The 288,358-nt window shown below is 29.9% G+C and overlaps 4 protein-coding genes across 4 annotated transcripts in view; all 4 read left to right on the top strand.

Annotated features, from left to right (window-relative positions):
• The window catches only part of LOC147068396 (uncharacterized), a 13,137-nt gene extending 9,121 nt beyond the window's left edge, over positions 1 to 4,016 (top strand). Inside the window, exons 4-5 of the mRNA XM_085952980.1 lie at positions 3,225 to 3,389; positions 3,881 to 4,016. Of these exons, the coding sequence (XP_085809106.1) occupies positions 3,225 to 3,389; positions 3,881 to 4,016 (301 nt within the window). The remainder of the gene's footprint in view (positions 1 to 3,224; positions 3,390 to 3,880) is intronic.
• A 2,683-nt stretch (positions 4,017 to 6,699) lies between these two features.
• On the top strand, positions 6,700 to 72,426 carry LOC147068395 (uncharacterized). The gene is made up of 26 exons (XM_085952978.1): positions 6,700 to 6,774; positions 25,773 to 26,097; positions 28,647 to 28,836; positions 35,080 to 35,192; positions 37,042 to 37,208; positions 39,516 to 40,238; positions 41,697 to 41,894; positions 44,295 to 44,456; positions 45,334 to 45,525; positions 47,870 to 47,953; positions 48,993 to 49,143; positions 49,786 to 50,153; positions 53,462 to 53,658; positions 54,341 to 54,648; positions 55,111 to 55,326; positions 56,336 to 56,432; positions 57,761 to 58,318; positions 58,420 to 58,555; positions 59,314 to 59,429; positions 59,597 to 59,692; positions 60,620 to 60,852; positions 61,641 to 61,832; positions 65,893 to 66,013; positions 66,864 to 66,980; positions 71,361 to 71,516; positions 72,353 to 72,426. Exons 2-26 carry the CDS (start codon positions 25,990 to 25,992, stop codon positions 72,424 to 72,426), a joined length of 5,073 nt encoding a protein of 1,690 aa, XP_085809104.1. The 5' UTR covers positions 6,700 to 6,774; positions 25,773 to 25,989.
• Positions 72,427 to 77,232: 4,806 nt separating this feature from the next.
• Positions 77,233 to 98,844, top strand: LOC147068394 (uncharacterized). Its single transcript, XM_085952606.1, has 9 exons — positions 77,233 to 77,368; positions 78,410 to 78,535; positions 85,788 to 85,940; positions 88,284 to 88,360; positions 90,653 to 90,832; positions 92,385 to 92,579; positions 93,546 to 93,732; positions 96,861 to 96,996; positions 97,705 to 98,844. Exons 1-9 carry the CDS (start codon positions 77,359 to 77,361, stop codon positions 97,754 to 97,756), a joined length of 1,116 nt encoding a protein of 371 aa, XP_085808732.1. The 5' UTR covers positions 77,233 to 77,358; the 3' UTR covers positions 97,757 to 98,844.
• Positions 98,845 to 115,736: 16,892 nt separating this feature from the next.
• On the top strand, positions 115,737 to 226,190 carry LOC147068393 (uncharacterized). The gene is made up of 3 exons (XM_085953428.1): positions 115,737 to 116,826; positions 141,762 to 142,593; positions 224,141 to 226,190. The coding sequence occupies exons 2-3, from the start codon at positions 141,785 to 141,787 to the stop codon at positions 225,522 to 225,524; spliced, it is 2,193 nt and encodes a 730-aa protein (XP_085809554.1). The 5' UTR covers positions 115,737 to 116,826; positions 141,762 to 141,784; the 3' UTR covers positions 225,525 to 226,190.
• The last annotated feature ends 62,168 nt before the right edge of the window (positions 226,191 to 288,358 follow it).

Below are 288,358 nucleotides of genomic sequence, written 5' to 3'. Positions count from 1 at the left end.
TCAGATTTTTTGAAATTTCCTCGTTTTTTTTTTGAAAAAACATACAACTTATTTTTCCTATTTAACTATAAAATCCAAATGTGAAATACCGTTTTAGTAGTGTCACGATCAGCGATGCAATTCTAACATACCACTTAATACCTAACAAGTGATACGTCATGTGAAATATATCACATTTATTACTTTATGTATTCAGACAGTTAATTAACACAAGAAATTAACTGTCAAAAGTGCTATATTTAAAAAAAAAAAAAAAAAACCCCTCTCTTCGCTGTGTTAACTTTTAGAGTGAGATAGAGTACGTCAATTATATATTAAAAATTGAGGTGCTACACGGGTCACGGCGCCGCCTCAATTTATTGTTTCCCGCGAGCTGTCAAATATCATATAGCGAATAGTAACATATTGTTTTAATACATACTGCAATGACATGACTAATAATTTAATATACGTTCAATTCTTGTTTGACGTTCCAATACAAAATTTTGGGGTTCGGGTGGAGAAACCATAGATACGCCTACACGAGCATACCCGGATTGTGCAATTGAGCTTTGCACATAAGAGACGTATTTTACACGACAAAAGAACCAACTTAAATGTTCGCTATGTTATGAATTATTAATTATGGTAGATAACCACTTTGTGTATGAAATTGTTTCCATGTTAATATAGACCAATACAAAATCTGAATATCAATATTCCTATTAATTAATTTACATTTTAACATTTAACTCTCTTAAAATAAATAATGAAAATATGTTCATAACATCGTATATATACTTTTTATATCCCGGACGATTCAGTGCAGCCCCTTTCTAATTACTTTGATCAAGTATCCTCCAATCCCCAGTAGGGCAGTGCAGCTATCTCAGTTTCAGACGTCCAGTTTTCATTTGCCTTTCTGATATGCAAACATAATTCGCCTCGCTAGTAGCTTCTCCGGTATTCTATTAAATTTTGTATGGTCGTCCAGCAGTCTACAAATTTAATAAGCTAATCTTCAGTAAGCTTGATAATGAAACGTCTCCATAACATCCTTTCAATACAAAGATGAAAAATAATCTATGTACCTGAAATAAGATTACTAAAATGAATGCGTGTTATTATACTAGGTAGCTGCAAATTACTTTGGGTTTTCGATTAACTTACATTTATAAAAAAAAACATCACACTCATACGCTGAGTTTTATTTTGAGAGTTTTTCAGTACCACGCTGAGAAATATTGACGTCGTTTTATAGTGTTATAAGCGTAAAATATTTTATTTTTAGATTGAATTTGGAATATGAAAATTATAATTTTTTTACATTTTGAACATACAATTATTTCAGGTACTTGTATTATCAGAATTCTTTGTTACAATAACCACCCATTTTTTTAAATTATATTATTTATTCAACTTTGTAGTTTTGTCATTTTATTTCTCATAACATTCAAGCGAGCGAATTCTATAAAAAACACATGATAATATGAATTCAATATACCTATTATATTGAAAAACAAAACTATTTTTAATTCGAATTTAAATAAAAAAATATGTTAAAAATTAATTCTATCCGATGTTATTTTTTATAAAACTATCCAGAAACATACTATAATAATGTGGCGTTTGAACATTGACTATGTCAATCATTTTGAACTTTTGGTTATCTTATCGTTGGATAAGCAGTTTTTTTCTTCTGGCCCATCATGATTTTATCTCATTTTTTTACCCTTCATATAAATTTGTTCGTGAGCAATATTTTTATGATCGTTATTGAAAATAACATCTGTTTACGGTGGTCAAAATCCACACCAAATTATTATAGACGTAATAAAAAACGATGAAGGATTATTCTGGATAATTTTGATTCCATTTTTGACATTCAGTTTTATAATAAGATTGACGCCCACGGTGACCGCGCGACTTAAGCGTTGGACTATCACGCCGTAGGTCCCAGGTTTGAATACTGGGTCTGACAAGTACACATATTGTTTTTCAATTTGTGTGTGAGTCAGGGTATGGACCTAATAGGTTGAGCAAGTGGCTGACATCCATTTCTCGTAAAAAACAAAATCTGTTATTACAAACCTCTACTCTGTGGAGGCCCATATGATCATATTAGGATCGGACATGGTCGAGGAAAAAAAACTAGTTCCTCGATACTACTCCCTATGGGAGCAAGTGTGGCGTGGTGTGAGTTTTACTATTTGTTGGTGACAATAAAATTAGTGTTATTTAATTTTGCAAAAATAGTATTATTACATATCACTCTTAATAACAATTTGTAAATAACTACTCTTATTTATCTTGTCCACTCTAAGTGCAAGCCTGTTAGAAGCATAGATAATTTATAAGGCATAAAACTGAACGAAAACTGTTTTAAAAAATGAACGTACTGAATTTTTTCTGCTGAATTTTGATACTTCCATTTATACATACCTGCAAATACGTCATAGTAGTTGGATGTACATGAATATGCTGCTGTAGCGTTGATGAATTTAATGTATGCAGCTTTTCTTGATATTTGCCTAGTTGCTGCAATCGTGGACCAAGATTTTGAAGTAGGGTACTTAATAATGGCCAGACTATAAAACTTCTCAAATAAATCCGCGGCACAATTATGGATATTTTATATAGACTTAAATATTGAAAATAACATATTATTTATCACGAGTATTTCTCTACACTTGAGAATCTTTCTTTCTTACAACTAAAGCCAGAAGGAAACTTACTTTCCATTATTTTTGTGTTTCCAAAATGCTGCTTCTTTTTATCAATGGCGACTAGTAGCGGCCAATTATTTTGGCTTGTTCTTGTAAATCCATATAGGGGAATTGAACTACGGGTTATTTTATTTTAATAAAAAAAACAGTACATGCATGAAAAAGCAACTTGCATTTTTTCTAATATTTAAATGTAAGTGATTTTGTTTAATCAAGAGTAAAATGAAAATATAAAGATTGTAGTCATAATATTTTGACGGAAAACGTTAATTTGTTTTATAAATATTACTTTTTGACTTTATCACATAATCGTATTTCTTATGAATATTATTCTGTCACCAAGAATTGTCATAGTGTGGCGTAGTAAAAATAAATACATAAATAAACACCACATCTGAAAATGCTATTGTGATTATAGATATATATTATATATTTGTATATTATTACACTATATGCTGTATTTGTATATAATAATAAATTGTGTATTTACGAATAATTACGTTTCTTTGACTTTTTAAGATACCCTCCACCTGCGCCAACACCCGATGAACTTTATCAGTATGATGAAGACTTAGAATGCTCTTACTTTCGAAGAAGGCCAAAATCTGTATGTAGCCAACCAGATCCAAAGAGGTATACTTGGATGCCAGAGGATGAAGAATCAACTAGAATGGAGAGACCGAGGTAATTAGAAATAACTAAAATGAATATCAAGATATAAAATTTAACCAGTATATAATATGTATGTATGATGCCAAAGGATTAAAACCATTGTAGCAAAAAAACTGCATATTATATAATATTTACTCTGTAGAGGGGCATATCCTACATATAGAAGTAAACAGAAATGTCAATTAACATTTTTACATTACACGTTATTCATATAAGTAATAATTTTAGTTAATTATTGGTAGAACTTTATTATAAGTATTATAGTATTTGAAAGTATATGAACAAAATGATTAATTAGAATATTAGGTACCACTTTCGGTGTTTCATTTAAAATACTTTTCTATAAAACGTTTTTAGTTGTACACATTCTGAATTTACCTACTCAGTACCCATTATTATTAATGTAATTTAAAAAATTAAAACACGCCAGAAAGCTTGAACATGGCTAGTATTCTAGCACTGGTCAAATTTGCAACCAAAAAAATATTTCTTTTACGTTTTAGATCGATAAGAGCTGAAGATGATTTTGATGGACGAAGGCCTTCATCGAGACAGTCTAATATGAGCGGAGGATCCGGAATGCAATATATGAGCTATAGTACTGAATTTCTTAGTACACCCACACCTCAACATAGGTAAACATTTTGGATGATTATGTAGAATAATATTTATCATTATTATACGGTTAATTATAATATAATAAAAAAATATTTTAAATATTAAAAATAAATAATTACTTTCATATTCCTATCGAAATAATTGAGGGTGACAGTTACTTTCATAATTGTGTCGCTATATTTCAAAATCAGCCAAGTCTAATTTTAGGTATTTTTTACTTTTTGTGAATTGATGAAGAACTACTGCTTTCTAACATTTCTGTATTATCAAAATGTGGAATTTATTAATTTTAAATATTCTATACTCGAAATAATATAAATTTTCACCCTTGTGACTGTGTATTTGAGAAAAAAAAAGCTGTTTTTCTTCTATCCATCTATTATGGACTTGGCTGATTTTGAAATCTAGCGACACAATTGATATATTCACCAAAACGACTGATATTTTCTTTGACAAACATAGAATGACTTAAATAATAATTATACATATAAATTACCAAATTATTATTAGAAAGTTATTGTTTCTATTAATAAAATAATTTGTTACCGACTTTGCAATTAACCCCAAGGCCCTTTGCATTAATTCCAAGGGGTTAAAATTTGAGAGAATTTCACATCGTAAATACTGAAAATTCATAACAATTAATGTGAAAAAAATGGTAGGAGGTGACTATGTAACATGCAAAATATAATACTCTCAATTTAAAAAAAGGCTGTAATACTTATGATTATATTGTAAAGTAACTCAAACGAAAAATTTTGATTATATATATAAATAATGAAAAGCTGTGTAAAATTACTACAGGGGTAGATTTTTTTTTGCCATTAAAATATTTATGTATTTTTTCATTGAATAGCTTTGGCGACATGTGCAATATAAAAAGGGGTCGAGATAAAACAGGATCCCATTGACCCCAGTGTTGGTTTTCTAATTAAAAAGTCGTATAAATTATTTTATTTGTCGGAAAATTACGTTTTTCGCGTTTTTTATGAAGGTCGGACGTTTTCATAGCCGAAAATGACCCTTTGAAAAAGGTTAAAAGGCCACCAACCATTCATCATGGTACTTATAATTCGAATTGTTTTACAGCTTTTGCATAATTCTCGTCGCTGCCTATCAGAATTTATAAAAAAAACTCGACGCTTATAAATCCGTTTTAAGCCATTTACATGATTTATATTCGATATCAGGAAGCTTTTCTAAGCCAGTTTTAAAAGTTAAATTATGTATTTATTAGCTAAAATTTTATATGAAAAAAAAATTGAAATATTTAATAACTTTTTGCAGTTTTTATTTTAATTACCTAACAGATTTTATCATTTTATAAATTGAAATATGGCTATGTAATAATATCAGAAATACGTCTTCAGTTACCATTATAAAATAAGAATATATTATTTTCATTTCAATTATTTTCTACAATGTATTTAAAAATTAAATTTGTACATGCATTTGATATAATATGTTCATAATATTACAATGTTGCTTAGTAATAACGCACCGTATGGGCAAAATTTTATCTCTGTTTCGAAATATTTTGAACACGTACGTTTTTCATGTTACACTGTGATTAAATTTAAAGCATGTAGGTAAATTTAAAAGTAAACAAACAGTGTAAATTTGTACCAATTTGCATTGCAAATATTTTAACAAAAATTTGAAAATGAAAAATATTGAACCCAGATCAACGTTGAAATAATATGTTTGATATTTCGAAAAAGAATGATAAACAAATATTTCAAAAGTTTATCTTTTTTATCTAATTTTAATTTATATTAAAAAGAGTAGTCGGTTAAATATTATGCAGTGTTATTATATGTCAGTTGTATATTTACTATCGGTGACTATTTATAGTGAATGAAGATTGAAATTAGAGATCGCAATACCGAATGAAAATCTCTTTAAAATATTAATATTTTATAGCACGTGTCATTTCTGGTCACCAAGAACGATAGGAAAGGCCACGAAAGTAAACCAAACATCGCGTAATATGACAAAAAATACAGTCCTGTTTACATTAATTAATTAGTTCATTTTGTATCAGATATGTCGGTTTTGTCTGATTTTTAAAACCGGTATTTCGGTATCGAAAAATACTTGGATACCGGTTATGAAATACCGGTATTCCAATCCCTAGACAAATATGATATGCGATTCTAAAAAAAATACAAAATTTAAAGCAAGTAAGTAGTAGGTAGTGTAGTAAATAAATAATACACAAGGTATAAAAATGTAACATTTTATATACAATATTTAATTTTAACATTTTATAAAACCTATTTTAAAAAGTGTGATTTTTTCCAAAGAATAAGTATGGTATAATAGTGCAGGTAACTAAATTCATAAAATACACTGATAGGAATCATATGAATGTGGAGTGTGTCCCGCACGAATATTTTTTTAACATATTTATTCCAATGGGTATGTTTTGAGGTGTTCAAAATATGTTCAATTAATATATATTTTGAACTAAAATGATACTTGTTTTTATCAATTAAAATAATATTATGAATGGTTTGTAATATGATATTTTAGTCAACAAAGTTTTTATATTAAGCTATAATATTAATATTTATTATTGTATCAAATATAATATTTCATTGCTTCACATTATCAATACGATTCGAAGTTTTCCAAATATTATTTTTCTTATAAAAATATATCGTGTTTATTATTTACGCTTGGAGAGTGCTTTCAGACTGTACCAGTGTCCTGCGCACCCAGAACTACCCCCGCCTCCTCCGCCCCCCGCCTTATCTCAAGATGGAGCGCCCCATAGGTAATAAACTTTTTATTTATTCAGTTTATTATCTTATCACACTTGCCCCTATAATTAATTGACAGAATAATTCCTTCTTTGTGTAATTTGTAATTTATTGGAAGGGTTTATTTGATTTAGATGTTATGTACCAAGACAAGGATCGCCAAATAAAGAAATTTCATTCTAGAATTTTCAAGAAGAAATGGAATTGAGTTCCACAATATACTAAGCGGGCTCGCACATATAAACTTCTCTCGATTAGAACACGTCGAATATGTCGATGTTATTTTATTTACATTCACAAAACACAATATGCAACAAAATCTACCGCTGCATACCGCATGATCGCAACGTTTTGGTTTGAAAAAATTAGCTGGCTGGTGTCGCATGCAACTTTTTTCACCTGATATGTAGCACAGCTATAATCCTGAAATGTCGCACTTCGTCATTTATTTTTGCTTTCCGTGCAAAATCACGGCCTTACACGGAAGAAAGATGCATTTTGCGCTCAGTTTTGGTAAATTTATGACTAAAATCCCAGTCGAGACGATTTTCAATATTGCGACTGTGCTAAGAAATAACAGTAGGCACATAATATTGTTACCATCGTAATTAATAATACACCGATAATACGTATGAACCGATGTATTGATAATTGGCCAAATCAAAGTCAGTTTGATTTTTTTAAATTCGCCTCTTTCAGAGCGCCCCGTACATCAACGAAAATAATGATACAAAAATGGTTCAGTCGGCGTTCTACATAACCCTTAACAAAATAATAATGAAAAATATTTTTTTAGAACACACCATAATATTATCGTATGATTAAGATTTTTTTAAGTAGGTATGCGATTTTTGCGCACTTGATAAAATATGTTAGATTTTAAAGATTTCATTATTATCAATGAACAACAATTCATAATACCTACTGATATCTAATAAGAATGAATAATATTTTTATTGATTGTTTTAACGTTAAAAAATATGAACATTTCCCTAAAGATATTCTACATAACTATTTATAATTCTTCATCAATAGCATGACTAAATTAGTTATCACTGAATAAGGATTGCCGATGTATCATTATTTTTTCTACGTCGACATTTTTTGTCAATCAATTATTTCGTCAATCAATTGACTTATCCCGAGCACACCCTTCGGCAATGTTTTTAAACATGACCACCACCAACATAATACTAATACACAAATACTATGATAAACATAATTATTATAGTTATATATTGTATTATATGTACCTATGTACATTTTTATTAGTAAACCCAACGAGTTTTTATGATTAAGAAAGATATGATATGGTTGACATAAATCTTTTCCATAATGGCTCAAATTATTTCCGCTGGAAAATATCACAGCTTTCTCGCAAACTTTATTGCCGCAAGTAAAATTTCCTTGAGAATTCATTTCTTGCATTATTATCATATTTTATAAGCCATAAAATATGGCAATGCCTTTAAATTCATTGCACAGTATACCCAAGTTTATTGAATAAGGTGATAAGAAGTCAATTTTACAAAAGCTATTTTTCTAAAAAGTTTTTTTTTAATAATTGTGCTGATAAATTATATATATTTTTTTATAATAATACATAATATTAAAAATGAAATATTAAGAAAAAAAAATGATTTATTCAATCAGATTGTTTATTTAATTAAAAAAAATACACAAAAATACTATAATTGAAAGATTTTACAATTATTTTAATTCGTTCTAAAAATGGTAAAATTAAATTCATTCGAGAGCCTCTGCTTACCATTTAATAATAAATTAATTATAAATGTCCAAAAAGAAAGAACAATAAAGATCAGCAAAATCATAATACTGCTACAGTCAAAAAAAATATGTATGAAATGAGTTAATATAAATAATAAATACATATTAAAAAAGAAAGGTTTCGTGAAAGGCCAAGAGTATTTTTTTATTTTGAAATTATCAGACGGCTGAGTAAAAGGTCTAAGGAAGTGGTCACTTAGCGGCGGTCCATTGAGCTCGAACACCAACGAAGGCTCTCTCAACAAGCCTCCAACGTCTTTGAATCTGCAAAGGTAGCGGTAATGGGTAAACACTTTAGTTTATGCGGCTTGTAACTTTTCCAACAACTGATATACTTTTTTCATTTAATTGTATTAAACCAATCGGTCATTTAAATGTTTAACTTGCTAAATAATAATATGTATAGTGAACTTTTATTAACTACCAATTGAAATAAATACTTAATAATTGTTTTTAAATTTGATCAGCAATGATGGTTTTGGCATTAATTATCTATGCTATATAAAAAGTTAAAATGGGTATTATTTGAAATTCATTTTATTTTCTAGAAAAAATGATATTCCTTTTTAATATTATAATATAACAGTGATGTATTGAATAAACTTGCGAATACATACTAGAAAACTTAATCAAGTACGTCAACCATAAAATATTATTTAATACGAAAATGAAAGTGTTCAACGAATAAAATATATCGACGGCCTCTATAAAAACTGCTACAAGTTTGAAAATAGTCTTTTTACTTTTATTAACTTTTTTAATTAATTGAATTTTTGTGCATATCCTATAAAAAAACCAGACCTGTAGCAATAAATTTGACGAAGTCAGATTTTCGACAATGGTAAATTATGTCAACATAGTGTCTTTACATAATTTGTGTTCACAGAAATAACCGAGAAGATAGTCATATCTCGATAAAAAAGCACATTGCGTTCTATTGTATATGAATAAGAACATCATAATACTTGCTTTAACATTATTTTATAGAGATTTAATGGGACGACATGGTTTATATTAACGTATTACAATTCCTTCAAAAAACATATTGGTTTATCATCGGAAAAGATCTCTGTTTGCAGTAGATATATGCATTATTAGTAAAAAGATAGTTAATAGTATTTTTCAGTGTTATATTATTTAATATTACATAAATACCTAGTAGAAAACGATTTCTTTTGCACCTACATAGGTACTTACAAACTATTGAGTAATATTATGTTAATTAAGTTTGATTCATCAGCCAATTTCAATCCACTGAAAGATAAAGGTTTAATGCTACAATAGTTTTTTATTGTAAGTTTTCTTTTAATTCAATAAAATCGTTATTTTTTTATATTTAAATGTAAATCATTAGTAAAGGGTAGTAAATTTCATATATCATATTTCCCCACTATGATCATAGTAGCATGAAATTCTCTCTTAAGGATTTTTTTCCATAAATTAATTTATGTTTATATGACCTTCAAAAAACGCAAAATTGCAAATATTTCTCTTGGTTAAAATTACAGAAAAATATGAAAGGTAATATTACCAAAGTGAAAATAATATGTGTTCACAAATAAAACCCACGACTTACAGTAGGTATTTGGTGAAATGATTTTAAATTCAAAATAATTTATTACTTTTTATACACATATTATTTTTCAAGGCCAATGTTTTAGCATTGATTATTTTTATCAAACGATTTCTTATAATCGTCATGCATGAAGACAATCTGCATTTACAAATAATTGAAGACAAATCTTACGTTGCCTTTAATATAAATATTTCACGTTATAAAATGTAAAATTTCTAGTTCATAGAACGTTACATTGCTTGTCACACGAAAATATCATTTCATAGAAAATAATAAATAACAGTAAAAATAAAATCATTATAATGTCTTGTGTATCGGTGTGGACGTAATAATGAATACACATGAATACTTTTATGAATTTTACAATTTTAGTAGAATTTATATTAAAACCATATAAATATTATAACTAATTAATTCATTACACTACTGTAACTACTATATCAGTATATAGGTGATAAGTAGATACCTTTATTTAATATAATCCGGATAAACTTTTTATTCTTTACTTCTAAAATAACATTCACTTTTGAAAAACAGTAACTCGTATGTGATAATTATAGGAAATGGACTTATAAACTATAATGAATGTTAATAAATAAAATTTATATCAGAAAAATGGTGACTCTTCATAATATAATAAATAGCAATATTCTTAAAACTCTTTCCTGACACAATTCAATTGTTTTCATTTTCTTAAATACTTAATATATCTAGAGAACGTTAGTGAATTTTTAAATATCTCCTAGCTAGACCTATATCAAGATTAATAAAAACTTATTTAAAATATTGACGAAAAAAATACTAAAAATTGTAATTCATTTCTAATAATATATCGAAGTTTTTTGGGAAAAAATGCGTAAGGGATAATTATTATCATTTGAACGGTACATCAAAATTATATAATATTTTTATTGTTTTTCTGAAAAAAAAAATCACTGACGCCCTACCAAACAGTTGTAACTTTGTTACATTATAACTCATGCTGACGGGAATTTTGGGATGCTGAATCTTAAATTTAACAAAATTTTAATCCCTCTCATTTTCTCTTAAACTGTTCGTTACGTACTTTTGGATAAACAAACTTGACATTATAAAAGCATGGTATAAACGCATTCAGTGTTTTTATTTATTTTTAATATTCACAATTAGTTTTTTTCACATATAATTCAGAAATATCTCAGAAACCTATATACTAGCAAAAACCTTAAAGGATATATGTCGCTACATTTCAAAATCAGCCAAGTCCACATTTAGGTATTTTTTACTTTTTGCTGAATTTTGGTGAATTGCTGAAGAACTACTGCTTTCTAACATTTCTGCATTATCAAAATGTGGAATTTATTAATTTTAAATATTATATACTCAAAATAATATGAACTTTCACCCTTGTGACTGTGTATTTGAGAAAACAAAAAGCTGTTTTTCTCCTATTACATTATTATGGACTTGGCTGATTTTGAAATCTAGCGACACATATAAAGATGTCCATTTAAGATGTCACGTTTTATAATTACTGATATGTGTAATTAATACGATTTACTGTAGAATTACTTTTGATAAACCTGAATTCGGAAAAATAATATTATGAATGGCCTTATAAAACAAAGATTATAAAAACTATACTTTTTATAAAAGTAGCGTAGGTAGATGAGGTATGATTAATTATGCCAGATAATTTTAATTGGAAAAGCTATATAAATTAGAAACTCCATTAATTTTATTAACAAAACCATCGTAAGATAGACTAAAAATATCATCGTCACGATAAGGAAGTTTGACAAAATATATAAAATCTATTATAAATTTGGATTTCAATATTTTAGATGGAGAAGATTATAAAATCGTTACAGTATCTTATGGAGGAGTGTAGTGATAGCTAACACAAATAAATAGCGACAAAATATGCAAATTTATTATTATGTGCTGATAAATAACATTTTAACGCGATTTATTTAATCGATTTAATATATTATGTATAATATAAAGAAAAATAAATTTCATTTAAATTCAAACTTAGACTTTCATTTAAAAAACATTTTTTTAGAAAATAATTAAATCATGCTTCACTGTGGTTATAATGAAACAGTTTTTTGTTTATGTTAAAACTTTAAATATACCTATCTTTTCTTTCTTTAAATATTTTTATGGGATTTATTAAAAAAATTTGAAATGAAAATTATAAGTAAATTGTATTAAAATTCATGGTAAGTATTCTAGTATTAATAAATTTAATATCGCAATAATATTTAAGATACTATTAGGTATAGATAAAGATAATTTTTAGTTGATAAAAATTATCTTAAAAAATAACATTGTATTTTGAATTGAAATTTTATATTTGAATTTTAGAAATATTATATTTAGATGTAATTTTTAATTGATTTAAGTTTTTTGTTTGATTGTCAGTGTTCATTTATCTTTGGTGAGTGCACAATACGCATAGTGTCTGAAGATACCGCAATGCGAAACCCGGATCGCAAAAACAAGCTAAAATTGAATAATATAAATTTAAATTCAAATTGTATCTACTCTCAGTCGATAGTATTCATATTGTTTTAGATAAGTAATCATATACTTATACAGTTATGTATACATAATATTATTAAATTCAACTTATTTTTTGATGTTAGCTTTTTCTCTTTCAGTTGTAACACCATTATCAAAAACTATATACTAAGAGTACCAGCCTAATCATTAATTTATTTTTATTAGTAGTATATTTTCAGAAAATTGTTTCATATTTTGTAATTCCGTTACAACAATGCATTACTATAACTAGTAGACATTAAACTTCACCTTAAACTATACTTGAGTATCATAGAATTCTGTTAATATACAAAACATAACATCGTATAAAGGAAGCGGAAAACTTTTGTATTTCTTCAGTATAATGAACCTCTCATCGCTATAATGAAGTTTCTCATAACATAAAACTCTCTTTTTCTTTATATATTTATTTAAGCCTCTTACAATAGGGTGGCAATAGAAACTAGATACCTCCATATAAGGCCACAAAGTTTACAAGAGGGGCTTATTAGCACGGCGTAAATTATGACCCGCAAACTACGTTAACTTAGGTCAGAATTGATTTCTGCAATTTGTGGTTCACGTGCTAAATCTGGCATATAATTTTTTTTCTAAAAAATTCAATGTATTAATTAACCTTTTATTTGGTAATCGAAACTTAGTTGTTGACTGAAAAAAAATGCAACTATATAAAATATAAGCTGAGTTACAGAGCGTTGATACAGGGGATGAATTAAAAGCAAGTATCAAGTGGAACGCAATTACCATCGTCTTCGGAAACATCGCCGTACCACACTTCACCGTGAAATGTTGTATCATAAATATATGGCCGTATATTAAAGACCGTCCAACCTCTTTTGGTCGTATAATACTGACAAAAATTCATGTCTAAATAAAACATGATCCTTGTCGGTTTACACTTTACAGGAAGCCAATAGCTAACAAATTTTGGAAATAGCTGATATACTGGACTATTTATTAGGTTAGGTTTTCATTCTTGAATTCATGAATTTAGCCAAAATAAGCTACGAAAATTGAATTAATTTTCATATTAAATCTAATAAAATTGGAGACCTCGTGGTATACGGTCATCTCTTTCCAATAAGAAAGCTCATGGCGAACTCTGCCACGGTGAAATGTTTTACGTACAATTTACATTTAACCAATTACCATCAGTTTTATATTATACAAGCTGATATACTCGACTTCACTCGAGTTCACTTTGTTAATGTATTTATATTTTCCTCAGTAATCGTAAAAGAAGTAAGAAAAGATTTTTAATTTAAAAGTTAGCTCTGCACTTTAAGAATATAATATATTAATATAATATATATGTATATATGCAATAATGCTTTTTTTAATACATGTTTAAAAGATGTTGTAGATTTTATAGCGCGCAAGTATGATGTATCCGACAATATCATGATAATATAATGTCGAGCATTTTTAAGTATTTGTCATTTCTATATTTGACATATTACTTGGTTGACGGTTTTCATATCATTAATATTTAAAAAAAAAAAAAAAAAAAAAACAATTAAAACCAAACAATCAATGCATTAGAAACATTTTTTATCCAACAAAAAATTCACAAGATTTGAGAATGTACCGTTCCTTAGTAAATATTATTATAATAATTAAGGCACTTTAGTTTAAAAACACAAAACCCGACAGCCAAAATTATCGCAATTTGTGAAGCTCTTCAGATATGTTAAAACGACTATGATTTGAGTAACCCCATCTCCACCAGCCATGTATATGCAGCCGCGGTTTCTGCCCGGTCGCCTTTCATGGCGCTATAAACGTGTCAGAATGAAAAGATTTTAGTGCCGCACTTCCTTGTCCCGACACAAAGCTGCATGGGACTGATGTAGCAACCGTGCTTAAAGAAAGAAAATAAAAAAAAATCTTGACTTGCTCTGCCAAAATTTTTCGTTGATGACATAAAGCGGCCTCTCTACCCATGTGCCTACTGAAACTCTGCCAAAACAGAGGACTCAGGAGTTGAAAGTGATGTATCAAAAGACGGATCAGGTGTATGCCGTCCTCCATATGATGCATCAAATGTTTCAAATGCCTCAAGGTTGATATCAAGTCGGTGTGCCCAATCGGGCCCGGGCATAAACAGACCCTGACAAACAGCTCCGCTCGGTCGGATTCCATCAGCGGGCAGTCCCAGAGGACGTGTTCAGCGTCTTGATGGTCCGCATGTACATTCCGGCCCATGTTCTATCAAAGGAAACCCGTGCAGCTTGGCTGCGAAGTCACCATGGCCAGTTAATTTCATCGTATTTAAATATGACTCATGTAATTCAATTGGTAAAGCACATTGGCGCGAATCCAGTGGATTTGAGTGGGTTCGAGCCCCGTTGGGCAGCGTATTTTTCAAAAAGATTTTTCTTTTTCTTGTAGATATACATATTATTTCTAAGCTATTGCCGTATTATTACTTGTAGCTATTAACTATGTACCTATGTTAAATAATAAATTAATTAATTAAATTCTAGAATGTCAAATAATAATAAATATAGTCAGAAAAAACTTTCTCATTAGCTCTTTTTTCCATTAGTTCACTTTCCACAATGAATAATGTCTACTACTGTAATTACTTTAGTCTTTAAAAATATTTCAAGGACGTCAAAACTAAAATTTTAAAGCATCTATGAATAAAATTATACTTTGTCATGTCATTGTAATAATTGACCTTCAAAGATGATTACCACAGAACAGATTCTGAGTTCCTTGATCATTACCATTATTGACGGAATTTGTTATGGCATTCTTACGACATATCTGCACGTATCAATTGATTCAGTAGTGTAATTGGTAAAATACTCGCCCAGCCTACGATTGATATGGGTTTTTATCATTTTAGTCCAAGAGTTTTCAATGTTTTTTTCTCATATGTATATTTTTGAGGCCGTTCATAGTTTTTTTTTAAGTTTCAAGTATATCGGGATATAATGGGAGCGTCTACACACATTCTTTAGAAGAAATAGCTATTAAAATTTCCCTCGTTGTTACTATTTAAGGTGATAAATGAATAATATATATATTTAAAAATATACTACTTATATGTGATATAATTTTATCAGTGTTGGAGGACTCCTAATTTAATTCATTATTTTTATTATTTATTTACCCATATATGGCAAACAGTTTTTGTTGTTTGGTATTTTCTTCATTTACCCATAATTCAACACTAAGTTCAATCAATGCAATCCCGAAATCTTTCACGATTTTTTTTTATTCCAAAAAATTCGGATTAAATTTTTTATTAATAATTACATGGTTTGTCAAATAAAAACTTTACTTTATTGAATATTTGTCGTATGTAATTGTGTCATGTCGTTACCAGACGTCAAAAAAATGCGTGATATTGTTTACTGGTTTTGTCTAATATAGGGATTACAATCCTTAATTACTACTTACGAATATTGTAAGATATATTGTATAACGTATACCTATTGTATCAGAAAGATCATTCTTATTTATTTTTTTCACCAGAATAATCCACGTATAAAATTTAATAAGCTTGTTCTAAAAATAATACACTATCACCCAATTTGCCTAGAATAATAGGAAAACTACCTTATATTACTACCTTATGTTAAATGAATTTGAAGGTAAATAATTAGATTGTTTACTAGTAATACATTTTTATTTTCAAATTTTAATCAAAAATCCATCAATAAAATGTTAGTATATAAACTCATTACATACATGAGCCAAATGCTAAACAAGATAAACCGGGTTTACCGCCCCATACGTACGAGGTGTAGGGGGTTCTGGCTACCGCCCACCGCCTGCGGGTGAACTGGTTCGAAAAGCTATCAACGTAATTGGAAAGCCCGCCTTGGTTACTCGCTCTGTCTATACTTCGTAGTGCCTACTAAACAACGTTTCACCTAAGGATTCCGATTATCGACTAATTCAAAACAATCTACTATATATAAAAATCAATTAACTTTAAAATATATATATTTTATAGTCGTCAAAAACATTAACATATATATTTTTTTTATTTAAAATAATAAAAAATACAGTATTTTCCTTAAAAAAAGTAAAATTAAACGTTATTAACAATTATTACTAAGTGAAGTGTAGTATACCACTTTATTAGTTTATATGTATATTTTCAGGCAGTCAGATAGTCAGCAGTTTGTACAAACAAACTGCTGTTTTTGTTGCTACCAATTTGATTATTTTTCAGATCGTCTCTTCCAGGAAAATATCCGCTGGTCTATTACCAAACAGTAGGTACAGCTTTGTGGTGGCAAAGGCTAATTATCTGACGTTTACATTGACTCGGAAAAATAAAACAATTACCAATGGCTGTTTACGTAGAAGAAGGATTGATATTACAGAAAGGCCCTCGTAATCCAGTGCCTTAGGCGCATACTTTTCATCCGGGGTCTCCAAGTTGAGCTGAGGTCACAATATAAATAAATGTATGTGATTTTCGGTAACCGGACAAAACAGAACATGACAAAAAAGAAAATGACAATACAGAATATGACAAAACAGAACATGACAAAACAGAACATGACAAAACAGAACAGTGGCAAAACAGAACAGCCAGGAGAAAAATGAAAGATAAATTTTTGTGGAATCTATTTAGGTGAGGTTGGGTCATTATTTCGTTGTACCTAGTCACCCAATCATTTTTAACATAATATATTGATTAAGATGAGATATCTTAAGCTTGCCGGCAACACCGAGTTAAGTCCCGTTGATTTGGGGCTTTCTAACGATTAGGAATGCAGAAATTAGGTATATAATTTGATTTATTATGGCGTATTGAAAATCTGTGCTATTAAAAATCTATCAACATAATAGAGATAGGACAATTTCAATATTAAATTTATATTTTTTCTGAAAGGTCATAGTTATATTTATCGTTGTTCTGTTTTTGTCACTGTTCTCTTTTGTCATGGAACCGTGATTTTCTCATAGCTTTGGTATTTGTTTAAACTACTGTTTCATTACACTACTGCTATTGGACATCATAGTCTGCTGTCGTGTTAAAATAATATATATATATATATATGTAAACTAGTCACATTAATATTATAGTAGACATAGTAGGCGTTTAATAGCACCAATTTACTAAAAAATATAAAACCCATTGGCGCCGTATTCCGGCCAATGTTTCAGAAAAGTGTCTGTGTATAAACTGTCTTCTGTTTTTGGGGGTGTGCTTAGGTGATTTTTATTAACATTGCTAAGACTATTTCGATTATTATGCGGCAGATGTTTATAACACCTTTGAGATAATAATGGTATGGCTAAAACCTAATCTTGTGGTAAAGGTGTAACATGATTTGAGTTATCCCATCTCCACCCGCCATGTATATGCTGCCCCGATTTGTGCACGGTCACCTTCCATGACGTTGTGTATCATAATGAAAAGATTTAAGTGCCACACTTCCTTGTCCTGAAACGAAGGACATGGGTCGGGTTGCTCATGTGGACACGAGCAGCAGGACGCAGAGCACGTCCTGTGGGACTGTCCACTTATGGGCCCCGAACGACTGGAGTTGTTTGCCCGGGTCCGACCCCATTCGGGCCCAATAGGACACGCGGACATGGTGGCAACCGAGGCCAATTTTGCGGCCTTTACTAAATTCGCCAGAGCGTACGAGGGGCGGGACACTCTCGACTCCCCTTGCGACTCTTCAAATTAAAGTCACTCTGATAGTTGCCATATAAATTAAAATCATGCATTCGCACTTCGGTGCAAGGTTGCATCACCAGTCCCGTGCGGCTCTGCTCGGGACAAAATGAGGGCTTAAATTCTTTGATCTTGCACACGTAAGGGTTATGTTAGCCGGCCGCGTATGACGTGGCTGCATATACATAACGGGAGCGGAGGTGGGAATTTTACACACCATGTCTCGAAACGAAGCTGCACCGGACTTTTGTTGCAAGCATGCACCGTGGTGCTTAAAGAAAGAGTTTTAAACGATAAAAAAAGAATCTTGACTTGCTCTGTCGTCATTTATATTTAATGACATGTTTAATGATCTGTATCCGTGTGCTGAAACTCTGCCAAAATAAATAGATCTATTATATATCTACGTATAAGAAATGATCGGAATTATTTCGTCCTCCATATGACGCAGCAAGTTTTACAAATACCGCAAAGTTGGTCTTGGTTGATATCAAGTCGGCGTTGCCAATTAATAGGACCTTGTAACTGTCAATATAAAATGTTGGATGAAAATAATGCTACATCGAGATCTAGAAGAAGGTTTCTCAAGACAACTGAAGATATTTCAGATCCATCTACAGTGGAAAATACAATGATCACATAACTATTTAACAGTGCTAGATAATAAAATTGAGTTTATCCAAGTCTAAGAATATAAGTAATTAGAATCGTGGGCAAAATGGTGAAATAGGATACTCCAATTTTCCGACAAACTGGGAATATGGCGTTCAGGAAACCGTGGAACATGTAGTCTGTCCGTTTGCTGCGTCTATCTGTACCATCGACTGATAGCCGTTGACGTGATCATAACAGTATGTAACTAAAGTGTGGATCGAAAAATTTTGAGCGCATATCCCATACGAACACGACAAAAGAAGTCAACAAATTTTATAGTTTCTATTTTTGCTTTGTTATATTGAATTATGAACTTAAAACACAGTAGGTGCTTTCATCGATTTTTATATGTTTGCTAAGAGAGCTTTTAAGTCAAATAACTTTATTCTAAGCGGCTGCTATTAATTGTGGCGTTTCCTTTTTGACTACTTTCTTAATGGTTCGTGAATACTTTTTAGCTTAATTGGACTGGTTTTAAATTTCAATGTAAAATAATACAACGCTCAAAAAAGCTAACTTCGTTTAAATAAAACTGCTTTAATTTTTATATACAGTTAAAATTATACATTTAAATACAGCAATGTAACTTAGTTATATGTTTTTTATCTAAAGAGTATAAACCGTTCAATATGGAATAATTATATTATGTATTTCTAAGCGGATAATACATTTTTTTTATTTAGGTACTTATACTTTAAGCTTTATGTGTCTTCAAAGTTATAACGGTAGCTTAAGGTTTCAATAGAAAATAATATTTTTATAATCTCAGCTTTAAATTGATGAAAACTGGTTTATTTTATTTCTACTTAAATAATTCTATGAAAAAGATCTCTTTTAGTATTATTACGTTAAATTGTATAACTAATATTATAATAAACAGGCTTGCTCTTTCTTCTCACGTATAACTCATTTTAGGTACATTCTGAATTTAAAATAAGGTTAGATTAACTTTCTTGTTACTTTATTGGCGTAAATCTTACAAATCCAAAATATTTTCCCAGGAGATAATAACACCGACTAATTTTGGTTTTAAATAATAAATTATAAATTCAAAACATGAAGCTAAATCACAAACTCTCTATTGAAAATGACAATGATTTTTTGATGTAACATGTACCTAACCGATTTTTTTTTCAAAACGAAACACACGAGTTACTATGATCTTACTCACAATTTATGACTACGGCCGTATGTTGTAGCTTAGCCACTGGGAAATGCCAATAGAAATGGCGTATTTCAAAAAAATACTACGAGTACCTTATTCTTAGGTCAATAATTATTACAAAGCAAACATTATTCGTAGAATGTTTATCACATTTGAATGGTCAAAGACATAGCTTATAATCAGTATCTTTGAAAGTATCTTTAAATGTGTAAATCTTGCCTATTTGTTTTAATAAAATGCCTAATTCTTGTCAAATTTGGGATAATAGAGATTATCAATATAATTTTTTATCGTGAATATTTTACAAAAATTATCTCGTAATAAATTATACTAATGGTTTTATAAATGCGTTTAAAAATTAATAAATGTAAAAAATCTTAACACTACTGCACAGTTATGTACCAAAATATGACTATTTTTTGGGATCATACATATTATCAATATATTTTTTTATTGTAAATATTTCACTATAATAATGTCAACATAAATTTAACTAATGGTTTTATAAATGCTTTTAAAAAATAATTAATATAAAAAAATTTAACACCACTTCACATGGACGTACTGAAATATGACTATATTCTAAAACATTAGAGCGAGAGGTTTGAAAGAATACTATTTTATGTAATAAAAATACTTTATGCAGTCATCAAATGTTTAAAATAAATATAAAGGATAATAAGGCTTCAAAATTATGTAAATATATTATCTACAACGTTTAAGGAATGTCCAGGATCATGCTTTGAAAATAGCATAAAAGCTCCATTTTGACATACGCTGAGCATGTCCACCCTTAAGGTCGTTTTTCGCTTATAGGTCTTCCGTAATACTACCGTATTCAATAAAAATCATTTTTTTATCATTATGGGATTTATCAATTTTAAAAGATATACTGAAGTTACATAGGTATATTATTGACATAACAAATAAAATAAATTCAAATGAATCGCAATTTAATAAAATAAATAAAACTACTTTTCCCGTGTTAGAGAATTAAATTCAGGAAATCCAACGTCAATAAAGTCAGTAAATAATTAATTATTATTTTGGAAATGATCAACAGATTTTGCTCAAAAAAAACAAGAATAACAATATTTTACAAAACATTGAAATTGTTGGGACCTAGAATATAAACAATTTATTAAAATTATTTATCTATCAGTAATGTAAATTTAACTCCGGTGAGTATTATTTTTTTTAACTGAAAATAAAATTATGGCTAGTAGGTGACTGACGGCTCTTGTAGTCTAATGCGTAACATACTGACTTCTCATTCGGGGGTTCCGGGATTGATTTCCGGTGAGGTAACAATACATATATATATAATTTTCTGAAATCCTGGAAGTTTTTTGTTAATGTTTTCTTCTACTACTGTCCATTAACTGAAGAGTGTGTCTTTGACAGTTGATTGAAGGTCTGTATTTTATATTTAGCTCTGAGGGGGTGAATTAAATTTAACCAATAAGCCTTTTAAAATGATCATTAAAACTATATACCTACATCAACATTTTTATTGGTTTAATATTTTAATATTTGATAAAATATATTACGATTGAACTTTTCCAACTAGTTGGAATGATTTAGCTCACATTCTTACTATTTTTGTATACATAATGTTTTAAAATTCGATAATTTAATACGTGGTTTTTATTTGTTCATCATTTTCTGGTAGCTATTCCATACTGTTAATCAATATTTTAAAATCAACGATTAATGTCTACATAAGTACTTATTTTTTTATTTATTTAGGTCAATCAATATAATCAATCATAGCATAGAGAATAAGTATAATTATTAAAATATAGAATAAAATAATATGTGATGGTCCCAATAACAGGCGAACACAAAAAACATTATAAATCAAATTAAATTAAATCAAATATTAGTTACAGTTGTAATAAATATAAGTTAGTGAAAATCCTTCAAAAATAAAAACACTAGTAGTAATCATAAAGAAAATAGAGGGATAGTATATATATATATATATAGATAAGAAGAAAATTGCATGTTTTTAATACAATAAAAAAGCAGTCATTTAGAAACAATAATTATTAATTGTCGATTTCGGAACAACTTAACTTGATACAGGCAAGAGAACAAAACAAACCCACTCGATCACTATGAAGATTCAAGAATCTGCAAAGTCGAGCCACCGAACAATAATTATAACATTTGGTAATTGTAAATTGTGGTTATGCCATATCATGTTGGAATGTCCTGTTTATCGTCTGCTAGACTAAAAAAACTGGTAATCTACAGAGACGCAGACTTCATGTCATCAATTTATACTAGATAAAATAATGTATAACCTTATAACAACGTCTTAAAGTAAAAGGTAAGAAAAGTTACTGGGATGTAAGGAGATCATGTTAATCATACACTTTAAGTTGACGTAATCTGAGCGTTACATTTTTGTAGCTTAATAATACGTGAGGCTATTACACTGTTCTTGTCAGTTTTCCTCTGTATGACATTTTTCTTGTCCTTGACTTTTTTAAGCTCAACTCAACGTAATTCTTCCACTTTCATACGAAATTAGCTATCACTTATGAAATATACTCCCACAGAATCCATGTCCATAAATATTGAAGATAAATATAGGGTTCATGAATATTTATTATGACATGAAAATAATGTCATATTATTTGAATGTTAAAATTGAACATACGATTGTCAGTAGAAGAAAACGACTTTATCAGTTATGGGTATATTACAATCGTAGATTAGAGACACACATTTACGGCATATGGTGGACGCCAAGGTCTTATCATTTTCACGTACTATTGGGTATATTTTGATAACATCTGAATTTATTTATTTTCACGTATTGTTCTGTTTTACCAAATTATTCCAAGGTTATTTATGAGTTGGATTTATAAAATATTTTTCAAAATTTACTTGATTAACACATGGATAAAAAAATATGTATTTTGTTTGTGTCTAGTATCTTTAACTATTATTCATATAAGATTTATAGACCATGGATTCCAAACATATAGGCCGTTAAGCATATTGAGTAAGTGCTGAATATTTTCATCTATAAGAATGTTTTTTTCTGAGGTTAAATAGCACGCATTACATCACAAAATATTGCAGTAAATTGTTTTAAAAGTTTTTGGAAGTTTATGGAAAGATCGATGCACATTTTTTTTGAATTATTAACCATGTCCTTGCTTTTAAACTTTTAATACAGGGTCAGCATTGCCAACCGTACTATAAATATTATAGTATTTGTACTATAGTTTTCGTCTACCTACGTACTATGTACGATATAAAACAGGTATAGTACGCCCAAAATACTATAAATTTCAAAATTCAGAAAAAAGTTGGCAATAATAGAGAGAGAGAAGTAATAGCTCTAAAGCTGTTCCGGAGAACTAAAATACCTACATTTTGAAATGCTGACTGAAAAAACGAGACGTTAATTACTTTACACTTGAATTTTTGTCTAAAAAAGTGACGTTAATTACTTAACGCAAATTTTTTTTTAAATGCAGAAAAGTATTGCTCATTCAACGCGTACTATTTTGTTTGCCGAAACACTATAATTTTGGAGGCTCGGTACTATAATTCCACTTTGGGAATATTATGGCAACTATAACAACAGGGTGGTTGTTAATAATTTTGAACAATCACAAACACCCAGGCTTTGAGAAAATCACACCTAAATATTGTGTCCTCACCGGGAATCGAACCCAAAACTCTAGAGTGGAAGGCCAACGCCTTACACATTGCACCACGAGACCCGCTTCTATATACAATTAAAATAAAGATAAAAACAAAACATCGACGATAGAGACTGAGATAGCTAGACTGAACCACTAAATTTCAAGATATTAGTCTACTAAAACTAAAAGGATTGCTGGATCATTCGAAATAATGAAAGTATCTGTATCAGAGCAAGACTTACTAAGGGTTATATAATTATAATGGAGTTCTACTACGTAAACGCTAGTTCAATTTATTAATTAATAATCATTATGATGACTATGACGTTCAATCAAATGTGTTTTTTTTCTCAATAATTTCCACAAAGTTCTTTCATATTCGTACCATTGCAAAAACACCGACCGTCTGCGAATAGTCGATCCGTTGTTATTAATAATATATACATGTTACATTATATAGGATGAATAACATATTGTTGTGTATCAGAAACCATATGAAAAAGTACTTATGTAGAAAAGGGATCTTCGTTTCAGTATACGTTTAAAAATTCTCGACACACGGCAATTTAATATTGTATGTTTGCCAACCTTCCGAGGTGAATAATATAAGATAAGCCATGAAATCATGGAAAAACTATACTTTATTCCACATACGCACGTACCAAAGCTCATACATATTTATATGTTGTTTTTTATTTGTTGAAAGCTCGTATAAACCTTTGAGAACTCACTCTATGGAACACTTTGAATAACACTGTTTTTAGTCGACTCACGTGAGATTGCCTTTTATGTAACAATCCGCGAAGACAAGAAATAAAATAAAACAACCAAAAATTATCGTTTTTTGTCACACCCACGAAGCTATACAATACATACACATACATAATATTTTGAATAATATAATAGGTAGGTACATAATGTTAAACATGATTATTCTTTATTTTTGGTCCCGAAACTTACCTACAGTGGAACTAAAAACAGAACTATATCATTATTAGCTATTAATTGAAATGCCCACCTGTATCGTGTATCGTAATAGATTACGTACTTACTTAATCTAATGCCAAATCAATGAAAAGTATAATTTCTGAACTTAGTTAAATATGTAGTTTTAACGTGATAAATTTTACCTCTCAGTATGAAGTTTACTAATGAATGATACACATTATTAAGAATTATTTACGATAATTACACATTTCAGTTAATGATACTGATTGAAAAGGAAGCGCCATTTTAAATATTAATTTGTAAATATTACAGTGGCTAGTTCGATAGAAGAAAATCATAAAAAATATAATAATTAATTCATATTGTTTTATTTTGTTTTATCCAAACATTTCAGTAAAAACTGATCGTATACGAGTAGTCTTCGTGCATTTTAATTAGAAAATTTTAACGAATATTTTCATACTTTATATAAACGTTGCTAAATTTTCGTTTTGTAAGTTCAATAGATACTTACAGATGGACGTATAAAATGTCAATTAGCTCAATCTGTGGTACCTAATGAAAAAAATATTATATATTATTAAACAAATTCTCGTAGTAACTAAAACCTAGGGGCGGAACGTTATACGAAAGTATGGTGAAGCAGGCATGTTATATAAAAAAAAGTATGGCGAGGCAGGCTGGTAATCAGTTTGCGGCAAAATTAAGGTTAACATTATTAATTATATGAGTACGTTATAATGACAAAAGTAAATCCTCCGTGATGCCCTACATTTTTTATCGCTTCACTATTTTTCGTAAATTGTCGGCTATTGTTGGCCTGATTCATTCAGTTGTATGAGAAAGCCGATTCCTTGCCCCTCTTCTTATTTAATACCTCTATTAATTTCAATCAATACGTTAAATAGTTAAGTTTGCTCCGTTTGCTGAATTTATACTATTAATAGATAGGGGAACATGTATATTCTTTACTTTATTTTACAAGGCGAATCTGAGTAGCTGTATTATTCCAGAACGAAACACGTAAGCTTCGCTCGATCCCACACGCTGACATCATTCGACGATGCCGGCGCCCGCAGAGCGCGCCCCCGCGGTCCAAGAGACGGAACTGAAAGACTTCTCGATGGAAGAACTCGCCCTGAACAGCAGCAACTGCAGCAACTTCAGCAGCAGCAACTACAGCAGCAACAATTACAGCAGATTCCGCCCCACCAACCGCCCCCCGTCTCCATGCCTCTACCCCACCCGCAATACCAGCAACAGCAGCCTTATCAGCAACCCGTACAGCAAATTGGACAGCCTTTCCCCACGCAGATTCCTATCGGACACTTTCCTCAAGTAAGTTTTATTTGGTACTAAACCATATTCATCTGTATTTTTTAATCAATATTATTTGTTTTAATATTATATTATCTGAACGTACTTTTTTTATTTGTAGTTTTTAAACGTCTGACACTAGTATCACACATTATCACGCGATACATACAAAATCGCGCAACCATTGTTTGATTACGGAGGCGAATTCCTTCGTTTCATACGCAGCGAACATCACCGCAAGATAATAAGTTCGCTGACGTGTACATATTATATATTATTATAATATGTGAATTGCTTGCAACTTTATTTTCTACGTGTGAAATGGTGATTAAACTTACAATTTGTAATATTCGCTCATTTAAATATAACAGTAACATTTAAATTACTTTATTATTTATATCAAACTATGATTGTTGAGGACACAATTAAACGCGCTCGTTTGTATTAAAGTTTTAACTAAATTTATCTAAATAGTTTACAATATGTTATTTCATATTTTATTACTAAGTTTAAAAATATATATTATATAGGTACCTAATGAAATAATTGATTTCTTAACATTACAACGTCTGCAGATATTTCTGTATTATTTGTCAAAATACATAATTTAATTTCAATTACGAGACACTTCATTTTCTAGTACCTTTTGGTTGTAAAATTACATCACTTCAATTCAAACACAATGATATTAGTATTCTTATCAATTAACTATAATATTATGCACAACAAACAGTATAAGGCTAACATATTTTTTAAGACTGTTTTCCATATTATATCAAAATAAAATAAATATTTGCCCGGTTAAACCCAAACCTTTTTATTGTGAAATTACATGTCGCATGCTTATTATTAGGCATTTTTTCTTTTGATTTACTTCGTATGTCCATGTTAAAAGAACACAAGTATATATTACCTAAATATATGTATTTTGGTAGGGTCTATTTTTGTTTGTTTTTTCCTGAATACATTTCCACTCTTTTGAGTTATAATAAGTATTATATAACACACGCTTATACGCGCGTCCTTTTCCGCATTCCATAATGTACGATCAAAGGAATTTGATATTAAAAACATTCGTTGAAAATTGTGCATGGATGTAAGAAAAATAGAATCCCCATTAACATAAAACCATCTTACAATAACACAGCAATAATAAATAAGATATTAAATTTATATATAATGAACTTAACAGTATTCATAAAATTAAATATATACGTATATTACTAACCTCATTAATTCTTAATATAAAATAACTCAAACAACAGACAATGATGACCAATTATTATGTTTGTTATAATATGCACATAATAATAAAAACTATTTACGTGAATACAATTTACACTCTATTGTATTAGTTGAACATAATTTTATTGAGGTATTCAAAGGATTTGTGAGTTTATAATTAATTAGTATGACATAGTTTTTCTTCAAATAGTTATGTTTAATCAATACAATAATTGATCACATGTGACTACCCACTAAGTTGGTTGACTAGATTAATATCCATTACTCGTTTTCCAAAATACGATTAAATATCAAATTATTTCAGTTCTTCATCAACATACTGGTATAAATAGCTGTCTATAATGTTACACCAAAGAATTTCTACTTCTAATCTGTCATTTATATATTATGTATAAAATAGTATATAGTAATAAAAACAATATTATGTCAGGTACTTAATAAGACTATTTTAGCAGTATACAGTAAATTTATTAATGCAATATAGGAAAGAGTTTATTAAATTATTAACAAGTGCAACTACGTTATAACTAAAATTTAAAGAGATCTTTACACCGGTTGAGGTTATTAATTAAGGATTGAAGATGAAAAATTTTCTTCTACTTTTTTTTCTTCAGAAATACTTTAACCTTCATTACTATAATACAATATATCAGCATAGAAAAAGAAAGCACGGGGTCCCAGCAAAACTGCCTGAACCAAAACCGCCCGGACATTGCCGCCCAGAGATTGCTGTCAAAATAATTTATTTTTATATAATATTATATTTTAGACACAGAGATTAAAAAAAACATACGAATAAAGATAGGTATTTTAAAATAAAATTTCAATATTGTGTGCTAACCTTCTTAAATATTCTAAATTAGAAATACTACTATAGAAAGGCATTAACTCTTGCAGTCTTTCATTTAATTGGATTTAGTAGTAATTGTTAAAAGCTGGTGATTTTAAGTTATTACTCTACTAACAGCTACAACGGATTAAATCTCAAATTACACTGATTATCGTAAATATCTAAATTTCTATCAATACGCAATTCGAAAAACCAAAAAAACACTTGTTTTATATTTATTTATTTTTGCGGGCGGTTATGTCTAGGCAGATTTGTCCGAGAGGTATTGACGAGCAGTGGTACGAGCGCATTTGGTTTTGCGGCAATGTCTGGGTGGCAAAGTCTAGGCGGCAATGTCCGGGTTGTTTTTTCGGGGTGCCAGAAAGCACTTATTGATCATATTAATAACCATGGAATACTTTAACGTTGTATATATTGAAAAATTTTAATAAAAACTTTTTAATGTTATTAAATTCATATTTATTTATCTTTGCAGTCAATACAAGCTCAGGTGTTCTCAATAAATGGTCCGGTCCCAGTTCACGGCCAGCTCCATCCGGCAATAGTCGCCGCCCACTTTCCCGCCGGCCATCTTGTCTCCATGCAGAGTCAGCACCACATGCCTGTACCACATTCAGTGCCTGTTCCGATGCCCCAAGAGGATTCGACCAAAGTCGTGGTCTTAGGTAAGTCAATAGTAGTATCTGGCACTACTGTTCTAAGCTTTTAAGATGTAAGGTAGACAGAAAATTCATCTATATAAACCACGTTGATTATTTCTTCCTTTTAGAAATACTGGAAGGTCTGGAAGCGTCGGATTTTAAATGTTTATTATAATGTATAAAAATAAGACTAGAGATTTTATAAATATAGCTTTCTTCGTAAAATAGTGATGTATCCATCTGGTAATATTATCAATTAGCTACCAACCATCAAGTGATGTTTTCAAGATCATCTTTTATTTTCCACAATGAGAAATATGGTATACTCTAACTCGTAATTTAGGGAAACGTAGAGAGAAACAAAAAGAGATTAGGTTACATATAAACACATATATATAATTTTAAAACACTTCTGAAAAATATATAACGAAGTACTATAAAAAATCTTTTTGAAAAAAACTATGACACCCAGCAAGATTCGAACCTGTGACCCCCCGAAATTCGCGTCCATGTGATCTAATCACTAAACTATTTATACGTGTCTTATCGAATTGTTAACCTATTAACTAATGGTATTTACAATATTCTCTGAAGCGCTTTCTAAATTGTGTTACTTATTGGCAATCGGATTTTGTATTTTTAAATGAAATTATTAAGTTACCTTAATTACTAACCAGTATCAGTTCAATGAAAGAATGTTACATTCTACATTCTTCAATCTTATGAAATATTCGATGAATAAAAAATTAGTTCATAAAAATATATTTTATATTTTGTATGATTCTACTTAATTTTGTAATGGCCAGGACCGGTTTCGACCAATCATGCAAAACTTGTCAGTATGTTTGGTTAAACTATTTTTGAATATATAAATAAATAAAATGATTTAACAATATAACATTCGTTATTAATTGAAAACATGTATATTTTAACACCTCACAAACATACATTTTGCATTATAAAAATACTTATAGCGACCGACACTTTGTTTTATTGAACGTATTAAAACATATCATCGTCATCATCAGACAGGGTTGATCCACTGTTGAATACAGGCATCCCCTAGTTTATTCAACTCTTCCAGTCCATAGTTCTTCGCTGCCACGTAGATTCGAACTTTTTTTTGTGATTTTACCGAGGCTTTGACTGCGACTCGCTGTCATATCACCTCTTCTCTTCTAGAAAGGGATCCGTCGATCCCTCACTCCTATTCTGTTAAATAACTTTACAATTTTACCTAGCTCTTCCGTCTTACCCATCGTCAGGACACCTTCAATTCGTCGACATTCTCATAGATATCCGCAATTCGCAGCTGTACTCTGTGAAGTTCATATTTAGGGCATTGTAGTGCTATATATACAATGTCCTCTAAAACATGACATTCATCGTAGAGTTGCGATTTTCTTCTTCCCATGAGGATATCAAATCTGTTGCCCATTGTGTGCCCTGTTCTTAGCCTCAGTATTAACTAAACCTCAAGATTCGAACTTTATGCATTATCTTTTCATTCAGAATCGATGACTGACACCTTTAAACAACAAAACCATAATTGGTTAATATCTCAGAAACCTACTGGAAAAAATCTTGACAAAAATATTGCGCCACACAGGACTCGAACCTATATTCATCGAGTCCTGGTCAATTTTTTTTACACATTTAGCTACCTGTTTCCCACCTAATTACAACCGAAATTAACTTATAGTCGTGCAACTGAAGCGCTTTTCAAATTTTGCTAATATTTTCGACAGGCTTCCATGACCTAGATTACAAACACTCATCAATAATAACCCTTGTGGTATTTATTTATGCATTTTTTGGAGAAAAAAAATACAAAATTTTCTGGTCCTCAAGATATGGTAATTGACACTGTTTGCATATTTTTGTTCATTGAACAAAACTCCAATTATGTACCCAAATCCAGTCTGCACTGCTCACCCATCTCTTATTCCACCACTGTTTATACATATTGATAATTAATGACAGACTTTGATTGCTCAAGCATGGATTTTGTTTTTATTTGATTTACCTGAAGTCCCATTTCCTTGTATGTAAAGATACTTATTTGATCATTTTTATTATGTAATATGCATTTATATCCTCAACTTATTATATGAGATAAGATCATAAAATAATGTACTGATAATAAATTAATATATATAAATATTTTACATTAAGAGTGATACTACCATCCATTGTAGTAAAGACTAAATTTAATATTCTTTAAAATGGCTCGAATCCTTAATACTTTGGACGCTGAAGACGCACATGCGCGTAATGACCAGGCGGCCGATCGATGTAATTAACGTGCATTTTAAAGGTGCTAATTAAAACCTCATTATATAGTCAGCAGCGAATGAGTTAAATACCAAGAACAAATAATAATTTGCGTACCAAATACCTTCCTCAAATTCTAAGGATTTATTTTGCTCTTAATACAATTGCTACCCGTAATATTGTTATAAATAAAATAAAATTATATTCTATTTTTTTTCATTTATTTCAATAGAAAATACATTGTTATCTGTTATCAAAAGACAAATTGTATAATCTAGTACAGATGTAACAGTCTATTTTGGACAAAAGCATTTTCATAATAAAGCTATAAATAGATTTCAGGGAAGTCAAATAATGATATTCATGCGATGAAAAATTCAACCCCGTTAAAATTATGTAAATTTAATCAGTGCTTATAATATGAAAATCTTCAATTAATCATATTAAAGTCAAAACCACCAGTACTTAAAAAATAGAATATAAGTAGACAATCTAAATTTCAGGGCTATTTTTTTAAAGTGTTTTTTTTTTCTTGCAGTATTTTAATATAAAGTTTTAGCAAAAGTTTTAAGATGTATGAAAATTGAGAGGAGAGGTGGATTCTTATGAAAGTTATTTAATCCCTCGCGGACTTCATTACCATAATTTATAAGAGTTTCTTTCATAATATTTAATCTTTTATAAATTCGAAAGAAACTTTGAAGTGCGCAAGGCAGTTGAAATTTTTAGTGGCCTGAATATACATAACAAAGGACGTGATTTTCTTATTTATTTCGGTATTTATATTGTTAGGAAACTTTTGCATGAAGTAAATCGTCTAATTAAAATGAACACTGATATTAAACTTTAATTTACATTGTAAAATATATATAAGTGTTTCGTTTGATCATACGGTAAGATGATCAAGATCATGTTTATATATGTAATTATATGTTCAAATTATGTACTACAATAATACAAATAAAACAAACCTCAGTGAATTCTTGACTATACACGGTGGATTTGCTGCAAATTTCGTTAAGTTTGGAGTAGTCATCCGACCAACATTTCCATGTGGTGGAGAACTACATGATTCAAACCATATCCTCTGGCAATGTCCGATAATGTGCTCCGAAAGGAAAGATGTGCTCAAGTCGGTCCAACCAGCTGTTGTACCTACCGAGCCATCCGACATGTTTGCTATAAAGGCCAACTATAATGCTTTTTTTTTTAAATTTCGGCGTCTTATTGCGGACGTGAAGATCTCTTCAGATAGTTTACCATACGTCCGTATTATTTTAGATTTTTTTTTACATATATGAAAATTAATTAGAATCACTGATATTGATTGTTAATTCTCCGTGTTCATCTCTCACATGGGCACTTTTATTAGAAAGTCTCTGTAAACTCATTTAAAGCAAACTTGAGTACGTGGCGACGTTAGTCTTGGGCATCTGCTCCTGAGACTTTCCCAGGCGTAAACAACTGGTGATGCTTCACATCCAAACGTAGAGCCTCGTGATAGGCTCGATTAAGACCGATTGTGGTGCGGGGTGGTTGGTTTGGAGTGACCGATTTCAAAAAAAAAAAATTTTTAATGGTCTCTTAGAATTAATAGATATAGTCATAAATTAAGAGTTGCCCAACGTGGCATGGATAAGTATATATCGGCTATCACGCGTCATAACAGTAAAAAATATATATTTGATAAGGATATTAACAAAAGCATGCGACGTAATTAAGTTTGCAAAAACCCTTAGAATGAGATGGGTTGGACACGTAGCCTGCAGACAGGGTGGCGGATAGGCGAATGCGATACTAATGCTATATAAGATTACAAAAAAACTGCGCCAAGGTACGCTGGATTAATGAAATATTAAAATTTAGCAGAAAAATGTGGCATCAAACGACAATTCAAATTTCAAAGACAAATTATAAATTCAAAGCGTTCACGACATGACATAAAGTAAGTGTTAACAATTTTCAAATAAAAATAGAAGGTAATATAAGTAAATAATACCTACTTCCAATAATAAATTATTAAAAACAAAAGTGCCTGGAAGCACACAGAGTGAACTAGGTTGATAGACCTTACCTTAAAAACTTACAAAACAACGTCCAGAAAAATTCACCCTCACGTAAGTGAAATAAATCAATATCCGAAGCGATTTGAATAAACATAGTTATTGCCTCGTAATTGGTATTACTAATTACAGGTTAGTTTTGCACCTTGGGAGAATAAACAACGGATGCCCCCGATTTCTAAGATAAATTATCAGAGACACACAGGTCAATACTTGCTATTCCCTCCACCACCCGCCACGTTTCCACACCTATTATGCAGGCGTACCGTAGCTTAACGAACGTTAGGCGCTATTCAAATTTGTGCCGAAAGTATCCCTAGAGCAACTTCCCAAGACCTTGGTTGGCGTCAATACTACCAATAATAGCAGAGTTTCCATTTACGCCGCGTATAAGTCGGAAAAAAATATGTAGCTAAATAAAGATCCCTTCTAGCCTTTATGCTACAGTATGTAAACATACTTAAGAGAAAGTCAGTCGGATAGAGCTACGGATAATATCCATACAGCCGAAAGTAAAGGATTCTCAAAATTACTTCTGGACTCTCTCCACCATAAGGCCGTACTTCAACTGATACGGGGCCCAGACAATAGACCCACTCTCAAGTCTGCTTCTAACTAAGGAGTTATAGAGAATTTTTAGTACCGTAATATCCGAATAGAATGGAAGTATGCAAGACAAAGACCGTACGATACGTATAATAATTGTTTACGATTCCTAAAATAATTCCCGAATAACCTGAGATATCGATCAGACGATTTGATTAATTGGAGTTTTTCCATCAGAATATGCTGATCGACTGAATCGAAACTATGAATCGAGAAGAGTGGAAAGAGGGCTTTATTCAGTGGTAGATTGAAACTGATGATGGTGATGATTACATATTAAATATATCAGTGGCGAAGGCACCATAGTACGCGATTATTTGAAGCCTACGTTATAATAAAAATAGATAGAAAGTATTTAAATTAAAATAAATAAAACAATATGCGGGAACCAATTTCTCTATAAATATATTATATCGAAAAATAAAAATAAAAACCATTTATCTTCAGAATTTAGAATAAATAAAAAATAAGTGTCAAGCAGCGCCACGCGTTCTCTAGCGAGTATTGAAATATAGATTAATTCGAGATGATTTTGGCGTGCTTTTTATATGAACTGCGTGTTACGTGACATCGGAGTAGTCTGGCTTATTTTATATGATTCTATAAGCTTAAAAGACGAAGCCTCCGCATATATTTAGTGTCGATGACTGCCGCTTTAATCAAATAATAATTAATAATGCCATAATTTCTATGGGTTCAATCGCGTCATATAAAGATAGAATATTTTTAAAAATAAGTAAAAAATTTATCTCGTGACTCTTATTTATCAGTTAATTCAGTCATAGACTAACATAATTAAATTATTTTTTTATTTAGTTGTTTTCTTTATTTTTGGCTGATGATACCGCTATATTTAACAATGATATATTTTTGGGCGTATGTTACGTGTAGGTATTGGAAAATATATAATTTATATTCATCGCTCAATTGTATATCGTCAGTGAGCTATTAAAATTTCATCGATTTATTGTGACGTTGACATTAGTGTGTACATATTAATCAGTAGTAATATCGTATTATGATATTATTTCCCGTAAGTATACCTGACAAGTGTGCTCTTTTTTCTGATCTCCAAAGCCTTCCTCTTTCCAAAAGTTACCCTTCGCCACTGATATAAATATATATAATATAGAATCCATGTAAAGTTTTTGTAAGAACGGATAAGGCCATCCTTTTTATTTGTGATATCTGATATCTAAAACAATATTACATGTTATTTATTATCTTCCAAGATAAATATCAAGGGTGGTCTTGCGTAACAGAATGATACCTACGTGAAATTTAATTATGTTAATATTAATAAAACCCTTGCCTTTATTTTCAGAGAAAATAAAACGTGGACCAATGAAAACCCAAGCAACACAAACCGAAGTCTGCCTAGGAAGAAAGCCTCTGCCTCCGAATTATTTATCTTTGAGCCCCAGAACCGTCAAACGAGTACGTATAATTGTCTATCCATATCAAATAAGTCCATTTCCCAGTAACTACATTATACTTTCAGGCATAGATACTTTTGTTACTTTTGTTTTGTACCCGAATCACTCGAAACGATATACATAAAAGATCTATTATTCATAATAACGAAAATATTATATTACTATTTTCCTACATGCTTTACTCCATTTATATTTCCTAGTATTTGGTTATTTACTCATAAACGATTCCGCCAGACTAAACAGTTTTCAAAATTGTTTATATTCTCCTGAATGACCGAACTAATCAGACGATTGTTTTACTCTTCAAAATATTACTTACCCAGTAAACATTACAGTAATATAATATATTTCACGTTATACCAAATATATATATTTTCACGTTACTTTAGGTCAATTAATAATCCTTATACTTATCATCATCATCACGCATCTGAGAACCCAGTCTGGATCCGTGTCCGGAAACTTATACGTATGCAGTTCACCGTATCACACTTCACCGTAAAAATGTTGTATCGGAAATATATGGCCGTATATTAAAGACCGTCCAACTTCTTTGAGTCGTATAGTAGCTACTGACATAAAATTCATGTCTAAATAAAACACGGTTCTTGTCGGCTTACACTTTACAGGAAGCTTAGCTTAGCAGCAAACAAATTTTTAAAATAGCTGATATACTGGATAATTTGTTAGGTTAGTTTAGGTTAGGTTAGGTGAGATTTTCATTCTTGAATTCATGAATTTTGCGAAAATAAGCTATGAAAATTGAATTAATTTTCGTATTGAATCTAATAAAATTGGAAACCCTATAGTACACGGTCATCTCTTTCCGATAAGAAAACTCATGGCGGACTATGCTACGGTGAATTGTTTTACGTACAATTTACATGTAACCGTCTGGATACTAACTTCGACTTATGTTGATCAGACATTCAATATTTCGGTAATTCAATCAATAAATCAATAATATTCAAAATTAAAATTTAGATACTTACATATACTTACATTTGTTTAAAAAATATATAATATGAAAATTAATATATCCTATTGTCAAATATTAAACGACTTGGAGGGCAATAAAAATGTAATAAATAAAATACAACAAGACAACAGGAACTATTTTGAATGATCTCATTTAACAGTTTTAAAATAATTTATGTATGCGTTGTTCAAGATTTTTGAATAAAAATATATTTTAGAACAAAATTCATTTGGATTTTCTTCCATTATCCCACTGCGTCAATTTTCTTTTAGTAGTCAGTTATTAACAGCTTCATCTAGCCAGAGATTGTTTTTATTGTACAAAATAGCACAATTATTAAATATACTTATTAAAACAACTTTCTTTGATATTTTAATAAATTACATTTTTCTATCACACAGCCTAACAAAATTTTTGGCTGATCGACGTGTATACGTAAAGAATAAATCTACATCGAAAATCACAAACCAATTTACTTACTGAATATCATTTTTTCAATATTAATTTACGATATCTCATTAATGCTTTTATCCGGTAATTCATTTATTAAATATTTAGATTAAATCAGGAGCAGACCTCTGCAAATAGTACAATAATACATCAACTATGTTTCAACTATTTCTATATTACAGCTAAAAATCATACAATATATTATAATTGTATCAGCCGAAATAACTATTTTTAAATTTTAACTAATTCTTTTCTAAAAACACAATGTTAAATCTGGTGAGCGAAAATTCCAAAAAATGTTAAATCATGTTTTACAGAAAGCTTCTCGGGAGTATAAAAATAAACACACAAGAATAATGCAATTTTTAAATGTGTCACAACAGATGTTGTTAAAAAAGAGGGTGGTTTTATTTTATTTTAGGTAAAAATGGTGGCTCAGGGCGTCCAAACAAATGGCGGCTTAAATGGTAACAATGGAAAAAAGCTTCTTAAAAGCAACTCAGAAGCTGGTGACGCAAGATTTGTTGTTTCAATAGGAACCGGACCGTCATCAAATAGGCAACACCAGCAATTTAGTTTTAGCGAAAGGTATGTGCATTTTTATTTATATGGATTTATAATCGTTATGTTTATAATAAAAAGCTGACAGAATAAGCCATATCATTATAATTATATGTCTCCATATGCAATGTTGATAATATTTAAAATACTTAATGTGATTTAAACAGAATACAAATTACATTTACGAAGTCTATTTAGATTAGTTTAATTTTATAAATATATATAGATATACCTTCAATCTATATGGAAAATTTGATTGAAAATTAAGTAGTGTACAAACCATATATCCATGGTGAAGGATGGAGGAAGGCTGTTCAGATTCAACATAAATAGTGGACACTAAACTTTGTCAGTCATACCTTTTTGCAGATGGTGTTGGTTAGTTTTTAAAATTTAATTAAATATGGCTAAACCAAACCATAATAGTTTAGGTATGCCATGGCGATTTCATAAAAAAGTGCATACTTTTTCTTATTTTACAAATTAAGGGTAAATGTTACAGATGGTGTTGGTCAGTGTTTTCAAATTCATTCAGCTCTGTCTACCCAAACCACAATCGATTTATCTATAAAGGATCTAAAACTATGTATGGTTTAATGAAAATTTTTTAGATATTTTATAGATAAATGATTTGTTTTACTATTATCTACTGTAGCTTGGATTCGGCAAGGCTTAATTGAATTTTAAAAACTAACAAACACTATGTACTCATTGTAATATTAGTACAATAAAAACAAAAATGTTTGACTGGCAGAGTTTAGTGTGCATTATTTATGTCAGATCTTAAAAGCCTATCTCTACCCTTTGCCACTGCGTATACTATAAATTCCAAGTATCTCAAGAAATATTCAATGAATATCAATAATAACATTATACATTTATTGCTCAATTTTATTAACTATATTTTTCTAAAAGATTCTTTATAATGTATTGATTGTGACTTTCTTGGTTGATTATTATTCTTGACTTTAATATTATGGGAATGTGTTTTTAATATCGCAGATCTATCTCTGCAATAAATCAAACCATATTTTTTATCGACTGCTCGTCAATATCTATTTAACAACAATACCTTCCGTGGGTAATATTATGTAAAACGTAGTTGGTAAAAATACATTTTTCAAATAGCATCCCTACGATCAAAAGTCTTTGCATGCCAGTGACATAATATTATACCTACTTCTGTATAAACTGCTATTCCAGATAACGGTTTTGTAAATCGGTATGTGTATGTTAGTTTTTTTTAATTAAAATCACACTATACTTTGACAAAAATGAAAGACTGTATGTATAACAATTTCCTACAAATTGAATTTATAATAAAGTACATTAAACTGGCCATCAATCATACTATATGAATATAAATATTATTGCTGGCGTTGAATAAAAATAAATTATCTGAGTAGTAATTGGCCTAATGTTAAGATATTTTAATCTGAGGTCTAAATATAAATTCCGCTCCAAATAAACGCACAAAACCACTGAATACTTCAAGACTTTGTCTTCATGCTGCTATTTCATTTAGTATTTTTTCATACTTCATTGAATACAAAAATATAAGAGTTGATTCATTATTTAATTATAAATTTTCATTGAACGTTGTTAAATCAAAAAATCATAGTTTCTTCAAAAAACAAAGTTTTCAAATAGATATAAATTTTTTTGAAAAAAAAATCAAACTATAACGTTTTAGAATAGGGGTTTTTGAGTTGTTTCCGTAGGCATATAATTAGGGTATCGATAATGTGTGTTTAATGTAGACCATGAAATCAATCAGCTAAACAAATAGCTAACATTTTAGTCTCATAAAAGTATTGTAATAAATTCATTCTGTTCATTCTGTTATGGTCCATATGAGTACCTTGGTATCAAAGTGGGACAAACGCCACCTCCCACTAAATTCATGTTTTAATTGATTATGGTAGTACAAGTGATGGTCTTTTCAAAAAATCCACCAAAAGTGTCAAAAACGGTAGTTTTCATAGAGATTTTTGAGTTTAAAGTTGATATGTTATATGAAAAACGGACACTTTTCTCACATGTTTGTGAGTCTCCTGTAAAATTTTGTAAATGGCTTATGTCCCACTTTGATACCAAGGTACTCATATGCTTACGTTATTCACTTATCTTTACTTTATTCCTTTGATATTACTACATCCGCCAGTCAAAACCATCAATAAACGCTATGTTTGTTTTGTGAAAATCATATTCTATAATTCTGCGGAAATTTTCTAGTCATTCAAATGAAAAAACAGGAAATTATTATCTTATTGGGAAGGCGAGGTCTACCGAGTTTATTTGTATGAAAAAATATTTATTTTGTTCAATTACCAGTGGCGGCAGCGAAACGGAACACGACCGCCTTCATAGGACGCAGTCGGAAGAGCCTCCCCGCTCCCCCAGGGCGCCACCCACCCCTCCGGAAACAACACCAAAGAAGCAAGTCACCCTCGCAGAACCACTTGTTTTAGACCAATATTTCCCCACGCAGGCGCCGGGGTCGAGACACTCAACACCTTGCAACACGCTACCACGTCGACAATCAACTCCAAATATAGAACAAGCTAAATTAGAAAGAGATGCAAGTCAGGAATACTTCCATCAGAACTTTCAATTCATTCATTCAACTGACGAAAGAGACGATACAATAGATGAACACTCTTTAGTTCAAGACATGCAAATGATACAACACAGTATGGAGTTAAACCAAAAGAACTTAGATTATTTACAGCAGAAAATAGCGGCTCAACAGTTACAGAAAGTAGATCACCCTGTCAAAAGCGATGCAGTTGTCAGTCCGGCTGCGCAAAGTGCAGCGCTAAAGACCCAATGCCCAACTGGTCGTCTATCGAAGACGTCCACTTTGCAATCGGAAGCATCAGTTTCAACAGAGACATCCGTAACTACAACAACGACTACCGATTCGGAGAAAATGGAAAAGGAAATTTTTATTGATTTCGAGCCTCAAGTCAACGTTGAATCCCCACTGGTGCTTAGAAGGGCTAAAAAACGAATGTTACAAAAAACCTTATCGGAAGGCGAAATTCTTTTAGATAGGTAAGTAAAACTAATCATCTTATTTTTTATTACTGGATCAACCTGTGCTTAACCTATTGTAGTCAGCAAAAAATGTATTATGTTTCCCCGCCTAATCCAGATTATATCGTTATATAAGTAAATACGTACTTTTGTGCTGCTATATACATGTACATAATATACTAATTTCGTATACGACTTACAAAATATAAACTTGGTTGCATTAGTATTATACAAAATGGACATTTAAATTGGCTATGAAAATACTTTATATCGTACATTTGTAGTTATTCTGGCTGTACGGTTCAATCATTAATATTTATGTAAGATTTTTTCTTACTTTAGGTAGTAGGTTTATGTATACATTATTGTTTAAAATGCAAGAGTAGGTACTTATATACTAACGAATGTAGTAATTTACAATGATGTTTATTTAACGTGCATATTTATTATTTAAAATGTAGATATTATGACTAAAAATAAATTCAGATGGGAAAATTAAGTTGTTCATACGCAAACTAGAAAAAATTAACAAGTTGGCGTAACAGCATAAATATTTTGTTTAAAATCACATTTAGACTTTATCCTTGAAAACCTCTCTGAACATAATATTTCGAGTAAATTGGCGCTCATCACAAAATAGGCGCCCTTGCTGGGAATTTGGTGTTATATGCACCTTGACATTAGGTATTAAAATTGCGTGACCGTGATAGTACGACATACAGTTGGCTAAAGGAAAAAGCTACTGTCTTTAAATCAATACCAACATAATCAAGCATCTGCCTTTGTGATTTGTTGACTTCGATTGCATAAGTATGAATAACTGGGACATTGCCATTCAAGTGCCATTGCATAAACATTTTTTAGGTAATTTATACTTTTCCGTCAATCTGTAACAAATTAAATGTAATGTTGTTTAATACTTAGTGTATTCTCGATAATATGGTAGTACTGCACTGTAAATATTTGTGAAACCGTCACGATTTGATTAAAATACGTTATTCCTTTATTATTTTTCAAATTTAGAATTAGGGTTTGCGTTTATTAAGTTTTAACCGACCTTAATCATTTTAATACGTTTTCTCTCTTTCTTACTCTCGTCTACATATTTCCATTTATGTTTTCTCTCGTACATTACAGCAGACAGATAGATAAACCAACAAACAATATACCTAATTATAAATGCATTAAATTGTCTAAATGTTATTTAATTTCAGTTCTAATATGACACAAAATATTTCTTTGCAAATATGTAATATAATAAATGAAGTCAATTTGTATAATACTTAAAATATAAGGGTGTTTTTATCTTTTTGCGCACATGTTATGCATAGTAATTCAAGTCCTAGGCATTTTTTCCTAGATAACAATTATGAGTTATGAGGGGCATTAATACATGAAATTTTGAATACCTAATTAAAGCTGACGCAAACATTGTATGTATTAAATATTACTTTAATTATTATTATGTAATTTTAGACGAAGAAATGAATTAATGCGAAGTTCCGTTGATCATGACATAGTGAAAGATGCTCCCTTAGTTATGTCAACAAGCCACGAAAATGTTAAAACTTCAAGTGATATCGACTTTGGCAACGAATACGATTATTATCAACACACACCTATCAAAGACGAAGGAATCTTCAAGCAACCGATCACTGCCAATGGAATATTCAGGTAAACCATACTCTATTATTGTAAAGTCATACATTTTCTATGAAACGGTTATTATTGTATATTAAATTTGCAGTATAAATATGAGAGTATACAATATATTATGCAGCATATTTTGATAACCTACTTTTATAATGAGGGTATCACTTGCAAAACTGTTATCCTCACTATTTTTTTTTACATTTTTGCTACATAATATTATTTATTATATAAAATTTAAGTTCACGCAGATACCTCTTACAAGTAATTACTCTGCTTGTAAATATCTTGGTCTACTGATACAGACTTCATTCCATTTGAATTTATATAAACCTTGAACTCTACCTACATTGCAATAAGGATGCATTTTTTTAAATTTGCTTTTAATCTGTTTAAATTAACGTATCCGTTTAAATATTGTTACATACCGTAAACAATGAATGTGTATAATATTTTCTATAAACTATTTTCTGCTTAAAATAAGTGTAAAAAACACAAACTAAGTATAACACGTGCATGGATTTACTGTTGACAGTATTATATGAAAATGTATATGTAAACATGTATTATCCTGTAGTTGCAAGCTTGCATGCATGAATTAAAAAAGTTTGGATGCTTCTGAATGTTCATGCGACAGTAGGATTTTTTTCGATCTGCGCCTGTGCAGTAGAATGATAGTGGGGAACCTGCCGGCAAAAAAACGAACTACGAACGAATTTTTAGGTTGACCGATTTTCACTACCTGTCAAATAGTACGAAATAGTACCATAAAGTGACAACATCCCATCTTGCTCACTCTTAAAGAATGAGATTGGAGAGACAGTCAACACTTTCACGTGTAAACAGTTATTGATACGATAGTTTAAAATACGCACTATTGCTGCCAATAAATCCATGCACGTGCACAGGTGCTATTATGCCTAAAAAATCATTTGATCTATTATTATAAGAGTCTTATAGTATCAAAAGCAGAAGTGTTGCAAATATATCGAAATTTAACTAAGTATGCCAAATTATTCTTCTGACAATAATGTACGACTAGCAATATAATATTAGAATCAAAATCATATCTGTGTGGTATAAAATGGAAAATAGGACTTGGTATCAGAATTAGAATTGTTCAATACTTTGGAAACAAAAGTAGAATTGTTGAATTTGAATTGAATTTCTAATTTCTAAATGTAGAAACATATTTCATGCTATTATAACACTAAAAAACCCAACAAAACGTTTTTCGTCATTTTCTCGAAATGATGAATAACGCACAGATCTACATTTGATACTATACGACTCATAAAATAATGTATGTTCGTATATTGTACAATCATAATACACTAGGTTTATTTGTGACAATACTCATTGTGCGTCTCTAAATTATTGTAATAATGTTATTATTATAATATACGATTTTGAATTGATACAAGTTAGGGAAATCAAGTTTTTTGTGTACGCTGTCATGCGATAAAGTTCAATGCCTACATATCAGGCGGAAGGAAAGGTCTCGGAACTAAAAAAGGGAAATTTCACATCAAAGAGATCGAAACCATTGCTCCCATAATGTATTCATATTGAATATAAATATATAGGTATACGAGGTTAATATACATAATATAATATACAATGAAATTGTATGTAAATTACTGCAGAACCTTTGATCAAGTTTGAAAAATTCACAACAGCTATTTAATCGATTTTTTCATTGCAGAATCTGTTTGAATGGGAAATGCTAAGCCTACGTGTCCTATTTTGTTATTCATGGGCCAAATCCATTACAAAGAAAAAGTATTATGTCCTTCGAAAATTTTTAATAATTCAATGAATTTCGGAATATCATTAAAAATAGATTTTTAAATAGATATCAATTTTACTTGCATTTTTTTCTCATTTATAATTATATTATATGTATAGTATATGTCACCAGTGAACACAGTAAATAATATAATATTAATAATATAGTATCTTAATATTTTTTTCTAAATTATTTCAGGTACGTATTTTATTCTAATGCAATGTTTTGTACTTGCGAATTTAATTCAAATGTAATACTACACATTCATTTATTGTATAATTGAATAGATAAGAAGATGTTCTTTAATATTATGTAAACACTTGTCTATACTTGCTAATTTATTTATATTATATTGTAATATACGTCGTGTAAAATAATCTTAAACATTTATTTTATATTATTTTATATCTTAAAATTTCTTATATCTTTTAAAAAATTGTAGTTTATTATTTTAACTCTCAGTTAAATGCTTTAAAAATAAGTAGATAGTAATTGCGAACAAAATGTGATAACCTATTATTGATAACATTTTGTTAATTTATAATAGCCATACAGGATTGTTATCCTTAGCATCCGAGAACTAATTAGTTGTGTCCTCAAAATGGACACTAATTAGTAAACTTGGAACTTTACAGTTCTACCGGAGCGCTGCCAACCCAAGAGTCCATCGACGAAGAGTTCCACGAGAATTATGTTTGTTCTAAGAAAGGGATGTTCAGGAAACGGAGTATCAGCCTCGAAGAAGGTAGTTCGACAGCGTGCAGTGATGGTCAAGAGACTTCAAACGGTGACGGACGGTAGGCGACGATCATCGTGTAAACGCTGCATGATTGTAATATCAACTCGAGATATCTGGTACAATGCAAGCGTGGCTATGAAGTATGAAAAAGACATAACAATTGCATTTGATATTGTAAATGCATCGGGAATTTCTTATTAATTTTAATTTGTATATCATCACGTTGTTACAATTATTATAACTATGACTTATAAATTTCATAAATCACAGTAATACAACTAGTGTTCTACTGCTCTTTTTTACTTAATAATCAATTCTAACTTTGATCACATTACCTAATTTAATACTATAGTATTTATCATTGAAACCTTGAAATTGATTCCATTAATATATAATATGTGAAAGTACATTACACGTAAATAACGCATGTCTAATCAATTTTCTTATCAAAGTGTCTTTGCACCTTTTCATATTCAATATATTATATTTTTGATACCTGAATATTTCATCTTCACATACTATCTATTCGTTTCACTATAAAATCGATCCATCAGACTTTAGATAATATTCATATCATTTTTGATGTATTCACGCAATTCATATTTTCCTACACTGTAGCATAGAAATAACATTTTTACGGCTGTTTTTATTTCACATTTTTATGGTGAGATTGTATACCTACTCGGAAAATATATTTTCATTACTTTAAAAGAATCCTTCTTTTTACAATATATATTATGTATTTGCACTTAAATCTTTCGACATCTTTTATCACAAAAATCTACTTAATATTTTTCTTTGTTTTAGATTTTTTCATTTTAAATATTTCACGTAATTCATATTTCATAGCAACCACTACATTTACAGATAATCTCGTATTGAATGTTTACATTGACTTTATGAAAATTAATAACGAATGTGAAATTAAATTGTAGGCCAATCGCTAAATCAACGCCGACTTCACCTCAATCAGATACGGATAAAGGACCCCAACAATTGAAGAGGAGCAAAAAGGAGTTAAGTAGCCCTGATGATGGAGACAGCGTTGTTCCGGCTTCCTGTTTGGTACCAGATCAAAAAACTTCACCTTTTGCGTCAAGTGACTCTCTTACTACTGATTTAACAAGGTACAAATTTTAAATTATAATCTATTGTTTGTTTAAAAAAATCTAGATTTATTATAACTGAAGGATATCAGAGTAAAAAATCATTCAATTTCTATTTTCAGGAGATAAATAGATTGGAATTTTACCTAAATTCTTATTTGCAATTCAATTGATTTTTTTTAAATAATGACATAACAATATAGTCATCGCTTAATAGTACATGTATACACATAACATTCAATGTATTTTTTAGCATGAAACAAAATAACTAATGAGCTCGTTGTACCTATATCTTACAAATACTGGACAAACAAGTTATCACTATACACAAAAAACTAACCGATATTTTTTTTAATTTTTAAAAAGTCATTTCAATGTTTAAAATTTCAACCTCACAAATTTAACAAGCATATTTAATTAAATTATGGTATTACTTCTTACTAACTTAACAAATTCAAAATAAAGCATTTCCAGATTGTCATACGAAAAGTAGGTGACTAAAAAAAAATATTTTTATTATTAATTATAGTAGTTTATAAGTTCAACCATCACATTGCATAGTAGACAATTTGCACATTGGGCAATAATTTATGTTTAATCACTCATGTTTGTTAACACCCCACAATCACAAACTCACAGTTATTAATTACAACGTATGTTTTCATTTTATCCCTTCTCCATTTTCTTACATTTTGTCATCTATTCACGAAAACGTGATAAAACATGATTTAATTTATCGTATAAAATGTGTTTAAATTAATTATCATGAATGTTTTTTTATGCTGATAAAAATAATTTCTATAAATTCTATGTTTAAAAGTGCTCGAGTCATATTGTGCTTACAAAATTGAGATTTTAATAGGTACCAGTGTCTCTTAAAAAAATATGTTCTTTTTTATTTACCACAGAGTTTTCCACATGTTGAGTAAATCATTTTTGACTAAAATAACTTATTGAAAATTTTAATATTTCACAAAATCAAGAATTTAATAAGACAAATAGGTACTATTATAAAATAAATAAAAAAGAAACATTAATTTACTTCTAAGTATTTTTAGAAATGCCGTTTATTTTAAATGCGTTTATCTCATCAGCAACCAAACTGACTTATGCACTTTTACTCCTAACCATAGAATTATTATCGTATACTTTTAACGACTAATAACAAATATATGGTTTCTTATAGTAGGTAACTAAGCTACTTATATTTTATCAGAAAAACATCATAACAAATAATATATAAGTACCTAATACTTTTTTTATTCTATGTGTGATTATTATTTAAATGTTTTGAATGCCTTACATAAGTGTATTGATATACTGCAACACTTTATTAACAACATAAAAGATATTAACTATAAAATTTAATGTAAATCATAGAGTCACTCTGATTTCAGTTTTTTTTTTCAAATTAATGGTTATTAGTCATTCACTCAATCTATCGAGTACTTTTTCTAGCATTACACATACGTTAAAATGCAATACGCGAAATTAAAACCATTGACACATGGATAGGTACATAAGTCTAGCCAACTTATTCGTATCGTTTTGAGTTCCACACGACTACTATTTGCAAGTGTGTTTGAGCGCTTTAAAGCTGAACATTTTTATAGAACTCCATTTCAATCGCTAATCGTTCATATATTTTTTAGTTAATCTGAAAAAAATTACACTTAAAAAATTCTTGACAATTTAAAAATTTCATCATGGCAAATATGCAATGGTGTACAATATTTTTTTCTATATTATATTCGAAAAGAAAATAAATTAGCTGAGTATATATTATAATAACTTTGTAAAAAAAATGGTTTTGTACTTACCATCTATTGTCCATACTAAGTAACACGCATATCCATTAGATTGCTAGTAAATTATTAGTTTATTACACACAATATGTAGACCTTAGATATATTTACATAATATACATAAATGAAATTTAACATTATATTATGTGAATTACAACATCAGTACAATATAGGTAACTAGACAGTTAAATCAGATGATTCGTAACTATTATAGTATATTTTATTTTAGCTATGTTAAAGACATTTATAAAATTTAGATATCTACTATTAATATATAAATAAATATTTATTTTATCGCTAATCATGCTTTACAATAGACAATTTATATCACAAAAACACATCATTTAAGTAATAATTGAATCCTAAAATTAATTATTCATTAATATTTTGATAAAGTTTCATATTATATTTATTTTTTGAGTCGTTGTTAGAAAAAGCTTTAAGTTCCCACTGCTTCCTATTGCATGGCTTTTGTCCACTCAATGTTAAATGTCCAAATCGATTAATTGGCCGGTGTTTAGTCCCCGTTGTTCAAACGAGGGTCATTATTATTGTTCTAGAGATCACTCTGACGGAATATGGAACGAATCACAGGCAACTGTTCTACAGGTCGACTCGGGCACTGATAATGGCACAGTCATAAGGTTAGCAAAGTGATCAAATATCATTATAATATTATAGTTACATATTTCATTCGATAAGTGAATAAAATCTATTGTATAAAAAATAGTAAACTTTAATTCTTCATCTTGGGAACCGTTTTTTACACTTTTACACCCAATTTCTTTAAATTATAATATACTACCTAAAGTAGATACTCGCGTAACATTTTATCTCATTTAACAAATCAATTTTAATATTGTTTTTCAATTTAATAATTATTAATAACTATCTAATCTAGGAATGCAATATGTCATAAATAAAAAGATTTCTGACAGCAGTTAAAGTCAAACAAAAGAACATCAATTTAAAATTGAATTGATAATATGCATATTATCATATGTAAATCAGTAGTAAAAATTCAAAAATGGAAGAAACAAACGAACATAAAATCATCACCTTTGTACAGACCTACAAACTTATCTGAAGAATGGGATGGGTGACTGTCGAAAACTACCCAACCAAGACTCGTTACTGGACAAAATCTAACATTAGAATGACATCTTTAAACTGGCGTCCTATGTTAGTTTGTAGTTCCATTTTTGGCTATTCTTTAGTTAAGTTTGTAGGTCTGTATTATATATAATTATTATTATGAGTGGTGATCATAGATAATTTGTGACAAATATTATTATTAGACAATATTTTATTACACAATAATTATAATTAGGTGGTCAGTTTGAAAATAATTAATGTTAATAAATACCCAGCATTAGGACAATATTACTGTTTTTCTTATTTCTATTTTTCGTCCACAGAATGGTATATTCATGTTATTCATTATTCTGTAGTTATTTAATTCCTTAAGTTAGTGCTAAGGACAATTCAGGTCAGTACCTGACTACACAACCGTCTTCCTGGAATCTCTATCTCTCTCCAATTGGTCATGTTCAGCTTCACTGCATTCTTCTTGACGTTATCCGCCCATCACTTCCGAGGGCATCCCAGGGGCCGAGTATCTACAGGGGTCCTAGATTTTAATAATATATCATAATAAACAGTATGGTTATCTTTCCTTTTCAGTACTTCAGATATGAGTTCTTTAGCAGCGAGTCCTGGAAGTCTATCCCTTCTCACGCCTAATTCGAGACGTAAGCACCTTCTCCTTTTGCAGCATCAGCAAAGAAGTTCTATGGATACAGATGCCTTGGATGAAGAATTGGACTACGCTCAGGTTAGAAAAAATCTATGGATTTGCATATTTGGATGATTTTAACTTATAATAGATATGAATACAAAAAACTGATTAAAATAAAACAAAATATTTATAGTAAGTACCGCGTATTACTATTTTTTTACTATACAGAAATAACTCTAAATTTAAGGGTTTGAGCCAATAATGCCATTTCAGGTAGAAATGTATTCTCTTTATAATTCAGCAAAAAAAACAATTCGAAACTTTCTGCATTGTCAAAAAACTATTTCTAGGATAATCATTAATTCAATTCGATAAGGTAAATATCTGAGTTGATTTCATATTGTATTATAAATTCGTTTTGAGTATTGCTAAATTCAATTAAAATCAAAAAAGAAAGGAAAACATTTCACATAATGATTTTAAAATTGAAATGAAAATTTTTGTCAAGAATTCAAACGCCATTATCTTAGAATAATATTTTTTGTTCAGAATTATACTAGGGGTATCGAAATGTCGATTATGATTTTTTCACATAAAACTAATGCTTATAATAAAATAATTAATTATTCTAATTCCTTTTTTTGAAAAACTGTATCACTTTATGGTTTAGTTAGGTGTGAATAATATACATAAATTAAGGTTTTCGGTGTGACCCTATTATTTCACATTTAATTTCAGGCACAGTCTCCATCCTCACCTAGAAATAGATTGGAGCCTACTTCACAACCCTTGAAGCAGATATCAATCTCCCCGAGCACCTCTAAAGTTTCAACCCTCCCCATTACAAAACAGCCGACATCAACGAACCCTTTGATTAAATTAGGGACTTCCCCAAACCGAACGGTCATTGCTCCGACGATAGCAATCACTAGGTACGACCAGAGCATCGACTTACCTGATGGAGCACCAAAGAGAATTGTCTGCGGGAACATTGCCAAAAGAAGAGAGAGGGCTTTGAGTCCTTCACGCAGAAGAGATCTTCAGAAAAAGAATCAAGGAGTCAGCGGGAGGACTCCAGATCTTACACCCAGTCATACGCCACACAGGTATCAGCATTAAATCAACCATTCTTTATTATACATCTAACGACTTGCTACCTAACTAACAATATAAAAGTTATTATATTCAATTTCTATAATCTAAATATACCCATTGTCTGTTATCAAATATTCATTCACTTTTTATACGAGAATATTCATTTATCGTTAGGTTACACTGATGTTTATTTCATTTTATTTAAGGCCGTGCTTAAAAGATATTGTTACTGAATCACTTATTCCTCATAATATCACGGTATCACTGTCAAATTTAGAGTTTTTTTTAATTCAAAACGTGTGTTTAAATGTTCTACATAATATGTCGTACATTTAAACACACATTTTGAATTTAAAAAAAAACTGTAAATTTGACAGTTATACCGTGATACTATGAGAAATGGGTGGTTCAGTAACTATATGTATTAGACATGCATCGCACCGTGACTATAAAACCATAAGTACTACATATTTTTCGATTTCGAGATTTAAATATGAATATGAACCTACATGCATAAAATATGGAAATAAATAAATATTTATTAACATAATATAAACCAAATATTTTCGTTTTACTTTAGAAATTCTATTTTTCTTGACAAAATGATCTGCTTTACTTAATATTATGTCATTTTGCACTTACTTACAATGGTTTTATACCACCAATGCAGCCATGATTTATTCTGGATCGGAACCGTTTCCTCGTGTCAAGCCTATCAGGCAGCATTAGCAATTTGTGCAAGACTAGTCAATGTGCTCCCCAAAGATGTTGATAATTTCGGTGACGTGCTATGTATTTTGTATTCGAAATTTTATTTTTCTGTATACATAGGTGGCCGTTTATATTTCAGGAATTAGCAACACTGGTGTTGCTAGGTGCAATTTGACTTCTTTATTTTGAAGTTTGACATTTTAACGCAAAAGTACTCAGAAAGTTTTAACAAACGGACGCTTTTTATTTTTTTTAATTCATTTGAAAAATTTATCTCGACCAAAAAATGGAATTAACTTGTGAAAATTTTCGTATGATTATTTTTCACAACTTTCGACATGGATTATTGCGGCAACAGTGCATTGCTGAACTTAATGCTTTATATGGCGATGAAACACTATCAAAAACTACGGTATATTGCTGGTTTGACAAATTTTATCGTGGTCGTCATTTGCTCACAGACGAGCCGCGTGAAGGTCGTCCAAAATCGGTTGTTTCTCCAGAAAACATCGGTGCTGTGCTTGAACTGATAATACATCCTTGGGCATTAGTAACACTAGCGTGTATATGATCTTGCGTGAACATTTAGACGTGAAGAAGCTATGTTCAAATTGGATCCGGCATAATTTGACAATCGCACAAAAAAGGCGCGTGTCGATTGGTGCAAGGAAATGCTCAAAAAATACGATCGAGGTGCTTCAAAAAACGTTTATAAGATTGTTACATGTGACAAATTTTAGATTTATACGTATGAGCTCGAAAATAAACAGCAGTTGACCGTATGGGTTTTCTAAAATGAGCTTAAACCAACAAAAGATGCTCGCGCTCGAAGCACTTCGAAGCAAATGGTCGCCTGTTTTTTTCGGAAAACGGGCCATACCGCAACTGTGCCTTTAGAGAATTGTAGAACAGTCAATTCTAAATGGTACAAAACCATTTGTTTGCCAGAAGTTTACGTTGAAATAAGGAAAAGCAACCGTCGGAGTCAAATCATCCTTCATCAAGACAATGCGAGCTCTCACAGATCGGCTCAAACAAGCGCCAATTTGAGCACTCAAAACATTAAATTGATGAGTCATCCGCCGTACAGCCACGATTTGGCACCGAATGATTTTTTTTTTATTCCCGACAGTCAAAGATACATTGCGTGGACAACGATTTTCTACACTAGAAGAGGCGATTGATGCATTCAAAAAACATGTTTTGGAGTTACCTTCTGCAAAGTGGGAAAAATGCTCTCCAGATTGGTTCAAACGCATGGAAAAGTGTATAAATTGTCGTAAAGAATATTTTTAAAAACAAAAAAATTGTTTTCATTTATAAAAAAAAATATTTTTGTTTGTTATTCCCGAAATATAAACGGCTACCCTCGTAAAATTGTATGTTTTTGATTTTCAAAATTTAATTTTTCTGTATTATTGTTATTATTATTTTATACATTCTCTTTTTCTCTCTTGTAAATCTCATGTTGTGTACGTCTTGAATTTAGATTTGTTATATCCACAATGTTTTCTTTTCTTAAATAAATAAATAAATACTTACGGTGCTACATAGTTAATAGGTTTATGAAATGGATCAAAAATGCGAACATATCTTTATGCTATTTGAAGATTTTCATAATATAATATTTTCACTTTTAACACAATTTTGTTTATTACAAAATGTCTGCTGATCTTATATATCGGTAGGTCTATACTCGTATTTTGTCAATCGTCCACCAAGTAGTCTTTGCTACCGGGAACTCTTCATCATAGGTATATACCAACAACATGATTCAATATACAAACTCGATTAACTCAAATTCAATAGAAACTAACTAATCGCACTTACAAGTTAAAATTAGTGTGACGATAATATGTTTCGCCTTAAGCTGAGATGATTATTTACCTAACATTGGATTATATTACTCCTGTAATTTACTCTGTGGAGGCCAATATGATCTTATTAGGATCTGACATGGTCAGATAGATAGATTATTATTAATAACTGTTATATAATTATAATAATATATCTCTCATATAAAATTAGTTATTTTTTTTGTGAGGAAAATAACCTACCTGTATTTTGTACTCAGAAACATAGATAACAGAAAAAGTATCTGTAGAGTCTATGTTTTAAAACTTAGCACTTTTTACTACACTGATACGCCTCTTTGTCTAATTACATCTCATAAAATTAGATCAAATGGTATTCACTTATGGTAATATAAAATGTAGTAGTAAATAAATAAATTCATTATATAATATGTAAAAACAATATTTTTATAATATCATTTTTATCCTAGAGCCGGAGTGCAAATCAGCTTTTATCGTACTCCTATCAATATGATTTACCAATTAAGCAACCGATGAAATACTAATCACGAAGATTTTTTAACTTACTCATTTGCATATTTATTACGATGTCAAAAGTTCTATAAGAAAAAAATAGTTTAATTATAAACAAATGAATGACTTTTTTCGAATGTATTATTATATAAATTTATTCAAATTTTACAACAATTTGACATCGTATTTGTACAAAAATCCGAAGCCACTATTGGTTTTTCTAACGTTGAATCTGTTTTGAAAAAAATATGAATTATGGAGTGTTTACTTTTTCATTCTAGATCATTGGAGTCACCGGAAAACGGATACAAGGGCCCAAACGCGGTAGTTCCGGATTTATTACTGGCGCGGTCCGATTCCGGAAAAACAAATACCACTGACGTCTCAGAAAGCACCACCACAACCACAACAGATGACTATGTTACTGCCAATTCGGATAGTTCGAAGAAAAGCGGCAGCTTTAAAAATATTAACCAAGGTATATGTAAACATATTAATATTATTACATAACACTCCTTCAATATTTGTGTTTTACTAATTTTCTTCTTCAATTTAAGTACATAAATACTCATTGTGTTAATCGCAAAGGAATTTCTTTTTCGTCGGTCATCACCGTCATCGTAATTTGGCAACAACGGATTTATTAATCCTACTAAATAATTATCAGTCATTCAGTCGCTGTGCGTATTTTGAGTATGAGGGAAAAAAATAATTTCCGTTGTCTACATACTTATCATACACGAACGCTTGATTGAAAATAGGAAGACAAAGCATTTCGAAATTTATGATTTTATATAAGATTTCTACTGCAAATATATATCAATATGTGATCGACAACGTCATTAAAAAAAACCTAATTTTTAGAGAGACTATGTTTTGAGTAGGTACCAGACTACTTATAAATTTCAATAAAATATATTGTAACCGTATTAGCAATAAATTGGATATCGAATGTCAAATTTCTGTATAATCCATATGTAAAGTAGCTGTAAAATTGAGTATGATAAAGGAATTACAGAAAAATATTGAGGATTTCAGCCCATCTTCTGATATAATAAGTAAAAGTATATTAATATGATAGGTATATAAATATTATATAATGCCTAGCAACACAATTTTTGACACTTGAGATAGTGAAAAAAATGCTCATTATTTTCCAGCACCCGAATCCAAAAATCACGACGGATCGTCTTTCGAGAGTGCATCGAGTATTTACTCCCTGGCACGCGTCGAAGCACTTTGCGAGGACATGGTGGTACCCTCGTCCTCTCCACCTCCGCCCCCGCACCATTGTCATGCTCCACACCCCATGCCGCCTTCTCATTCCGCCCCATCGCCCCGCGCCGCCGTCCCGACGCCCACACCAGTCAAGGAGGTCGCCCCCGCCGCCTCCGGTGAAGATGTTGAACCTAAAAAGAAAACTGACAAAAATAAAAGAGCAGCCAGCTCGAGCCCGAGTCATTCCAAGGTTAGGAACAAATTTATTTCTATGTTCGGTTCCCAGGTACCAAAATCATTTGGTACTTACATATTATTATCGTATTTTTTAATAACTATTTTAATATACCGGCCAATACTCATTATTTAGGGGCTTATACATCAAACTCACTTAAGATATTTAAATATGTCATATCCACACAAATTAAACAAAAACTATAAAATATTTAATATGGCAATATGCATAGTTAAATAATATTTCAGTTTTTTTCTAAAATCTTCATCTTATTCTTCGTTCATTTTGTTACAAGCTTAACAGAGTCTATTAATTATAATTGAATTTAAATTTAAATATTTTTCCTATAAATTATTTTGTTCTTTTACGTAATTTTACTGAATAGTAATAATTTACTATTCCATACTTTTTTTATTTAATACTTTTCCTACTGCAAAAGTCTTGAACCTTAAATGCGTATTTTTGTCGCCTATTCAGGCTTCAGGAAAAGACCCTCCCTCTCCATCTGGGAGTAGCAGTTCCTCAGGAAGCTACAGCCTAACTGGTAGCGCACCAGATGTTGGCCACAAGAAGAAAAGCTCGAGTTCCAATGGCAAAAGTAAACGAAGCTCTGAGGCATCCATATCGGCCGAGCCAAATCAACGTCCACCAATTGCCAGTCCAACTTTGGAACAGACCGTTCCTGTTATCAAGGTTTCAAGAACTAGAAATTATGTAACAAAATGCCTTCCTTCCTTTTTACTTCATTTTATTATATCTTAATTATTTTTAAGTTTTATAGAAATATTTTTAAAACCCTTTTCTTGAAACTAGAGCTAGAACAATATACCCCTAATCAAACACATACATATTAAATGCATATTTCACATTTGTTATTCTACAAAATATTTTTTTTTGAGTTATGTCTATTCCTTAAGAAACGGTTTTAACAATCCGGGTTGCATTTTTTGGGTAAATTTTAAATGTATTGTAAATAAATACAAATCACAAAGATAAACTTTAATTTAACGTTTAAAAAAACTATTCCTAAGTAAATAAAGAAATTGCCCAAGAAATTCCAATGCCCACCCAACTCGATTACTTGTGAATAATGTAATTTTTAGATTTTAATATTTTAGTAAGTATATCAAAAATAATAAAATTTTAATCTTTATCAATTATGTATTTACCTTAGCATTTATACACAGCCTGAAGATACTGAAAGGTGAAACCGATTTCTTTAGAATAGTGCATCACTATCATCACAATACCTTTAGTCGATAGTACTATTTTCCACATGAAAAGTCAGACCGTAATTTTGCTCATTCAAGTCACCTAGTAAAATTATTGATTTAGATCAATACCTATTACTTGTAATGCAGGTGAAAATATTTGTAAATCTAGTTCTCGTACCTAATCATAATATGATAATATTTTGTTATGAGGCAATATTAAATAAAAATATCACTATGCTGGTTATAACTTATTAATTACGATATTTAAAGATTTATTTATCTCCGAGTAAGTATATTAGTATATTTTTGTATTTCGAAATGATTATGCTATATTATGATAAATAAAATTCAAGAAATTCAATGAAATACGAGAATAATTAGTTTATGATGTGTTTTTTTGTATACAATATTTAATTTTCACTTAATTGATTATTATAGTTGGAATGGTGACATAAATTGTTGAAAGTTTTTTTCAATATTGTTTTCAGGGTGAATCTATATCAGATGACGAAAGAAGTGGACATTATTCTTCTTCAGGATATTATGAAAGTCCTGTTGAAGATGATGATGATGACGGAGGCTTAAGTAAGATATTTTAATTGAAAACTAATCGCATATTGATTGAATTAGATTTATTTTTTATAGAAATACTTAGATTTAAAACATATCATAATTTATTGACGTTATATATAAATTTAATTGAAGTTAGTTTAGATAAATAAAGTGATTAATAATTTAAATTTTCATATTAAAATAAAAGAAGATTTTCATTTTTTTTCCAAATAGACAAACAATCGAACGGTAAGTTTTGTAAAATAGTAAAACAATATTATGAAAAAAATACTTATCTATATAATAGCGTAGATCCATATTTTCATATTGAGTTGACTGGTGTTTATCTAGTAGAACTGCATTATAACAGTTAAGAAATAAAGTTTCAGTTAATTTGTCAATTTACGACTTAATGGTGGTGAGAGTCATTTCAGATTAATAACCCATCTCCATAACAATCCATGGTTAATAACCGAAATACCTATCATCATTGTTAAATTTAAAAAAAAAGCAAATCAATTAACTCTTTATTTCAAAACTTGTATTCAGAGTCCGGTAGAGAAATAAGATAGTATTAAAATACTTAACTATTTACCATTCTACTCTCCTACCATATTCTGTATTATGTTTTTCTTCGGTCAAGAAACGTATTTTTTCAGATACATTATATACATAGTAGATTAAAAAAAATCATTACCCATCATTACTAGTAGGTATAATATTATTCATCTACTTGACTGCACCGTTCTATTAGTTTAAATAATATCCAGCATATTCATAATCATTATAAAGCGTTTCTTATTTCTCTTTTCTTATTATATCAGTACATAATATCTACTTATATAATTTATATCTATTTACATATTTTGATGTAATAATCTGTAATCGTTATAAATTATTTTAAATAACTCAAATTTTCTTTAGTTGTTATTTAAAAATTAGAACATTTTCGTATAATTTTCATAAGTAAGCACGTATGTATTAAAATTATGAATTATGATACCTTGGTATCAAAGTGGGACAAACGCCACCTCCCACTAAATTCATGTTTTAATTGATTATGGTTGTGTAAGTGATGCTTTTTTCAAAAAATCCACCGAAAGTATCAAAAACGGTACTTTTCATAGAGATTTTTGAGTTTAAAGTTGGTATGTTATATGAAAAACGGACACTTTTCATACATGTTTGTGAGTCTCCTGTAAAATTTTGTAAATGGTTTATGTCCCACTTTGATACCAAGATACTCATTTGTACGCATACAATATATTTTGTCATAAAATTAATTTCCGCAATTTAATAATATATTCTGCCGTAGTATGTAGATAATGCTTATTTGAGTGTTTTCATGTTAATTGTTTCAGCTTATAAATACTCTCAAAAGTATAAAAGCTCCAACAGGCCATGGACAGCCGATGAAAGAAGACGCAAAAGAAAAACATTCACACTGGATTTTGCAAACAAACCGCAAGATGAACCATCAACATCGCCACAACAAGAAGCATGGGGAAGAAGATCATCGATGATAGCCGAAAACATAGGACAATCAAGAACTCCCATTTCTCATGACAGAAGCCTTGAAGAAAAACCCCAAACTAGCATATTTATTAAAAAGAGTCCCAGCTTTCCAGAAAAATCTAAAATGGCCTCATCCCCAAAAAGTCAAGCAGAAGCAGAAAAAACATTCAGAGAAAGAGATTTCGAAGCCAAAAGATTAGCGGATAGAGAAAGATTTTTGAAAAGAAAGTCTAAAAGTCGCAGTCCTGTCCAGGGAAAAGGAAAAGAAATTGCACCTAGTCATTCAAGAAGTCAAGGTTTACTTATGGAAACATTGAGAAGACAAGAAGTTTTAGGGAAAAATGGTAAAGTGCAATTGAATGTTTTGACATCTGATGACTCAAGTGAGCAATATAGAGCAGAAGGTTTGTACCAACTTACTATTACTTGCTTATTATTTATTTACAATCTGATATACAAGTGTGATGAAAAAGTGTTATAAAACAATATTTTATTTTGTTCGCAGCAAGTGGAACTAATGGAAACATATCACCGAGAAGACATAGGCGACCTAGAGAGAGTCCCAGAAGAAAAACTGGTGCTAACTTACTCAACGCGAAATCACCGACTTCTGCTTTCAATGCAAGCCAAGCTTCTCATAGGTATGACAAACTAGACTACTACTATAATCACACTATATAAAAAGCAAGGACATGGTTATTAATATTTCTAAAAAAAAACATGTGTATGGTAATACATTCCTTCGTTTTTATATAAATTGTAAAAAACCTAGTTCTTTTATTTATGATTATTTTCATCCCAGAATCGTAATTCTCTCACAAACATCAGTACAGTGTTCTTAAATCGTGGAAAATCAGAAAAATAAAATTTCATTCTCAACTAATCAAATTATGGGAAAAATAAAACAGATTATTTTGTTTTTCCAAACTCTTAAATTGTGATAAAAAGTAATATTGTTTAACAATTCTTTCACGAATTAGTTATATATGAGTATACTGTATTGGTAAGAAGGTCACTTCTTCGTCGTACTTGCGCGACTATAAATATTTTTAAGTTTTCTATTATTATTTCGTATTGTATTATAGTTAATTTCGCAATGTATTGTTTTCTTTTATGCTATGTATATAATATGTATCCATTCTACATGGTTATTCCTTATCAGTAAATAGGAACGCATAATATATTATATTCTACTGTCGTTAATATAAAATGTATAATTTATGGTAGTAATAATTAATAATAAAAAAAAATTTATTATATCCGTTAGTTTCAAGTTTATTCAGATTTATTGGCGAAACTGCGAAAAAGTTTGAAAAGCTCTGAACTAGACTACATTATAACTACCCATAATATTAAAGAATTATTTTTGTATCTTACAGAATGCTTTTTGTATTTTTAGAATAAGGAAAAAAAGCGGATCGAATGAAAGTGTATCATTACCAGGAAGTTTGCCAAGAAGAAGATCATCCATTCAACCAACAAAAATTATAAGTTCCTTAGAAGCGGAAGATATAGGTTACTAATAATTATTTAATTACATAAAATAATTAGTTGGTAAATTTTATTAAAGGGAAATGTAGTGGTATTACATCTAGTGACAAGATACGAAATTTATTACAATTTATTGATAATTATTTGATTTTTGTGATCACTTAATTAACAAGTTTTTATTTGTATTATAGAAACGTCCCTTACGTCAGCGGGATACAGACTGAGCCCATTAAAATATGTCACCGCTTCGGGAGATAGTTCTGGGAAGCCCCGAATTCATAAAAAAGGTAAATATTAATAAACCATTTCTTTTATTCAATGAATAATTCACTAGATTTTGAGAATGTAACATTCCATATATTGAATATACATAACTTGAAAACACCTAATATATTATATACCCACTAGAAAAAATCATATTTAAAAAAAAATACGAAACTCGATGGGATTTGATCCCCTATATCCATTGGTGTCGCGCCAATCTGTGTACTGGTGGGTATAATATCTGAGGTGTTTCCAAGTTATGTATGTTCAATATAATATGGAATGTTACATTCTCAAAATCTTGTGAATTATTTGTTGAATTATAGAAATGGTTTATTAAAAATTATTAGCATGTTCAAGTAGACGTTATAACCAAAATATTTGGCGTGAGACAGGCGTCGGTTAGTACTTAAAGTAATTAATATTGCTTGATTTAGCACATAAAAACCAATAGTCAATAATAACGCAATCTGATAAGCATTTACAGTACGATATACTAGTTTAAATTGTCGTAATTAGATAGGAGGCTCGTAGCATAATTGGTTAATGCACAGATTGGCGCGACACGGGTTCAAATCCCGTCATATGTTTTTTTCTCTAATAGGTATATATTTGAAGTGTTTTCAATTTATGTATATTCAAATATTAATAAACCTGATTTGATTATTATTTATTATGGTAGTTTTATGTGCGTAAAGGCCCGAAGCGCTCATAGGTTTGAAAGTCCTCTTGCTAACATTTTTCCAATTCGATTAGCGACCATTCGATATTAATAGCATAATAATATTTATTTTTATTATTTGATCAATTTTTTACACTCAAATCAAAGAAAAGACAGGCGGATAATCATAGCTGCATTTACTATATTAATCAGTATCATGAAAATGTCAGATTTAGATTTTCGAGTTAGCAATGTTAATTAATATAACAAATTTAACTATTTCATACAGGTGGAAGTCCTGATACGAAACCCAAAGCCATGTCAGCTGAGTCACTCCGGTCAGTGAGTCCAGGAAGTGACAGTGTTTTCTACAGTGAAGCAGCGGACCTGGCGACAGGAAGTGGGGGAACAAGCAGTGGTGCCGCCGCAATAGGAGTCGCTGCCACCAGCGTTCACTGCCATCACTGTGGGAAACAGGTGGATATCATCACAGCTGAAGATGCTTCAAGCCCACATTTTAAGGTAGGTACAAATCACTTAATAATTTTTGTCAAAAATGTGCTACATTAAAAAGTCTGTAAGAAATAATTTAGGAAATGCTCATATCGTAACAAAAAGTTCATTGTGTAGACGAAGAATTTCTTTCAAGGTTACAATACGGATGGTTAGCAAAATAGGCACCGACAATTGCATTCTATTCCGACCGATCTAAATGTTTATAATATTGACTTTTGTAAACCATTAATTATTTAAATTCACAAAAGTGATTTAAAAATACCTATACCACTTCTCCATGTTCGATTCTTAGAGGATAATAATATGCGCCACCATAGAGTGGAGGTTGTATAAACAGATTTTCTTTTTACGAGAAATAGATGTTAGCCACTTGCTTAACCTATTAGTTCCATACTCTGACTCTAAACGCAAATTAAAAAAACAATATATGTATTTTCTAGACCCAGGATTCTAACCTGGCACTCACGACATTATAGGTCGATGTTTAAGCCGATCGGGCATCGTGCGATCGAAAAAATATTTCCTCGGCTAATTTTGCTAGAACAACCTCACTAAAAAATATAAATTGGTACTTAACCATAAACCATCCAGCTCAATTTACTTGTGAACTAAAGAAACCGTTTCCATGTGTCTGGTTTACAGGCCAAACGTCATGACGACTGATCTTCTGAGTATTCAAATTCTTATGGATTTAAGTTTTGTACTAGGTATTCCATTTGAGTTTAAATTCAAATTTCATCAAGTACCCTCAGTCAGTAAAACTGGTTAATTATAAAATGCTGTTTCTAACTTAGGGAACGTATCAAGAAGAGCAGCCGGACATAGTTCAGCCACCAGCGGGATTTGCTGATTCCCCAAACGGGGTGCGCCCTCTTGCCAAACACGGAAGACTCTACAAGAAACTCGAAAAGAGATTCCGTTCCGAGGAGAGACAACACGCGGAGAAAAGACATCACCATCGCTACAGGCAAGACGTCAGGGCGAAGGTATACATACTTTTATCATCACGAGTACACTGCAATAAAACATTATTTCGTCAATTTTAGGTATTGCGTAAATGCACGGAGGCTAGAAATATTATATGTCCGCACCCATGTCTTGAATTATAATGCATCCAGTCACCGCCATCTTTAGATTAATAAAGCCTGAGCATAACTTTCTTGCACAAGCAACGAGTGGTCTACTGCCATACTATGTATTGATAACGTACTTTCAAGCAGAGTTTGGTATTCTATAATGACAGAAGAGTATAAATATGTTATTAGTTATTGTCGTTTAGAAGCGACTGTCACATTGACAAATGTCGTAGTGTATTATGATATTATTATACATAGGAGAAGTTTACTTACTTTGATTGTCACTTCCAATTATTAATAACACATAACAAGCAAATTCCAACGTTTCCAAGATACGTTAAAATAATCTGAAACTAACAATACTCCGACAAGTGAACACGACAGACGCGTCAGTATGAGCAATCTATAGACAATGACAGGTAATGACAGATCATCGATAGACAACGGGAGGGGCGAAAAGTAGTACCAGTCGTGTAATGTATCGGCTTTCTTCTTCAATGGGCAATGATCCAGTCCATGAAAAAAAGTGGTATATGGATACGTATGCGCCGACTGACGATTGAGTTAATATATATATATATATATATTAAAAAATTCTCTACCCCACTGGATTGCGTGAATCCTTATGCCATCCTCACTTACGTCACAAATACACACATTTGACAACGCGCGCATAACGTAGTCTTATCTTGTATTGCCACTAAAATACCTAGAATGGAGGGGTCTTAATCTATAAATAAATGAATAGTGGTCATTAATTAAATATATCTCTATTCATATTATATCGACATCGAAAGAATTCATAAAAACGTATTTAAAATATAATTTTAATACCAATATCAAAAAATATTACTCAGTTTCTAATAATACGTATAATGTATATCAGTGGTTCTCAACGGTACCGAAGAACCCTTGAGTTCCGCTGACGCATACACAAAAAGTTGCAAAAATTGACACACTTTTTCTAATTAATATCATGATTTTCACGTGACCTATTATATTTTTACCTTCCTAGGCCAAATCCTAAGTGGAAATTAGTATTTTTATAATAAAAATACTTATAATACGAAATAATAAATTTAAAAATATACACAGTGTTAATTTGTAGTCAGTAGGTCAGACAAACGTATAGGATAATGTTAATAAAATGTACTCATACGCATATATACGTAAAAATAATGGAAACATTTTATTTAAATATTTTTCAGATCATAAATTTAATATCGGTCTGTTATTTTGAACAGTTTTATATTTTGTGTTCCCATAATAATAATATGAATGAAGTCATGGGCGATACAAATATTTTGTTGGGTCACCACTAACTTTTTAGTGCGTAAACACTGTTTACGCAAACATTAAAAAAACATCTCGGTTGTATGACAATGTGGCATTTACAAATTGCTACGATTTATTATAAGAAATTATATTATCAAAGAAGCTTTGTACAAAATTTTAGAATTAACTGTCAGAAACTATTTAATAAAACACATTATTAAACCAAGCTTTAACATGCAGCCATATATTTTTAAAAAAACTTTGTAATTTTTGTTTCGATGCCATGTTTTCTTCTTTTATTATATTGAACTCTTGGCATTTATAATTTGTTAATTTAAACCCAAATTTACAAACACATTTAAAACTTCCCGGTAGATTTATACATGACTCACTGTCTTTGTCACAATTATCAATATTTTGTTGACATTCATCTATATCGATACATAAGCTGTCTTTAGAACTCCATTTAAACCCTTGTTCCATACAGTTACATGTAATATTCCATTTATTATATATGATACCTTGTAAATCTATATTATCAGATTTTTTAAATAAGCAAGTACGGTCACCGTCAATATTTTGTCTTGTACAAATATTTTCTTCATTATTTTTACACTCTTCTGCGTTATAAATATGTTTATTGGAGCAGCAAGTATCTGGACAGAAGCTATAAAGCGCGCAATTAAACGGGACATTATCATCAGCTCTCGGGTCATAGTTTCTCACGCCATAATCTCCATCGAAGCATGAAGCGAAATTGTCACACGGCTCATAAAAATGTGTCAAGTGTTTTTCTTCCCGCAACGTATACCAGCACATGTAATAAGAGGCAGCGGTCTTCCATTGATATCTTTCAATATTACTTTCAAATGGAGATCCGCCAATAATTTCCTTTGCCAAGCTTTTCATACAGTTTCCGTTCAAAACCTGAACGTAGTGCTTACTCAAATCTGCTTTGACGTCACTTCTCAAAAGAAAGTTTATGTCGTTTTCCCTTTGCAGAGGAGCGGTTATAACCACACTATGTAGATACAAAACACATTCTGTAAAATTTCTTTTACAATTTTGATGTAGCTTCCAGTTTATATCGTTGAGTGACGGTACTGGAAAATGTTTAAAATTAGTATACCCGTGTTCAATACTGCTGTATCTACGATCCCATTCTGTAAATTTATGGGAGCGTAAAAAGAAAGCGATATCTTTTAATGCTTCATTAACCCACTTATCATCAACGGTGTTTATATTTTTAAAATCATCATTTTTCACGGTATTCGCCAAACAAAATGTAAACACATAAAAGAATATTATCGTAAATATTTTACTGTTTTTTGACATGCTTACGGTATAATAACTCACAACTGTTTTGTTTTAAAATTTAAATTGCATTCTAATTTCAATTTTTTTTTTTTTGCATATAAAATGAGATTTCTGAATCACTATATTTTATTTTTTATTACAACGTTTTTATTAGCTCTTATTCTTGTTTGTCCGGTTGTTGTTTGTCCAGTACACATCTTGCAATCAATTGTTAACTAACTTTCCGACTAGCTAGACATTTGAAACTTTTAGAATATATCAGAACACGATGCCAATGCATTCTTTCAATACGTTTAGCCATCTTTAAGAAGAATTGAATTAATTTTCAGTTAATTCTCTTTTGTATGGAAATTTATTTCAGAAAAATCCGTAAAAAGTAAAAGACTATTATTGGTTGCTAAAGGGGTGGTCCTAGCAACTAAATTATTAATATATACATGCGTTACTATGGAAATCAAAATGACATTTTAGTATTCTATATTTGTTTGTTTTTTATTTACTTCATATCAAGTACAAGTTTGAGCATATTGAACATAATAATTCAACAGAAAATTTAAAAACGTTGTATTTAAAAAGTTCTTTTTATCTTGTAATTATTTTAAATTATTTTTATTTGTGTTTGTTATTAGACACGTATAAATAAAGAATTCTACAACAATTAATTTTATGGTAGTAAAATTGACATCTCGTCGCTGTAGGATTGGTTTCCCGAATAGACCAAATGTTCAGAAGACGAAAAACAAATTTCATAATCCTATATTTAAATACATGGAGATATTTAAATTGTTATTTTTACAGCATATGAATGATGTATTCATTGCCATTACAAAGTAATTTAAAAAAAGGGATGGTTCTCGTCCAATTAGATAAAAAAAAACATTCTGCATTAAGAGGTCGATTTCGACAAAAACGGATATTCGGGAAACCAATCCTATAGCGACGATCTGTTGAGTATGTGTATATAGCTTTATGACACAAGAAATTAAACGAAGTGGTAATCTTCGATATGAAACAATTTGTTTACTAAACACTTATCAGTAAAAAAAAAAATAGTGATGAAACTGAACAATATACTTATCACGATACATTGACAATGATTAAAACCGATTTTATTTACATAAATTAGAGGGATATCTGTCATGATCGTTGTTAAACTAAGTATGCACATTTTGTATAATATATTATTGTCACTCCATCATGAAGTTCAGTAACGGCAATGATGGGGTGAAAATTATAAATTTGTAGTCATTATTCGACCAGTGTTGCTTTTAATAATATATAACATATCGTACCCATGCATTTAATGAGTAAAATTCCGTTTACTTTATAGTATTTATAGAATGTGTTTAATCCATTATTTCTCTTTTTTCCATGGCAGTCAGAGGAAAGAAGTAAAGAGGAACATGACAAACACGAAATTAGACCAATGGCCCGGTCCACTGGAACGAGCCTCGATCGATTGAGGGCCGCGGAATCGAGCCCCAACATGGAAGCTGATGGTAATTTTATTAGGTTCATATTTTCATTGATCTCATTAATTTACCTTTACACTATTATAATTATACAACAAGAAGTATGTATTTTAAATTTGAGTATATTTATATTTATAACCTTCATACAAGAAGTAAACTATGGCTTGTTCAAATTTGGTGAATATCTGTTATTAGGTATAGATCCACCAGTATAAGTTTTCTGCTGAGTGAGGGCGCCATATGGTAGCATTTGACATATCATTAAACATTTTTTTATACTGTGATGAGCATAGTTCTAAATTCGAACACCTGACTATTTATGATGGTATATCTATATCAGTCGGGTTATTTTATTATACTTTGTAATAGTTGTTAGTAATTTACATAACTGTGTCATTCTACTGAATAAACGCTACTGCCGTGAAAACGACAATACGATCCACCACTATAAAAACGGTCGTTATCAAATGAGCTACTATGGGATGGGTATGACTAGTTATTACCTTCATCTTCTTTTTCCTACTACTACAACCCTACGTGTACCTTAGCTTCCTTGAACATCTTTCTCCAAAGCCATCTACTCCAGTTTAGGATACCCAAGGTCTTTCAAACCAATTCGATATTAACTCTCCGAGGTTGATAAGGTCTTCGTTTGCCTCCCGACATCCTAAACCACTATGCTTTTATCATGGGTGACTCGTTCATGATGTCTCAGCGATCCTATGATATCCAATTTGATGAACTGTACACATCTTATTTATCTTATTTTTTAATTATATTATTAATTTTGTCTCAATAGGAGATGAAATCGTATTTTTTTGTACTACAGATTTTTATATGCATACATTCAATGTACTATTTTTATTTTATTTGACAGACTGTGATGACCTGGAGAGTGATTGTGGAATTTATGCAGAGTCATATAAAAGCAGCTTCTGGATCTACATAGGAGACAATGAAGAAATGAACGCTTGGCAGCGACCTGATAAAGAAGGTACTCAATAGTATTTTTTCAAAATCTTGTATTTAAATAAACAATGCTTTGGTGAAATAAAATAAATCTGACACCTAGTTAATATCATAAAATTAACACATTTGCGTTTTCTTATCGAACATTCGAGATCATACTAAAATGAGAGTTAATCATAAATTTAAGATAATAATATATGCCACTTTTACTTTAATAATCAATACTGATTTTTTCACTCGGTATTTAGCACATTTTTTTTAAGTTTACGGTATGAAAAATACGTCATATCGGATTAAATATTATTTATATGTTGTGAATACCAAGTTATAATAGTAAACAGAATTGTTTTGTTTAATAAATTTATATATTTATAGACTTGTTTAATTAAATTTGTTTTTTTATATATAAATAATATTTCAAAAATACTATTGTAATAAAAGTACAATACAATTTGTACTCGATCCTCCATTTAAGGCAGATATTTTTTTTGGCATAATTTGTATAATGATATTCGACTTTAAAGCTCAATATATATTTAAAAAAAAATAAGCTTATTACTTTTAAATTAAAGAATAAAATTACCCTCTCTCTGGATCATGAATTTATATCACAAGAATAGCACAGATAATAAATACGAAAAATAATTTCTTTTATTTTGTTAACTGTCAATTCATGGTGGAACTGCATTGTATTGTTGTTTTAATTTAATACAACGCATTTTTTTTTGTAGTACTTATTCCACTTTTAATCAATAAATTAGGACCGGTTTCGTCCGCCTCAGAGGGACATTTTCAACTGAGCAACATTTTGAACTCAAACTATCAAATTGAACTAAGTTGAAAATGTCCCTCTGAGGCGGACGAAACCGGTCCTAATTTATTGATTAAAAGTGGAATAAGTACTACAAAAAAAATGCGTTTTTTTAAATTAAAACAACAATACGAAAAATAATCGTAGGTAGAGCCATTTTCCAAATATTTCCATTTCAGCTTTTAAAATATTCTGTATTTTTTTATAAAACAACACTGATAACATTTCTTTTGATTCCAAGGTTACTTGTGTGGTGTTTTTGTGGTTCACCCGATTTCTATACTATTTTGATATGATATTATAAGTACATAAGGGTAGAAAATCGTTATTCGTATAGCGCCATTTCTTCCACGTGAGCTATTTAAAAGAGCTTATATATCTATTTTGTATTTCTAACAATACATATACTTTCATTTCCATTTCCACTAAACTCTTAACATTTACCCCTTTTAGGTAATAAATTTACCAATGTTCCCAGGTTTTAAGGCGTAAAACGTATAGAATATATTTCTAATGTTTCATGCATGTGTGTATATTTGAATTTAGAAAGCATTAATGCTTACATTGCCTCGTTATATGTCATACGCTCGTTTCAATTATGTGCAGGAGATTCTGGTTCAATTATTAATCAATATTTGAATTCGATCAAAAATGGTTTTAAAGTTACCTAAGTATATATTATTATATTAATTATAACTTTATTTAAAAACAAAATATAACTTGCGTCGGTGACACACAGTTTTACTTTAACATTGTTACCTGACCTATAGCAACATGCTGAAAATATACTGTGCATTTTAAAAATACGTACATACTTATATAATGGCATAATGTTAGCTAGCAATTTAGAATAGGCGATACTAAACATTTTTAAAAGCTTTACTATTTTATTTGCGGCTCCAAAGAGAGTTTTCACAGTAAGTCACCGGTGTAAATATAATCCAATCACTTTGTTCGACAATGATTATGTCAGCGCCCTGGCGTGGGTATTTCATGTTTCTTCAGAGCCGCTGCAACAGCTGTTTTCAGCGTACATATTTCGCTGTGCAAATGTTTGACAACCATCTCGCTGTCAGAAATAAATCATTGCATATTTTTTTCGCTCGGTAATGAGACGTATTTACAAAAAAATGTGTACGTAGAATTTTTTTCTCTCGCAAACTTTTTCAGAAAAATAATGTACTAAGATATAATCAGTATTATTCGGTACCTACAGACAGTTTTTTTCACGCTAATTACATTTAAGATTTTTTCGATTATTACTCGTACCTATGTTTTCTGCTACTAAAGCTTGGCGGTCATTAGAAATTTGTGAACAAATATGATTACCTATTAATTATACTAGATCTTTTTCAGGCGGTGGTTTTCTGCTACCTTCCGTACCTTTTATAGTTTCAATTCTGCCCATGAATATCTGGTACTTAGTCCCACGAGTATGGCCGCTCGATGACAAAAGGCTTCCAAATTCAAAAAATAATAAATATATTAAATGATACCTTATTCGAGAGATTCATTTCAAAACTGGAACTGCGATATATTTTGGAAATAATTTTACCTAGTCTGTAATATTATATTAGGCTAGATATGGATTTGGAGAAGAGAAAGAAATTAATTATTATTATAACATGAGTTATACCAAGGTACCTACTTATATTTTATTAATAACAATTGTTAATGGGCCTCACCATTTTTAGAGGTTTAATATATAAATAGTTATATATTTTATCTATTGGGGCTCTAATTAGTTCTGCAAGTTGGGCACTCGTGTAGTTAAATCTGCCTATGTTATATACTTATTTCGTTTGAATAAAATAATATATTTTCACTTTTAGTTTAATCAACTGATACCTACTCTTGCTTAGTTAGTAGGTACAGCGGCATTTATATAATATCTGAGAGGCCGTGGGTCACCGGTTCAAGTTAAAGGGTCGTGAGTATCTGTTCAAGTGTAAGTTAACCGATAGGTAAGAGCTGCTAAAATCAGTCCAACTAGCTTTCGCGCATATTAGGCCATTCTACTCGCTAGCTTCAAATGCCAATTTTAATATTTTTTTCATAGCAATTGATCATGCTTTAAATTTTAAAATTATAAAGTTCGAATTTTCTATTTGTTATCGATTTCAGTGGGTCTATTCTATGCTTATCGACCGCTAAAGTGATAAAGTGATAAATATTATCAAACTTAGGGTAGGTTTGTATCAAAATATTAACACTTATTGTAACAATTACACGAAGCTGGTTTTTATTGTTGCAATAAGTGCTATATTTTAACAGCACCTATCTTGCTGCTGTTAAAATATCGCACTTATTGCAACAATAAAAACCAGCTTCGTGTAATTGTTACAATAAGTGCTAATATTTTTATACAAACCTACCCTAAGTTTGATACTATTTATCAATTTAGTGTTCGATAAGTATAGAATAGACCCACTGGAATCAAAAATGTTTTTTTTATCGTAATACAAAAATATAGTATGCAAAATAAAATAAATTAACCGTCAAATAATAATCAATGTCGAAATATGAAAATATGTCTCGGCTAACTTAATGTTACAAATCACGGTGTTAAAACTTTTGGCGCCCAATTATTTGAACATAATATATTTCTCTTTTTTATATATCATGGTTGTCAACTGAAAAATTATTAAGCGACACCAATTTTTTTATTAATACGATATTGCATAAGAAAAGAATGTATGGAATGCATACGCGATCAAAATAAATTAAAGCACATTTTTTTCAGATCCATGGCCAGTCGAACGAAATTTATCAAACCATCTTCTTATTACTTCTATTACTCGGATTTCATTCTATTTTTTTACATAATCAACTTTATCCACCATTTTTTTTGTATGAGTACCTATATTATAATCTGGTCTACGTTCCGGTTCAAATACAAATTTTAAAACAATTTATGTGTATTTTCCAGACCCAGGATTCAAACCTGAGATCCACGACATGATATTATGTCGATGCATTAGTTAATAATATTAGATGATTTTTAATAACTGAATTTAATAATCATATGTTTTAATTTTTAGAAAGTCATACATTTCTATTCGTTAAATAATATTATTTTAGTATTAACTGATATATCGTATTAACGAAATCTGCAACTTTATTCTAATTTATTGTTGTTTTTATTTAATAAAACGCAATTTTTTGTAGTACTTATTCCACTTTTAATCGATAGATTAGGACCGGTTTAGTCCGCCTCAGGGGGACATTTAACAAGTTGAAAATGTCCCTCTGAGGCGGACGAAACCGGTCCTAATCTTTTGATTAAAAGTGGAATAAGTACTACAAAAAAATTGCGTTTTATTAAATAAAAACAACAATACAATGCAGTTCCACCATGAATTGACAGTTACCAAAATAAAGGTAATTCTAATTTAAACAAAAAGTTCTAAATATTTTAAAAATAAAGTTCAATTTTATATTCAATATAAATAATTGTTATAATATGTATGGTTATAATAGATTATTCAATAAAATTTGGCATATAGATTCTTTTAATATTATCAAAATAAAAGAAGAAGGTTAGTTTACTAATTTTGCAAAAAATCCTCAAAATTATTGTATATTGATTAACAGATGATAGGAGCCAAGAAGGCGAGGACGACGACTCCCGAAGAGATTCGACTGAATCCGAGCACGAGTTCCGAAAAAAATACCAAGCAATCACGCACAGGATGGTCCACAGAAAATCCTGCATAGAGATGTACAAAAGACAATCTTCAAATACTTTTGGTGAGTCACTTTATACTATGCATGTAAAATTTGTCAAGGTAAATAAAAGCTTTGAAAGCTCTGAAGCTTCCTCAAATATCTCCGAAGGCGGTGTAAGTATAATATGCACGTGGTGGGCATGCAATTGAAATTCCATCAAGAACACGGTAAGAATGCATGCAACGAAGCATTACTGGGTGAGTTGAAATATAACGAGCAACACATGTTAGCGCACACCTACAAAAATACATTACATCGATATATTTCTTGAAGATAAAATCAATAAGTACATAATTCGGAATATTTCAGAAACATACCCATTAGAAAAAATACGTATTCGAGCCATTGTGGTTTAAAATTTAGCAACTTGTACCATACCTTATCATTACGAAATTAACTAATAACTATGCGCCCGAGGTATATCAACTTTTGTTAATATCACCAACCATCTTTCCTCCATTTCTGCTTAATCCCTTACTTATTTATGTAAATTACAATCTACTGTACTTATAAAAATATTATGCCATATATCGTATAATAATAAGTTATGAATATATTATTATGCACAATATATTAGTAGTATCAAATATGACTTTAGTGTTAACATCAACTATTCAAAACTTTATCTAGAGAGCAAATCGTTTCATCTAAATGAAAATAAATTAATAATATACGCGTGCAAATACTACAGACCAGATGTGTGCATTTGCATAGTAAAACTATAGATTTAATTTATTAATTGTTATTAGGAAAAAAGAATAATTATTATTATATTAATTTTGAATGCTACAATATGCCATGCGGCCAATGGTGTATTGAAACAGTATTGAAGTAGTATAAGTGAAACAATCACATAGACACACATACTTTTAGGAAATCACATAAATTTATTATGACCTCACCGAAGATCGAACTCGGAGCCCCCGGGTGAGCCTTACGCACGGGACTACGAGACTAACACCATCAACAACATAGCTCTACATCTACATCCCAACGTGGACTGTCATTTTTCAGTTTTTACACTATTTTTTTTTTTATTCATACCACTAGATGTATTTATTTACAATGATAATATTGCCTCTTTAAGTCGAAAGCATAATAACATTCAAACTCAAAATATTTTATGTAAGTAATGCATTTGTATGAAGGAGTACAGTTATAAATATGAACATGTGTATTATAAATATACGATAAAAACATTAAACATTTTATAGTCAAATGAAACATTAAGCTTCACGAAATACAAAAACACTACATGGTCGATAACCTTAATGAAAATCTCATTATGTAACAAGCTACTTTACATTGTGTGTATTTTCAATAATATAGGAATGTCACATTTTCAAATTTTTTGAATTATTTCTTGAATAAAAAAATAATTTATTTTATTTACCTGTGCGATTTACATTTGTATTCCAGTTATGCTAATTTACGTCGATTCTCCCACCTCTGCACTACATTATCGCAATAATGAGATAATTCAAATTAAAAAATTGGACAATGATGCCTTAGCTAAATAAATTCTAGTCAGAGTTTACAGTAGGTATTGGTTTCTTACATGGCTACCTTTACTTAGTAATTTTCTATAGATGGACACTTATATTATAAATTACGGTATACGTATAACAGATATTATGGATTTACTAAATCTGATGGGTTTACTAAACATGATTTAAATTATATTCTAAAAATACACTTGCATGTAGATACTTATTTTAATCAGTAAATATGTACGTCAACAATAATTCATGAGTTATTCCACAATATAAATACAATTTAATGCTCAACAACACTTCACAAATATCGATTTATTTCGCAAGGTCATCAAAATGTAATCGGTCATACAAATATAAAAGCGGCGCGCCGTCGGCATCTTTTTGCTTTCGCTGGTGACGTCGCGACGTCCATTCCCGTTCCCCGCAGAGCTTTCAAGTTGTTCCCCTCGCCAATCAGTACAAGCGGCGCTCAAACAAACGGAATTCTACTGACGTTGTCGCCTATATTTAGTACATCAAGTTTAGTTTAGACCAGTTAAGTGTGTCTGTACTGTTTACACTTCAACTAATCGTCATATATATGCCAAAGGTATTAAGTATATCTTTAACAATAATTAAGGTAACAGAAACCCTACGATAAAATTTGGCAATCAGCCAATCCCTAGCATTTTAATAGGCGAAGAATGTCAATAATTTTTATTTTTATTCGTAGACGATGGTGTAAAAATAATTTTAAATGTTTAACGACAAACAGTGTATTTGAAAAAAAACACATTTACATATTTGACACCGGAAAACATAAATAATTACTTTAAATATTTAGTACTCCAACCCATTATTATTTTCAGAATTATAAAAATACTTGAAATATTATTACTATTTATTTCAACAGTATCTACCTGAAATATTTGCTGCTACAAAACTCGATACTTTTAATCATGGGCTAATAATCTTTTCTCAAATTCAAATTCAAATTTATTTATTTTACATATAATGAACATAACAAATTATAAATTCAAAGCATTCACGACATGACATAAAATAAGTGTTAATAATTTTAAAAATAAAATACCGAGAAGTGTTAGTTAATAATACAATAGGTAATAAAATAAGAAAAGAAATAAAATAAAATAACAAAAATAACAAAGTAAAAGTAGATGGAAGCACACAGAGTGAATTTTGATAGACCCTATCTTAAAAACTTATAAAACAACGTCCACCTAAATTCACCCTCACGTAAGTGGAATATATCAATATCCGAAGCGATTTCATTAAACATGGTTATTGTCCTCCTAATTGGCATTACTAATGGCAGGTTAGTTCTGCACCGTGGGAGAACAAACAACGGATGCCCTCGATTCCTAAGGTAATTATCAGAGACACACAAGCCAACACCACCAAGAATGGCAGAGTTCTCATTTACGCCGCGTATAAGTCTGAGAAAATATGTAGCTAAATAAAGATCCTTTCTAATTTTTCAGCTACAGTATGTAAGCATCCCTAAGAGAAAATCAGTCGGATAGAGCCACGGATAATATCCATACAGCCGAAAGTAAAGGAGTCTCAAAAGTTTCTTTTGTGTGCCACATCCCTAGAAATTGTTTGACTAATGTTCGTATTCCATAAAAAGGTATTATATTGAAAATAAATACCTACATATGTTTAACTTATTAATCGTAAACCATACATAGTGTATAAATTTAACTAACAATAAACTTTGAATTCAGACTGTTTATAAAATCCAAATATATAACTAGTTAAAATTAATTCTACTGAAATCAATCCCAAAAATGAACATAAAAGTTAATGAATTCTTTATTTTTCATTCATTATTAATTTTATCAAAACGTGAATCTTACTTATTGCGATATTAATATATGAATTAAGGCGACTTAATTGATAAAAAAGAACTGAATCCAGATTCATACAAATGTGTATGTGGATGCAAATATGAGGACAAAACGTATTTTTCTGCAACGTCTTGAGAATATAATATTATCCAGTGCTTAATACCAAAACTCATATAAATATTTCAAATTGGATCTCAATACATTCCAATTATGCATACAGCGTGTAGCATACCTACATGTTTTTTTCTCTCAATGTCTCATGAAATTCCATATTGCACCCTTAACGGGCTCAAGCACCGCATGTTGGGAACCTCGGGATTAAGTGTATGTGTCATAATAATGCCTACAATAAATTATAACGTAATCTTCGAATGACATAATATTATCACAAAATTATGAGTGCAAATAGCGCTTACGCCTCTTTTAACTCTTTTTAAGGAAAACTACCTTTTTTAATAAGCATAGACTCTTACAAATGTGTGTAGTTGTCATCTCTTTTCAGTAGGCATTTCCATATGTAATAAGTCTTTGTTATCGGAAATCTTCTTTTACATACCAATCCTCGTAGTCCAATACGTAAGGCATTGACTGATCTAGGCCCTACGGGTTGATTCCTTCTAATGACACAATACATATTATGTTTGTAATTTTCTAGCTGTTCTGTGATGGTATCATTATTTCCATAGGGCATATTGGCCAGCTATATTATTAGAAAGAAAAAAAAATCGTATAATATATTTAGATTCAAATTTCAAAGAACGATTAACTCAAAAAAAATAATTACACTTACGACTAGTTAGACTGGGGTTAAGTAAGAACAAACTATAACGATCTAAAAGACTAGAAACCATATTCCACCCTAAGGGTTTCAAATAGATTAATTAATTTCTTTTATTTTACAAACAAACGTTTTACCACATACTTTTTATGTGAATAATGAAATAAATAAACAATAAACATATTATAAAACCGTTTTGTTATTAGATGTATCAATATCAGTCAATTAGGTGATGGCTGTAATCAAATTAGCAACTCACTTTCAATACTAACCAACTAGTGCACTAAGAGGTATATGGCAGAGAAGTACTTAGGAATTACTTTCGTAACATAACATATAAAAAAATGAAAGTTACTGAGTAACAGTAAACAGTATAAAAACAATATTAAATCTTAGTTGTAGTATATTTGCAAAAATCGATATGAATTTACATATATTATATAATTCAAACATATTATGGTTTTAATATATGGATATGGATAAAGTTCTCAAATGATTTTATATATAGATAGATGTAGACAATTATTGTTGTTTTTTTATTTTATTTCTTTCGTATAAAACTATTTTTGCTTTGTTTTTTTTCTCTACCTTGTTTTTTCTCTAACTGATTACTTGTAATTTTTATTCTAGTCTTGTTCTTCTTGGTCATGTTGTGAAAGTCCTGAATTAATAATTTGTTGTGTACTCAATGTGTCTTTTTTAAATAAATAATTAAATAAAATACCGTTTCTTACACTTCATATGCAATTTTCTGAAAAAATAGATTATTTTCATCCAGAGAATATGTTGTAAAACATTTGCTACTGTCTAGGTAAAAAACATATTATATTGATACTGTTGTGAGAATTGGTGATACGTTAAAGAATTTTTGTAACAGACGATCTACTTATAAGACACCTAAATATTTTTTTCAATAAATAAATAAATATTGTAAAATAGTTTTATTTTTGCGAAAAATATATAAAATATTATTCTGAATATTGAATAACTAATAATTGTTGGCTAATACAGTTTCTAACATTTTTTTTTTTAACTTTTTCCCCAAATAAAATCTTCTAATGCTATTAATTGTCAATTCTTGGCGGAAATACAATGTATTAAATAAAATAAAACACAGCAATATAATATCACTTATTTCACATAGTTTAACATTTAATAGGCAATACTAGTTTCGTCTACAGTAATACTACCATTCATAATTATTTTTTAACAAAAACCTTCGAGGCAGTTTCATTACTAGAAACTCTATGGTAATTATTTTCTGAGAAAAACAGGATAATCAATTAAAACGTGGAATGAAAATTCCGATCGAAGATCAATTGCCTAAGAAGTAAATAAACACTTTGAAGATAATTATTTTTCAGTAGCTTTAAAAAACTAATCTTGACAAGAATAATTGAGTAATACGGCGTTCCAACCTCAATAGAGTTACGCATTCTTACGAATGTGTTTATTTTTACCGCATATCGTATCGGCGGGAGGTGAGCACCCAAGACGCCGGATTATTTATTCTTTCATACGCAAAATGCTAACTTTTTTCGCCACACCGAAGTGAACGGAACGAACACTCAAAGATTCCCAGTCGAGTAAAAGCTTTAAGCTCCTCATACTTCAGTCTTTCTCCGAACCGACGGCGAAAGAGGCGCGCACCGGCGCCCGAACGCCGACGTCGTTTTTCCGAATCTATATCCGATATATTTTTTATTACAATACATTTCAATGAGTGTTTAATCGCCAACATGGTGACAGGTAAATTTAAAACCATCCTTTATTGGAATCTAAGTTTTTCCATTGTTATTATTATATATAATTGACAGATACTGTCTGTGTTAAGTGTCTCAATATTATTTTTTGCAAGTGACCTAGTTTTCCGGTATAATTGTCAGTGAACCTGTGATAACAATAGTTTTAATCTATTCCCTTGATCAGTGCTGCCAATAAACTTTTCACACAGTTTAACTCTTAACGTAATACAATAGTTAATACTATAATAATAAAACAGTGATCTTATATTTTAAAAGCTTGGATTACATCACAATAGCATGGGTAATATGGTTTAAAAAACCAGCACAATATTTAAGATTCAGTTTAAACGATTCATCACGAAACATTTTAGTGAATGAATCTACTTTAGTCTCGCCTATCGAAACCTAAAGCCATGTGTTTCAGTCTATTATTAAATATATGGATAGGTCGTTTCACAAGTTTGAAAGAATAATACTGGAATTTCCGCTACAAGTGTATAAACAGTTTCGTATTATTTACATCCGCTATTTGGTTCTGAAGTAATACTATGCTAGCATTTTGTTTCTATCAACAGATAATAATTAACATAGTTCAATAAAAATTGAAATTGGTATTCTAATGTTAATTATTTAGTACTGTATTGTATTCAATGCAATTCAGAATCAGTCAGTTATTTAATATAGAAAAATCATATTCAATTAGAATCCGTTTTAAAAAAAAATAAACCGCAACGTGTTATTGTTTAATTCTCTTTTTAATTTATTAGCGAATTACTTTGTGTTTATTTAGATATCTTAACAAAATTATATGTATATTTACATATTTTTAATTTATTCAATTTAAGTTAAAAGGTAACAAGTGATCGTTAGATTAAATAAATAATATTGTGTTATTATTACGATGATTTTAGTATAGATATAAAAAAATAATAATATCATAATACGAGAGTTTAAGATTGTAGTGTTATAAAATAACTACCTAGTCAGTTTGTATAGACAATATTATTTGGGCAATGACATAATTCCATGATACAATTTTCAATAGCACAAGAGTATAATCCGTGCCCGCATGCCTCGCTGAAGCGGAGCTTGGAGGAAATTTTGAAACTGATGCTGATGGTGTGGTGCAGGGAAAACCAGGCCATCAAGATTGTGTCGACTGAACCGACCGGTAAACTGACGTCATCACAAAGCTTTTGTTTTCACTAACACAGCTTAAACAACGCCTATTACAAACAATCACATTACTATCATTAATTTAATGTTTAATGGATGTAAATACATGGTATTATAAATAACAGTACACTTCAGTTATCTTTTTTTACCTAGGTACTTTTTGTTTTCGTAACTTTTATATTAAAAACAAGCCTGGATTCCTCTAAGTGGATATTTTAAATTAAAGATTTATGTTACGGTGAAACAGGTCATCTTTGTAATATAACTAATGTAAAAATAAATAGACACATAAATAAAATATAACAACATATTATTAAACTGTATAAAATACTAAAAATACCAAATCCTTCAGCACAAAGCACATTTTATATATTACGAAACGGATCATTTATATCTTTTACTAACCTTATATACGATCTCTATAATTATTATAAATGCATCCATATATATTATTGATTATTTATTAATCGTCAGTTAGTTCTTTTGAAAATTTGTTTTTATTTATATTTATATAATGAGCACAGATACCTCCTACGTATGGTATGCTATAATAATGTCTTTTTTACGATAGATTTCTCATAAATAATATAATATATATATATAATATAGACATGCATTATATTTTGATGGTTTTGTAGGTAAATCTATATATACAGTGACACTATAGGACATAGGTGATTCGAGGGTGTAATAGAACTGTTTGCCGCATTACCCGTTTCAACGCTAGCAAACAATAGCACTAAACTGCAAGCCGCATTTGCCGCACCCATGATCCCATTATTTAATGATTTACTTATATATATATTATATATTTCTAAATGTTTGATATTGATTTAAACATGCCAAAATATAAAAAAATATACTTTTTATTTTATTCTAAATATTCACAATTACAAAACTATATACTAATCAAAAAACGATAATTGTCAGAAATGAATACATATTTTTACCCCAGATCTAACTTATTCTAAGTGTGATTTATTAATTTTGAGCAAATCTAGTTTGAATATTCAAAATCTTTATAGATATATGCGACCTACGGTAGAGTAGTAAAATACGTAAGCCAATTTTTACTAAATAGAAACCAAAACTACATAATTTTTGTGATCACTAATGGCAATTCAATAATCGATTTTCCTTTCATAAGAAAATAGAAATGGATTGACGTTGTATGCATTTTAACACCACGAGAAATGGATGTTAGCCAGTTGCTCAACATATAAGGGTCCAAATACACATTGATAAAACGACGTGTCAATAATTTTACAGACACGGAATTAGAACCCAAGACCCACTAAAAATATGTCGCCCCGATAACCGCTCGGCTAGTGTGGGGAAATACTAAAATATATAGATAAATTTGAATAAAGTCAAACATTATTGAATATAATTCAAAATTTCAATACATTGCAAACAACTTGCATTCAGTCATGTTATACTACATAATATTATGTGTTTATTTATTTAAAAAAGACACATCGAGCACATAACATTTTTTAATTAAAGACGTTCACCACATGACATTTAGAATAAAAAGTACAAATAAATCAACTAGAGAGAAAACAAGGGAGGTACTACTAAAATAATTTTATGGAAAAGAAATAAAATAAAAAAACAACAATAATTTTAAAAAATAGACAATAAAATATAATCTTAAGAACAGAATATAATATAATGCATCGCTAAAAATCAAAATCTCATTGCAATCGTAATACTATAATTATTATAATGAGTCAATCTATTCAAAAATAAAAATATGCGTGTTTTATAGAAGTAATAGACACGATGAGTTAATGAGATTATTCTTGTACATAAGTTGGTTCAGGAAATATATTCGAATATCTTTTTAAATCATTTTGTGGACCGCAGCCAAACCTGGTATTAAATCATTGTTTTATGAATGTTATATTATGTAAGTGAAAGTTTGAAAAACTGAAAAGTGACAAAATGTATTTTAATATTAGTGTTAGACCCAAATATCCTATCAGTTGAAATACGACCATTTATGGGGTAGAAGGGTCTAAAGATTTACTTTGCCTCCCATACCTGAGGCTATATGAATACTATCGGTGGCTTTATCTGACAGAATTTCTCTTAGGTATGCTTACACAAAAATAAGAAAGATCTGTATTTGGCAATGTACTTTTCCAAGTTGTACACGCTGTAAATGAGGACTCTGTCATTCAGTCATTTTGACTGTCCCGGAAAACTATTTCAAAAATCGGGAGCATTAGTTAATTATTTTGTTTTTCCAATAGGTAAAACTAACATGCCATTGGTAATGCCAATTGGGAGAATAATAACTACTTCATCCATACGCTTCGGATGATAATATATTCCATTTTCGTGAAGATGAATTTATGTGGAAGCTTTCTACTTAGCTCATTCGGTATACATATTTCCATGTACGATTTTTTTTTATAATCTTTCTATTTACTCTTCTTATTACGCGTGTTTTCGTATATATATTAGGTATTTATGCTATTATCAACTTTTTATATTTTTTTCGTGTCCCGTTGTGAACTTTTTAAATTATAATTTTTAATATTAACTATAAGTACATAAAATAGCTAAATCTTAATAGTATGTTCGTCCTGTGCACACATACTGAGTCTTGCCACATGCCTGACCTACTTTAATATCCGAAAACAATTTATTGATACTAATTTATATTAAGAACCCGGCATATGTCCTTATAATAATTGTATTCTTACTACCTACTTATTATTTATAGCTAAACCTACTTAAAGTATGACCTTTTTAGTCGTTAGGTTCTTTTATGAATAACATACAAAATAATAACTATTACATACATTCGTTTAATAATATTGTTTTCTATTGAATCTAAATAAATCAAAATAGTATCAAAATATTGATTTTTTTATCAATGGAGTCAATGATTAATATTGCCCTCACCGTTTCCTAAAAGCCAGCGATTACCGCATTGGCATTCTGATAGTTGGGTCACTGATTAGGACTTTGCTGGCTTGGTAATCTTTTTACATTGGTTTTTTTTTTCGATTAATTTACCCATATATATAAACTAACATGGTTACCATAATATGTTAAGTAATCGGCTAACAGCAATTTATCCTTAGGCTCAGGCTACACGTTCATGTTTTACCGCGCAAACCGGTTTGTATCGGGAAGCCCGTGTGTATGGACGGGAAAACTGTACCTTGCGCAAACCAAAAGGCGAAACAGCCTACTTCAGTAATTTATTATTTATATGGACAATTGTATGCACCATTTTTTATCAATAATCCTACTAATATATGATGCATCTATTTATCCATAAAGATAATAAATAATTTCAGTAAGTTTTTTTAAAATACTCTCTCATTAAAAATTTCAAATGTAAGTTAGAATAGTTCTGCATTCAGCTGATGCAGTGTTTTCACGACGACGACTTCTGTCGTAACGTAATGAGGTTTGCGCAGTTTTACTTGTGCCGTGTGGCCATGCGAGAGTGTTCCGTTTTTTTGCACAGGCAAAACCGCGCAGGCAAGTCGCTGCCGTGTGGCCGGCGCATTAAAATGTTCCGTATTTTTTGCACAAACTATGCTACACAGCCAAGTCGCTGCCGTCTGCATTAAAGATCTAGCGCTAAATAGATTCAGAATAGATAAATATGAGATAGTGCCTTTACCTCCACATAAGGTATAGACTTTTTAAAGATATCTAATATTTATTTTTTGAAACATTTTTTGATTTTCTTTATTGGCTCTACAATCCGATGTTGATATTAGCTGCCTCTTTCTATTCTTTACTAGAGGTTTTTAAAACAATTATCTTGATACGTATGATTTTTAGTCACTTGCTTCATCTATTAAGTCCATTTTTTGGATTTAAACACGGATAGAAAAAAAATATTATGTGGACTCGCTAGATGCGTTATTTGAATTCACGATATCAAAAGCAGAAACTCTGCCATTTGTACACATAGAATCACTTGTTTTTTTATATAAGAAAATCCTTATTCATAAAAAATCGTTAATGTTGAAAAAATGTTTTTTTTGTTATTATCAGTATTAAACATACCATTGCTTTTTCGTATATTGTGGTTTATTAATAATTTTAACAAACACCCAGGCTTTGAGAAAATCACATAAATATATAGTGTCCTCACCGGGAATTGAACCCATGCCTTACGGACCGCACCGTGAGAGCCACTTATAGGTTTTTATTATACTTTAAGATTCCTTGCATTTTTTGTATAAATACAACTGTCAACAATATACTTCTTACAAATCCATATTTTTTAAATGATAACTAATATCATATTATGCAAACCATTCTTCTGTGGGTCCCTTATATAAATAATCCTCTTGCATAGTTCCATTTTGCACTCAAATATCAAGTACTCCCAACAGGTATGTAGGCTAAAACACGAACATCGCAGATTAATCGTCCCAGGAGTTACGAGTTACGACTACCGCAACTTTGTTCAAGTTATGTAATCCCCATGTGTACGGTACGAGTTCGGGGCTTTGAGCCTTTGCCTTCAATAATCCCCTAAATCTATCAGGGGCGCACAACTGCTGACATATACATATCTTCCATGAATTTTTAACTTAAACCAAATTAAAATTTACTAGTAGCTTACATACCCGATCATAATAATATGAACTATACCTACTTGATATATTTTTCAAAACAAATGTATTTACAAACGACTAAGTATATCAGCGAATCATATTGTTTTAAGTTAAGAAAATTAAGGGTTTCCTTGTATTTTATAATGTCAGATAAAAGCGTTGTCAACATTTTGAAAAATCAATTGTAATATATAATTAAGTCTATAATACCATCTGGAAGTCCACCTTTAAACTATCTTATTGTCTAAAGATATTTTTAAGTCCGTAAAAGTAAATATTTCTCGTAAACATGATAAATATTAAAAAAAACTATGAATATACTTTCTATGCTATAAGTTATAACAAAACTATGAAACTACGTCACTGTTGTGTGAAGGGAAAAGGATATGTTTAATAAAAAGTGCCCTATATTTCTCCACTTGAGTTGGCGTTCACGTTGAGTTTTTTTTAAATGTGTAAGGTATTTTGGGATCGTTCTTAAAATGGGTTAATGTCCCGAAATAGCTGACAACATAAATAATATCTCAAATATCAACATTTTTTTTTTATTAAAACCTTCAAAATTATAAACACGTTGCTAACTTAATACAAGAGACTATTTTGTCATTACGATGTTTTTTTAATATTTAATAATGAAAACAAACTAAATACCCTGGAGGTATTTCATACAGAAAAAAATCTTGCAAAACATTTAACCAAAACATTTGACATGCAAGCTTGCAACTGCAAGAAAATACACCATACCGATACATCTTCGTGTTATGGCTGCGATAATACTTACTGTCAACAGTAAATCTATGCATGTGTAAACGGGATATAATGCTAAGAACTTTTTATCTACATGGCAGCAGTTTGCCAAACATACAAGAAACAAAAACACTGTGTTAAAAAAAATACTCTTGCAGAGATAACTTACTATTCAGAGAATATCGTGGACATGAAGTGTCGTCGGTATTGACGGCGAGTTGTGGATTAAATAATTGAAATCGTAATTTTGTCCCAAAGATCAAAACATTACTAATACTAAGAAGAAAATTTGTATCCATTCACAAACTTTGAACAACAATATGTAACGTTAAATAATCAATATTGTACAGTCTGTTACTGTTGCGCATCACTACACTACTTGGGAAGTTGCCAACGTTAACGACATGCCACGAAATACGGCTCGATGGCTGTTACGTCAATACATCCACCTACTGACTGACTGACAGCGCGTTTCTCTTCTGTCAATGACTTTGAACTTATCAATACAAATCTTGAAAAACAACGTAACAATTAGTCATTTTCACTACTACACGTATGACATAAAATTTTCTTGTTGAAAAACTCGCTTACGCAAATATATATGTTTTACTTTGTCTACCATGTTTTTTAAGTAAGTATTCATTTCATTTGGCATGATATAGGTATAAATTAACGTATCTGCTAACAATATTTGTAATTATGCCTATCAGTTTATAAATATTATATTAAAACCCTAAGGAATCATTAAACATTATAATATAATATTAAAATTAGGTTAAGTAAACAAAATAATAATAACCTTATTTTTATATGTATTAGTGTATGGTTTACTACGTTTAATTATTTATTGAGTTACCGAATCTATGAAATAATAAATTTCAACCATAGACAACCATCAAATTTAAGTTTTTAACAGATTTTAAATATGCAAATTCTGCAAATCGTTAAATTATGGTTTGTGTGTCGTTTTTCATAATATTTTTATATTAACTATTAAAACAACACGTATTTTTAGACATTTTTACTGTAACAATATTTTGTAATTTTTTTAACCCATATTTTTTAGTCAATCATGAAAACATTGAACATACTTATTTTCTGTAGGCTATAATAACAACTTAGTCAATATATTATTATTTATGTGTTAATGGAAAAATATATTTTGAATAGTATGTATATTTTATACATATTATAGTATAAATCGTGGATTGAAAAAATAAAGTAGTATATATTATTACTTGATTTACTACTATTACGTATTGTATTAAAAACTTTCACAATAATGAAAGCATAACGTAATACAATAAGTATCAATTATCTTAAACTTAATATTATTATTAGAAATTATTAAAATTAAGTGGTTTTAAATATACTGACGTATTTTATAATTAATTCAGGTACCAAATCATCACTAAACTCTATTATATACTTAAAATACATAATTTGAAGACATATCATGCATATAATACCCACTAGAAAAAATCACAAAAATGGCGCTAATCCAGAGATTACATGTTCCATTAGTTGTCGTATTTTTTCTAAAAAATATTTTTTTCTAGTGGCCAGACCCAGGATTCGAATCTGAGACCCACGGCGTTATAGTCCAAGTGGCTGACATCCATTTCTCGTAAAAAACAAAATCTGTCAATACAAACCTCTACTCTGTGGAGGCCCATATGATCCTATTAGGATCGGACATGGTCGAAAAAAAAAAGAAAAAAAAATATGCATGAGATATTTTAAAATTATGAATGTTCAATATATAGAATGTTACATTTTCAAATCTTGTGTCTTATTCGTTGAATAAAAAAATAATTTACTATATTATATATTTATAAAAATATATAATATTTCAACTCTGTCAGCATGTTTGGTATACTAAATTGACGTATATGTTTACAGAAAGTGACAAAACTGTGATAGTAAGAAGAGAAAGTGGAGAGTTTGGATTCCGGATACACGGCAGTAAACCAGTAGTCGTGTCAGCCATCGAGCCTGATACTCCAGCAGAAACTTCAGGACTTGAAGTCGGAGACATCGTTATAGCTGTAAATGGTGAGCTATGTTTTCATCATACTATTTTTTTGAAACTAGTAAAAGAGTAAGCAGGGAAATCAGAAATAATGGGAACTGAATTACCTAACGGGTGTGGAGAAGCAGGCAACCGATCTCGATTGCGGAAGAATACAGGATAAACTTAAACACGTGTCAAGAATACGTCATACGTCGAATACTGACAACTGCTCTCGTTTCATGTGATGACGCTAATTTAATGTTGTTGTATTGAAGATTACAACACACACTATTGCACGTCTATAATGCGTGGTTTATTTTCGTAGGACACTCACACATTCAAAACCCTGCGTCAAAATGTACTGTATTGGGGTATAGCCTGTCGGAATTTTATGTATTAATCTGTTCTGTAAGAATAAGCTTTAAATTAGAAGGTACACTTTAACATCCTTTTCTTCTTAGCAAAATCATTAAATTTTTAACGCTTTAGTCTATATGCGGTTAAAAATCAGATACCTAAATAGGACATGCTACATATATGCATGATACACTATATCATTGTATTTTCATATCCTCAATGCATGTAGCATCCACAAATTAATCAAACACGTAGTTTAACTAAGAATTTACGATAATGTCTCCTAATAGGTAACTTGTTTTTTTTCCTAATTAATCATTATCAGAACACATTTTGAGAACACTAAAAATCAAAAATATTAACTTGTCATGGATTTAAGTTTTGCATTTATCCATTTTTTTTAATATTAACGATTAAAATTAAAATGCCACCGGTGCATCATGCTGATACATGTTGATATTAGATAGCACGTGGTACATATTGCGCTAAATTTGATTGGTCACTGTGCAAGAGAAATGTCGAAATCGGCAATGTGACATTCGAGTCATGTAAATGTTATCCTACTTCGGATCCAGTATAACAATATAAAATTCGGTAGGTATACCTATATAATTTAACCGAACTGCCATAGCAAATATGCAATACAATGTCCTTAATGATTTTAAAATTATCTAGACAACATTTTGTAATCTGCTGTATTATTAAATAAGAAAAGACAGTCAATATCATCGCCATTTTGAAATAAATCGTACCTACCGAAAAAAAGTGTATTTAGATGTGATTTTTTCGTAAAATATTTGAGTTAAATTAGTTTTATTGCAGTATATAATATTGGATAAATAAAAAAATTTTAATACTGAATTAAATTACGTTTGAAAATCAATACTGATTATACACAATATAAGAATATATTTAAACAAAATATTTTAAAAGCTCGAAAGCATGCATACCTTCAACAACAAAAAACTAGACAAAATGGAACAAGTAGAATTTGAGGTTACATGTATGTAAGTTGAACGTATGCAATTCATTGTGGGACACTTATTCGTGCGCCGCAGTACGTGAAACATGAGTTCGTATAACATTTTGTCAAATGACGAGTTCTTCGTTGAACATTTCACCGTGGAATACATTTTTGTACGTATCTCACAAAATGCGGCGATAGTTTTCAAATAGTAATGTTCCAATTAGATTAACCTTAACCTAACCTAACCAAACCTAGTAAAGACATCTCATAAAATTCGCCAGATGTTGTAGCATACGTACAAATATACTCCACGGTGAAATGTTCAACGAACAACTCGTCATTTGATTAAATGTTACACGAACTCATGTTTCACGTACTGCGGCGCACGAATAAGTGTCCTGCGGTGAACTGTTTACGTACAAATTTCCGGATACGAGAATTTTAACTCGTATATTCACTGCCCGAGTAATGCTCTTATTCAATAAGAGATGTGTTTGCATCTCAGTGAGTTCATTATTAAATAGTTAGATGAATTACATTATAAGAAGTCAATAGTAGGTATATATTTGAGAAATTTTAATTTTATTGCTCATACATTAGTAGGACCATTAAAAAAATTCTTCAGTCAACAAACATCTGGCCATTCCTATTCGTTTATTTATAAACGTCGCAGTATTCGTTTAGTTTATTTCGATATTATTATGATCTCAGTTATTATTACTAACTAATGACAGATGTTGATACTATATTTATTATTTTCAACACAAATAATAGGGCCCAATAATGATTGAGTCACAACGTGTGAAACTTTCTTTAATTTATAATGAAATTTCCTAATAATTTGACTGCATTTTGTCATGACTGAATATCTCTCGGCTCAAAACGCTCATCTAGCCGTCAAAATGTCTCGTATAATATAATTTATACTTTCTCAAGATTCGAAATTCCTTCCGGCAAAATTTCGAAATTAGAACATACTAATGACTCACAAAGTAAAATAAAAAAAAAGAATTAACTGTTTCAAAATGTTAACACTCTTGTATTTATTTATTTTTTTCAGGCATCAACGTCCTTGACAAGTCTCATTCAGAGGTCGTGAAGATCGCACACGCCGGCTCCGATATCTTGGAGCTAGAAGTGAGTTTCCGCAAACATTTTTTTTCATTCGATTTATTATATCCTATCATTCGGTTTATTTACGCAACATGATAAAGTGCTCGTGCGGCGTCACCGGAATAATTCAAACAAACGCGCATTTTTTTTTTAAATATTTCCCCTCCATAATAATGATATCATATTTTCTTGTCAGTTAGAATATTTGTAATTTGAATACTGTTTTCAACATTGTGTAAATTATATAATATCTTATTTTTAATGACCCATTTCTACTTTATCAATAAAATTGTTAATATTTTGTTAAGGTCTGGAGAAAAAGTCATACCAAAACATTCAAACTAGATTTATGTTCCAAAATAAAATCACCATTTATTGCATATCATTCTATACACAATGCTGCTATCAGCCGCTATCGGTGGCTATCGAGGGTAGTTTATCATATTTGTGTATAATTGTTACAATAAGTTAGTCGTAATGGTTACAATAAGTACTATGTTGTAATGTAACAGCACCTCTTTTGGCCGTGTTAACTTTTAGAGCGAGATAGACAATTTTGACAATTTAGACGGCTAACTTATTGTAAAAATTATAATAACTCAATACATAAATATGATAACCTACCCTCGATAGCCGCCAATAGCGGCTGATAGTAGCATTGTGTACAGAATGATATGCAATAAATGGTGTTTTTATTTTGGAACATAAATATAGTTTGAATGTTTTGGTATGACTTTTTCTCCAGACCTTAACAAAATATTAACAATTTTATTGATAAAGTAGAAATGGGTCATTTAAAAATAAGATATTATATAATTTACACAATGTTGAAAACAGTTAAGTAGGTACCTACCTACCTAAGTATATTATATGTAATTTGCAATCGAATATTAATTTACTTAGTCGTCGATTGTATAAAATAGATGCACTGAGTAGATAGATATATTGTATAGAACTTACTATAATATACAATCATATATTATGAATAAAATGTTAGTAACTAACTCTGTATAAAAAAAAAAAATTACATATATATACTTACATAATATTGTATAATATAATAGTTGTTTTACATGCAGTGCTCAAAATAGCAATTTTTACAAACTAAATCGTTCGATATCTTCCAAAAGAAATTGAAGTGAAAATTAATTTTGACAGTCCGGAAAGTTTTGTCCGGGGTGTAATTGTCCTAGAACCCGATATATTTTATATTCAACTTCATATTAAAACAGACGCCTAATACACCATAATATTGACCTAATCATATTATTTATAGACTTATTATTTCATGATGTTTACCATAATTTATCAATAATCTGCCTTTGGTTAAGAAATGTGTCACACATAATTCAACCAAATTTAGCATTTCGATTATTCGCAAGTAAATGTAACGTTAATTTTGAATTAATTTCAATCGAAATACAGCACTATACTTCCTTAGACTCCGTATACACCTGACCATCATGACAACCGTCACTTACGTTTCTTAATTTCGCCATTATTCAGTGCTATCGCCACATACTAAGGCCCGTTTCAGACGGGACACCGGTGTCGGGCTCGATATAATATAGGAGGCCTTTGTATTCGAATAAAGGGGCCTTTGTATTATGTTTATTAACGCGTGTCCGCTACACTTTTCCGTCGGCCGCTACATTCTCAAGCCGCCGATACACTTGTTTTTATTACCGCAGCCAGTTTTATTTTCTAATTTATAGCGCAAAATTATGCGTTGACTCATTAGCTCTGGGGCGTTCATAAACATAATACAAAGACCCTTTTATTCGAATACAAAGACCTGCTATATTATATCGAGCGCGACACCGGTGTTCCGTCTGAAACGGGCCTAAATGACTGATTTCGGCCACCTAATATTAATTATGACAAAGCAATTTGCCCGAACTCACGGTTTTGAATTCAGAAACTGGATTAAATACTATGCACATCATAAGATTTTTATGAGAATATAGCGTAGGTGAATAACCGCTTTCTTCTAGTTACATGCTTATTCATTATATAATGTAAACCGTTCACATTATGTATACTAGCTAAAACTAACGAACATTCTCAGTCTAATGGTGTATGTTTCAAAAGTGATTTTACCTAAGTATATGTCTTTCGCGTGCCAGCATAATTTCCACGTATGTCACAACTGAACTGGGATATCTTCACACCAATAAATAACATTAAACCAAACTAATACAATTTCTTCGAAAACAAATAGGTACGTTCTTTAGGTTTTTTTTGTAGACAAAAATATATTATAATTATGTAGAACTATTGTATTGTATGTCTAACTCAGTTTTATGGTTTTTCTAGGTAGCACGTACATGCGATGTTGTTGCATCGTTAGCAGGTGATGTAGGTGCCCCAGCGCTTTACTCCGGCTACCTGTGGAAGCAGGCTGGCCATGCCAGTGGAAATAGTTCTTCGAGGTGGTCCAGAAGATGGTTCTGCCTCAAGAGAGATAACTGCCTTTATTATTATAAAAATGATACCGTAAGTAATTTATGTTTATTAATAATATTATATACATTTGGCACCACATAACGAAGTCCGATCTAGATTTTCCATAATGAAAATGAATAGTAAATACAGTAGAGCCAAAAAATCATGACTGTGCCCACTGTTAGTTGTAGTCTGACAAATACCCAAATCCTTATGATCTACCAAGTGGAAAGCGAAAAATGTGATGCCCATAGATAGATTGGGTAAAGCACTATGAAGTGATAGCCACTGACAAACAGGAATACAGTTACAGATAGGAATCCCGAGCTATTTTCGATACCTATGAATCCCGGGATTGATAAACATAATCTCGAAACTTTCGGGTTTAATTTTTTATTAATTTTTATGGAAAATAAAATAAAAACAAAAACATAACAGAAAAAATACTTTTAATAACATATTACTACATTAGAAATAAACTGAGTTTGATTTATACACATATGTAAGTTGCCGATTTATTTTATTTTTCACATAAATTAATAAAAATGAGAAAGATTGGAAAAAACAATGGCTTCGCAATATTAAGCAAGTAATTCCACCATGATATCATACGTTTTACGGCAGTTACATATTTGTCTGACTAATTAGATTTATGAAGCGGAAAGGCCATAAGTACATCATGATTTGCTTTACTATTTTAAATCTCGCTAACCCATTCATTAAGTCTTTACTATCAGAAACAGCAATCTCATATTAAATTCACATTATTATTTATATTACAATATTATTTACTCCATTAAACGTATGTGTTTCCGAGATTGAACGTATATAATATTAACATTAAATGTCTTAAATGATATAAATTATACTTGATTTATTTTTGACTGATTTTATCAATGTTATTTGTAAATACATACAAAAAATTTATATTAACAATGGAAAAAATGCCAATCCCGGGATCAGAATTTTGGCTCGGGATTGGATTCCCTAGTCACAGAGAGAGATTGTTTATGATTTTTTTTTAAGAATATCTCCATTATTTTAACTCACTGTAAACGAGTGTATTTGTACCTAAAATCGAAAAAATATATATCGATTCATTCATTGAAAAAACATAAATATGAAGCTGATCTTACTTATCAGACAAAGCCTTAATTATTATAAAAGATAATCTAAGTGTTTAAATTATTATCTGGAATATTTTTGCAACATTTTGTATAATAATTTATTCGTACCAACATGTATGACCTAAAATTAATTTTACGGGATCCCCACATGCCCATACAGATCACCTTTTATTGTGTAGGTAATATTTTTTTATAAAATAAACCGTCTATATTTTAGATTTTAGATGATCAATAATTAGATACACAAAATTGCAAATAACAGTATGTAAGTTACTGAAGCAATTAAAACGTTGTACCTACCATTTTTTATTACAAACAATACTGCCAAATGCAACGAGTATCAATCTCTGTAACCAAAAGCTTTAGTAGTAAAATAATAATTCTTATCTTTTCTTTTATATCACATACAAATTAAAAGCATTTTTAATATCTTCAATTTATATACTATTTTAATAACTATGTTTCATTTTTCTCAGGACCCTCAGCCAGTCGGTGCCCTAATGCTAATAAACTATCAAGTGAGTAGAACGAATGTTAGCGAAAGTAGTAAGCAACACAGTTTTAAGCTTCAAAGAGAAAGAGTTCCAGGACTTCATCTCGCAGCGGACACTGATGAAGCGGCGACCAGGTGGATGGCGGTTATAGGACACGCCGTCGAAAAATGCTCACAGGTATGTTGTCAGTATTCTATCATGACACCAAAAGACTACCAGTTTCAAAATATTATAAGTTTACTTTCACTTTTAATACAAATACAATGTAATTTTTAAAAAAAATTTGCAAGTAGATAATAATATATCTTGGAATTCTTTTATTTTTAATATTTTTAAACACCTTCTAAAAATTAAAAGTATATCAGTAAAAATGTAATGAATTTTATCTTCTCATATTATGCGGAGCATTGCGCATGTCGCTTCGTAAAAGCAACAGTGAGATAAGTCAAAAATATTAGTTTCAAAATAATTTAACTATAATGTTTGTATCATACAAATGAAATGGTTAACTATATGTTTATTTTGTTTTTTTTTCTGCGCTTTATAGATGTTAATGGTAAGATTTTTTTTTGTATAATAATATTATCATTATTACAGTAGGATATCTCAGTTATCTTACTGTTGCTTTAACTTACAGGATAATTTTAATACATTGAACAGTGAATTTTCTTTTAAATCCGGAATTACAAATTAAAAGTAATATATCTCAGTGATTCATTGTGTTGGCATAGCTTTTAGCAATCGATTGACATACTTATGTCAAAATTTACTTCTTTCATTTTATCTCACTGTTGCTTTCAGCTTTATTATAAGCAAAGATACGTGCAACGACAATATATATATATATATATTATATATCATAATATATTTTATTTAATACTAAATATACACAAGATTTTAGATACAAATATATATTAAACGATTTTCTTATGATCAATTTTTATTAAAGGTGGCAGCATACATTGTCACATACAATAATTATTAGTCTAACAAGAAAAAAGATATTTGTAATACATAATTGATTTATTACAATAATTTATTAATTCATTTCATCGAGAACTAAATTTATGAGATATTATATTATTTATTATTTCTTCATACCCCCGAATAATATTAATATGTTTAATTTATTATTTTTTACAGCGCGACGGATGGTTAGACGCCACGATTAGAAATATGAAAGTCACCCCCAGTCAAGTTCAACGACCCGACTGTTTTGGGTATCTTATGAAACTAGGAAATAAATGGAAATCGTGGACGAAACGATACTGTGTCCTCAAAGATGCCTGCCTTTATTTTTACCAGGATGCAAATAGTAAAAGTGCATTTGGTAAGTACTTTTCAGGTATAATAGTAACTAAGGTCCCTATGCATAGTCATATTATTTATGTAAATAATTGGGTTTCTGCGTTTCTTGATATCAGGGCCACACTATAGGTTCTTATTGCGCACGCTCCCTCAAAATATAAATACATATTTTTAATTGTATAGTATACTTATTATATAATATACTCATTCTGAATTTCTAAGTTTTATAATGAAACGCGAAAAGATTAATTCAAATCAGCTATTGATATATCATCAGAATTCACTCTATATCTACTTTCTACACAATTACTTAAATTTTTCGAAAATGTTAAGTCGAAGGAAAGGTTTAGTTTTATAGCCTTATCGTCGCTATAGGATTTGTTTCCCGAATATCCATTTTTGTCGAAATCGACATTTTAATGCAGTTCAATTTCTTTTATCGATCTCTACCGAAATCGTTTATAAAAACAATATATTTTTATCTAGGAACAGAGATATTTTTTTGAAAAACCCGAATACGCCATGTTAAGTTACAATTACTCCGTGTTGTTCTCCCGAATGTCCAACTATTCGTACCTGAATATCCAAGTTAATTTCGGTCGAAATAAATCTCTGGCTGAGTTTTTATTTCCCGAATATGACTTTTAGCCAATCAAACCGCGCTGACGCCGTGCATCTCGCTCCCACATTCACGCTGTCCAGCTCTAAAACAATCACGCCCACTTTCATATTTTTCGGCCGTCCGGAATGCTCTTTCAAATTTCGTCTTATTGATATTGTTTTTAAAGTTACTATTGTTTTAATAGTGAATTCATCAAATTTGAAGAGATCATTTATAGCTGATACATCACCAGTTCGCCCTGAACTTATAGTAAAGTTATGGAAGTGAGTATTTTAACCTAAATAACTGCATTTTGTTTTGATAAATGCCACAAAATCCCAACGGTTATATGAATTCTACAGTGTAACCCGGCAACTACTATGACGTAAAAAATAATTATTATTTCAAATTATTATTAATTAAACATTGTTTGTCTTTATTTTACTTTTAATCTAGGTATTTCTATGAAAATAAAGGCAATGCTATTATTTATTTTTGAATGCGCTGATAGTTAATTTTATTTAATATGTATGTTAGTAACTATTTATTTGGTAAATATTATATACTTAGGATATTGGTACCTACCTAATATTAGCAGCCAATGGTAATTAATTTATAGATGTTAATATTTTGTATTGTCATTCCAATAGTTAAAATATAATATTTATTTGGTGGTTTGTAATAAGTTTAATTGTTAATTATAGAAATATATAGATATAATAATATACAGATATATATACATAGATTTTTTTTTTTTTTGGAAAAAGTATTAATATAAAATTGTTAGCAAGTACGAGTAAGTACCATCATAAAATATTGGAGAAATCCGTGACGTCGGTTAGTAATTGAAGTAGTAGATACCTACTTTTATTTAATAAACCAAAACCGATCGCCGATAGTCGCTTGATTTTGAAGAATACTGATGAGCAGGTATTAAAAGGCCAATAGCTAAAGTTTGTCGTCATAAGTATGTCACCTCGTAGCATAGTGGGTAATTTGTGGACTGGGTCGTAAACTCAGGAGATGCAGGGACGATTCCTGCCGGGTGTCTTACTTTTTTCAAAAAGATTTTTTCTATTGGTTATAATATATTTTCTCAGAAGTGATTTTAAAAATTATGTATGTTCAATTATTAGAATGGTACATTCTTAAATCTTGTAAATTATTCGTTGAATAAAAAAAAAAGATTATTAAAAACTATTTTATTACTTATTACGAAAAAAACCGAAAAAAGCGAATGCCGCATGTTATTATTATCTACGAACTTGGGTTATTACAATCATTAGGTATTTAAATAGTAAAAGTAATCATTAACAATTATCGTGTAAATAAATATAACATTTGAGGTGCGTACTTTTTGACCACTCAGTAATCCGTGGGCCGTGCAGCAATACGCTACGGTCTTAAGTCCCGAATGTCCTTGTTCTGTCCCGAATATCCATTATTCTGAGAGAGCGCTAAAAATTTCCCGAATATCCACAACGAGTACTTGTAAATAAAACGCATTTTCTGTGCATTTACTGATTTATACCAGTATATTATTCTTGGAATTTATTCTTAGATAATGTTGCAATCATACAGTGTAGAAAAAATGATTGATACATCTACTGATATTTCTATATTGACGACAATCAAATTTGTTTTTCGTCTCCTGAAAAATTGACATTTGGTCTATTCGGGAAACAAATCCTATAGCGACGTTATGTCGCAGGCCATCTTTTGGTGCATTTTCTTACATAAATTACATTATCTTATAAACACTGTATACCTATTATTTTATTACACCGCATTATTGTTTGAGATTTTATAAGAATGTTTGCCATTCTGAATTCATGAATCGGAGGTTAAACGTTCAAATATGCATATTTTTAATTATATTTTTCATTAATTTAAGTATTTCGAGATACTTCATATTATATTTATAATATACCAACATAAGATTTTTTCATTTATTTTGTCGCCATCTTTTTCCTACGGCAACACTGGAGGGAATGGAAGATGACAATAAGGATATTATATCATTTATCTCACAAAGTTCCCAATCAATGTAACACACATATTATTTACATTAGTATGACTACTCAGTATGCATAAAGCCCCAGTTTTTTTTTAATATGGAAAATAACCACCTTTCTAGTGAAAATTGTATTTTTCTTGTTAAATTACTTTTTTCGGTGTGCTGACATCTATGTAAAATACTATTGACTATTTCTGAAAAATGGTACCTAATAGAAAAATGCTTAATAATGGCTTGATAAAAATAATTTAGGAAAAAATGAATTCCTCAAATAATAATAAAAATACAATTGTTTATTCATAGTGATAGCACTGATAGCCATGATACATCTTTTATGGTATTGCATTTTGCAACATTCTTCATACATAAAAGTTACTTATTTTATACACAGATGTCCAAGTCAGCAATAACTCCTTTTATAAATCTTTTTACGTGTGTTCATAGATGGCAATACCATAATTACTAAAAAATATTTTTATTTTTCTAAAATATAAGTAGGTATTTGTTTTAATGATTTTAATGATTTTTCTAGGGATGGCCTGTTTACATGGATATCGAGTACAGCAATCAAATACGGGAGGGAAAAAATATGCATTCGAAATAATGCCACCAGAACCAAAACAAAGACATTTCTATTTCCACGCAGAATCAGAAATGGACAAGAAAAGGTAACTAATAATTTAGAACATAAGTCTCATAACAATTTCCCTTGTTACTTTATACATAAAATATTAAGTACAATAGTTAAAGTCTTCATGACAATTATCGGCGACCTTTTTCAAATACTCGTTATTGGTCCATCCAGCTCTCGAAATGGAAAATATACGAACCGGAGCGCTCGATAGTTTTACGAAAATATTTACATAGATAAATATATAAACACATAATTAATAAATTTTATATGTAGGTATCTTATAAAAAATAAGTTTGTTAGATTACGGAGCGATAATTTTGATAATGTGCTTTCTAGTCCATTTCGACCCCTGTAGTCCTTCCTTTTTGATATATTATTACATTTTGGCATACTGTTTTTTATTAATAAGAAACGTAATGCTTTTAATATCATGCAAGTTTCGAAGCATGCAATTTAGTATCATTTTCTTATACTTAAATTATTGGTCAGTTCTTTTATCATACTGAAGCAAATAATATATTCGATATAAATTTAAATGGTTAGAATATAGAGTCATACTTTATATTCTGCCGCTGGATACTGAATCCAAACATACATTAAAATAACAACAATGTCCATCTGCTAGACATTGGATACGAACCAGCGACCTATATCAGTTTTGGAAGACAATATTCGTCAACTCGTCCATCTGTGCAAGAATTATTCCAGTCAGTAATACTATGCAAATTAATTTTATTTTAAGATGGGTAGCAGCTTTAGAGTATTCAATCGACCGCTGGATGAAGGCTGGATGACGAACAGCCCCCCCGGCCCCTCCATCATCGTCTTCCCCCGCCGTGACATCAACTGTCGCCCCAATCACAGTCCTCCAATCACAAGAATCCGACTACCTAAATCAGCACCAAAGATGGATATAAGTCTAACATTTCTTCAAAGTTGTCTCAATACATATTATTTTATCTTAAATTTTCACGCAATGTACGTACACTTACATAATATAGGTAATCGTCAATTTTATTATTTATTATCATTAATATTATTCTTCTTCTTCTTTATATGACAACTTTAATACAATGGTTGGCTATCTTTATTTTATGATTATGTGCTTTTTTCTACATACTGATGCAGTTAATTTAACCAAAAATGCGTCTTCCTCTTGGTATCATATAGTACTCTAACTATATATATTAAAAAAAAAATACATACGTATTAATTGCATTTCGCATGATATGGGCAAATAATTTGAGTTTCAAATTATTTATATAACTAAGTATATTTATTTTGCATTTTTTTCTAAATGGCTACATAGTTTTACCGAAACCTCTAGCAGTTATTTACTACTTTTTTTTTAATAAAATGTTGATTAAGAACCATTAATTAATTATTTATCTTCATAGCCAATACTTACCATTATTCAATAAATACCTATTAGGTTGCATATAATTTGATGTTTCGTAAAGCATAAAAAGCACTTTTGTGTGACTAATAAAATATACGCATTCGACACATTGCTTGAAGACTAAAGATAGAAATGTAAAAATTATCACAATAACAGACTAAAAAAACTGGTATCTCTTATAACCTATAACTGACTTCAGAAACCCCAATATGCTATACAAATATACACAAACAAAACTTAAATAAAAGTTTAACATATATATATTATTTTTGAAATTGTTCCAAATGTAAAAGTACTTATATGAACAAATTTATTACTTATTATTTTGTCGATGTTTAAATTTATGATTTTTATAAATTTATACATTATTATTTCCATATGTTTTCATTACGAACCGAATCATTTAATTAATAATTGTAGAAACAATTATATTTTGTGTAAAAATATTTTTTTTATAATAAAATAAATGATGTTGTGCATGTCCTTATATTTATTTCATTGTTAGACGAATATTTTCGGATACGAAAGAATTAATTTTCACATTAGTTTTTATTTCATTATTTCCAATATAATCGGAAATATTATGTTAATAAAACATATAACACTTTGATGAACACTTTAATAAGATAATATTTTATTATGGTTTATTTTTATTATTAATTAATTAAATGAGCTAATAATTTTTGCTTTGAAAAAATATTTCAAATGCATTTTTTTGTTTAATCCCCTCATAATAATTGATAAAAAGAATTAATACCTTCTCACTTATCCAAAATAATTTTTTTTTTGGAAATGAAAATGACAAAAAGAAACTGAGGAAAAACGCCAAAATTGCTAGTAATACACAGAGCCACTACTCTTGATAAATCACTACATCGTTACATAAAACAATGCTTATAACGACAATTCACAATATGAAAAGAATATATAAGTACCTACGTATTATATATGGCTTAAAATGTGGTTTAAAATAGAAAAAAAATATATAAAATTTATGTAGAAAAGATTATCAAATTTGATATTTTTTCTCTAATAAAGAAATCATGAAAAAACACAACAAATTCTCCCATTAATTTAATTTCCCTGAAAATGAAACTATGGGTTGAATATTTAATAACAAAAAATACGCAATTACAAATATCAAATCGGTGATGTTTGCTGTTGATATTGTTGATTGTGTTTATAACAAAAAATATATTTAAAATATTACAAACAACATAAGCATTATTATGTAATGCGATTAAAAAAAAGATTTAAAAAGACCCACAATACACACATATCCATCAACAATCAAAAGTCATTAAATCATACATATTATATGAATTATATTATAATATCCAACAAGCAACTTTTGAAAATTTGCTAAAATATTACAAAAAACAAAAGCAAACAATAAATTTTAAAAAAATCAATGCCTATATTATGAAGAAACATGATAAAACCAAAAATACGACTGTAAAATAATTATTAAAATAATAATATAACAGAAGTGTCTACATTTCAATATCACTTTTTACTAAATCTTGATAATATCGTCATATTGTAAAAAAAAAAAAAAAAGAACTTATCATTCGTCCCTACAACGGATATAGAATAAAATATAATCAAATATGTCACCCATCCATAAAATAAATATTTAAATCATTCTCAACCTAATATTACATGCAGTATATAGAAAAGAGTAATATTCTAAGTAATAATATTAATCGAACGAAAACTCGTCACTTATGAAAAACCACATGGTTTAAAATTAACATTATTAAGTATTTAAAATACATTATGTAATCCTCAATGTTAACTACAAAATATATAATATATTATTATTGTATTTAGTAAGCAACGATATCGGAGCTACGATTGTAATTGTAATAGGTAGTAATCATTATTATTCTTACATAATATTATGTAAAGTTTATGTTTAAATAAAAATAATATTTATTGTTATTGAAAACATGGAACCAAATCACAGCTCTAACAATAATGTTAAATTCACTTTGTAGACTATCGGATCGGTAAAGTGTTTATTAATAAACGATAAATAAAATTGTAAAATCAAGCTTTTTTAGATAGGTAGGGTATATAAACTTTAAATACTGGTATCACCAGACGATGTTGTGTTTTAAAATTATTGAATGTTGTCATAGTAAAAGGTTTACTTACTAACTTATGAACATGATTATATAAGACGGGATCGATACAGAATATTACCTACTTACTATTACCAAAGTAATGTCGGCAATTCGACAAAACATTATAATATTTTAGTTCATATTCGACGGACAGATGTTGCAATGTTGCATGATATCAATTCGATATCTTAGACCTGCCCCATTTTTTGCAGTTGATAGATCACACCGATGACGATTATCGATACGGCCGCAAAATCGGTCTGTGTGGAGCAAGCTTTAGAAACGAATAGAATCTAATATAACTGATGATTTCACGTTATTATAAATGCCATACATTCTTACTCAACAACAAAAAGTCACATTCATCCATAAACACTGAAAATAAATATAGCCAAATTCTACAGAAAAGTGTATTTAAAATTAGTTTTTGTAATACTAATTATAAATCATATAATTTACTTATGATTTAAAACTCTAGTCGGTTTTTTAAACGAAGATTTTCTTGAAATCCTCAAGAACTTCAGTCAAGTTAAATATTTATAATTCATAAATTATAAAAAAAAAATGATTTCTTATCTTATAAATCAACATAATATTCTTATTTTATTAGCAGATCAACTATAATTCTGTCTGAAAACAAAATTAAATACTGTCGCTACCTATATCTAACATATTATTATTATTATTTAGAATTTTATTAAAAAATACTTTATTGTTGTTAATATTTATCGTTAAATATCAAAAATTTTAAATATAAAGGGTTTTTAATTTAAAATATAAATATCTAATCAATTAACTTCTGCAAGTGTCATGTTATTACTCAATTTGCTAGTTAACAATATGAATGTTTTAAAAATAGCATTATGTTATCTTCTGTAGCATCTGCAAATACATAATATATCATTAAATATGAATGTTAATTACAAATCTTTTGTTGGATTGGTTAAATATTTATACCTAAAATAACACCATTAAATTAGAAATAAAATAAAAGGGCCATTGTAGGTGACTTAAAATCTGCATCTAATGCAGTTATATTTAGATGAAGAATTAAAAAGCTCAAAATAATAAATGAAGACTTTAAAGATACATAAAGTTATAAATATTACGAATATAATATTAAAAAAGACGCACTTAAATTTTGATGCAAAATGTTTTTGCAATATCCTAGTAAAAAGTCTGTGTTTTTATAATAAAAAGGTGATAAACATATAGTGGAGTATGCTGTTCATTTTATTTTAACTAATGTAATGAATTATATGAATGTGTTTGTGTATATTGGCAAAGAAAAATATATAAGTGGAATGATTCAATGAAGAAGTTGCTCATTGCACTGCCAATAAATATTTGAAAATAAATAAAAATAGCAAAAATATTCAAAAGAGTTTTATTGAATCATTATCTTTTTAGGGTCGGTAAGAATAACTCAAAATCCTTTTTATTTCCATCAAATCCAGCTTTAATTGTGTGACTATGTAGTTTTAATATTGTGATTACATTCTTTAGAGTGGCATTATCTACCTACCTAGAAATTGTGATCGAATTCGCGTCTCGTGAATTCTCGAAAAAAATCAGAAAAGGTGAATCTTGACAATTGTTTCAAGAAATAAATTTCAAAATTTTGAGAAATCATTAATTCATCTGAATGATCGACTAAAACGCGAGTTAAAAAAAATATGATAATAAGTACCTACCTACTCACATACAAAATTTCTATATCAGTTGTAAAATACGAACTATCCATTATATGGCTTGATAAACCTAATCATAGTGATTATGAAAATTCATAAAGTATAATATGAAAAGCTTTTCGATTGATCACCGTTCATGAAAATCACACTTTACCATTTTCCGCTTGTTAAGTGTGAAAAGCAATTAAGCTCCGGGATTAATACTGCCAGACGGCAATTAGTTGAAGGATTAATCGTTTGACAGAAGTGTTTACTGAAGTCCTTACCATAAATGGACATTATACATTACATAAACAGGCGGTTTTTATTGCCAACTCTATTTGTGAATACGATCCATCAAAAAAAATCACATGGATTTTACTCAGTGGGTAATTAAATACTTCATGTTATCGGATAAATATGTATGGTATTTTTTTATAGTTACCCTTTTACCAATCGAACATATAAGTTTTACATTCAAATTTACCAAACAACCAACGTACATTAGCTTCTAAATTGAGCATATTATTATTGTCTTATTAGATGTAAATTTGAAGTGAAATCTTATGTGCAATATAAAATATAACACAACTAATTTTACCTTTGATACGACCATGTATACATATATATATATATATACAGTGGCAAAGACTCTATACTAGGCGATTATTTAAAGCCTACCTTCTTAATATCACTTATGTAAACACTTTATTATTTCATATTCTATAAAAAAAAATGCCAACGACATAATATGTCGTATATATAGGAATATATTATACATATAATACAGTCTGCGATGGATTTAAAAAAATATATACCACAGCGCGCCATCTGTCTTGATGTAAATAAAGATCGGTGTGAGAAGAAATTGTGATATTTTTGCGTATGTATATTACGTCACGTAACCTCAGCCAGTCTCTCGAATTGTATGAAATATGGTGGGCTCCTATCGAAGAGCCTAAAGCATTCGCGCATAATATTGTTGTCATGATTGCACTTTGCCCAAAATAAATAATAATTAGATAATTTAAAAAAACATATTTCTATGGCGTTTAATCGCATATTAATATATTTAGATTGTTAGAGTATCTTCATTAGTGTGTACCTATTCATTAGTAGTAATATCGTATTATCTTCTTATTTCTTGTAAGCATATTTGACAAGTGTCTTTTTTCTCAGATCTCCATAGCCTACCTCTTTCCAAAAGTCACCCTTCGCCGCTGATACGTAGGTTCATATACTTCAACAAGTAGAAATACTTATGAGGAATAATAACTATAAGCCATACGATAGACACGGAATTCATACGCACGATCCATGACTTCAGAGACGGACGACACTCTGCCACTCTCCGCCATCGGTGCATATTCTTGAGTTTCACATAATAAAACTATTACTATTATCATCATTTAAGTTGTAACTACCTATTGTAAATAGATCACAGTAATTACTCGCAAGTAAACCTAACCTAACCACAATTAGGTCAACTCTTTTATTGGCCTGCGTGATACATATTTTTTGTATATTATATTTTGAGTATGTAGGTACGCATTGGTACCACTCTGCAATTTTGAGAATATCGTGAATATAATATTATGCCTAAATAATAAAAATAAAAATGGCATCTTTATAATATGTTGTACTACATAATTATTTAAGTTATAAAAAATCTCGTTTACCCAAAATATAGTTAGGTAATAGGTACCAATTATGTTATTTTTTGAAACATTGAAGTTTAGATACTTAGTTAATATCATTCACATAATTATTTTGTATAAATACTAATATAACATATTCGTCTCTGTTCTGGCAGAACACACTAACTGGAGAATACTAGTTTTGAGTAATTTGACTTTGAAGTTGTTAAAATGTTTGAAATGGTCTATCGTGTGAGTTTATTAAGCAATCGTAAAAAGGATGACTTTAAAATAAAGACTGTTTATTTATTAAGAAGGTTTCCAGACGGTAAAGTTTAAAATAAGGAACATTTTGGTATAACTAACTCAATATGTAATTTTTTCGAATTAGTGGCTTCTGCCAGAACAATTACGAATGTAACATTAATACTGTGTTAAAATTTCAAATACATACTATTATGTATTAGCAATTAATTATTGTTAATCTTATCTGTTTTCCGAAGTTTTATATGGTTGTCTTGCTACCTATTCAATTTTTATAGCGCTATTGCGTTGGTGTAGATCTATTATTGTCTGTCGTATACAATATATAAACCAAACTATTCAAGAATCCAAATATCATACGTGCACTCTACGTTTCCTTGGTACGTAGTATTCTTGAATATAGGTATATTATCTAGTTCTAGAGAACTTATAAAGTTTCCTACAAGCTTATTTTAGAGCGCGTCCAGAAGAAATTTCTTCGATGTCTTTTTTTTAAGACATTATTTTTCTTTTAATAATTCGTCAAACAATTACTTTCCGACCGCCTTTCTACAAAGTATGCTCACATTTTACTACTGTTCTCACGAGGGATGGTTTTCAATCCTAACGTTTAATTTTTTTTAAATTTATATGCGTCTGTTAATTATTTACGTGGTCGCAGCCATGACCTATTTGTCAGAACTGTTTGCTCGAGTCAAGCCTATCAGGCACCATTAATGAGGGGTGGAAAACTAGTCAATGAGCTCCCAAAAGACATAGACATTCTCATGATGTGCTGTGCTGTGCATTTAGTTTTTGAAACTTTAATCTTAAATTATATAATCTTGATGCTTAAATCAAGTACACAACTAGTTTAAAAAAACTGCCATAATCAGATTCGTAAGTTTCACTATTACTCTGTATATTCTACACACAATATTTTGTAATTAAATAAATAAAAATGTTTATTCTTTATCAAATAGTATATTATATCTATTGAATCCTGCTTCTATACATACTCTCACTAAATACTATAAAATCTAATTTAAATGCCATATTGAAAACACTTTATTTAATTGTAATGTGTATTCTTTTATATGCATAAATAGCAGTGGTGAAGAGTGGGTGTAGGCTGTTGATCCTACATAAAAGTGCACACTAACCTTTGTCACTCATTCGTATTTGTTTTCATTGTACTAAGACTACAATGTGTACTTATATATATTTATTATACAGATAGTATTTGTAAGTTTTTAAAATTCAACTAAACCATGCCTGATTCAAGCCGTACCTAATATTATATAAAGGTTATTTGGTTTATCTATAAAATATCTAAAATACTACCATTAAACCATACATAATTTTAGATTTTTACGTGTAGAAGAATGTACCTATGAATGAATTTTGTATTGATTATGGTTTGGTTAGGCAGGGCTTAATGAATTAAAAAAAAAACATCGAAAACACATAAGTATGACCAGAAATGTATTCACTATTTTTATCGTATCAACCATAGCATACCTAAACTATGGTGGTTTGGTTTAGGCAGGGTTTAATAATTGATTTTTAAAAATTAACGAGCGCTATCTGCAAATTGTATTCGTAGTTCAATGAAAACAAATAAGTATACTGACAAAGTTTAGTGTGCGTTACCTACCGCTACTGATAAATCGTTATAATCGGGTTGTTTAGTGCCACTTTGGGAATCACTGAACTGATAGGTATAACTGATTTCAACTACTGGCGTATACCTAGTAGCATTTATTATGTTTACTTTTTATTTATATTGTATCTAAATGCTGATAATAAATCTCATTATAGGTTTTGTTTTATTTCAAATCTCATCGATAACAACATAACACCTGACAATATTAATATTATTGCTGATTGGCACGAATACTCTTGTCAATCAGCCTCTGCATTCGTTTCACTAATTCAGTGCCATATGTCACGTACTCGTGTAGACAGAGGCGTAAATGTATTTATTTATTTACACTTGCATTCTAGTAGGTAAAACCAACAGTGATAAAACAATACTCATGATTACACCATAATTCTAATTTACCCTAACCGTAACTTATCAAGATAAGCCATTTGCAAACGGTAGAAAGGTAAATCAAACGCATGGGTCGCATAAAACATTAATATTTCTATACCTTAATAGTTCTATACCTAAGAGCCAATTTTTTTTATCTTCAAATGGACACTTTCGGGTAAACACAAATTAACATTTAATATTAATGATAAAAAGACTTTTGTCATTTAGTATCATACAGTATAATAATATGTAATTACTATTTCAGGGTACTTTTTTACTACGAAGAGCGAAGAGCGGGAGTAGGCTGTTAAGATTCGTCACACAAACTTTGACAGTCAAACGTATGAGTTTTCATTGAACTAGAACTACAATGCGTAAATAGTATTTTTTAAATTTTAAAATGCAAATAAACCTTGCCCAATCCAAGCTACAGTAGATAATAGTCAAAAATATTCATTTATCTATAAAATATATAAAATAATGCAATTAAACCATTAATAATTTTGGATATTTTATATATAATAGAATATTTTTTATAGATTTTTATTTGTATAGAAAGAACGTAATGAATTTCAAAAAAACTATCCAACACCATCTGTAATATGTACCTACCTATTCTAAATTCAACCTAAACCAACATGGTTTGGTTTAGGCGTGGTTTGATTGAATTTTAAAGATTAACCAGCACTATCTGCAAATTGTATTCTTAGTACAATGAAAACAAATATAGTCCCAGTACATCCCGCTTATGTAGGTATAGAATAGTATAGATCATAGAGGTGTTAAGATTACATCCACCAGTATAAGTTATCCACTCAGTGAGGGCGCTACATGCTAACATTTGACATAGCATTTGATACTTTTTATACTGTGATGAGCTTAGTTCTAAATTCGAACACCTGACGATTTATGATGATATATTCTATTATATAATAAATATTACCGCAATAATACTTGTATGAAAATAATTGAGCCACTCTCTGGAAAAGTAGGTAGGTAGTGGTATCCTAAAATTTTCATTTTGAGATGATACCGGTTAAATATGAGGCGTAAGATCAAGATATTTGCGATAGGTACATCTTGCACAACACCGTAATTATATTATGTTTTTTTTCAGCGCTCGAATACGAACCGGAATGATTAATAATTTTCGGAAAAATGATATCTATAAATATACCTTACATACAATATAATCTTGGACGTAAAATATAATAACAGTATTTAAACATCTGACATGCGTTTTAATCTATTGGAGATTTGAGCTGGCAACTTCTGTCAGCGTCACATACGAAAAAAAATTAGGTACCTAATCTACTGCTAAAAGTTGTATTATTCTCCTTTCTTTTTGTATCTTCCGCCTCCCATACGAATGTCATTCCCAGCATACCCTCTCGAGACGTCACTATGTTGTACTTATAAAAATAATATATTATTAGCGATTGTTAATTCAGTTATCTCTATATATATAAAAATCTCGTGTCACGACGTTTGTGGTCGAACTCCTCCGAAATGGCTTAACCGATTTTTATATATTTTTTTATGTATATTTGTTAGGTATGAGAATAGGTCAACAAGTATATTTCATACCGCTAGGTGATTAGGGTATCTCTATCCAGAAAAATTTTCTTTTATTTTTTTGACAATTTTTTTTTTGTATTTTTTTTATTATTTTGCATCAAAAATACCTATAACGCCAAATTTTAACCCTCCTACCCCCACCCTCCCATTTTTTAATCGCGATTTTATTATTTTTGTATGAACAAATTTAACCGTCGTTCGTATTTCAAACAGAACGAAATTATTTATGTTGTTGAATGACAGATAGCGCTACGTCCAAGAAGAATTCAAGAGAAGCGTCGCGTCATTTTGACATTTCATTCGGCATATCACAACGCAGTGCGTGCAAAATTTTGTACGATTTATTTTAATTTATCTTTTTTTATGTGCGTGTATTACAGTGCACAATGTCAGCAAGACGCAAGGGGGGCCATTTAGGCCGTCGAACGTATAAAGCAACAAAAATGCGAAATAGTAGAGCAGAAAGAACAGACGAACAAATCCAACAAGAGAACAAAAACTTGCGTGTAAGCATGTCGCAATTGCGTGCATATCAATCATAAGAGGCACGAGCTGAACGAAATCAACAACGACAATTGGAACGGAGCCAAGCGCGCCGGTTCGTAGTTAACACACGCAGAGCAAATGACCGACAACGCCAACAAGTACATCGAACATTTACATCCGCTTCGTTCCTTCGTCTCGCATTCGAGAACGAGCCAGATATTGAATATTCCGCTCATCTGAAAGTGCTGATTGGTGCTATGGACAAAGATTGTCCCCATTGTCATGCGCTCAAATTCAAACATGAGTCAGCCGGGATGTGTTTCGCATCAGGAAAAGTGCAACTACCAGAAATTGAGATACCACCAAAACCATTGAACGGCTTGCTCATCGGCACGGTTCCAGATTCAAACCTGTTCCTGAAGTCCATTCGCACATTCAATTCATGCTTCCAAATGACTTCGTTCGGAGCAACAGAAATAGTTCACAATACTGCGGCAAATGGTCAACATTTCCATTCTACGTTCAAAATCAAAGGCCAAGTATACCACAAAGTAGGCTCATTGCTGCCAATGCCAAACGAACCACATATTTTTTTACAAATCTACTTCATGGGCGGTGAGGACATCAATCATGTGGATGCACGTTGCGGCTACAATGGCCTCAATTCGCTTATTTCCAGGCGCATCGTCGGCGAACTAGACGCCCTGTTGAATGAGCACAATGAATTATTGAAATTCTTCAAAGCACACATGCACGAATTCTAAAGTGACAATCACGCTATTGTCATCAATCCTGTTAAACACCAGCTGGAGAGCACGTGCGTCGATTCAATGCATGCATTGACATTGCTGGAATCATGGTTGGCGACCGCACATCGATGCGAAAAATCGTGATTCGAAGAAGAAACAATAATCTGGAGTTCATCGCTGACACACACCGTTCATACGACGCTCTACAATATCCGCTAATTTTCTGGAAGGGACAAGACGGATATTGCATAAACATTAAACAGCGAGATCCTGTCACAGGTAATTCATTCATTATGAACATCATTAGTCATTTTGAATTGAGAAAATGAATGTTTGATGTTTTTATCGGCAGTCATCGTCTACAGCGGTCTATTCCTCTTTCTGTCATAGATCCCATCCCCAGACACTTACGATATATTTGTTATTTTTTATTTAACAACCAAAATATTCACTAGAAATAATTTATATGGCAGAACAACGTTTGCCGAGTCAGCTAGTAATAATATATAATCCAGACCCTGAAGGTGATATAACTCGGGACGCTAGTCCGATAGAATGGTACAAAACTTGCATCAATATTAATAATATTATGTTTATTTACTTATATTATTATTTGTATAAAAAACTTATAATAAGATGCATTCAATTATATTTATATCAATCATATTATATAGGTACCTATATTCATTAGTTCAACAATCTGGTATGGATTTGTAACAGATTTTTTTCTAGGATAAATTGAAAAACAACATGTATTTTTTACTAGACACGAGATTTGAACCCGACTCTATTGACTCTACGAATTAATACGTTACCACTAAATTATCATGCAATCATTTGTTATTTTGACAATACTTTCGTTAGCATATCTTAACTTAACAGAATCAGTTTTTATGAGGAATATCCCATAACAATCAAATTCTGTTCGCTGATAGTCGAAATTGAATAGAAGTTGATGTCACCTAAAAATAAATTGGTAGCCAAATAACACAGGATCATTTTCCTACTTGTAGAAATACGTATTTACAAAATATCATAAATATTTTTTTTTGTTTACCATGCATCCGACAAGTTAAAATAAATTAAGAAATAAATGAAACGCAATTTTTATTATTTACTCCACTCCACTGCATTTCGAAAATTAGTTTAAATGGCCCATCATTTAAACTAATTTTCTGATAATTAATGTTCTGGTGATATTAATATTTTCCTCCAAAACAGCTCAATTAGTTTTCATTGTGGAATATATTGTCATATAATATGTAGCTTTTTTTCACATTCATGTGGGTCTATTCTATGCTTATCGACCGCTAAAGTGATAAAGTGATAAATATTATCAAACTTAGGGTAGGTTTGTATCAAAATATTAGCACTTATTGTAACAATTACACGAAGTTGGTTTTTATTGTTGCAATAAGTGCTATATTTTAACAGCACCTATCTTGCTGCTGTTAAAATATCGCACTTATTGCAACAATAAAAACCAGCTTCGTGTAATTGTTACAATAAGTGCTAATATTTTGATACAAACCTACCCTAAGTTTGATACTATTTATCAATTTAGTGTTCGATAAGTATAGAATAGACCCAATGATATTACTATTATTATCACTGATTTTATTTACTGTAGTTTTTTTATTTAAGTCTCAAACACATATCTACTGTTAATGTCCTATCTATAACAAGTAGGGTACATTAATCCCGGATTGCCAATTTGGTACATTTAAAAAAACATTTTTTTCATTCTGTAGATTGTAGATTACTATTTTGTTTTAGTATTAGATATTTAATATTCCATTTCCTACAATGATTACTTTATTGCTAAATTGTAGTCATAAATTGAAACCGACTGCGGTCACCAGCAATATTTACAAAAGCTCTCTCTATAGATTTTTTTGAGTTTACGAATTGAGATAACCGCTAATTGGCTTAAATGTTTTTCCTTGTTCCCACTGATAACGGTTATGATTGATTATTACGGATTCCTATTATTATATACTTGCTATACATATGTACTTGTTAACATGTAAGCCATCGATTGTTAATGCTCGTTAAGAATATTTGATTTAGTTTTTATCATAAAATGTGTTTAGATAAGCACATAATTCATCATTAGCTGAGCAATTAGAACTACAATTTCACCTACCACTTCAAACACTATGATAATATTAATTGCGTTTTATTTATTAAGCTTATGCAATATTGGAAATTTACTAATTTAAACACTTTAGAGAAACCAACGACTTTTAGGGGTTGTTTTCAAAAACATGTACCAATGACTCAAAAACCACAAACTCCAGGTTGGAGACAGGCTCTCCTCGATTTGGCTTCTCCGAACTCTTCATTTTTTGGTAATGTAGCTCGCAGTATGTTGGGTCGGATCGAAGATCAAAAACCAGTTTCCAAATGCACAGATCAGATTAAGAGTGCCATAGGTATTAGATTGACAAAGCCCCTGGATAGCGCTGAATTCCGAGCAGGATAGAGAAAAATTATGGAGATAACTATCAAACACGATCAAATCATCTAGGTCACTATTCTCAGTCGTAAGATCCTGACGAAGAAGAGAAGGGAGAGGTTTTGCAAAAGACTACAAGTACCTACCACGTAACTATATGTATCACAAACAATGTAAATCCTGAATAGAATCAGAATTTTTTGAGAATTCGATCAATATTTCCATGAATACTGAAGTCCAAAAAACAGAATAATAATTAAAAATATAGATTTTAATAAAACACCATTATTTTCATCTAATAAGTAAAACTCAAAAGTGGAGGTGTCTTCCTTCATCTAAGATATTTCAAATCAACGTAATTTAGAAAAAAAATATTCATAAATTCCTATCATTATCCTGTCATTTAAATTGAAAAAAAATGTTAATTTTAAATATAATGTACCGTCCTTTAATTGAATCTTTCTAAAGATGAATAGTAATTTTGTAAATTTTTTTTTGCAGATTTATCGATAAACGTGATATTTAAATTCCGGGTCGCTGTTTTATAGTTAGTTTAATACAAACCGGTATATCTTCTTTCTGTAAAACATTATCTTTAAATAACAAGGATTTTTACGACCAAGTACGGAGAGATATTATTAATATTATTCAATCAATCAAAAACAGGCTGCATTATTTTAATTTAGAAACTTAATATTAGATTGTTGGTTTTAAGAAATTTTAGTGGGAAATTAAATCATGTTTATATGTAAATATAATGAATATTCTATATATTATCAGCTAATACTTACTGTTAAACCCAAAGAGAAAATTTACTTTCCTTTAGACTTTTTATGAATGTTCGGCATTAATAAATAGGTATATACCATCATAAATCGTCCTGTGTTTGAATTTCGAACTAAACTCATGATATTATAAAAAGTATTGAATGATAAGACTTTAGCATGTGGTGCCCTCTCTCAGCGGACAACTTATATTGGTGGATCTATACCTACTTCATAACTTCTACACATAAAATGTCAACAAATTGTTTTTAAATTACCTCTTATTTTTTGTCACGTCTAGTTAGCATGCATTATTTTAAAAAGTCTCCATCATCAACATTTTCATTATCATTTATTTATTATGTTGTTGCAGGTTGCAGGGTAAAAGTTGTTAAGTCGCATTTTTACGAAATTATGATTTTAATGGCAATGTGTGCAAAGAATTGTGCTCCTTTTTGTGTATCATAGATTTTGTCACACCTAAGCAAAATAAATATATATTTTAATTCGTAGAAATAGCTTAAATTGAGAAAATCATTTTTTCATTTTTCAAAACATTGAATATAACGCAATATCAAAAACTGTATTATACATAAATAATGTAAAATAAATTTAAAAAAAGTTACACAAATTAATTTTTAAGCAAAAGTATTTTGAATATTTCGGTTGCATCCAAACAGTGGCGGCTCGTCCACTTTCTAAGTGGTGGGGTTTAGTCATTAATTATCAAATATATGTACAAGTATATACCTACCTACATTATCATATTATTATAGGTAGTTACATTATAAACGAAGCTAGTTATAATAATATGATTTTATTAATGAGGAAATGAGTAATTTTTCAGAGTCGTTACTTAATCACATCTAAAAATCATACTTAAAAATATAAACTTAATTAATAATAATAATTATTATTGATTTACCATCATCGGTTTTGAACAACAACATACAACGAGCATTTTTACTCATCTATGGGGTCCTTCTATCCGGTCCCTAGTATGCGTATAATAAAGCTAATGCATTCATATACTTTGTAGAAGGAGATTTGTATCGCAACAACGGGATGGGACTGAGTGACCCCGATCAGCGAAACATAGACGCCATAGCTTTCTTAACTTGTACATAGGTGTCACCGTGAATAGAGCGTATTTAATTTAATAGATTATTTTAATACCGCGTAATCATTATTATGTTATCACATAATATACAATTATTGCTTTATTTATTTATATAATAATAATAAAAATCTCTCTAAAATTGCGAGGGGTGTAGATAGATGAAATAAATTAAATAATTCATTTAATCATTTAATTAAGTAGGTATATTATGACAATGATAAAAATTTCGGACGTTTTTTACGCACTCTCCCCATGATAACGATTTGGGGATGGTCCCTATGAACCCTTAAGGTAGAGCCGCCCCTGCATACAAAGCACTTTTTTTCCACAAAACCATAGGAATCTTTCAAGTGACATCTACACACATAGATATATTATGTAATGTATATATTCAAATGGTTTTTATTGTATTTAATTGTGTAAATATATTGTAATATCTAATACTGTTGCCAGATACCAAACATAATAATACAAGCATCGCAAGGTAGCTTGAAACAGACTGCAGCTAAATGCGGTAGATAGGTACTTACCGCAAGTTACTACAGTTTGTCGCAATATTTTGCAAGCAGCCGCATTTACCTATGTAGCAAATTGCGGTACGTATGGGTACAGCCATTAAGATTTATTGTAATACTAGGTAGTTATTAACATTAGCAGTTAGTAGAAACCAAGGGGTGAAATACATAAACTATTTCTAAATGTCAAAAAGATTAAAAGTAATATCTGTAGATGTCATTAGTGAATAAATAATAAATTGTATTAGTTTTAATATTGACTTGACTGCTAGTGTTAAAAAAATCAAAAACTACGAGTAGCGTAGTGTGGCATGGAAAGGTGCATGTTTGGCATAACGCGGAAAGACCACATAATAACATAAAGTCGTCAAGTTAATGAAATATAAATGGGCCGGACTGTCACTCGATAACCGGGTAAATGCAAACCTACAGTAGTACCCAAGTGCAGTGACGTAGCAAAGATTTGACGAGTTTGTCAGTCGTCCCGGTAAAAGCCCCAGTTGGCGCCCAGAAGTTGAGTTTCGCTGAACATGGAAAAAAATTCAATTCTGTCATCACCAAATTATAGGAAGAACTACACTTCTTATGATATTATCATTATAAAAATCTCTTCAGTGTTTATTTTCTTTTAAAATAGGCTTACTTACAAAATAATATTAACTTTTAAATATTTTTTTATCGATTTTTAGCACTTTTGTGTGGTTAATAATATTTTTGTGCAAAATTTCATTATTTTGTCCATGTTCTGTAATTTTTACGATATCAAAAAGTACCTATATGAAGAGTTCTCGAGTACCTAATCATGAAACGTCCATTTTTGTTGGTTTTAGGGGACCGTACATTTTTTTAAATACTTTGATTATATAGGTATTTAAACAATAGTACTTAAATACCTACGTTAAAGGTTCAGAGTTGAACATAGTATTTTTATCATTTATGTCTTAACAGAGTTGAATTTATTTTTATAGAATATAATATACTGAAATAATTCTAAAGTAGCACCATGTGTATGGCAAAAACGATTCGCAGTTGTATTGGTATTATTTGCAATAGCATTGAAATAAATGTATTGTAGCAAGTAATACCAATACACCTGAGAATCACCCATGGCACCACTATATAATGATTCTAGCTTAGTATAGATGCATGTATGCACAAGTACAAGGTTTGTATTGCATAACAAATATATTTTTTGTTATTGCCCCGAGCGTTAAAACACATTGATACACCCCTGCCAAAGAGGCACTAAACTACCATATGGATGCTCTAAAACCCGCTATATTGATGAATGTATTAATCTTGGCGGATGTACATACGTAACATCGAATAATTAGTATGTATTTAGAAAGTATACGGAGCTAGGGGACACCTTTATCTAGCAATGGGTTGACCACAGCTGTTGATGCTGTTGAATCTTGATTTATCATATTTAACTGTCAATTATTCTTGGTTTAATTAAAAACATTACATTAAGTAATTAAGATGAAGACTATTTATTATTATAAAGCCCATAATCCACATAATTGAATAAAATATGAGGACCGGTTTTGACCATTTCGATTAACATCTTCTCTAGCATTTATAAGTATATTTCAATATGCAATAAAATACGTTAAATTTTGCAAAATATACTTTTTTAATGTTATCTACAAGTTTGGGCTAAGAGCTACAGTAAAAAAATATTTAATTGTAGCATATTTTTCTATAGGATCGATAGTTTATTTACAATATCTTTAATCGAGGTGTACTATTTCTATTTCTTTCGCAAAGTTTAATAATTTCCTTCTGCACCCCCCTTTTCTTTATTTCTTGTTACGCCACTCGAAGGCACTATTTGCTTTATGTCGTTGAATATCTAACAGTGCAGTGAGAGAGTGTCGGATACCCAGATTCAAATTAAGAAATAATTACGTACTCCAAATACAAAATTCCTAGACGAATCTAAAAAAATAAAATGAAAATTTAAAAAACCAGTTTGCCGGCACAGTGCGTGAGCCGATGTCCGAGACGGGAGCGCACCGCTGCCGTACGGCGGCACTTGCCCGAACTACCAATGAACAGAGTACGCCTTCTGGTTCCAACTCAGTCTGAAGCGAGCCCGGTCCCAGACGGTGCCTTGTACGCCTGCGCGAACGACACCCACGCCACTGCGTCGGAAAATAACAAGAAAAAACTCCCCCTAAAACAAAGTGATAAACATAACAACTTTAAAAAAACATTCAACAACGCTTTATACAACGAAATCAATGTGAAATTATATCGTTTGCGTACTTTTATACGTAATTTCTTGCATGTTATTTTATATTCAACTGTGCTGCCGCTTGCTACTTGGATTAAATTTGTTTGCGTGACTTTCGAGATAGTGTATGTGTGTATGTAAGTGAACAGTGAAACTTTTAAAAAGAAAACTCGAAGTTTATTTAATATAAAAACTATATAATCAAACAACCTTATTTAAAAATATATATATTGACGTAATTTTTAACTGGTTTGTTAAATACTGTTGTAGTGAAAAACTGTACTGTGACGTATTTTTAAATTAAATTAAAAAAAGTAAATAAGTCTAATAATTTTTTTAATAAACTATGTAATTAAAACTTTAAATATTTTAAGTGAAGAGTGTTACTAAGTGATGCTATAGTTTTTATTAATCTGTAAACGTTTTAAAACTGTTTTCCGATTTTACACAAATGTAAATTTTCCAAAGTGTTTTCATAAAACCGAAACAATAAACTGTGTTACGGCGCGTGTTATGTAAAAATTGGTAGCGACTTCGCGGTACAATTGTGTATGCCTTAATTGTCAATAGCATTCACCTGAACATAAATATTTTACGACCCTTTTGCCTACCTGTGTGCCCATAGCGCGTTCGCACTCCCAGGTCGCGAAGTTTTTTTGTTGTTGCTTTTTTCCGCTGGGAGCACAGCTTCCCGCCATTGTCGAGTGGCTTGCTGACGCGAATGCACAATGCCGGGATTTGTATCTTGGCTCACGTGTCAATCAACCGCAAAATCTCCCGCTTAGAGAGCTTCAACACGACAATTGGATTTACTTCTGCAAAATTGGATATCTAAAAGGGTAAGAAAAACATCGATTGTTGTTCATGTTTACAGTTACGATTGAAACCAACAAAACAATTCAAATAATATTTCTGGAAAATTTATAATGTTCTCTTTGTACTCCTTTAAATTGAATTTCAAAGAGTTTACACGGTATTAATCTGTGTAAATTCAATTGTCAAATCTCTGTTAATATAAATATATAGTACCTATATACCAGAGCGAAGGGTGGAGGTAGGCTGTAGAGATCCGACATAAATAGTGCACACAAGACCTTGTCAGTCAAACCAATAATAATAAATTATAGGTTAAACCCTGCATAATCAAACCATCATAATGGAGATCATAGTCGTAGATAAAAATAGTGTACACTCTGTCAGTCATACTAATTATTTGTTTTCATTAAGAGTTTGAATTAAGAGTACAAATTGAAGATGGTGTTGGTTAGTTTTTTTAAATTTATGTTGCCTTAATAAACCGTAATAGATATATCTATAAAATATCTAAAATTATATTTGATTTAATGGTATAAAGATTGATGAATATTTTTTGACTATTATTATTATGGGCAGCTTGGTTTAGGCAGGGCTTAATTTGATTTTAAAAATGTATGTCTTAGTTCAATGAAAACAAATACGAATGACTGACAAAGTGTGGTGTGCACTTTTTATGTCGGATCTCAACAGCCTACCTCGACATTAACAGCAATATCTTTTTTGCCTTCCGATGGAACTACAACCAAACTCGATCCTCAACATCCTCAATTCTTCTTCAATATCCCTGATCCCAAGCATTCCTCCACAAGTCGTGTACGCCAAGTGGCTCCAAACCACTACCATTCACTTCATCGATTCAGCAAAACCAACGTCTTCCAACGTGGTGAGGATTATTTTTAGAGCCCGTCTGTTTGGTATAAGATGGACATGCCCTATTCACGTAAGCAGTTTAATATAAAGGAGAGACAGGGTGGATTGGACATGTTTTACAGTTTTACTTTCTGCTTGAATCCAAAAACCTCCCCTAGAACTTTCCTTAGTTAAGAAAACAAAATTCAACAATATACTGTTTCCACTATTATTTTATCGTAATTTCTTACTTATTCAAACATACATACTAAACTACAAGTATTTACTCCCAAATTTTGATATAGTAGTAGAACTTAGAAGTAGGTACAATATTAATAGGTTACTATTGTTTACTTACAGTTTCATATGTAGTTACCCTTGATTGCATATAAATAGACATAGTCCTCAATACTGCATATTATTTACATGCATGTAGGAACCAATTATCAGCTTCACCTCACTTCACTCAAAATTCTGAATCGCACACATATAATTACTTCCTATAGCTACATTTAAACGTAAAGACATGTGTTTTTTTATATACAAGTCAATCGCACTTTTAATAATATTATTGTATAGACAGATAATATAATATGTGCAATATGCAATTTATTATAACAATGCTGTACGCCATCATTTAAAACATAATAACTGACTCCCATACCCTTTAATTATTAATTGATGTATTCATATGTAGTAAGTACTAACACCCTGAAAAACTTCCAGTCTAATTTAATAAATCACATTCTTATTATCGCTCAAATCTCTTATCTGAAATGCCTTTTCAAAGATGGCATTTTTAAACTATTTATTTTCATTCAAAAAAATATAAAACTAATTTTATTGTAAGTAAAATTTTCGGTAAATACCTACCTGTAATACACACAACCACAAGTACGAGAATATGTTAACCTAGCAAGCGGTAGACAGTACCTAGGTACCTACTGTTTCTTGGCAGAAAATAATTAATTAAGCAAAACAAAGAGAGGAAGCAATAAATTGTTTTTACTGTAATAATTCTCCAAAGTCTATTTGTCGACTCCCTACAAATAAGACAAAAACGAGTATTTTTTATATTTCAATGACATACTTAGTATTGACTTTTGCTAAAATATTAATTGATATAATTAATATTATTCAATTGTCTTTGCTGTCAGTGACTCTCATCCTTGTATACATATATTATATACTTTGAAGTACTTAATGAAAATAGCCATCTAAGATGTAAGAGGAAATAGTGAAAAATCAATAAATTCTCCATTTTTTTTATATATTAGCTATATTTAAATAAACACGTCTTATGAATTTTCTTGGTGTCGTCTTATATCGAAAATTGTCGACCAAATTATAATAAATGCCCACCTACATCTTGCAGCGCTAAACATTCAGGGCTAAGTACTAGAACTTTTGTATGTCTACACCTCTACTTGCTTCTAGCTACCCTTATGGTTTTGACCTACGGAAGATGTAGCCCATATAATATTCAGCTGTGCTACGTTCGATTGTAGCTATAAATACTCTCAGCTTATTGGCTTGTTTTAATAATGTCCTCATTGGTAACATGAAAATCCTTATTATATGCTTATATAGCCACAACTTGAATGCATCTAAACTTCTGGTGGATGTCATTCAACCTTTGCCCAGCTTTCGGCTTCATATACCAATGCGAATAAAATGTAGTACGCAATAGCCCTACATCGGGTATTTATGCCTATCTCGATTGCAGAAGAGATGTTTTATCCAGGGCTTCGAACCGTTATTTTTTAGGTAAAAAAATATATATCGGTTCGATTCCGGTTTTCTTTCCGAAAAAAGTAACGGTTTTCCGGTTTTCGGTTCAGCTCTGAGTGATTAATTATTTTCAAATATTTTTATTTATTTAACTTATTTAATTTATTTAACATTAAAAAAAATATTGTCCACCATAAATTTAGAGTGACCATATTTTAGTGACCCAAGAGACCAATGGACAAGACCCAAGACGTAAGACGTGTTGAGCCTACGACAACATAATGACAGCTGAAGTAGGGAGTAAGAACATGTTGACGCGCGTGTTTGAACATGTACCAATCCACAAAACCCCAAATTTTTTCCTGTTCGATTCCGGTTTTCGTTAGGTCAAAAATAACGATCTTTCCGGTTTTAGGTTCAGTTCCGGTTTGAAGCCTTGATTTTATCACAAAGTAATTCTAGACAACTCAATTTTCTAGTCTTCAGTCCTCCTGTAAACACTAAAAATATTTATTTTACGTGATCTTCCTACATTCTTTATTTTTTATTAATATTATAATTTTTTTTTACAAATTTAAATAAAGTTTATTTGTCGTAGCTACTATAATTTAAAATATTGCACATTTTCCACACAAAACAACTAGTCAAATAATATTGTCTTGTAATTGAACCCAATCATTAGAAGGAGATAACAGTAAAATGCATTCAGTATTTCTGACCTCTGGCGTAGAGGTTGAAGTCGACCCCATGCGCGGAGCTTTATGATTCGAAATGCAGTACTTACTCAAAATTCACTTTCATTGGCTACAGTCCCGCTGCAATAAAAACAACATTATAGAAATGGGCCATAAAGTATCGTATCCAAATTTAATAGCATTTATTTTACGATACTAAGAACACCCATTGCGGTAAGGTCATTGTAACAACTGAATCGGGTCGTATTGAGATCATTACATACAACATTACCGCCTACCGGAAGGCCAAAAACAATCGCCGCCCTCGCAACGCAAGCCGTTTTCCGCCCACTTGCAATATGCCATGCGACAATCGTTCCCAAACTTTTCAAGCTATTTTATATTCAGCCAATGTATGCAAATTATTATTAAAAATATTCAAAGTTGAATAGCATCACCTACATGCAATAATATGAAAGTCGATTGTCTGTAAAATATTAATCTTTTTTTAATCTGAATCCTCAAAAATTATATTTTTCATTTTCATCACAACTTATTCTACCATTATTATATATACGAGGTTGTTAGATAAACTACATTTAATTTTACCCACAGACATATTTTTTTAAATATTATGAGTATTGATACCGTATAATAATTCAATTTTACAATACGTGGTAGGATTTGTAGCTCAGTAGATCGCCGCTAATAAATCATCACTTCTGATTATGTGTAAGTAGGTACAGCCAATGAAATTAAAATATTTAAATTACCTACTACCTAAATTTCATTCTAAGCTTTTAGTTACATAATACTATGGTACCTGTTACTTTTATTATTTACCGCTAAAAGGAAATTAATTGCCAGGAAAAATTGGGTCAATTGATCAAAACTCTATCATCGACATGTTATCAAATGCAATATAATAACAAATATTTAATTAGTGATATAATATTGAAATTTATAATATTTTTTAAATTCCCAGAAACAACCCTTTAATAAAAAATGCTTGAAAAACAATTGTAGTTGTAATTGGTAGTAAAATTCATATCTTTCTCTCTATATAATATGTGCCCTTATTCTTTAAGCTACCGTTTCGTGTGAGTTACCGTGAATTAACCCACCGAGGTGTATCAAATAACGATAATAGATGGCCAACCAGCTTTTGTAATTAATCAATGTAATATTATAGTACTTACATGATTGCACATCGCGTCAGGTTTTAACCAAATTTATTTATGACGTTTTTGTACTTGCGAATATTTTTTTAAATACAATACTGAATATACGATATTACACAACATTTTAGAATGTTTGAGTTTTATGAATTACGAGACATAGGTATTTTCATTAATTTGTTTAATGAGAATAATAATGATTGTTATAAAGCATTTGAATTAAAATCATATCTGTTGAAGTTAGCCAAATGATTAGATATAATTAATAATAATTAGAGTAAATGGATAACGTATTCAGTAATATTATTTTCAGACTGTATGCGTCCCACACTTTGAAAGACAATACAATATGGTAAAACAGATAGGTACATGAATCAAACGGATGCTGAGTTAAATCTCGACAAGTGCTTATTAAGAAGCGACACGCCGAAATCACCTTTGCATAATTGGAACTCCTTATTGTCATTCCTATGACAGTTATATTATACACATTTGATACATTATGGAAATCTATTCGCCATTTGCGTACAAAATTGTCTATAAAGACCGTTTTTATTACATCAAATTTATTTTACGACGTTATAAAACATTCATTTGTTTTTCTACAATAACAATTTTTCTATAAAATCTTCTTCTCATAATAATATTATATGAATAATATGTACAAGATAACATTGATAATTAAAAAATATATTTATTATAAATAATATGATTTTCAAACATTGACTTAAACTTACACACGTTATTTCGATATCTAGTTGACATGTTAGACCTACATCATAGAACAAAGACATGAACGCTATTAAAATAGGTAAGATCAGTTTAATTATTGTATTTTTAAATATCTAAGAAGACAGATTAGCAGAATAAGACAACATATTTTTCTTATATACATGAACATGAATCTGTAATATGCTCCTTTATTGCAATGTAGGTGGAGTCTATTTTTCAGTTCAATCCAATCTACTATATTGTTTTCAACTATCATAGTTTCATGCTGGAATTTCTTTCTCTGAGAATAAGGGTTGTAATACATTTTTTTTAATAAAATAAGTTCTGCTAGATCACTCATTTTAATAAAACAATATTTGGCTGGTAACAAACGTTGAGATGTTGATGAAAAATATGTTAGTTCATTATCATGGTAACTGTTTGAAGTGTATAATGTTAATCAATCTATTTTTTCTTAGTTAAAATAGTATCATTAAAACTTAAGTAAGTCAAATATTAACTTTGTCAAACAGTATTTTGTATAATGTTTATTTCAAGATTAAACTTGAAACCATACTAAAAAAAGACTTCTAACTAATTCCAAAGTGTTTTCATTGACCAATAATCAAATTACTATAAATCAATCCCAAATTTCGTTTATTTATGTTTCGCATGTGTTAGGTAGCATAATTTACTTACAAATGATCTATTTTGACGGATAATATTGTACTGTGCATACATAGTATTGGTAGAACTCTTTAATCAAGTATAAAATACAATGGATTTTGTAATTCGATCGACATTTATATTCAACCACGAGTTTTACATACAAGCTCTTTATATGTCTATAAGCAGCAGTTTTTTCTCGGAGAAGATCTTCAAAACATAAAAATATATTATTACATAAAGTTATAATATATAAATAAGTATCTATATTTTCTATCAACATTAGTAAATACTGTTGAGCATGCCATATTAATAAATAAAGTCATACAATAAAGTTTTACACCATCATATAAATACATAAAAAAAACACGGCATGTTCTTTGATACTAAATTGATACAATACTACAAAGAAGGTGTTACTAATTAAAAAATACACCGATCTTTTTCATTCTAATATCAATCAAATCTACCTACGACCATTTCGATTTCGCTCAGCAGGTGATACAAATATTTTTTTATTGCTCAATTTAAATCTTTGTGTTGGAGTCCTCGCAAAGTAGCAATCTCCTACGCACTTTTATTTCGTATAGAAGTAATTTAATCGAGAGCAGAATAATATATTACATACAATACTTATTTAAATTAAAAGAAACCCGTTAAAACTGAATAGATACACTAAGATTTCTCGTAGGCAGTTTTAAATTGCATAAAATATCGTATTGTATCGTTTTAACGTAACATTTTTAATTACATTACGGTTTGTGTAATGTTAATACATAAATAAATAGTTGCTTATAATTTAATTACTACGTTTAAACTAAAAAAATGCAATTATATCGGAGCTCACTTTATATTATTTACACAGTTAAGTGATTTTTAATTAGAAAAAATACAGATGTGTATCTTTTAAATTAATACAGAATACATTTCTCTTGAGTTGTTTAAATTCTATGAGAAGAAAGGGTTACTTTTTATGAGTTTAGTTACTCGTTATATCTTAATTTTTATATCGTGGTTGAGGTGATAAAACCTCCGATGCGAAATTTTATCAAAATATTTTATTTATTTTATGTTCGTTTATATCAGATCGCATAGCTTAACAAAGTCCTCAAAATATTTATACATACTACTAAAATTATTAAATAATCAATATTATAGTAACCTCCATGAAACAGTTAAAGGATTTAACTAATCCAATATTCCCTGAAAACCTACAATGTAACATATTGTATCATTTTAATAAAACTGTAATTCCTCTAATTTTCGTAGACATCACATCGAAGTAATTATAAACACTCGATGTTAGAGACCGACAAGTTTAACGTGAGGCTCTACTGCATAGCTGCCGCGTTGCCGTAGAGCCTCACGGTAAGCTTGTCGGTCTCAAAAACTGCTCTGCTAAGTAAAAAAAACAGTGTTTTTGGTTTACTGAAATGAAATAGTTTATAACTTGGGCTCTCATTTCACCAAAACCAAAAACACTGTCTTTTTACTTAGCAGGACAGAGCAACTCTGTTTATCCCATTGCCTGTTATTTAATTATTCAGTTATTTAAAACCTTTCTTCAGTTTTGGGGTTATAAAGCTATTTTTGTCTGTTCTGTTAAATCACAATTTTGTCAGATCGTAGGTTTTAACAGCTCAGTGATAATGCCTTAAAAATATAAAATAACAAAATGGAGAATAGTAATGTACATGCGTAGTTTTTATGGCCCTCATTATGAAGTGAAGTAGTGTGATGATATATATATATATATAAGCAGCAGCGATATACATTATTTTACTGTAGGTATTGTAAAGATAAGAAAAAACATATAATCACCACACTCACATAATATGTCGAATAGTCCCCTAACTAAACTCAATAATTTCCAATACTTATATTAATTTTTATTATATGAGGATCGAGTACACTACATTTAGATTATACCTAAGTACACAAAAAAAATTATACAAACCTTATTCTATTAAGAAATAAATCTTTTATAAGGTTACTTTAAGAGAAAGATTAAATTAGTTCCAAGTGATTCCGTTTGAATTTTGAGTTAAAATTTATTCAGTAGAGTTACATTTAAATAAAATTAATTGTTTTAAATTTATCAATAAGTAATAATAACTTCGTTATACAAACTATATAAATTTAATAAACAACGAAACTAGTCACATAATCGTTTATGCCACCATATTTCAACATACCAATAGAATATTAACATATTACATACATTCTGAAATCACCATTAGATTTTTTTAATATAAAACTTTGACAAAATACTTATAAATAAAGTATAAAATCTTTATACGTATAAGTAAGTATACTATAATATAGCATTGCGATATTATAATTTTATCTTATTCTGACAATATGTACCAACAAGCTTCGATTTTTTTAGTTGGTACCAATATATATAAATTCAATTACAAAATATATTATCTATTTACAAGATCATAACAGTATTGCATTGATAAATGCTTGACAATCAAAACTGGTTGATATAATATAAGCAACGTTATAAATCATACAAACGAGTACCTTTATTGCGCTTACAGTCAGTATTATTAGTAGTTCAGTTAACTGGCTTAGGGTTCTTGAACTTGAGGTACGATTCTTATGTTCAGTATAATTGGTACAAAGTTAGTTCTGGCAGGTATTACGCCAATTAAGTTATCTGATTTAAAAAGCCAGCCTTATAGAAAATTACTCACGAAGCTTATTGTCTATATTTTCGCTACTATGTATCCCACGAATATCAGCGGCTTTGCTGTTTTACTTTTTCATGCTGCAAAGGAAAATGTCTTATTAAATTCTGTATAAACTTCAATATAAATGTGTTTTATTTATTAATAACTTGCATTAAAAAATTAAATTATAAATAACATAACTGGCATGTACGTGATAGAATTCTTTTAACAAATGATAATGTAAATTAAATTAAACTATACAGTTTTATTTTCTTCAGTGGTGTTAACTATCAACTCTTATTAGAAAGAAATTATATTATTAATTAAAATAAAACATAATGTATAAAACTTATTCCACATACTTTAATAATCCTTGGGACCGGGATCGCTTATATTATTATTACACAATTTTATATACATAATTAATTGTGATAGTAATTAAGTGCACTTTGTACCTAAGGGCTATTTTGGACATTTAAATGGACGAATCTAACGTATTATAAAGAACGTATACCTACCTATTATATGTATTATTTTATGTTGCTTTCGTTGAAAAGGATTAACAGACATGTTATTTTTCTTTTTTTTTATATTTTATTGTTAGTATTATTTGATTAATTATTTGTAATTAAATAAAACTTAATTTTATAGTAGGTACTTATTCCACTTTTTAATTACATTTTGTACCGGTTTCGTCCTCTTCAAGGGGACATTATCAAGGGAGTTGATAATGTCCCCTTGAAGAGGACGAAACCGGTACTAAATTTTATTAAAAAGTACACTTTAATAAGTACTATAAAATTGTGTTTTATTTAATTACAAATAATTAATCAAATAATACAATGCAGTCCCACCATGATTTTACAGTTAACACTATAAAAGACATTTTTTTTCAGGTTAGTAACCGAATATTACATATGAATAATAAGAAGTAAAAGTTATTTATGTCAAATTAACTGTTTTCGGTATGAAAACTGTCCAATTATAATATATTTGAAAGGCCGATTTCAATATGCAAACTTGCCTTTTTCAGTATTGGCTACAATCGCTACAATTAGTAGCTATACTTTTACAAAATGTGCGAATACATAATACACGCGTATATAAATATCGACATCATCATGGATTTTACATTTATGTTACAGTTACAGTTATGAGAAATACAGCGGCAAACACATTTTGAAAATAGCCAATATACTGGATTATTTGTTAGGTTAACCTAACCAAACTTAGCCTAACCTAACCCAACCTTACCTAACCCAACCTAACCTAACCTAAACTAACCCAAACTAACAAATAATCCAGTAAATCGGGTATTTTAAAAAGAATTTTTTCGCTGTATTCGTCATAACCGAACTGTACCTTTGAATCTAATAAATAATGATTAATATCCATTCTTAGTTTTAAAGGATTTGTAATAATAATTATCCATAATATTTGAAGGTTACAATAATATTAGCTTTAAATCAATGCATATTAATATGTATTGAATGGTAAATAGTCATTTATATTTTTTACATTACAATTTATTATATATTACTAAATTACCTACCAATATCAAAAATAGTAGGTACGTTTAACCAATTGTATTATATCATTTAATTTTAAATCGCAGCTTTCAATACTTCGGTAACTTAATACATTCAGAGAAGGCTTCGTTGTTGAAATAGAATATATTGTTACAGTTAGTGATAAAACAATCAATTTAAGTATAGGTAATATTTACCTCAATAAAGGGGGGACATGTTCGTCGAAGGTCAAAATTGAGTTTTTATTGTATTTTCAAACCATGATCCTGGACACTCCTTAAACGTTGTAGATAATCTAATTATATAATTTTGAAGTCTTATTATCCTTTATAGTTATTTTAAACATTTGATGACTGCATAAAGTATTTTTGTTACATAAAATAGTATTCTTTTAAACCTCTCGCTCTAATGTTTTAGAATATAGTCATATTTCGGTACATATCTGTGCAGTGGTGTTAAGATTTTTTACATTTATTAATTTTTAAACGCATTTATAAAACCATTAGTATAATTTATTACGAGATAATTTTTGTAAAATATTCACGATAAAAAATTATATTTATAATCTCTGTGATCCCAAATTTGACAAGAATTAGGCATTTTATTATTAAAAAAATCGGCAAGATTAACACATTTGAAGATAATTCTAAAAATACTTATTATAAGTTATGTCTTTGACCATTCAAGTGTGATAAACATCTTATGAATAGTGATTGCTTTATAATAATTATTGACCTAAGAATAAGGTAGTGTTTTTTTGAAATACGCCATTTCTTTTGTCATTCCCTAGTGGTTAAGCTACAACATACGGCCGTAGCCATAAATTGACAAACTATAATTAAAGTAGGGAGTACCATATAAAAAATCAATAAAAACAGATTAATATTTAAAATGCATATAAGAGTACATACAGATAGTACAGATAGACGGAAGCATGCACGATGAAATTGCTCGAAGAACAAAGCTGGGATGGAGTGCTTTCGGACGTCTGAATAGTATCTTCAAAAATGACCTACCATTGTGTCTTAAGCGTAGGGTTTTCACCAATGTGTGCTACCCGTGCTCACGTATGGCTGCGAGACGTGGACCCTCAACACCAGAGATGTCCAAAGGCTAAGAGTCGCACAGCGAGGCATGGAGAGGTATATGTTGGGCATCACGCGAAAGGACCGTAAGAGAAACGAATGGGTTAGGAAGCAGACAGGTGTACGCGATGTAAAAGACGTTGCCAAACAGCTGAAATGGAGATGGGCGGGGCACATTGCTCGCCAAAAGGACGGCCGCTGGACAAATGCCGTCATCCAGTGGTACCCAAGGGGCACAAAACGGCCACAGGGTCGCCCTAAAAGCCGCTGGATTGACAAACTGGTAAAGTTCGGCGGAAATACGTGGCAGCGAACGACACAGGATCGAGAGAGTTGGAAGAAGCTTGGGGAGACCTTCATCCAGCAGTGGATTGACCCCGGCTGATGATGATGATGATAAGAGTACATTACTATTTTATATAATACACCTGCGAGGGAAGTCATTGTAATTCATTGTATGCAGAAGTAAAAAATTACTTTAATTATTAAAAAAACATTATTCAAAAAATATTCAAGGTGTGACTGTGTCTTGGTTCTATTTTATGACAACAAACACAGTGGGTGTGACAAAATGTAATCTTTACCGAGAGATTTTTGATAGCGCTCTCATGATGAAACTTAATTTTAATTCTCTTCCGTTTACCTAATAGTTTTAATAAACATCTTATATCTACATTCTTCACGGAGAATTCTAGAGAGTAATATTTTCAGTAGACAAATTTACAATAATATGTAAATAATACTTATAATATACACTTACATACTATAGAGTAGGAATATCAGTGGCGAAGGCTCCATACTAGGCGATTATTTAAAGCCTACCTTCTAAGATAAATAATATATCTTCAAGTATTTAATTTATATTAAAATTGGTAGGTAAGTAAATAAAAAAATATGTAAGTATGCAAAATATAAAACAATTGAGAGTCATCTATCGTCAGAATTTAGAATAAAAAATAAGTGGCCATAAGCGCCATCTATTTTCAACTGAATTAGTTTCGGATTCCAATCGACAGAATCCAAACTACATTTTATATCGCTATGACGACACATAACATCAAGCATGTCTGTAAATTTGAACCTAATCTATAAGCGCTACAGAATACGCTTACTGTAGGCCCTACACTCTTTAGAAATATGTTTATTGTCGATGTCTGTCGTTTTAAGCAAATAATAAATACGTAAGATGATTTTAAAAAATCCATAATTTAAACTCATCGTTCAGTTTTATATCGTTAGTGAGCTATTGAGATTTCATCGATTTAGTGTGTCATTGTCATTAGTGTGTACCTATTCGTCAGTAGTAATATCGGATTATCTTCTTGTTGCCCGTAAGTATATCTGACAAGTATAGTTTTTTTCTCATATCTCCACAGCCTACTTCTTTCGAAAAGCCGCTGAGGAATATGAACTAGGTATAGAGAGATATAAATGTAATATTGAGTACACTTCATATATCACATTTTCTACAATTATTATTAATAATCATTTAACTAATAAACGCACTTATTTATATTTTTAAACTAAAATTTAATATATAGTACTTGGATATAGATCACCCAATTAGAAAGATATTTTATTGTTTACAAATTCAATATTACACGTCATATTTTACCATCATACGTAATGCGAAAATAAATCTACCTATTTTTAAACATATTATTTACTTAATATTTCATATAGGTACTTATCTATACGTTTTCGCTGTTTTTAAATATTTAGTATCATTGTCATTATAATCGATTCAGGTTGATTCACTACTAAATAAAGACCTCCTCTAGGTGCTTCCACTTTTTTGGTCTATAGTTATTTATCACCGCGTTGATCCAGCTAGTTTTAGGGAGACTTTGTGGTCGTTTAGTGCCTCTAGTGCCAATCACTTTTATTGTGTTATGTATTTATAAATACAGGTGAAAACGTTCTCTTATTACTTTTAAATACCTCAATAAGTATACCAAAAATGTACCAAACTATGTAACCAGCTTTAAATTTGATATCCAGCCTATTAGGTTACATTTATAACTGAATAACTTAACTACTAGATACATGATACAACCTATTAATGCAATGATATACTTTACATATATTAAATTTAACATCCGATATCGAAATTGTTTTAAGACCAATTTAACCGCTATCTCTTATACAAAGACCGTTCTGTCATTTTGTATTTTCACTCTTTTCCTCCCGAATGATATCGATATCTCGTTTACTCTCAAAACAAAACAGCCTCTTTTCCTCTTAGTGTTGCGTCTCTTTTTTATGCATTGAATATAAAACAGTCTCGAGTCTCTTTCTTGCCGGGACTTTTTGTGATGTATCTCTTTTCTTCTCATTGAAATGAGTTAAGGTGTTCTTTTCTCTCTCGATATAGTATGGCAGGTGTAAGAGGCCGAATGTTCTTGTGGTGGGATGTTAAATTGAATTCGGATTGCTTCTTTTCATACGAAAAAACACCTCAATTTACAATGAGCGATCTATAAAACTATTCTGTCAAACATTTTATTTTTTTATATTCTGCTTTCGGAAAAAAATAATCACATATTATCAGACTTATATCACACATTTCTTTATCTTTTATAATCGTACGCTCTGTTAATACTAAGAAATAAGTGTATTTATTATTTACTTGATAATTTATCAATCATCTTTCGTGTTTTTTACACATCGCCACCGCTGTGGGCTAGATCGAATGCGGCGTTGTCGAGTTTTACTTACAAATTTAAACATATAGCTATAATAGTATGTTGTATAGTAGTTTATCGTATACAACTAACCAACAATATTTATTATTTAAAATGTTTAATCAAAGTGAACAACCAATAGGTATACTGATTGTAACTTTTCTGATAGAATTCTAGATGCATAAAGTTTACATTATATTCAACTACATTGTGATCGACAGCATTTATATTTTAATATCTCTACTAGTTTTCAATATAGGTAAAGCTACTAATAATAAATTGAAGTGTCTTTCTGTATGACTCGAATACTTTTTTTTGAACCTAATAAGATATGTGCATCCACATTGTGGAGGTTTATATTAACATTTATTTTTGTTTTTACGAGAAATGGATGTTAGATACTTGCTCAAACTATTAGGTCCATACTCTGATTCCGGGATCAATGACAATATAAGCCGACGCATAAGCCGTTCGGCCATCGTAGGCTATTGAACATAATGATTTTTCCACAGTTTATAGACAACATTTTTCGTACCGACTTTTTTGACTTTAAGTGGACTTGTATCTTGCTTCTCGATATCACAAAAAAATACTTCTCGAAAATAACGCACTTGCAACAATACGAAGTGAAACATGGATCGAGAAACGCGCGCCTAGAAATCGAACAAATTCCGTGTCAATAATTGTCAACAACATGAGCTGAGACGCCGGTAAAAATATGTATAACAATTTTACTAATAGGTAAAACGAATCAGTATATTTCTTCATTGCGTTGGTATATATGTCGACGTTTTATTTTCGTATTTCACGCAAATGAAGTTGCGGGGTTATCACTATTTAAAAATAAAATAACACATTTAATAGAATATACCCATCCTTTCTATGATATTAATTTTAAAAAAAAATAGATAAGTATATAATATGTATATTAATATTTTACAAAACAAACAAAGTAGCCTGTATCTGTAGGAACCTACTTCTAATCATATTTATTGAAGCATAGTCGAATCTAATATTTTTATTTTAATAAGTAGGTATATGTTTACAGCAATATTGCTATCCGTACAATAATGATAATAGTATATGTACGTACTCAATATAAAATGTAAATAGTAAACTAATACTATTTTTACGCCAAATATACCCGTAGAAATAATATAGAGTTTAAGAATTCACTATGAAAATTCAATATTAATAATAACCTACATTCCATATTAAAAAAACTATATTTAATTTTCAAAACTTTTTAAAATTTCGTATTGCACCTAATTACCATTTAAGCTTCACAGTTCAGGAATTTGTTTGGTTAAATTTCCAATTAACTGATTTTTTTCCAGCCCTAACCGATACACGATAAAGCGATACATGTTACTATTGATTATAATAAAAAATATTATAAACCATAAGATAAACATAGGTTATATAATATTACTACGGTTTTGTGTGGTATACTATCCATCATGTACATTGTACAATGTACACCTAACCCTGGTTGTTTATCTGCAACGCGTCGTCAGCTTGATCCCTGTCGACTTGCAGCAGTCAGCCTACCAAGTATATGACGACGCGTAGGTGTCTACAGTCTATACCAGTTATTCTCAAACTGTCATTATTACAACACCCGGTAGAGTACAATAGAATATCACATTATTTATTTCAATGGAATGTTATATTTTCAAATTTTGTGATTTTTAGTTAAATAAAAGAAATGGTTTAATAAAAATTGTTAGCAAGTTCAAATAGACGTAATAACTAAATATTTGGCGAAAACTGGGCGTCGGTTAGTAATTAAGGTAATTAACATTCCTTGATTTAAAACACAAAACCCGACAGTCAATAATAACGCAATTTGATAAGCATTTCACGTCGAACCTTCTAGTTTAAATTATCGTAATTAAGTATGAGGCCTGTAGCAGTTGCGTTTATTCTTTTCGACTTTTATTATAATTATTGCAAATTAAACTACTTAATAAATAAAAATTATTTCGTAGGTACAATTATTATTTGGTAAATCTTCATTAAATTACATTTCTCGAAAACAATTTAAAAACTTACACATTATAATATTTTTTTGTTCGACATCAAAACCAGGAGGTATATATATATATATAGATAAATGTGCTATATTTTCATAATAAATTACATATTATATGCGTACGCAGAAGAATTCTTGACAAATAATATGATCAAGTTCACACAAATACCACAAAAGCTTATACTGTGAAAGAGCTTTCAGAAAGTTCTTTCTAATTTTTAGAAGCACAGTAAACGACTTACGAATGTAGTTAAACTTACAACTTCTCTTGCTGTAGATGAAAATTTACGAAGGGTGAGTGCAGAGTTATCAATTTTCTTTGGTTTTCACTTAATACATATTATTATTATTGTGCAATTACAGTTGTTATGAATACCCTAATTAAGTACATGTACTAATTAAACACATCTTTAAAAACATATCCACATTAAGTATGTATACGTAAATATTTAATAAAAATACCTCCAAGTAAAGGGTTCATATGTCCACCGTAAAGCCTAGAGAATATTGTATATTAACTTAAGTAGCTATCTAATAATTTTAATATATATGAAATGTCAGAATTAATTATACATCTTCAAGTTTTTATGTAATATATAGGAATAAAGTTTGCAACATATTTACATCTCTATTGTATTTTGATAATACTTAATTTATAACTTTTTATTAAATTTATAAAAATATCCCAAAATTTCCGTTATTTTTTTAAGGATAATAATAATTTTATAAATCAAAGTAAAACGAATCACCACACACAATTTATTATAACAGAGAGTTATAGAGAAGCTTGCAATTTGGGGACATGTTAGAATAGTGTGACTGTGTAGACAAAAAATCAGTATTTTAAACTAATTCTGTGTTTACTTTGTAGATAGGTACTGCATTATGCAAGAATGTATCAAAAGGAAAATCCATTTATAAAGCTTATAATAGGTATTATTTTAATTTTTTATCACAACACTGAAAGAGATATTCCAAACATAATTTGTTATAAAATATAATTATTGTTTTTACTGACATGATGATAAATATTCTAATTGAATATGTCAGTCAGTGAGTGTGTAATAGTTTCTTGAAGAATCTTGACAATTTTTCCTCGCGTGCAATTATCTACGGTGGTCAATTCTTCGGATACGCATCCATCGTGTTTCGTGTAAAATGATGATAAAAATCGATGTTTTTTTTTAAATAAATATTAAAAATATTAAAACGATGAATAAGTCAATAATCTAAACGGTCAAAAATTGAAAACTTAATAAACTAAATGTTAATAATAAATATGACCATAATATATAATGTAATAATAAGATATGACCCTGCAATGAATTCTCATTTTATTACATTTTTTACAATTGTTGGTTTATCTTTGAATATAAAAAAAATCTTTTTAATGTTTTCATATACATATTTATTAATTAATACAGTTGAAATTGTAAAGTATCAAAAAAAAAAATCTCAAATTGCAAACTTCGTATTTTTCCGCTAGGTTCTCTGCTGGCATGCCTTTCCCCCTTAAAACTGTTCGTGAACCTTACCTACTACATCACGTTTCATACATCTAGCAGTCCCAGTAGTTGGTACCTAGTACCTACTTACTACCTTTGGATGCATTAGCATAGCAGCTTGCGCCCGCGCTAAATGCCTTATCACTATGTAAATATAAGCATTCACTAAACACAGCCTACAACCGACTACCTATGTATACGACTGCTATATTATGGAGTCATAACTTTCAACTAACATAGCTACCCGATATTAAAATATCAACATCAGAAGCAGAACTGTTACCATATAACTAAATAAATCTGTTTTCCTTTCAGTAATTTCTTCAGCATATTTTTGTTAATAACAAATCGTTTCGTAAATAGTGTTCCATTTTCGAAAATTACAAATTTGGTAAATATATTTAAAGATTTGTTTAAATTTATCTTATTATCATTTATTAATAAACGTTTTTCCTAATACTTGTTCTACTTTAAAAAAAAAAAAAAAAATAAGCTAAAACTTGCAACTTTATTTCCCAATACCTAAAGAGATGCTTCCCTACCGGGGTTCCACAAGCCGTACCAAGGGCTCCGCAAGAATTAGTAAAATCTTGCGAAAAAACACGTAGAAATGTAAACATTTTTGGTAATAGGATAATCACAAGGTTTAGTGTGGTCTATTCTAAAACTCAACAGTAGTAGGTACAATAATTGTATTAACAATTTTATTCCACTCTTGATAAATACCACTCATATATTTGGAGGCATTTTACAGAGAAAAATATTTTTAGCCCTGTAATGATAATGAGTGGTTAGGTTAGGTTAGGTCAGGGGTCGGCAGAAGCATCTCTTTGCATAGACGTTTGCGGCTCTTCAAACATATACTCCAAACATTCTCATCTATGAACCAAATAAAAAACAAACTTAGAAGCAGAATAACGGATGAAAATTTACAATCATGTATTCCAATAAAAATAAGTAGCTTTTTGCCAGATATAGCAAAGCTATCGAAAGCAATGCATGAACGCCGTTCTAATTATTTTTTTTAAATAAAATATCTTGAACTTTTTCCCCTTAAAAATCCATATACATATTATGTATGTTACATATATGCGGCTCTTTGGTACCTTTATTATCATGTTTCCTTGACAATAAGGCTCTTCTCAGTTGACAAACTGCCGACCCCAGGGTTAGGTGAATTAAAGTGTCAATAACAAAACAGTATATACATGACTATGCACATTTTTTAGCTTATAAATATTTTATTATTTCACTAAATGAATAAAGTTACTTTTTCAAATTTATAGTAGGTACCAATTTCAAATTTCTAATCGCACATTTTAATATCTCATGAATAGATTAAAGTCTTCAAAGCAATATTAAACAAACAAAATTTGAAAATTGTATTAGGTTTAATTAATGTTTTCATCTCAAAATATATTGATGGATTAAGTATTTTTTACCTTCATATATTATATATCAATTAATATACGAATACAATAATGAAAATTTATATTTTAATAATTAATAGTCATTGATTCAGGATGTTGAGAAGCAAAACATATGATTGTTTTATTATCGTTTTAAAAATTTCACCTGCTAAAGCTTTTTCGTATTAAAAATTACGTTCAACTTAATATAATATAGCTACGATTTTTTTTCATTACGGGGTTGGACTTTTAGAACTCTTCATAACGATTACTTATTTGATAGTTAAATATTGTTGACGTAAAATCGAATTATTCATAAAGCACCCTTTGTCAATAAGCTTTTTTATTTAATCATTCCCAGGCGAATCATTAGATTATTAGTCGATCTCTTCCCAACAGAAATTCTTGTACAACAAAACGGTACACGAAATGAAAAAGTGTTTTTCACTCTAGAACAGATTACTTCGGCCTGACCGTATTATCTGAGTCAAATTTACCCGCACAATGAGATTCCTGCCGTGGCAAATCCACGTTACTAATTTGTAATTATGCCACACTCGAAACGAAGCACTGAGATTTCGATTTAGCTATCTCACAATATATATTATATGTATGTACATGCATAATATATATAAACAAACTCATCCAACTTTACAACGATGTCGAATTTCAAGTTGTAAGAAAGGGTCATTATTTATATTAATTTTGTTTTCACGTGAGAGACGATCAAATTACTCAATTTCGATCTTCTCATATCAACCATCAAATTTAGAGAACATTTCTGTAATAATTATTTATATAATAATATATTTACTATTTTATTTTCGCGTGACATACTGTACGATCATTTAAACAATCTTCTGGATATATAAGTACATCTGGCGGAAAAACGATTGTTTCGTAAAATATTGCATAATATAAATTAATTATTTTAAAACTATATGCAATACCAGCCAAGGACCTAGATCAAGTTACTGAAGATCTCTTCAAGCTGATTCCATTTATATTGATCCTTTAAATTTCATTTTTGTGTAGATACTTCCGCATAATTCAAACATTCTGCATCATTCAGACCTAGTTGTACTTTTTGAACGATATGTACCACTGCATGAGTAGATTTGTCAAGCGATTATTTTTACTTCAAACCAAAGCAATGACCCACTGAGCTCAAGTATAAATATACCCAATTAATAGGACATTCGAATAGATATGTTGAAATTCTCGCGTTTTTAGCACTAGGTAGCTAACACATACAGTAAAAGTAATACTAAAAATATAAAAATTACTAAATTTAAATTTGTATAGACGTGATTTTTCGTTTTCCATCTCTTATCGTTTACAATTCACTACCAAACGAATAAATTAAATAATATACTTAAAATTTTTCACTGTTTTATTTGTATTAATATTATTTAGAACTTTGCATTATTTTTTAATAATCTAACCTACTACCTAGTAAGATTAAGAGAAATCTAAATATGTTTTAAGTCAATTCCTTCTCTACTTTTTTGCACTAATTAGTTTTATTTCAGTGTTTATAAATACATTCTTACTTATCTATTTTCTTATAGAGAACACTTTTTGTTGGTATATAATATATTATAATATCCACACGAGTCGTCAAATTATTTCAGACTTGATTTTAATTTAAATCAGCTTGCAAGTTCGTCATCGTATCTCGGCGCAAATACTATCATTAATTTATGATTAATAATCTCACGAAAATGCTATTACATTGCACGTACGTTCAAGTTTTTTTTTACATACGTGAAAAAAATATAAAGCGAACCAACTGACAATTAGTGAATTCCAAGAATGTTTGTACCGGGCATGTTCTCACCGCATCTCGCTTCGAATCTGTAAGGCTTTTAACACTAGACTGTGAAGTATAAACCCTCATAAAATACCTACCTGAGAGGCTATGAGTAATAAATACTAATTAATATGAAATTTTTGAATAACATTTATCCGTCTAGTTTTACATAAGGTAATATATAATATATACTTTTTCTTATATGAGGTCATTGAACATTAATTAATAGTTTATAATATTTTTAGTAAATAAGCAACAAAAAAAGTATATACTTGGTAAAAGTAGGTACTTATCTATATTTAAAAAAAATGGTAGGAACATTAAAGCATTCTACCAAAAATTTACAGACATAAAAGACCCTTTCTGTATGCCGATGTTGCTACTTAAAATATAAAGCATATTATTGAATTGAAAATATAAATAATCACACATTATAAAAATCTTGTATATATATATAATAGGGACCCTCTAGCCACCTACGTAGACCCGGCTATCTACCAGGAGCTCGACTTCTGGCCGCCTTTGAAACCCCGACCTTCATAACAGCGCAAAATAAACGACTATAATGCAATGCTTATGTTATATTATCTTGAAAAGTAGATCGACGATATCCATGTACTGGACCACCCTATTTAGAATAATATATTGCGAATATTCGTACCTTTTTTATTATAGAGCAGATTTGTACTCATAGAATTCAGTTTTTTTAATCTAACTTAAGAAATTAAATTAAAAAGTATGTAAGTATGTAGGTACCTACATAAATATTTTTATCGAAGCAAAATATTCAATACTTAATTTTAAATGTCTAAATTTTGGGCCGTAATACGATTATTCATAGGTGTGTAATTTTGAGTGAAAATGATTTCTTTTCGATAAAATTAAAATATTTTCCTGAATATTAAAAGGTTTATAAATCTAATTCAAATTTGAACAAAGCTGAATTCGGCAAGATCATAAGTACAGGGTGGGAATATAAAAATTATACTTGTTGAAAAAATATTCGATTATTTATTTACGTCTTATTGTTAAATCTGAAATAATATCCTTTTGGTGTTCTCGTCAAGTTCAGATTCGTAAGGTGGTAATAATGATTGAAGATGGGCTTTTTAGCGTTGGTCTTTTTTCCATTAATTTTATATGCATTAACGCCCAATAAAAGTTTAATCTTCGTCTCTGGGCTCGCATGTGAATTCTCTATGGTCGAGGTTTCTCTCCGAGGAATGGCCATAATGGATTCTTAATGATAAAATGTTTACCCGTAGCTTTGTGTGTGAAAAGATCGTACAACAACAAAAAAACCTTAAGATTGATTATCGTTTTTCTTTAAAGAAAAAAAAGCTGTTGCTTTAGTATTCTTCTAAATAATTTGTCAAAAGTGCATATTATTATCATCTATGATTATGTATGTAATATTAAATTTAAAATGCCAAAAAGCATAAAAGAAAACATTTGAAATAATAATACTTAAGTAGGTAGGTACCTACAAACGTTTTTAAAATAATATTTTTGATGTTATAATTCTCTAGGCGCGTTTGTAAAATTAGATCAGAGTGTATTTTTGGCGTGTGACATGTCACACATAATTAATTTTTTCACACTAAAATAAACGCACTCGAATGGATTCTAACCACCAATTGTTTGGTTATCAAACGAACGCACTACCATTACGCCACAGTATCAATCAATATCAGTACAATCGTGACGATTATACAGTATAATATTGTAGTTTAGAATTGTTCCGTTGCCTAGGCAGCAAATTTATTATTGTCGGCCTTTTGCAATTACTTGCGTAAACAAACTATTATACGTCATTGTGGCAGTTGTTACTTTAAAAATAAAAACAACGATAAATAATTATATAATTTAGTAATATAAGTTAAAGTGTATATAAATAAACCAACTGCGTTCCAGTAAGTGGTCCTTTTTCTTGGGTGTGTAATTTAACAATATAATTAAGATCTTGTCAAAGAATTTAGTTAATCACAAGTTTTGTTTTTGTTACGCCAAAGAAGTATAACGCGCGTACATAAGTACACACACCGATTTTTTATTAATTCAACCACATTTGCTAATTATATAGCACCCCCGAACGCATTATATTTTTATATTTGTATCATTAATTTTTACCTTTGTCTTAATTTATAGTTATTTTTGAATCAACGAATTTTTACGATATCTCTTGTTTTTGAAGTGATAATTTTTAACATTCTAAATATCAATCCTCAAACCACCAAATGTGCTATTTTTTTAAATACAACTAACTGCACCTAATCAATACTTACAAACTAGTGTCTAGGAGTTAATTGTACATACTTAATGGAAAAACACTAACACTTTTATTATTTAGATATTTTTTCTTAAAATTCATAATTTATAGTATAATAAATATGTAATTTGTAAATCAATTACCATAATCGTCATTTCTTGACACTACTATTGCAAATATTATTAAAAAATACTTTGACAAACAGAATATAATTTAACAGTTAACAATCAAAATAACAAAATAAAATGACCTCAAACTGAATATTAAATCACAATATTTTCCTATTGGTGAAATAAATATTCATATTTTCTATATCGTTTTAAATTTATATCACCAACTTTGTATTTCCGATTTCGAGCGTAGAAGAATATAGGATAAACATAAACACGTGTCAAGAATACGCTTGTTTTTCGTTCTGACAACTGTTCTCGGTTTATGTACTGACGCTCATTCAATATTGGTGTATTTGAAGGTTTCAACAGATACCATTGCACGTTTATAATTTGTGGATCATTTTTGTAGGACACTCACACATTCAAAACCCTGCGTCAAAATGTAGTGTAAATATTTGAGTAGAGCCTATCAAAATTTAATTTATTAATCTGTGGTTTTAACCCAGTTGTATTCACGGAAAGGTTAGATTTTACAGTCAATGAACTTTATTATAGAAGAGAGAAAAAAATAGTAATAGTGGCGGTAAGCAATAAAATTGTCACACATGATTTGCACAAACGTTATACCGTTTTTATAATGATCTTTTAGTTATTCAAATCATTGTACCAAAATAATATAACAAGTAAAAATAAACATAAATAATAATCCATAAAACACAGCGGTCGGTCTTAAAAATCTCACATTGTTGGAATACATTAATTGTTTATAAAGAATAAATAATTCGAAAATTCACATTCACTAAGAGCACAGATGCGTCATATTCAAATGTATATATTAATTATTGTATTAAATATTTAAAAAAAATAATAATAAACAAAATGATAATTATATCCAAGTTATAAATATTTACACGTGTTTATTTCTAGTATATTTAATAAAAATCATAATTTTTATTTTTTCATTCAATAATAATATATAATTATTAATATTTCTAACTCATTAAAAACAAATCATTAAAAGCATACAGTAAGAGAATTACAAAAGTGAATTCGACTTGAGATATTTCAAATGGAATGTAAGCTCGATCCCCTATCTTGATTAAAAGCATAAGTTTTTTCAATCTCCACAGTATCATCTCTGTCTCGAAGAATTTTTCTGCTACGGAGAATATCTTTACATTAAATGACAGCACTATTTTTCAATTCAATGAAATATTTTCATGAATAATTTAATACCGACTTTGCTACGATCTGATAAAAGGATAACATATTATTCATATTTTATCGGTAAAACTTTTGGGTAAGTAGTAAATAGGTATACATTTATTAAATTTATACATAAATAATTTCAATACTATCACATTAATATATGTATCGTTTTATTTTACCTGTGTCTTTATTTTAATACACAAGATTCAGTTGTATTTGAGATGGATGGCATTGTTCTTATGCATATGAAATTTTGACAGAGATTGAAATTTAAATTCCATGACTTCTGCTTGCTCTATGGATATATGGAAAATGCCAAGGCCTATAAACAAATATTAGCTTATATAGTGAAGCATTTTGATAACTACTTAATAAATCGGAAGCATTTTGCTTGATCTCCCGAGTTATAGAACTTTGGCAAACAATATTTTAGTATGTGTGTTCAATGAACTTCGGATATCTATAATTATAATATTGTGTGAAAGTTAGTTACGATGTTTCTTAATGTTTTTGAGATTAAATTATATTTAGCTCACTCGATATACTTCCTTATATATATTAAATACGTGTATTTATGTGTGTTATATTACTGTTTTCTTTATATTTTTTAAATGATTTTATGATTTTTTTACGTTGTAATGCTCTCACATACCTATAAATAAATACATTTAAATATTAATTCTACAGTTGTATGAGACAATAATAGCATACCTTTCATTTATCTAAAGAAAAATATTGCTTGTTATATTAAAATTGTTAATTAATACTTACGTATTATTTTGAGTACCTACATCATATTAACCTGAATATTTTTTTTCAGGTAGTGCATTGAGTCACCCTACGATGTCTTTGGAGGGTGGGGGTACAATCGCTGAGGAGCGAACTCCTCCCTCCACCGGAGGGCGATCCCGACAAGAGCAATTTCTCAATGGATCCTCATCTTCATCAGAACCTCGAGCACCTTCAGGAGGCTTTGACGCCCAAGCATATCGCCAGCACCTCGCTGCAGCCGCTGGCTTGGGAGGGAACCTTCTAACAGCTAACCATCGAGAAACCTCAGCATTTGTACCAGTAGTACCAACGAGGAATTTACACCCAGTTTTGTACCCTGGTGAAATGCATCCCGCGCTAATGTCAGCTGATATAATGGAAAGGGAAAGAATTTTAGAAAGAGAACGCGATGGTCCAGCTAAAGAAGGTTCAGAAAGAAGTGGATCAGGACAACATTTAGGAAAAAGAAATTCTAGTTTTGAACTAATGGCCATGATGGCAGATAAACGCAAAGAGTTAGCATTGCGAGAAGCAGCTGCCGCTGCCATGCTTATTCCTGGTGAATCAGCCTCCCTTTATCCTCCACCAACTGCCTATCTAACAGCTGCTGGTCCATCTCCTGGTACTCAATTCGCATTTCCTAACCCTGGTTCGATGATCCCACCACACCAGTTACATGCTCATCTTGATAGAAGATTACTTCGAGCTCCTGGAAGAGCATCTAGGCCGAAGAAACAGTTCATTTGCAAATTTTGTAATAGACAATTCACTAAATCCTATAACCTACTAATCCACGAAAGGACCCACACTGACGAACGGCCGTATTCTTGTGACATCTGTGGGAAGGCCTTCAGGCGACAGGATCATCTCAGAGATCACAGGTATGTCAAATTTGATTTCATATAACCTACAAGCATATAAAAGATATTCCTGGGCATTTTTGCTCTTTTGGAATCAATTAAATGTTGCGAATTAAAGGGATATAGATGAAATATAAAGAAAAAATAGATAAGCTTTGTTTGAATGCTATAAAGCATTTTACTTCTATATTGAATAACATTCTTTAAACTCCCGTTAGTAATACAGTGTAAAATATTCAATTCAATTCAATTTATTTTTTAACATATTGTGGGCATTACAATTATAAAAATTATAATTTCAAGACGTTCACAACATGACATGAAACATAATTATAAAGAAAAAAATAATAAAAACGATTAAAATATAAAAAGAGAACATAATAATATAAACATACAAAAGCAGTGAAAATACAATTATCATACATAAATAGAAGTTTAAAGAAGTACACCGAGTTTGCTTAGGAGACCCTATTTTAATAATTTATAAAATAACGTCCACCTAAATACACCCTCAGGCATGTGGAATATATCAACACCCGAAGCAATATGGTTGAACATTGTTATCGCCCTCCCAATTGGCATTACCAGTGGCAGGTTGGTTCTGCACCTTGGGAGAATAAACAACTAATACCTATTATATATGTTTAATTTTACTGTTTTGCTTGTCTAATTCAATAATCAACATAATTTTCTTGCAATATGATTAATATATTCTTTCATACCTACATAATATGAATGGAAAAGTAATATTAAATCAATTAATAACCGACAATATACTTAAATTGTATTACAAAGTTAACCGACTTTAGTTTTATGCTTGTATATATACATTGTAATAATATATACATTTCCTGGAAAATAGAGCGTGTATTAAGTATATTTTCAAACGGTAGGTATTTTAGTTATCTACTTTATCGACACGACATGTTTCTATCGAAGCTTATAATATGTACCTACTCCAGTTCGTTGAAATTGTTAGTTAGCTTTGGATTAGACTCGGCTTTAGTTATCTTACGTGCAGCAATAATGTTTGTAATCTAATGTGGATGCAGTACAAACGTAAATAATGGAAGTATGTAGCTGGTACTCTCTCGCGAGCGTTCGGCCAGACGTAATTACTGCCGCGGGTACGAGATTCGTATCTCATTTCTCCTTTTTTCCACCCGGCCGGCCTTATTAAAACATTCCTGTGGAATGAACGCGGCTCGAAGACCAACAGCGAATGCCTTCTACTTGCAAGATGCATCGCGCTGCATCTTTCAATTCATACGAATACAATATAACATTATATAGAAAGATCTGCGACAGTAAAAGACATTTTTAATTTGGAACAAGATACTATCATGTGCTGGTAAAATGCAATAAATGACTACATACAGATATTTTAAATTCAATTATCTTTTATACACAAGATTTGTTGAGTTATCGTAGCAGCTTCGTTGAAAAACTATACTAAAAACAATATTTCACGGAAAAGGGTTTAAATACACATTTTGCGTACCATACTTTGAGAGAACTCGAGTCTTTCCTGTAATTGAGAAGAGTTATTAGGTGAAACAATCGGACTATAATCCGTTTAAGTTAAAAAAACATTGATGTTTCTATTCATAATAATAATTATTGATGTTCAACCGGAACGTATTATATTTTAAATCAAAAAGGGAAAATGGTCAAATTATTTGCTCCAAAACGCAGCATGTAGCCCTTAATAGGTTACCGACGAGCAATATTTTTAAATAACTTTACGAGATCGTTTACGTTTTGTTAGCCATTTACTGAATGCATATGATCATAAATAACACATGCTAAAAACAGTAATAAAATGTAAATTTGGACTAGTCATGTAATTATAAATCACGATTCTGCCTTTGGAAGCGAGCGTTCAACAACTACAGGTGCTAATAATATTTGACACAACCCCAATTAACATAATATAAAATTTACATTGATTTTCATTGTAAATATACTGACGAAATTAATAGTTTATATTATTATATATATTTAATTTTAAATTTAGAATGATTTATAATTGAGAATCAATTGTTATCAAAATATATGTTGTAACTATTGTAATAATTGTTGTTATGTAATATTAGTTACCAATAGACCGTTTTACTGAATTAATTTTTTGCATATATAAAATAAATTAAAACCAAATAAAATATAAATCCAAATAAAAATATGTAAATTAAAATAAAAAGACAGTATTATAATAAGTATAGTGAATATTGTTTATTCTGCTCTTATTGATAATTTTTCAGTAATTTAAATAAGCAAATTACTCTAAACTAAATGATATAACTAATACATTATCGCATACGATATTCTTAGACTAAATCAATTCAAGTCACATTGCCCTACAAAGTGCATTAATTTTATATATTACAAGCTGAAGTATCCGGCTTCGCACAGGGTCGCTTCGTAGATACATTTATTTTAAATATTTAAAAAAAATATATAATAAGTAAGTACCTTTTTAATATGAAAATATCTGTGTAATACAATAATGGCAATATTAATTCTAATAGGAGTAAAGGTCAAACAAAAGAACACTAAATTAAAATTGAATCAAAAATATGCAAACGTTATTAATAGTATTAATATGTACTAAAAAAAATCAAAATTGGATGAAACAAACACCAAACTTTGTATTTTATATAATACTAATTTAAAAACCTTCGCAGGTGTGTGCACAACAACTGATAAAAGTTTCATCGCAATCGGATGAATGGTATAGGAACGCATACGGGACAGATAGACAGACAGACAGACGTTCATTTATATATATATATATATATATATATAATATAGCTTATAACCTTCGCGCAAGAGCAAGCAGTAAGTTGACAAAGTTTTATCGCAATCGGATGAACGGTATGGCAGCGCATAAAATACGAACAAACAAACAAATATCGATTTTTATATATTAGATTATTATGTGAGTAATGTATCAAAAAAATAATTATCGGTATATAGAAAATAATATGCAATATTTTTTTTATATTACAATATATATTATATATAATTTATAGCATAAGTGATTCAGTCTTATAGTTTATATTTCTTAACATTAAGTTTTCATTTTTGTACGCTTACCGTGGTAGGTATGTACGGACTCGGACTGCTCTAAATAAAGGTTCAAATCATGTCCGGGCAATGATCGAAGCAGTTTTTTTTTTCTTATACGTTCTGAGCGTAGAATATTTTTTCCGAACGAGAGAAGAAAATGATATCGTCATGCAATTTGTATTGAATTTCGTTACGCTTGGTCGAACGAGCATCGTCTTATGCCACGATATCGTCGGCGGATCACTTGAACAAAATACCGCTTAAAATAGTAACAAAATGTGTTGTTATCTCATTTTACTGCACGTGATAACAGAGACAGGTGAACTTGTTTTTCAAGAATAGCTGCGGTAAATCAAATCGTAACATAATTTCGTCGATGATTCATTATTGAGTGTTGTTCATATTGGTCCGTTCCACTAGCTAGCGGATTGCCATTATCAATACCTTTTTGTTCAGTCTGTAAGCAATTTCGTTACGTTTTCAATATGTTAAGCTTTCTCAATTTAATTGCTCTCATTATATACATATTATAGTAGAATAAAAAATAAAAACACATACATATGTTCAATATACTTCACACCAGAGTCAGCCTTGACCAATACCAGTGGCGAAAGGTAGAAATAGGCTGTTAAGATTCGATATAAATAGTGCATACTAAACTGTGTCAGTCATAAATATTAATTTGTTTTCATTGAACTATTAAAACAATTTGGAGATGGTACTGGTTAGTTTTTAAAATTCAGTTAAACCTTGCCTAAACCAAACCATAATAGTTTTTCTATGCTATAATGGGCAATCCGACAAAAATAGTGCATACTTATTGGATTTCGTTGAATTAAAAATACAAATATTACAGATGGTGTCAGTTAGCGTTTTTAAAATTCATTAAGCCCTGCCTAAACCAAACCATAATCGATAAAAAATATTCTTCTATCTAAATTATGTATGGTTTCATGGCTGACTTGTTGGCTATTATCAACTATGGCTTGGATTAGGCAGGGTTTAATTGAATTTTAAAAACGAACAAGTACCTACTGTTTACATACTTTAGGCTTAGTTCAATGAAAACAAATACGTTTGACTGACAAACTTTAGTGTGCATTATCTATGTCGGTCTAAACAGCATACCCTCCACTATTCGCCACTGATCAACACTTAATTATATAATAGATAATGTTTTTTATTGGTAGGTATCTATAATTGATCAAACTTTGAATTTTTTATTACATATTCAAGTAAGTTGTTATTTTTTATTGTTAAGTACTTTATTAATTAATGGGTAAAATACATATTATATTGTATAAATTACGTAGAAATGCATTTTTATTCATGACTAATAATGTAATATTTTTCATGGAAAATCAATAAGTATTTATTAAACATATCCAATTTGTGTATGTTTAATAAATACGCCTATACTATGGTGGTTTATACACTTGCAAATATTTAAGTGATATTGAATAATAAGTGATTTTACTTCTTCGTGGGTTCATTTACAATCCGTATATACTGGCAAATATTAATTTTCATATTCTCACCAATATCATTCGTAACTCTACGGTCTTCAAGATACCTCGTCGCAGGACAGATGTTATGTTTCATGATGCTGTATATCGTGCGATTAACTTATTTGATGGTACCATAAAGGTTGATTTATTTTTTATTAACTATTTAATGTTTGTGGACCTGTTAAATATGTTAAATTTATAATTGTATATATTATCATGTTTCTTTAATATTTACATAAACACGCTGTCTCTACTTTCTTGTTATACCAGTTGTTATTTGTAATTAGGATATTTTTTATAATTTTGTATTTATTATGTATTATGGCGCATTGGCCAATCGCTGTAATGCCGTAATACTCTTTTTCTAAATAAAAATAAATAAAATATTGCATATCAATTTAATCGAAACAAAATTTGAAAACGTGAAAAAATTGATAAATATTTACATTATCAGAATATTGACAAGTAATGATCAGTCGCAAATGACTGTTGCTCTTTTTGAGGCTATCATGTTTTTGTACAAATAATCGTTTTCTTATTAAGTAGGTAGGTATGCAAAATTCAAAAAACATTTTAAATTCGCCAAAACCAATCAGTCAAATATTTCAAACCAACCACAAAAAACGTGTATTACACAAGATAAAAATGCGAACGTTATAAAAAAAATTACCAGTGCCGTGTTACCGCACACAAACCAAACCGGAATAATTTCGACGGATCCGACTGCCGGGATTCGGCGATTCAATCGTTGCGATAGGCTCCGCTCGGCCACAACATTCTTGGGCGTGGAATCGAAACCAGTAATCTACTCTGCACCGGCACTGACGCGTACTCCAGAAAGAAAATTTAATACTCCAGTTCAGCGATCGTAGATGTTATATATATGTAATATATATTATTGCATGCAATACACGTTTGGAGTGGAATGAGAAAATCAATATAAGAGAATTAATTGTATTTATTTTTCAAAATCATTATTCTTATAGGCTAATGAGTGTCGTTAAATATTATTTAAAAAAAAAACTCATTTCTATAACTTTACGTATATCTTTCTACCATTATAAGATTTTCATTTAACAACATTTTGAAGTAGATGAATCATTAATTAATTAGTTCTCCATATTTTCAATAGGTGAATATGTTAGCGAATTAATTATAACTTTCCATACATCGAACGCGCATTGCAAATATATTATGGCTAGGTTTAGTTAGTTAATATTTAAGTTAGTTAGTTAGTTAGTAGTAAATAGTTAAGTAAATTGTGAAAGTGTGTTTTTCTTTCGTGTATAAAACCCGAAACTAGGCTATCCTATATTTTTCAGAAAAACTAACAAAAACAAATCAACAATATTCCAATAAAATATTGTTAACTCCATTCAAGATGATTTAGGTGACAGCTTAAATTTAATTAAAATATTAGTAAACCCAAATAAATTTATTTTTAATTCATCCAATTACTATGATATTGCCAACAATTAAATATAATATATACTAAGTAAATAGTTTTGGAAGATTGTAAAACTATAGAAAACAAGAACTTGTTTCATGAACAAAATGTAAAATGGGGCTTTTTATTTTATGGATGCAGTAACGCAGTCAATAAACGTAATAATTTTATAGTTTCGCAGCTTATCGCATTAAATCAAAAGTTATTAATATTTATATGGTACAGAACAATAATATCAATTTGAAAGTTTACCACAGCTTTCTATCTACTGTGTTTCTCTTTGGTAGCCTCCCAATCTCGCTCCGTTGAGGCATTATCTTGGAAAAACGACAAAGTTAACGGCCTCAAAACGTCCCCTTACCAGCAGTATCAATTATCGATTATAAATAACCGCAAAGCCTCGGGTACAGATGAGAAGCAACGACAAGCCTCCATTTTAAAAGCTTGTCGATGAACTTTCAGTAATAAACGAAGCTTTATTTGCTCCGAGAAAGCAACGTCGTACTTACGTATTCAACAAGATTGTAACTGTGTATGACAATAATAATATTTAACTTCACTGAAAGTTTTTTCATTTACATTTAAAATCACGTTTATGGTAAACTCTCCGTATAGCATGTTTTATAATTTCATTGGGGATAAATTCAAAATCAAAGAGAGTACACATATAAGTTTAAAATTTAGCATATTAAAAATATTATTTTAACAAAAACAATATAAAATTAAACCTACTTAACCATTTATAAATACATAATATACAAAAATGTTGTATTTTTAAATAACCTAAGTATATAATTCACATGATAAAAGAATGCAACATATTTTATTGAACAAACATCATTTGGTACACTACAGAAACATAGGTAGGTACATCTTAAATTTCCTTTAAAAAGATATTATTCATATGTACCGAATGGGACATGAACCCACAAATAGGTATCTGTATTAATGAAAATACTTAAAATACTTAAACTGAACTGGTATTTATACGAGCACTCTAATCAAATGGTTGTTAAATAAATAAGCTTTTTAATATTTTTTTAGTCTGTTTTGGGATATAAACTCATTTCAAAAGCAAACGTTTAACAGTATCTGTTTGACTATTGTGCCAAAGTCGATTGGGGAGGGAGGATATTAGTGTTTAAATGCACATAAGAAAGTGAGCAGGTATTAGTTATAAAATACTACACATGTCATTGTTGACATGTGTAGTATTTTACTATTTTTTGTTATTATAAATTAATTATTTTAAATATTTCTCTAATGAGGACAGATATTTATTATGGTTAAAATAAATGTATGCAAAGACAGTTATGTTGTGTAAATTCAAATGAATTATTTTCGTGCAAACTGGTTGATTAACTGTGTTTATTTATACAAATGGTTTGTATGCTTACGGATACTATTGTGAAAATTAAATTTGACCGGAGGTTAGTAAATATTAATTAAGCAATAAAATGTTGCAATAATAAAAAAAAATCGTGGAACCAAAAAAATAAATATTCATTCAAAATTACTGTTTATAATCAAAATAAATAATAATGCTTGTAAATCAAACGTATGACGGATATAATTCAAAACAGCTATAAAGCGCATTGAGATAATAAATAAAACAGTTGATAATAAATAAAATTAAAACGACAGTTAATTTATTGCCTTCTTTTTAGTCTTGTCATTTTTCAAAACAACTTTCGTGTAAATAAATTTAATCTATTTTTAGATATATCGAAAAACGACACGTATTTATATGTAAGAGTGGGATATAATATATTTTGGACGCTTTCATTAGGACGAAGTAAAAGCTCACAAGCCCTATTCGAAAACTATCAATTAATATTAACTAGATTCATATTGATATAACTCAAATAAACGTTAGAATCTCTATAGAATAATATTATTAAATATGTATATATTCAGACTTATTGTTACAGTATATACTTTTCAATTATTGATGATTTGAGTTAATCCTCGAAAAGAATATATTCAATTAAAGTTAGAGAAATGCCAAATGCGGTAATTTATTTTGCCACGCCATATAATTATTATTTTTAATTAATAAACTTATTTTGAATAAAACCTACTTATCGATAGGTAACTTAAAAAAATCTGCAATAATTTGTATTGATTAATTTTATTTACTTTATTATGTAATTCAGTGTTTCTCTAACGATTTCATATTATAGCCCCCGAAAACTGAAATATTTATCGCTTTGCATTTTTTATATATATTTTTAGTAGATTTGTTTTTTTTTTTCAAATACATACTGAATTATTTCGCTCTCAGTGGAATAAGTTTAAAATATGCACAAAGTAAAAATATTTATTTTCCAATTGATCTAGTTTTGTACTTTTCTATTTGAATCGTTTTGTATGACAGGGTTTCGCCTTTCAGTTTTTCTCTAAACTAAATCAATTATAATTTAAATTAATAATTGTTTTTTTTTTATAAAAAAAATATCGGTTATTCAGATAAAACATCAAACGTTATGTAAATATTAAAAAGATAATATATTATCATTTAATTTTTTTTATATAAAAAGTTTTTCTGTCGAAATTTTATATTAAAAAATAAGATTTGATGATTTTCTTGATTTATAAAAAAAAAATGTTTTTATGCTACCTAATATTATTTTTTTGTAACTAGGTGTATTTAGTACTAGCTCCGCTGGCTGCCGTGATATGGTTATTATATTATGTATAGTGGATCATATTTTAATTTTAATCGCAGTAGGAAACTCTTATCTTATAAGTTAGGGAGGGAAAAAATATCCAGGCTTCCATCGATTCTCTCATACGAGACATTAAATGGTAAAAGAGATTGATGACTCTTGGAAGTGGTTTAATGTTGTAGACCTCGATGGCAACTTAGTGGCCTGTGAGCAGTTTTTTTTTCGTTTCACAATTTGTTCTTCAACTTTGAGTCGGCAAAATTTATCTTAATTAAACTTGATCGATTAACACATACATATTATTTGAATGTGATTAGGTATTTATGAAATTCTATTTTATTAAATAATATACAATTTACTGCAAGATTATATTATTATGACAATAATTGTGTAAATATCTAACTAAGAGTATCTTTAATAAATTAAGTATATTTACTTACGAATAGATAACAATTATTATTAATTAACTATTTTTATTTAACGAATAATTCACAAGATTTAAGAATGTAACATTCTAATTATTGAACATACATACATATACTTACAAGTAAGTAACAACATAAAATCTTGGAGTGATTCATGACGTCGGTTAGTAATTAAATTAATACCTACTGTGATGTAAAATCGCCAATAGTAGCTCAATTTGGAAAGCGCTTCAGTGAGTATTAAAAGCCATTAGTTAAAATTGATCGCAATTAAGTATGACTCCTTTAGCATAGTGGTATATGTGCGTGGGCGCGATACCCGAGAGATGCAGGTTCGATTCCTGCGGGGTGTCTTACTTTTTTTCAAAAAGATTTTTTCTATTGGTTATAATATATTTTCTCAGAAGTGTTTTCAAAATTATGTATGTTCAATAATTACTATATTATATTTAAATTAAATTAAACGTAACCCATTATATACGAAAAGATATTTGAAATAATATTAAATATTGAACACATACAATATTATAATGTATTAAATAGCATAATTATAAAGTTTAACTGAATAATATGTCAATATGTTGATAGTGAGATATTAATTGATAGAAGTCAATATATCTTTCCAGTATAACGTAAATGGAAGAGTCACGTCTGTGTCAAAAATATATTTTATTTTTTTAATGTTTGGAAAGAGTCATTACCTACCGAATCGTATTTTTCATAATGAACGCCACGTTTACTTCACCTGGGAGCGAATATGATCGCTAATTTTCTTTTCATAAATTATATTTGAGATGCGCTGGTGTATATAATCTGACAGGCGCTCTAGTAGTGGCCGGTATAGATATAGATTTACCCATTTTACTATCGCCTGTCTAGTATCTATATATTTTATATCATTTTTTTTCTTCTTGGTAAAGTGACTTAACTTTATCCGGTTTTATACATCTTAAGTTGAATGTATAGCTGCCAGTCGATAAAATGTAATGGTATAAAATTTATTAAACTAATTGATTCGTTTCAATTTTGAAATAGCAAAGCTGTTTTAATGTAGAATTCGATCGAAGTGTTTTGAGTTAATAGATTAGCTGAGAAAATTCTAACAAATAAGCATTTTAACACATAAAAAATAGCTAAACTAATATCCGGTATATTTTACATATTGTCACAAATGTTTTCAAAAACAAATTTACTAATAATATATTTATAATATTATCATCAATCACTATAATACAATAAATGGTAAATATTCATTACGTTTGTGGATAGATATTTTATTTCAATACGATTCTTTACTTGTTTTATATAATTTTATTATTATGTGCCTATTATCTATTTGAATTAAATATATATATATCGCACCCCCAGTAAAATACTGTAGTAAGTCAAAAATTGGCATTTTGCAGGAGAGCCATTTGAAGTTTCAAATATTCTTTGTAAATACAGGAAAAGTCTGAATGTAAAAATTATTACTCATTTTTATGGAAAAACATGATTTATTTTCAACTGTATTCATCATTTTTCTCTAAAACATATACAAACGGAGATATTTGAATATTTCTGAGTTACGACTGTATTTTATTAGGATATTTGACAATTTCATGGAAAAATTTGAATCAACTCAATACTTTCTATGTAAATTTCCCTACCATCACTCTAATAATTTCAACTAATTTGTTGGGCACTGTAAAGGAAGGTTTTCAAAATATTAAGTTATGGTACAATCTTTAAAGATTTATTGAAAAAAAAAGAAAATTACAATTATTAGTTCAAAACAACAAAAAAATACTTAATTATTTAATTTAATGGGAAAATATTTTTTTTACATACGATTTTTAATTTTTAAACATCACTTGGAAGAGAAGCAAAAAATCATAATAAAATTCACGATGTTTAGCGGTGCAGAGGAAAGCAAATCCTTCTTTTTAATTGTCGTTATTTTTGGCCACTCTTGATATGCTTTGGATATATTGAGACCATCCATTGGTAACGGTTTGCCTATTTGCTGTTGTCGAACATTCAATTTCCTACATTCTTCAGGATAACTGGTTTTAAAAAAAATAATGTATGGATAGTCTCTGTCTACTTTTATAACTTTGATCTTCTGCTACAAAACTTTTTCTCCATTTTCATCCGTGTTGTAATTTTTACCGATTTCATCTGCTAGTTTTTTCACGTTGAGAAAATTATTTGTCGTCATGGGTTTAACTATGTATGGTTGTCCTGTTTTCTTACTTGTTTGTACAATGGTAATCATTTGGCTGGGCACAAATATTGGTCCACTTTTTAGAGCCCTGGTTTTCTGCTGCTCAATTGTAGAATGGACGATATCGCCTTCATTTTGTTTATGCCCGGTGACCAAAAACTTATGAGAGATCGTTGCATTTTTTTGTGAATTCCCGGTGGCATATAAATACATTGCAGCAATGTATTTATTTTTATTCTGCCCGGCACAATTGTCACTGTAAAAAATAAAATGCTCATTGTGGTGATATTTTTTACATGCATTGTAATCGAGTACACAGCTACCAATTTTATTGGATCCTCATGCAGCTTGACTCTCGTCCCACATGTATCAGTTTGCAATATTTTCAGTGATATTATAGACTGTACGATTGTACATTGCCAAACTTTCGTTTATAATAGAAAGTTGACACATTTCCTCAAGGAAGCGGTAAAACAGCCTGCAAATCATATACAGCTACATTAATGACGCTATTTTGGCCATTAGTTCGGGACTCTGCTACGTCTTTGATCTTTTCATCCCTTGCCTCTTTTTTCCAGGTTGATGTGTCTCATATTTTTCTTGAAGTTGTTTTTTTTCATCTGGTGGTGAAGAATTATTGTATAGGTCGCATTCAACGCACAAATCTTTTTTTAGGCTTAAAGAAGCCAATATTAAATTCGTCATTAAATATAGATGCGTATAATAGTGTTCTTTTCCAAATGTCATATTGCTGTCAGCTTGTTGTTTTTTGTATAACCGATACATTTCAGTAATTGTTAATTTACCATCTAAATACAATTTGGACGTCTGTGCACGCAAATAATGTCACTCGATCACTGGGAAAGACCTAATGTGAGCTCTTATATCATTTTTTTAAACATCACTAATTTTTTTGTGATTTTTGTGATCTCTTTGTTCTGGAATTGGCGTTCCGGAAAGAAGATCTCTTGTTTTCCATGCAGTGGAGCAGTACCTTTCACTTACCCCAAATGTGTTGATAAAGTATTTTTTGCATACTTCTTGTATTTTACTTCCATTTAATTGTTGATAACAAAAATTGTTGCCTCTGCTGCTTCCAGTTTTTTTTTTGTTTGAATACTTTGGAACAATAATATCCATGCAATTAGTGAGAAAATTACGCTGTATATCAAAATTTTCCTGTAGTAACAGAGTTACAACAGTATTTTTTTGAAAAGTATTGTTTTAGTTTTTTAGAAAGCTTCTTGTAAAATACTGTCGTAACTTAGTTACAACACTATTTTATTATCTATTCAACAGTTTTCGGAAAGTAATGTACTGTATTAATTGCTTTCTCTCCGACACTATTTGAGTTTGAGATACGATAGTATTTTATTAAAATAGCAAAAAAAAATACGAATCCAACCACATCCATAACTCGAAAACGCCCATTTCAGACTTACGACAGTATTTTACTGGGGGTGCGATATACTTATCCCAATTTTGTTTAAATAATTTTAAATATCTACGCAATTTTCAGTAAATAAATACGCAATAAAATACAATTTTATTCACAAAGAATTAATCGACTTAATTTTAAATTACACAATAATAAATAAAAAATGCTTTGTCACTGATCAAAATATTGTAAAAATTATTTTATTCTATTTTTAACAGATTTCAGTGCTAAAACTTGATAATTGAAAATTTATAAACAATAAAATAATTGAATAGTTTATTAAAATTCTGCTTGAAGGTATACAACTTATTTATTCGCGAAAACCCATAAAAAATATTAAAAAGCTACTTAAAATTGATTTAATTAAGTTTAATACGGTAGTTATTCGTGCTTTCCATGGATAATTCCTTCTCTTTCTCCGAGTTAAATACTTAACAATTTTATTATTTCAACCAAAATAGTTAACTAATAAACCATTCTGTATAATTTTATTAATTTTTTTAAATAAAAAGCAGACCACCAAGACAGAGTAAGCGTCAAATCTCCTTGTAATAAAATAATAATTGAAAATGCATAATATTATGTAACACCCTAGGAAACATGGCTGCTAGAGATATTCTAAAAAAATAGTTTGGGTGGGATTTGAACATAGAACGTTCATTTTCCGTGCGAATTTTTGAATGAATATACTACCGAAGCAATTATAAACATGTCTGAATCCTAGTCGTTTAAAGATTTTGTTCATATTGTTTTAAATAATGAAAGTAGATTTAATTTAAAAAAACTTGTATTCTTAGATATTGTGTGAATATATTCGGCACTGGATATTTAAAAAATCTAAAAATATTACGTGGTTATGGTTATTAAGGTACATGCAGGTATTAATATTACAAATTGATATATTATTTTGTACGTGTAGTAAAAGTTGGTAGTTATTTTACACGCATGTATTTTTACCGGTACACACACATCCGCGGACATAACAATAATTCAGAACAGTTGGATGATATATTATAAAATGTTTATTCACTATTTACACAAACACCTATTTAGGTATATTTTTACCGTGATGTAAAGTGCATTTTTTATAATTCTACCCGATGAATTTTGAAGAGTAAGTGATTATCAATGAATTATTATTTTTCTTAAATCAATAATATGTTTGTGTCCATTTGGCAAAGTTATTAATAAATTCATAGTAAGATATTTATTATATTATGTAACTATTTTACATTGTCTCTTGTACTATATTGTTTTTCATCAGCTAATTATTTAAGTTGTTCTTAATTGATTAATTCATAATTGAATATTCATACCAAAACTGTATATTATATTAAATTTCAACAGTGATCCAATGAATAAAGAAAAGTCCTCAACTATAACGATGACGTATTTGCGATGCATTTATCCTTTCTAGTTTAATTTATTCTGAGATTGTAACAGTACGTATTGATTCAATTATCAAATATATTTTTTAGCTTTGGAATTTTTTTACTTTGTCTACTACTAATCACCCCATTATAATACTAATACTAGCTACAAAATAATTACAAGATGAAAAGAACTTTTTATATACAACGTTTTTAAATTTTCTGTTGAATTATTATAATCAATATTCTCAAACTTGTACTTGATATGAAGTAAATAAAAAAAACAAACAACAGACAAATATAGAATACTGAAATGTCATTTTGACATTTCATTTTGATTTCCATAGTAACGCACGTATATGTTAATAATTTAGTTGCTAGGACCACCCCCTTAGCAACCAATAATAGTCTTTTACTTTTTACGGATTTTTCTGAAATAACTTTCCATACAAAACAGGATTAACTGAAAATGAATTTAATTCTGCTTAAAGATGGCAAAAAGTATTAAAAGAATGCATTGGCATCGTGTTCTGATATATTCTAAAAGTTTCAAATGTCTAGCTAGTCAGTAAGTTAGTTAAAAACCAATTGCAAGATTTGTACTGGATAAATAACCACCGGACAAACAAGAATACGAGCTAATAAAAACGTTGTAAAATGAGTCATCGCTCAAATGATGTAAAATGTATTATTTTACGTGAGTAACCAAAAATGCTCCAAATAGACAAGATGGAATTCCATCCCAACCAAGAAACACCGTCAATAAAAAACGACATCCACTTCGTCGGTACCCGCAATGCCTCATTTTTGTTTTTGTTGTGGCTATTAGGTAGTACCATTATTGGAAAACCATTATTAAACGCGAGAACAAAGTACTTGCGAAGGTAGATGTACTCAGTGTAAGATCCAGAGCAGGAGAAGCGTATAGAAATTTTTGAGAATATTTCTTTTTTCATTAGCGGAAAACTTTATTTAGATTCTTTACTTGATTAAAAAACAAAGGTTATTTAAATATATATTTAATACGTAATATCTATTTTACTCATAAAAACGACAATAATATACATGTCTGTAAGTTCACTATAACATTTTTTTAGTTTATTAAAACACAAAAATATATGGAAATTAAAATTGAGGAAAACAAACTCATAATAAGAAAGTACATCATATGCATAGACAATGATTTCTTGCTCAATATACTGCCTTGCTAAGTAAAAAGACAGTGTTTTTGTTTTAGTGAAACAAGAACCCAAGTTTTAAAGTACATTTTCTCTATATGTATGTAAAATTATTTTTTTTTTGACATAATCTCTAAATATTTTAAAGAGCAGTATTATATAGCAGTATTGACTAAATGTAATATAAAGCTTATAGGTATATTCAATTCAGTGATAAAATTATTAGTTTTTTTTTTGAAGAACATTGTATAATATGGATCCTCTGTTTGGAAAACTGAACCGCCCTCAAAGTTTAATTAACTATGATATCTAAGTATTCACGGGAAATCGGTTGCAAAAGCCATTGACAGGTAAATCCATAATATATAAGTGATTATAAAGTCATAGTTCAAAATAAATAATTATAATAGTTTAGAGTAAACTATTTTTTTGTAAAGATAGAGGGGTAAAAGACAAAATCTTTAATGTTTACATTAGTGATATCTACATTTCAGATAATACATTTTTTTAAATTACTATTTTATGCCAGTTATTCAGTACTTATTGTTAGAAGAAACTGCTTTAATGGTATAAAGTATATGTTTAACTTTCAAATTTCAAGTTGTTTTTAACTTTTTAAGTTTTATATAAATTTATGGTCGAAAATTCAAGTTTCGATGTTGTAGTTGGAGATCGGATATGTAAATTAAAATTCGTCCTCTTTTGTTTTTAACTTAAAAAGGCTTCGAAGTTAAAAACCCTTTACGACTCTAATTATATACTGGCGCTCTTTGAATATTTTAACGACGAATTTTGTACGCTATCAACTTACATCGACAAAATCAATGCGTTGCTCATTTACATTGTCCGCTTGAAAAATATCTTTGGAAGCGTCGAAAGCATACAGAGAGCTAAACGACGCTTTATATTCCCTTGGCTAAATTGTTTTCAGTTGGTCAAGGAAAATGAACTAGAGATCTTACGTATTGCGTGTCGGTGTCTTTAAAAAAAAGTAAAGTTTTAAAATATCTAAAAGGTGAGTGCTATGTCTTACCTTTTAATTTCTATACAGACCTTTAAACATCGCCTTCTTATATGAAGCTTTAAATAAATAGCGTTCATATATTGAAAACAGACTCTCCGATTCAATGCAAGGTATTTAATTTAAAATGCATACAAAACATCAAAAACATTAATGAGAATATTTTCAACCCTACAATAAAACTAAATTCTTATTAAATGCATCCGATAAAAAAAACAGCGTAACCAAATACCTAGTTATGTGTATTTCTACACGATGATAGTGCTTAGATAACCATTGTATACGGTTTATAGAGTTTAGGGACCGTTTTCGATAGTCCATATTAATACAGGAAAAAGAACAATTAAACCTGATCAAGTTTACCAATTTATTGATTTTTTTTTCACTGTCAGTATTGGTTTATCCATCCAGTGATAATATTGTTTATTTTTATTGTAAATTTTATGCTTAAATGAATTTTTAATTAATTTTTATTTTATTGACTAATAAAATGACTTGAATAATCGTAAATATTAATTGTGTTATAATATTGAAATGTTATTGTAAATAATGCTTTTTGTTTTGTATTATGTTAATAATTTTAGAATATTTGTTTAGTGTCCTTAATAATGTACCTAGTAAGAAATATTAATATCCAATCTCATTTATTTGAATTAAATTGTTAGTGACAAAGTACCTACTATTGGACGGATAATGCTATGTATTGGTAGAATATTGGTGTCCCCTTTGTGATTTTGTTTCGGTAAATACCTGTTTTGTTATTCAGTTGAAAATGTTTCTTTAAGGCGGACGAAACCGGTCCAAATTTATAAAATAAAAAAGTACAATAAGTACAAAAAAATGCGTTTTATTAAATTAATCAATAATACAATTTATTTGTTTCAAGTACATTTATTAAGAAAAAACTCTACACAAAGACACTACATAATATTATCTTATTAATTATAACTTGGGGTCAATCTACTACTAGAAGAAAGCCTCCCCTAGCTCCTTCCACTCTTATCCGTTGATAATTTTGGCTACTACAAACCTTCTCCAAACTTGGTTTTTTTAACCTTTTTTTTGTATATCAGTATCCTTTGGATACCACTGTAATATTTTTCAGTAGATATCTAGTTCTTTGTGCTACTTACTATATCAATTTTATCAAAAAGAACGATCCATCCCACTGGCATGGTAAAAGTTACCGCTTTTAAATCCATCTGTGCTACAAACTTGATAGTGCATAGTACATACATATATTATATTATTATAAGTCCTAAGACTAATCAAATCGATCGCGTGTGTACCTACAACTTCAAAAATTTATATATCTTCCAGAGGTCACAACGACTGATGTTTTAAATCTTCGTGCTTACTGCTTTTATTTTTGTTTAGAAAAACAATTTATATCGGTCAGTGTTATTTATATTATACGAGTATAGAATAGTTATAATATTATAAATATTGGCTTCGGGGGTTTTTTCAAATTGCATTAATTTTTGGCCACACGCGATCGCATCTTTTAGACGCCTCTCAAAAGTTAAGCAGGTAGTTATGCATAAACAAGTCGATATAAAAAAACTTGGTATAAACGTTTATTATTCGACATTGACAATGATAGTTTAAAACCAAACACCTAACATGATTTTCATAATATTGTAACAAATAATTGTACACAAAGTTACCATAATCTGTTGTATCTTATTCAAATTCTCTGTTATTAAAAGAAAGGTAATCCTTTAGTTTAGAATGTTAGTTTAGAACGTCATTAGAGAAAAGATTGGTATTGTTTCCTCCAGGATCTCTTTACGTCATACATTATTATCTTCTTTATCCAGAGTACCTAGTAATAATTTAATAGGGTACCTACTCTAAGCATATTAACCTTATATATATGTGTGTGCATATGAAAGAAAAAGTACTGACTGCCATAAGTTATTATAATTTGTGTAAGTAGTTTTGGTTTCTATTCAGTAGACATTACCATATTCTATCAATCAGATTATGACTTTATTACCTACCCTTAAATTGTATAATATATTCAACTTTTAAACTCAATGAACGTAAAATTAATTATATTATATCTTATTATGAGTTAGAATCTGCATAGCGATATGGCAGTAGACATTTTTTTTTCTGCTCAAAAAAGGTTTCTTAACAATTCCTAAGGTGACGTCATATTTTATAACCATTTTAACCACTCTTAATCCACTACTGGATTAAGACTTCTATTTGTATCCACTGTTCTCGATTGTAAGTCATACATTAATAATAATACATACGCCAATAAACTTAATTACCTCATTAATTCAGTCGGTGTTTAATCGCCTGTTTGGTCATTTAGATTCCCATGGACACAACTGGATAATCCATCTCAAGTGATGTAGACTACCCATTTATATATACTTACGTATTTTTTTTATTAAATTATATATTTTTATATTTTCATTGTAGAGATGTGTGTGTTTTTCTTCTCTCGCCTGTCTTATTAAGAGAAAAACCATTCTCAAATATATACCGATTATCATTGTTTAACCACAATATTAATTTGACATATAAAAATATTTACTTTCATTGTACCTATGTGCTATGTTTTATTTTTATTTTTAATAGATCAACATAAAAACAATTTAGTTTATCAAAAATGTATAGTATTATTATTGCTTTAAAAAAATATAGTATTTGTTACGTTTTCTAATACCAATAACGTATTGTTCACCAAATAGTGTGTCTTTTAAAATCTTTGAAACTGTTTTGGTCTGCCAACCGAGCCTTTTTTGTCCTAATTGTGAAATTTTTGCCCCGCAGTATTGAAAATCGAAACATAATAGAGGTTTGAATTAAGAACTACCATAAATCAAATTGAAATCCTTTGGTTTCTCAGGTGTTTGAAAACCTATTATAAGGGTGGAATTGGAAATATCCATCATGTTCTTTTCCGTTTGCATACTACAGCCATATAATGCTATTCCATTAAAATATTAAACAATACTAATTTAAACGAGAATTAAAAAATAAATTATTTTTATCAGAATATATATTTTAATCTCATGTTACAATAATTGGCATATACATATTATGTGAAGGTTGAATTAACAGATTTTTGTTTTTACGAGAAAATGATGTTGGCCACTCGGTCAACCTATTAAGTCCATACACATATTGAAAAAAACAATGTGTGAATTTTTCAGATCCGGGATTTGAATTCGGGACCCATTATTATAAGGTGGCATTCTCTAGATATAATTCAATCATAAAATAGGACATTATTCATTTATTTATAACTGTCACATCACGTTATGATATTATTATACAAATAATATCGTTTGTCTAAGGCAATTTCTGTTTTATCATCATTAACTATAATAATTATTATGAATTATAAATGATTTATCATGACATTAAATTAAAGCTAATTTTATCATCATCACCAGAAGTGGATCTTTAGCTCGTTCCATTTGATTAGCTTATCGATTCAGTCGGGCCTAGCACAGTCCCATGGTTGTTAAGGTTTTATTAAGAGCAACCACTGATAGATTAATTTTATCCAGCATCCGGGTGATATGTCCATCCTGAATTCTGTGTCATCACGTATTCGTGTCTGCTTTTTTATCTGTTACCTTTTCATACACTTTTCCATCCCACTTTGCGTTACTTTTAATTTCCTTATGATATCTGGTTAAATTAATAATAATTATCATTGGATAGGTAGTAATTTACATACATTGCATTTTTTCTTATATAAAAATATTTTTTTTATTAAAATCGATACATTAATCAACTTTTGTATGGTAAGTTCACTAAAAAGCATAATAAAAACAATCTCTAATCCGCGGTCTCTGCCCTCAGAATCCAGACTTATTCCGCAGCAGAAAGCCGCTGGCAATCATTTATAATACCTGGCATGACGTATATATAATACCTACCTGCCGTGACGTATAAGGCTGTTTCAAGTTATTGTTGTGGCCCTCACGTGTAAGAATTGATATCGATCTGACTTCTCTTATATCAAGTCAAGTCAATCCGCTCCGTTTTGATCTTGTCATAAATGATTGTCATTTGTAAGCCATCAAAGTGTAATTGCTCTGAATGTAAGGTTCAATCCTGTTTGTTACTAAACTTTACTATTTTATAAATCTAACTAATGTTTTATAGATTATATAAAATTTTCTATTTTATACAAATAACCTTCGAAAATGTATTTTATAATATTAGTAGGTATAACTTTGGAATGATAATTTTATATGTAGTAAATATTGGTGAGTTATTTAATTACGAAACTAAATGCTTAAGATTGGTAGAATAACTTTACCAACATTGTTTAATACATTATCCATTTTTTTTATTATAATATATTTATTATATAACATTTTACGGTTGTTTATTTTAGTAGATATGTAGATAGTGGCCGCGATGAACGATCAGTAAAGCTCCGACTAATGAAGTAACGGGTCTCGGGTTAGAATTCCAGATCTGTTAATTCATATTTAAACCTAGAGCATGGACCTAATCGGTTAAACAAGTGGCCAACATCCATTTCTCGTACAAATATACTTATAAAATTAAAAAAAAAACTCCTTTGTAAAAGTAAATCGACGTCGGAGTTGACAAACTTTAATCACTTTCAGTTTAAATACCATATAAATATACCATTTCTATAAGTTTATAGAGCCTGAAGATGCCGAAAGACGAATCCCTGATTTTTAAAGGCAACCCTAATAGCATAACATTAACTGTATTTTAAAATATATGTGTTCATTAGTCAATAATTAATTGACTTATATAAAAAAGTGATCTTTTTATTAGAAAAGTTTTCAAAAATTCTCTTATTTATTAAAAAAAATGCAAACGTAAATATTATATAACTAATTATCAAATACCATCATTATTTCAAAAGTGTGGATTAAGCAAAAGAATGATCTCATGAAATATTGTAAATCTATATCAAAATTACTAATCTCGCAATAATCATAAATTAAATAAAAACACACACATTGTACGAGTATATATAGTGGATTCGGTATCTGAAAGGGATAGTGATTCAGTCATAATAAGGATTAAAATAATTTCAAGGATAAGTAGGTACTATCTGAATTATGAATGATAAACCTTATTTAAAATTTGAGTTGTCGTCTTACTTGTAAATTTTTCATTTCTCGTAAACTGTATTCAAATAAATTGATATCATCATACGAGTTTCCTTATCGTGGAAGTAATCACCATCGATTCGATTATTCGATCTAGTGATTCAGTCATAATAAGGATTAAAATAATTTCATGGATAAGTAAGTACTATCTGAATTATGAATGATAAACCTTATTTAAAATTTGATTTGTCGTTTACTTGTAATTTTTTCATTTCTCGTAAACTGTATTCAAATAAATTGATATCATCATATGAGTTTCCGTATCGTGGAAGTAATCACCATCGATTTGATTATTCGATCCAAAATGTCTGACGCTCCATTTGGTGCTTCGGCCTCGGCGTATCTACACTACTACATCGAATACCTAAAATAAGCCACACAAAGAACAACTTCAGGTAAAAGTGAATCCAATTTATTATTACATTATGTTTTAAATAATTAACCAAACACATCACATATAACTAAATTAGATATGTACAACAAGTAAGAATACATATTTCAAACATTCAAAAATAAGTATCATTCCATTTAATACTTTGATCTAAAGTACAAACGCCGATTACCAAAAAAGTAACGCAATTTTTTTTTAGTACTTATTCCACTTTTTAAATAAATAAATCTGGACCAGTTTCATCCGCCTCAGAAGGACATTCCTTCCCAAATTTTGCATTTTATTAAATTAATCAATAAAACAATGCAGTTCCACCGTGAATTGATAGTTAACACAATAAAATAATTTATTGTAAAAATCACTAGTTACCTTCCTAGCAATTAGATAGGATACAAATATAGCCTAGTATTCAAAGCACATGGGCACGAATACCGGAGGTGCAAGTTTGAAACTGCTGGGTGTCGTATTTTTTTCAAAGAGTTTTTTTTTTAAATTATGCTTTAAGAACTCCTCCCGGCTGTGAGGTTGTGCTCGGGAGTCTTTCGTTTTTGGATTAGAGTAGAGCAGGAGGCACAGATAAATTAAATATTGCTTTATGTAATATCATAATATTATAATATTAAAACACAGGCGTTAGAATGAAAAATTTCGTTTATTCAATAAAACTTAGTCAATTAAACAGGAGAGAAAAACTCTGTTTTATATAGTGAAATTTTGGTTCATTATAACGCCGGGAAATTTTTATTGTCGCTAGACACACAATATAGGGGGAAGTTGATTATCCTTAGATCTATAATTAAGTATGCACTGTTCACGTTTTTATTATTTCATTCAATTATACACTGCACTATAGTAAATTGGACTTATAGATTACGTCCATAGAAATAGCCAGTCTAAGTGCATTGCCCTCAGGCTACCTCTCTTCTTCGAGGGTGATGTAAAAATAAAAAATGTATTCACTTTTTTTTTATTTTACTTATAATTCAGTATTATATATGTGTTGGTATTCTTTAGATTATCTATAGAGAATTAGGGAATTATTTATGGAAAGGTCGATAGGGTAGGTTTGGTGTATGTACAAAATTTTAAGGAGGCACATGCTCAGCGTAGGTCAAAATGGAGCTTTTGTTGCATTTTCAAAGCATGATCCTGGACATTCCTTAAACGTTGTAGATAATCTATTTATATAATTTTGAAGCCTTATTATTTTTTATATTTATTTTAAACATTTGATGACTGCATAAAGTATTTTTGTTACATAAAATAGTATTCTTTTGAACCTCTCGCTCTAATGTTTTAGAATATAGTCATATTTCAGTACATGCATGTGCAGTGGTGTTAAGATTTTTCTACGTTTAAGTAAATTATATTGATAATCTCTGTGATCCCAAATTTGACAAGAATTAGGCATTTTATGATTCAAAACATTTCAAGATAATTCTAAAGATACTAATTATAAGCTATGTCTTTGACCATTTAAGTGTGATAAACATCCTACGCATAATGAATGCTTTATAATAATTATTGACTTAAGAATAAGGTAGTGTTTTTTTGAAATACGCCATTTCTTTTGGCATTCCCCAGTGGTTAAGCTTCAACATACGGCCATAGCCATAAATTGACAAACTACGAGTATAATTGAAGTAGGGAGTAAAATGATGTTAACGCGCGTGTTTGAACATGTACCGTTTAAAAAAATCGGTTAGGTAAATTATACGTCACCAGTACAAGGATCAAGTCCTTAAATACATCTGACAGTATATATGTAGCAAGGTATTCAGTTGGTCGGTCAACGCGAGATCTGCGTTCTTCCAGGTGTTTACCATGCCACCTAGTCCACAATCTGCGCGGTCACGATTTTTAAACAGATTTCTTTCAAACTCTCTTCTTGCCTCACGCCGTTAGAAATAGCTCGCTTTATTATTATATGTGGGTCTCGACAGAATCGATACCGCCGCACTATCTAAAGATACTTTGTGTTCGATACATTAGTAGTTAGTGGTAAGTTTTTCTTATTTTAATGCCGTACAAAGTAGAGTGGATTGATATTACCGGAGAGCGGGGGGTGCCGTAGAAAGATGTTGTTCAAATACAATGCTTCAAATTATTCAATCAGCCGGCAAGCGACAGACCTATTCAGACTTTTTGAGTAAGGTAATTAATTCTCTCTAGACGATGTTACTAAAAAATATATTTTTCTCTTTTTTTCTTACTAAATAAGCTTTATAAACAGGTACCTACAAGTCTCATCAAAATCCTTTTATAATAGTTTATAAGGAAATCAAATGGTACGACGCAATTTAAATTACTCTTCATTATTATTAGTTTTTTTTAATAAAGTACCTAAATTAAATTTATACACACTTAATTTAACTAAAAAATAATATTTATATTTATTTATTTAGAAAAAAGAGTATTACAGCATTACAGCGATTGGCCAATGCGCCATAATACATAATAAATACAAAATTATAAAAATATCTTAATTACAAATAACAACTAATAATAACAAGAAAGTTGAAAAGACAGCATGTGTATATGTAAATATTAAAGAAACATGATAATATATACAATTATAAATTTAACCTATTTAACACGTCCACAAACATTATATAGTTAATAAAAATAAATCAACCTTTATGGTGCCATCAAATAAGTTAATTGCACGATACACAGCATCATGAAACATAACATTTGTCCTGCGACGAAGTATCTTGAAGACCGTGGAGTTACGAGTGATATTGGTGGGAACATAAAAATTAATATTTGCCAGTATATAAGGATTGTAAATATATCTAGTACATTATCCACATTATTCACCAACTAGACATTATCAATGATTACTATTTGACTGTTGTAATGTTAGTGACAATTCATATAAAATCATTAAAACAAATTATTATAATGAAATAAGTTTTGTACTATACCATTTGAGTCGTTTTTTGCGACCCGTATTTCGACTTTCGGCATCTTCAAGCACTATGTACACTCACCAAAAGGCAAATACACACTGACAACGAATACAATTAACTCTAAATTATACAACAAATCAATGCATTAAAGTAAGTAAAAACTTTATCACCTACCTATTAAGTCAAGGATCACAATGAAAAATATATAACAAACAAATTATGAATAGTTGAAGTCTTTGTTAAAACGCCCTACTGTATCAATAATAAGACACTCGATAAGCTTATATAAATCATCGAAACCTAATAATATATCATTAGTAATTATAAACAATAAAAATACTACACTCAAGAGGTGTAAAATCGTTCATTCTGGAACAATGGTAACGTAGTGCCTGTAGATGCCGAAAAGCGAAACCCGGGTTGCAAAAAACGACTCAAATTGAATAGTTCAAAACTTAAATCTATTAGAATTTAAATTCAAATTGCATCAAGTACCTTTGGTTGATAGTATTAGTATTAAAACTAATTATATTTAATTTTATAATATAAGCAAGTAATTATGTACTGGTAGTATCATAATATTTGAATATATATTAGTAAAAAATCATTTTGCATTACTGTAAAAACAAGTTTTAAAAAAATTAATCATTCTGAATTAAAGTCGAGTTTACTACTCTACATTGTGAAGATTTTTCATGGAATCTATTTTTTCTTTCTGTTTAATATTGATTAACCATTAATCAATTTGCATGTTTACATAAAATAAATTAATGGCTAATAAGTTTAAAGTAGATATATCTATATGGGGTCTCCGAATTAAATTAAAATAATTTTATTACACTGTAAAGATATTATGGTGATTGGCTGGGAAATCAAAATTAAAGTTTAATATCTTTTAAATCGAACGATGTGAATAATTTACCAATGTTTTTACAATGTTCTTTTCTCATCGACTTCTTAAAAAATCAAAATCGCACGATTCCACTTAGCTGACATCAGACAAAGAATCATACCATTATGATAAAAACTTTATTTTATTATGAATTTATTCATATTTTTGTCTTATGGATAAGATATAATAATATCTTAACGTAGTTATTGTTATTTTTAAGTCTTCTTTTTAAATTTGATATCTTTAAGAAAGCATTATTATTCTTTTAAGTTAATGGTGAAATAACAAACTAGTTAATACTAACAACAGAATAATTAATTAATATTATTATTATTATTTCAGATATTTATTTGTAGTACTATTTTATCACCAATTTAAAATGTCGTAAGATGAATTTAGTCTTGATATATCATAAATATGCGGAATACTAGGTAGAACACTGCCATTATTGGTATTATTGGCTTGTGTGTGATAAGTGATAACTATCTTAGAAATCAAGAGCATCAGTTGTTCGTACTCACAAGGTGCAGAACTAAACTGCCATTGATGATGCTAATTGGGAGGGCAATAACTCTCTTCAACCAAATCGCTTCGGATGTTAATATATTCCATCTACGTGAGGTCTACCTATAGGTGGGCGTTATTTTAAAAATTCTTAAAATATTGTCCATTTAGCTCATTCGGTGTGTTTCCATGGTTTATATTTTTTTATAATATTTGTACCTATTTGCTGATCCTTTTGTGATACTGCATTTATATTTCTTTCTTCTTTACAATATTTTAATGCTATTTCTTTGCTTTTAAATGCCATGTTATTAACGTCTTAAATTTATAATTTGTAATGTTCATTGTATGTTAAAAAAATACATTGTACCTATTATTATTATTATTGCACTATTCTATTATAAATAGGGTATTTAAAGAAAATATTTTCTTAATCAAATACATCATAGTACATACCTAATATAATTCTATGTATATGCCTTCAGTTCTCAATCGATTCGAATCATTCAAATTTGATTTTCTTAAAACATAGGTAGGTACAACACTGGACGATATCTGTGCACTGACCCATCCATATATTCATTTATTTTTTAAATGCCACGAGGCACTTTGACCCACCTAAAAACCAATTGTAAAGATTATTATATTTAGGTACTTGCCTACTTATGATTTATTATTGTTTAACAAGAAATCAAATACGTTATAAAGCGCTATTAATATTATTCACTGTTTGCTGATTAAAATAATATATTAAATTTTGCCTTACTTATGTATCAAAATATACTACGTTCCACGAAGAAATAACTTTTTAATAATAATAATAATAAAAGTAGTGTCGGTGATTTCATAATTATCACCTTTTGATCATCGTTTTGACTCATTTATTGACACTGAAGCACAAAATATTGTTTTTTTTTCAATCCGTCTGTCCGTCTGAAAGTTTCATTATAACACAAAAACTACTGCATCAATATTAATGACACTTTGTTACTGGTACCAATTTATTAGAATTTCATCCTACTAGGTATCTCAAAAGTTTCCAAATTTAAAATAACACTTCTCTAAAACAATGAACGTGTAGCAATTTATGACGGAGTGATCAGATAGCAGCGGTGAAGTGGTGGGGTGCAGTATAGGTAGAGAGTACGCGCCTAACTCTAAACGTTTAAAATTTAAATGAGTTGTAAAAATTAAAATTAAACCACTTTAATTCTTCACTATGTGTAGCATGGTGTCTGATTCTTGTGGCAGTGCAGGCGACTCGTTTATGTGTTGGTATCGTTTATTCTCAAATGAGATTATCATCGTTCTAAAGTGTTTTCACCGTGGCCGCAATGCCAAAAGAATCTGTTCTTCCTCTACCTGTATAATTTTTCTTTCCCTGTTTACGCAGACAAAATTCACGATGATTGTTAATGTGAAATAAATTTTATTTTATATACTATATTTATTATAGCAGGTATTCATTAGTTTTACAGTGTTTCAGTATTATTGTTTCTCGCCTTACGGATTCTATCGTAGTTAATCTGAACAAAATATTTACAATCGTATTGTATGATGACTGTTTGAGCTATAATTTTTAATCGTTTAAAATATCTCGCGCCTGATTTCAAACCGCAAATGACTGACCACCGGTAGGTTCATCTAATATTATTTTCGCGAGCAAATTACTACGAGCATTTTTTTCGCATGGCAATTTTTAAATATTCCAACGTGTTTTGTACAGATACCTTCACAAAAACACAAATATACTGATATTAAGATTATGTGTGTCTACCTTGAAATACCAGTTTTGTATTCATAGTCGGTACTGAAATAATATGTTACTCGACTTGCTTTATCTTAACTATGCTATAAAAAATAAAAGCGTCACTCTGAAAAAAATACGTATTTATTTAACTTTGAAGTTTATTTGCGCAATAAATCTTACGAAATCGTTTTTAAAAATGGCATTCTTAGTAGTTAAGTATATGTATATACTATATGCCATGTGCAGAGTAAGAATTCAAATCGTTTTTGTCTATTAGCGATTTTTTTATGTTTTATAAACATCCCATTTCTGTTGATTGGCAATCAATGCAGAAGTGGTTTGATGTTCCAATGGCGAAGATCTCGCTATCAAATCTCTTCTGCCTCCTCAATTAATATTCATAGATATTTAAATTTTTCTCAAACCCGTTGCAAGTTGCTTGTTAGTCCTCGATACAAGGTTTAAATTTAATTATTTATTGGAATATCCATCTCTTTAAAACGTTGCACTCTCTTATTATATTAGTTTTTTTAACGCTTCAATAAAAATAATTAAATACTAAATTTGAAAAAAAAAATGTCTTGTTTACGACCAAAGAATGTTAATGCATCAATTTTTACCACTTTTTTCATTGTTTATAATAATTATTATTAATTCGCATTGAGTTATAAGGACATTTAAATAATATTTGTAGGTATTAATTTAGAAAAACTACTAAAACGTAAACACTAAACTTGTCTATTAAATATTTATATTTGTTAAATAAAATATTTCCACTTTCCTTTTAATGTCGCTTCAGACGGTTAGTATGCCTTTTCTATCAGATTTTTTCATTCTATTATGACCTCTAATTTTCTATATAGACCACTCAATACAACACCATGTCCCATAAATAAATTTTTAATCGATTGATGATTAATTTTGTTAAAAATCTAACAATTACATAGGTAATCATTTTGTTAACTCGACGCTTCATCAAATAATGACGCAATTTGACCTCCTTTATAAACGTCAACAACTGATGCTTGCTTTCTTCAATCTTCTACAGTTCTCAGGCCTTTCGATCCTGTAACATTTATTATTCTGCCTTAACGTTTATTATTCTAGCTTCTTTGGTTCCCTAATCATAATACATTATTTATAGGTAAGTATAAATTTTACCGAGGCTCTGACTGTGATCTACTGCCATATCTTTTTTTATTACAATGTAAAATGCTAATTCATTACACAAGCATAAATTAATAGTACAATAATTATTAAATTCGCATTTCCGCCATCTAATTTTAATCAGACGCTGGATTCGAACCCGTACACACGGCTTTAGAGGAGTCAGGCGCCCTGCCGTTATTCAACTGTAACGATTTTATTTTATAGTATTCTAAATTAAGTGTATCTATTTGTTTAATTGCACACGAAAAATAATACTATAAAATAGACGACATTAACGTGTTAAATTTTTACTATACAAAGTTCGTTCACATCGAAGCAACACGTTCGTCCCGTAGCTCTAGACAAAATAATATATCCGAGCATGGCTCGTATAAAAAGTTCTACTAGTATATTCAACTTTTTATAGCATATATATACATACCACTTTGAAGAAGAATGTAAAATGTATACGTATACACATAGCTAGATGGTAAATAACTATTATAAATGCAAAGTTAATGAAATCGATTCGGTTATCTAGCTCGTCCAATAGAAGAAAAAAATGAGATAGCAATCGGGAATGCTTGCCAATGACCATAGTAGAATTTGATGCAAAAAATTGTCTAAGTGACGCTTGCGATATTTTTTTACGAATTCATTTTGTTATTAGGTATGCTAAAAATAACTTTGATTACTACGACTTTCTGTATAATATTACTTTAAATTGTATATCTCATTGTAACAAAATAAAATTCAGTTATCCATGATCATTTTTAATAACGTTATACCATGGTAATACATAATAACTGATTACTTCATACCTGATTATATCATCTAATTTATAAAAAAAATACTTACTTAATTAAAAACATTTTTTTATTTTTCAAACAGTTAGATTTACCAATTATTAATATGTTTAATTTTTATCTCTCTTTAGTTAACATTACCATATTTTATTTTAAAAAATCGAAGTCTTTACTATTAATTACTTAAGTTTTTTATGTCACGTGATTTGTTTATATGATAAAATTGGTAAAACTATTACATTTTTATTCTGTCTCCAAATGAAAATTCCACGTCTTATATTTAGCGATTCTTAAGAAATACATCATTTCACTTACCTCATTACTTATCAAAAATCCAACACGTTTGTTCGTTGATTCGACATCAAAGAGTGCGACATTTTTTATCTTGGTTGATATTATTAATTTACGATGTGTTTGTCGAAATATTTATTGCCTCTTTCGTAAATCCATAAATTTGGACAGAAATTCAATGATATTATTTATAATTAGTTTTTTTTCTCAAAATAAACATTTTATCACAGTTTTGCTTAAGCCTTATCTGATAATATAAAATATGATATAAGTAGTTGATTTGTGACGAAGAAAAGAGGTGGGGCGGAGGACGCTTGTGGAAAATATAACATCATAAAACTATAACCTCGAAATATAAACGCATTTTTTATGAGAATAAAATATTCTACAAGTACCTACATTATTCTTCGATTCTTAACTTCCTTCTTTAAGTACTACGGTGCATGGTTGCAGCATCAGTCCTATGCGACTCCGTCTCGGGACGGAATGAACACTTAAAATCACTTCTTTCAGACACGTTTATTGCGTCATGGAAGGCGGCTGTACATATATGACGGGTAGTGGTGGGAACGGTACATTATTCTAAAAATGATTATTTACAACGAATTCGGTTTTAACGAATAGGGAAATTTCACAATGTTATTTAAATACGTGGGTTACATAATATGACAAAGTATGACAATGGGAACAGTGGTGAAAAACATATTGGAAATGTGAAAAAATTCCAATTATTATATTTTATAATAATACGTAGGTGCTTTATAAAGGTATTGGATACTAAACAATAATATATAGTAACAGTATATTTGTAAGTCAGCAATAGTTTGCCAAAAATTTTATTTAATTTGGATTGTTCATCATTAACATGGAAGTTGCCATGCCACAAAGTAACCATCAATTCTAGCATCCTCAGCAGTTGTTATTTATACCCGAGGATGTCCGGCCATGATAACCTCAGCCAAGTCAGCGTGATAAAATAAGCCCGGACCGGTTATCCTTGGGCCCTTGACTCCTTCTCCCTCCCCACGCAAAGTATTGCACCTTTCCTCCCTTACCGCAGAAATCAGACTGCGAACGTTACGGTCGTAAAAATGAGAGCGTTGATTAAATCAATGATATTTAAAATGTGTTTTTAGAATTTGGCACCTGAAACAAGAAACAAGAAGGTGGGGTTTTACTTATATATATGAAACTATGAAGATGTGTGAGTTTACAAAATAAATAAATAAATTTAATTTCGCATTGCAGATTATTTATCTCATTTAATTAATAACCAGGCTGCCATTTATTCTTTAATTCTTAATGATCCTAATGCAGAGAATATACCAATTCAAACCATGTTCTAGCTAGATACAGAATTACTATCATGTTGTATAATAATAAAAACCCTCGTTGTAATCCCCCTATTTTAATAGGTAGGTACTTGGTTCAATCTATATTATGTGAGAAAGAATCAGTGGCATCCCCTGGAGGTAGGCAGGTCATGCGTTGCTTAAATGCGACACCTTATGAAGGACAGCAAATGAAAAAACGAATATTACAACTTTTGAGAGCAGTAGCGATTTTCCACGAAGCAGACGATGCGGTCGCTTTATTATCAAGTCCTGACATCTTTGTTAAAACAATAAGGGAAACCTATCCTATTTTTGTATTGTAATAATTAATGGCGGTATATCGCACAGTTAAATTTTTCACATTGGTCTCCAAACCTGTCAGCGCCTCAGACCTCCGCGTGCCTAAAACATCGCTGTTTGAAAGTATGTTTCGTGAAAATGCTCTCATCCTTAGTAGACATTACTTATATACTTATGACATTTTTTAAAAGATTTTTGTTGTACCTACTTCGCCTACTTGTCTTTTTACGATAGCTAAAAATAAATAACAAAATAGTTGTGTAGATAAAAATGTAAGGCGGTGCCATTCTAAGTGTGTTTAAGGGCAGCACTTTGTGTATGGATGTTACTCTAAAGAATATTCTTTTAACTTTATTTAAAGGAGATCTATGCCTTCAATGGATCCCATCGCACATGGGCATTGAGGGAAATGAAAGGGCAGATGATCTGGCGAAGGAAGCTGGCCATTCAGGGGTACCATATCAGTGGATACCAGAAAACCTGGACTGGAATGAGACTATAAAGAAAATGTGCCAAAGTATGTGGATAGATTTTCACCATAGGGCATCATTAGAAAAGGGGAAATGGAGTTAGTCTATTCTACCAGTCTTCTTTGACGAGGAATGAGCTTAAGTTAATACTGAGGCTAAGAACAGGGCACACCATGGGCAAAAGATTTGATGTTCTCATGAGAAGAAGCGAATCGCAGCTCTGCAATGAATGTCATGTTTTAGAGGACATTGTACATATAGCACTGCAATGCCCCAAATATGAAATTCACAGAGTACATCTGCGAATTGCGGATATCTATGAGAATGTCGACAAATTGAAGGGTGTCCTGGCGGTGGATAAGACGGAAGAGCTTGGCAAAATTGTAAAGTTATTTAACAGAATACGAGTGAGGACCTGATTGACGGATCCCCTTCTAGAAGAGAAGAGGCGATATGACAGCTAGTCGTAGTCAAAGCCTCGGTAAAATCACAAAAAAAACTTTATTTAAAGAACATATTATTATATATTTAAAATTTGTCAGTTTTAGAGGTATACAATATTGGTCGCGTTTGTAAAATAAAATAATATAGGTAACTATAATATATCTAGATTGTTTGAAAAAATCAGCCCTTTGATTTAAAATTGAGACTGCTTCAGGCAACGTATGTTCTAAATAATTGCGTGCTTACGACGATTCTGTTAGTTAATAATATTCATCTAAATAATTTAGCATTCGATCTACGATTGTACGATCTACAACATTAGTTTAAGTTTGTTATTTAAATGCGTATACGAGTGTGATTAGGTGAAATTTAAGTCGAATAATTAAATATCTCGTAGAATATATTCAATCCTTATAATTAATTATTATCCATTTAAATTTAAATACTATATAGTATACATATTATGTATTGCTATTAATTACTCAATTTCATTCTCTGATACGTTGATATAATACGGTGTTTATTATTTGTTTTATATTTCTGACACTTTGTGCATTTTGATTTATAATGGAAAAACAACAATCCCGAACTACTTGGTAATTCTCCAAATGATACACTTCTCGTAAACTGTGTACCCAAAAGCTGAATGTAATTAATATAAGAACATTAAATTAATAAAACTCATTAGTAAGCCGCAATGCCATGAAACAAAACCAAAAAATACCCCATAATTGCTGATTGGGCTCATGGCTAATAATAAGCCCTGGTAATTAAAGATAATAATTCTCACACTATGTAACGTCGTTATAAATAATATATTATTTTGTCCTGAGTAGAACAGGTAATTCATAGTTTTTTTTAATATTACATTTTAGGACGTATTTTAAAGGCATATTATGCAATAGGTAGATATTAAACAACCGATAAAATAATTAAAGTACATTCTTTAATATAGACACATAATATACAAAAAACTATATTACTGATTTCTTATAGATACATAATATAACGTTTTAATTGGAGGTTCGCAAAAATTGCTTACTGCAAGCTATATTTGAATACTAGTAGGACGAATTTTTAATGACAAAATATTGATAACGAAGCACGTAGTCTTTATACAAAAGAATATGGTCCATGTGTTACAACATGTTGGTCAATTTTCATGCCTCATTGGAGAAAATGAGGCAGAATTCTAATTGGTTCTGCTTCGGTCACCATAATATAATGGACAAATTTGAAAGTCTTCTTTGGTTACCTATGTTTCGCAGACGGCCTGAATGAAAACTTTTGCAAATTATTTTTTTTCTTTTTATGTAACATATTATTAGTATGTATATTAAAAACGTACGTCCAGAATTCAATTTACCATATGACTACAATGTATGCTTACCTTCACTATAATTAACAAATAAATATTGAAAGTTCATTTTTCTTAGTTTTTTTTCCAATTACTATATAATTATATACTATAGATACTATAAACTCATATAAAGTATCTATCATTATATGTGTCACTTTTTTCTAGTCAAAACCAATTCTTACAAATTGTGCTTTCAGCTATCATTTAGATACGAGTAACATAACAAATTATAATATATTAAATTGACAATTTTATTCAAAGTCTATATCTTAAATATCGAAAAATATTAATATGTAATAACTGCACTATACTTATATGATGGTAAGTGAATATTTTTTTTGCGTTTTCTTCTCGCATAAAAGTTTTCTTGTTTTGGATTTATAATACAAAGATGATTTTATAATTTAGCAACGTTAAAACAGGGTGAATAGGAACGTTTTCAGATTTCATATGCAATTTAAACCCTATGCTGGATGACTGAAAAACTAAATTTAGTTGCATTTATTTGAAATGTGGTCAAGAGGAACGGGAAGGAAAACTGTACATTTTAATAAAAAAAAACATGATTAAATATAGAAATATTTATTTAGAACATAGAAACTGTATTATCTGTTTAATCAGTGGATTACTTTTAACAAAAGTATTTACCTGTTCAATGGCGTTGACACAATGAGTTAATTCATGGCCTAGACACGTTAGACAAAGTAGTAATATCAGATGTGCAAAATATGCGAATCGTAGCAAACTTGTTCACGTCTGATGAATAACAAACGGTCAAATTTCCTATCCTATCAAAGCTTCCATAAGGCAAAAAAATAAATATTCTGTGAAATAATACACATATTGGAATGCAAATAGTAGCATTTTAGCAATTATATTGGGTACTCTGAATCTTTTCTCAAGGAACTGTTATGAAACTCTGATAAGTAAGATTTAGCCCAAAGAGGTCTGTTGTAGTAAACTACTAATAATATACCTCTGTATTAATCCTCATAAGAAAAATCAGTTTTTGTACTTGTTTATATAAAATTATAATTACAATTTATATCTACCACTATTTTTTTTAAATATTATGTAGACTTTATAATTCCCATGTCGCTTCTTCTCTCGTTATTTTATTAGCAAAAAGAAACAATTTGACTTATTATACCAAGGAATGTTTAATCTTTACGTCAATCCTTCATAACAGACTGCTTATCATTTAATAATATGTTAGCACAGTGATAACATGCATAACATTAATAAATTACCACAAGTATGTGTGAGACATATAAATACAACGCCGTCTATTTCTTAAGCTACTGTACTTGAAAATGTTTTATCCGCACGATAAAAATTATTACTGAGTACATTTTATTATGATAATTCATTTCAACCACAGAATCGAATACATTATTATTATTGAAACAGAAGATAACTAATATACCCAAAACAGAATTTAATAGCAATAACATTGAATAATAAGACGTAATAATCATGATGATTGGATTTCTATAATCATTTCTTTACGCCAATCTTCTATCATATACCTGCAAGGTGTTTTGATGACGATTATCATTTTACACTGTGATTAAATCAATAAAATGGTATTTTAATAATATTATTATCATATTAACATACCTGCTGTTTTAATTGCAGTTACGCTTAAGATATAATGTAATAAACATTATTTTACTATTCATTATCATAATTAAGATAATGAAAAATTACACATATCGCGAAAATATAATAAAAAATATACAATCCTAATATGTTTGTGAAAAATTACAGTTCTTTAATGGTGGGTGGGTACAAAAATTTTAAACATTTATGCCTGCCTGTCTGTATCTCAAAAAACTGTAAATAATGACGATTATACCTTAATTATAGTTTCTTATCAGCTGCGCAATATACCTTATATAGGTCTTCAGACCGATCTTATAATTTTGTTTGCTAATGACTACATATTTAGTGATAAGATTATTTGTCGAATTTAATCAGCTACTTTTTAATATTTTATACCAATTATAATTTTATTATCCTATAAAGTTGTATAGTATAATTTTGCATATAATTTAATAATATTAAACAAATTAAGACCTAATAAATAATAATGTTAGTAGGTATGTAGGAACATATAAATTTAGTTATGTTTTAACTGTCAATATTTTTTTAGAAGGTAATAGATAAATACATAAGTAAAATATTCTCAAAGAATGTTTAAATTACCAATTTGATAAATTCATGGCGTTTTCTATGAATAAAAATTATAACATATTGGCTGCTTAACTTCCATCAGCGATAATCTAATTAGCTAGGTAAAAAGATGTTTTTCATATCAGTATATTTTGTAGATAGTTCTGTTTCTTACTATCCTCTCACACACTTCAGTTTACCCGCCAAGATTTCCGATCATTCATCCATTCCTGAAAATAACTGACGTATCTCGACTATTAGTATGAGCTCTACCTAGGTAACATGTAGATTTGTAGTATTATCAGCTTAACTAACATGTTTTGTCTATTTTGTGGAGTTTTTAATTCAATTAAATAACGTTAAAAACCGTGTCATATTTATAAATTTAATAAAACAACTCCTTTATCTAAGTTATGGGTGCCGGACGAAATCCCGAAAGCCGAAATCCCGAATGCCGAAATCTCGAAGGCCGAAATCCTGAATGCCGAAATCCCGAATGCTGAAATCCCGAATGGCCGAAATCCCGAATGGTCGGAATCCCGAAGGCCGAAATCCCGAAAAATAAAAAAATACAAACATCAATAATTGCGCAATTTTTGTAAGAGAGACAAAAAAACCATTTTTTTGTATAACACATGGGTGTTGTCCCTCCTGCAAAAATTGCGCAATCTTAACACTTATCTTGAATATATATATGAATATAATATAATTAATATTTCTACAAAAAATGGGGTTTTGTCTCTCTTGTGAAAATTGCGCAATTATTGATGTTTGCATTTTTTTTATTTCGGCCTTCAGGATTCCGGCCATTAGGGATTTCGGCCATTCGGGATTTCAGCGTTCGGGATTTCGGTATTCGGGATTTCGGCTTTCGGGATTTTGGCTTTCGGGATTTCGGCCATTCGGAATTTCGGCATTCGGGATTTCGGCCTTCGGGATTCCGGCCATCGGGATTTCGACCCAAACCCCTAAGTTATTTATAATGACAGCTATGTGGGCTATAAATCTATCGTCGGAATAGTAGACTAAATACTTATTTAAGGCTTATATCTATTTCCTGTAAAAGTTTTAAATTGTTTGCAATATGTCTTTTAATATTTTAATATTTCGTTAATATAAGTACAGGTAGCATTTTGGTAAATTGTTATCATAAAAAGTAAAAAAATTGAACCTCTTGAACATTAATGCACCCACTTAATTATCTTGTTTAAAATACTTATAACGCGAATTAATAAACGCCCGTGTGTTGCCAAGTCCGGCGCGACGGTATTTCTCGCGTTTCAGTAGCCAAGGAAACCTGCAATAAACTCATATTTTCATTATTATTTTAGTCAGCTGTGACAGTATAAGATCCATACATGAACTCAAGCTGTGAAAAATACCGCTGTGAATACATTTCAGACTAAAATAAATTTCAATGACAATGAACACATTTTTTTACATTATGTATTTACTATTTCTGCTGGTTGACAAATTTTAAAATTTCCTTGTTAGATATTATCGTTACGAAACAAGTCATCACCAATAAAATAATATTATACGAAAAATAAAACTGTTCTAAACATTTTTATCTTTATGATATTTGTTTGGTAGTTTGTGTGAAATTTTAATTTAGCAGTGACTACTTAACTCTCCAAAACATTTTTGCACCTTATATTATTCCAAAAATTATAAAATAATATGCCTGATTAAATTGTTTAAGTATCTATTTCTTTCTTACACGTCGGAACTTAGGTTATCATTTAAAATGCATCGACAAGGATGACAGAGTATTCAATATGGCTCATTTATTGAATTTTAATTACCAGCTGCTAACACGATTTGGATATTTTCAGTTGCAATAGTTTCTTTGTTGATTTAACAAATTTAAATATAAATTTGTATTAAATGTCTTGAATATTCATGTCAATTAAAAAACGTTAAAACATTCTAAATTAATTAGTTAGGTATCGCATTAATTATTACCTCATATGGAGATTTTAATTTGCGATGCATTTACAGTTAGGCTAATTAATATATCTGTTTTAATTAATTGTAGACGTAAAATAATTCTAGTTGTTTTTTTCATCATTCTGTATATACATAATAGGGAACACATAATAATGTAAAGTGCATTACCTTCTGGGTGTGATAGTTACATGATTTATTTCTCGAATGTATGGAAATATGGGATAAACTTAAACAGAAAATTATGTTATGTTCAATAATTTCAGTAATATTTTTGTAACCTACCCTAAACGCGCATTTAATATTGGTAAAACTTTATGGTTATTCCGGAGGCTTTTTATCAATAACACTTTACGGTCTGACTATCTTTAAGTGATAAACAAAATCCGGTTTTAAAATATTGCTCTATCTATGCCCTGTGGTAGTTAGCTTTGCAATAATTATATCTTATTAATCTGTTATGTGGTACATAACATAACGGTGGCCTTTCATAATACCTAAACATCATTCCCAATTCCCAAAGTATTCGATTTTATATAAACCTTATATATGTGTATGTTATTATTTAACTACTAATTTATTATACTACTCTTTCACTTCTACTACACGAATGTCATGTTGCGTATTAAAAAAAATAGGAAGAAAATAATATTTAATAAAGACATATTATGTATTCATCACTAATATTTATTAATTTGTATTATTCCGTTGATTTCCTAATTATTTTAATCCGAAAAACTGTTTTTTATTTGAGCAGGTTGTATACACACATTAGGTAGGTATAACATTTTTAAAATATGTAAATCTTTTTCGCGATAGTTGACTTAAATTATACACGATTGATATAATCATAGCTAAACATCGCTCATGTTATTTAATATGTAAATATATAAATGTGAATAAAATATTAGAAACTGCATGCACTACTGCAGTCATTTTATTAGAATATCATTTGTTACCGTTTACATTATTATACATATGGAAATGTCAACTTTGACTATTATTTTGCATTCAAATGAAATAACAATGCATCTATTACAATCATGTAGGTGGCTACTTACATACAAATATTTAGATATTTTTCAAGAATATAATTAATTTCACGATAACGGTAAATTTTAATATTCAGTTGTATTTAGAAGAATGTCACATAATTCTGTAAATACTAATTTTCAATAAAAAATACAGACAAAGACATTTTAAGTGTTGTCCAACTATTTTATACAGATGCAACTGAATAATTTTCACATTAATTAATTCAATGACTATAATTTTTCTTGAATACAGATTTTCGAATGCATATTTTTGCATTATCTTATAAACGACCTATTTTAATCCGGATTAAATTTAAATTTTCCTTATAATAATATTGTAGAACAGAAGCTTTTGTTATTTATTGCCACCATTTGTTTCTTTTATTATCATATTTTAATATGTTACCGTGAATCAGATTATCCATAAATATCAACAAAAAAATGCAGATCTCCAAAAATATTAGGAATATTTTTTTATTACACCTTGTTTTGTTTTTACTTAATTGGAAGATTTATATAAAAAATAGTTATCCATCTGTTCAGTCGTCAGAGTTGTCCTTTTAATTTATTTTTCATCTTGTCATAGCTAAATTCAGTAAATTTGTTTTAAATCTCGCACCATTTATATTGCACTGCATTATAGGTGCATACTGTATTTCTATACTTATATTATTAATATTAATAGGTTAGAAAACCAATAATATACATTTAAAGCGGTAGGTAATACATATACTTACCATACACCTAATAAGTAATAAGACAAAAATTGTAATGTTAGGTAACGTGTACTCAAGTGTACAAAGTAAATATAAAGTCAGAAAGGGACATTTAGTTAAGTAATATTTTATTTTTTTAAATCTCTTAACTTGTCTCTTTATACTATTTTTTGTGTTACATAGGTGTAGGTAGATAATACCTAATATTTTTCGGACTGGTTTTCATTTTATGAGGAAAATTTTTCTATTTGCCCATCATATTAGGCTTGATAATCTGGTACCATGTATACCGACCTATTCTGTAGACAAGTTTCAAACCTGTGATACATAGATTTAGATGTACCTACCTACTAGTAGACAATCAGCTACTTCACCACCAAGGATACTCTTAAATATATTTATCTAAATATATTTCTACTTAACAGAAAGCTATAAACTATTATTTTATTTTTTCCTTCTATATTATGATTTTTGTTCTTATTTTTGTTAACGCCTAATTAAAAAGCTTACCCAATATATTAAAAGCTAACAATACAAACCCAGCAGGTGCCGCAGTAGATTTTCCGCGCCCTAGGGTAACTAATTCATATTTTAGTATAATGCCCAAATTTACAAATAGTGCATCATTAAAAGTGTTATTGGTGGTGCAGGTGCCGTTTTGAATAAAAATAACAGGAAGCCAACTCGCGGCGCCAAAAGAAATGTTATACTGACTCCACAATCCTTTGATGGAATGACTACCGTTTCCGGCCTAACCGTGCGTTGAAATCTAATCCTATTAAGCCTCTCAACATCATTTACAAAATAACAATGGTGAATTTAATTATGAGAATGTAATAAAACATAAATAAAATTTAGTACCCATTCGAATTACTTAATTAATAACTCGTTTCTGAAGTTTTGTCAGCTATGTACCTACGTAGAGGTAGGTGTAGCTACTAATGGATAGGTAAATTCTTAAATCTAAATTACATTAAATTAAAATTGATATGATTGTGAAAATTATCATTTTAGCATGTATTTATTATTGTAACAATTGTTTTGCAATTTAGTTTATATACATAAATACGTCAATTGGACTTAAACCATCATACTCATAAAGTTCATATTTGAAGCGAAATGGTTATACGTAGCGTTTTTGAATCGACAGAAAAGTTTAAGTATTAAAAATGGTTTAAAGTTACATTAGGAAAGCGTATACTTATTTTCGTGATTTCTTCAAATTATATAAATAATTCTTTATTTTCATTTAATGTATAAATTACAAAGGCGATTAAAACTACCCCAGTTGTCTTTAAAAAATAGCTTTTGCATAGAATATATGGACCAATATATTGAATATTGCATATTGCATATTATACCTATACATATACTATACATAAATTATTATTGGCATATCAAACGGTATCTCGAATGTACGAGTTTGCTGCGTAAGACACGTGGAGTAATAATGAATAGCCATGCACGTAGGTTATTTTTCAAACCACTAGTGCCTAGAGCATAATGAGAAGCCGTAGGTACGTCGATGCATCAGTATCCAATATAGACGTTAGCCAAAGAATGACAGTTAATATTAGTCTACTACTTAAGAATGGTGGGACATGTCCTACGTTGTGGAACCAAAAATTATGATTGTGGTGTAGAAAAATCGTGTAGAATATAAATAAACATAATAATATGTAAAATACATAACTTAAAAAATCCTAGAAACAATCTTTGATTAGAATCCTACCTGACGATTACTTTAACCTATAATTATTATTAACCTGCCGACCCGAGTAGGCGTAGTAAGTTTAGAATCTTCAGTTAATAATACCTACTACATTTTTAAATTTTGTTTAGGTACCTATATATAGTCTTGAAAAAAATATGGTCGAGAACTTTTTCTTATTGGAAAACTTCATTAAACTAGCTATAACCTAATAAGCCTGCATTCAAGAAACGGTCATTGTATGATAAATGTATCTGAAATTATATTGTTTTGTAAATATTTGACAAGGTACTTACTATGCTAGCTAACTAGCTTTTATAAAATGGCAATTTAGATTCATTACAAAATGTGCATTAAATAATTTACGAGGTCGCAGATTTCCCACCCCTGATTTAGATAAAACAAACTGATTTTATTTGGGGGTATAATGGTAGTAGTTACTGATTAAAATGTAAACGTCTCTTTAAAAATATAATATTATAATATTTATAATGCGTCACGTTTATGCAAGCAGACATGTTAAAAATGGAGTGTTTAAATTCAAATCACTGCACGTAAAATGTTTACGAAATCATTTTATGGATCACCGCTTGATCTTATTCAAAAAAGTTACGCAAAACATTTGGTCGTGTTTCGATTTGTGCTATTACAAAAATTGATTTCAATTAAGTGTCTTATGCGTTGTACGTAGATTGATTGTGTTGCCATTCTGAACACGATACTTCAATACGTGCTTTCGTACCAAACTTTTATTTAATCAAATTCTTAGAGTTTTATTATAAACATAGCAAAAAAAATATTGCGAAATCAAGATCGATTGGTAATGTTACTGCACCTCAAAGGTACCCAAAATATATTAACTTTATATTATGTTATATATTATAACTATTTTAATTTAATAGCTGATTGTTTCTTATAGCGATATCTAAGTCAAAGTAATAAGAGATTGAAATGAATCAAAACCATTTTTATTGAATATAAAAAAATATAAGTAATAATAATATATATAGTTTTTATTGTCTATAATGTATCAAAGCTCTAGTTTATACCATTTTAGGTACATATATATATTATATACCCACTGTTTTTCCAAATAAATGGTAATTGATTTTTGGTTGCACAACTGACTACTACCTAGCTTATAGCTGTTTAAAATTTGTTGGATTGTTTTTAGTTTTTTTAACCATGTCTTAATATGAATCCGGACGCATAGGAAACCTATGAATAGGTATCGTAAAAAACTAATAAATTATAAGTAGGTACATCTTAAGTATGTACGTGTCCATTTATTTATATTTTAACTATAATATCAAAAACAAAGACAACTAACTCCTCTTAGGTATAAGATTAAAAAAGTATGATTAGTTCGTGAATTAGTATCTAAGCAAATAAGGTAAAGAACTATATTATCTTAGTTCTCAAACAGTTCTACAATCAACACCAAGATTTAAGAGCATTTTAAACTCCTCGAGATTATAAGATAATCGCAAACGTCATACTATGTTCGAATCTGATGATTCGCAGGAGGAGAGGATGCAAGCGATCATGATTCATGAGTGCCATGAAATCTTGTAGAACTTATAGATTATATGTATTTTTAAAGCCATATCTTAGTAATATAAAACTGGATGTATAAAAAACCTACTAATACGTAGGTATCACAAAAAAATAATAACCCAAACATATTTTCACTGAAGTTTACTTCTTCATATTAAATGTAAATAAGTAAACGCTAAGAGCTAATTATAAATAATTTATACATTACATACCTTTCTTAAAGAGTTTTTTCAAGCATGTAGTTGTATTTTTAAAGTCTGCCGTATTTTTTGTTGTCTTCTGTATACAACAGGTTGGTTACGCATACTGAACGCGCACGACAGGTAATCTTAACCTTTTTTTTTAGTTTTTTTGCCATAAACCGCAGGTAAAAATCAAAAAGTTCACACTCAGTTTGATGTTGTCAGCAGATATATCTCTGCAAAGTTATCTTTTCGAATCGGTAGCCACCGCACCGGAAGTCAACGTTGCTGTTAGAAGCTCGCAAGTGCACCCTTCTTGATTGATAGGTGCGTAAGCTATTTTGACACCTGTCGTTACCTGTATATAATTCGCCAGTTGTTAAAATCGACGCAGGCAGTTGAGCATGCATGTAAATCGATAAACATAAAGATTATGTTTCACATTGCCATGCGATGGGTAAAAATATTATCAACGAAAGTATTGAATTTACAATACAAATTTTTGATCCATGATTAATTTGATTATTTAGGTAAGCATAGATGAACACAAATACCTACATCATAGTTTTTTCAAGTCATTTTTTATGTTGATACAAAATAACAATCGAATAAATTTTTGATACCTTTTTTTCTATAATCCTTCGAAATAATTTGTTATATCCATATTTAAATATAAATATTCTCGTTTTTGCATATATGTAGTGCCTAATTTTTCATTACTGCTATGTTATTTTATCTGGATATAATAATGTTTCAAATATAATAAAAATAATATAGGTAGGTATAGTTGGTCAAATGAAATGTAAATAACCATACAATATTTTTTTTTATTCAAATAATCATTCACAAGATTAGGCACCTATTATTTATTGAACATACGTATTTTGGAAATACCTATTAGAAAATAGCACCGGACAGAACTTCGGTTTCATCTTTGGGGCAGTGAAAAGTCTTCGGTTGCATGACTATTAGTTCATTTCATCGTACTTGCGTAGGGCACAGTAGTTAACTGGATTGGTTAAGTACATTAGCTGGAATCCGTTGGATGCAAGTTTAAGTTATGTTTAATGTCATATTTTTTCTAAATGTATGTTTCTGAGCTTTTCCAAATTGTATATGTTAATAACCATAATTGCTTCAGATAGAGCGATGTTCATTTGCTCAACTAGGCAAAAGGTGGTAGACAATATGATAAATACCAAGACTTTTTAACCATATTAATAGTAGATACCTATATTCATTGAAAATACGATTAGCTTTGCAATTCACTAATCTAACTAGGTATATATGAATATATAGGTACCTGCTGTATATTACTGCCACAATGCAATATGTATCTATTACAGTCTAGATTAAAATTATTCTTTTAACTCTCTTAGATAAAGTTATATTTTTCATTTTAATTAGACGCTCACAGCTAATATCTTTAATTAGTTTTAAGTTAATCGAGTTTCAAAATTCAAGTCAATATATATATGCTTTATTCGTATATATAACAGAGAGAGTAAAATTCCAGGTGTGAAAGACTTAAACCGATTGTTAAAATATGGTAATTCCTTATAAATAGACACAATTATTTATTATATTGAGACTGAGGCTAGCAACGACGATATGTGTTATAATAACTGTACATAGATAGTAGGTACCTAGTAACAAAAGTGCATATTGGAAGTAGGTAGGCTGTAGTAGGTAAATAACTGAAAGAAAGTCCTAGGACAACCATATTCACAATATGATTTAAATTTCATTCATCCGCAGTATTTTACTGAATAAGATACTCATATTATATTTAACCTTTCTATAACAGATATTGCACGAGAAAGGGCAACAGGCACTAAAATAGATATAAAAGTAATGCCCAACCGCGATTCAAACTCGGGCTGGAAAATTCTACTGTCTCTGTAGTTCAGCGTTTTGTCAAAAGGACCGTTTGGCACTGAGGCAGCGCAAAAAAATGATTAATATAAACTATTATATGTGTCGCTAGATTTAAAAATCAGCCAAGTCCATAATTGATGAATAGGAAAAAACAGATTTTTTGTTTTGTCAAGTACATAGTCACGAGGGTGAAAGTTTGTATTATTTCGATTATAGAATATTTAAAATTAATAAGTTCCACATTTTGATAATGCAGAAATGTTAGAAATCAGTTAGTAGGTCTTCAGCAATTCACAAAAAAGTCGAAAATATCTAAAGGTGGACTTGGCTGATTTTGAAATCTAGCAATACATATTATAAACATGTTAAGCTTTTATACCTATAACCTCAGGTTTTGACATTACGTGTTTATAATTACTAGTACAATATGTCGTCTCTGTTCTGGCAAAACACACTAACTGGAGAATACTAGTTTGAGTAATTTGACTTTGAAATTGTGAAAATGTTTGAAATGGTCTATCACGTGAGTTTATTAAGTAATCGTAAAAAGGATGACTTTAAAATAAAGACTGTTTATTTATTAAGAAGTTTTCCAGACGGTAAAGTTTGAAATAAGGAACATTTTGGTATACCTAACTCAATATGTCAGTTGTTTTCGAATTAGTGTCTTCTGCCAGAACAGTTACGATGTATGCGTGAAATATACTAAAAACTATATAGATAGGTACTTATAGCTCGATATATATTAGTGCAATTGCTACGTGCCATCTGATAAACCAATGATATTCAATTTATAATACATGGTTACAGGTATGTGTCGTTCGCAAATAATATTTTGTTGTAGAATTTAAAATAATGAAACTATTATTTAAAAACATAAATAAAGGTAATTAACAATTATTTTGAGTCTTCGCCGCTGATAGGTGACCTGTAAAGAAATGACTGTTTGAGTCGTTACATTAAAAACACGTAGGCACTAGTACCTACATAGTACACATACATCAATTATTAAAAGTCCACAATACATCTCTATCATTTAATTCAACTTTTAAACTGGATCTGGTGCCTCGCAAGCGGCTCGGCTGTCGTTTGATCGATCGTTACATTAGTTACTTTGACATTTCCTCTCCTACCTCGTCAGACGGCTTGCTTCAAATGGCCGCTACCAAATTTGACTTAGGTACCTCTCCAATGCGACACGGCGTGTGTTTATTCACTGAATTTGAGAATTAATACGATTCGACGGTGCGCTCTTCGCGTGTTTTGTTTATATTCCAGTCCGCCATTTTCAATAAACGTTGTAATTTTGTCAGTAATTAACAGCAGTATAATATCTATAAACAGGAATCAATTATTGACAAATAAACATTAACAATATATTAAATTGCATTGCATTGTCAATCGATCACTGACAACATTATTATTTTTTACTAAGTATATTTATAGTCGACGTACAATTGTTATTTCTTGGAATCTAAACATAAGTATATATTTCTGCTTAAAGGTCATTAAAGTATTTTTGTCAATGATACAATATGAAATCTAATCCTATAATATATCAATACAATATTGTAGTGCATGAGCAAAAAAAGCTCTTAAAGTTTTAAGATCAATTGTATCTAAATATTTTCATATCTATTATCCAACGATATGCATGCATTATTTCACATAAGTACTTACACAGTTTGTCCCTCCACAAATAACTTTATTTAAAAAGCTATTCAAATTACAAAATGAGTGATATTTTCCTTCCATACAAATTCTTTAGAGCAAAGGCTTTAATTTGCTTGTCATATGAAGGATGCTTGGTTGTTTAACCAGAAAAATATGTAAGCTCCAGCTTTCATATAATTTGCATAGGTACCTAATAATATCAGTAATTGAATTATAAAAAAATAAATGTTTAATTCAGATCATTTAACATTGATTAAGACTGGTTTCGTCTGCTTAAAATGACTACTGAGTCTATATGAGTTATTGACAGTATAGGGCCTACAACACGTAGGCAAACCAAACAGTTCCTCATTGTTATTATTTATTTTTAATTATGTAGATAAATACAGTTCATTTTGATATGTCGTAATTATTATAAAATAATAAACATATTGTCTATCCACCTGGTTACTGAACGATTCTTTATAATATTAAGCTTTTCCCAGGTCTTTACACCCTGTTTTTATTTTACTCGGACGATACAATAAATTAATTTCTACTAAATAGTTAAAAATATATTTTCTGTAAATATTGGTATTAGTGCATCTTACGAATATATACTCAGAAGAAAACTAATGTCACTTTCCAAAAACATTCCATATTTGTCCAAGTGCATTATAATACAATTTATAATACAATACCATACGGATTTAAATAAGCCATAAACAGAAAAATAATGAATAAAAGCATGACGTGATTTCTACAAAAAAAAAATACTACCTTTCATTTTGTTACTTCCAGAGGTTGAGCGATGGCAACCAGTGATAAGGCACGATTTTTCGTTTTTGTTCGGCGAGCTTGCGTGGGTGTCCTTTGCTCCTATTGTGTTTTGATAAATTGCGAAATTAATACTTCGGCTGGTTATATTACTGTATCAACCGGTGTTTTTTCGACACTCTATAATTGTTTAGTTGTTTTTTTCGAGTCCGTTAGCCTTCGCATAGACTAAACCCACCCGTGGGAAAAACGTATTACAGATCCTGCTCGTGGCACTGAGTAACCTAATAAGGAAAATGTGCCAGATTTATTGATGTGTGTCAGAAGCCCACTACAACTACTACTGCTAAGCCACTGCACAACATACTTACATTTTAAAACTACCTACCTTCTTACATAAATATTAATGATATAATAAAAATCATTTCATTACATTGCTCCTACGGAACATAGGTATCTGCTAAATGAAAAATTAATCTAAAATATTATGAAAAAAATAGTAGTTTTTTTTATGATTTTTACCGAGGCTTTGACTGCGACGAACTGTCATATTACCTCTTCTCATCTGGAAGAGGGTCCGCCGATCAGGCCCTCACTCTAATTCTATTCTACCGAGCTCTTCCGTTTTATCCACTGCCAGGCCACCTTTCAATTCATCGACATTCTCAAAGATATCCACAAATCACAGCTGTACACTGTGTTTCATATTCATATTTAAGACATTGCACTGCTACAAATTTTTTTTTTATTTATTTCAAAACATCACATTCATCGCAGAGCTGCAAATCGCTTCTTCTCATTAGGACATCAAATCATTTACCTATTGTGTGTCCTGTTCTTAAAATCAGTATCAGCTTAAGCTCACTTACAAAAAATAATTACAAATGCCAACATAGGTATCTTTGATGAATTTAGAATGGTACAAAAAAGATTTGTATAAAGTTTTACTAGATTTATTCAATGTTTATATTCCAAACTAATGATAATGATAGTGTGTCATAGTTAGTTTTATAAAATTTGCAATTATAATTTCTTTTTTAAACAGTAACAAATTAAAATAAAACTCTTCTAATGGAAAACTTTTTCACTTCTTAAAATTGATCATACCATAGGTATTTTTACCGAATTTCAGTTTTTATATAGAGTAGATCATATTAAGCAGGGATTATATTAATATAGTTGTAAGCTATTCACTCAGTATAATATTGAAAAAAAAAAACACAGATGACTCGAGTCCGTACCCTCAGTTTTAGATTTTAGTCGACAGTTCACTGACTACTGTTAATTACATATAAATATTTGATTAATTTACCCTGCTTTTTCAATCAATTTCTTTTTCTCATGATAAGAACTTTCTTTTTCACCCCTACATAATTCGGCATTTTAATATTTAGGAAACATATAATATAAGCAACAATAAATCATAAAATAGGTACATATCATAGTTTTAATAGTAGGCACATTGTTTTCCATAAAATACCTGTATTATTTTTACAATATTCTTCTTAGAAGAAAGATAACAAATAATAATAATGAGTATAATGAATAAATACAATTATTAATGATTGTAAGCAATGCCATTATTAATGGACGACGCACTCAATACAGTAGCTAGCAAGTAAATTTGCATGTATAGGTAGACGTCAAGCAATTTTCAATATGCGATATCACGCACCGGGAATTTATAGCATTATGACCTTTATTGTAATGGCGTTAGAGCAGTGTTTCTAATGTCAATGTTCATTTGAGTGAACCCGTTCGAACCGAACCATTCGGCAGACCCAACAAAAAGTATCAGAAATTTATAGCAATATCACCTTTATTGTAATGGCGTTAGAACAGATTATGCCATTCGGCAGACCCGACAATAAAGTGAGTGTCATTTTCTTTTCCAGATGATTCGTCCATATTAATGTCATTGATTGTAAGTATCCACTGGGTATCCAAAATTACGAAACTTTTTGAAAATTTTGCAATAGTGCTGATTCTCATAATAAAGATTTATTCATGATAAAAAATATTCAAATTTATATTGCTCGGCGATAATTGAAATAGCTGATTTCTCGCATTCGTATAATGAATGGAAGGTATTAGTGCATTCAAGGTATTATAATATTGTACTTTTTACGATGTTTTTATGAGTGGAAAACATTTACCACCGCGGTGACCGGTTCTTGTTAAGACCTCACACTGTGCGATTCTGTTTCAATCAAAACGCCGCCATTTTTTTTATTTAAAAAGGCGGAGAACAGTTACAAGGTTTTCTGAAAATGTATGTAAACAAAAACAAAGAAAAAACATAATTATGTATAAAAAAATCTATAAATATCAATTTATTCCGTACCATAAAGAAAGTATACCTACATTGAAATAATAGTAGAGAAGTAGGTATATTGAATAACTATAATATAACATAGTTATATTAAAGTTGTTCAATCTACTTGTTTAAAGATTAAAGTTTAGTTGAAGCTTAAAGTTTGATTAGATAAAAATAAAAAATATTTCCTCAATGACGGTTAGTACTACATAGTTACTTCTATCGTCAACGTATAGAATTAACTCAAATTATCTAAACTTACTCGTATTATTTTTCTATTTTGCATCATATATACCTGACACATATTTGGGAATAGAAATAGTATCTTGTCTACGCAATTTTATAATACATAACTGACTCAAGCAGTGTGTAATAAAATAAAGACTTCCAAGGTGTGGGTTACTGAACAATCTTTAAGATAATAATATTATACGATATAATAGTCCTCAAAACACGAATTTAAAATGAAGAAACCATATTTTTTGGAAATAAAATAATGTATTAAGTATAATTATTTGATCTTATTATGCGAATTGATTTAATTAATAAAGATATCACACATGCACATAGAAAACAGCATATAGGAAATACCTAATAATGTACTCAAAATTGTTCTATGAATATAGAAATAATATATACCTACCTAAGTACCTAAAAATTCCAGTAACTTTTTTTAATAGCATAGCAAACCTCTAAGGTTATGAGGTTTCATAATACGTTTATACATTTTTGTTCTTAGATAATATATATGACTTTCTGTTGTTTAATTCTATAATGAGGCAACATGTATTTGGACGTTAAGGATATGAAAAATGATTAATTTTACAATTGCCATTGGCAAAATAATAGAAATGAATATACGTCTATCAAGTGCAAGCAACTTTTAAATAAGTGTCTGCCATGTGGTAATATTTTACAATGTATTAAAATCGTATATTTTAACAATGCGAGCACGTACTTAATTTCATTGTTAACATATTTACTTATATAACTGTTTATTTTATTTCAATAACCTAATTATTTATAAATATATTTTATAAATCATGTCAAGTTTTGTTTTAATGTCTTCATTTTTTAAAACAATTTATGTTTAGTGTATTGACAATTAATACTTAATATATCAAAAAAAACATGAACATTTTATAAAAAGTAAGTGTGTATTTGTATAAAACAATAATATAAATGGGTTATACCTATATAAATAATCCCATTATTTTTGGGAAATTTATGAACACGACTATAGCCTAAGCAAAAAAAAATAATGGCAAGAATAATTTAGAATCTATAAAGTTTTTATCTATTCCGTAATAAGTATCACAGGCCAATTTATGTGCGTGGTTTATGATAATTAAAGCATTATGCATATATACAATATTTCACGGATTTAAAGTAATAATTTAGATTTTATTGCAAATACTAAAAATTTTCATTTTAAATCTTCGCATTGAAATGCGCCAGTAAAGGCGATTATGAAGATAAAAAATTCGACATTAATTAATAAATGATTACCGCCTATGGATTTTAATCAAAAATTATTGTCCATTACAAAAAAATATTCCATGTAAGATTAAAAGTATTATTTTTGTCGTCTCCATAAAAACTTGTTTCTACGGAGATGGCAATCATAAATTTTACTTATTTCTTACGTAGTTAACGATATAGCCCCTCACAAATCAATGTTAACAACATAAAATTAGCAACACTTTTGACAATTTCAAGTGTGAAAAATATGTTATCAAAGGAACAAAGTTTAATACGTAAATATATTATCATTAGCTAAAAAAAATATCCATTGCTTATCCTTAAAACGAATAAAGAACATACGTATTTTTATACAATTTCATCAATGAATTTACACTGTAATGAGAGATGACTTTTATAACATTAATAATTGCTAATTGCTAATTCCACATTATCACAATAATTTAACAAAACACCACCAACAAACCTATTAGTATTTTGAATCACATAATATATCATAAAAAATAATTAACTGGCCCGCAGTAAATGAGGAAAATACACTTGGGCTCCACCTCTAATGGAAGCACGGTTTTTTCAACATCTTTGGTACATATCGTCTCTGTTCTGGCAGAACACACTAACTGGAGAATACTAGTTTTGAGTAGTTTGACTTTGAAGTTGTTAAAAAGTTTGAAACAATGGTCTATCATGTGAGTTTATTAAGTAATCGTAAAAAGGATGACTTTAAAATAAAGACTGTTTATTTATTAAGAAGGTTTCCAGACGGTAAAGTTTGAAACAAGGAACATTTTGGTACTAACTCAATATGTCATTTTTTTCGAATTAGTGTCTTCTGCCAGAACAGTGAGTTTATGATAAACACAGCACATTGTAGAATTCATATTAAATTCTGAATTTTTTAACATCGGATACCGAAAACTGGCTGCACGGAAATTAGTCAAAACCCACGTTGAATAAGTGTGACTTCTGCAATAAGTTGTAATGATTAAGAAAACAATCTTGTTTATATTAGATGTGAATGTTACATCATAAATTACACACGTTTTAATGTCCATTTTCCTGCTAATGCAGATTTATGTTCTCTGTGAATAAATTTGCAAAACGTCTAGCAATAACGCTTCCTAATGAATCGCCATTTCAGCGATGATTTACCACCAGTCTGACTTATCTCAAATCTTTGATAAGAAGCCGCATCAAAGACGTTTTAACCCCACATTAAACTTACAACCCAGTGATATTCAAGTAATCTATCATATTGCTATTTTACCTTTTACCACAATATGTTATTATTATCAATATTGTATCTACGCCTCCGATGGCTTAGCGGCTACCGCGTCGGCTAATAACGTTATGGGTTTCGGGTTTGAATCCTGGGTCTGGCTAAATTCACATGTTGTTTTTCAATGTGTGTTTTGATCCAGAGTATTGATCTATTAGGTAGGTGGAATAGCTATTATACATTTGAATTGATGTAGAATCATCACTCACCAAGTAATTCAGACAATAATGTATTACAGTACTAAATTAGGTACATACAACATATTATATTTGTAATATACATTCATGATGATTTAAATAACTTACCAATGTTTGTTTCCTAAAAAACAAAAATAAATATTACGTATGTTCATATAAAAAAAAAACTATGCTTAGGTATGTAAGTATTTATTGAGAATGTTATTCAATTATATTGGTTACACAGTACCTATATATGTATCAACATTCAAAGAATCTGCATAATATTAATACCACATATTATACACCGCTACATAAGATCATTTTAAAGATATAATAATTTTTAGATTATTGCGTATTCCAATGATATTAATATCTATTAATTGATATCATAGAAAAATCAGTACGTTCAACTTTATATAGGTAGATATTTATTAGAATAAAAACGTATAGCAGAAAATTAAATTATTTGTATGTATTGATATCTGTATAAATATATATACATATACCTTATCTACTACTTAAAGACACAAATACCATTTTTTTGATAATTAAATTTGTTCTCACTAATGTGTGAAAAATTGTGATTTTTTTATAACCAAGCCAAACTATTTTTTTTGTAACAGTAAAAAACGATTTGGTTAAATGTAGTTTATGGCTTATGGATTTAAATACTATTTAAAGTAAGAACATAAAAGGTTGCTTCTCCTTTTCATACACATTTTTAAAAAAGGACCACATGAGGACCACATCATCTGAAGCCCTTTTAAGTGGAAACACAATGGAATATTTACTTTTCGGAGGTAAAATTCAATATAAGAATTTACCTGCTCACCCTTTGAATCTCAATCTAATATTATTGACGTCTAGACAACTTAAAAACCTTAAGAAAATTGTACTATTTTTCTAAAACATTTCATAAAAAAAATGATTAATTTTCTCTATATTCTCAAATTTATCCTATATTATAATAAAGAATATAATATATATTATAACATGTACCTACATAATATGTAGTTATGTTATTTTATTAATGTAAAACGATTCTTTTCGGTTTACACTGATATTACATGATCAAATAATATTCTTCAATAGTACTTAATAAATAATAATTATAACATATTGTTATCATTCGTATAAGAATTTATTACTCTGTGGTAAACATAGGTACAATCAACTATATTTACCATAAAAATTTCAAACATAATTATTGTCTTTCAGTAAGCAGTACAAAGTGTAATTTAGAAACATAATCTCAAAAATTGTTATATACAATGAATATTATAAAAATATTTTATAGGTATTTAAAATATGTCGTGAGAAAATGTGTATGTCATTTCCACATAATGAAACCTTAATGTCACACAAACAGGGCACCGTTCACATACAAAGATCCATTTTTGATTAATACCAACGGCCTTTTTTAAGTTGCTTTGCTCTCCTCTCAGGTTTCTGTGTTGTGCTTTTTTGTGTTCCTCTACTGAGCCAGAGGTTTTCAATTTAAATTTTATGCGGATGAATATTTATACAACTAATGTGTAAATTGTTATCAATACGAATTTGTAAATTACTGATATTTTTAACCAAAATACATAATATGCTAACATAAAACGTATAAACATATTTTTTAATCATATTCAAATTAATAACGTAGTAAGTTGCTTATAGATCAATCATGTTTAATCTATTGTTCAAGTCTATTTTTTACATACCTATATTGATTGTAATGACTTCATCGAGAATATAGTACCCAATCGCATTTATAAATACTTAGTCCAATTTACATAGTGTTTCAAATGTTAATAAATAAAATTTACCTACTTATCATATTCTTCTTGTGACAAAGCCTATTGTCATGAAGCCGATTTTCAAGGTATTGACTGCTGCCCGGATCCGTTTAGTAGAGCTGTACATTAATTAATCAGGGAGATTTTTAAGCCATGAAACTCAGCATATTCCTCTACCACGTACCTATACCGCAGAACTTTTTTCTCTATTTTAGTTTAATTGGTTAGTGTTTAAAGTGTTTTTCAAAATTATGTATGTTCAATAATTAGAATGGTATATTCTTAAATCTTGTGAATTATTCGTTGAATAAAAGAAATAGTTAATAGTAAATTATTAGCAAGTTCAAGTATGTTACATCATAAAAAATATTGGAGAAATCCACGACGTCGGTTAGTAATTGAAGTAATAGGTATCTACTTTGATTTAATAAAAACAAAAACCGATTGCCAAAGTAGCTTGATTTAGAAGAGCACTGATGAGTGGGTATTAAAAGTGGCCAATAGTTAAAATTTGTTGCAATTAGTATGTCACTGCGTAGCATAGAGGTAATGCGCGGATGGGGCGTAAACCCGGGAGATGCAGGGTTCGATTCCCGGGGTGGCTTACTTTTTTCAAAAAAGATTTTTTCTATTGGTTATAATATATTTTCTCAGAAAGTGTTTTTCAACATTATGTATGGTTAATTATTAGTTTAAATGGCACACTGTTAGTTTGAGAAATTTCGGATTATACCTACATATACATAGTCTCATCTCATAGGCCTCAACTTTCCATATAAATAACTACCTACAGCCTATGTAATTATACTTTTTATATAATGTGTAGTCTAGGATAGTAGGTTGAAATATTAATATTATATGAAAAACATTTTGCATATAAATAATTGTAAATATTACTTTTGAACTAATCTGTAGGTACCTACTCATTAATGTTCATTGGTAAGAGGCTATCGTAAATACGTTTACTTATTAAGAGTTTTTATAATAATAGAAATCTTTTTTCAGGATAATATATTTATATCTATACACCTTGTTATAATTGACCATCGCTGGTGTCCGCCTTTCGGTCGGTGCCTTCTATTCTGTCAGTGTTGATGAAAAATGACGCCGCGCAAACGTGTCCTTAATCTGTAATTATTTCATACTTTGTGGCCATCCTCCATCGCCGGCCATAGCAAAGTATATATTATCTCCTCTTACAGAAGAGGAAAAAAACCTCAGACACTTTGAACACATCATGGTGCGATTCAGAAATTTAATATCATCAGAAATAATTATTTTACAGTTCCTATTGGCACCTAAACGATTAAATAAATTATGCATATTAAATCAGTCATTATAATGCATAAAAGAGAACGATTATGTAGTCAGATTTTATAAGGATATACAAGTCATGCACATGTTTTTCATCCGCCTATAAGTATACTTTCATATCAATAAATTAATTTTACAAAAATTATTTTGTATCAATAATTATAGTAATTGCAAACAAGTGCCGACAAAAATAGACAAAAATAATGAGCTTTTTTATACTTAATATATTCTTTGGTATGGAAGTATGGACGTTAAACCAATAGATGTCACGGAGACTTGAAGCTTTCGAGATGTGGCTGTATAGACGCATCCTCAAAATTCCTTGGACTGACCGGGTGACAAGTGTTGAAGTTCTCAATCGAATGGGGAAGGACCGAGAAGTTCTACGTAGTATCAAAACCAGGAAACTACAGTTTACCTCGGCCACATTATGAGAGGACAAAAATACAGCATTCCCCAACTTGTTATTCAAGAAAAGATCAATGGGAGGCGTAGCAGACGACGGCGCCTCATTTCGTGGCTTAAGAACCTCCGTGATTGGTACGAGTGCAGCTCCACTGAACTGTTCCGGATAGCAGACGATAAAGATAAGATCGCCTTGATGGTGGCCGACCTCCGCTAGGAGATAGCAGAATAAGAAGAAGAATATAATTTAAAATAGACTTATATGAAATCATTTTATTATAATAATACCATCCACAAAAAATGCAATGAAATAGTAAAAATTAACAGTATTATCATTTATATGGTTTCAGTATTAAATTTCCTTATTGGTAATTCATAATATGTAGTTTCATATCTACTACCAACCGTATTAACCATAATATAATGAATTATGTATATAATAATATTATATGACTGGTGGTTCATTCTTATAGTGTGAATAAAAGAGACATACGTACTTTTACGAATTATTTTGCTTATGTTATTTACCAAGCTATCCACAGAACAGATTAATAAATAAAATTCCGATAGGCTATACCTATAGTACACTACATTTTTACGCAGATTTTTGAATGAAAATGAACCACACATTATAGACGTGCAAACGTATTCGTAACACGTGTTTAAGTTTATCACATATTCTTACAGACTCGAGATCGGTTGCCTATTACTCCACACCCGTTAGGTATTTCAGTTGCCATTAATTCTGTGTTACCTGATCACATTATTTTTTAAAAGAATCAATCAAATTATTATATATTATGCAATATTTCAAATTTTCTATTCAAGAGTCGAAGACAATCTTCATATTATAATCATATTAGTGGATTAATTACAATTAAAAAAATATACGTAAGTTCCTTGAAATTAAATTTCATATCCCAACGTGGTAAAACAATTCACAAGAAATATCAGAGCTCTCAAAATTGCAATAAATTCTTTTTGATTCCAAAAAAAAAATACGAAATATGTAAGTATTGTTGCGTCTATTTAATCATCATTTTTATTTATGGTTATGGCTTAAAAACTTTTAAAACTTATTTTTACCGCGAAACTTAGTCTTATTTATATTTCCTCAATAAAAACAATGAATTAACGTTTTGTTTATAATTTATATAGACTTTCATATTGCCAAATGGCTTTAAAAAATGGCAAAAGATTTGACTCGTGCATTTTTTTTCAGATGTTTAATTAGAGTATTAGTAACAGCTATTTTAAATGAGTTCCTAAATCAAACATAACTGCTACTATTAATAAAATTTATATTCAATAAAAAATATCCGGTTTTATTATGTCAAAGCAACAACCAATAAATTTCAATCAATAACAAAAGATATAAACACATATGTATCTAAATTACAATAAGATAATGTCGTGTTATACAGTATACTGTGTATATACAACAATCATATATTACAACCAAATGCCTTCTGATACGAAAACATACTGTGCCGCATTATAATAACGCATGTATATTATAACTAATGCGTAACATAAAAAAAATCCCAGATGCAACCATTATTACCTACTGGGCTGCCACTAGATTAGGTTGCGCTACCAAAAAACTATTTCGAATAATAATAACCCTAGACCCATATTTACCTTTGCTACTGCCAAGGAGTTAATGGCAGTACCTACTTAAAAATGAATTTTCATGTTTAAAAAGCATTTCCAATAAAATACAATATTATCAAAATACTTAATGATATTTAACTTTCGAATGCTGTAATAATAATTTTATTTTAATATAAACTAATACATAATAATATATCACAAACAATAAAATTATTTATATAATTGATATTTAAAAATGATATACTTATTGATTTACATATTTCTAATAACCAAGATTATTAAAAATAATACTAACTTTACCTAAAAGTCTAAACATGTTCAATATATCTAAAATGAAATAGGGACAGTAAATAACATTAACAACATGCAATAATAGTTATAAAGAATAGATGTAATAAGGTACAATTAGATTATACCTACACTGTATAGCTATAAAAAACAGTTTATTAAAACGTGATATAGGTACCTACATAGTAGTGTACCTATATAAGAACACTGAGTGAGCTAAATAAGGCATATCGTTTAAATGTAAGTATACATAAAAAAACGTTCACCTAATTAATTGACTCAAACGCAAGTGGATTACCTACATCGAAATCCATATCACTTTGATTGAACATAGCTATTTTCTTCCTGATTGGCACTACGAATGGTCAGTTAGTTCTGCACAATGGAAGGAGAAACCTTTGATGCTTCAACCTATAAAGACAAAAGTCGTTTAATAAAAAATAAAGAAATTGATAATAATATTATGTTAATACATTTCTGACATCACAATTGTATGTAAGTATGTGAGATTAAATAACTAATAATTATTTACCAGTGAGAGCTTTTGCATTTTTCTTTTGAAGTGCACTCTTTTACTGTATTATTAAACTTGCAAAAGTTCCCAATAATTTATTTATATTAAAAAAAAGAAAAAAAATTCTCTCACAATCAAATCCAATTAAATATTTTTGTAACATCTGGATACAGATTGCCGTTATGGGATATGGTATCACTGGCATTTTATTTTTTCAGCATGCCTAGCGATTTCAAATATAATAAAAGAAACCCTTATTTTATTCATTTGTCTAGCTATCAATAAAATGACGTTAATTATGATTTTAGAGGGATTTTATTATAAGCATTTTTATTGTATGATTTTCACAGCTGATTCTCTATTGTCAGTCAGATGTATATTTTTTCATAAGATAATTATAGCTAAAACTTAAAAATAAAAAAAATATGAGAAGATGATAAATATGGATTGTAAATATTATGTTTACTACAATAGTTTTCTGTGAAAAGTTTTTATTTGAGATGTAATCAATAATCATCAAAATGCAAATAGTATTTTATCTTGCCTGTACAGTACACTGTTCATAAAACTTCATAACAAAGCAATTAATATTGACTCTGCCTTTTTTATTATTAACAATACAAATTCAAAATGTTTCAGTAAGCAAATATGTATAGCTTTGATTAATGGGCGCCAGTCTTAAATTACTACACTTTTTTTCTTCCACCGTACCTCACTTGATTAATTTGAAACGTTGTCATTAGTCTGACTTCTCACGCCTTCGTTATTTTTTGCATGAGAATACCTTTGAAAAGGAAAGAAGCTATTATTATTCGTATCTACCAAGACGAAAAACAAACATCTTTTTTATTACTGTTAATCCTTTACTGGTTCATTAAACTTAATTATTGAGCACATTAAGGTCCAATAACTAATTATCTATTATACTCTATCAATTAACTATTTTTGGTCCCTGTAATAATAAAAATAATTTGATTCAAGTACTTACTAACTTTACATAATTCATTATATATTAAAAATTTGAAAGAAACAAAAATTTTCTTAAACATTTTCAATAAATAATTTTCAATTCTTCATTATTTTACATTGTTATTTTTCTGGCGCATTTTCAGTATTTTTTTGGTTTACAAATTATAATATTCATTTGTAAAAAATATGTAACCAGTAACCAAACTATATGGTAAATTGAATGGAAGTTATAAACTAAGACTCATTTACTCACACCTACAAATTTAGTTAAGTAATTAATAGCTCCAATACCTCTTGGTTATATTTATTCACCGTAATGATTTTTGTGTTAAGCTAATAAAAATAAATAAACATATTCAATACTAAATCAATATAATTCAATCAGTCCACTTATAGATTTTTTTAACTTGTACAAAATTATTAAGTAGGTACCTACTATGTATACGAAAATATTAATATTATATGGTAGGTAAATGACAATTAATAGCTATTTCAAAGATAACATAATATGTTGAAAATATTATTACTTATTTTTCTGATTTTTGAATTTGTTATTTTTATCACTTTTTGGGCTAAATGTGTAAAGCTATATATTATTATTACCTATTTACACTTGAAAAATATATAAGATGGAAGAAGAAATGGAGTGCATTTATTATATGGCTTAAGGTTAATCCTGTATATTGTATTTTTATTTATAAGATATAAACTAAATTATAAATTATTTTTAGTAACTTAACATGGGGGAAAATCATAAAGTATTGTATTGCATGACGTTTCATATACTGCAATTAAAGCTTTGCAGGCGAACAACATATCATAAATTTTAAATGTGCGCTTGCAACTGACTGAGATACAAAACTTAGTCTACTTGCCTCTCTGTTGATATCAACAGCCTTTCCTTGTCGTAATAAATAATTAGAACTCTGATAGGTAGGTACAGTGGTTTTCAACAACCAATAATATGTTCCGTACCTTTATATAATGCATTTATTAAAAATAATCAAAGTATTGTAAAATAAGAGACTGGTTATACTATAAATAGATGAAGTATATATCAGTGTTTAGCGTTTTAAAGTCGTATATTAATATGGACCGTATCATGCATATTAAAAAAATGGAATATCAATAAACGCGGATGTACTAGTAAAACTGTAAACATTAATATAAGGAAAGCACTTGTCATAAAATTGATCTAATGTTACTTTGGCAGGGTTTTCAACATAGTGCTTCTACACCGATTAGAAACATTATTTAAAAGAAGAAAAAACTTTAAACCAATAATATTATTTACTTACATAAAACATTGGTAAATCCGACATACAAAATACAGTCCTACTGTTAGGAAGGTTGCCACGGTAGCATTTACAAAATTTGTAGATAAGTTGCAAACATTATATATCTAATAATATAAATAATCTCAGGCAACTTAATTAAGTCCTTAACCATTTAATATAATTTAAGGATTGTTTATAACAAAAAACAATACATATTAGGTACTTAATTCACATCATTTAATATCTATCGGGAACAGTTTTGTTTGTTTATATGAAAATTTTCGATGAATGAACCTTTCAGTTGGTATATAGGTACTCCATAGTACTAGGTTTATATTTTATATTGTGTTTGATTTCGATGTATACTTATACCTGATGACTTTTCACTAAGAATAATTAAATTTATTCAAATAATAATACTCCATAATATATAACAATGTAGCGTTATTGAATATATATAATAAATACCTCAGAAATTTTTTATAAATATCAATTTCGTCTGTAATATATCATTATTACTTATAGAGTAAAAAAAATTTCCTAGTAGATTACCGTTGTGGAATTCTACAAATTAGAAGCTATCTCGATTTATAATAATATAACTTTCTAGCGAAAACATATAATATGTCTTTGCGTTGTGTAATATACCTATGACAAAAGTTCTTTTTAGTAACTTTTCAAATAGTTATAAACTTAACATCTAATAAATAATGTTATAGGCAAATATTGTTATTCAATAATTTAATATCACTGTAGCTGTAAACAAGCATACCTACACAGTACACAGACATCAGAATGCAAGCAAATTGCATTAAAAAACATCAATTAAAATTGCTCAGCATATCAGAACGATCAAAGAGTGGTTTTAATTACCACCCAATGATCTCGATAGCTAGAAGTATGTCCAATTAATAGGCGGAATCATTTATTTATTTTTTACTTGTAGATGTGTTATGTATTTTTTTAAGCCATCTACGATGGATCCGTCATAGCGAAATTTAATGCCGGTACAATCTACACATTCTACATGCACGATTTTGACAGAAATATTTATTCATGCAAGACAACATATTTAATAATTTTTGTATTAAACACATTTCGTTATCTCCGCGTGCATATTATGATATATTATGCATCTAAATTACAGACATTATCATACTTATTTAATATTAAATTTGAGATACCTACAATGAAGAATGTTCACAACTCAATAATTCGGTACTGTTCGGTTAAAGCGGATACAGCGGAAAACGCATTTTGAAAATAGCCGATAAACTGGATTATTTGTTAGGTTAACCTAACCAAACCTAACCTAATCTAACCTAACATAACCTAACTTAACCTAACCCAACCTAACATAACCTAAACTTACCCAAACTAACAAATAATCCAGTTTATCGGCTATTTTCAAAATGCGTTTTCCGCTGTATCCGCTTTAACCGAACAGTACCAATAATTCTACAAATTCGAATTAGAAAAAGCTTTGTAGAGTTTGAGAGCTTTTTTTAGATCACAAATTTTACAATTAAAATAAACTTTCTTATAACCCTATTATAACGAACTTTTTCTACATAAATATCAATATCAAAAATACCATTGATTTTTTAAAGTGTATTTAATTAAACGTATTTACCCAGGCACCTACTAACTTAACCATTACTTTTATACATAAATAACACCGAAATTAAAAATCAGTACTTATATTAAAATAGTTAATCAGTTATCGGGTCGTACAAGTAAATTTATATTGTACCTACCTATTCCTTAGGTAGGTATATCCTTTTTAGGCTGATGATATTTTTTCTTAGTTACTGAATAGTAGTTAAAATTATAAAGTAGAACCTACAAAGCTAATTAATTATTAATATACGGATTTCTTTTTCGGTATTTAAGCTATCACCGTGTGTTGTTCCTTTTTTCTTCAATGTTTAGGGCTCATTAGAGAAAAATATACTTAATAATAAAAAATTATATGTATATTATATAGTGCTGTTAATGGCTAATGATTGGTGAAATAGTATCTAGGTATTATGTAAAACATATTTTAGACTGCTTGCATAAATTTAAAACAAATAATTTACACATAATAGAATCAACGTAAAGGAAATAATGACAGGGTTTTTAACTACATCTATTAAGAAACACTACCAAACCGATAAGTCAATAAATTATGCTACGTGCTAGAGTAGTTTGATACGTAATGTAAGGAATTAACATTTTGATTGATGATTCTCAAACTTTTTACGCCACTTTGTTCCATTTTCCAAATGAGTTGGTGCATAGTTTTATTCTAAGAAAAAAAACATCGTAAAATTTTTTTATTATAAACAGGTACATTATCTATTTCATGGTCGTAAACAGTAAATTGTTTTAACTTGTTGAAAAAATAATTAATGTCGCTGTCATTTTGGCACATCGATCTAATTATAATAATTTAAATGGCGCTTTGGTGAATCATGCGCCGCACGACACTGGTAAATTTGGTAGAATGTAGCGCGAGCGATTTACGTCCGCCGATGTCACTAGCGTTTAAATTTACATTATTTTTTAGGTGATTTTTTTACCGCCATAGCTTCACGTCTCCCGCCCCACCTGTGATTTCAGTTCACCGCTCTGAACAGTGGCGTACTATCGGAAAATTTATAAATATATACTTTTTTAAATAAGATTAATATTTTTGATTAAACAATTTAATGCATGATAGTTTCTTTAACTTAAATTAAGCGATAAATGTAATCAAAGATAGACAATCTAAAAATATAAATTATTAGATTACTGACACATAATTTCGTACTGTCTATAAAATTTTTGTTATATGTAATAGGTATTTTAATATAAATAGATTTCAATGGTCACCTAGAATATAATTAATATTGAAATACAATTGCATTGCGTCAATCTCAGTTTGATAAAAAATATAATTGTGTATATTCTTTTATATTTTATACATTAGAAATTATATCAACTTTCAACCTTTATTTTAAAGCGACAGTATTTTTTTTTTTTATTATTTACCATATCAAAACTCTTTTTTATTTACCTATACATATTATATTATCTATAAACCAGTAAATATTTATTTAGAAAACTATACATCAAAGCATCCCCGTAAATAATCCACTCATAATTATCTGACTTTAAAATATTCCAGCAATACTTACCTACATTTTCCTCATACCTACAATTATTTTTAACAGATCCAATAACATAGTATATTTGAAAGTTACCTCTATATACAATATACATTATACTCAATCGGTATTGTATTGATCATCTCTATGAAACTGCATTTAAAGTTCTTACCACACCAGTATCCACGTGTTATTCTTTTATTGAGTGCATCAATCTTTTTCGTCATATTCTGCTAATATGTCTACTTAAACATTTAGATGTTATTGTTGTGCAATAAGTCATGAGTCTAAATGATAGTAATGTACCTAGTTAGTAATAGAAGAGAAACAATCACAAACATCCAGGTTTTGAGAAAATCACATACATACTTAAATATATTGTGGCCTCACCGGAAATCTAACCTGGAGCCCCTGAGTACATTTTCTATAGTCTAATAAGTCGTTATTCAAAACAACCACTGTGTATGCTTCATTTTATTTTTCAGTCATTTTAACCGGATTACCAAATAATAAGACCTGCTTTCGTTTTCCATATATTTTAGACATATTTTCTTATACTTAGTAAATGGTGTCTTCATGGGTTCTTGAAGCTACGCCAATGTAATTATCGGTAACCGCAGCACAGTCAAACCTCAGCCACGGCGCGCAGTCGGCCGAGCGAGTTCTCCATTGGACCGGTCAGACCACTTAGCCGTGGACCGGCAAGCTCCCTACTCTTTCCACCATCGGCTGAGGCTTCGGCTCTACCAATACATTGCTTGTCAATCCAGGAATCGCGATCTTTCATAGCAATATATATTTATGTATGATATTCACTTAATCCCTAAATGCATGATGGCAACCCTTTAGTGTGGGTACATATCGCAACTATAATAGTGACACAACTCGAAAAACTTGTTTTTGCATGAGAGCACTTTGAATATTATATTTTGGTGTGTTAAATAAGTTTTTTTTAAATTTACTTTATAATAGCGTGAAGTTGGCACACTTGAGTAATCTCATTTTGAATGTTATCCGCAATAACAATGGCACAATGATCATTGAGCCACTATTTCTGCTTGAATTCAAGTAAACCGTTATAATACGACAAAAATGCTTTTAAGGCCACCATTATATTTTTAAGAATTATGCCGCTATTTGTGCAGACAGAAATGATATCTTGGAACATTTCTGCATACTTAACTCAAAAATGACAAATTTGGACTTGTGCCACTATTATTCCCCGGGTGCGATATTATTACTTTTATAATCGATGCTATTTAATGTTTAATAAGTAGATAATATTATAATTTTACAGTGACTTCTGTGAATAAAATAATGTAACTATTTTGTCAGCACACTTTCTCCACTGTAGAAAACAGCAAGGTTTTAAATAAAATTTCATTCAAAACAAAAAATTATAAAGATTATAAAGTTTATTACTGAAAGGCAACACCACACAATTAAAGGTTGATAAAGATACATAATTTATAAATCTTTGACTATATTATATACATTACAATTTCATTAATAATATTCAATTATTTGAATATCATAACGTTATAATCATATTTAGTCGATACTGATAACTACAATGAGTACCTATATGAAATAACTCGTATGTGCAGTGACTCCATTATTTTTGCCATAATCATATATATCTACAGATTCATCAGCCCGTATAGATAAATGACCACATAGTATTAAGATCAAATTTGTGTCTAAATAAAACACTTAAACATATGTAATAAAAACCATCGGTATACAACAGAAAGTAGGAAGGTAAGAAGGTAAATTAGAAATACAATCATATTGTAGGTAGGTAAGTACATATTTATATAAAATTCTGAATGATTAAAAAGTATGTCAGCTTGTAGTTTCAAACGTTATTACCAGATATAATTATGATACAAATCAATATCAAAAAAAATAATGTTCTTATTAAAGCTATAAATATTACTGTCTACAGTGCTACGTGAACAACGCGCATTTTGTTTTGATCTCAATGGTGTGCGGTCATATCTTTACGGCGAAATAGTATATAATACATAGGTACAATTCACATGTAGGTAACTTTAAAATATCTAATGTCTTAGTCCTCATAATATAAAGTTTTATCTTAGAAACAACAATCAATAATATGTCAATCCAAGTTTCACTGTATCTGATATTTTTAATATTCATTATTATTAGTGTATAGTGTATATTATTGATCAAAGATTATTAAATTTAGCAATAACATAATTCAAAGATGAAAACTATAATAACATTTAAACGATTGCATTTTGCGGTTCTTCGTTACTTAATTTTTTGTTTTTTCGCCTTAATGATTTGTGAAATAATTAATATTAATTGATTTTGAAGTAGTCGATTGAATAATATTTTTTATTAGTTAAATTATTGTTAAACTAAATTATTTTTGAGTGAATATGTATTTCGGGCTTTACATATTATGGTTCTTGATAATATTCTAAAACGAATAACCACATCGTCTCAGAGCAGACTGCAGAGTTTTTCAATACCAAATGAGTAGGTACCTCCAATCAATACGATAATATTATCTAATAAACGAATCAATATATGTGAAATTTATAATCTTACACTGGAAATATATTACAAAACTTCTATTTATTTTATATAGGTACCGCATATTTTTAATTTCGAGAATTTTGTTATGCATTTTTTGTGAAAAAGAACAGGATAATATTCAAATATTGTGACTTAGTTTCCTAGTATTTATAATACCTAGTAATATTTTTATTATACATATTTAAATTGTTTTCAAATGATATAATATGATACATAAAATCAAATAGATTGTTTATTGCCTCTGTATAAATATATAAATATATAGGTACCTATATGTGTAATAGGTACAAGTCAGTATACAGAGCGGCCGTACGCGACACATGGACGCTAAACTCCACCGTATAGCGGATACAAAACGCCAAAAAAAGATAGATTGAATGTTGATTGGATGATTAAAGTCGGTTCTTACCTTGCCCAATTAAATATAACTTTCTTAATTTATAGGGGATAATGATTTATTGAGTTGACTCTCAGACGTCTTCAGCGATTAAATGTTAATAAATACTTCTCTGAAACGACTTCAACGGATTTTTCGTGTTTGGTTACAAGATTTTTTTATCTTGTATCGGTCATCACAAATATACTGCGTTGATGTTTTTAATGCTTCATTAATAGATATTATCTAATATTGGAGACGATTTTATAATGTTTTCTTGAGCTGTCAATGTACCTACTACCTTTTATCGCCTGCATACAAACATACATTGATTTTTGTATAGATTAGTTTTACCAACATATTTTTTGTCATTTTCAGTCATACACCAATTCACTAACCTACTTTTTATAATTATTAAACGGTCTGAAATGTATCCTTTATTTATAAAATATTTAAGTATATTGATGTACTTATTTAATTATATTTTATCATTATCTTATCCATACTAGGTGTGTTTTACAATGCGTGCAAAATATGTTCACCCCAAATTTTCATTTAAAATCCAATCATAACATATTCTAAGTGTAGTAAATAACATACCTATAAGAATTCTGAACAATATAGAAAGAGTGACCAAACACCCGTGGTTGTGGAAACTGTGACTAAAAAGTAATTGAATGAAATAATTATTACAAAAATTATAATAACGTTGTTATGTATCTAATTTCATCAAATATTTAATATGTTTTCGTTTATCATTATTAAGATACTTTGACGCACTATGGACTGCACTGTGATTACGTGTTACTTACTGAAGGTGTATTTCAATTTTTCTCTGATTCATTTTAAAATAAAACCACTTTATTCAAAAATATCACTATTTTATGTAAATCAGAGTTATATATTTTATTATTTAAATTACCCAAAAAATACCCAACATCAAATTGTTTAATTATTTAAAAATTTTGTTAAATATATGCTACAGTTCAATTTTATAATCTTGTTCATAGCAGATTGATTGATGTAATCAATATTACTATGCAAATATATTCAGATAAATGTATACATTTCCAATTAATTATAATGAACGTTGTCGCTTTATCTTAATATCAATCAATTTTTTCGGTCCATTACTTAAACCCTAATACATTCGTGTGAAAATGTCTGGAAAAAACAACTTGTTAGGATTTGAAGTTTATTTTTATAGATTTTTTATTTTATGTCTGACAAAATGTTTTTAATATGCTGAATGCTACCTAACTGATTAAATTGTTTTTTTTAAGTAGGTATCAGAACCGCGAACAATTATTATTAACCCGATATAAGTTGACGTTCATCACAACATATCAGTAGTTTAAGCTATTAGAAACCAAATGTCGGTAACAGTAAGAAATAAACATGTGTACTTATAACCCTGTGGGCCCATTAACGGCGTCTATGGTTGCGTTTTTATGTATGTAAGCCCTCTATACCCCGCGCATTTCACACCGACTGACTCCTACATTTAATATGTCTAATGGGCCAGGCGCGCGCTATAACGTAAGATCTTTTTTATTTTACATTTTGATTTTGTTTAGGATTTTAAGTTAAACACATTTTTATTTTCTAGAAAAATCATTGTTTTTCAAATTGAAAATACTAAATACATTATTTAAAATGTCAAAAATTCAAATTTTGTAACGGATTCAACGGACAATGTTGTTTTTCAATACGTGTTTGGATCCAGAGTATTGGCCACTTAGGTTGAGCAGTCGGCTTACGTAAAAAAACTGTTGAGAAACTTTTCCCTGGAGGTAATTATAAATAAAAGTATGATTGCAGAGCCAAATGAAGAGAAAGAATACTGTAATTAACAAAAAAAACTATCTTAAAATGATATAAATCCATAAAACATAGAACATTTTAATTCACATAAATTTTAAAGTTTTAAATTAAAAACCAACCATTCAACGCTAATAATATTTTCCTTTAATTTAATATTAATGTTATGAACACTGGGATATTTTTCTCGTAAATTATCCTTTAAAAACCTTCATTTGGCAGTGCAGTAGATTGGCAGATGCTCAGTTATATTATTTTGATGGGCATATTCATAATATGTGACTGCGTGTGGGACGAATCAAATCAAGCCATCGGTCGTTCGAGAACCCTCCGAATATTTTCTGTACTAATGATGATGATAAGACGAAAATATATTTTTTTAAAAAGAACACCTAGTAGTTTGCCCGCGTCTCCAGCCGAGAGAATTCAAATGAAATCGGCCACCTTCGTTCCCACTCTATATTTATGTTCGAAAAGGCGCGAACCTTTTTGAATTCTTTATTTTCAAATTAAGAAGGTCTAATAAAATTGGATTAAGTCAATTTTAATATTCCGAAATGTTACGTGCTGGTTCTTTAACGATGGGATTAACTTTTCATAAATACACGATTTACATAGTATTGAGTCGGTATCTGTAAAAAATACTACAAGACTTCACAAACTGCTTAATAATTTTATGTATTACAAACGTTAAAACATCATTCGGCCCACGATAATTTGTTAAATATAATATATACTATATTGACAGATCAAATAGATTTTTAAATACTGTCTTTTGACGTTTCCAATTTTTCGATATAATGTAGGCCGTATTCGTTGAAAATAATACCTATTCGATGTCCTCCAGATAAATGGTTTTTATTTGAAAAAACACTACCCAATATACCTATTATACATATAGTAAGTATTTAACTAAATAATAAAATATCTCATTCAGTGCCGAATCTAGGTACCCAAAACATCTACCGCATAACTTCATATACTTAAGCCTGACATAACCCACTAGTCGGTAAAGGCATCTCCAAGCTGATTTCATTCTTTTCGGTGCTCTGTATTGCTTTGTCACGTACTCTCCGGAGATTGTCTCTAATTCTAATTATGTGCCCTGCCTGAATAAAAATAATGGTTTGCAATTAAATTATAAACTCACCACATATGCGAAAGAATTTGGACTTCAGATAGAAGGAATCTAATGGCATTTTGTATTTAGAATTTAGCAGGCAGTTTGATTTTTGAATCGAACGGTTATTCGTGTAGTGGTATTGGTAACAAGATTAGTATTTTCATCTTGTATTGGCAACCCCAAAAACAAAATGGCGGTTCGCGTTATGGTTTGACGCCTATTGCTGTGTTTACATAATCTACGTATACATTTCTCGATGTTTTACGTGATTATTCATCTTAAGAAATATTGTGAATGTATAGATTATGGCTGCCTTTATAAATTTGACAGACAATATCAGTCCACAGATATTTATTACTAAATTTTATATCCAAATATCTGCTTACGACATACGACAATATGTGTCATATGTATGAAAAGTCAAATTTAAGTGGAATTTAAATTATACAAATTGTATTATGAATATTTTAGACTTATTTTGACATTACTACACATACCTTTAATCATGTATGTATGTAATTAATTAATTGGGTGAATCTGAAATTACACCAGAATGTCATAATAGAATTGTGAAGTTCTCTTCAAACGAACGTGTAATAGGAATTCACTTATAGCTACCTAACCGGTGGACTAGATGTCCTTTTTTGCTTAACTCATAAAGCGCTGACGGCACGGCTACCGTGTCGGCATTAGATGGCCATTAAATATAATTAGCATGTTATTTAAATGTGGCAATTAAATAATAATTAACTGGTCCGCAGTAAATTAGGAGAATACACTTGGGCTCCACCTCTAATGGAAGCACGGCTTTTTCAACATCTTTGGTACATATCGTCTCTGTTCTGGCAGAACACACTAACTGGAGAATACTAGTTTCGAGTAATTTGACTTTGAAGTTGTTAAAATGTTTGAAATAATGGTCTATCATGTGAGTTTATTAAGTAATCGTAAAAATGATGACTTTAAAATAAAGACTGTTTATTTATTAAGAAGGTTTCCAGACGGTAAAGTTTGAAATAAGGAACATTTTGGTACTAACTCAATATGTCATTTTTTCGAATTAGTATCTTCGGCCAGAACAGTGACGATATTATAATATTAGGGTAAAATACAAGTATATCTAGGTATATCAGTTGTCAAATATTTAACACAGTTAATTATTAACAGTCGTATTATTTTTGACGTGATAGAATAAATTGTTCAGTTGTCCAACACGTAATATTTTCTCTAATACTGGTCGATAATATTATCATATACATAATATATTTTCTTTTGGTGAATAAGAACTGTCTGTGGCTGAGGTTGAAGTGTTCTCGAAATCATATTGCGTTGTCTTGCAGTTTTTGTTGTGTTAGGTGAAACGATCGGAGGACATGCTGTTTGAAGAACTCAAAAAACATCGCTCTATTTGTTCAACAACTTTTTTACTTGGTCAACGTAACTCTCTGAGAATCGTGGGCCTGCTTACCAAATACCAAGAAACGCAGCCTTGCCTATTCGCGCCGGTCAGTCCAAATCTACCAGATTACAATTCTACTGAATTCCAATTGACGTGTTAATATATTTATATTTTTAAACTGCTAAAGAATCTAAATTTAGAAAATGTATAACATTTTCCTTGTTATTTGTTATAAAGTAGATAGAAAACTACAGCTTGGTGGTTCACAATAATAATGGATCGGCGGCTCTCGTGGTGCAGTGCATAAGGCGCTGGTCTTCCACCCGAGAGTTCTGGATTCGATCCCGGTGAGGACACAACAATGTATGTGTTTTTCTCAAAGCCTGGGTGTTTGTGATTGTTCAAAATTCCTAACAACCACCAAAGCAAAGACATGGTTATTAACTCATTTGCTGCTGACTAGATATTGATTTTTTAATTACCACCTTTAAAATCCACGTTAATTACATCGATCGGCCGCCTGGTCATTACGCGCCAGGTGCGTCTTCAGCGTCCAAAGTATTAATAATCAAAAAAATAATAATGGATCAAGTCCATCAAATAGATCCTGAGATATTTGCAGCTGAAGTTAAAACTCCATTTGTAAAATTCAGGAATGTTTTCACTGTGTAATACTTACCATTTTTTGATAGTACCTACATGAATCAATTTAAATAAATAGTCGAAACATAAAGTATATTTAGGCTTGTTATTGTTGTGGTATTACCATAATATTTCTTCAAGATTTAATCGTTGTTTTTCATATAATAAGTCATTTAAAAAAATAGATGCAACTTCTATGCAATATTTAATAGTTACTATGCAGTAATTGATATTCAAAAAATATAAACCAAATATGTAATGCTACGACAAGGCTTCTCTTTGATCATATAGGCAAATAAGAAAATTGATAGAAAAGACTAGTTGATAATATGCCTTATTCACATAATTTAAATTGAAAGTTATTACTGAATTTTGATTGGTTGGTACTATAAAAGGCTATTTTAGAACCAAATAATATTTATAATCTGTCCAGGAATCATCTCTGTATATTACTATTCCAATCGGTTCTCGATTCTAGTTTATTTTGGACAACGCCTGATGTAGTGTGAATATCTTTTACTACAATCTATATAGGTATACACCAGGATTTAGATATTTTAATTAGTTGTAGCATTAATTGGTGTTATAGTGTTCATAAGTAGCTGTTCCGTATGCCACACTGCAAAAAACTGCATTAACTTCTTTAAAAATTCTCGCTCTAGATGTATCATTTAAATTTGAATGACAGCCGACTTTGATTGTATCTTTTACTAAGCGTTACTCTGAGAAATAATATTAATCTGATAAAGTATGATGTAAGACAGGATTTCATATCAGCTGATTTGACAGCCGTCACTAAAGATGTTTAAACGGTCAATGTAACTTACTTCTTGCTGCATGTTTTAAAAGCGGTCGCCCATTTTGATTACCACTTTTGTAATATTAAGTAGATACCTACCTACTTATCCAAATTCAATTTTTAATAACTCACTCTAACCTACTTTTAACTCTCTTATATTAACTTATACGTTCAGAATTTAAAAAAAATCCCACAACGATATGAGACGTTTATTTACAAAACTGATAAATCTACAGATTATAGTATGGTCAAAATCTTACAAAATAAAATATGTACATACACAACTGTAACTTCCAAAGCTCATAATAATTATATGGAAAAAAGTTTTAAAACTTTATGATTTATTACCTACAAACCGATTGATTATTATCTTAAAAACAAATATCGATATTTCTGATTTTATTTTGCTCATACTCATTATAATATAAGGTTTTTCGGTTTTTAAAAGTGTCTATATATGTCTATACTTTTGAAATATAATAGGGTGGAAAAATAAACTTACGTTATAACCAAACATTTACGTTTCAAACTCAAAACTGACGTTTACCACAGATATTTAATTTGATCATAACATAATAAATCTTATAAGTAGTCAAAACTAATGAACAATGAGCAAAGGAGGGTTTTCACATAATATGTGCTTATCATTCAATATTTTACATTTCAAATTAACTTAATATCATTCATAATCCGTTAATTGATTAATTCAATATGCTAAGATTTATATTAGCTTCATATAGTTGAATTCTTAGTCACAATATAAATAAGGTTAGATTTCGAAAATTTGTGTGTGTAGTTTAAAAAAACAACCAAGAAACATAAATAGGTATTTCATTACCATGCACAGCGATTTTCTTTGACGCAGATGGCGCAATGAATTCGTTAAAAAAGGGCCTCCAAATAGTTCAATTCAGTCATACTGTTATTAAATTATATCTAAACCTTTAATGATATTTTAATATATTAATCAGCTAGTGACATAGTACCCACAGCCTTCCGCTAACACAAATATTTTCTTCAAAGTCATTTCCATTTATTTAATATACCTGTACCAACCAGGCTACCTGCCTAATGTGGATTATAGAGCTTACCTAACTATAGGTTCACAGTAAGTACCAATAAAGGGAATAATTAATATTATAGCAGCTGAATATTATTATTTATTATCAAAATATTGATTGCTACTGGCCCCTTAATTTAATTAATGACCTCACTATAATAAATAACTTGTATATACTATAGAGATAACATATAAGGAGCGTGATAGTTCCACATAAAACATCAGATACACAACATACCAACCATTAGTTTCTTATTCCTTATATTTTTTCAATAATTAATGCTTTACGATTGTTATCGAAATGTCACTTGAATATACTATGGTTAATCCAGAAATGAAGAACCTTTTTGTTTTTGTTTTATAAAAAATATATTTTATAAAATAATTCATTACGCAGTTATCATAAAAATGTAGAATGCTATCATAATTTTCTAATATACATGTTGTAGAATTTGTTTATAGTTATTGTGGAAATAATAATATATTATAGTTGTATTGAATTTTTTTTTATTCAGAAAATAATACAAAAGATTTAGAACATAACTTTGTTTTGAAATAAAAAAAGTACCGTACCTAATATTGGACTGTTCTGGAAGTTCTGTATGTCTGTTGACGTATGTGTGGTTTTTTATAATAAGTATGTGTATTTCTAACGTTATTCAAAATTGTATTTCTTTTTATATCGTTGAATATTTTTTTAAAAAATCAGAGTGTGTATAATCACATGTTAACTGTTGATACAATATATTATATAATAATATCATGGACTTAAAATTGATTTAATCACATTTTTGTTCTTATTTTATTACTCCATATAGTTTTGATAAAATCGTATCAATATTTTTATGATAGATACTACATCAATTAAAAAATTACGTATGACAGTTTTAGCATTTCAATTGGGTGTCTCTCAACATGAAAATTTTTATAATATACCTACGTTAAAATAATGATTCGTATATGATATCGTCACTATACAGGCCAATTATCGTAACCCTCAAATATCAAATTGTTCATTTGTTGAAGTGAAAAAACTGTGGGCATTGGATTTACTTATTATTTTATATAATTAATATTTATTTATTATTTTATATTTATATATTATTTTATTACAAATTGAGCGGCTTACTCTGTACGTACCCTGTGGCTTACGTTTAGAGAGGGTTACAGCATTTGGCTAGAATTTTTTTTGTCAAGTTACAAAAGGTTTAAAAATTGTTTTGAATTATTTTGATATTAAATATTTTTTTGGGATTTATGATACTTGGCTAGTTCGTTTAAGAGTATGCAATAAGTCAATTACCATTAAAATGTCACTTTGGTTAAAAGTGAGGGTTACGGCAATTGGCCTGTATAGTGACAATATAATTTTTTGATGGATAGGGGAAGGTGTTACTTAGGTACTTTGACGATAATATGCACATTTTTACTTCATTATTACTCACACCACATCACATCCATTTTTATTGCATTCTGTTTTTTTTTTAAATATTCACGAATTTCCGCTACAAAATGTTGTAAATCGCTGAAAAAATGGTGACAATGATAAATTAACAGACCGCGTGGTTCGTTTCTCCGTTAAGCCAGCTTTTGGTCCACGGCACAGCGGCTGCGGCGCTTATCTTCTCACAGATCGGAACATACCGGACTTAAAACTTGTCCCACAGTCCCTGTTTGCTGTGGCCAAGACGAAACGTGAATCCTAATGGACCAACACGAGAACCCGTTTTTTCTTACTCACAAGCCGACGCCTCCGTCCAACTACCTTACTTCAGGGAGTTTGAGTGATTCTGTAACACGCCAATATTAATTTTATTCCAAATAATACAGGTTATCATTGAAATTTAATAACACTTCAATTGAACACATTTAGAGACATTCTTTGTCCTATCACAGTTATAATATTAGTTACCAAGCAATTTTATCTCCAAATTATTGGTTATTTAATATTTACATATTATTTTCTATCCATCAATGGTTTTACTTTTTTATTTTAATCTTACACTCATTTTCACCGAGCTTTATTTTATATTTTCATTTTCTTATACTAATAGATCAAATTTATATGCATTTTTTACTACAACTGTTGGTATTCAAATATATCTACTACTACCTATAGGTAACCAAATAATTAGTTGACATATTTACGTGAGACATGTATTTTTCTTGTAAAGCTAATTGAATTGCCTAGTGTTATAACTCACATATTTCAAAAATCGAGTTTTGAGATAATCGCAAAAACTGCCAGAGCACTGTTTTTTGTAATTAGAAGAAAAGTATTGAACTTGAGTCGATTGACATTTTTTTAATATACTATATATAATACTCCTAAGACTCTGTCCATATTGGCAACAAGTTGCTGGCAAAAAGACACACCGGCATACTATGAGAAATAGTTTGAATTACTTAGCTGTAAAATATTAACTTTGTCAACGATTTTCGCATGGTTTATAGTGACTACCCAACTATTTTTCTTTATATACTCGTAGATTAATGCTTTGAGAATCACTTAGTATATTTAACTCAATAATGTCAAAATTGCAAAATGTGATTTATGACTCTAGGCGACGCAATTGGTTTCCAGAATATTTTAAAAATACTATGGCGTACCTATGTAGTATTAATTTTAATTTTCATCCACGCTTAAATTAAATTACGTTTATTTCCCATGCTACTGTTATAATAATATGTACTTAATAGAATATATTAAGATAGAAAAATAATGAATCATGTGATTAATAATTTATACGGCAATTTGTTTTTTTAGAATGAAAATATTTTGTAGTAGGTAGGTATCTGTGAATAAAAGAAGCTGCACTGTTTTACGGAAGCAAATATATAACAATATTATATTCATTGTTTACACATAAATGGCGTGAACTTTAATAAATTGCATTGAATAATTTAATCTACAGAATCACGTACAGAAAGACATGTTAACAATATTATTAATTTCCTTATAATATAAGCTTTAGCACTGTGCATAAGATATAAATTATTGTAGGTAACTACGTAGACAGTTTCCTGTAATTTAATTCTAATTTCACGCAACATGCATACGAGTAATTAAATATGTATAATTACTCAGTCGTCGATATACAATATAAAGAGAAAATAATCTTATGGAGAGCATTCTTTTATATATAATTATTAAAAGCTAACGCTTTTTTGTCATGCAACTTATTCCGTCGAATGGTCTATCTGTATTCGCTAATTAAACATATAAGTAAATCCGTCTCTAAATGGTTAAGATTATTTTATTTTATTTGTTTTGTAGCACGCAATCGTTTGTGAGAGGTTTCCAAATTAAATATAGCTTTGTGTAACTGATTTCAACTATATGCATAGGTATATTATGTACCAATATAAGCAGCCTTCGAATTTGTATCTAGGTAGGTATATTATAAACACCATACAATAAATTGATAGAATTATTTTTAACTATTGCATAATATTACTTGAATAGCTACATATTTAAATTTAAAATAAATATATTTTGACTGAAAATCATAAAATAGCTTGTTTGGTAATTGTTGCATTATGTACCTACTACTTACGATTATAAACTCAGAATATGTTATAATATAATGTTTGAGATACAGTTTTAATGTAATGAGTGACAAATCGTAAATATATCAGTCATAGATAAGAATTACTTTTGTATCCGTTTCAACTAAATATGATAGATGATCGTGTCATGGTTTTATTCTTAAATTGATTTAGTATTCACATGGTAAAATTCCATTTTACAAAATTATAATATAACATTCTATACTTATCATAATTTTAAATTATTATTTTTTTAATATTGGCAGGCCAAACTTAGAGCACTGGATCGATCCCAATATATACGTAACATTCATATTTAATCGTTATAATCTACAACCAGTTTATAACTTCATATCAAATTTATTAATTTACATTACTATATATTTCTATGTATGTATTATAAATAGTAAGTATAAAATAACTTCACATGAAATTAACCAAAAGTACCTACCTAATGTGATTTTTATGAATGCAATAAGGACAATGACCGAGTATTAAAGTGTGTTAATTGTTACGCTTCTATAGTATTGTATATGTACTACAATCAGTACAAAAATTGACAACACTGAGTAGGTACATGGATATTTTTGAGGAAATATGCGTTTCCATTAATAATTATTTTTTATTATATATTTATATTATAAGGAAAATTAATATATTTATGGCTTGGGTAATAAGTATACTAAATTATCCATAATGTGTATACCTACATAAATGTACCAATATGTTCATGAAAAAAGGCTAATTAAATGATTGAATTTCACACATAAACATATGAGTTCCCATACAACGTTGTTTAAGCTTCAACCTTTTTTTGGTTTTTCTGAACAGTTATAATGTTTTTAAATTTTTCTCCCTTTTCCTTTCGCGCATAGAATAATACAACTCTGCATGCTTCTTATTGAATATTATAAATGTAAACTCAACAATATAGCACACACCGTTTGCTCCACGTAACCCGATGCCTTTGTTTTTCGCGAGGAAACTGCAGCTTGCATACCAACAACTGGCCAATTTACTCTGCGGATTATGTTTTATGCGCCATGCAGTGAAATAAAATCTGATGCAAGGGATCGAGTTTCACATTGTCGTGGTTTAACACCATTAGAACTGAAACTTTTTTGAATAACATGAGAATTTTATAGCTTATAGTTATTTATGACAGTGGCGACTGATTTTGTGACTCCGCATGCTAAAATAAAGTAAACATTAATGTATCTCATCCCTAGAATCATATCGTGTAGTAACTAAAAATAATAATTTCTATGACGGTGTTAACTGTCAATTCATTATTGAAGGTGGCAGTGATGATACACAATAATATTAGCAGTTTTTTTGTATACTTGAATGGTTTTGTTATAAGCCCCTTCCATGTTAATTGCAGAAATTTCGTTGTGGTTTTTGTGATATCGTTTACTTAATTTGTGAGAAATGCATATATTTTTAAGATTTTAGTATGATTTAATATCTGTATGATTGATTTGAACTGTTTAGAGCCCTCTTTTTAAATCTTCTGGTGAATCGATTGCGTCATCTAAAAAATCACCTCTGATTACTGTTCATTTATATTTTGTTCATATAGTGTATTCATAACCAAATATTATACTTATACTGCAATACAAAATTGTATTGTCAATTTAACGGTGTGTCAGGTATGCTGCTCTCAAATTTAAATACAATATTCAAAAAAATCTACATACATACTGACTGATAATGACGTAAATATTATGTGTGATAATTTAGTATAATGGATTACCCATTGTCTCAAATACCTATTGACTAAAAGGAAGCAAAATCGAAACGAATCACAAATACAGCAAAGAATAAGCTTAATATATGAAGGTGGAAATACTGTAAATTAAACACAATTGTTTCGATCATGAAAATATGTGAAAAACTTAATTTTGACTACCTAACAATAGGGGTTGATATAATTTTGTATTTGCTGCATGATTTGAGCTTTGCGAGTCAGTATGATACGAAGTACTACAAAAAGCATATCACCGTATGGCTACTCATTAGAATGAAAATAAATCCTATGATTCATGCAATGTGAATATTTTGAAGGTTTTATTGAAGACTAATTTAGTTATGCTAACCTTCAACTTTTTCAGTTAACAAGTCTTAATAGATGAATCCAGTAGGCACTTAAAGTAATAAAAAAATAAAGAATAATTTGTTATTTATTTAAATATCTTTGGATTACCGCTAAGAAATAATATACTTACATAAAATTGACTATTTTGCATATATAGTGTAATAGAATACTTACTCAATCGTATGAAAGTTGAAAGTCAATAAATATACCTACTACTAAGTCGAAGGTCGAAGGAGGTGGGGTTCACATTTGAACAATGTAAAGATAATAATATAATTATGAAGGACTTTCCACTAGAAATTATGTATTTAGGACATTAATTATCAATCGAGTTAGTATATTATAATATTATGTATAACGATACTCTATAATAAATATTGCTGATTTTGATATCGAAACAAACTTTTATTTTAAAATCATGTTATGTGCACACTTAAAAGAAGTATGTTGATCTACTGGGCGGTCTATATAATAAAACAGTTTTAGCACAAACAAAAAGATTTATTACCGTTATAAACATATCCAAGGTGACTATTTATAGGATAGTATAATAGTAGATTGTAGAAAAATGTTATTACTTGTATTTTAAAATTTATTATTTAAATTTTGACTAGTGTAGGTATATATTGTAAAGGTTACCTACTTATTTTCACAAAAATCAGAAATATATATGTTCATTTTAGTAAGACAGAAATAATTCAATCTGTCGAAATTTCCGTATTTAAATAATATTTATGTCAAGACTTATTTTACATATATTTCCAAATATAGTTTAAGTATCAAAAATACTTAAGTACCTATATTATGTGAGTAAGTTTAGAATAAAATAATCTATCAAGCAATCAGCTAATTATATATTAGGACTAAGTAGTATCTAACTTCTAACAGGTAGCATACGTTCATATTACAAAAAATGATGCCAAGGACGAAAACTATTATCCAAGAAAAATAAACCTACCGATTATTTTCACCTAAATAAATTTAATAAAAATCCTATAATTTTTTTTAACTGAATATCAAGAATAGATCTTTATAATTGTTTAGATATTTTAATAATATAATATATTATTATTTCGAAAATGGCATGCGATTACCATGACTCGATGCGTGCAGACATCTTTTTAGATCTTGATAAAAAAGATGATCATTTTATATTATTTAAGTTCTTATCAAAATAGCATATTTTGTACCCATTATCGTAATATACCAGTGGCGACGGGTGAAGGTATACTGTTAAGATCCGCCATAAATAGTGCACATTAAACTTTGTTAGTCGTACGTATTTGTTTTTATTGAATTAAGACTAAGATTTACAGATTGTATGGCTATTTTTTTAATTCAATTAAACCCTGCGAAAACCAAGCCATAATAGATGATAGTCTAAAAATACTCGCCTATCATTAAAATATCTAAAATTATGCAATTAAATTATACATAACTTTGAATATTTTATAGATATAATAATATTTTTTATCTTTTATAATTTGGTTTGGGCAGGCCTAAATGAATTTAAAAAAATTAACCAACAATATGCCTAATATGTGTTCAAAACAAATGAGTATAAATGAAAAGGTGTGAACAATTTTGTCGTATCGCTCAAAACTTACCAAAATTATTATGGTTTGGTTTAGGCAGGGTTTAATTGATTTTTAAAAACTAACCAATACCATCTGTAAATTGTAGACTTCATTCAATAAAAACAAATATGACTAACAAAGTATAATGTGCACGATTTATGGCAAATCTTAACAGCCTACCTCTACCCTTCACTACTGTAATATACACATATATGTGTGTTTTTCTTTTAAAATTCCCTTTAAAAATAATTGTTTTAAAAAATACCAATGAAGACACCTGATCACTTACAATATTTTTTTTTCATTTCAGATACATCCATTCAAAGGAAAAACCGTTCAAATGTACGGAATGCGGCAAAGGCTTCTGCCAGTCTCGCACCTTGGCAGTCCACAAGATCCTGCACATGGAAGAGTCACCTCACAAGTGCCCTGTCTGTAGCCGAAGTTTCAACCAGCGCTCTAACCTCAAGACACACCTTCTCACCCACACCGATCACAAACCATACGAATGCAACTCCTGTGGAAAAGTATTCCGTCGGAACTGTGACCTTCGAAGACACGCCTTAACGCACGCTGTTGGAGACGTTCCTCCAGAAGTGCTAGATGTCGGAGAAGAAGATAGACCTCAGTCACCCTTAAATGATTCCATGTATGACGACGATCCTGATGATCTCGACTCACCGGATCATTCACCAGTTAGGAGACCCAGATCTCCGTCTAACGAAAGTATCTCGCGTGGCAGAACAGAAGAATATAATCCTCAACCTCATGCTAGAAGAGCTTCACCGACCCCAGAACGTACTCATTGCCATCACAATGAACCAAGAAATACTGCCAGTCCTTACACTATGAGACCTCATCATGACCACCACTTCTCTGATAAAAGCAGATTCTATCAACAAAACGAAATGCTTATGGACAAACATAGATTTGGATGCAATGATAATTCTCATGAAAAGGTTGCTAGAACACATACAGACATTAACGACAGTCCTATTCGACATCCTCAATTACAAATACGAAGAGACTTGCATCATATAACACCAGTTGAACAACCTATAAAAAGTTCAAACTCACCAGGCACTCCAATAATACAAGGGAATCCTGGAATGTATCTTGGTTCATTCAGAAAGCGACCTTTACCGCCTGATATTGCTGAACTTGGAAGGCCATCTACATCTACGGAATACCGATCTAGGCCACCTTCTCCAGGTCCGACTAACTTAACTTTACCAAGAAATAATGTTTTAATACCACCACCAAATATGGGTCTTCCACCGCCTCTCATGAATTTACACCACAAAATGGGACCTATTACACAACCTTCACAAACGCTTATGAAACCACCCGATTCTCATTTACATTTGTCAAATCCATCTTCTCGATTACCCCCACCGTTAAGTCACCCACCTATGGTAGCGCAGGACTTGATTATTAAACATTTACACCAAAAAGACATATCTCCAATTGATCCACCCAATTCAAATAATATACCTAAAGTGAATCCTGTAGGACCATCAAAAACGGAAGTTTTATCTAGAGAAATTCCATCAACGAGTGCAAATGTAACACATTCTATCAGTTTGGGTATCCAGAATATGGTAGGAATTCAACCACCGCCAGCAGTGAGACAAATGGGGAACAATCCACCGGCGAAGAAAGGATTTAGCATTGAAGACATAATGAGACGCTAATGATAAGTTACTCGGAAAGTGAACACATAAATGAATGACTGTAAAAAAGACTGATACTAATTGTGAGATTATTGTAATCTGTTATTAGTTTATAAATGATCTTTAATGTAAATCAAGCAATAGTACATGAGTACTTAATCAATGAATTTTGCTTCTAATATTTTTATTGTTTCAATAGAGTAAATTTTTTATAACTTTTCAAAACTACAGCAATTTACTAAGATCTCAGTGTTATTATTACAATTTTAGTTTTAGGTGGATGTGATCAATCAAGGTAGTGATGTTAATTGTCTTATTGTTATGTAAATAATTTATTATCGTCTTGATCTTTTCGAGTATTTTACTAACTTGTTGGAAGCCATTAGGGTAATTTAGGAAGTACCTACTATTATTTTTGTATCTACGTAAGTGTTCCTTATTGTTTATATCACGGTTATATTGTTACTATAATTCTCAGCTAATCTTAAGAAAAATACATCATTAAAATAAATATTATACATAATAATGAGCTAAAACAACTATGTGCTATATTAATAAAATAACGTTTTTGTTTGTTCCATTTTTTTTTAAATATTATACTTAGTATTTTTATTTCATCGACATTTCTGATATTTTCAAAAATAATAATGGTTTCCTAAAATACGTATACAATTTCATAATATTTTTAATTACCCTCACAATATATTATCAATAATTTATATGACTTTCTTTCCACGAAAATATTTTATATTATATATCAAATTATTATTAAAATAAATACAAAAGATCTCTCTTTTAAATACATCTAACAATTCAATTATTGAATTATTTTTACCTAGTTGCACAGTGTTTTGTCTATATTATATCTTTGTACAAAATAAATAATAATATGTAATCTCCATATTATATTGAAGATATTTTCAAATTGCAAATATTTGGTATTATTGTACTATTTTTATTATGTAATTTTTTATAAAAGACTTTGTACATATTTTTGTGAATAAACTAAGACTCATAATATTTTTATAGCTTTAATTCTCTTTAGAGATAGGTAATTAAAAGAGTAATTTAAATATTTTTTTTATTAATTCTGAATATTTTATAATTCAATTGAATTTAATACTGATGTACTGTAAAAATAATGTGATTATTTACATGATGAATGCTATATATTTAATTGTAAACCAATTAAAACTATGTGTTTGATATTAATATTTTGTATTGATACGAATATTAAAATTTTCGCATAAAAAACATTTAATTTTCACAAAAAGAAACCATTTCAAATTCGTTTCATATACTTACATATTAAATTCAGTTATCCAATTTCAAATCGTTAAATCATATTAATTCTCTCTTAAATATCCATTGAAGATAGTTGTTCAAACTATATTTGTTTATATATTATTACTATATATGATTTTTCCTAATAAAAGCAATGATAAAGATAATTATTTATATGCGTGGTTTATCATTTATAATAAAACTTTTGCAAGTAGTATAAAAACCAGCAAATGGACTTCATATGTTTCTTTATTAATTATTTATGTTTTAATGTATATAATGTGTCATTTTACTTCTTAAGGTTTGGATTCATAGATTTTTATATAATATTTTTGTATTTAATTATAGAACAGCAATTTAATAATAACTTTAAAAATGTTATTATGACTAGGTACTTAAGTAAATTTATTTAAAAATGTATGACAATATCAATTACGAATTAAAGTTGAAAATAAAGAAAATATTTCGGATTCTTAATAAATTTTGTTTTATTCCAATTATTGACAAAAAACTCCAAATCTACATATTCAAAGATGAAAATTAAAACTAGCCATAATTCAAGACTTAGTACAGGGATTGCAATTATTCCACAAGACAGTATTTATATTGTAAAAATAATTAATAACTAAAAACGTATAAAGCGTTTTTCATCGTTAGCTCTGAATATTGTAAAACAGATAGTTCTACTTTTCATCACATACAAATACTTGTTAGATTAGGTATATGTACAATATTTTTTTCGTTTTAATGGTAAATTCTAATATTAAATAATTTTATTAAAACCAATATTCAAACATCTGTTTTATTATCAAAAAGGATAAAAAACCTATCTCATATTTTAACAATTGGAAAGAAAACATTTAACATTTTTAGATAGGTATAAATGTATAGGTTACTACATTTATTAAGCTTGTCATTACACATATTGTGTTTTATGAGATGAACAATGAATTACTATTTAACAGTAGTAAAGTAGTGTAACATCCTCTCCTCCAGTTATCTTCCAGTATATTTCCGAGAGAGCTACTAAACGGAATTTTAGTCAAAAATTGACTACATTTCATAACACGAAAAAAACCATATCGTCGAACATCCCAGCAAAATTAATTATTTCTAAATAATTTACTAATTAAAATAACACACATTATTTGAACGCTTATAAACACACGGGACTAATGAATTGATTTCATTGTCCCGGAAATATGGCGGAACTAATGGTAGGACATTTCTAAATACATTCCATGAATTGCAGCGACTTTCTTGGTCTAACTAGACGTAAGCATTAGATTTACTATCAGATTTTACAAAATTCTCAATTTTAAAAATCAAACGTGGATGTTATGTCCCTAAAACGTAAGTCCACACTAAAGTAAAACATTTATTTTCATCATTTACAAATATTTGATTATATGGGTGACAATTGGTGTGACTTAGATATAAACAGATTAATTCGACAGCTTGTTAGTGCTCGGCCGTAGTGGTTTGGCGGGCGCGGCGCGGCGGCGTTTTGCGAAACTCAAACGTATAACCGTGTGTGAAATGTTCGTAGACAGTGTCTTTTTTGGGGCATAATACACACGGTTATACGTTTGAGTTTCGCAAGACGCTGCCACGCCGCGCCCGCCAAACCACTACGGCCGAGCACTTAGTCAACATGAATGCCATAATATTGTAAGTAGCAATAATTTTGAAAATAACCTTCGTCTATTTCCCACCATAATAACATATAGATAAGTAATAGATATGTATGCAATATTTATATTGTCTCAAATATTATGTAAAAGAAAAACATAATAGATATTATAATAGGCATTTTCTTTTGGCATTGCACAATACGTATGTAATGACAAAAAACCTTCAAATAATTCACTTGAAAGTTTTACCGACCTGGTTTTTCCTAACAAATAAAATATTATCCATACAGGTCCACGTACCCACAATTTGTGGTTATGAATTCAAACGCAGCACAGAAAATAGATTTGACAGTGGACGTGACAGGTCAAACGAAATGTGGTTTGAATTCTAGACAAAACGAAATTGACCCAATGACTTCAATGACAAAATAATTCTCAGATACTACACCTTTGTCCTATTACTGTACACGTAATTTTGGATCTGTTATTACGTACTAATAGAGGTAGATATCATTCAGCCAGTTTGTTATCAGTTTATCGAACCAGTTGTAGGACTATTTAGCTATTGTCGAACCGGTTGTTAATATTATAAAGATGACGAAAACACTAGTAAAGTTATTAGTTGAAATGTCGCTGTTAATGAGTAAAATGAAAATTATCATATTTCCTCCTAATTGGAGTGTATTTCCGACTACACAGTGAAGGTAATATTAAAATTTGTACTTTGCGAGGAATAGTTATTTGGCTGTTAGCTATTCGCCGAACCCATTGCGATCTTGCACTGGATCAAACACACGTTGAAAAACAACACGTTTTTTTATCTACATCTGCGGCTCCAGGGACGGCCACTCTACCAATCAGGACACCGGTATTAGGTACAATATTGCTAATAACTAAACTACACAACGATTATTAGACGGACGCCACTGATCACTTAATTTCAAACATGGTCATTTAAAAATATATTTTTGTAACTTCGGATTATTGTTTTCAATAAATAGTCAAATACAGTGAAAGTATTTAAACTTCAACATACATAGATGCGATTTCTTCCATTTTTCTAGTGAGCAGGAATTACGTAGGGCGACTGTGATTATTATGACGGGTACTATTCACGACTGTACTTCCAAAAATTCTATTATATCGATTTTTATCGCTCGGCGCCGCTGCGACTATGTCTTTTTTTCTGTCAAAACTATCGAACTTTACGCAAATATGATATGTTTGCAGATAAGACTAAATTTATCAGTTAGGCATGACACGTTATTAGATTTTATGACTCTAGAGCTTTCCATTAAGTTTATTAAGAAATCCAGTAGGCATTCGGATCTTAGATGGGCGGACATCATCAATGTTATCCAGAAAAACGGAGAGCGAGATTAGATGGTTGCGTCGTCGGCCATGGACCTGAATGGACTGTATCGCCACATAAAGTAAGTAATTAATGATTTTTAAAGAGAGTTTTAGAAGAGAGTTTTATAAAAATGAGACACTTAAAATAAAACTTTTAAAGCTACAAAAGTTCTTCCGAAAAAGTTCCAAAAGCTCGTAATATAAAACATTATCAGAGTTTTAGTTAAAAGAGTTATTAAAACAATGGATACTTACAAACCTTTTTCACAACACCAAAGTGGTTTTGTATTTTTTTAATTGCCAATAATTATTTATTCTTAATCTAGTCTTCACAATACAAATGTCACACAATCAAAAATTGTAGAATATGGAAACACCTGAAAAATCTTGGCCCCACCGTGATTTCGTACCAAAGTAACTTCTACCCTTTCACGTAATACTTCAATAACTACGCTATCTGCGGTATTTTTGTTGAATTTGAACAAAATGTTTATAATAATCTGGGGTGTAGTGTTTAGCAGTAACCGAATGCCAACGATACTATATTATGTAGGTAATTTTTATTATTTAGATCAATCACAGAGAACAAGTATTATCATAATAAAGAATAAAAAGAATATATGATAGACACAAAATACATAATAAATCAAATTAAATTATATCAAATATTAAGTTATAAAGAATGTATTGGAGAGTTATTGAAAATATAAGTAGGTACCCAATCATAAGAAATATAGAAAAATTACAGAAAAACATAAAAGAGTAAGTACTCGTACCTATATAATATGTAAAGAAGAGAGACAAAATAAGAAAACTGCGCATGCGGGTTTGTCGACCCATTTTCAAACCACCCTTGCACCAAACGTCTGCACGTGTGACCAAATTAAAAAAGGCAATAATTGATTCCTTAATCATTTTCGAATTGAACTGACTAATCGTTACTCTTACATTTTCTGCTTGGTTTACTGTTTAGGAATACATGCTCCTAATTAAGTTTTAACTTACATCCCAATGCTTTAAACTCACATTTTTTTATTCGCATATTCAAGTGATTCAAATATTATTGTGCGTCAATAAATATTGATAACTGTAATTAAAAGAAGTTTGGAGAAAAGGCCTCACAACACAATATATTGTTATTAATAATATTAAATTTATATAAACTTGTTCATGTTTCTGCAAAATCAATTTTATCTCAATTGTTTTAATAATTGTCTCTCAAGATTAAAAGAGCATCGAACAATATTTAAATATTAACAAATATATATATATTTATATATATAAGACACCACTGCATTCGTGAGGATAATTAAATACATTGTCTGTTTATGTATCTCGGGTCTAAACGTTCTGCGAATGCTAATTCAGTAGAATGGTCGTCTGTGATAATTCGTTTGATCATTATCCGCCAAAACAAAAAATGCATACATTTCTACGAACATCCTTCTATGACATGAATATTAATTTGCATTCAGTTGGACTACTGCGTGAGAACAAACGACAAAGTATTTGGTTTCTTACTAACCTGTACATGTTTCACGAGGAAGCCGAGGAAAAATTTGGGATTTTTGCTTTTTTCTATATGTACGTAAAGAAAATAATAGTATATGACATCAGCTTTATTTTTACTGGAAACCTAAATGTGTAATATTATAGTCAACTACTAAACAAATTTACCAACATATTATTATGTACCTACCTATACATAGTTTGGAATAGTCCTAGAAACAAATGCATTAGTAAATATTATACATAGTAAACAATAATAATTAATTATAAATTGAAGCCCACACGAGTCAAGAATTTTTCAAAAAAATAAAAGGAAAAATAATTACAACCAAAATAAAAGTATTCAATTTATTTATTTTTTCGTGTTTATGCATGTTATTTTTCTTGTAAGTTACGCTATTGATAATGAATCTCTTCAGTTCGACTTTTTTCAGTAGGTTCATATTTATTGTTAAGTTATTCATAATTATATCACCGATGTTTTGTCGTTGGTAAAATATTTCAAGAATTTTAATCCACGTACAAGGACATATGCGGACATCAAGAATACAATTTTAGATAAAAGAATTAATATATTAAAAAATATATGCACCTACGTGAAGCAGCACAAAGGCTTGCAAATATAACGTCAAATAAATTCGGATAACAGAAGCTGAAATCGTTTTGTATAAAATGGAATATAAATCCGCACAGTGGCTCTCAAACGATGCAGATCGTTATTAATTGGTGTGTGTTTTGAATACGTAGCTTAAATACATTGTTTATGTTAAATATTATTCATTTTTACTATGCTGGTAATCTACGGGTTGTTTATCATTAGATATTCTTGTGTATTCATTATTTATTTAATTATTCAAATCTTCGCCGTTTATGTTTTTATTCGCGGTTTTTATTCAATTTTATTTTGTATGGAGATATGTGTTTGAGATGTGGGATCAGTGTGAAATGCTTTGAATGATTTAGGCCAGTGGTCGTCAAACCGCGGCTCGCGAGCCACATGCGGCTCTTTGGCCCCTTGAGTGCGGCTCTTCCACAAATGACCATGTACGTTCTAAAACAGTGAAAGATAGAATATCTTCAAATATAATCAACCAGCAAGTCAAATATTTAAAATTAATTTCAGCTTTATCAATAGCAGTTGACGAGTCTTGTGGCATAAATGATACAGCACATGTTACACTTTTTGTACGATTTATTTCATCTACATGTCCTAAAGAAGAACGTCTAGGATTATTGCCACTCGAAGGTCAAACACGAGGAGAAGACATTGCAAATGCTGTAATTAAGTGCATGGAAAAACATCATATTCCACTCGATAAAATTGTGAATGTGACAAATCTTTTTCAAACACGAATTTTTCAAGAGTACATTGAGAAGTCGTCTTATTGATGAGAACCTGGAATCGTGCCTAAAATTAAAAACAACACACAAACATGACTTACCCAAACTTTTCAAGGATATGTGTTGTCAGTCATTGCCATGATTTAATTTTATGGATATCTTAGTTAAAATTTATTTTTTGTCAGTAAATAAGATCATTATTAAGTAGTATAACAAGTTTTATTCAGTGTAGATACCTATAGTTAAATTAAGACTCAAAATTTTAATTAAAATTTATAAAGTTTTAAGTTTAAGAAATTTGGCTCTCAAAAGAAATCTCAATCGTTGTGCTGTTGATATTTGGCTCTATTGACTAATGAGTTTGCCGCCCACTGATTTAGGCAGATAATGGAGGCTATCCAGAATAATGTAACGACTGCCTAAAATATTATGTAAAATATGGATTCTGCAATTTTCAAACGTATACTCGTTGTGGTTCTAAGAATCTGAAAAATCTGATGGTTATTGGTAGCCTTAAAATAAAGTGAAACAATGGAAGAGATCTTTTTCATAGAATTATTTGATGAAAGATCACACTGGATGTAGCTTTTATTCTGCCCCGAGACAAGAGGAAGGCCGTGAGTATTGGTAACGCAAAAAATGATTACAATTCAGAATGATCTCAATCTTCATTCATAAGGGTACGACGTGGAAGAGAGAGAAGGTATTTATTTTTATATCAGTACTAATCAAAGCTACGCCATTCACTCTTCTGTTGCTTTTATATAATATTATGTACTTATATATTAATAATTTCCAACTACTAAATAATAAGTGGTGACATACGCCGCTTTGGAGCCGTGGCTTCACCCGAATTTGAATCCCTCACCTGGAAAATATGTAACTTAAGTATATTTTTTCCAATGTGTGTTTGAACCTGGGTACATTTGGTTATGCGCATTGTAATCAATCCAAGGCCCACAAATAGTCAGGCCGTGACTCGAAACTGTGAACTTTAATAGTACTGCTAGTTATTGCTCACACTTCGAATGTAATAATATAGTAAACGGTTTTTAGAAAATGATGATTTTTGCATATTGAAATAAATACAGTCAAACTTGGTTATTACGATAACGGAAATAGCGAGATCTCGGATGTAATGAGGAAACATTCGTTGGCATTTTAGTTTATTATTTTCTCCATACATTTATTCACGTTTATAATGAGCTACTTCTCGGGTATACCGAGCAAAACTGTTAATGTGTCGATCGTTTATAAACAACATTTTCGACCTTAAGCAATAAAATCCGACCGGGCAGTTAAATAGACCGATGCCGCCGGGATGGGATTAAGTTTATGACGCTAGTTAAGTGTCTAAGTACCTAATTGGTGTTTTCGCTGACAACATTGATAAATTATCCACGCATATGGTTGACATTGCATCTAAAAAATCCAAAATTTGTGAAGTCAGTAAGTGCCTACCAGCGCCGGCGACTCAGCACTTCATTACAATAAACAACCTCTTTTGTAGTTTACGAATGCCATGCTTGTTTCGGGGATTTTTACGAAGGTTTTCAGATTTTTTATGTTCAATGCTTAAATAGAACGTGGCGCGAAAAATTTTATATAACGAGCAAATTCAGTCGGTCCCATCTTCCTCGTAACAACCAAGTTCGACTGTAATATTAATAATTTAACACTCAACATAAACTTGTTTACGAACTACTTTTTAAAGTTGATATTGGATTATCAATTAAGTAAATAGTAAGTTATTGATTTGTTTATATTTTATTTTTCAACTTCGTCGATGTCGTTACAGCCCAAATCCAGTTAAGGCTCCATAAATTGCCTGCATCCGCCAATAATATCTATATAGTACAAGGTCGTCAGTAACTAACCTTTATAACCTTTTAACTCATCAGCATCAAGTCCTTATCGACCTTTTATTTTCTTTTTTTACCAAATCACACAAAATATCGATTTTCAATAAAACCCGATACCTATTATAAAATTAATCTGTATCTAGCATACACTACATAACATCCCTATTTTTTCGATTTTTAAATATAAATTCCAAAAAGTTTGAGAGTGAAATGAAGTCGAGTATACATCTGACCTTTACAGAGGCGTGCACTGTATATGCAGCTGATCATAAGAAAAAAGCATAATAGTATCCAGGTATGTAATAGTATATTATAAGTGTAAATCTGTAAATTATTTAAATATACAAAAACGAACCTATATTATCTGACTATATCTGATTACGACCATTATATTTTCATTATCTTAAACATATACATGTTTATGGTTTCGTCATTTTGCAGAATGTTTTGAACGATCACCATCTCTGTAAACTCTATTATGGAGAGTGCCAACTCTAATGTATTAGTATTTTGAATTAATATTCATTATTCATGCTAATTTCGATTAATTTTAACAGTTTCTACGTATGCGTACGTTAAAATTACTTGCAATATTATATTGCGATAGATAATATTTTGAACATAACCCAACCTGCAGACCATAGATAATATACAACATTCTTATAGAAAATACATAGTGCACACCGCTAAAAACAAAAAACACGCGATTTTGACATGACCTGAGTTGAAAATGTGTAGGCATGTAGAAAATGATAAAAAAAAAGTTAATTGAGTCATGCGGGTGTCGATGCAGTGCGGTACGCGTGAGGTGACCTCATTCTTGTTCTGGTGATTTCGGCAGACTTTGCTAACTGACAATGTTCTTTTAAAGGTTAAAAATGTGCTACGGGATGTGAACACCAGTCTGATAACATTTTAAACACCAAGAAAAACGACATTACACACTACCGTAGCGACAGATTACTGTGTCGTCACGTGATAGTACGCGACGTGCGTCTCAATTTAATCACAACTTTAGGCACTAGGAACCATGGCAAACAATCAACAATGTTATAAAAAACCGGAAGTGAATCTATAATCGATAATAAAGACACAATATTATAACTTGTAAACACTTCAGATAATAGTACATACCAGAAAAAATCCCTTTTGAAAAAAATACGACATTCATTTGAACTCCAATAACCACTGGTATCGCGCCAATATGCTTTGTTCATTGAATAAAAGAAATGGTTAATGATAATAATGACACTGAATATTAGAACTATTATTATAAAGTGCAATCATCTGAGGCATCCAATGTCTGATTTAATATTCATATGAGGCATGCTTAAATGACAAGATAGCGCGGATTACACAAACGGACACCAAAAATCCTAATAATTATAACCGTTAGCTCACGCGCATTCAATAACCACTTTTGGATGCGACAGGCCATAATAACTCGTAAGTACCTGTAGTTATAGCTGTAACCCATGTAGGTGTTCATCGATAGACTCAAAGCGTGGAGTGTCTGGGTATTCGGAATGTACAAGGAAAAGTACGGGGGCTAGTAGCACTTTTTAGGGTGTGTTTATTGCGAACTCTCGGGCAGTCTTTGAAATGAATAATAGATTATTATGTTTTCTTTTAAATGTTCGTGGGTAATTTACGTATTGCTGGGTTGACATATAAAAATACACGATCCTCAGCTGTATGATAAATAAGAAAACAAAGATATTATTTATTGTTGGTTTGAAATTGATGAAAGACTATAAATAGTGTGTAGTTATTTACACCAAACATGATTTTAATGAGCTAGTATTGTTAAGCCATTGTTATTTGTTTATATAATTAATTTAATATACTTAGGTATCTTTATTTTTAAATCCTAATATTTATTATGTATGTTGTATTGGCGAAACCTGCCATGCCACAAAAATAACCTCTTTATTTTAAAATAAAACAAAAACCAACGATAGAATGTTTTGTCTATAGCCGGTTTTAAATATTTTTATAAAAATTCTGAGAAACAAAAGAAATCGAAAATAAAATGTTTGACATATTATTCAAACAATCATATTTGGCCATTTTATTAAATTTAGATGTTGTTAATATTGTTAAATTACTTGAACTTATCTATTTAAATTGATTAGTAAGATAATACGTCATTATGACAAAATTGTATTGCGTATGTGTACCACAAAAAGGTTCAAAAACCGACAGTGAATCAAAAACAAAGACTGAAAAAAAAAGTGTACCAACCAAGAAACATGTACTCAAAACGAAATCTAAATCAAAACTTCAATCAATTCGTAAATTAAAACCTAAGTCAAAACCGAAGTCACCCAAAATAAACAAAAAAATTAAGAAAGTGTCAACAGGAAAAACTCGATCGACGAGTGTTAAACGACGTGTTAAAAAATCCAAAGCGGTCAAAAAACCAAAAAGCGTCCTGAAGCTGAGCAAGAAATCGATGAAAATTAAAAAACCAAAACGCGTCCTGAAGCTGAGCAAGAAATCGAAGAAAATTAAAAAACCAAAACGCACAGAGAATAAAAAATCCTTATCCAAAGTTAAGCGAGTGGTTAAGTCCAATGGGAAAGGTTATTATACCAGAGAAATATGTCGAGATAAACCGACTGGGCAATTTAAGTGTTTGAGAAAATGCACCAAAGCTGAATTGACTACAATAAGAATCAACAAAATTAAAACGCCGAAGGGAAAGAAAACACCTATGTCTTGTTGAGATTTTTTTTTGTTCTATTAAACAAAATTTCATTGTAATGCAATTATTTCACGTCATTATAAATTATATAGGTAATAATTATATGAAATATGTAATCTTCATGGAAGCTCATTATTTAGTTTTTAAATTAATTGTAATTCTAGCAATACTACATTATCCAGAGAAGCTACTTCAAAGAAATTCAATTGCATGAGTGTGCAAATAATATATCGAAGTTTTTGGATCTACTTGCAGGTATGTGACTGCGATCAAAAATGCAAGAATTTTGGTACTACGTTTTACAGTAAATTGACGTAGCTGTATGATTATTATTAATTGTAACAAGGTACCTTCTACAAATAATAATAATAATAATGTTGCCTCCATTTTGCGTAGTTCCCAGGACTTATAATTCTTTAGTTAAAAGCAGACAAGAATCTTAAAGGATAGCATTTTTTTTCTATATTGTGAATAAGATTCTAGATTCGACAACAAAGTATCATAATTATTTTAACTACTAACTTACACCAGTGGCGAAGGGCAGAGGTAGGCTGTTAGCATTCGACATATCCTATTATTATTGTGCACACAAAACTTTTTCAGTTATATTTAAGTATTTGTTTTCACTATGAATACAATTTGCAGATGGTGTTGGTTAGTTTTTAAAATTTAATAAAACCCTGCCTAAACCAAACCATAATAGTTAAGGTATGTTATGGGCGATCTGACAAAAAAAGTACACACCTTTTCAGTTAAGTATATTTATTTGTTTTCTTTAAATTAAGAATACATATTCCAGGTGGTGTTGGCTAGTTTTTTTTTTAATTCATTAAGCCCTGCGTAACCGAACCATAATCGATAAAAACTATTCTTCTATCTTCGATATATCTAAAAAATTTGATATTTTATAGGTAAACTAATATTTGTTGGCTATTATATACTATGGCTTGGATTATAAACTAATAAACAATATAATATGCGCATTGAATAATTTCGGAATTACCCCAAGATAGTTCGTAATGTCCCCTATGCCAAAAAAATTACTAAATATTTAAAATTCTCAATTTAAAGAACCCAACTATATATTTAAGAATCTGATATAATATATTTATCATAGATCTTTTCATTAAGTAAACAGAGGTAAAACAATAATGGCAGTAAATATAAAACTACTTTGAATAATTAACCGAAATATAGACCTCTAGTCATCTCATAGAAATTCCTGTCGGAATTACCCCAATTACCGCACCTTAGTAAATTATATAAGTATAATTTAAATAAAAATATTCAAAGACTTTTTTTAACACTACAATAAGCTATGAGACCCAATGACAGTAGTTTAGTGAAACAGTTGTGTAATAATAATATAAGTGAAATCATAGACTATAGTCGCAAACCACCAGGCTTTGAGAAAATCACATAAATATATTGTGACCTCATCGGAATCGAACCCGGAGGCTCCCGGATGAAAGGCTGGCACCTGACGCACTGCAGTACCAGGTATTATGAGATTCATTAGCCAATGCACATCATCAAAAAGTAAAAGTAAGTAGTACAATGTATGCAATACTTATAATTCGCATAATTATAGATAATTAATAAAAATTCGTCGAAAATTTAATAAATAATAATACATTGGAGTAATATAAAAAATGTCAATGCTAAAACTACATGTAAAATGATTAAAATAAATAATTATATACTTAACATATTTACCAACCCAATATAAAACTTAATAAAAAGGAAAAATACTTTTGCAGGCCTATTCTCTCTTGGCCGTGTTAACTTTGAGAACGAGACTGAGTACCTGCATCAATTTTACATATTGAGAATTTAGATGATATATTAATAAGATTCGACTGTTGTACCGCAATCGCAATGACATGAATAATAAAATTGTATGTTATGTCTGACATGTCAATACAAAACTCTTGTTCGGCTTTATCCGCTTGGGTTCGGCAGTACGACCGACACGTCTACTAACCTAAATTTTCGCCGTATTATGAAAATAACAGAAACGTGCTAAAGTGATAACCGTTAAGAATATACCTACTAATTGGTGGTGGATATCAAATATATTAACGACATGATGGATAGTATCGCACAAGACCACATCCATTAAACTATGGGGTACCCGGAATACCGCATAATTGCGAATAACATTTGTGGAAACACGACAATAATTACTATTATCATAATATTATTATAATCGTATATTTTCGACGCAAAGTGGTCAGGGAAGTCGATTTGCTATTCCATAATATACATATAGGAACCTACCTACTAACAGAATATTTAAGAGACAAATAATTACAAGATAAAATGAACTTTTAATATAGACCACGTTTTTAAATTTTCTGTTGAATCATATAAACTTGACAATTATATGTATTAATAATTAAGGATACATATGGCAATTGTCAACAAGTCATTCTTTTGCAATTTTGCAACAAACAAACAAACAAACAAACAAACAAACAAATATAGAATACTGAAATGTCATTTTGATTTCGATAGTAACGCACGTATATATTAATAATTTAGTTGCTAGGACCACCCCCTTAGCAACCAATAATAGTGGATTGGATTATGGATTTCTTCCGAAATAACTTTTCATTCAAAACAGAATCAACTGAAAATGAATTCAATTCTACTTAAAGATGGCTAAAAGTATTAAAAGAATGCATTGGCATCGTGTTCTGATATATTCTAAAAGTTTCAAATGTCTAGCTCTAGTCGGGAAGTTAGTTAAAAATCGATTGCAAGATTTGTACTGGATAAACAACCACCGGACAAACAAGAAGACGAACAAAGAAAAACGTGGTAAAAACAACTGAATCTTCAATTTTCATTATAATTTACACATATATTTTTAGGTAGGTACTTTAGGTAGGTACTTTAGGTAGGTACTTTAGGTAGGTAGGTAGGTAGAGTTATTGTACAGTTTGAATTATGACCTAGTCTTTTTTTAGTGATGTGACCTAGTGATGTAGAAGAAGTTTATTATAAATATTGTACTATTAGTTTATTACACTTTTGTTTAAATGGCATTGTTATATGTATATAATATTATATGTCGTAAGTACAATGAATTTCAATGCACTGGAGCATTTACTATCGGATCGAGCGATGGTTGTACTATTTCTCTATTATGAAATATCAAATAACTAACATGCGAGAGTTGAATTAAACACGTACATTCATACATATGAAATTTAAATATTATCTTATAATTTATAATTTAGATAAAAACCAAAACGCTGAGACCATCTTTTATGAGGTCAAAAATGTAAGATAGACCCGCGCTGTACCACGAAAAAAATTCAACCCGCGTCCAAAGCACGACAGTATATTTATGACCTTTTTTTGTATTTTATATCAAACGCGACTATAAAAAATGTGTCGTAACAGTGTTTGCTTTTTTTCTTACGAAACTTCGAGCATACCTTCCGAACGGGCGTCTTATCTCTCTTGTTCATCATATGAATATTTTCATAGCTTTTTAAGCTTGATTTCCCAAATAAAAATATTAAAAATCACAGCGCAATAACTCTTCTCATATATAAGTTTATCAATTATTTTAATTCAGAACTAATAATAACAATGTTTTAAAAAATATTAAAAAATATTCGGTACTCAAGGGGCATTCACGTCCACAGAGATGCACTAAAACCTGCTGGATGGACGAACTCATAAAGATCTGTGGATGTACGTGGGAGCAAATAACTAGGAACCAAGAAGACTGGATGGAGCCAGAGGAGGCTTTTATCCAAAGAGATTAGACTGTGAGTCCAATCTCTTTACTTTTATCCAGCAATAGATCAACCCCAGGCGATGATGATGATGATTATCGAGTGAACAGTTAATTAGGTTGGAATTAATATTGTTTTAAATAACAATTATTTTACGACAAAGTGCATAATATGAAGAAGAGTGCAATTATTGGAGTCATTCCAGATCAATATTTATGCAGTTTTATTGTCTCTCATTTAAAAATGTAGGGTTTTTTTAGATTAAAAATATCAAAATTTTAAATTTAGAATACATAATATCGCGTTATATGTTATTGGATCATCATATATTTCAATACATTTTCCGGATTCTCTTGATATCAGTCAAGCAATATACCAACATTTATCATCATTATAAATCAATCTCTCTTACATCCATTTCATTGCTCATACTGAGTTAGCGTAATGGATAGCTTCGCAGCATCTCTGTCTATCTTTCACCATTAAATACGAGTAAACACGATCAGCACCAGACAAACATCAGAGTACAAACATCAGAAAATGAAAACCTTTAATGTTATTTATTACACTAAAATTAACTAAAATAATTATTACACTAAATTACACTATTAAACTAATTATTACACTAAAAATATATTTAGATATTGTTTTGTCTAAATATGTAAATCGTTTTTTTCTCGCGAATAAACATAATAGATAAAAATAGATAACGGACTATCTCTCTAAAATTTGTCTTCGGAAAGTAGTGCAGTCATTTGACCATAAAGCCATAATATAATAATATGACAATAATTTAGTAGGGAGTTATTCGCAGCGAAGACATTGAAGGAATTAGATGCAGAAGAGAGAATTCCTTTAGAGCCGTTTCACACGAGATACCGGTATACAGACACCGGTGTCTCGAGAGGCTGCATTTACACATAAATGAATGAGCGCGTTCAGACGGAGACACTAATGTGTTGCGCCACGGATACAGCGTCCCATCGGCAGCTTACTCCTCGAGCCTCTGAGACATTTTTTATTACCGCAGCCAGTTTTAATGTATCCATTGTTTGTAATTATAATTTATGACGCAAAAATACGCGTTAACTCATTCGCTACTGAGGCGTTTATAAAAATATTAAAATAAAGGAAATGGGACTCGTGCAAAAGCGTGGACCCATAACATCTGTTCTGACGTCAGAGACACATATGCGGCAATAGCCACTGCATTTGCACTGAGTGGCTGGATACTTCAGTATCTAGACACAGGTGTCCCGTGTGAAACAGACCGACCAAATCTCTGGGTCATTTTCAATAGAGCTTGTCTAACTATATTTAATTAATAAAAATGTTTTTTTTTAATGGTCCAAGTACACTTAAATGTAAAATTTCAGTAAATTGTATTAAAGTGCATGTTTCGTTATTCCGTCACTAGATGCTCTTAATAGCACTACACTCACACTACATAAGCCGCAATCAAATTATTGATAACTAATGAAATATTAATAAAATTTTCATAATATATATATTTTTTTTTATATACTGTTCGCTCGCGTGCCATATGCTTTCTATCAATGGTGTTATACAACACGACAATGCTATTAGTCAAGTCTTACTAAAGAAATCGGCCAAGCAAACGTCAACATTGACGATCTTTTAAAATTGACATAAGTACAAGAATATTTCATTCCTAGGATTCGTATTATAAACAAACAGAAAAATCTTTATTTTGAGTATTTTTAGATTTCTCTGAAAATAATTATATTCCCGGGGGTTCCCGATAATGAAAAACTAAGAAGTAAATAACGAGTTGGTAGATATATAAATTAGATTTTTGCAGTTATTGGTTGTCTTTGTGATGTTTGAATTGTCACCGAGATACGTCGTGAAAATAAAAAGTAACGACCAAAATACGTATCATACCTACTGAAAACTTTACTGACTTTGTTGATCGTCATACATAGTTCAGACAAATAGCATCTGTATGCGAACAATGTTTTCCGTCCACGCTAGAATACAATATAAAATACCATGAAGTCGGGAGTTTTTTTTAGCTCTTCCAGGCAACATTTTTCCAGAATATTTAAGAGATTATGCCCAAAATGGAAGTCGAGAGCTTGTTTTAGTTATTCCGGTCAATATTTTTTTGCATAACAGGTATTTAAAAAAAATGTTTTTTTCTTTATTTTTTAGGAAATTAAATCCCGGGTAAGCTCCAATCGGGATCCTAAAAAAGGGTCTCAATTTCGAGACGAACCCAGACTAGGGAATCCGATCTCGAGCCAAAATACTGATCCCGAGATTTCGGGATTACAATTTGACAATCCCGGGATCCCGGTACTGGACTGGCATTTTTTTCCATTGTTAATATAAAAAAATTATATTTACAGATAACATTGATAAAATCGGTCAAAAATAAATCTAGTATAATTTATACTATTTAAGACATTTATTGTTAATATTGTATACGTTCAATCTTGGAAAGTTTAATGGCGTAAATAATATTGTAATATAAATAATAATGTATATTTAATATAAGGTTGCTGTTTCTAATAGTAAAGACTTAATGAATGGGTTAGCGAGATTTAAAATAGTAAAGCAAATCATGGTGTACTTATGGCCTTTCCGCTTCATAAATCTAATTAGTCGGCCAAATATGAAACTGCCGTAAAACGTATGAGATCATGGTGGAATTACTTTATTAATAGTGCGAAGCATTGTTTTTTTGCAATCTTTCTCGGCAACTTACACATGGGTCTAAATCAAACTTCATTCAAACTCAGTTTATTTCTAATGTAGTTATTTGTTATTAAAAGTATTTTTTCTGTTATATTTTCGTTTTTATTTTATTTTCCATAAAAATGGATAAAAAAAATCAATCCCGAAAGTTTCGGGATTATGTTTATCAATCCCGGGATTCATAGGTATCAAAAATAGTTCGGGATCCCGGGATTGGAATCCTTAACCCAGACTAACTAGAACAGTTGGCAACTCAAGGCAGAGTACAAAAAATATGGACATTTCTATCAAAACATTTTTAATAATATTTTACAAATGTTCGTGAACAGCTGTCTGGACTAGGTATGAAACAAATGACTGCGAGTTCATCACATCAGCTTCCTCTCTTGGGATAAGCCCGATTAGGACCTAGTGAATACGGAGAGGGTTTGGGTTTTAGACAGTATCTTGTTAAACAGGGTAATTAATTTTCCGATGTACCTACTCCAGTAAATCGTTTGTAATATTATGATAAGTGTAAATATATTAATTATATTCATCATATCGGTTGAAGTCATTAAAATGTGTCATCTTTATCACAGTGGTTGTGACGAAGCTTTCTTAAAGCTGATCAAAGGAATGAACACCGCCATGGCATCATTTTAAAAACACAATTCGCATTGTAATAATGCGTAATTTCATTGCCAAATAATAACACTTATTGTTTAGTCACTTAAATTTCCGGCCTGGTAAGGAAAATCATTTAAAAATTTACATAAGATATTCACTGGTTAACATACAAATACAGTGAACGTATGTGGAACGACTTTCAGGCACCTGTCGATGTATTGATGATGTAATTATTATTCTATACAACGGCGTACAGATGGAATTTCCGATCTAGATATTGATTACTCACTGTGTATTGAACCAGGATCTTCACACGCCCAACTGAAGCTCAATTAATTACATGAACTCATAATAAATATTATCAGGTACATAATATACTATTTTTAGACAATAATAAAATGTATTTTTATTTATTTAGAACCTACTAAAGAGTTTGGAGTATAACTAGAGGAAGCCAATGAACTTTTTGTTTGGCAACATTTTTTGATGACGAATTTTTGATGTAATTACTTATCAATGTTCATACAAAGATACCTAATAAGTACTGTTGGACAAATCCATATATATGTCATATTATTATGAAGACAATTTTTTTCAGTAACTGAACCAAAGTATTTTTTATCAACGTTATCCAGTAGACACCAAATGTGGTATGCAGTATTTTGTATTTAATCTAGTTTGGGCTATAACTAGAGGGAATCGACTGAAGCTTTTAGATTACAACATTTGATTGTAGGTAATTCTTTCAACGTTTTTAATATATTGTTACAAAATCAAAAACAAAATCTTTAACAAGATTTGACATTTCATTAGTATATCTAAATAATGTTAGTTATTAAGGGCCGTATGCATGAGATTCCCAAATTCTTTATAAGCTATTTAACCGATTTCCCATCAAATAGCGTATAGCACTGTTTGTGACGTAAGCAATCTGACGTCACGCACCATTCAAAATGGCTGCCTTAGCTGTCACTTTCAAATGTCATTTTAATTTTGCATTCACTGCAACAAACGTTTGCTTGAGGCCCTTGTTCGTTTTGTAGACTTTGTAAACTTTAAGGGCTTGCGCAGACAGGGTGCGGTCGGAGTTCTGCGTTCAACCGACCGTTGACCGCTAACGTTCAGGGACAGCAGACAGGTGGCGGTCAACAATAAGCGTTCCATTTGTTTACAAACGTTGTACTGACACAAGCGCTGCATAATGCGAGACCGCTATATTCCGACTGCGAGTGGAAGTGAGAAAGCACCGCTTTTGCGTACTCACTCCCCCGTGTGGTTTCGCTCTATGTTGTGTGACTGCTCAAATTCCTATGACGGGACTGGACGGGAGGTACGGCGTTCTTTGTAATTCCGGGCATAGAACTCCAGAACTCTAGCGTTCCAATTGACCGGCGTGGTCTGACCGCCGGCTGTGTACCCATACAGTATGAAGTCCATACAGTACAAAGAACGCCGAACTCCGAACGCGGAACGCAGACCGCCTGACCGCGCTCTGTCTGCGCAAGCCCTAAAAACAGTTCCTAGTCGTGCTGTTTACAAAATACGTATAATTTTGATCCCTAGTCTATAATCTAGATATTAGGTAACTGATAAAATGCCTCGTACCTATTTCGCTTGCAATATTTCTCATAGAGAGATAAGATGGACTTACGTAAGATTACGATAAAATATCTAGGCTAAACGATCCCAAAAATATGTACCTACTGCTGTATCAGGAATTAAAATATGCAATTGGAAGCATTCTGCATTCTTCAAAATATTATGGTACCTACCTACCTAGTTAATTATTGTAAGATAACTGTAATAAACAAGGCACAACTCTCAAATACACTGAAAACATCAATAGTGTCACACGGTGATTGGTATAAATGATATTATTATACAGAAATCATTACATATTATTATCTAAATCATTTGCATGTTCTGTCATTTATTCTTATTCTGTTTTGACATCCCATAATTATTTAAGTGAAGTTAGTCATAATAATATTCAGTATTGCCACCAAATGTATTCAGTGTTGCCACCAAATGGAAGAGTTTACTGGCAATACTTTATCCTTTCGTACAGTAAAATAAATGTGATAAAATAGCTGATAAATTATTTAAAGTTCATAATAATTATTCATGTATAATTATTAAATTTATATGGTACCGTTCGCACACTTTCAGACATATTTACAATTTCAAAATTTTGAATTATTTATCGGGGAATGAAATTTTATAATACGAACACCATGATACATGAGATGCCACATTCGTGACGTCACTTAACAGCTAATTACGTTTGTACTCATGCATACAAACGTGCAGTATATAGCCTATAAGGTTTTTGGGAATCTCATGCATACGACCCTAAGAAATGAACTTTTCAGTTCATGTTTTATCATATTTAGTTGTATCAAGTTAGATCTACATATTTAATACTTAATATAATAACTGACTGATGGTATGAATCTAAAATGGTGTTGAAATACTTGTCTTGTGCTGTTGGATACATTTCGGGAAATGGAAGAATACATCCAATAATAAAAGTACCCCTGTAATCCAATACGTAAAGCGTAAAGCTCCTCACATCAAGAATTTCCGGTCCGGTTTCGTGGAGTGTCGCATGTTATGGTTTAAATGGACTGAATCTGAACAAATTTACATAATTTTAGTCATATATTTACCATACAGAATAGGAATTTGGCAAAATTCACTTAGATTCGACGCGTAGGTGACTACATAATTTTTAACATCGCATTGATTGATAGCCCATTGGTATTACCATCTAAGTCTAAGTATACTGGTAGGTAGTAAAAAGATATAAATCTCGACTGGGGAGAAAAATGCGATAAACTTAAAGACATGTCAAAGAATATAATACATAATGGTATTTACTATTCTCAATATGTGTGTATCATAATATACATTAAAAACTGTCACGGAAACGAACGTAATCTTTAAGAGCAATGTGGAGGTTTTGTATTTCTTTAGTTTTATGGCCTGCCGTGGTCATAAACGAAAATCGGCTTCCTTGTTTTTGTCTATGGCGACTGGTTTGGCATTTCTATTTTATAAATCTGTTCTTTGGTCGTCAAATCATTTTGTGGCGTCATACTGCCAACATGAACATCTCTCCGCTTAGAATGTTTGGCAGTTTTGTATTAGCTTTAATTTTTTTTACTACAATTTTTAATAATGGTACCTTAACTTAAGGTAATGTAAATTCAGTCAAAGTACCTACATTTGAGTGCATGGCGACCTTAGTTTTGGGTAACTGCTCTTGAGACATTCCTAGTCATAAAAAAATGATGTTTCATATCCAAACGTAGTGTCCCGTGATACGCCCGATTAAGACCGGGTATGGAGCGGGGCGATGTGTTTTAGTGGGGCCATTAACTTCAAAGTTCTTTGGTCGGCATATTGGTATTGAATAATATGATGCTTTCTAATGAGTTATCTGTTCAATTGTATGGAGCAGTTTGCCAAAGAGGTTTTATTCCGCTAAGGTTTAGCCGTGTAGGTAAATACAATTTTAATGTGCGTTTTATACGGTTTTTGTACCCAATTGCATTTCCATCGTCACAAATACAATGAGACCTCCATGATTTTAGTAGTCAGATAACAACTTTATTAATTACAAAGAACGAGAATGTTATCTTTATCGTAGTAAAACACAAGGAATGCGGAACAATAAATAACATTATACAAATTATTGTAGTTACCCCAAGAATGTAATATAATTCATGATAGGGGTACATAAAGGTCCGATTGGTCCACATATCCTTCTTATAGACCCAATGATTCGATTAGTTTTTTATATACCATCGAAGGGTTGGGGCTTCGATTTCGATCAATCGGTAATACCTTAGGCGGCCGGTTATAAATTAGGTAGGTTCTTCGAGAATATTCCATCACTCGGGGCATTACGTATGCATATTATGTTTTATATCAACCAAGAATGATCGAATTGGAAGCCTAGGAAATAATTATTAAATATTTTTATAATTTTCTTAGACACAAGATTTTATACACAAGTATTAGAAATGTAACATTTTTCAATTAACATTGTAATTTAGAACACTGTTAAAAACACCATCATCTATTAGAAAAATTGTCGGATTTTTTCTTTACCCTAATGTGATTTTAATCCACATCCACCAAAATCCATTTTATAGCTTCTTAATTTTTTTAAAGGTTATCCTTATTTTTATGTTATATGTTTTTTATTCCTTTAATCAGCAGTCTTTGTTAAATCTAGGTTAAATGAAATACAGATTTTATACCAAGTAATGACATGGTGGTGGTAAATTTAACAAAATTATGATTTATTAATAAAATCATTATTTGTCTAACAAAACTTGCAAACAATGTAAAATTATTAACCTTACTCAAAATAGCCAATGTATACAAATATTATGACGTATACATAGGTAAAACTTTTCTCTTTGACATACCTATTGTACGAGTAATATCACATAGGTCATATTATTATTATATGTCTCGAATATTTTTATTGGTAAATAAAAAATAGTGAGATGGTAGATAATGGGTCGGCTGATTTCAGAATCTTATCTGCCGTAACTAGCTACTTTCTACTACAAAATTTAATATTTTGGCACTTTTTGAAGAATAACATAAATATATATTTTTTTATACAATTTTCATAATATTTAAATATATTTAATCAAGAATAATTACGTAAGTAAAATGTAAAGTGAAGAATAAAATGTAACCAGTTAGAATAATTGTGCAAATAATATTATTTGTATAGTCAAGCAGCCTCTCATCATGCTAAAGTGACGTTGGGCCTAGCTCCGTCACGTACTGCGGACGCCTGAAGATAACTACAACCTAGTTTGCCTATTCTTCAAGCCAACTGGATTCCGGTATCCTAGAAAGCCGCTAAATACCTACTATATATAGACGGCATATAGTGGAACTTCGAAATGTTGTCATGACCTGGAATGACGCAAGAAGACCGGCGAGCGACAGGGATTCTTGGAGGCACCGTGTGGTGTCCATATGGCGACGGACTGGCCGAAGAAGAAGAAAATGATAGTCATTGTCTACCCGAAGAGTGATTGCTCTTTTAAAGCATTTCTTTTTACTTCTTCGTGGGTTCATTTATAATCCATATATACTGGCAAAATATTAATTTTAATGTTCCCACCAATATCAGTCGTAACTCTACGATCTTCATGATATCTCGTCGAAGGACAAACGTGATGTTTCATGATGCTGTGTATCGTGCGATTAACTTATTTAATATCACCATAAAGGTTGATTTATTTTTTATTAACTATATCATGTTTGTGGACGTGTTAAATTTATAATTGTATTTATCATTTTACTTAAAAATCTACATAAGCACATACTTTTTTATTATATTGGTTGTTATTTGTAATTAAGTCATTTTTATAATTTGTATTTATTATGTATTATGCATTGGCCAATCGCTGTAAAGCCATAATACTCTTTTCTAAATAAATAAATAAATTATTAAAGGCCAAAGCACTCACCCAAAAAGTCATTAATTTATTATATCCAGCAATATTTGTATTCTTATTATAGAAAGTAGGTATAAACTGAGAAGTCCAACAATATTGTCCAAAATATTAGGTAATATTTTGTTTCTCTCAATCTTTATACAAAAAATATACAAGTAATCGTCCACTAGATAATTTTTAATACGTAATATAAATTATTAGAATATTAAATATATTATAAACATTTTTTAAATAGGGTTGCACAGTCTCGCTTTCTCATTTCTCGACCGCTTTCATGACAGTGCCTCCCCTTAATTAGACCTTATCGCTAAGAAACATAAATTATTATTCGACAACAGAAAAAATATAAATTAAATACCAATGTACTTGCATCAGAGTGTATCTCTTTTTTGTAAATATTTCAGTATAAGATAAAATAGGACAGACTTTCTGATATATTGCGTTTAGCAAGGTATTTAGCAGTAAAAATAAGATAAAATATGTACCTATATTCTGCAGAATTATATGAAAAATTTTTTTTTATTATTTTGGTTTGAATTAAAAATGTCATTAATTTAAATTTATAAGATAATGAAAACTTAACTCAATGAAAATAATTGTAAATCTTAAGTTTGATTACGTAAGAAAACCATGCCAACGTCTACGTTTATTTAAGGGTGAAAATTATACAATTTTTTAGCTTATAAATTTTAAATTTAAACATTAACATGTATAAATGAATAATAATAAAAATAATGTATACCTATCAAAAACTTACATAATAACTTATGAATTATAATATATTATAAATAAAAACACAAATTTATTAATCAGGAAAATGTAATGTCAGTAGGTATACAATAATTATAGAATATAAAATTATAGATTGACTAATATGTATTTTCTTTGTGAGAATTTTGAAGCCATTTATAATTCCGGTTAAACATACAAGGGCTGTGTCATATATTGCATAAATCAATCCTTATGATGACGTGAAGTTCTTTTAGTTAAACATTATAGGTACTTCTTACATCGCGTATTCATTTAGGTATAACTGTTTTTTTCTGATAGACAAATCTTCTTATAGGTATAAGGAATATTAAGTGATAAATATACAGAACCATAACTACTACATTCAGTACCTACCATCTAATTTCTTATTTATACCAATAATGAAATTTGAGTGTCAGTCTGTCGATTTGCTCGGTTACAACTTTTAATTGACTTTCGAAAATAATGCACTTTCAACAGTATGAGACGAGACACTGGTTGAGAAGCGCGCGCCTAGGAATCGAACAAATAATTTATACGAATCAACCTATTTCTTCTATGTGTATTTCTCTCCAATATTTTTTTGGCAATCGCTGGTTGCCAAAATATACACTGCATTATTTTGGATTATTGGTTTAAATATAATGAACAATTTTTATCTAACAACCAGTGACGTCCCTAGACAAAATGCCGCCTTTGGGCAGCGCCATAATGCCGCCCCATTTTGTATACAATATTTTTCATCATTCGTGCTTATGTCGTTTCTGGTCACCAACGACGTCTAATGACAATGGAAGTAAACTAGACATCGCGAACTCGACAAAAAATTACAGTCCTGTTTAACCTTTTATGTTAATTAATACATTTTGTTTCCAACCAGTGAGCTGATTTTTTTAAAGAAAGATATTTTAGTTATTAAAGCCGCCCTCGAGTAACTGCCGCCCCCAAGCGACGCTCAATCTGCCTACCCCCACGGGACATCACTGCTAACAACACTTAATAACAATATTCTTAGATATGCTTCTATATTCTAAATAATTTGGTAAATAAATAATTCTAAAAATTCAATTTAATTTGTTCAAGCGTAACTATATAAAATTATTCTCTACTTAGTTTTTTTCACAAACTGTAGTCTAATTATATTAACATCTAAAGTAAGTAATGATGTATAAATATACATAGTGTTGTAAAGTTAAAGCATTTTATACATTAGTGATGCTCTAAGCCCCATATTATTAATGTCGATATTACAATAATTAAACCGATTATTTTCTATGACTGGTTAATTTAAATTCTCCCACCTCAATTCTACCTTCTACTCGATGTTCGATGGTTCAAGAAATCGATAGAAACTGGTACTGCAGACGTCTGACTCCTACCTAAAGGCGCTAGACTCAAATTGATTTAATACTGACACGAACAGGTTAAAATGTATAGCGGTGTTTCTGATAAAAGAATAAGAAGTATGTGTCCACTTCCTCCAATCGTTGAATCGACGTTGTAAGAGATGTCGAACCTTCTTTTGAAAACCAAATCTAGAATATTATTAAATAAGATAAGGTGTTTTGTTAATAATCATTATTCATAATATTTTTCATGATAACTCTGTTTTATTTTTATTAAAAACTTAATAATTTTATAGATTTGAGAATGCAACATCTTGACTTTCACCCAGGGGATCGACGTTATATTCCCGGTGAGATAATACATATTTGTGTGGTTTTCTCAAAGGCTGGTTGTTTCGTTTCACATCTACTGTTTCACTACACTACTGTCATTGGGCCTCGTGGCATGTTGTTGTATTTAAAAAATATTTTTATTGTATTTATTTATATTTATTATTCATTATTCATTAAATATACATAATTGGCCACAGCCAAAGTAACATACTTTTTTTAATAATTATGAAAATTCTAAAATTAAATCGGCATTCGAATATTGGCATTTCGGGTATGCGCTTTACCAATCGAGCTATCGACTCGAGTACTTTGTTACATACGTGCGTTTTAAGTACTTTTAAATTCCGATAACAATGATGGCAACCATGTTTTGTAGTTTTGTAACTAACTTAGATCAACCTTTTTCAGTATGGCATGTAGTAAAATATTGGTATAGGTATAATAGGCAAGACTCGGTATTACAGATAATGGATGGTTATTGATATTGTAGAATAAGATATTTCCATCAGCATTAAAAAGTAGTGATACAGCACAACCCGTCAAATGTGGTACAAAGGCTAATCCCAGACTGGCCGATGGACACATATCTTACAGTTTATTCCAGGCATAGGGAATACAGATCATGAGTGGAAGTCATCACAAGAGAGCGAACCCGTAAACGAGCAGAAATTAATTCTTATCAACTGGAATGACGAATTAAAATAAGTTAAATTAGAATAGTTCTTAAAATGTTACTTAAAAGAATTCTCAAATTGGGAGGCGGGTGGCAATTCAAGATCGTTCCACAGTCGTATAAGTAAAAGGTAATGTGTGAATGAGATGAAGATTGCATTATTGACTTACGGATTCTCTATGGGGAGATTCTATATAGTCTAAAAAGTGGGTTTGCATATTAACGGGACAGTATTATCATGTCATCATTTCAACCTTTGGTGGGTCTTTGACCAAGCATTCTTAAATCTTCTGAGGCGCAGTCGAGCTATCTCAATTTCGGCAGTCCTGGTTTTTTCTTACTCTCGGTGGTTGCATATATAGCCTGAATTGCAAGTAGGTATATCCTTCGGCATTCTATGCACGTGGCTGATCTAGCAGAATCTCTGCATTTTCATATGCCACGTGATCTTTTCGCCTCTATAAAACGTGTACCTCATTATACATTGACCTCCAAATTCCACTTTCTTGAACAGCCCCAAAGATACTTCTCAAAACTCTCCTTTCAAAGATATTCTTATTTCTCCCACCCTGTTTGCTAATTGCCCAGTATCCTGATTCATGGGTTAATATTGGGCGCAGCATAGTTTTATATAAGGTTGTTTTGATTTTTCTTGAGATTGCCTTGTTCTTTAGAAGCCTTTGCAGATCAAAATAGCACCTGTTGGCGAAGGTGATACGGCAATTTATATCGTCGCTTATACTTTAGTGTTTGTGACAAGGGACCCTAGAGACCTTCCGAAGACCATGGCAAACGAGGCCGGAAGAGATGCACTTTCTAATTTCTGTATCGATGTGATAAAAAGAATCAAAATAATAAATGGTGACATGTAATGATGATTCATGCATTTCAGATCCAGTGACTGCAGTCATATAAGATAGGATAAGTATATGCTCAGAATATCAGTTCTATGCGACATTTCTTTTACTACGAGAAAAACTCGGCTACAAATCGCAGTCCTCAGTTCCCAATGAATACGACAAAATATTCATTAGAATCACCACCGCCTTGCGCTACAAAGAATTTTCCAGGGTTTTTGCAAGGCGGTTTCATAGGCCCTGGCCGAATTCAAATTAGCAATACCCGATGCGGGTAGAAGAATAGTTTTCAATGAAGCATATTCTCTCAGCCGGCACAATTTTCATTTGACTAGCATCAAGTAGAGTAGTTTGCGTCCCAAAGTCCTTAAAGAAACCTCGATAGTAAATGCGAGGTATCCATAAAGGCATCTAGAAAAAAAAGGGGGGGGACCCTAGATATTATGACTGTGTGACTAGATATTATGACTATGATAATTGTGTTTTGATAAAATTCATGCAACTGTACGGGAAATTGTTCATAATATTTAAAGAAAAAAAAACTTTAATGTTCACTACTTATAGATTTTTCGTTATATACCTAGTCATGTTACAGTAGGTAAAAATAAATCTATTAAGTTTGACACACCTGGACATCGCCATCACCATTAAGACATTTTTCAATTGGATGGCTATTAAGCAAATGCATTTGGTTTTTGTACCGAAGAAGTATTTTAATGATCATTTAAATGAAAGGAAGAATATATTGAATGTACGTTTGTTCTCACTCTTTTAGATTATCGCAAAGCGTGACATGTACGATTAAGACGTTCGTAACGTCTTTTTTACTAGATATTCATTTTTTTATTATTTTCCGACATATGTTTGTTTTTTGTACAGCCTATGTAGACAAAAACATGGTCTGAGTATACCTAACTTCTACATTCATTCGAGGACATTAAGCTATATTTTTATAGACTCACTTAAATCTCATTTATTTCTATTAGGTTACTTCCTAATATATTGAACTATTACATAATACATATTGCCTATTACCATTAATTATATGTTTGTTTTTAGATTTTAAAAAATACAAACCTCACAAATAATTACGCAAATTGCCACCATGACGTCGAGAAATGACATAAGTGAAAACACATTTGTGTTACATTATAAAATATTAGATATAGTGGATGAAGTATTTTTTTTTGTCATAATACTTCCATGAATAACAGTGTAAGCTTTAATTAAATCTTTCATGCAAGAACAATCTAGAAAAATATCATTTGTATTAACAGATACAGGAAGAAAATATACTCCCACTATAATACATACTTACGTATGTTTTCGTAGATAAAAATTAAATAAGTACATTATAAGGGACATGGTTCTTATAATGTAGAATATTATTTTTTTAGTGAAATTCTAATTGCACCCATAATGAATGAACACAATAATTTATGATAGATTTAATAATAAATCTAGGGAAACGGGGGGAATAGGAATGTTTTCAGATTTCATATTCAATTTAAGCTCTATGCTGGATGACCTAAAAACTGAATTTATTTGCCAAAAGTTGTGTTTTTAATTCAGTAGTATGGCTTAGTTAATGGGAATGCTAAATATTTAAACACTTTGAATAATATACAGTATAACGAATGTATTTTTAAGCTTTTAAGCAGGAATTTTGTAAACATATTTTAATATTGTATGAATATCTTTTTGAGTGAAATATCAAAGATATTCGAAAACTACCGTTTGAAATAGTATGGAATTATTAACTCCATGCTGCACAATTTTAACATGAAACATACACCTCAAATCTATATAGTACGTATGCATCCTGTGTTTGAATAATTGACGTAATATTTCTCTAAAGTAAAATTTACTAAACCAGTGGCCCAATTACACAGACCTGTTAGGTAAATTGGAACAAACGAGTTGCTTTACTTAAATACATTTTTTTCAATCGTCTTGTTTTATTTTATTTATCAAAATACATAACTTATATTGTCAATTATTTATTCCATAACCAAAGGTTCTCAATTTAACCTCTAAATATTGAGATAGGTATTTAAATAAATCTTAAACTGTGCCAATTGTACGAATTTTCCCTTAATATATATGATTTATAAAATATAACATTCGTTACATGCAATAACTTGGAAATGCTTTAAAACCTACTTTCTTCTTTCGACCATGTCCGATCCTAATAGGATCATATGAGCCTCCACAGAGTGGAGGTTTGTATTGACAAATTTTACCTAAACCTTCATAATAGTAAAATTCTTAAAAAGATCGGAAATACAAGTGTGCTTAAATTTCACTCCGTCAAATGTTTTAAATGTATTTTTCTAAATCATCTGGACTCTAAATGATACGTCGTAGGTAAATGTATAAATTCTGTCATGTAAAGACTAGTAGTTGAATCAATAAAAACTCACTTCCTTTTCTACTTCTGAAGAGTTCACTGAACTAATCATGACATGCATTTCAGATGCAACACAATATCGATGTGTAATTTCTTTGAATAGTTTGATAGGTATAATTAAATGCGGCATAATTTCTCCAGAGAGCTTATAATCGATTAGTATGCATGCACACATGCGTTGCAAGGAACCAATTATCGTTCGTTATCAAGTCAATTGCCGGTGCATTTGCGATTGCGGTACACGGCACATAGGTACATCTGAGCTCTGCAATTTAATGCACTCTGAAGTCTGGTATAATAAGAGATTTTTTCTGATTAAGTGGACGATATTACTATGTAGCGATTTTAAATCGCAGTCGAGTGAAAAAGTTTTAATTTACTTTATCGTACGTATCAGATGAACCACTTTTTATACAAGTGGTGAAGATCGAACCACTTTTGTTAAATAGCTTTCAATTACAATATAATTATTTTGTCTTTGTACTCATATAACATTTATACTTGTATTTGAATATATCCTTGAACGCACACTCAATCTGTTACATGATACTAAATTGAGCAGCAGTATTTTTTCAACGTATACCTATGGCACATTTTAACCCTCTGCCAAACTCACATGAGACATCAAGCAATGACATAACGACAATTTATTAGACATTACAAAGGATACACATCAGTTGAAAGAACCAGTCATAGAAGGTGTTTCGTTGACACGTCATATCCTGATGCATTCACTCCATAATAAATCAAGTGGTTTTAAATAAACTTCCAATACTTTGAATTTACCTTCTGTTGTCTCATTTGCAACTGACTACTACAACAGAAACCTACATGATATCAAGCAAAAATCACTTAATTGCGTCTAACTATATAGTTGGAAACATAATATATCGTTATCATGAGTTTGGGTGATTTCATGTTCACTCGTTCATTATGTACACTTGGAAGTGGCTGAAAAATACTGCTATAAATAGACAATAGTTAGTATAAATGTTTGTCATTTTTGTTTCAGCTATCATACAGGTTTGAAGAAAGAAACGTGGAGTCAAAACTTGGACAAGGCAAAGGTTTTTAAATGTGACTATATGTGTGTGTACTATAAATTTCCTGGACCATTGCCGACTCAAGTGGAAAGCCGATACATTCACAACGACTGGTCCTACTTTTTCCACCCCTCCCGTTGTTGTCTATATATGAACTGTCATTGTCTATCGTTGTTCTATGGAGTGCTCATACTGACGCGTATATCGTGTTCACACAGGGAATGGTTTGATTTGAATAAATAAGTTACATGATTAATAATACACTAGCATTACCACACATTCTAAAAATCTAATGCATAGATCACTGCTACCTACATTTTTTTGGAAATCCATATTACCACCGGTTTTTGTGTGAAGGACTAGTCTAACTTTGACAGCTGATTAAGTAACAGGAATGTATATTATTTATTAATTACACTAATAGTTAATATATATTTGAGAAGCGTGAATCAAATGTCAAGCAATCTGGGATCTGATTTTGACAGCTGAAAAGTGGACCACTCGTTGCTTGTGCAAAAAGTTATGCTCCGGCTTTATTGATCTAAAGATGGCGGTGCCTGGACTGATCACGTATTAGCCAATAGAACATTATAGTGAGCATCAGACGGAGATTACCTGTATATTATACTTAGGCCGTATTTTCACAGTGATACCTATATTATATTTTATTCCATTGTAATGCAAAAAAAAATAATGGCAGCAGGAACATTGGTAAAAATATTTTTTCTTTGGTCTGACATGATCTGACAAACTAGCTCATAATTATAAATATGTATAGGAATGTTATATACCTAATGCAATTTGGTCATTCAATGGATGATGATATCGAGAGAAAAAGATAGTTAGGTATCAATATTAAAAAAATCAATAGTAGATGAGATTAAAGTTCTACAAAGCTTATAAAAACATGCACAATTAATATATTATGTTTAAGCAGTTACATTAAGAAGATATTTTATTACCTATATAGGTACCTACCATCGTCGATATAGGGAGATGTTTACATAGGTACCTACACTTAGTTACACAAAAATTAAATGCAACCAATATTAATACTATTATCAGTTAATGTAAACATAATATTAAAATCCTGTAATTAAATAAGTAAAGATAGAATTTATCTCGTATTACATTGTAAAAGCCAGACACTTATCGAATGAAATTCACATCGTCTACTTAAAAAGATATAAAATAATAATTTCCAAAGATATCACGGCTATTAAATGTTGATGCAACAGGATTTTAAATAAGTAACAGGAAAACCTGCAAATATAGCTGATTTTATTTACATTATTAATGTCCCGTGTGTTTTATGCAGATTTTACGGAGATATCGACGCGCGATAGCGTTAAAATCAGGTTTGTTTGCATTATGCAACGAATAATATAGGCAATTAAAGATACGCCGTTAATAGCAACAAAAGTTAAAACTATTTGCCAATATTAAAATTAAATCAGGATACATACTTTTGGTGTTATTATAACAATAAATTAAGTTTTCTAAATATCTTTCTTCTTGTTATCTTCAAAATATTCATTATGTAAATATCTAAGTAGGTACCTACCTACTTATATAATACTAGCAACCAATAATAAATTCAAGCAATGTATTGCAATGATTCAAAAGAATATAATATTCATACAATATAATTCATTAATAATTATCATTTAAAAGATTCCTTCTTACCTAAAATATTTCTGAAAAATTTTTTTTTAAATTCTCTGACGTATTTTATTTTTTTCTCTCTCACGTAGATGTATGTAAGAATATGATCGCTTTTTTCTGTTCGAGTAATAAAGATGTTAAAACGTTAATTAATTGTCATAATTTCATTATGTTTGCTATAATAATAATATAAGCATTTTTATGTATAGGTATCACTGAAATCATCTAATATAGACTTGAAGTTATTTTATCTTATTATTAAGTGCGCAATATTGAACAGACACATATGTAATAATGGTACTTAACCGATAGGTCAATGTTGCCTTGCAACAACAAAGAAAGGGGGTAACGATCTACCAATATTGTTGACAATACATTTTTTAATCATAGCTGAAAGACATATTAAGTATTCCAATCCATCAACCGGCACAAAACTAATAAGGTAAGCATAAAATAGAATCATTTAATTAAAAGTGATTAATCGCTATGTATAATATGATTCTCCAGAGTGGAGCATCTCGCCGTCACACAACCAAATAAATCATCTATATGTCTCGTTTTAATTGTAAGTTATTCAGTATGGTGACCAATCAGTGGGTTCGATAAAACTTGAGACCCACGCACAATATCTATACTCACAGAGACGTATCCACGCATTAAATTAAAACAGGAATAATATTAGTCACATTATTTGTATATTAAAGCGCATACCTACTGTGTAGTTACTTTTTTATGTAATATGCCACTTGGACTACACCCCAACCATTGTAGATGACATTGGCGAAGGGTAGAGGTAGGCTGTTAAGATCAGACACAAAAAGTGCACACTAAACGTTGTCAGTCAAACGTATTTGTTTTCATTAAATTAAGACTACAATTTGTTGGTAGTGTTTGTTCGTTTTTAAAGTTCAATTAAACCCTGCCTATCGTTCGTTTATCTATAAAATATTTTAAATAATGCCATTAAACCTTACCTACATAATTTTAGATATTTTATAGATAGAAGACTATTTTTTACCGATTATAATTTGGTTTAGACAGGGTTTAATGGATTAAAAAAAACCAACTAACACCTCAACTCTTAACTCAACCGAAACAAATAAGTATGACTGAAAAAGTATGCACTATTTTTGTCGAATCATTCATAACACACTTAAACTATTACGGTTTTGATTAGGCAGGGTTTAATTGAATTTTAAAACTAACCAGCACGATCTTAGTTATATTTACTTACTTATTTACCATACTGACACGGTTATTTTCTTTAATATTATAAATACAGATTTGAAATTAATGTCATGATAACTTAGCAAAACAAAATGTTACTGAGACGTATGTTTAATATAGAATAAATCTAGGGTAACATTTTATATTTAGTGTCTATATAAATACCTATATTATACAATATTTTAATTGGAATATACAATCAACGTTATGTCTCCTGTTAATAACTAAATAAATCCTCAATACACCACTGATAGTATAGTCATATTAATTCATCATATTTTTTCATGTCCTGGTCAAATAATTATACATAACTTGTTTTCAATTCACTGAAATACTTAGTGAAATTATCTACGATCGATAAATAGTGCCCACTTTAAATTGAAATATGTAGATTTAAAAAAAAATATGATTTAGAGTTGAAATTTATTCAATAGTTACTTATCTACGTACAATAGATAAGCCATTGTAGCCTTTTTTCTAAAATATATTATTATATTGACACAATAAACAAATAATTCATAAGATTTAAGAATGTATCATTCTAATTATGTGTATTGCGATGATTATTATTTTATAAAATATCAGGTTGCTACCATTGCTACACAGAATTAATACTTTACCGTATACAGTATACACCAATATCACATACGTACTTATAATTAGGGAATCCAATCCCGAGCCAAAATTCTGATCCTGGGATTACAATTTGACAATTTATACTATTTAAGACATTTATTGTTAATATTGTATATCTACGTTCAATCTTGGAAATACATAAGTTTAATGGAGTAAATAATATTGTAATATAAATAATAATGTGAATTTAATATGAGATTGCTGTTTCTGATAGTAAAGACATAATGAATGAATTAGCGAGATTTAAAATAGTAAAGCAAATAATCATGGTGTACTTATGCCCTTTCCGCTTCATAAATCTTATTAGTCAGCCAAATATGAAACTGCCGTAAAACGTATGAGATCATGGTGGAATTACTTTGTTAAAAGTGCGAAGCATTGTTTTTTTCCAATCTTTCTCATTTTTATTAATTTATGTGAAAAAATAAAATGAATTGGCAACTTACATATGGATATAAATCAAACTTCATTCAAACTCAGTTTATTTCTAATGTAGTTATTTGTTATATTAAAAGTATTTTTTTCTGTTATATTTTCGTTTTTATTTTATTTTCCATAAAAAATAATATAAAAATCAATCCAAAAAGTTTCGGGATTTTGTTTATCAATCCCGGGATTCATAGGTATCTAAAATAGCTCGGGATCCCGGGATTGGAATCCCTACTTATAATAGGTATGTGTCTTCGAAAGAACATTAGAGCGAGAGGTTTAAAAGAATACTATTTTATGTAATAAAAATACTGTATGCAGTCATCAAATATTTAAAATAAATATAAAGGATAATAAGGCTTCAAAATTATATAAATAGATTATCTACAACGTTTAAGGAATGTCCAGGATCATGGTTTGAAAATACAAAAAAAACTCAATTTTGACCTACGACGAACATGTCCCCCCTTAAACACTATACCACTATAATAGAAGTATTACTAATCATTATTTTTAAAATAAAAGTATTTTAAAAATAAATAATTCAATCTTTGATGTTTTTCATTTTATCTCTGATTATGAATGTGATTGATCGTAGTAGAAAGAGGAGCAGTTTTAAAGCACATATTTAAAAAAAAGTTTTGACTTGATATATGATGCTTATACAATAATAACTTAGGAAAATTAAAATTAATATAAAATTTTCTGAGTAAATAGCAATAAACAATACTTGTGTGTATTATAAAAAAATAAATTGAGCCTCGTATTCAATATAATATTATGTATAAATACCAATGTAACACTTGTATGATTTTTAGATTAGTTTTCAAACATTATAAGACGTACTGTGATAATTTGAATGTAGGCATAATTTCAATCAAATTTTGATACAGTAACAAAGCATAATAGCAAAAAATATATTATCATAATGAAATGTATGCAGTGATCGGTTTTCGCAATGTACGCGTATTTGCATTTCATTTTCAATTAACGTCGCACGATGGAAACGACTATTTGCAAATAATTCATGACTCAATACTATTATCTCTGCACAATACATCGCCAAAATAATTGAAAATTTGGCTCTGAGCGAAATACCTAGTCAATTTAATTTTGTCCAAACGCGACTGGCCAACCGTACGATTTCACATTTCGGTTGTTTTGACTGTTTTTCAATAGAACAACAAAGGTTCAACGTGTCAAATCGATTATGAAAAAATCTAAAATAACACGCTAACTAAGCGCAGTGACGTCCGGTGACGGTTTTATAGACAAATTCATCGGGGTTTGATTTGATATCGGGATGGTTTTTTTACTATTATGAAACTGAAAATTATTATCTACATTCGTCACAAATAAATCTATCGTCTTTTTAATAAACCATTTATTTTATTCAACGAATAATTCACAAGATTTGAGAATGTAAAATTCCATAATATATTGAACATACATAAGTTGAAAACACCTCAGAGGGCCTCCTCGTTTAAATTATCATAATTAAGTAAAATAACTGAAATAGCTTAATTAATTGTATGAATTATAATGGCGCGATACCGGTGGATATACGGGTTCAAATCCCGTCAGGCGTCGTATTTTATTCAAATATGATTTTTTCTAGTAGGTATATATCTGAGGTGTTTTCAAGTTATGTTTATTCAAATATATCGTCGTCTTTATATTGATATAGAATTACCCAAATACTCCACAACTGGCTTTACTTATAAAAGATTTTTTTTATTCTTTTCTGGATTTAACAGTTAATTGGTTGGTGGAAATGCATTCTATTAATTAAAATAAAACACAATAATTATGTAATCCAAGTTCCATCTGTTTTAATATTTATTAGTCTACCTCTACCAGTTGATAATGTCCATTTGTAACGATTCTGACTAACATTAACATAAGTAGAACTAGTACTAGCTGCATAATTTTAATACATATTACTATCTACATATTATTGAGTTTTATTTTAATTAATATAAATAATATGAGAGGTTATAAGTAGTTGAAGAGCCAGAACGCCATGTATTTATCATGTACATTGTTGTGAACTTAAGACAATAACTACTTTATCCAGAAATACTATCATACATTTATTTGTAAAAATGGATCATAGGTACATACTACATAGCATAGGACTACTATATACTACATAGTATGTATATAGTACATACTATACTACATACTACATACTACTACTACGACATACTAGGAAATGCACCATCTGATGAGTAATATGGCTCTCGTGAAAGATCTTGCTCATAGATAACTGGGTCTAGTGCAGGATCCCATAGTACACGTTTATTAAAAAAAAGAAGCAACATGTCAAGTGTTCAAACTGCTTTAAGTATCTTGATCACAGTTTTTACAAACACTACTTACACATTTGCACAATGATATACATGTCAAATACGATTTTCTTTTTTTAATAAATGTGTACTTAGTGTGGTTAGTGGTTATCGTTATTTCATTTATTCACCTACCTATATGTGCAACCTACACTGTTTCTGTATTAACCATAATACTAAAACTAATGTCATATGCATATAATATGGTAAAGAAAGCAATCTGGGTGATTCTATAGAAAAATGCTACTAAATAAAATAATTTAAGCCAAGGAGGATCCTAAGAATCGATAATTTTGAATACATTGCACTACCCGCTATTTTTATTTTTTTCAGATGGGACGAACCGTTCTACAACCATGCCGATGGCATGGTACAATTATTTTCAATCAATCCCTGATTCGGTCTTGGTTTTATTGAAGAATTCAGAACAATTTTTGGTGGGTTATAAGAGAAAAAATTAAAACCTCTATAAAAAAAAAACCACTAATATCGCCTGGCAACATCGACATTATATATCTTGGTGACCCCTAGAACCTATTCCAATTGTCAGAATGCGTTTCGCATATTATGTGGGTATCTATGGGATCATGGACTAGTCTGGTCATACAAAATTAATTCTATCGTAGATAGATGAATATTATAGAAAGATGAGGTTGAAAAGATGCAAATTAATGGTAATTATTATTTGTTAAAAACATTTTCAAATAAAAAATCTTTTCAGCTGTTGAATAATTATTGATACAATATTATAAATGTTGTGTGGTAGGTACTTGAAAAGCTAAGTACGTAGGTATAATCAGGGAACTCAGAAATAATGTGACATGAAATACCTAACGGGTAAGGAGTAGCAGGCAACCGATCTCGAGTGCGGAAGAATACGGGATAAACTTAAACACGTGTTAAGAATACGTCATACGTCGAATACTGACAACTGCTCTCGGTTTATGCATTGACGCCTATTTAATATTGTTGTATTACACACACTATTGAAAAATGTAGCGTATTGAATATAGCCTATCGGAATTGTATTTATTAAGAGTATAATATTTTGACAGTATTAATATTTAGTGTTAATATGTAATTAATAACATTATAATTGAATATGACTCTGAACTGTACAACAACTGTGAGATTATTAGATATATATTATATCTACTCATACATTTCTCAAATCATTATCGTTTATTAACACATAATATTATAATAAAAATGTTTTATAAAGAGATTATATTTCATCGTTTGGTCCATTTTCGTACATCACTGCCGCAAAATGATGCCGATATTAACTCTCAGCATCACATTATTTGACTGCAGACGACCGTAATTGGACAAATTACACGCCCGAAGGTGAAATCTAAAAGTGTCGAATCTATTTGCATTACATTAACGTAGACAAAGGTAGCTGAGCCCCACAGAAAAGCATTATAACACTGTATACTGCAGGCTTTATAAACACAATAATTGCTTTAAAATTAAAAAAAAAACTGTATAATAATAATATAATTTTAAATAATTTATTATGTACTTTATTAATACCAACATCAAAATAAATGTTAATTTTAATATCATAAAACTGTCTTTGGCTTATGAACAAAAATGCTATTATCGTATCAACTAAAAATAAAGTACGTATACCGCAATATTCCACATAATTCACCAATTATCAGGATTGGTGTCCATCTTATTCAATAAAACAGTATCAATTCATACAAAAATCTTTTCTTAGAGCTGTTTATATTTATATAAATTTAAAGATAAAAATATTTCTTTACGATAATATCATTAATATAATTCATATTATGAACACTACATATTTAAACAAAAATATTCTAAGAAAATTCTATGTTTAAATTTTATTTGTGTTGTTTCACATAATGCATCACCTATAGAAATAATGGGAAAGTAATTCTTGCTATATAAAAATAAGTGACCTTAATAAAATTTAAATTAGGATTAAATTTTAAATAATATTATGTACTGTGTTTTATTTAAATTTAATCGTGAATCTAAATAATAATCATTTTTAGTTAAATTGATAGATGTTTCAGGCTACAAACTACAGAACAGTAGTTTGTAACTACAGAACTCTTCAGAACGATAATAATATCATGCAATAATTATGTACCAAATATTTTACCAAAAAATAAGATAAAACTTTATTTTACACCTATTTATAATGTATATATATATATTCTCAATCAATAAAAAATCCTTTATTTTTACGTCAAAACTATAATATTTTTAAATGTTTTTGTAGGCAAATAGTTGAAATGTGAAGACGCATAGGTATTTTATAATTTAATGTATTTTATGGGATAAACAGCTAGCAAAGTTTTTTGTGTCATATAAAAATAAAAGATAAAATTCAATGCATCATTATAATGCATAAATTCCTGAGGGAAAAGCCATCTACAACGCTTTGTGACACTCTTTACGTCCAACTTTACTATTGAAGTCTTCGAGTTCGTTTACCTGAATGGAGACTGTTAACTTCAAGGTGCAGGCATAAGATTTAATGTATCATGATTTGTACCTATATTCATTTACGTGAATTATTAATCATATTATGTATTGTGTTATTAAATGTTGATTAATCATAAATATTTGTTTGGTGATATATTAAAATGTGTTATTGTAAGTGTTTATTCCTTTATATTAATATTTTAGAATATTTGGTTTAGTATCTTTAATGAGTTATTATGTAACATTAATATCAAATTTCATTAATTGTAATTTAATTGCTATTGTCAAAATATTATTGGATGGATAATTCAATGTATTGGTAGATTATTTGTATCACATTTGAATTAGTTTTGATAAATGCCTGTTGTATAAAGAGTATTTAGTTGAAAATTTCCCTCTGAGGCGGACGAAATCGGTCCAGATGTAATTAATATAAGTGGAAAAGCACTAGGTACCTACTTATAAAATTTGCGTTTTATTAAATTGAATTAATTATAATTTATTGTGTCGTGTGTTGCGTCAAGTTCTATTTTAAATAAATTACTCAGAAAAATCTTAGAAACACAATGCTTACATACAAAAATTCTAGAAATAAACTAGAAGAAGAATATTTCTCGGCCTTAGCCGAATTATCTATTTTCAATAAAAGAAGAGCAATTCTACTAGAGGCATCTTCCGATATAATATTAAAAAAATCATTTTAATATAACATACCCACAGTTAATTTACATTTAAAGTGTTTTATACAATTAATTCCTACGAAAAAAATGTATAAATATATTGTTAAGAGAATACCTACCTACAGATCGGTAAAATGCATTGAAGTATATGTTTTGTATTATGCCTCTAGACCAGCGGTTTCCAACCTGGGAGGCGCGATCTATTGCCAGGGGAGGCGCCAAATTTTTTTAATAAATTAATTTTTATACCATAATATCTACAAATAAAATATTTGGAGCGGAGAAATTTAAAAATGGCGCTTTTGCAAACGCTCTGTTTCGGTAATGCACAAAACGACCGCTGGTTGCATGAAAACAATAACCTCAAATTTAAATGTTACTCGTAGCTAAAGTGTCAACTGAAGCGTGTAGGCAGGGTGTGATATTGTTTTTTAAATTGTTTTTGACGTGATTTCTTTAATATAATATAACAATAATACATGTCTTCACTTTTAAATGATTTCTACGCCAGATATATTGAAGCAAACAAAAATCTATTTCCTGAGTTCTTGGTTAGAATCTTGGTCATATTATTTTATTAATAGTAAAAAAGTCGCCTGCGGCGCTGCTTTGTTTCAGGGCTATTAAATATTTTAAATATATGGGTGAAAGATCCTGGCCTGTGGGCCCTATTCAGTATGTGGAGCCCATGATAGAATCCATTAATTTTTGTCAATGAACGATGATGAATTTGGTTGACTTCTATTAAAATTGATTGTGGTAATAAACAAGCTCATTCGTCGCATGAAAAAAAAATTAATTAAAAAATGAATTTAATATAAGTAAATAGTAAAAACTTGTGTGTTAAAAAAGTGTCTGTATTATTTAATGAAATAAAGGGGGGGAGACGCCAAGATTAGATTTTTTTTAAAGGGAGGCGTAGTAACATAAAGGTTGGAGACCACTGCTCTAGACTCTAGTCTAGCTAGATGCATCCAGTAAATCGACAACAGCATTGGACTTCGCTTTAAAAATCGCTACATCTTGTGTATACATATTTAACCATGTGGTCCAGTGAGTAAGGCATTTGGTTTTCGCTATGGTGCTCCGCGCTCGATTCGCAGTGAGATCGCTATATTATATGTGGTTTTCTCAAAGCCTGAGTGTTTATGTGATCACTACTACACTACTGTTTCATTATACTATTGTCATCGGGTATCATGGCTTATTGCAGTGTTTAAAATAATAATTATATATTTATTAAGAAAGTTATATTATAGCTATTTATATTACATACCTACCAGTTGCAAAGGGTGGAGGTAGGCTGTTAAGATCCGCCATAAATAGTGCACATTAAACTTTGTCAGTCATACGTATTTGTTTTCATTAAAATAAGACTACAATTTAGAATTTGGTGTTGGTTAGTTTTTTTAAATTCAATTAAACCCTTTAAAACCAAGCCATAATAGATAATAGCCAAAAAATACTCATCTATCTATAAAATATCTAAAATTATGTAATTAAATCATAAATAATTGTGGATATTTTGTAGATAGAATAATATTTTTATATATATAAAGATTTTTTTCGGTTAGGTACATGTTCAAACACGCGCGTTAACATGTTCTTACTCCCTACTTCAGTTTTAGTTTGTCAATTTATGGCTACGGCCGTATGTTGTATCTTATGACACTGGGGAATGCCAAAAGAAATGGCGTATTTACAAAAAAAACACTACCTTATTCTTAGAGGTCAATTATTATAAAGCAATCATTATTCATAGGATGTTTATCACGTTTGAATGGTCAAAGACATAGCTTATAATTAGTATCTTTAAAATTATCTTAAAATGTGTTAATTTTGCCTATTTTTTGAATAATAAAATGCCTAATTCTTGTCAAATTTGGGATCACAGAGATTATCAATATATTTTTTTATCGTAAATATTTCACTATAATAATGTCTACATAAATTATACTAATGGTTTTATAAATGCGTTTAAAATTAATAAATGTAAAAAATCTCAACACCACTGCACATGCATGTACTGAAATATGACTATATTCTAAAACATTAGAGCGAGAGGTTTAAAAGAATACTATTTCATATAATAAAAATACTTCATGCAGTCATCAAATGTTTAAAATAAATATAAAGGATAAGAAGGCTTCAAAATGATATAAATAGATTATCTACAACGTTTAAGGAATGTCCAGAATCATGTTTTGAAAATACAATAAAAGCTCCATTTTGACCTATACTGAGCATGACCGCCCTTAACAGCATATCTATACCCTTCCCTAATGTTATTTACAATAATTTTAAAATAAAAAATCTTTAATAAAAATAAACATGATCCTATATTTCATAGCGAGTGTCAAAATTTCGTTACTGGATGAGTCTAATGGTATAACACTCCACCATAAATCAAAATAGATTCTGAAATATCGCTTGCACCTTGCCTGGAAGCTGTGCATTTAACCACAGCATTGTGCGGGAGTCGCGATGGTACTTCACTCGGTACCCGTACCGCCTGCGCCCGACCACGGCAACTACTCAGGTCGTGCGTCACTCCTTTTGTTCCTTGCTCGAGGTTCAACTCAAGCCACGGGATAGTAATATCATTGCTATAAATGTATAACATGTTTCACTTACGGTAACTTCATGATTGAATATATTCGCAATATATTTCAATATAACAATTTCATATAAGATCAATATATTATGCGGTGCCAATTTTAGACCAAAAAACTAATTTTAAAAGACTTACTTACATATTCTTCAATATGTACAGTTTTGTATAAGTAATTACCTGAAAGACTGTAGGTACATACGCAAGTAGGCGCGGCGCGCACACAGAAAATTGTTTGGGGTGGGTCTATTTTGAAAAATAGACTTCCAGATTTACCCCGCCCGTGGAAAAACGCACGTTTCCAAGTGCATTCCCCATACTCAGACACTCTGACCTGCAGGTATAATAATTAAGGGTGTTCACGTACGAGTTATTGTGAGTTGTCGCATCCACGAGTGGTTATCAATTGCACGTGGCTTAACGGTACTAATCATTATGATTTTTAGTGTCCATTTGTGTCATCCGCGCTGTCTTGTTTTTAAGACACGCCGCATCGGAATATTAAAGCAAAAATTAGATGCCCCAAATAATTGTTAAAATTTATGAGTGCGACGGGTCCTCCGGTGGGCACAGGCCCTTGCATGTCGTAGAATACTGAGAGGAATAGTGCCAGACCGTTGAGAAGGCCGTTCGGTACCAAATCGTCTGGGGCCCGATCTTCAGTCATAAGTTCCAAACGAAAAAAAAGAAGATCTGATATTCTATTTACCTAACTAATTTGTATTTTTTCCATTTCTGCGCACCTAGTTGACACTGTTGACAGCATCATAAATCGGCTCGACTCTTCCGTTAAATTGGAACCTCCATAGTAGTAATAAAAAATGCTATTAGCACAACAATCCGTTAAAATAAAGTCTTTATTATAATAAATATTTTATGATGTTGTCGCTATGGTATTGAACTTACCTATAATTAGGGATTCTAATACCGGGATCCCGGGACCTCGAGCTATTTTCGATACCTATGAATCCCGGGATTGATAAACATAATCCCGAAGCTTTCGGGATTGATTTTTTTATCAATTTTTATGGAAAATAAAATAAAAACGAAAATATAACAGAAAACATGCTTTTAATAACAAATAACTATATTAGAAATAAACTGAGTTTGAATGAAGTTTGATTTATACCCATGTGTAAGTTGCCGATTCATTTTATGTTATCACATAAATTAATAAAAATGAGAATGATTGGGAAAAAAACAATGCTTCGCACTATTAACAAAGTAATTCCACCATGATCTCATACGTTTTACGGCAGTTTCATATTTGGTTGACTAATTAGATTTATGAAGCGGAAAGGCCAAAGTACACCATGATTTGCTTTAATATTTTAAATATCGCTAACCCATTCATTAAGTTTTTACTTTCAGAAACAGCAATCTCATATTAAATTCACATTATTATTTATATTACAATATTATTTACTCCATTAAACTTATGTGTTTCCATGATTGAACGTATACAATATTAACAATAAATGTCTTAAATAGTATAAATTATACTAGAATTATTTTTGACCGATTTTATCAATGTTATTTGTAAATATAAAAAAATTATATTAACAATGGAAAAAAATTCCAATCCCGTCAAATTGTAATCCTGAAATCCCGGGATCAGAATTTTGGCTCGGGATTGGATTCCCTACCTATAATGTAAAATCTATTTAAAAATGGATTTATTTGACCAAACACAATAATATATAAAAATACTGATTTTCATTGCAATAAAGTGATCTTTAGATAGTCGTTCATTTGTAGAAGAATAATATTATCCATGGAAGCTATTTTTTAATACCCTTGATTAGTAATAGGTTGATAAAATTGACCATGTCCCCAAAACTAACAAATGGAATAGGTACCTAAATTCACCACCAAGGCAACTATAATATTATCGTCTTATAAAAATAATTTCACAATATCCCACATAAAAAAATAACCGATTCATTATTAGCCTGTATAAATTCATGATGATTCTTCGATGTTTATAGACTCTTGGTCTTCGTACCTATGGTGCATTGCGTTACCACGTCCCTTAACAGAACTAAACTATCTTGTCGATCCAGCGAACAACCTTTTCGACGTTTTCTACCTCTTGAGTACCAACGAATGACTGAATTTTTTCAGCGATTATTCAAACTATCCATTTCCAATTAAGTTTCCACTAGTAACAACAACCTTAGTTTATTACTACTTATCTTTTATTCATAGGGTTATAGTAATTTTTAAAATAGTACATTATTACATATTTCAAATTTAATTTACTATAAGTTTACGATTTTTTTATTCGACCATTCTACCTGGCATTATATAATATATATAAAAAAATATGGTGCCGGACACGACATGTGAATGATTCGTTGAATAAAAAAGTAGTTTATTATTTTATGGCAGTACTAAATAATAAAAAAGTCTTTAAAGAAGGGTTCTAAAAATAATTTGAAATAGCGCTGAAATATGACAATAGTAACCGTTAATTTATCATTACGTAAATTAATGTATTTTTGTCATATTAATACGATTCAAATTACTACCGAATACTACTTAAGTATACATATATATATATTATTATAATTATTTTTATTTAAATATACATATATTGATCAATAAAATTGTATAGATATTCAACCCATATTAATTTTAAGCAGGTACCTAGGTACCTGATTTTAACACCATTTGAAAATTATTAGAATATATACCTTTTTTAGGTTAGGTTAGATTAGTTTTATTTTAGATTTATTTTTCATTCTATTTTTGAAAGTGGCCATTCGGATTCCTCCAATATAAATAAAAAATGCGTATAAAACGTACTTTATTTTGTTATGTTAGCAAGCTAAAAATTCATCAGTCCAGTGGATCTATTCTATATTTATCGACCGTTAAAGTGATAAAGTGATAAATATTATCAAACTTAGGGTAGGTTTGTATCAAAATATTACAGCATCTATCTTGCTGCTGTTAAAATATAGCACTTATTGCAACAATAAATTCCAACGTATTGTAATTGTTACAATAAGTGCTAATACTTTGATATAAACCTACCCCAAGTTTGATACTATTTATCACTTTAGCGGTCGATAAGTATAGAATAGACCCACAGGTCTGGAGTACCTAGGTACTTAGGTATGCCAATATAAATATTTTACTAATAAATTGTTTCGATAGTTTTATATTATGTAACTTATTTTTATATCACACAAGGCAAAGTACATATTTTAAAGGTATTAAAATAAAACAATCTTCATCTTACTAAAATCTGTTAAAATCACAATAAGAATAAAATACACAGTATTCTTAAGCGCTAACCAAAAGGCAAATTCTCCAATAGAAAAATGCATTTTTTTCTATTTGAGATTGTTTGTCGACGGGAAAAAATCTTTCCAAAGAATTAGTACGAGTATAGAATTTTTAAACCCGTTTTTGTTGTCAGGCTAAGATACCTACCTACTGTACATGCTATGTTATGTTGGTGACTTTTCAAGTAGATATCCATAATAGCGATAGGCAAGCTGGCATACTATTTAAAGACCCAAGGCACAACAATAACGCTGAGTTAACTTCGTATAATTCAAAGAAACCTTAGAATATTGTCAGATTTAAAAGGTATAAAAATTTCGTGAGAATTCATGTTAGCAGACTTTTTTTCTCCCAGCATCCGTTTGTTTAGTACAGTGGTCGTGTTAATTTTTTTCCTAATATAATATTATTACAAATTTCCGGATGTTATTATTATTTCATATAAAAACTATGTTATTCTTTTGATATGATAGACCCATCAAAGAATTTACCAACATACTAGGTATTATATTAAATCATTATTTATATATTTTTTTTTAAATAGTATTTGTGATCGTGCTATATTTATTTGATTTTAGAAAACTGATACTTTTAATTAAAATACTTATATATATAAATATATAAAGGTACTCTTCGGTTATCAGGAATACAGCGGAAAACACATTTTGAAAATACCCGATATACTGGATCATTCGTTAGTTTGGGTTAGTTTAGGTTAGGTTAGGTTAGGTTAGGTTTGGTTAGGTTAACCTAAGAAATAATCCAGTTTATCGGCTATTTTCAAAATGTGTTTTCCTCTGTATTCCTGATAACCGAACAGTACATATATAAATTTCTCTCTAAATACCAAAAAGTAATCTGCAATAGATACAAATCGATTTACAGGAAACCAGGCGAGAACCGCGCTAATTTTCATATCCAATTTTGGCAATATTCATGAATTCAAGAATGAAAATCTAACCTAACAAATAATTCAGTAAGTATGTCGGCTATTTTTTAAATTTCTTTGCCGCTGGCTACCTGTAAAGCGTAAACTGACAAGAACCCTGCAATGGAAAATTATATAAAGGTAATCATCAAATGTTTTTTCGTAATTACTTACAATAGTTTGCATTGACCAAACGAAAAACCTCACATATTATACTAAATCCACTTTTAATTGATTAAAGACCACGGATATTGATTATAAACAATTCTTGACTTACCAAAATATGAACTATTATACGTCATAAAGTTGTTAGGCATTTACCAGTTACCTGATAAATGCAAACATTATCGTAAAACGTACCATTTCTTAGTTATCAGTAATATTATTGAACTAATATTTCACGAAAAACGTTTCAAAACCGAAGTAGCAAAATTGGCCTACTATAAAATAATTATTATAACTGCATTAGACACGTCTTATATTTTTTAATTGAAATGGTGGTGTAATTCAAAAATTAGATTTAAAATAATGATTTCCTATTTATTACGGAAAATAATATTTATGGTTGGCATTCGGTAGGTACCTACATAATTTTACAATTGCAACGTATAAAAAATAATTATAAAATAAAATACGGCTACCAAATGTTTTCTGCACCCTAAATCTTACTAAATTTAATGATCCGTAAAAGGTACATTGTAAATACGGCTGACAAAGTCAGGTGTGGTTAGCTTTTTAGCTACAAGTGCACTACAATACAATTCAATTTTATTTAAAAATCTATTTGTTTGGAATGTTTTCTTATTGTTGTTATAATCTCGTGGTAAAAATAACTAAACCTAACAATTGCAATAATGAACAAAGAAAATTAATAATGCTAATACCGAGTATTTAATATAATTGTTATTTTGTGATCTAAACACTTTTAATTTCATTCAGAATTGTCCAATTACAAATTATCAAAATATTTTGCAATAAAATCACTGTTATAATAGTAGTTTTCTTACATATTATTAAAATTGAGTCATATACATTCATAGATAAGCTACGATAATTTAATATTTTTTTAAATAATATACTTAATAATAAGTAGGTAGGTAAATATTTCCATAGAGAAAAATAAATAATGTAAAATAAAATCTCATAATGGTTATAAAAAAACTACCTTTTTAATAATGGTATCAATATGAATATTAAAAACTCAAATACCAGATAATGTTGGTGAGTTATAATTTGAATTTTTAATTGAGTTAAATATTCATTTATAATTATTACAACATGTTCTATATTTCACCTAATTTTAACACGGCGTTGGTACAGATATAAAAATAATCTAATAAAATATTTTGCTGTAGAATTTAATTCATATAATTTAAATACAGCCAGGACCAGTTTGAACAACTGATATCATCAGTAAAGTGACAACATCCGCCAAACTGGATGATATCTGTCCAGATCGTTAATAAATTAGGTGGTTTGATAGGTACTAGTGGTACTACATATATATTAGATTATAATAGCTTTCCGCCAAGAATACATTAAAGTTAACTATGTACAAATAATCCATAATTTTACATTAATGTTAATTATTGGAAACACGAGAATGACAACTTTTCATATTAACGAATTATGTTTCACGACTACCTCTGACCATTTTACAATACACCATGTTTATTTAAAAGTATTATCGTGACGGTTTTAGACGTCAGTTCTAATTAACAATTGACTCCATAATGCTACATAATATTTGCTTGGATTGAATCATTTTAAATCCACGATAACTGGATTTTTTTTAAATTTATTATTCACCGAAAAACCTCAATAATAATTATCGCTTACATGTTTTCTGTTTTCAACGCCTTCTAGCTTACCACTAATATGACGCATTTCAAGACTTTTTCCCACCATAAAAATATAGCGCTTTTCTTTGATTTATTAATATGAAAAAATTAAACGTCAATACAAAATTCATATTAAATCACACTAGACATAAAATAATTCAAGGAAGGTGTAAAAAAGCCTTCCAACTTATAACTTATATGACAAACCATAAACTTTATAGATCCATTCGTAAACTTGTGAAATTTCGTACGTAGCTCATAAACCACTTTTTAATTAATTTTTATTTTTATAGCTCTTCAATAAAACTTCCTCGATCTTACTATCATCTTTTTTCTCTTTCCTTCCTATAAAATGTGATATACAATTTTGTTTGTGTCGTTCTTATGGGGTGACCATGTGGTCGGCTAAGTCTTAGATATAAATTAAATAAGATTACTTATCGGTTATTACAATAAACTATGTTTAAATAAATTATTCATTAAATTTATGTCATAATCAATCGAAATAATTAAAATAGCTATTTAATTTTCACTTTAAAAATAAAAATTAAACACAATTTTTATTTTCTTAATCTACAATTGTTTAAATTATTATAAAAATAACACTGAGAAACTGTCAGTATTAAAATAATTATCATTACGCTTTGCTCTACGACCACTACCGCTTTTCATTTCGTTTGGCAAAGCATATTCAAATCTCTTGTGGCGCAATTCAGCCATCTTAATCTCAACTTCTCAACCATGCTAAGGTGGCTCTCCACTGAGAGTTCTGGGTTCGATTCCTGGTGAGGACACAATATTTGTGTGTTTTTCTCAAAGCCTAGGTGTTTGTGATTGTTCAAAATTACTAACAACCACCTTGTACGAAAAAGCAAGGAATGGTTAATAATAATTCTAAAAAAAAATCTCGACCATCCAGGTAGGTATTATTTTATCCTCAGTGAATGCTCACAGGACCTGTATAAATAAAAGTAGAACACTAAAGTTGCAAACACATCTAAAACCTCTTTCAGATTTTTGATGGTTCTATGCCTTAAAGCAGACTTGGCTAGCCCACAGTACCGGGGTGCTAATAATATGGCCCAACTAAGTGAACAGACAAAAGTATGCAGCATCCGTCCTTTATTTAAGAGTACACGCCTTTGCCAATTGGACGTAAAAGCTGATCATAATGAAGAAAAATAATTTTAGAGGGAATACCTATCTAAAAACAAAAGCTTACGACGTGGATTCTGGATAGGATAGGATAAGAAATTTTAGTAAGTAATTGTATTAAAAAAAAAACTTGACTTGTTAAATAATTTATTTGAAATTCTCGTGACGCAATGTGGTCCAACGAAGTAAAAATGTTGGATACTTAAAAAAAACCACATCACATTTTCCGGTTCACTAATTTTTCTACTCCAAAGTATTGAAACATCAGAATCATGAGCAATTACGAGTATTTACAAATCTCCTCTAAAAAGTTTTAATAAAATTAATATTAACTATATTTCCAAACGTGATTATCTAATTGGTCACCCTTAATTGTACTCAAAACTTCTATCTCAGACGAACAAGTAACATAATAAAAGAACCCTGTCTCCTTCTTACTCATTTCATTCAATATAATGTATTCACTGTTACCTCTCGCTCATTCAAGCTTAATTGAAAGTCTGGTCCATTAGCGAGGGGTATTGTTAACATTTTAGTATTGAAATTTTTAAACATAAAAACTACCGTGAGACAATTTAAAATCTAAACAGATACCTATCTATAATACTCGTATAAATGGGGTATGTTGATTTTATTAAATTTCATATTTATATCGACCAATTTATTATGGGCAGGGTAAAAGATACAACAATTTATTATTTTGTCATATTATAATACAATATTATTTTATTAATAAAATTTATTACTAGAGATTTACTTATGATCTTAGCGGATATAATTGTCTTGGGTCAAACATATCTAAAAATGGAGGATGCGAAAATGATATCAAAGGGAGAATAGCAATGGCAAAAAAACCTAATTTATATATTATGCCTCTCAGGCTTCAGAAAAAGGTAAGAAAACGGCAGAGGGTACACTTTAGAAATGTAGTGCTGAAGGCAGATGCTGAAAAGCTTGTGGATGGCCAAATATACACAACGACCCCATAATCAGCGAAGATCAGATTTCCTTTTACCTTTCAGGTTGAAGGTCAGAGTAGACCAGGAAGACTTCCCTGCAAATGAACGGAACATAAGTGCCAAAAATGGAGCTTTTATGCGATTTTCAAAGCATGATCCTGGACATTCCTTAAACGTTGTAGATAATCTATTTATATAATTTTGAAGCATTATTATCCTTTATATTTATTTTAAACATTTGATGACTGCATAAAGTATTTTTATTACATAAAATAGTATTCTTTTATACCTCTCGCTCGAATGTTTTAGAATACATATAGTCATATTTCAGTACGTCCATGTGAAGTGGTGTTAAGTCCAAGTTAAGTGGTTTGTCAATTTATGGGTACTTTCGTTTGTTGTAGTTTAGCCACTGGGAAATGCCAATATAAATGGCGTATTTCAATAAAATACTATCTTATTCTTAGGTCAATAATTATTATAAAGCAAACATTATTCGTAAAATGTTTATCACATTTGAATAGTCACAGACATAGCATATAATCAGTATCTTTAAAAGTATCGTTAAATGTGTAAACCTTGCCCATTTTTTGAATAATAAAATGTCTAAGTCTTGTGAAATTTGGGATCACAGAGATTATCAATATAATTTTTATTGTAAATATTTCACTGTAATAATGTCGACATAAATTTTACTAATGGTTCTATAAATGCTTTTAAAAATTAATAAATATGAAAAATCTTAACACCACTGCACGTGGACGTACTGAAATAAGACTATATTCTAAAACATTCGAGCGAGAGGTTTAAAAGAATACTATTTTATGTAATAAAAATACTTAACTATGCAATCATTAATGTTTACAATAAATATAACGGATAATAAGGCTTCAAAATTATGTAAATATATTATCTACAACGTTTAAGGAATGTCCAGGATCATGCTTTGAAAATAGCATATAAGCTCCATTTTGACGTACGCTGAGCATGTGGGCCGTTAATGGTGTTACGGTCCAAATTGAGACTTAGCAAAATACTTTTTGGTAAATCTCAATTTCAAATATCGAACAACTACTATATAAACACAAAGACTTATATTATAACTTTGGAAGTGAATGTTCTTGTAATAATTAAGCGCTACGCAGAAATCGCAATCTACCACCCAGTCGGTGGTATACAACACAATATTGACAGTACAATTCTGTCAATTTGGCAGGTCAGGCTCAGCAAACATCGTAAAGGATGCCCGCCGTTATTTGGCGTCGGTGATAACGGCGGGCGGCGTCGCCGGCGTCCGTTACGAGCCGTTACGACCGGCTAATTAAGATGTCGCACAGCAAAACTAAATGAACAACCAAAATAATATTGTATTTTAATTTAAAATTTATCTACAGATTTTTCTTAGTTGGTCCCATAGCGTGTTCACATTTTTTTAAATTTACACAGGCACCTACCACAGCAAGATATAGTTAGCTCACTGGTAGTACCTACTTCTTCATATATATAAATATTGTAGAATTGTATATGAAACTATTTTAGAATTAACACTAAAAAACTACGGTTTCTCATCCAGAAGACAAAATTACAGTATTCCCCAATGAATTTTTCAAAGAAAGATTAACGGTCAACGTGCCGTGCCATTCGCGGCTTAAGAACCTCCGTGATTGGTATGAGTGCAGCTCTATTGAACTGTTCCAGATAGTGGACGTCTCTATGAATTCCGAATGAGGATGACACGAGAAAAAAAGATGATATTATTACTGGAATAATATATCTACAAAACGTACACACAGAGCACACCTAAAGATCGATGCCAACAGTATGTACCTACTATACTACAATACTTGATACCGAGAAAAATGTAAAATTCTATAATCTACTAAAAATTTTCTCAAGATTTTCTTATAGGTGTAGGTATTATAGTTTTTTTTTTAAGAAATACTATATTTTTACACCGTTATACTATAATTATTAACATACAAAAATATGGCAACACTGCATTTAATAAAGAACCCACTTCGTAGGAGTGAAGCGTTTTTTTAGTCCTTCTATTTTTAACGTTAAACGGTATAATAACTATCTCTTTAAGTTTAGATATAAATTTTAAAAGATCGTGCTAAATCCGGTTTGTCAAGTTTACAACGAAAATGTGTATTGCGATAAATCTTACTTATATAGAAATAAATCTTAATATCCACTCTAGGTTATTCATAAAAATTGCCTGTTCAATTTCAAGACTGTAGAGTTTTATACTCGTAACACTATCAAATTACATAAGTGTTTTAGATAAAAACAAAATGCGTACATGATTAAAATATTTAATATACCTATTACAATAATGTCTTCGGTGAGGTAATAATTTCTATATTATTTTATATGACAACAACTTAATTATCCATTATTTATTTTTATATAATATGTCATTTCACACGTAAATCTTGATGTTTTACAATAAAATTATTTTCGTCAACCAATAATATGCAACAAAAGTATGTATAATTAGGTGGGTACTATCGTCAAATCATTTGTAGGATTGATTGCTTTTGGCAATGTCTATCGAAGTCAATGAAACAGGCCCTGATCATGGAAATGTTTTATTTTTATTTTAATTAATTATACCACTAATATTTTAGAGCATTTTACGTCCTGATTTTGGTACCTAGTATGCAGATTTTAGACCAGTATAGATTCCGAACAGGGAACTCAAAAATAATGGGAACTGAAATACCTAACGGGTGTGTAGTAACAGACAACCGATCTTAAGTTTGGAAGAATATGGGATAAACTTAAACACGTGTCATGAATACACTTGTCCTTCGTTCTGACAACTGCTCTCGGTTTATGCACTGACGCTCATTCCGTATTGGTGCATTTGAAGGTTGCAACACACTTTAGTATACACGTATATGATGTGTGGTTCATTCTTGTAGGACACTCACAGGTTCAAAACCCTGCGTCAAAATGTAGTGTATTGGGGTATAGCCTGTTGAAATTCTATTTATTAATCTATTCTGTGATTCCGCAATGTTACGCTATCGTAATTTTTGCATGCATAGTTACTAACACTCTATATACCAGTTTTTTAAAGACTTTTCATTTACTTAATTAATTTTTTCTGTTTTCCTCCGCATCTCTTTCGACATCAATGATGTTTCCCCATCTCCACCCGCCATGTATATGCAGCCGCGGTTTATGCACGGCCGCTTTCCATGACGCTATAAACGTGTCAGAATGAAAAGATTTTAGTGCCACACTTCCTTGTCCCGAAATGATGCTGCACGGGAATGATGTAGCAACCATGCACGTCGAAAGTCTGGATGAATTTGACAGTGCACTTCTACAATGTAAATCTTTGGGGTGACCTTGTTACTGTCTCCAAAGTCCAAATCCTTTATAGCTAACTCAATAGAAACAAGCTACCGATAAACTATTTTTCCAGCTATTCTCCAGTCCTCTCGCTCATGAAATTGGGGGCACCCAGTTTGGCACACCATGACATAGAGAATAGAAAACATATTCTATTTGTATCAAGATGGAGATACAGTATCCTTGTGGCTAAGGAAATGATGGGAGCTTTTGACAAACTTAGTGGCGTAGAGCTGTTTCCTGGAGGTGGCCAAGAGCCATATTGGGTTGTGGTGATGACTGTTGGCTATAATGATTGATGATGAGTTGCTACCAATTAAGGTGCAGTAGTAATTTGAATACACAAGCCATTGTGTCATTTCGAGCTTCGCGTAGCACCATTCGTGACACTATGAATTCATTCATAAAATTTTACGACAAACTGTGGTTTCCTTTTTGAGTCATGTTTTACAAACAATAATAATTCAATACATGATTTTGTCTTTCTTGTGCCTTGAATTACAATCAATTATACACTTATGTAGTCACAAAGTCTCCACCTTTTTTGAGAAGGTTCTAGTTTTGCAAAAAAATACATTGCATTATAATTAAATAAATATCAATAGTTAGGTACATAATTAAATAAAATAATATATTTTCTGATAAATATTAAATTCACCTATATCATACAGATGAAATTGTGTGCAGTAATTAGCATTTTTAATATATACCTACCGATTGTTTTTTCTTTTTTTTTACCATATCCGATCCTAATAGGATCAAATGGGCCTCCCACAGTGTAGAGGTTTGTATTAACAGATTTTGTTTTTTTACGAGAAATTGATGTCAGCCACTTGCTCAACCTATTACGTCCACACCCTGACTCACACACAAATTGAAAAACAATATGTGTACTTGTCAGACCCAGGATTCGAACCTGAGACCCACGGCGTGATAGTCCAACGCTTGTACCGTGGGTATAATATTGGTTAAAAAAATTAGGTTATATGTTAAATAATTAAAAAACATAATGTGTTTTTACATTACGGTAAACATGCATAACATAAAACAATACCTCTACTTAGTAGTATTCGTAATTGTTGAGGATCGTAATTTCAGTCAAAACCTCCTTTCGTTACATCTTTCCAGAAATCGCTGTATCACGCTATCCGCATGGTTCGTATCACGATATTGATATTATAAGTACCTACCTATAATTCATTTTTTTTAAATGTACTTGATCTCCTTCACGTCATATTACCTAATGTGGACAAGTTCTCAGAATACGTCAAAGACATTAACGTGAATTTCCAGTAGGTATTCGTTATTATTCTAATTTAGGTGGAATTCGCTTTTTATCTACGTACTATAACAACAATGCTGTCAATACATGAACCGCGGATTTTAAATAATGACTTTTACCTATATAGGTAAATTTTATTGTACATTTGTATTTATTTGTTATATATAAATAATTAAATTTGTGTGACCAGATCCAGATATCTTTAAGCATGGTCATTTACGATGACAATTTTATTCTTCACGTGTTGCATCCAATAGTAAGTTAATGTCTTCCTCACATCAAATAAATATCACAAAATCTGATAAAACCTTATCATTGTACCAACCTATTTTTTTTTTAATTTGCTATGAAACTTCACGAGGAAAACCCGAAATTTCACATGACGTGACAATATGCAAATTGACTGGGAGGAAATACAGAATCCTTCGTGATATAAATATTAATAAGCATGAGTGAATAATCCCATTCATAAAAAAACTGGGAAATAAAAACTATCGGAATTCAGTTCAATGATACCTTTATACTTAATCATCAGCGGGCCCGGAAAGCAGGGTTAAATCTAAAGCCCCCGTAATTATTGGCAGGGGGCTAGGGGCTTATCAGTAGATTGATCACTATCAAGCGCGCACAAAAAATTGGGGGTCCTCTCGTCTGGACCACCCTCCATTGTACCCAAGATTACAGTAATTATATTGAGTCCGAATATTTTTTCAAATATGACCCCCTCCTCTATATAATTTCTCTGTGTGCTCACCTGATCATCATCGGTTATGTTCATCTAGTATTAATAGAGTGTCTAACTAACGTTAAATTTATTATGTATATTCAATACGGGATATAGGTACACAAGATTTAATAATAATGTTAAATTATTTGTTATTGAAAATGCATGATTTGGAAAAACCTTAGAATCATCTCCTATATATCATTATCCTAAGAGATTTTGGAAAACGCACCAATTTTTTTATTTAATTACCATTTTGTTGATTTTTAAATTATTTCAATTCATTTTTTAGAGTCCCGAATTTACTTCCATTTGAATCCGACACAATCTGATAAAACTCGACACAATCACAGATAACTTCATTTTTAAATCGCGTTTTATATCCGTCACCACACATTTTCGCATCTTGCTGTCCGTCTACAGTCTGTCCGTCGCTTAATGAATTATAAAAAAACTAACCAACATTTGTAATATGTATTCTTAGTTCAACGAAAACAAACAAATCAGCGAAATGTCAAACTGTCTGAGGTGAATGAAAATCCATCCCGAAGGGAAAACTATGGTGCAAGACCTGGTCTGCAAGACCTAGCGAGACAGACTGGCGACTGCCAGCTGGCTCTGCTAGTATTACATTAGTATTAGAAAAATCATATAAAAAGTTGAAACAAAAGGGACTCGAACTACAAATATGAATATAATAATAATAGGTAGGTATGATAAAAAATATATACAATTTTAAGTATGTAGGTACAATGAAGTTCACCCAGTGAAACCATATTATTATCAAACGTATTAATAAAATATTGTGTATCTAAAATCATCCTTACATAAGTATCATATTACTACTAACTATTAATTTTTCCCTCCCAATTGGCTTCAACATGACAGAAATATTCTGAATCTTTAAAAAAAAAAAAACAACGGATGTTCCCGATTTTTTAGATTTCATAGACAAGAATAGCAAAGCTCTCATCTACATTGTAAAAGTCGAAAATAAAACGTAACCAATATCTCTAATCTTCAAAACTACAGTATGTAAGTAATAAGCCACCCCTAAAAAAAATCGATTGACCTGTACTCCTAAAGCCGGATTAACACTTGAGGGGGCCTGGGCTAATATTTATTGGGGCCTTATAATTTTAAAAAAATCATTTCATATTTATATTTGTATAATTATTGTAATTTTTATTACGCATGCTCGAGTTGTAAACAACATACTTCCTCAATATATTTGATTAGCCCACAAATTTCTTGAGCTCAGCATATTATTATTATTTTTTTGTTGCAGTTGATTTCAATAATATTTTATTCTAATTAAGGTAGGTACCTACCCACTTTTATCGCGCTTGACCCAGAGGCGGCTGCCTTGAGACTTTTTCGTAAACTTTTCAATTATTTTGCAGGCTCCGGGGTTCCTATCAATTCTGGGACTCCGGGCTATAGCCACGTCAGCTCGGTCCTGCATCACCATGCAGCTTTGAGTAAAGATGTCACAAAACATCCTCTGAATCATCTCCCGGAGGTGGCTCTTCGCTGTAGAGGGCTGCCAATAATCGACACAGTCAAAATCTTCTTCGAACTATTGAATTTTAGAAATGTTTTGATAGACAAGACAGTGTAAAACCATTTTTACAAATTAAATAGTAGTAACGATGTATCTTATGGCCACAATTTTTTAATGTGGAGACCCGTCTCACCGACTGATTAAGACCCATCCCCTCTTCATGATAAAAAAAAATATAATAAAACCCGATCAATTCAACAATAATTATTATGACACATATAGTATAAATAATATTAGTAGTAATTTTTTTCATGCAGCGCAGTAAGTACACATCTGTTTGAGTGGTTCTAACTATTCAAATTAATGAATTTTACATACCTATTATATTTCATGCTAGTTGCAGGATTTTTTTTATGCTCTGGATAATATTTTATGGTTAGTTTGTGAGAATTAAATATTCAATCTTTTATGATTTTTGTATAGGTAATTTAATAATTGAATGTCTGGCCATGGTCCCCACATCCTGAAGCGGGCCCCTAGGCTAAGATGTTTGGTGGGCCCCCTACCTATCGCTAAGGGTAAAGGCAGTGTGACGCGCTGCAGTAGCGTTTTCCAAATGGTATACGTGGTAAAATTAATGTGTATTTTTAGCGATTTTCTGTATTTTTAATATGTGCATCCATTAAAATACAGTTATTGCATCGTATAACCAAACATTTTTAATTATTAATATTAATCTAGTAAAATAGCGCCGCAGGCGACTTTTTCTACTATTAAAGCAAATTTGTGATCTATGTTTATCTCACTTATCTGGTCGACTCGTCACGCCAGGCCCTTCCTGAGCCCGGACCCCCAGGCTAGAGCCCTCTGAGCCCCCCCCCCCTTGTGGGGGCCATGTGTCTGGCTTAAACTGTTTTGAGGCCCCTTTTTAAATCATCTGACGAATCATCGGTATCAAATGAAATCGCTCTGCTGTAATTTGAAATAAAGTTAACATCCCTTTGCTGGCAACTGTTCTACGAAAAGTCACAACCGCTTCGTATCGTTTACTTTGACAAAACATCCGCCCCTCAATGTTTACATAATTCGTTCAATAATGAAACTGATTAAGAAGCTTTGTGCAGTAAACTTTCTGGGTGGACAATATACGAGGGAATCTGATGACGACGTCGTAAATTTACTACAAAATTCTTAACGAGTTCTGCTTGTAGACTTATAGAGCATTCAACTACGTATAGCTGATTCTCGTTTTATTAATCTACTTTGTGAGATATTTACTTAATATCTTATTCGATGGAATTAATGGCTTCATTATCCGCCATAATAAGTGACACCCATAAGGCAGTAAGTAGTGAGCTACAAACTTGATTACGATAGGAATAAAAATGTAATATATTATATTATACACATTTTAATTTTTTTTTATAAAAATCGAATGTTTTTTTTAAATAAATTTAAAACACCTTAAACTGGGAATTTATCAAAAATATTTTCTCACGTCATAGAAATCTTAATTTACTATATATTAATAATAAACATGGACACAAAATGATAAATGTTATAATACATTGGGATCCTTTAACAGATTCATATTTTGTAAGGTTTTTTTTTTTGGTACAGTTCGAGGAATACAGCGGAAAACACATTTTGTAAATAGCCGATATAATTACTGAATTATTTGTAAGGTTAACCTAACCTACCCTAACCTAGCTCAACCTAACCTAACATAAACTAACCCAAACTAACAAATAATCCAGTATATCGGGTATTTTCAAAATGTGTTTTCCGCCGTATTCCTCATAACCGAACAGTACCTTTTTTTAGTTTATCTTTTACTTTAAATATAAACATTCTTCTTGATAATGTTTTAGTTACGTATTTATTAATTAAAAAACTTAAAAATGTTAATTCTAAAAAAATGTCTCAAATTCCAAGTTTCGTATTTTTCCGCTAGCTGCCTCTGGTTGGTGCAGTATTCACCTTACCCTGCCTTATAAAGATACAACCGCAAAGTTTTGTTATCACTGAATGGTTCATTTTTTATAAAATATGTAATGTTAGTGTTGAAATTTTATCAATTTCTTAATTATGTGTGTTTTCGAAGAGATTTGACCTAAATAGAAATAATAAATTAAATTATTACGACTCCATACAAAATTATTTTAACTGTCATCTGTTGTATTATACGCATACTTTTTATTCCTCAACTCTTGCAACTATTTTAAAATTGGCATAGAGAGTGCTGTTTATCGATTTATCATTATTATCTCAATATTGATATTATGTTAGTACAATAATTTATTAATTGAATAATGTGTAACTACATAACAGTATAATGCGTGATATGATACAATATACAAATATTATTTATTAATTATTTATTATTGATTATTAATTTTATTTATCAATATTATTGTGAGACATCTATATTGAAAATCAGACACTATCGTGTGAACTAGTATAAATTTTAGTGTTCCATGTACAGTATAGATGTCTCAAAATGAAATTGATTATTGGTAATGATAGTTTCAACTATCGTCGCTAACTTTTTGGGCGCTGTTTTTATATCGACCATTTTTATTATTTTCAAAACATAAAAAATAATAAAAATAAAATAAAAAATTATTTTATTACCTACGGTAATTATTTCGTGTCTTCTTTTTTTATTATTAAATTCAATTATTTATGTAAATATGGTACTTACTTATTTATTTTTTACGTTGGAAAAATACAAGACGTAGAATCTTCTCCTATTCGATTATACTGGTTTCAAAATTATATTTTCAGCTTCATTTAAATTTAAATATTTTATAAAGCATTTCAGATACCAAAAGGAAGGCTATATTCAAAAACTTATCAAATAAAACGCAAAGCTCGGCAACAGTATATTATGAAAAACAAGAGGATTGTTTTACATAAAATTTTCCATCTTCTCGGAAAATCTGTTTATCAGCAACAAAGAGAGCAGCCGCTATTTTGGATGAGCAAGCGCAACTTTTTCTAAATAAATTTTGAAGCACAACGCCTATTATTTTTCGAATTATTATTGTGACTGCTTTGAACTCTTTGAAGTAGCTACACTCCATGCAAAGATCGTATATTATTATTTCGCTATAAAATACATTTTATTTGACCCATTCATTCTCAAATAGGTACGAGGGAACCTAATACCTATACCTATATACGAGAATAAAATGGTCGTCAAACAAAGCGTGAGTTTCGTCGGTGTATTATTATTTCACGACCACTTAATGGCAATGCTAGGTGCCATAACTTGACAAACGTATCCATGGATGATGATATAACCATCGCCCCCACATCTTGAAGCGGGTCCCCAGGCCAGAATTTTGGGCGGGCCCACTTACCTATCGCTAAGATTAAGGGCAGTGTGATGGTCTACAGTAGTGTTTCCCAAATTTTACACGGAAAGTATCATTTAAGTAGGTATATCAATATCAATCATTATATCATATCAAATTGTAACGGACAACTACATATTTAAAATATTCAATAGCTTTGAAGTAAAGCAGCGCTGCAGGCAACTTTTTTTACTATTAGAGTACATTAATTTGTGATGTGTGTTATACTCACTTAGTTGGTTGATCCGCCACGCCGAGCCCCCAGGCTTGACTCCTGTCAGCCCCCCCCCCCCTTATGGGGGCCATGGTTATAACCGTATTACGGAGTCCCAGGCAGGGGTAGCCAAACTTTTTTTTTCTCGGATCGAGTAGTTGATAAAATTATTTATGGCGATCAACTGATATCATTTGTACCTAATTATATTATAATCTTGCGAGAACAATAAAACGCCATTTTTATAATTCAAATATTCATGTATGTATTTTGAAAACAGATATTTTATACATATAAAAAATAACGATATAAAAAATCGAATTAACGACAATAATATAATATTATTATGTATTCCACTTCTAAAAAAAAAATAGGTACACATTAACTGTAATTTCGACATAGTTACACAATTTACCTGTATATCGAATATTGGAAATTTTGTAGCAGCCAAGTAACATGCAACCATTCGCCAGGAAACAAACTTAAAATAAATT

Source organism: Rhyacophila brunnea, unplaced genomic scaffold (genome assembly GCF_057557595.1).
Source record: "Rhyacophila brunnea isolate RB1 unplaced genomic scaffold, BYU_Rbru_1.0 scaffold_3, whole genome shotgun sequence".
Lineage (NCBI taxonomy): Eukaryota > Metazoa > Arthropoda > Insecta > Trichoptera > Rhyacophilidae > Rhyacophila > Rhyacophila brunnea.
Note: the sequence above shows the minus strand (reverse complement) of the source record. Positions and strands in the feature narration are given on the sequence as shown.

What these genes read in the sequence shown, in the direction of transcription:
- LOC147068395 (XM_085952978.1), top strand. Translation starts at nt 25,990, where the DNA reads ATGCCTCTACCCCACCCGCAATACCAGCAACAGCAGCCTTATCAGCAA. An exon ending in GGCGAAATTCTTTTAGATAG is followed by an intron (nt 40,239 to 41,696) that starts GTAAGTAAAACT and finishes ATGTAATTTTAG; the next exon opens with ACGAAGAAATGAATTAATGC. An exon ending in ACTTCAAACGGTGACGGACG is followed by an intron (nt 44,457 to 45,333) that starts GTAGGCGACGAT and finishes ATTAAATTGTAG; the next exon opens with GCCAATCGCTAAATCAACGC.
- LOC147068394 (XM_085952606.1), top strand. An exon ending in CCGTCGAAAAATGCTCACAG is followed by an intron (nt 92,580 to 93,545) that starts GTATGTTGTCAG and finishes TATTTTTTACAG; the next exon opens with CGCGACGGATGGTTAGACGC. An exon ending in TCAGAAATGGACAAGAAAAG is followed by an intron (nt 96,997 to 97,704) that starts GTAACTAATAAT and finishes TTTTATTTTAAG; the next exon opens with ATGGGTAGCAGCTTTAGAGT.
- LOC147068393 (XM_085953428.1), top strand. Translation starts at nt 141,785, where the DNA reads ATGTCTTTGGAGGGTGGGGGTACAATCGCTGAGGAGCGAACTCCTCCC. An exon ending in GATCATCTCAGAGATCACAG is followed by an intron (nt 142,594 to 224,140) that starts GTATGTCAAATT and finishes TTTTCATTTCAG; the next exon opens with ATACATCCATTCAAAGGAAA.